The 276,067-nt window shown below is 54.4% G+C and overlaps 10 protein-coding genes, 4 long non-coding RNA genes and 1 other non-coding gene across 35 annotated transcripts in view; 6 read left to right on the top strand and 9 right to left on the bottom strand.

Annotated features, from left to right (window-relative positions):
* The first annotated feature begins 20,042 nt into the window (after positions 1-20,042).
* Positions 20,043-22,257, top strand: LOC147650639 (uncharacterized). The gene is made up of 2 exons (XR_015276029.1): positions 20,043-21,115; positions 21,223-22,257. It is a non-coding gene; the product is annotated as an uncharacterized LOC147650639 (long non-coding RNA).
* A 669-nt stretch (positions 22,258-22,926) lies between these two features.
* Positions 22,927-50,195, bottom strand: UACA (uveal autoantigen with coiled-coil domains and ankyrin repeats). Of its 6 annotated transcripts, none has more exons than XM_086849824.1 (19): positions 50,061-50,181; positions 38,165-38,298; positions 37,615-37,703; positions 36,755-36,819; positions 35,896-35,953; positions 35,305-35,375; positions 35,111-35,217; positions 34,106-34,287; positions 33,612-33,649; positions 33,388-33,471; positions 32,745-32,852; positions 31,835-31,867; positions 31,224-31,322; positions 30,985-31,021; positions 30,171-30,223; positions 26,397-29,066; positions 25,696-25,848; positions 24,717-24,782; positions 22,927-24,613 (listed from the first exon to the last, which is right to left on the bottom strand). In XM_086849824.1, the coding sequence occupies exons 1-19, from the start codon at positions 50,115-50,117 to the stop codon at positions 24,542-24,544; spliced, it is 4,176 nt and encodes a 1,391-aa protein (XP_086705950.1). In that variant the 5' UTR covers positions 50,118-50,181; the 3' UTR covers positions 22,927-24,541. The 6 variants fall into 6 exon arrangements, with proteins under 6 accessions (XP_086705950.1, XP_086705951.1, XP_086705952.1 ...); XM_086849825.1 differs by lacking the exon at positions 50,061-50,181 and adding an exon at positions 40,800-41,036; XM_086849826.1 differs by lacking the exon at positions 31,835-31,867 and having other exon boundaries at positions 50,061-50,195.
* A 6,113-nt stretch (positions 50,196-56,308) lies between these two features.
* On the top strand, positions 56,309-60,801 carry LOC111933952 (uncharacterized). The gene is made up of 2 exons (XR_002866922.2): positions 56,309-59,371; positions 60,436-60,801. It is a non-coding gene; the product is annotated as an uncharacterized LOC111933952 (long non-coding RNA).
* A 2,801-nt stretch (positions 60,802-63,602) lies between these two features.
* On the bottom strand, positions 63,603-76,941 carry MORF4L1 (mortality factor 4 like 1). Of its 3 annotated transcripts, XM_086849823.1 has the most exons (14): positions 76,803-76,941; positions 74,988-75,034; positions 72,838-72,905; positions 71,087-71,152; positions 70,600-70,686; positions 70,327-70,407; positions 68,679-68,741; positions 68,108-68,133; positions 67,454-67,542; positions 67,246-67,347; positions 66,919-67,007; positions 65,707-65,879; positions 65,338-65,422; positions 63,604-64,280 (listed from the first exon to the last, which is right to left on the bottom strand). In XM_086849823.1, exons 1-14 carry the CDS (start codon positions 76,840-76,842, stop codon positions 64,196-64,198), a joined length of 1,101 nt encoding a protein of 366 aa, XP_086705949.1. In that variant the 5' UTR covers positions 76,843-76,941; the 3' UTR covers positions 63,604-64,195. The 3 variants fall into 3 exon arrangements, with proteins under 3 accessions (XP_086705947.1, XP_086705948.1, XP_086705949.1); XM_086849821.1 differs by lacking the exon at positions 71,087-71,152 and having other exon boundaries at positions 63,603-64,280; XM_086849822.1 differs by lacking the exons at positions 72,838-72,905; positions 74,988-75,034; positions 76,803-76,941 and adding an exon at positions 71,196-71,605 and having other exon boundaries at positions 63,603-64,280; positions 71,087-71,113.
* A 153-nt stretch (positions 76,942-77,094) lies between these two features.
* TRNAK-CUU (transfer RNA lysine (anticodon CUU)) lies at positions 77,095-77,167 on the bottom strand. Its single transcript has one exon. It is a non-coding gene; the product is annotated as a tRNA-Lys (tRNA).
* Positions 77,168-78,526: 1,359 nt separating this feature from the next.
* Positions 78,527-113,183, top strand: ADAMTS7 (ADAM metallopeptidase with thrombospondin type 1 motif 7). Of its 2 annotated transcripts, none has more exons than XM_086848310.1 (24): positions 78,527-78,644; positions 79,682-80,034; positions 80,567-80,738; positions 82,525-82,721; positions 83,362-83,445; positions 83,968-84,092; positions 85,098-85,247; positions 85,872-86,015; positions 89,181-89,325; positions 89,549-89,641; positions 90,137-90,282; positions 91,473-91,642; positions 91,806-91,939; positions 92,479-92,599; positions 92,852-93,096; positions 94,842-94,983; positions 96,332-96,458; positions 96,826-97,039; positions 99,604-101,682; positions 102,126-102,278; positions 103,069-103,242; positions 103,644-103,790; positions 104,891-105,050; positions 111,713-113,183. In XM_086848310.1, the coding sequence occupies exons 1-24, from the start codon at positions 78,551-78,553 to the stop codon at positions 111,874-111,876; spliced, it is 5,733 nt and encodes a 1,910-aa protein (XP_086704436.1). In that variant the 5' UTR covers positions 78,527-78,550; the 3' UTR covers positions 111,877-113,183. The 2 variants fall into 2 exon arrangements, with proteins under 2 accessions (XP_086704436.1, XP_086704435.1); XM_086848309.1 differs by having other exon boundaries at positions 78,531-78,644; positions 91,806-92,131.
* Positions 113,184-118,471: 5,288 nt separating this feature from the next.
* On the bottom strand, positions 118,472-121,568 carry CIAO2A (cytosolic iron-sulfur assembly component 2A). Its single transcript, XM_023933749.2, has 5 exons — positions 120,997-121,568; positions 120,544-120,708; positions 119,996-120,045; positions 119,608-119,653; positions 118,472-118,911 (listed from the first exon to the last, which is right to left on the bottom strand). Exons 1-5 carry the CDS (start codon positions 121,406-121,408, stop codon positions 118,814-118,816), a joined length of 771 nt encoding a protein of 256 aa, XP_023789517.2. The 5' UTR covers positions 121,409-121,568; the 3' UTR covers positions 118,472-118,813.
* Positions 121,569-121,722: 154 nt separating this feature from the next.
* On the top strand, positions 121,723-148,197 carry SPG11 (SPG11 vesicle trafficking associated, spatacsin). Of its 2 annotated transcripts, none has more exons than XM_086848307.1 (41): positions 121,723-121,972; positions 122,804-122,988; positions 123,700-123,927; positions 124,459-124,645; positions 125,167-125,304; positions 125,842-126,320; positions 126,546-126,691; positions 127,343-127,475; positions 127,841-127,996; positions 128,444-128,622; positions 128,765-128,941; positions 129,288-129,359; positions 129,755-129,882; positions 130,441-130,610; positions 131,288-131,495; positions 131,958-132,161; positions 132,824-132,930; positions 133,682-133,827; positions 134,138-134,299; positions 134,650-134,716; positions 135,167-135,329; positions 136,290-136,492; positions 136,991-137,099; positions 137,311-137,470; positions 138,276-138,488; positions 138,620-138,820; positions 139,145-139,252; positions 139,577-139,736; positions 139,839-140,053; positions 140,471-140,893; positions 141,230-141,527; positions 142,277-142,419; positions 142,878-143,076; positions 143,633-143,770; positions 144,294-144,427; positions 144,713-144,820; positions 145,279-145,447; positions 145,951-146,039; positions 146,520-146,675; positions 147,145-147,296; positions 147,833-148,197. In XM_086848307.1, exons 1-41 carry the CDS (start codon positions 121,770-121,772, stop codon positions 148,011-148,013), a joined length of 7,197 nt encoding a protein of 2,398 aa, XP_086704433.1. In that variant the 5' UTR covers positions 121,723-121,769; the 3' UTR covers positions 148,014-148,197. The 2 variants fall into 2 exon arrangements, with proteins under 2 accessions (XP_086704433.1, XP_086704434.1); XM_086848308.1 differs by having other exon boundaries at positions 139,145-139,277; positions 139,584-139,736; positions 140,471-140,941; positions 141,275-141,527.
* On the bottom strand, positions 139,891-140,496 carry LOC147650637 (uncharacterized). Its single transcript, XR_015275584.1, has 3 exons — positions 140,378-140,496; positions 140,074-140,121; positions 139,891-139,969 (listed from the first exon to the last, which is right to left on the bottom strand). It is a non-coding gene; the product is annotated as an uncharacterized LOC147650637 (long non-coding RNA).
* Positions 148,198-148,627: 430 nt separating the features above from the next.
* Positions 148,628-156,517, bottom strand: EIF3J (eukaryotic translation initiation factor 3 subunit J). The gene is made up of 8 exons (XM_086848306.1): positions 156,431-156,517; positions 156,230-156,330; positions 152,660-152,717; positions 152,357-152,448; positions 151,842-151,956; positions 150,887-151,045; positions 149,883-149,956; positions 148,628-149,614 (listed from the first exon to the last, which is right to left on the bottom strand). The coding sequence occupies exons 1-8, from the start codon at positions 156,456-156,458 to the stop codon at positions 149,486-149,488; spliced, it is 756 nt and encodes a 251-aa protein (XP_086704432.1). The 5' UTR covers positions 156,459-156,517; the 3' UTR covers positions 148,628-149,485.
* A 4,370-nt stretch (positions 156,518-160,887) lies between these two features.
* Positions 160,888-187,553, bottom strand: CTDSPL2 (CTD small phosphatase like 2). Of its 3 annotated transcripts, XM_023933748.2 has the most exons (14): positions 172,737-172,817; positions 171,726-171,762; positions 170,589-170,797; positions 169,000-169,138; positions 167,924-168,073; positions 167,262-167,474; positions 166,081-166,159; positions 165,708-165,819; positions 164,801-164,887; positions 163,749-163,811; positions 163,578-163,657; positions 161,844-161,970; positions 161,480-161,575; positions 160,888-161,032 (listed from the first exon to the last, which is right to left on the bottom strand). In XM_023933748.2, exons 2-14 carry the CDS (start codon positions 171,742-171,744, stop codon positions 160,967-160,969), a joined length of 1,440 nt encoding a protein of 479 aa, XP_023789516.1. In that variant the 5' UTR covers positions 171,745-171,762; positions 172,737-172,817; the 3' UTR covers positions 160,888-160,966. The 3 variants fall into 3 exon arrangements, with proteins under 3 accessions (XP_023789516.1, XP_086705957.1, XP_023789515.1); XM_086849831.1 differs by lacking the exons at positions 171,726-171,762; positions 172,737-172,817 and adding an exon at positions 187,341-187,553; XM_023933747.2 differs by lacking the exon at positions 171,726-171,762 and having other exon boundaries at positions 172,737-172,822.
* Positions 176,911-185,715, top strand: LOC147650636 (uncharacterized). The gene is made up of 4 exons (XR_015276032.1): positions 176,911-176,995; positions 177,219-177,305; positions 181,672-182,600; positions 182,962-185,715. It is a non-coding gene; the product is annotated as an uncharacterized LOC147650636 (long non-coding RNA).
* A 4,893-nt stretch (positions 187,554-192,446) lies between the features above and the next one.
* On the bottom strand, positions 192,447-209,807 carry GOLM2 (golgi membrane protein 2). Of its 10 annotated transcripts, none has more exons than XR_015276030.1 (10): positions 209,113-209,783; positions 203,968-204,022; positions 202,906-203,008; positions 201,797-201,887; positions 200,810-200,957; positions 200,508-200,588; positions 200,074-200,172; positions 199,389-199,562; positions 195,332-196,713; positions 192,447-195,270 (listed from the first exon to the last, which is right to left on the bottom strand). XR_015276030.1 is itself a non-coding variant. In XM_086849832.1 (10 exons), exons 1-10 carry the CDS (start codon positions 209,437-209,439, stop codon positions 193,600-193,602), a joined length of 1,320 nt encoding a protein of 439 aa, XP_086705958.1. In that variant the 5' UTR covers positions 209,440-209,807; the 3' UTR covers positions 192,447-193,599. The 10 variants fall into 10 exon arrangements, 8 of the variants coding, with proteins under 8 accessions (XP_086705958.1, XP_086705960.1, XP_086705963.1 ...); XR_015276031.1 differs by having other exon boundaries at positions 200,810-200,954; positions 209,113-209,781; XM_086849832.1 differs by having other exon boundaries at positions 192,447-193,673; positions 196,546-196,713; positions 209,113-209,807.
* A 30,534-nt stretch (positions 209,808-240,341) lies between these two features.
* FRMD5 (FERM domain containing 5) overlaps positions 240,342-276,067 on the top strand; it is a 66,062-nt gene continuing 30,336 nt past the window's right edge. Inside the window, exon 1 of the mRNA XM_086849877.1 lies at positions 240,342-240,537. Coding sequence (XP_086706003.1) covers positions 240,436-240,537 — 102 coding nt within the window. The 5' untranslated portion in view covers positions 240,342-240,435. The remainder of the gene's footprint in view (positions 240,538-276,067) is intronic.
* Positions 244,654-267,465, bottom strand: LOC111933948 (uncharacterized). Its single transcript, XM_086848854.1, has 4 exons — positions 266,036-267,465; positions 265,769-265,897; positions 260,185-264,789; positions 244,654-244,905 (listed from the first exon to the last, which is right to left on the bottom strand). The coding sequence occupies exons 3-4, from the start codon at positions 261,475-261,477 to the stop codon at positions 244,654-244,656; spliced, it is 1,545 nt and encodes a 514-aa protein (XP_086704980.1). The 5' UTR covers positions 261,478-264,789; positions 265,769-265,897; positions 266,036-267,465.

Raw genomic sequence — 276,067 nt, 5'->3', positions numbered from 1 at the left:
GATGCCAAACCCTTGTAAAATGCCTGCTGAATTCTGGGGAATTAGGAAATTTCCATTTCAATTCAAATACAAATTAAACTCCAAGTTGTCATCAAAGAAAAGAAGAAGATGAGGATCAAAGTGATGCAACACTCTGGGAAAGGAAAAGATTAAAGAAAGTAAATTGAACAAGATTTTAAAGAGATATTAAAAGGTGTTAATGCAAGCTAATGCGGCTAATGAAGAGAAAGGGAGGCTATTCAATTAACATTTGCAGCAAGGAGAGGAGAGCTTTCTACACCTCCGCTACAACATCAAAGGCTGGATGCTACCTCTTATTAAAAGGGAACATAGAATATTTAAAAGGCAGAATAGATTAAAATAGATTTCAGATAATTACGTCTACCTCCATAATGGCAACAGTTTATCATTATATTCCAAAAACAAATCTAATAATATGTGCCACATACTGCGGTTAGAAACATTCTTTGAAGTGTTCCAGAAAAGCAGCAATTAGAGCCGAGCACAGACGGGTCTGAGGTTTCTCGGGAGCCCCGGGATGTCCAGCAGAAGATGGGAACGGTGCCGGGCAGGGAGCGGGGTTGGGGTTGGGAGCTGCCCCGCTCCCAGCCGCACATCCCGCTCCTGCAGCAGCTGGGAAGGGGGAAAAGCCTGGAGAGCACAGAGCCTGGTTAGCCACAGGCGAGCAGCCAAAACCTCTTCCCAGAGCAGCCAGAACCTCTTCCCAGAGCAGCCAAAGCCTCTTCCCAGAGCAGCCAAAGCCTCTTCCCAGAGCAGCCAAAGCCTCTTCCCAGAGCAGCCAAAGCCTCTTCCCACGGCCCCTGCGGCGCTCCGGGGCTGCCGGCAGCCGGAGCTCCCCTGGCTCCCGGGCCAGCCCGCGGGGCCAGCGCTGCTCAGCCCGGGCCAGGCTGCCTGGGAGGTTTTCTGCAGTAATTACAGATAATTGAGGAATGTGCAGACACCTCCCAACCGGACAGTGCGGCCCCAGCGCAGCCCCGCGGGCCTGGGTGCTCCGAGGGCTGGGATTCACCTGCAGGGATCTCCTGCAGAGCTCGGCATTCCCGCAGGGATCTCTGTCACACAGCACCACCGGCAAGAGAAATGACAGAGCTGAGTCCCGGGAAGAGCACAGAGCCACGATTCTGCTGCTCACAGGGAGCAACAAAGCCCCAAACCCAGCGTGGGGGCAGCCAGGGCAAGGCTGGGGAGCACGCGTGGGATGTGGGGGCTGTGCTGGAATCAGCTCCCCGCCAGAACCTCTCTGAGAGGCTGCAGGTGTGGGGTGTGCAGAGGACAGGCCCTGAAGCCATGTCTTGTCCCCTTGTCCCTGTGTCCCTCTGCTCCCCATGCCAGAAGGAAGGGAGATTCCAAGCTCCCATCCCATCCCATCCCATCCATCCCATCCCATCCCACTGATCCCATCCCATCCCATCCCATCCCATCCATCCCATCCCATCCCATCAATCCCATCCCATCCCATCCCATCCCATCCCATCCCATCCCATCCCATCCCATCCCATCCCATCAATCCCATCCCATCCCATCCCATCCCATCCCATCCCACTGATCCCATCCCATCCCATCCCATCCCATCCCATCCCATCCCATCAATCCCATCCCATCCCATCCCATCCCATCCCATCCCATCCCATCCCATCCCATCCCATCCCATCCCATCCCATCCCATCCCATCCCACAGAGGCACAGGCAGCTCCAGATCCCACAGCAGATCCCTTTCCCAAGAGCATTTCTGCCCTTGAACACTTCCAGCTCATCCATCAGCCCACGGGGAGGACTGACTTGTTCCGGATCCCCTCCAGCCTCCCCGGGTGACGCTGCTGCCCCTCAGTGCAGCTCGGAGCTGTCCCCATCCAGCAGGGAGAGGGATGGATCCCTCAGGATCCCTCAGGATCCCTCAGGCCGGGGGCACCAAGGAGCGGGCAGGGATCTCCGGGAGGCTCCGGCTCCGCTCTCCTGCTCAGGGCGGGGGTGGTGAAGGGTCGGAGCCTCCCCAGCGCCGGCTGCGGCTGGCGGGAGGTGTCAGTCCCCATCTCATCCCGCTCCCTCGCCCTTCCAGGACCTGCTCCCGCCCGTCACAGCCGCTCAGCCTCAGCCGTGCCCTGCAGCGGGAGCGCTCTGTGCCACCGGAGCGGGCGGCGGGGGCGAGAAACGCTCCCGGCCACCAGGGAGCTGCTGCTCCTCTGTGCCTGGAACCGCCCCGGAGCCCTGCAGCAGGGAGGGGGAGAGGGAGGGAGGGAGGGAGGGAGGGAGGGAGGGAGGGAGGGAGGGAGGGAGGGAGGGAGGGAGGGAGGGAGGGAGGGAGGGAGGGAGGGAGGGAGGGGGAAAGGGAGGGAGGGACATCCTGCACTGCTGCTGCATTGCTGCCCTGCACAGCTGCCCTGCACAGCTGCCCTGCACAGCTGCCCTGTCCTGCCCTGCACAGCTGCCCTGCCCTACACAGCTGTCCTGCACAGCTGCTCTGCCCTGCACATCTGTCCTGCCCTACACAGCTGTCCTGCACATCTGTCCTGCCCTGCACATCTGTCCTGCCCTGCACAGCTGTCCTGCACATCTGTCCTGCCCTGCCCTGCACATCTGCCCTGCCCTGCACAGCTGTCCCACACCAGAGCTCACCTGCGTGACCCGAGCGTTGCCCTGAGATGGAATCGGTGTTGCCCAGGCCCGGAGCGCTCGGCCCGGGGGAAAGGCAGCGCCTCTCCAGCCCAGCGAGGGCGTGTGAACCCAGGGCAATTAGCAGAGCTCATTACTGCACATGCCAGAGGGTTTGGAGTCACATCGCCCTGTGACCGGCTCAGCTCCGCCACAGCTGGAACAGCTGGAACAGCTGGAGCGGGTCTGGCCACCGAGACCCCCAAGGATCCCCCTCCAAACGCCACCATCACCTGCAGAGCCTGCCCAGACTCCACCCTGGGAACCCTGCTCACCCCTGCTTGGAGAAACCCCCCGGTCTGGGGAATCTTTCACAGGCAAATGTCAGCTCTGCTGAAACATTTAAATTTTCCCATGGGAGACGTCTAAACAAAACATTAACATTTTGACTTAAAATGTCATTTCATTCTGGTTCTTCAATTAAAAACAAAATGACATTTCAAGTCAAAACGTTGATTTGAAACGGATTTTTTTCTTGTTGTTTTACTTCAGAAACCAAAATTCTATTTCAAGTACGAGAGACAAGAGAGGCTCCTTCAGAGCTGGTTCCTCCCAGGTTTGCTGAACAAACGCCCCAGGAAACCCAAATTCTGGAAACAACCTGCTTGAGAGGGGTTTTTTTATTTAAAAAAGATCTGACAGGACGATGCTGGTCCCTGGGCGAATTCATCCCACGAAGCAAAGCTCAGCGAGGGGGGCTGGGATTGTCCCCATGTCCCCAGGGCTCTGCTGGGATTGAGGCATCACCTGAGCTCCAGGTGCCCTGCCCGGAGAGCCCCTCCCCTCCCGGTGCCACTTGTCACCCTTGTCACCCTGGGACCAGCCTTGGCTCATCTCCTTTTCATTCAGCATCCCCAGCACAGCATGATTTTCCCTCTGGTAAAATCTGAGTCCGGCAAAAACTCCCTGAGCAATTTTCTGGAGGAATTTAACATCCTTTCCCTGCCTCTTTTCTTCTCTCTGCACATGAAATATTCTTTTCTGCGCTACAAAAACACTTTGAAACCGCTTTATCCTTAAGTGCTACAAGGTCTTTTTCTTCCAGCTGCAAAACCAGCGTGGAGCAGCTTGGGCTGTCCCCGGGGGCCGTGGGGTCGCTCCCTGGCACCTCGGGGCACATTTGGGAAGCCCAGGGGAGGTTGTGGAGGCTCCCAGGGCGTATCCAGTGCTGCAGTTTAAACACGGAATGAGCAGCTCTGTGTTTGAAGCTGGTGAAATGCTCACAGTGAGCCTCAAACCCCCACCCAGAGCCCCTGGGTTGTGGCCTGGGTGCAGATCCCAGCCCAGGATGTGTCCAGGGCTGTGTGAGAGCCGGCTCAGCCGGGAGGAATGCCAGAGTTTTCCCCCGAAATCCAGGAGCAGCCAGCTGGGGTGGGGCTGCCCCAGGGCTGTGCTCCAGCTTGGGCTCCTCCAGCTCTCCTGGAAGCTGCTCCAGAGGCTGCTCCAGCCCCAGGATCAGGAGATGGCAGCTGAGGGACAGCCAGCACCTGCAGCCCATGTCCAGCTGCTGGACGTGGAGGGTGAGGTCCCGCCTGGATCAGGGCTTGCATTTCCCATCTGGATGCTCCCAGGAATAGCAGGGCCGGATTTAGATGCCCGAGTTGTTTTGGGATGGAGCCTCGGTGGCTCCCAGCAGGATCCAGGCCTGTTACGGATACACAGACGTGGTTTCGCTCCAAGGAGGTCACTTATAAGGCAAGGCTGGCAGAGGAGAGGAAAAGCAGCCCAGGGTTGAGGAGAAATTTGCTGGAGGCCACCCCAAAGCAGTGCCAGAGCAGGGAACAGCATCCAGGGCTCAGCTCCCAGCCCGACACACAAACCACATCCAAGGGCTTCCCGGAGAGGAGCCAACCCCAACCGCAGACCCGGGCAGCGCTCTCAGCTCCCTTTGTCTGAGGCAAACAAAGAGATGGGGAAAGTAAATCCGTCCTTTCCCTCTGATCCTTCCCAAACCTTTCTCCCGACAAGACACTCCCACAGAGCCAAGCCCAGAGGAAAGGGAGGATGAGGTTTTGTGGGCTCACCAGCCCTGACAGTATCCAAGGCCAGGTTGGAGGGGGTTTGGAGCAGCCTGGGACAGTGGGAGATGTCCCTGCCCGTGGCAGGGGCTGGCACTGGATGGGCTTTAAGGTCCCTTCCCACCTGAACCATTCCATGACTGCCGGGGCTCCAGCCCCAGCCCTGTGCCCTGCTCCAGGCGCTGCCTCCAGGAGCCTTTGGGGGATCTCCTGCTTCCCACGACACTTCCAGCACTGATCCAACACACGGAGTTCCCACATTCCCTGTGCTGCCAGCGCTGCCCTCCCGAGTCCCTGCAGACGGGGCTGAGGAAGGACAGAGCTGGGCCCTGTCCCCTCCATCACCCCCTGTCCCCTCTGTCACCCCCTGTCCCCCCTGTCCCCTCTGTCACCCCCTGTCCCCTCTATCCCCCTCTGTCACCCCCTGTCACCCCCTGTCCCCCCTGTCCCCCCTGTGCCCCCTGTCCCCCCTGTCCCCAGGCGCTGGCAGCCAGGAGCTCTGCAGGCACACCGAGCTCCTTCCCGAGCAGGGAACTGTCACTTGGCTCTAATTAGCCAAGGTCCCTAATTAGCTGATGTAATTACTCCGAAGAAGTGATTTCATTTAAGAAAAACTTTATTCGTGAGAGCAGACGGAGCCAGCCCAGCAGCAGCAGGAAGGGCCGGTGGTGGCTGTCACCAGGGTGGGGACAGGATGGTGTGGGGACAGGATGGGGATGGTGGTCAAGGGGACAGGACAGGGACAGTGGACAAGGGGACAGAGCAGGATGGGGACAGTGGACAATGGGACAGGACAGGATGGGGATGGTGGTCAAGGGGACAGGACAGGGACAGTGGACAATGGGACAGGACAGGGACAGTGGACAAGGGGACAGGACAGGGATAGTGGACAAGGGGACAGGACAGGATGGGGATAGTGGACAATGGGACAGGACAGGGACAGTGGACAATGGGACAGGACAGGATGGGGATGGAAGGTGGACATGGGGACAGGACAGGGATAGTGGACAAGGGGACAGGACAGTGTGGGGACAGTGGACAATGGGACAGGACAGGGACAGTGGACAATGGGACAGGACAGGATGGGGATGGTGGACAATGGGACAGGACAGGGACAGTGGACAATGGGACAGGACAGGACAGGGATAGTGGACAATGGGACAGGACAGGGACAGTGGACAATGGGACAGGACAGGACAGGGACAGTGGACAATGGGACAGGACAGGGATAGTGGACAAGGGGACAGGACAGGGATGGTGGTCAAGGGGACAGGACAGGGACAGTGGACAATGGGACAGGACAGGGATGGTGGTCAAGGGGACAGGACAGGGACAGTGGACAATGGGACAGGACAGGGATAGTGGACAAGGGGACAGGACAGGGATAGTGGACAAGGGGACAGGACAGGGACAGTGGACAATGGGACAGGACAGGGTGGCCAGGCAGCTGGGCTCATCCCCTCCGCCCCCAGCCCGAGCGGAGTCAGAACCCACAAAGCGCTTCCCACCAACAATTTGTTCTCTCACAAGAGATCAGATAAGCTAATCAGCGCGGCTCCATCTGTCGAAAGGATGGGGGGTGGGGGGAAATAATACTGCTTATTTACATTTTTTTTCCTTTTCTTGATGTAACTTCTAGATCTAATCAGCACCAAGCTGTGCTTTAATTGGAATTATGGAGCAGACGTGCATTTCTCTACAGCTCGTTTGTCTCCTCAGCACAAAATACCCTCGGTCGGTGCCCAGGGTGGCTCTCGGATCCTCCTGCCCGGCCTGGCCCGGGTGTGATGGGGCTGAGGGACCGCCCGGGCCCCGCCCGGCTCCTTCCCGCAGCCGGGGGAGGCGGGGGAGGCCGGGAGATGCTGCAGGGGACTCGGGCACTGACTCGGGGGAGGGTCGGGAGATGCTGCAGGGGACTCGGGCACTGGGGGGAGGCCGGGAGATGCTGCAGGGGACTCGGGCACTCACTCGGGGCAGGGCCGGGAGATGCTGCAGGGGGCTCGGGCACTGGGGGGAGGCCGGGAGATGCTGCAGGGGACTCGGGCACTCGGGGGAAGGCCGGGAGATGCTGCAGGGGACTCGGGCACTGGGGGGAGGGTCGGGAGATGCTGCAGGGGACTCGGGCACTCGGGGGAGGGTCGGGAGATGCTGCAGGGGACTCGGGCACTCGGGGTTAGGCCGGGAGATGCTGCAGGGGACTCGGGCACTGGGGGGAGGCCGGGAGATGCTGCAGGGGACTCGGGCACTCGGGGGAAGGCCGGGAGATGCTGCAGGGGACTCGGGCACTCGGGGTTAGGCCGGGAGATGCTGCAGGGGACTCGGGCACTGGGGGAAGGCCGGGAGATGCTGCAGGGGACTCGGGCACTGACTCGGGGGAGGGTCGGGAGATGCTGCAGGGGACTCGGGCACTCGGGGTTAGGCCGGGAGATGCTGCAGGGGACTCGGGCACTGGGGGGAGGCCGGGAGATGCTGCAGGGGACTCGGGCACTCGGGGGAAGGCCGGGAGATGCTGCAGGGGACTCGGGCACTCGGGGTTAGGCCGGGAGATGCTGCAGGGGACTCGGGCACTGGGGGAAGGCCGGGAGATGCTGCAGGGGACTCGGGCACTGACTCGGGGGAGGGTCGGGAGATGCTGCAGGGGACTCGGGCACTGACTCTGGGGAAGGCCGGGAGATGCGGCAGGGGACTCGGGCACTCGGGGAAGGCCGGGAGATGCTGCAGGGGACTCGGGCACTGGGGCAGGGCCGGGAGATGCTGCAGGGGACTCGGGCACTGGGGCAGGGTCGGGAGATGCTGCAGGGGACTCGGGCACTGGGGGAAGGCCGGGAGATGCTGCAGGGGACTCGGGCACTCGGACGAGCCCCCCCCGAACGGGAAGAGCTGTTTCTGTGTGACGCTGCCAACAGCTGGGCTCTGCTCTCCCGAACGAGAGCCGACAAGCAGGAGATCTCCCCCGGCCCTGCGGCGGCCCGAGCTGTAAGAGTCGCTGCAGATGCGGTGACCTTTGCAGCAGGCAGGGATCGGGAGCTCGGCGTTTCCAGGTCAGCAGAGATGGAGCAGCCCCAGCCCCGGCTCTCGGGCTCGGCCCCGGGCAGCCGCCCCCGGCCCGGCTCGGCCCTGGAGCACCGATTTGGCACCCAGGCTTTGGAGCTGCAGATGAGCAGTCGGAAAGCGTTAAGCGCTGCAATTGAAGCGGGTTAATGAGAAAGGGATGGGGACAGGGACGAGACGCCCCGTCTGCTCCCCAAAGCGCCCCATTAAGGCAGAATTAATGCGGGTCAGCAGAGGACAGCGATGTTTGCGCTCCTTTCCCACAGCCCGGCTGCTGCTAAGCCGGAAAAATCCCCGAGATGGGCAAATGCCAACACACTAAACTGCGGTTTATGTCACCTAGAGCATTCCGCAAAGTCTCAGCGATCTGCGGATAATTAAAGGAGAAGGCAATCAATCTTGTTGTTCCAAACAGCGATTAGGCCGGGAGAGCCCGGCGCTGTAATTCCAGCGGCAGCCCGGGGGGAAGATGCCGCTGCAGAATGAGAGCTGCGAGTCCTCACAAGCTGCAGGAGCAGGGGCTGCTCTGGGCTGCCGCTGGGAATTCCCTGTGTTTCACAAGCGCTCGGCCGGAGGAGCGGCCCCGGCTCTTCCCAGGATGGGATGCAGGAGCCCCGGCTGGGGACAGAGCTCTGGGGACACGCAGGGAGGCTTCGTCCGGACAGCCGTGCCCCTTTCTAGAATCATTTCGCTCGGAAACTCCTCTAAGATCAAATCCAAGCGTTCCCCCAGCACTGCCAAGGCCGCCACGAATCCACTTGTGTCCCCAAGCGTGGCATCCACAGGGCTGTTAAATCCCCCCAGGGATGGGGACACCAGCACTGCCCTGGAGCCCGTTCCAATGCTCCTTTCAGTGAGGGAATTGTATTATGTGCCAGGATAAATCCTGGCACAGCTGGCGGACCAGCCTTCCTCACGGAGCGGGGTTTAGGGCTCCCACCGTGTCCTGCCCTTGTCCCCACGTGTGACCAGAGCAGAGCTCTGCAGGGCAGGGCCAGGGCAGGGCCAGGGCAGGGCCAGGGCAGGACCAGGACAGGGCCAGGGCAGGACCAGGACAGGGCCAGGGCAGGACCAGGACAGGGCCAGGACAGGGCCAGGACAGGGCCAGGGCAGGGCCAGGACAGGGCCAGGGCAGGGCCAGGACAGGGCCAGGACAGGGCCAGGGCAGGGCCAGGACAGGGCCAGGGCAGGGCCAGGACAGGGCCAGGACAGGGCCAGGACCAGCACGGAGCCACCTTCGGGAGCCCAGAGCCCCAGCCCAGATCCCGGCAGGTCCTGCAGGAGCCCAGAGCCCCAGCCCAGAGCCCGGCAGGTCCTGCAGGAGCCCGGCTCTTCCCCGGGAGCAGCAGGGAGGGAAATGCGGCCCCGAGCAGCACAGACAGGGGCGCAGGGCCGTGCAGCACCCCCCACCCACCTTCCGTGCTGAGTTTGGGGTCAGACCCCGCGTGTGAGGCTCAGGCAGCCCTGGAGAGCCGGAGGCATCGCCCCGAGCTCTGCCGGCCCGGGGGGGCTGCCTGGAGTCGATCCGTGGTTTCACAGCTCCCATCCCGCCTCACCACAAGGCCAAGAGGAAATTGCAATCGTTTGCTGACGGTTTTTCGGAGCCCTCATCCAGGCCCGGTGCAGCTCCCCCAGAGCATCCCTCCCCAAGCGCTGCCACAGCAGCTCCCTGGCTGTGCTTCCCCACCGAGCTGCTCCCCAGCTGCCCTGCCAAGCCCCTTCCCAGGGCGGCCGTGGGGAGCCTTGGCTTGGAAAAAAATAATATTCCACAACCTAAAAGGGAGAATGGCAGAAAAGTTTCCCCTCAGCCCCCCCTGCTGCATTCCAGAGCTGCTGTGGCCATGAGGAGACCCCAGCCCGGAGCAGGGAGCCTTTCCCTGCAGGGATGAACATTTCTGTGAGCAGAGCCTTTCCCTGCAGGGATGAACATTTCTGTGAGCAGAGCCTTTCCCTGCAGGGATGAACATTTCTGTGAGCAGAGCCTTTCCCTGCAGGGATGAACATTTCTGTGAGCAGATCCGGGCTCCGTGGAATTCAGAAGGAATTTCCAGCGGCTTTTCCGTGCAGAGCCCCGAGTTTCTGCGTCCCCAGCAGCCCGGCGTGCCCAGGAGCAGGGCACAGGTACCCAGAACACCTGGGTAACTGCAGTGGATCCAGCTCTGCTCCTCCATGGCCCTGTGGGGACTTTCCTGACGGAACTGCAGCGTTTGCTGCTGCTGGCCTGTCCCTGCCAGGGCAGGAAATGGAGGCACAGAGTGGTCAGGCTTGGAAAAAACCACTGAGATCATCCAGCCCAGCCATAAACACAGAGCCAGCACAGGCAGGGCTGGCTCTGGCACGAGGGTCTCCCCACCAAGGGTTCCTTCCTTCTGCTGCACGAGGAACACAAAGCCATGAGAGATCCAGACCAGGTTTTATTTTTATGTTTTATTTTTACTTTTATTTTAATTTTTATTTTTATTTTTATTTAGATTCTGGATCTCATGAGAGATCCAGACCAGGTTTTATTTTTTATTTTTATTTTTATTTTTATTTTTATTTTTATTTTTATTTTTATTTTTTATTTTTTATTTTTATCTTTATTTAGATTCTGGATCTCATGAGAGATCCAGACCAGGTTTTATTTTTTATTTTTATTTTTATTTTGATTTTGATTCTGGATCTCATGAGAGATCCAGACCAGGTTTTATTTTTTTTATTATTTTTATTTTTATTTTTATTTTTATTTTTATTCAGATTCTGGATCTCATGAGAGATCCAGAACAGGTTTTACCTCCTGGACATCAAATCAAATAAAGGTTTTTTTGGACAGGCTGATGCTCAGCTCCACCTGGCCTCTGGAAGCACCTGCAGGTTGTTCCCAGCCAGCCCTGGAGGCGACACGAACAGGAGAGGGGAAAACTCTCCGTGTAACAAAGGCAGAGCACGAGTTTGGGCTGGAGCTCCGTGGCTGAAGGCCCTGGGCCCATCTCGTGCTCGGGGCTGTTCTCACAGAGCAGGACACGGCTCTGAGGCTGCAGAGCTCCTGCTCGGGGCAATCCGAGCCAGCTCCAGCCCCACCACGAGCTGGGAACCAACCTCAGAGCTGCTCAGCAACCTCAGAGCCCTCAGCACGGGCACCCCACAGCCCCTCTGCCGCAGGCTGGGCACCAGGAGCAATTCCCCATGGAACGGGGGCCTGGCCTTGGCAGAGGCTGCCCGGGGTGGGGGTTGGAGTGCCCATCCCTGGGGGTGCCCAAAGTATCCCTGGAGGTGCCCAAAGAATCCCTGGAGGTGCCCAAAGAATCCCTGGGGGTGCCCAAGGAATCCCTGGGGGTGCCCAAGGAATCCCTGGAGGTGCCCAAAGAATCCCTGGAGGTGCCCAAAGAATCCCTGGAGGTGCCCAAGGAATCCCTGGGGGTGCCCAAAGAATCCCTGGAGGTGCCCAAAGAATCCCTGGGGGTGCCCAAAGAATCCCTGGAGGTGCCCAAAGAATCCCTGGGGGTGCCCAAGGAATCCCTGGGGGTGCCCAAGGAATCCCTGGGGGTGGCACCCAGAGCTCCGGGCTGGGGACAAGGCGGGCACAGCTCGGACTGGATGGTCCAGGAGGGATTTTCCAGCCTGGATGTCCCTGGGATCCTGCTCCAGTCCCAAGGTCTGGCTGCGGAGGGCAGGCACTGGGGAGCATCCTCACCTGTCCCGGAGCCAGACCGCGCTCCCGGGCAGGGAGAACGGGAGAACGAGCGGGGATTTGCGGGGGAACGAGCGGGGATTTGCGGGGGAACGAGGAGAGATTTGCGGGGGAACGGGGAGGGATTTGCGGGGGAAGGAGCGGGGATTTTCAGGGGAACAAGGAGGGATTTGCATCTGCGGCTGAAAGCTGCGGGAGCGGCGCTGGAATTTCGCGGGAGGCGATGAGAGAGGCCGTCCCAGCGAGAGAGGCTCGGCTGCAATTAGGAAGGCAATTTGGGTAATGTTTTGATTGGGAGGGGTTTACATGCCGGTGGTCTCCGGAGGCAGAACTCCTGCCTGGGAGGGTTTTCCTCTCAGCCCATCCCTTTGTGCGATACTCAGCCTAAGCTGCATCTGAAAGAATCAGCCTCACTTATTATCAAAGCCACAAACCATCTGGTTCCACTTTGCTGGGGAAAGGCAATGAGTGGAAATCTGGTTTCACTTGGGTTTTCCTTCCCCGGGTTATGGTTTGCTCCGTGTTTAATGTTGTTACTGCAATTCGATAGTTGGGCAGTGGGTGGCCCGGTTCCCCCATTTGAAACTAATTTACAGCTTTGTCTGGCAAAATTGTTGCTTCCAATCAATTAGCGCTGACACCGAAATTAAACCGTCCTGGGGTCTCGGCACATAAGGAAGCAGGTCCTCGTTTTTTGGAAGGAATTAGCTCTTCGGAGGGGAATCTGGTGGCTCACCCTTCCCCCGTGCCAAGCTGGGGGTTTGTTTTTAAAGATCCAGCCTGTGTTTCTTTGCAGGAGGTTTAACAGGGAAGGCTGAGATCCCTCGTGGATGCTATTTTTGTTTTACAGCCGTGACCTTGTTAAAGAGATGGACAAACAAGCCAGAAATGGAACATTAATAAATAAAGCCTGAATCCATCAAAACATCCACAGGCACCTCCATCAGCCCTGCAGAAAGCCTGGGAGTGTTCCCAGCACCTTCCCCTGCCTCCCCCCCGTCCCAGCCCGCAGGGCCCTGCAGAGCTGCAGCTCCACGGGAGCACCCCCAGAACTCCCGGGTTTATTGTCCTGCCCCGGTTCTGGGAGCCCCCGAGGCTGGGGCCAGCCCAGGCCAGCCCTGCTGAGCCCCTGCCAAAGCTCGGCCTGAGCCCACCCAGGCAAGGCTTGACTCTGTGCACAGGCAGCAATCCCAGCTCGGGAGCTTTGGCTGCAAACCCCGGGATTTTGGAGTCCCTGGAGGATAAAGGATGCCCCGAGACAGGGAAAGCTCCACGGGGAGCTGCAGGATTTGGGCTGGGAGCTGGCAGGGAGCAGGACACGCTCCGTGTGGCGATGCCACCCTCCGCCTTCCCCCTCCTCAGCCAGAAATCCGCAGTTCCCTTTGCGTGGAGCGGGCAGGGACCCAGAGCAGGGCTCCAGCCTCCTCCCGGGGCTCGGGGCAGGCTCCAGGAGCCGAACGAGGGCTGGAAACTGCTCCTTGCTTTGCCCTGGGCTCCAGGCTCACTCGTGGCAGGGACAGGTGGCCCTGGGCAGAGTCCCTGTCCCCTCACTGCCGCAGGGGCTGTGACCTCCCAGGTCTGCTGCAGCCCTGTGGGGACACAGCTCAGCCTCAGGAGCTTCTCTGAGCCCTTGGCTCCCCGATCCCTCACCCTTCCCACGGCTCTGGGACATGGCACGGACCCCTCCTGCCAGAGCTCAGCCCAAACCTGCCCTTCCCAAAGCTTCCCCCAGCGCACGGACCCTCAGCAGAGCTGGGCTGTTTAGAACGAGCAAACACGACTGAAAAAACAACAAAAAAAAAAAATAAAAAAAAAATGGAACCTCTCTCCCAACAGGAAGAAAAATATTTTTTAAAGCCTTGAAGTTTTTACAGCTGGTGAGAGGCAGCACCGGGAAGGCTGGAGGGCAGCCCTGGCCAGCAAATTCCAGCCAAAGTAGGAGCATGGGAGAATAGCAAAGCAGACAGGAAAAAAGAGATGAAGAAGAAGAAAGGAGATGAAGCAGCTGAGATAAAAACGAGATCGCTGACAGGCTGGTGCCCACGGAGCAGGGCACCAGAGCCTCCTGTCTGAAGATGCACCAGCTAGAGCTGGGAAAATTCCCTGGCTTTGAAGACCAGGTCTTCCTGGAGACAAACAGCTCTAATCCACACTCCTGAGTAATTCTCTCTTTGGCAGCACATCATACCAGCATCGATTTAAACCTCAGGGCAGCTGCTCTGGCTTTAATCTGGGTTTTATTTTTGTAAACTCCAGTTTCAAGGAGCTGCTCACAGAGCAGAGCGGGGCTGGGTGGCAGGAGCAGAGCCAGAATCACTCAGGGCTGCAGTGGAAACACTTGAGCTTCTTCAAGAACAGCGACCAAATGTGAAAAGCTTTGATCCTAAAAAGGTAACAGCCCTGTCAGGGGGAAAAGGGGTCAACCTGCTCCGCTTGTGCTGGGGCAGCTCCCTCTGCTGCCTTGGCTCCCCGGCTGCTCCCAGGAGGAGCAGGGCAGGCCCGGATGGGCTCCCGGCAGAGCTCAGACACATGGGCTCATTCCTGTGCTCTGGAAAGTTCTCACTGCCAAGGAACAGCCACCAAACCCGAGCGGGCAAATGCCGTCCCCTGAGCTGCCCCACTGGGGACCTGGCTGGATCGGCCATGGGGATAAATGTTCATTCCTGGGGGAATAAATCCCTGTTCGGTCCTAGGGGATCAATCCCTGTTCATTCCTGGGGGAATAAATCCCTGTTTGGTCCTGGGGGATCAATCCCTGTTCATTCCTGGGGGAATAAATCCCTGTTTGGTCCTGGGGGATCAATCCCCGTTCATTCCTGGGGGAATAAATCCCTGTTCGGTCCTGGGGGATCAATCCCTGTTCATTCCTGGGGGATCAATCCCCGTTCATTCCAGGGGGGATCAATCCCTGTTCATTCCTGGGGGATCAATCCCTGTTCATTCCTGGGGGATCAATCCCTGTTCATTCCAGGGGGATCAATCCCTGTTCGGTCCTGGGGGATCAATCCCTGTTCATTCCTGGGGGATCAATCCCCGTTCATTCCAGGGGGGATCAATCCCTGTTCATTCCTGGGGGATCAATCCCTGTTCATTCCTGGGGGATCAATCCCTGTTCATTCCAGGGGGATCAATCCCTGTTCGGTCCTGGGGGATCAATCCCCGTTCATTCCAGGGGGATCAATCCCCGTTCATTCCAGGGGGATCAATCCCTGTTCATTCCTGGGGGATCAATCCCTGTTCATTCCATGGGGATCAATCCCCATTCATTCCAGGGGGATCAATCCCTGTTCATTCCTGGGGGATCAATCCATTCATTCCAGGGGGGATCAATCCCTGTTCATTCCAGGGGGATCAATCCCCATTCATTCCAGGGGGGATCAATCCCCGTTCATTCCTGGGGGATCAGTAACCCAGCGGGAGCAGCAGGAGGGGCCGGGGCTGCTGTCAGGAGCTGGAGCTGACCCCACTGCAGGTGCCCGGGCCAGGGGCAGGGTGGCACCGTGAGGGAGCCCTGGAAATGCAGAGATCAGCCCTGGATGGGTGTGAGCTGCGGCAGGGGCTCCCCACAGCCCGCCTGAGCCGGTGTGGAGCCCTGGGACATTCCTGGAAGTGTCTCCAAGGACATTCCGAAGGAATGACATCCCGGGGAGATGCTCGTGGAACAGCCAAACCACAATCGCTGGAAGGGGAGACCCGTGGGGTGCCCTGCTCCAGCCTACAGACACAGGATGGAAAAGGGATCCGGCGTGAACCCCCCGGAACGCTCTCGGGGCAGATTTCCTCCCCATCTCCCCTCGTTTCCCGGCTTTAGCCCCGGATTCCCCCCGAGCAGCAGCTCTGCTCAGCTTTGTCCCCGTCTCTGGCACCATCTGCAGGTGGCAGCGCAGTTCCCTCCCGAAGGATGGAATATCTGGAGATCTGCAGGATCCCCCAGCCGCCTGTTCCAGCCCAGAATCCCAGCTCGGCTGAGCCCTCCCAGCCCAGCCTTCCCTGGGAATGGTCCCTGCAAGCAAGAGCGAGCCCCCAGGGCTCCTCCAGCCAAGCCCCTGGGAAGGGCCGCGGGCACTCGGGGGTGTTGGCACCGAGCCTGCCCAAACCTCCACCCCGCGTTCCACAATTCCCCCCGTGTTCATCCTCCCGGAGATGCCCACCGTGCTTTCCTCGGGAGCTCACAGGGACACCTGGGGACCAGCCCAAAGCCTCCCTGCCCGGCCAGAAATCTCCCTGCGGCTTCCCAGCAGAGCCCCTCGGTGAGACCGAGCCAAGGGAGCCCCTGCAGCGCGGCCAGCAGGGAGTGCAGAAAGGTTTGGAAAGCTCCTGGGCTGAAGGGGAGGTGCAGGAGCCGCCCAGGACGGGGGGATCCGATCCCACCCTGCTCCCAGCCAGAATTCCCAGCAGGAATGGGCACAGGCCAAAGGCAGGGCTGGAAGATCTGCAAGGCTCAGTCAGGAGGGAAGGATGCACTGACAGAGCCTCAGTTCCCAAATGCTGCCCTGTGAGGTTCTCCCCCGCCCCAGCAGTGCCCTGTTCTCATGTCTGAGCTGCAGGTGAGCAGGCCAAGGAGAAGGAAGGAAGGAGGAAAGCGTTTCAGGGAGAACAGAGCCGCTCTGAGCCTCGCTGGGCTCCAGCTGCACATCCCGTGGCCATCCTGAGCCCAGCCCACGCTCCAGCCGTCCCCAGCCTGGCAGCCTCACCTGTTCCAGGGCAGGTGCAGGGCTCAGCCTCTCCCAGGAACAAGGGATGAGTTTCCAAGGCTGCCTGGAAGCAGGTGGGAAGCGCCTTCCCCCCAGTCCCCCCTCGCCCCTGCTGATGGCACTTCCAGCAGTGCCCAGGTCTTGGCCAGAGCTCAGGGAGTTTATTTCTCTTTCTTTGGAGGAGGAAACAGCTGGGAGAGCTCTGGGGAAGGATCTGTGGTGAAAAGGAGCTGCTGGCACGGGGCAGGAGGGTTCGGGAGTGCTGCAGAGCTGGGGTTTGGGAGGAGGGCGCTGGGGTGAGGAGGGCACGCGGCTCCTGGCCCACCTTGCACGAGCAGGGGGCAGCCCAAGGACTCCCAGCCCCAGGCAGCGATCCAGGCCCTCTGTGGAAGGCAGATTGTTCCCAGCCATGGAGCCGGGCCCAGCTGCCATTCCACGCTCTGGGTGGGAGCGGGGAATTCTTCCCTCGCTCCCTGGCACCGGAGCTGGCCGCTCTCCCAGCCCCGTGTCAGGCAGCCAACACCTCCCAGCGGGAAAAACAAACAAGCAGGGAGGCTGCTGAGGAGCTCTGGCTCTGGATTTATCGCGGAGAGTGCTGGGGATTGAACGTTCCTGCTGCTCCCCACAGCTGGAAGTGGTTCCTCAGGTGTCCATCCGCTGAGCAGAGCTCAGCTCTGAGGAAATCCCGTACTGAGGCTCACCTCGAGCCATCCCTCTCGTGCAGTCTCCAGCACACATCCGTGAGTGCAGTAATTCTCCTGAGCAGCGCTGGTGCTGGGCACCCCAGCCAGAACAGACGGAACCCAAGTGAGGAAATGGAAAAAGCCTTCATTCCACAGACTTGTATCAGCGAAGGGATTCCAAACACTGCATTCCCAGCACGATGAGAGATGCCGCAGGATTGGCATGTTTCCTTCCTGAAGAATTTGCAAAATATCCTTTTTCTTTTTCTTTTTTTTTTTTCCTGCAGCAAAATCAAAGCCAGACTCAGCCTCGAATGATTAAAGGTTAACGAAGACTTCAAACAATCTCACGCGATGGGTCGTTCTCCCAAGAATGATGGGACATAAACTGGGCTTGGGTTTAATATCTGCCTTTAATTAGGGCCGTGTCAGAGGGTGATGAGCAGGAAAAGAGGCTCTGGCACAGATGGGAGATGTGCTCTGGAAATTCTTTGGAAAGAAAAATATTGCTGCACCTGTTCGGGGCAAAATCCTGCCCCGGGGAAAGCGTCCCCAGCTTGGGGTGAAGTGGAATTGGAGCTGTTTTAAAACAAGATTCCACTGAAATGTGCTGCGGGTTTGTTCTCTGGAAAACAAGGTGAGCTGGCTCGGGATGTGAGGAGGCAAACACAGCCCAGGCTGGAGCCAGCTCCGGGAATTGGTCACGTTCCCAGCGCTGCCGGAGCTCCAGCACAGGCTCCAGCAGCAGGCACAGGGCGGGATTTTGGGGGGTCTGTGCAGGGCCAGGGGTTGGATTAATGATCCCTGTGGGTCCCTTCCAGCTCAGGGTATTCCGTGACTCCCTGGGGTTGGATTCTCCTCGAGGAATTGGCCTCTGGGAACCAGGAGCAGCGAACAGAGGAGCACAAACCCCGCAGCCAGAGCTGCTCCAGGCACCACCTCCTCGCCAGCCCTCGCTGCAGCCCAGTCCCAGCAGCATTTTAATTAAAAGAGGTGGCTCCGTGCACCTTTTTCCTATTGATCTGCAGTCAACAAGAGCCCATAAAGCAAGAAATTAAAGCCATAATTTACAGCCCTTGGCCGGGCTGCCTGCGAGCTCTGGTTGCCACATTGTACACGATGGTTTCCTGCCTCTGCCAGGACATAAACTCCACACAACAGCTCCAAAAAGAAAAAAACCCCAACCCTTAACCTCCCCCAGCCTTACGAGGCTTCCTCCAGGAGCCAGCTCCGAGGATGGTTTTCAGCTCCCCGTGTCTGATGTGGGGCCAAGCCGTGGTTCCAATCAGAGCAGAGATGAAAGGGCAGCCCTTGGTTCTCCGCAGCCCGGGCCAGGTGTGCAGCTGGCACCCGCAGCCTCCCGGGGCACTGCTCCAGTGCAGACATGTCAAAGTAATAAAAATAAAATGAGGAACATGTGGCTAAAAACAGCCACTCGTTTCACTCATTTCTATAAATGAGTTTTCCCAGGGCAAGGTTTGGGGTTTCTTTAAACAGGGATTCCAGCACTTCGATCCCTGGGAGAGGCTGGGAACGTGGTGGAGCAGCTCTCCTCCAAGCAGCCTCTTATTTACAGTTGTGCGGGCTCAAAGAGCTGACTTAAACCTTCAAATGACAACAATTCCTCCGAGGCGAGATGCCAGAGTTGAGCAAACAATTTGTAGGGAATGTTAAGTGGCGGGGGAAGCCGCGGAGCTTGTAATGAAGCCGTGGTGGTGTTTCCAATCAGGGCTGAACCCAGCACGGCAGAGCTGCCGAGGGATCCGACAAACCACAGGCCGGGCTGGGGGAAAATATCCTTTTCTGTGGCTTGTTGAACAACGTGACGTGGTTGGTGCCTGGTGCTGCTGGCACAGAGCACAGAACCAGCTGCTGCTGCTGCTGCTCCGAGCCTTCCAGGGCAGATCACAGAGCCCAGGTGCTTTGAGGACTGAGAAAAGGTTGTTAAATAAAATCACTTTCACGGCCTCGATGCCGTTTTGGGGCATTACACGTGCACAAGGTGCAGGACGAGGGGATGTCCTCAAGCTGGAGGAGAGGAGGTTCAGATCGGGCACCAGGAAGACACAGAGAGGTGAGGCTGCTCCAAGCGCCATCCAACCCAGCCTTGGACACTTCCAGGGAGGCAGGAGCAGCCACAGCTTCTCTGGGCTCCCAGGGAACAGTTTCTTCCCAACACCCCATCCATCCCTGCCCTCTGCCAGGGGGAGCATTCCCGTGTCCTGGCACTCACTGCTCCGCACTTTGCTCTCGGAGGCATCCAGCTGACACAGGTAATGTTACACCTTCTTACAGCCCCAGGAAAACCCCAGAGCAGCGTTTGCAGCCTCTCCCGGGCATCTCGATTTCACCAGGAACACGAGGCTCCTGCCTGAGCACGGCAGATAAGCACATTCCTGGGGAGTGCTCTGGGGGCAGAGCCCGGTGCTCCCTCCCGGCCCTGCTGCGGAGCTCCAGCACTGGGGGAAGGCAGCCAGGAGAGCTGGAGACACAGGACAGGGAGCTGGAGACACAAGACAGAGCTGGAGACACAGGACAGAGAGCTGGAGACACAGGACAGAGCTGGAGACACAGGACAGGGAGCTGGAGACACAGGACAGGGAGCTGGAGACACAGGACAGGGAGCTGGAGACACAGGACAGAGCTGGAGACACAGGACAGAGCTGGAGACACAGGACAGGGAGCTGGAGACACAGGACAGAGCTGGAGACACAGGACAGAGCTGGAGACACAGGACAGGGAGCTGGAGACACAGGACAGAGAGCTGGAGACACAGGACAGAGCTGGAGACACAGGACAGGGAGCTGGAGACACAGGACAGAGCTGGAGACACAGGACAGAGCTGGAGACACAGGACAGAGCTGGAGACACAGGACAGAGCTGGGGGTGCCTGGCAATTAAACACCTCTGGGAGCACCCAGGGAAGGTACAGCTTCCAGAGGAACAGCTGACAGGAACTGGGATGAGCCAGACCCTTCTCCCCCACAGCCCAGCAGGCTCTGCTAGGCCAGGTCTAACCCCCTCGAGTTTTCATCTTTCCTAGAACACCTCAGAGCCTTCCTGCCCCCTGGGCTCCCCCGGCCCCAAAAAGGATCTGGAGACAATGGACACCTGAACATCCCAAACCTGCACAGAAACGGCACCTCCAAGGGCTGAGAGCAGAAATCAAACCAGTTTGTGACACAACAGCCAGAGGGGGAAGAGACCCCTTTGGTGTTTTCATCACCGTGCAGCTCAGAGGCATCTGAGCCAGGGTGGAAATGCTGGAAGTGGAGCCCAGAAGTGTTGATCAGTCAAACGCCCTGAGCCAGTTCAAACACATTCCCGAGGGCTGGCACAGCAACTTTGCCCTGGCAGGCACCGTGCCAGGGCAGGGACCTCTGTCCTCACCTCTGTCCTCACCCTGCGGCAGCAGGGAGCTCTGCCCCCGCGGGCACTGCCCCTTCCAGCTGCTCCCACAAAGGCACCAGCAGGATTCCTCTGGAGCCAGAGGGATTTGAACCCAGGCGATCCCACAGCACAGGGGAATGTTGTCAGTGACCCCGAACCCAGAGCCAGAAATACCGGGAACAGGGCCTCAGATACACTGAGAACAGGGCCCCAAACACACCGGGAACAGAGCCCCAAACACACCGGGAACAGGGCCTCAGATACACCGGGAACAGGGCCCCAAACACACTGGGAACAGGGCCCCAAACACACTGGGAACAGGGCCTCAGATACATTGGGAACAGGGCCTCAGATACACCGGGAACAGGGCCTCAGATACACCGGGAACAGGGCCTCAGATACACTGAGAACAGAGCCCCAAACACACCGGGAACAGGGCCCCAAACACACCGGGAACAGGTCCTCAAACACACCGGGAACAGAGCCTCAAACACACCGGGAACAGGGCCCCAAACACACCGGGAACAGGGCCTCAAACACACCGGGAACAGGGCCTCAGATACACCGGGAACAGGGCCCCAAACACACCGGGAACAGGGCCTCAAACACACCGGGAACAGGGCCTCAGATACACCGGGAACAGGGCACCAAACACACCGGGAACAGAGCCCCAAACACACCGGGAACAGAGCCCCAAACACACTGGGTTTATTGTTCCATGTAATTTAGTTCCATATGCGTCCCTGGAGCCTCCTTCCATTGCACTGGGGATACTGCAAAGGTGATGTGGAGGGTTTTGTTCCTTCCCAATGTCCCATGTCACCTGCCCCCTGGCAGTGGGAGCCCCTGGTGTGTCCTTGCCCCCTCTGTGGATGTGGATTTCCCTGTGGATGCACCCCAGGAAATCTCCAGAGCCCCCTCCTGCATCCTCTTCCTCAGGTCTGTTTATGTCCTCACTCAGGAGAGGAAAAAGACAAAAAGCAGACTGCCGGAATTCTTCAAAGCTGCCCAAATGATTGCATTTTTGTACCCTTCCCTCTCTCCAGGTGAAGCTGAAGCCTCAGGGGAACCCTGCCAGCCTTTCCTCAGGTCCTGCTCTCCCTGCCCACACACTCCTGCAAGGCTCTGCTGCTTGCCAAGGAACTCCTTCTCATCCCAGCTTCGCTGCCCGCTGATTTCTCGCCTTTTTCACCTTTCAGCAGGAGTGGGATGTGGGAGACGTCACAGCCTGGGGCTGGAGGAGACGCAGGAGCAGGGCTCGGGAATCCTGAGGATTCCTCACCAGGAGCACACGGGGACAGCCGAGGTCCCAGTGCAGCCTCCCACTCCGTGTCAGCGTGCAGGATTCGGCACAGCACCTCCAAAACCTCCAACAGCTCGAGGCTGCCAGCCTGACGAGCTGAGATCCACACTGAGCTGCCTTCCATCCGGATTTTCGGGAATTTGACAGCTCCATGGAGCTGCAGCTCAGAGCAGCTGCTGACAGCTCAGGGGAGGAGATGGGGTCATTCCCTTCCCAGCAAGGAAATCATGGACAGCACCCCTGGGAATTCCACAGTCCATGCTGGAACTGCTGGCTCCTGTAAAATCAGCTGTTGAAGGATCTGCTGCACTGCCAGAGCCTGCAATGCCCCATTTCCCCCCAGCACCCCCAGGTGCTGCCTGGGCTGGAGCTCCTTCCAACACCAGCAGGAGAAATCATCCCCAAATGTCCAATTTCTGTCCCCTCTCTGAGCAGGATCTGAGATCCTGCAGCACTTCCCACTCGTATGTCCCCTGGGACAGAAGGCACAACCTTCCCAATCCCAAACTCCAGCAAGCTGTACTGCGAGACAAGGGCAGCCAGAAGTGTCTCTGAACTCACACTAACTCTTACCCCAGCCCTGATCCTCCTCAGACAGATCCCATCTCCCTCTGAAATTCCTCATTACATTATAAAACTGTAACTTGATGCCCTGCTGAGAATTTTTAAATCTTCTCCATTGTATTCTTAAAGTATATAAGCAAAACCCCCATCACTTAATGAAGTGTAAAACTAATTATTATGAAATAAAACTAGCTGTTCACCAAGTGGAAAACCAGCCCATTTTCATGTCCTATTTTCCTTTGCAATGTATTCCCTCCCCTGCTCCGCAAATGTAGAAATAAATATCCCTCCCAGCATCGTGCTGCCTGGAAGCTGCAGCCCACCAATGAAAACCTGCACAATTTAATGGCCCTTAAACGCTCAGCATCTTTTTCTCTTCCTGTAAAATCCATCTGACCTAATGGCCGTGACAATTACGTGTATGGCCTTCCTATTAAAAGGTAATTTTCTGAGTTGGCAGAGCAACACAGGCAGATGACAAAAGCAGTAAACTGCGAGCTGCCAGCACTCCCAGCCACTCCTGAGCCAGCTCCTCAAGACAAAAAGGCAGAATTCCCTTTCCAGGGAGCTGTTCCACAGCAGAGCCTCGTGCCAAGGCCGGCTCCAGGCTCCATTACCTCGGTAATGTGGCGCTGCTGCTCCGGGGGACACCGAGCCTCTCTGGTGGCATTTGACATTCTGGTGACCTCCCCTTTCCTCCTCTCACTCCTGCCCGTGGATGTGGAACCTTCCCCAGGGAGGGGACAGCTTTGACTTTTCATTCCAGGAGCCTGGAGACACCTCCCCCCCATTCTCCCAGGATTTACACAATCCACACCTATTAAAGCTCAAAACTCCACTGATATTTCTGTACCTTAAAAAGAACTGACCACCACAACACAAAAAAAAGAAGAAACCTTTTTATTGCTGTTGTAATACGGGAGAGATTTAGAAAAACATACCTAGAACTCCCTGGGTAAGGAAACACAATATCAAAATAGGCCAGTTAGTACAACAAAACAAATCCTCTCCAATAAGTTTCAAGTAATGCAATCAGAAAAGAATTTGGCTAAAAAGTAACTCTTTACTCTGAGATGTTTTCTGTAATAGTCCTCTAAGAAACTAAAGGGAAGCAGCAGCAGATCTGTTTTGCTACAGACACGTATTTAGTAAATATATTAAGGGTATTTCTATATAAAAACTGCCCTGCACATCCATCACTGTCTGGAGCTTCCACGTGGCCTCTTCAACCCTACAAGACTCTGCCCAAAAAGGGACAAAAAAAAAAAGAGATAAACACAACCCTGCTGTAAGAAAAGGAGCCCAGGGCCTGGAGGGGCAGCTGGGGGAGCCCAAACAACACAGAGCAGGGAACTCTGACTCCAGCCCTCATTTTTCAGGAGCACAGAGAGGAAGTTTGGCTTTTCTGCATCAGGATGCCACATTCCCCCTTGGTGGTTATCAGCAAAGGCTTTTAAAAAGTAGTGTGAGGTCAGCACTCCCTGGTGCTCAATTTAAACAGCCCCATTCGTTAACAGGCTCATTTCTCAAAGACTTCCCTTGAACAGTAACAAATTTCATGGTTTTTTTTTTATGAAACTTCCTTATGGAAACCATCCTTCAGTTAAAAATGAAGCCTTGCTTCATGGGGAGATTCCAGCAATTAAAAATTCTCCTTTCATTAATCCTCGCTACCGACATCTTCCCCCATAAGTAAGATTAAAGCACATCATTTACAGCTCAGAATTCCAGGAGCTGGTGTTTGAAAATGCAATACCTGAACTGCCTCAGTGAGTCCCACCCTGATGAGGAATGGAATTGTGCAGCAGCAGCACAGCACTGGGGTCCCAGTGCTGCTCCCCACTCCAGCCCCACTCCTCCAGCCTGCAGCAGTCAGGATTGAAGCACTCAGGAACAACCTGGGGGGAGGGACTGTTCGTTTTTGGATGGAAAACCTGATTTTTTTTTAAGTCTTGTAGAAGTAAAGGCACTAAATCTTAAGCTTATATATTAAATAAAGGCTGTAACTTGGCCAGCCAAGTTACAAGAGACACTGAAACACCTTCCTGTGTGTGTCACAGCACATCCTGCTCAGCCAGTGTGACAAATGAGCCACTTGCTCTTAATGATTAAGGGACATCCACAGCTACAACACTCAGCCACACTCCTCTGCACAGTTTATTTTTAACCATCCCATGAGAGTTCAAGTTCAAGGATCAACTGGAGCTTCTGGGTACAGGTCCTGCTGTAATAAGTGGTCAATCAGACATTAAATTAATTTAACCTCCATGTCATCATTTTGACAGTTTTACAAGATGTTCTCTACCTTTCATCCATCTCATGAAAACAGTGTCAGGCCTGAAACACCGTAGCCCTGGTTTAGTGTTTTATCAGAAGAAAATGCTTCAGCTTTGAGAGTTGTTTCGTACTGGGAGGCTGTAACTGCAGCTTTCTCAGCATCACTCATTTAATATCCACATAAAGCCCTGAAGGTTCTCATCCCACAGGCGCAGCAGCCCTCAGCAAACCAGGCCCTGCCTCATCCGGATGATCTGCAGCAGGGCAGCCTGGACATCTTCATCCATGTGACCCTGGAGGAGCAAACACTGGTCACAAACACTGAGCACCACCCTGAGCACCACCCTGAGCACCACCCCCAGCCCCAGCCCCAGCAGGTTCCTCACTCAGCATCACCTGGACAGCGCTGAGCAGGTGTGTCCTGTACACCGACACCACCTCCTGGTGCTGCCGCTTGGCGTCCTAGGAGAGACAACAGGGACACCAGGTGAGCTCCCCACCCTCCAGCCTCTGCCCCTGCCAGCCCTGGCCACCTGCTCTTGGGCACTGCCAGACCAGCCAAAGCTGAATTTCCAGGTGGAAGTTTTATCCCCTCTGCTAATCAAGGAAGAAAAGTCGCTGCTCTTTCGCTGGGAGGCTGCCAGAGCCAGCCAGGAGCTGAGATCACAGAACCACAGAATGCCCTGAGCTGGAAAGGACCATCAGAGCCCAGCTCCTGACCTTGCACACTTGTTTCATCAGCAGCAGCAGATACTTGGTTAAAACCACCCCAATTTTACAACACTTTGCCTTGTAAGAATCAACCCTGCAAATACTCTGACAGATGTATTTGTGAACCTGAGCAGGAGGAGAACTCACTTTGCTCAGCCACATTTAATAATGAGCTTTACACTGAGGCCAGGTCCCAGCACCCAGGACGTGTCCCCTGCTCTGTCACTGCCTCATGACAAACACCTCACACAGGGCTTGCAGGCAGAGGAACACAACTCAAAGCCATAAAGAAATTACCACCTCAGCCTTCTGAGGTGAGAAAGAACACATGGTCATAAGAAATGGCCAAAGCTGCATTCAGAAATGGTCTTGGCAGGATCATAGCACAGTATCCCACAAGCACAAATTCTCCTGCTTTGCTCACATCCTTTTCATCTGGAAAAGCTGCCAAGTGTTGCAACTCAAACTGAAGAGGAGAGCAGAAAAAAATTACAGAGAAGCAACAACTCAGGGGGAAAAAAACCCCAAGAAAATCATGGCTATTGCACCTGTGAAGTGTGAGGCTGCAGCCCCTGCTCCAGCGGGCACATCCAGATTTCCCTGTTTATACAGGGAATTAAGCAATGCTACTGCACGTCAGACAACACCTTGTGTGAGCACTTACAGCCAGCTGCTGCTGGAGTGTTTTCACTTGGCTCTGGAGCAGTTCCACCTGCTGGTTGTGCCTCTTGGAGGGGATCCCAGTGGTGTATGTCAGCTGGGACAAGCCGTTGAGAGCCTGCTTCAACCGCTCCACGTCGTTCAGCAGCTCTGTTATCTTTAAAAAAACCCCACAGAAAACACCATTTAAGGATGTCTCAGTGCAAAGTGTTCTTTAGCAATCCTTTGAGTCTGAGGGAGCCCAGAAAGCACTGAAGGGTCTCTGTCCCAGCTTGCTGAGGGAGGGCTTTGCTTTCCTGATGCGCTGGTTCCCCCTGTGCTCCCTGGGGTGTGCCAGGTACAGACCCTGCAGGTCAGCAGTGACAAAAGGCACTGGAAAAAAGGGGGATCTAAGGATATTCCAGGCCTAACTTCCAGAAGGAACAGTGAACCTTTAGGAGGCAAGTCAGAGACACCAAACACAGCTCCAGTGGGTGGAGGATGTGCCCAGAAGTCTGAAGCTTTAACAGAATTTAAACACCACACAATGTCCAGAACATGTAAGGGACAGGAAAAACTTTGCATAATGTAAAATCAGGACTTCAGCTGCGTTGGGGCAGCCCTGGGTACCTCGTGCTCAGCACAAAGTGCTGCTGGAACACATCAGGAGCTGCAGCCCAGTCCCCAAACACCGAGAGCATCAGGAGCCTGAGACCCAGATCTCACCTTGTTGTCCTTGGCTTCCACCTGCTTTGCAGACTCCTGGATCCTCTTCTGCAGGTCAATAATGGTTGTCAGCGATTTGTCACACCTTTCCTTCTGGTCCTTGATCTCCTGCTCGATGCTGCAGCTGCGCAGCTGGAGCAGCTCCTTCTCGTCCTTGAGGGACAGCTCGCTCCTCCTGGCCTGCAGAGCCTCCTCGCAGGCCTGCTCGTACTTGTGGCTCATGCTGGCCAGGTGGCCAGCCATGCTGCTGACCTGGGCCTCCAGGGTGCTCTTCATGGAGCTGTACTCTGCCACAGCCACCTCCTGCTGGCCCTGCAGCTCGGCCAAGGCCCGCTGGCTCAGCCGCAGCTCCTCCTGCAGCCCCAGCACCTCCTCGCTCTTGGCTTGGCTTTCCGCCTCCTTCTCCTTCAGGCTGGACTTGAGGGCCGCCATCTCCCCCTGCAGCCCTTCCTTCAGCTGGGTGTGTTCCCCCAGAGGCACCGAGCCCTCCTTCAGCTCGGCCAGCTCCCGCTGCAGCTCCCGCACCAGGAGCGTCTCCCGGCCGTATCGCTCCTCCTTCCTGCTCAGGGCCTCCTGCAGCTCCTGCACCGTGCGAGCCAGAGCCTCCCTCAGCGCCTCCACCTGCTGTGCCGGGGGCTGCTGCGCCAGGGCCCCGTCCTGCTGCCCCTCCTGGCCCTCCTGCCCCGAGTACTTGCCCAGCAGAGCCCTCAGCTGCAGGTTGAGCTCCTCCATGCCACGGGCACACAGCCGCTCCAGCTGGCGGGACCTCTCGGCCAGCACGTGGCTCTGCTGCAGGTCCCTCTGGATGGACACAACCCCGCTCTGCAGCTTCTCCTTCTCCTCCCTGCACCTCTGCGCCTCCTCCTCGCTCTCCCTGCGCCTCTGCTCCTGCTCCTGCAGCTCTGCCCTTAATTCCTTCACTGTGGCCTCCAAGCTCTGCTCCCTCTCCTCAAAGGAGGCCACCGGGGCATATTTTGACTTGATGCACTCTTGAATTGTGTCCAGTTCCTTCTTCTGGGCTTCGATTTCTGCGTGCAGCTGTGAGATTTCATCCTGCCCCCTCTCGTGCTCAGCCCTAACGGCAGCATTGTTCTCCTGCAGCTCTTGCACGCTTTTATTTAAAGTATTTACCGTGGTTTCGTGATCCTTTAAACTTATATACTCCGTCTTTAATTGCTTCTGTAAGAGTTTCACCTGATCTTTTAAAGCTCCATTTTCTTCATTTACCCTCAGGAACTCTTGCTTTATCTCTCCAATTTTGCCCTTCAGATCTGACAGCTCCCCGTTGGTCTTTTCCAGGGTGCTGTTCAGGGCAGTTTTGACCTCCTCGTGCGTGGTGGCCAGCACGTACTGATCCCTCAGGGTGTCCCTCAAGCCTGTGTTCTCACTCACCAGTCTGCCCACTTTCGCTTGCTCCTCCTCGTATTTCTCCTGGAGCTCAGCAAGCTGCTTTTCAAGGGCAATCCCATTCGATTTTAAAGCTTCCACCTCTTTCTTGTGCTGCTCTGGAGACAGGTAGGCAGCTTGCAAGTGGCTGATGTTCTCACTTAAGTCCTTCTTCTCTGCCAGCAGCTTTTCAGCTTCTGCTTTGCTTTCATTGTACTTCTTTGTTATTTCAAAAAGCTTTTTTGTCAGGTCACCCACAGCCAGATCGTTTGTTTTCTTCAACTCCTCATGAATTTTTAAAGGCACGTTCTGGCTTTTAATTTCAGTTTTTAGCATCTGGACTTGCTGCTTCAGCACCTTGTTATCAGCCTGCAATCTTTCAAGTTCCTTCTGCAGAGTCTCATTCTTCTGAGATAGCTCAGAAATTGCCTTCCCCAGCTCCTCTTTCCTCTGCTCAAACCCACTCCTCATCTGCTCGTGCTCCTCTGGCTTCACACGCTGTGCCAGCTGAGCTCTCTGGCTCTCAGACTCCCTCTGTAACAGCACAACCTCTGCCTGCAGCTTCTCCCGCTCCCCCTCCACCTCTGCTAATCTCCTCGCTTTCTCATTCACCTCGTTTGACAGCAAACTCTTCATGTTCTCAAACTTCTCTGCGCTCACAGACTGGGCCAGTTTGGCTGCTGTCTCTCTCAGCTGCCCTTCCAACTCCTCGACATTCCTGCCCCTTTTATCTCGCTCCGTCTCCAACCTGACAAGCTCCTTCTGCAACCTTTTGTTTTCCTCCACCAGCCTCCCCTCGTCCCTCTGGAACTCTGCCACCAGCAATTCATTCTGCTTGATCTGGTTCCTCAGTTTCCCCACCTCAGCAGAGGCTCCCTCGTACTTGGTTTTCATCTCCCGGAGCTGCTCCTTGAGCTCCTCGGTGGCCTTGGTGCTCCCCGAGGCCACCTCGTTGCTCAGGTGGTCCTTGAGAGCGAGGAAGTGGCTCTGCATCTGCTTCACTTTGCCCTCAGAGTCAAACATCCTCTTCTGCACGTCCTTCAGAGCATCCTCCAGCTGTCTGATCTGCCCGTCTGCCTCCGCCTTGCTCCTCTGGCACTCCGAGGCCAGGGCTTGGCACTCGGAGCCCTTCAGGGCCAGCTCCCTCTGCAGCCTGCTGATCTCCTCCTTGGCTGCACCAAAGCAGCTCCTCAGGCTCTCCAGTTCCTTCTTCAAAGTTTCCTTCTCTGAGCTGGGTGACTGGGTGGGCAGGGAGAGCTCCAGGGGCCTCAGCATAGACCTGGACTGAAGGGAAATTGGCACAAAAAACAAAAATTCACAACTCTGACAGGTCACATACACGTGTTTATTACTCATTATTTAATAAGGGAACTGCCATTATTTAATCTGGGACCTCTCTAAAATCCAGTTGATCTGAGAATAACTTGTACAAGAGATTTCTTTTTTTTTTTTACACTAAGTTATCCTTGCCCCTATTAGAGAACAGCTTCTAACAGCAAAAATACTGACTACAGCTCTACATTACTGCTTCCCAATCATGGGATGGTTTGGGTTGGAAGGGACCTTAAAGCCCACCCTGTGCCACCCCTTCCACTGTCCCAGGCTACCCCAAGCCCTGTCCAGCCTGGCCTTGGACATCCCAGGGATCCAGGGCAGCCCCAGCTGCTCTGGGAATTCCATCCCAGCCCCTCCCCACCCTCCCAGGGAACAATTCCTGCCCAAGATCACATCAAAACCTAGAGGGGCAGGTATAATGCATCAATTCCACTTCACCTGTTCTGCATTCATATTTAATCACTCATCTGCTAGAACAAATTTAATTTATTAAGGTATTTCCCCCATCCCTCAAGTGTGTGAAAATAATTTTATAAGGAATCAGAGCAGAGAATGCCATAACAGAGCCTTCCTGCTGAGAAGGACTGAGGAATGCAGTCATTTGGAATTCCAGAAGGGTTTGGGTTGAAAGGGACCTTAAAGACCACCTCATTCCACCCCCAAGGGTCTGCTGGACCTCGTTTATACCCAAATTGTTGCTTTAAAAGGTTGATAGCTATCAGAATTATTATATAGCAGGCAGGAAAATGAAATCATCTGTATATTAGCTGAATTTAAATTAGAAAAATATGATGGAGATGAATGCCCAGTTCACAGAGTGACTCTGTAAAACACGTTTAGGAGGGCTCTGACAGAGCCTGCAGTTCCCAGCATTCACAGCCCTGTCACAGACAGGACTCTAGAGGGCACCCACAGTTAAAAACAAACATGGAAAAGCCAGAATTCCTCAAAACTGTGCGTTCAGAAGCAATGCTAAACACACATTTACAAGCACGTTTAGCTCTCCCAGCACGACTGTCTCACAGTTCCTTCCAGTGGTAAAATATTTATTACCTGGGATTCCACTGCAAATGCTTGGCCTTGTTTAAGCAATAAATCTTCTTTCCCTGGATTTTCAAAGCAAACAGCATTTAGGCTCTGGTTAAAAACAGTAACACAATCACAAGAACACTGATTTTCCTGCCCAGCTTTACTCTGGTCACTGGGGTCACACTAGGCTGAAGGCTGGTGTGTAAGTACTTGTTATTAAAACAACTTCTACTCAATTAATCCCCACAGGGAGCCTGGCCAAAGTCCTCCTGAGGAGGAGAGAAGTGTTCTGCCAGGCTGGGTTCTGGTCCTGCAGGAGGGTCAGAGCTGGCAGCTTGCCCAGCTCGTGTCTGCACTAAGCACAGCAGGGAAAGCATCCCCAGCACTGCACATCCAGGACTCCTCCTGCCAGGCTCTCCAAATGTCATTGAAGCTGTCAAGAGCCCTTGTGTGGCACAGGGCAGGGCAGGTCTGCAGCTGGGCAGGGTGCAGGAGGCTCCAGCTCCTCACAGGGGTGGCAGCTCGGGTGCTGTGCTGGGAGTCAAAGCTCTGAGAGCTGCTGCCCCTCAGCCAGGAAGGATGGCAGGAGCAGGGATCCTGCTCAGCTCGCTCCTCAGCTCACCAGAGGACACAGCAGAGCCCCAGACACATTTCCCAAGGGCAGGCAGCCCTGGGAGATTGGTCAGTGGTGCCCTGCAGCCCCTACAAACACAGCTCTGCTCACACAGGGCCTGGCTGCATTTCAGAGCAGCAGAAGGAGGAGATGACCAAACCCCTTTATCCCTGTACTCTAACACTCCATCATGCACAGCAAGCTTCAACAATTAACTGTACTTACTGTTTCCAAAGTTACCTCCAGACCCTGCAGACTCACCCTAAAATCAAAGAGCAAGGAACAAAAGTAAAGAAAAACTGGAAACTTATCTCAGATTTCTGCTCTGTGTTAAACTAGGGGTGAAGGGGCAGGGCAAGCTTTTGCAATGAGAGCCATTCAACAGCTTCAGCAATTTAAAATGCTGAAGTATTTCCTACTGTAAATCTCAATTGCTAGACCCCATTTCAAACCACTCAACATACTTCATAATACTTGAGTTTAGCTTTGAGAGCTTCAATAGTCCTTAAACTTTCTTCCTGCTGCTTTTCCTTGGTAGTCAGGATTTTCTTCAACTCATCTTTCTGAAAGAGAAGGAGTGCCACATAGCCAAAGCCGCAAGAATGGATAGGTTTGTAAGAACTCAAGTAACTTCTTAAAGAGTTTAGACAGAACTTCAACCAAGATCAGCACCGAAAGAATCCCTAATTTTTTGTTTCTGGAATCATTCTTCAGGACTGCTCCTCTACAGGAGGAGTCCTGAAGAACCAGTGAAGAATATCCACCAGCATCACCTGCTATGTTTAATTAATGCAGATTTGTTAGTCTGGCATTACTGGAAGTCACTCGAGAGATGCCTAATGCTGTCAGTGTGCTGAATATCCTAAGTGTGCTCCAAAGGAGCCATGGGAATGATAATTATTTGTAGTACCAGAAGTGCTGTGGAGCTGCACAAACTGATCCAGAGCAGCAGATACCTCATTTGGCATTTTTAGGTAGCTTTTAAGTAACGTATTTAAAACTGCAGAGGAAATATAAGAGAGAGTTGCTTCCCCTGCTCCCCAGTCCTGTCACACCTGCAGGTGACACATCCTACCTCATTCTCAAGATCATCTGCAAACATTTGCTCCTGCAAAAAAATACACAAAAAAATCCCCCCCCCAAGTCATTTGTCAGTGATGTTCAAGGGGCTCACACACAGTTCATCAGCTGACACATCCACCCCACTTTCTACTGCTCCCTTCCAATTTCCAGCCAGCTTCATCGCTCTATTTTCCATTTCTCTTGCCAGGATGAAGGATGTCTGACAGGGTAATGTCTCTGGAAACTGCAATCTCTCCTGTTTTCTAGCTCAGACAGCACCCAGGCAGCAGAGCACAGCTCTTAGAAGTTTGCTGATTTTGGGAAGTGATTATTAAGAAGTTTGTTTTATAAAGGCAGTGCTTAAAACAGGAGTTCAGACAAGCCAGTGGCTGCACTAAGAAATATTATTTCTATCCATGGGCTACATTTAGGAGAAGCTGCATAAATGTACCTCTACAAAAATACAGCAAAGAAACAGCCTCCACAAAGCAAAAACCCAACAAAAAATCCTCTTTTGGCTTCCTTCTACTGGTCACACTTAGACCTCCAAAAAGAAGGATTATTTTTTTTTTATCAACGTTTCAAATTTGGGTGAGAAACTTCTGTTGAAAACCTTTGGCTTTGTTTCCTTGCCAATTGAAGATTTATTTTTTCCCCATGCTGCCACTTCCAGTAACAGCTGGAGAAGCAGCTGATGACAAAGCCATGCCACGCAGCACCTACATCCAGAGGAGAGATGAAGCTCAGCCTCCAAACTCCAGAGCTGCACTGGGAGGCAGAGCCACAGGTGCTGACGTGTCTGGGTGTCAGGGAAGGACACTGCATCAGCCTGGAGTGACACACGTGGCAGTAATTCCCAGGAAAGCAGTGATTCCATTCCCACCCTGCTTCCATGTGCTCCCAGCTGGGTGTCCCAGCTTTACCTCAGTCAGCTGCAGCTGCAGCCCACTGATCCTGTCCAGCAGCATCCTCTGCTCCTCCTGCACTTCTCTCATTCGATCTTTCAAATCTTGGTTTTCCAACTCCAGCTCCTTAAAAGTAAAATATGAAATTAAAAAAAACCCCAAACAAATAAAGACCTTCCCACACTACACACACATTGGGAAAGGTAAAGACTCTGAACCAGCAGATTTACTGAGGACTCCAAGCCCTGCCTAGCCTCTTGAAAGCTGCAGTGACATGGGAATGAGATGGGAAAATTAATGCTGGTTAGTAGAATAATTATGATTCAGATTATTTTTAGTAAGACACGAACATACATCTCTTGAGAATGTTAAAAAAAAATAAATCTTCCTCATTTGGACTGATTTTACTGCAGAGGCAGAAGGTTAAGGGCGAGGAAAGGTTAAGACAGGGACATTTCCAACTATTTATTACCCAGGAAAGTGCAGTTTTTTCCTGAAAAAGTTTACAGCTCATCTGCACAAGTGCCACACTCCACATCAGGCAATTAGGCTTGAAGCAAACAGCAATACAGGACCTTTTCTGATGGGATCACTGTGCTGACTCCAGCAGCCCAGCCTGTCCTCACCCCTGTGGGAATGCACAGGGCTCCTCCCCACCCACCTGAGCGCTGGGCTCCTTCTGGAACATTCTGAGCTCCTCCTGCGCTCCATAGCCCCGGCCCCACTTCTGGGATGCGCTGGTGACCTGTCAGTGCAGCAGGAGAACATTCCTTTACAGCCATGCCAGCCTCCCAAATTCCCAGTGGGACGGGGGAATTCACCCTGACTGCCCCCAGGGAGGATCCCCCTCTCAACACCCCGCTGACAAACGGCCTCAGCCAGTACCTTCTGCTCAGCCTGCCCTCTCTTCACGCTGTCTCTTCCTAAAAAGGCACCACAAAAATAGCAAGTTACATAAGGCATTTCATTCAGATTCGTGCAACAATGCCACACATTCAGCTAATTCTATCCCCTTCCCACCCTGGGAGGAGGGCATTGCAAAAAACAGCTCGCCACACCCCCCAATTAATCAAACGTGGAAACATCCACAGGGTTTTCTATAAAATAAAGGCTATTTCTTTCTATAAAATAAAGGCTGTTTCTATAAATTAGGGTAAATAACTCTCATGATCAATACTGTTAAGCCCTCGAGGCATCAGAGCCAGCAACCTCCTTAAAAGCTTTGCTAAAACCACACAACCCCAAAAACTGTCTTTCCCCTCCCAAACTGGCAGATTATGACCTTTGTGGTCAAAGGTCCGCCCTCCAAAACAACTCCTGGAGTCACAGGAGCAGGGACACAATCCCAGCCAAAGGAAAGTGCTGCAGGTTCCTCCTACCTCTGCTGGAGTCCTCAAGGGCAGCTTTTATTAAAGCCAAAATGTCGATATTGTCCCCAATCCTGGCATAGTAAGCGCAGTCGTGCCCGAGGCCGTCGGTCAAGCCAACGTCAGCACCGTTCCTGAGCAGCACCTCCACGGCATCCTTGCAGCCATACTCACAGCCCAGCATCAGGGCAGTCCTGGAATGGGACACAGATGGCACTGCCAGCTCCAGGGATCCCACAGAGCCCACTCACAGAGCCAGCCCCGCCACCTCCGTGTCTGATCACAGAAACCTCAGCCAAGGCACCTTCCCCTCTGTCCTCAGAGGAAACCGCCTCCAAAAGTCACTCAGGCAACGTTTAAATATTTGTGAAAAAGGAAACAAACCCACCAGAACAGCAGTATTCCCACAAAACCAGCACAGACCTGCTGCCTTTGGAAGTCACCCGGTGTTTGGGAACTGCCATGACTTTGGGCTCTTCCAGCACACACAAATCTCAGCAGACACAGCAGCACCAGGCGAGGAGTTTAGACTGGGTTTGGAGAGCCCTGGCAGTGCTTCCCCAAACGCTTCCAGGCTCTGTCCCACACCAGCCTCGTGCCATGGAGGAATTCTCCAAGAAATAACTGGCAAAAGCAGCAGCTGCAAGCAGAACCCCCCTGCACTGCCCCCAGGAATAAACAGCTCAAGGTCCCTTGGGGGCTCCAATGGACTCAGGACTCGCTGCCGGAGCACCACCTTTGCCCACTGTGCACAAAGGCTGCTCTGGACAGAAAATCCCTCTGAACAACCAAGTGTAGGTTCCCTGCTGGCAAGACCAAGCCTGGGAATATCCTGGATGGGAGCAGGAGCAAGGAAAAAAGGCCAGGTTTATCTGCGGTGTGGAATTGGCAGATCCACCTCTGAACAAAATCCCAGGCTCTCTTCCCCCAGACTCAGCACATTTCCCGTGCCAAGGGGCAGCTTTCCAGCAGGAATTCCAGCAATGAGGAATTCCAGCAATGCCCTGCAGGCCTCACCTGCTCTGCTTGTCCCTGGCGTTGACATCGGCCCCCCTGTCGATGAGCAGCTGGCAGACCGCGGGGCGACACATCTGGGTGGCCAGCACCAGCGGTGTCCTCCCGTCCTGGGGGACACAGGGGACAGGGTGAGGGCAGGGGACAGGGCAGGGGAGCCCAGCAGGTCTGTGCAGAGGAAGGGGAGGGCTCCTTACCCCGTCCTTGGAGTTGACGGCAGCGCCGTGGTCGCAGAGCAGCTGGATGCTGGCGGAGCAGTCGGACATGGCTGGGGACAGAGCAGGGAGCGGGGGACACAGGGCAGGGAGGGGAGGTCAAGCTGTGAGAGCAGCCCAGGGAGGCTCCAGGCACATCCCTGGGTGTATCTGCTTCACCAAAATCCCCAGAGCCGAGTTAAAGCCCGGCAAGGCTGAAAGGCTCAGCTCTCACCCCATCCAAAGCACCCGAAAGAAATCAAACACCCCCGTGAGATCAAACACCCCTGTGCCACATGCTCTGCAGCAGCAGGAGGATGCAGAAAACCCAGAGAAAAGGGTCCTAACCCACTCTCAGCACTACCCTAAAGCTCTGCTTGTGGTACTTGAAGATTTTACTCAATTTCATCTCAAACCTCCAAGCTCCGTAAGACTCTCATATTCACTATCAAGGACAAATGTCATGACAATATAAAACACTCTCTCCTCCTACAGTCACCAAAATTAAAAGAGAAGAATCCAGCCCATCTGGAAGTGAATCCATCAATTAAATCTTCATTTCCATACAGTTGCCAGCAAAGCAAAGCCCTTCACCTGCATCATGAAGAGCAGTTCTTCCCTGGAGATCCACATTCTCTGTTGGACAATTGTACTGTTAAAATAAATAACCCCAGTTATCAGTCAGAATCCAGACTGCATTTACAACATCAGCTGCTTTGAGGTGCAAATTAAAGCAATAAAATATTATTTCAGTAAAAAATAAGCAAGGTTGGAGTTACAAATATAGTGACAGACATGAAAGAAAGAGCTCTGGGTCTGTGCACTTTAGGGCTCTAAACATACACAGTGTAAAACAAATTTAAGGCTGTGCACAGGAATTGCACAATTCATTAGACTTTTCAGATTATGAGCCTTTAGCTCTGCATGGAGACAAGTAAAAGTTTAAAAGGACCCATTAAAAATAACAACAACAACAAAAAAATAAAATCAAATGAGCATGCACTGACCAGGAATAAATGAAGAAAAAATAAACATCACACAAACATAAGACAACCCCCCAACATTGTTTCATTAGTGACAGTTTGTGGCTATAAACACCCAGCTTTTGAAGCAGCCAGTGTTACTGTTTGTAAACTGCATTCAGACAGGGAACTGCAATCTTTACAAGACACTCAGCCCCATTTTCTTCAACAACCATAAACTACAACTTGATTTGATAATCTATGAAAAGATTTTTTTTAAAAAAAAGTTTATTTTCTTTATTTTAGCCCTCTTTCAGTCCCAACCTGGTATTTAACATGAGAAGGTCTTTTCCCCATGAATCTTATTTTTAAAATAAGAGTCTGATTGGTTAAGAAAGGAATCACATATCCCAATTTTGAATCAGTGTACTTAAAGCCACCCTTTCCCCCTCAATTCAAGAGCTGTAAGAGACAAGCTGTATTTTCAGTACCTGCAAGAGCTTCTGCAAGCACAAAGCGTGGCCATACTTTGCAGCCAAATGCAGGGCGTTTCTGCCTAAAAACAGAACAGCAGCTCAGGGTTAGGGATGAGTGAATTCCTGATTAATATTCCCAACATTTGAGATGCAACAGTTCCTGTGTGCTCTGACATCTCCTGTCCACACCTCACTCTGCTACAGCCTTTTCCTGTTCCAGTGAATCTCCAGTCAGGGATCAGAGCTCTTTTGGGAAATCCATCTCAAGATGCTGCATCTGACTCCACACAAGGATTTAATAAATCAACTCTTCCCATAAGAGGAAGAGGCCAAGTTATCTCTGTGAACTTTCTTGTTTTCAGCTTCATTTTAAACCTATTAAATTCTGGTCATTTCAGGTAAGAAGCTGGAAATTAGCACCTGTTTTTAACTGTCTCTTCCACATGGCCTCCCACAAGCTCTGCTATCACACAAGGAAATGTGGAAGGTACAGATGAACTCTGAGCTCCTGAGGCTCAGCTGGGCACACAAACACCTCCCACAACATTCCACTGGAATCCTCACCTCCACTTCATTTAAAACTGTTCTTATCCTGTTGTTCTCACCCAGAAACGCTGATCCCACCAGTGAGTCTGGAGCATGTTATAAACACAATTATAGCAGCACAAACCCACGTTCCTCAAGTTCTGCTGCATTCATGAATTCCCTGACAAGACACAGCCAGTCTCCTCAAGACCAGCAACAAGTCACACCAATAATTCCTTTTTTGCCAGCTACAGAAAGAAGGAAGAGCTGTCCTGTGGTTCAGCTTAACTTCACTGCAGAATGAAACCCAGCTGAGAGCATTTTCGGATTCCCCTGGTGAGGAAACCCACCTGCAGCATCCGTGGCTGTGATATCAACTCCGTGCACCAGGATGGTGTTCAGGCAATCCAGGTTTCCCTTCGATGCTACAACATGGAACCTACAACAAAAAAGGGGCAAGACCTTGCTTGGGCACAGCTGGTTTGTACACAGAAATGGCAATATTGACCAGGAAAGCCAGCAGATGTGCAAGGGAAGCGTTAGGGGGGCCAGCTCTGGACAGCATCCAAACTTCAGGGTTCTGCAAATATTACTTCAAGGAACAAAGCAACTTTCTTGAGAAACAACCATTATTTGCCTGGATCAGTGAACCAGGTGAAATACCAGTGTGGTTTCAGTTTCTCTTTAATATCCAAACCTGGCAAGAACAGGTCTTTAAACACTCATCTTCACTTGCAAGTGAAGATTGATTGAGACTTTCCTGTTCCAGCCAGCTGGATTCCAGCTCAGTGAAGCTAGATTTAGATGAGATTTCTGTACTCAAAAAGGCTTCTAGAGCAGCAGAAATACAACTTTCAGCAGCTTCCCACCACCATTCCCGGAGCTCTGGACGTCACTTACGCGGATCTCCCTTCCACATCCAGCTTGGTGGGACTGACCCCTTTCTTGGCCAGGATGGATGAAACCTTCTCCACATCGCCCCTCTCAGCTGCCTTCATTAACCTGTCATCGTACTTGCTCCAGTCGGGGTTCAGCTGCGAGACACAGTCACAGAGTGAGCTCAAGCTGAGCCACGAGGCAAACGGGACAGCACAAAAGCCACCTCGGTTTCCAGAGCGCTGTTCCCAGCAGGGTGTTTGGAGTTATCTGTGCTACATCCCCGTGACATTGCTCTGGTGTTCAATCTGCAGAGCTCTGGGACAGCCTGCTTAAGCCACTTTGGTTCTAAAGGAGACCTTTAGGATCAAGCTTTGGTTTTCCTCGTTCTGTTTCAGTTTGTCCCTGCTCAGTTTTCGTGTTCCCACAACAAATGGATGCACTAAAAATACGCTGCAGGACGTGGCTTTTCCTGGCTGTGCCAGGCTGTTCAGTGGGTCATAAATTAGCCAAGGGTGATATTCAAGCGAAGAACATCTACTGAGCTGCAGAGGAAAGAAACTCCAAGTTGATAGTTTTGAATTGCCTGCAATTCCCAAAGCACTGTGGAGGGCAGAGAAAGCCCCAGGCAGTTATGAACAGACCAGCAGCCATTCAGCCCCAGACAGTCCTCATCCCCCAGCCCTCTCTTGTTTAATTTAAACTTTGAATTTCAGGCCCCAGGCCAAGCCTCCCACCCCAAACACAGAGTTTGTTCTCTTCCCTGCCAAACCATCCCTTGAATGGATCAGGGCTTTTCAGGAGAGTGGTCTGTGACAGAAGCCTCACATCCAAGCTGGACACTGATGACCTGATATTCATCAAAGCAATATTATGCTGAAAATAGGAGGACAGCATTCAAATCTAACTCTGCACAGCAAGAGAATTTGCTGGTGGGACACAAGCAGCCTGAGGGTGCATGAAGTTACATTCCACTGTGGGTCAGAAATTCCTCAGAACAAAGAACATTAAAGCAGGTAACCCCAGCCCAGGGTTTGTTTAAGTAAAAGAGGGTACACAAAAAGAACAGCCCCAAAAATCCACTGCCACCACCTGCATCTGCAGTGGTTTGTAAAAGGGAGCTGCACTCATGGTCAGAGGAACCAGAGGGGGTCCCATCAATCCATACAAACATCTCCAAGGGGTGTCACAGGATGACTCCACACTGTTCAGTGGTACCTGGGACAAGAAGCAATGGCCAGAAACTAAAATACAAGAATTTCCACCTCAATGTGAGGAAGAACTTCTTTCCACGGAGGGGGCAGAGCCCTGAGCAGCCACCCAGGGAGGGCTGGAATCTCCATCTCTGGAGACATCCCAAGCCCACCTGGCCACGTTCCTGTGTCACCCGCTCCAGGTGACCCTGCCTGTGCAGGGGGCTGGCCTGGAGGATCTCCAGAGGGCCCTTGCAGCCCTAACAACTCCAGGTGATTATCTTTCCTCTGCTTTCCCACAATAAACAAGATTACAGTAATCATGAAGGCTTAGCAGCAGCTAACCCAGCCCAACCCTGCTAGAAGTGACAGGAGTATTAAAAATAGAGCACTAATGACATGAGCAGCAGTGCTGCCCGGCTGAGGTGCAGCACTGACTCATCAGTCAATTAACACATCCATTAGCCTGAGAGCCAAGGCAGCCTGGCCCCAGAGGTCACTGCACTGGTGACATGGCCTGTGCCATGTCCCTCCCCAGCTTGGACAGGCTGCCCTGCAAAGCCACCTCCTCATGCAAGGCTCAGCTTCCCATGTAAATACCCGAGAGACTGCACCTACACCAAGCTCTGCGCTCCCTAAATCCTCCTGGCACCTTCCCATCCCTACAGGACAGGGATTTCACCTTGGGTGATCACACTGGGGCAGGATTGCTGGGATGTACCTCTGCAGCCCATACCTGCCAGCACAACTCACCCAGATGTACAGAACTCACCCAAATGTACAGAACTCACCCAAATGTACAGAACTCACCCAAATGTACAGAAAATCCTCCCAATCCCCCCAGCCAGTCCTCACCCCCATTTCATAAGAGTTCTGATTAACATAAGCATTACTTCAAAAAAAACAATCAACCAAACCCAAACAAATCCATCACCTTCATATTTTTTCCCTTTGCTTATGACACTTCAGTAACTTGTATCCACAGCTCATGGTGTGCTAAGTTTAAAAGGGGATGGAGGGACAGGACACAGGGGATGGTTTCCCACTGCCAGAGGTTGGATGGGATATGGGTAAGGAATTCCTGGCTGGCAGGGTGGGCAGCCCTGGCACAGGTGCCCAGAGCAGCTGGGGCTGCCCCTGGATCCTTGGAGTGTCCCAAGCCAGGCTGGACATTGGGATTTGGACACCCTGGGACAGTGGGAGGTGGCCCTGCCATGGCAGGGGTGACACTGGGTGGGCTTTAAATCCCTTCCAACCCAAACCATTCCATGATTAAATAATTATACACTTAATAAATGCATTTCACACTTGAGGAAAACCCCTCGCAGGAGGAGCTGCTAAGGAGATACAACACTCATTAATTAAACAGAAGCACTACACCACATTTACACAAGCCAAGCGTTCACATTTTGCAGCTGTAAATTACTGCCAGGACACGAAAGCTCAGCCAGACCTGCGGTACCTACGGCGTTTTTGGCTGCACAAGAGAACCAACAAATCATGCTGAACTCGGGCTGCCAGGAGCCACCAGCCCCCGGCACATCAGCTCACAGCGAGGAACGGCTGCTCGGCTCCTCCTGCTCCATCCTTCACTTAGCTGGGCTCCCCGAGGGTGATTTCCCCATCTTCAGCATCATCTTCAGCCTTCATAACTCCGGGAAGCGTCGCTGGCCGGAGGAGCGGCGAGCGCGGCCGCGCTGCCCGGAGCCAGAGCGGTAATTCGGGAAACAGCCAAAGGCAGCCGAGCATCTTGTAAACAATACGTAGCCAGCGTCATCAGCCCCATCTATTTTCTGATAAGGCACTACTGGACAGGCAGGATAGAAAGCAATAGCTATTAATACATTCCCATGCCCTGAGTCAGGCTGGCGGTGTGTGAACTCAGGGGACAGGAACGCTCCGCAGACACCAAACCCTCCTTCAAAATAACCAACATGCTGCTCACATCCACGGGGCACCCACACCGAGCAAGGTCACGCTCGGCACTAATAAATAACACACCAGGACTGAAATACTCCCGGCAGGAATTTTTTCCCCGTTCCACCGCGCCACGGAGCCGTAACCAGACTCGGGCTCAGACGGTTACGACTGCGGAGCAGATGGAACGCGTGATCCTATTTTGACAGAAATGTAACCCATTTTAAATTAGAAAACACACATGCCTCTGCTTTAAAAAAATTCTCCTTTTACAGCGTTGAAACCCTTTCTGAATAAAACCTGGTTTCAGCTTACTGCTGCTGCCAGTCTGTCTCCCAACATGTGAAACGAGAGGAGTCACAGAGGCTGTGAAAACATGAAATAGACAGCACAATGATTAACAGGAGGGAGATGGAGAATCCCCTTTCACAAGTTTTAAATTTAAATGGAGATCTCCCAAGTGCCGTATTTAGAGGAGTAGGTCAACAAGACAAGCAATGCACTGTTTTGTCTGCAGGAGAGAAACCTGGTCCGGGGCCAGGAAAAGCACTTACACACACCCTGGAGGACACACACAGCAGAGGCTGTGAATAACCTAATAAATGGATCTCCTCAGCAGAGAACTTTCAAATCAATCACTCAGATTTGGGCAGATTCTCTCTTTCCCAGTAAGTTCTGAACTATCTCCCATCCCCTGTGAGAGCACCAGCCTTTGCCCCACAGCACAAACATGGCCCAAGGAATGTTCCAAGACCTCTCTGCAATTAGGATCCATGTGACAAAGCCACTCCAAAAAAGTGCAGTGACTGTGCTGTCTTCCGACCACAGCCGAGTCTGTCTCCTCAAGCTAAGAATGGCTGTTTTTGGAGGGGGTGGAACAAATACACCTCCCAAGAGGCAGCCACAGAAAAGCCCCACTTCACCAAAATCAGTTTGGTGAGAAACGTAGGTAAGGCTGTGGCTCCCAGGTGAACAGTCTGCTCCAGAGTATTCATCCCAAAGGTTTTCCTTGTCTCCACCTGCCTGCAAACATTGAGCTGCACTCACCCTGCAGCCCCTTTGTGCTGCACATCCTCCTGAGACAGCCCTGACCACAAGATTTAGGATGGCTGAAGCCTGGCACAGAGCAGCTTCCATGGCTCCATCAGCACCAAGCAGCCTCAGGAAACACAGCCCAGCTACAAACCCCAGGGATGAAACCTTCTCCAAGGCAGCTGAACCCAGAGAGCTCAAAGGCACCAGCTTAAAAATGCTCTTCAAAGTAAATGAAGTGTATAACTTAATTCAGATTTTTTTCCCAAAATTAAGACCAGAAACATCATCAGACCCCAGCAGCGCAGATCTCTGGAGCTGCTACATCACCCTCCACACCACAGGTGCCTGCCCAGGGCTGATCTTGCCCATTCTGTGTTAACACAGAGCACCTGTTCTCCTAAGCTCAGCCTGCCAGGAATCCTTCCATCCTGCAGCAGGATGCAGACACGTTCCCAGCAGCCTGATCAGGGACACAACACAAACCCACTGTGCCCTCCTGGCTCCCAGTGAGGGACAAACTTCCTGGCTGAAAGAATTCCTCTCCCCGCTTACTCAAGTCCAGGTAAGCTCTGAGCATCCTCCACACCCTCTGCTGAGAAACTACAGCTTGGGAGAATGGAGTGACAGGACAAGGGACAATGGCCTCCCACACAAAGAGAGGAGCTTTAGGTTGGTTTGGAGGGAATTCTTCCCTCTGAGGGTGGGCAGGCCTTGGCACAGGGTGCCCAGAGCAGCTGGAGCTGCCCCTGGATCCCAGGATCCAGGCTGGATGGGCTTGGAGCAGCCTGGGACAGTGGGAGGTGTCCCTGCCATGGCTTGGGGGGGACAGGATGAGCTCTAAGGTCACCTAACCCAGCTCAGAAAGACCAGCTGTAAATCAAAGCAGCTCCTAAGCCCTTGACAGAGCGCTGGGATAAAGCTGTGAAAGTGAGCCCAGCTCCTGTCACCACGAGGCCAGGCTGATCCCATCCCCAGCACGGCCCAGCAGGGACACAGCCCCTGTAATGCCATTAGCGGGTGACATAAGCACACAGGAGAGCAGAGAGCTGTGGTGACACTGCCAGCACCCACACAGCACAGCTCACACACTCCCAAGGGCCCTTCACACAGCCCCAGGAGAGGCTGGAAGGGATTTAAATCCCCCCCAGCCATGGCAGAGACACCTTTCCCTGTCCCAGGGTGTCCCAGCCCCAGTGTCCAGCCTGGCCTTGGGCACTGCCAGGGATCCAGGGGCAGCCCCAGCTGCTCTGGGCACTGTGCCAGGGCTGCCCACCCTGCCAGGGAGGAATTTCCTCCCAACATCCCATCCAAAACATCTCTTTCAGAGCCAGGGGCAGGCTCCCACATCCACCGGGCCCCACACTTGGAGTGCCTGCTCTTTCTCCACAGGTCAGAGTACATCTGTCATCAAAGCAACGTGAGGACAGACACACCCTGCACCTCCAATGGCACAAAGTGACAAATGCTTCTGAAGTACTTTGATTTATTTCAAAACAGCACAGACAGAATGGAAGAGTAATCTAGATTAGAAAACTGTTTTTTTAAAATGTTCCCCAAGCGCAGCTTCCTCTGCAGCGCAGGGGCACTTCACTAAACCCACCTCTCCTGAAGAATTTGGCTTACCTGCCCAAAAAAATACTGCACACACTGGGTTAAACCCCACTGGGGGGAGTGGAAATGGTGATTTATGTTTTACAAGTGTATCTCACTTCCCAGGACACGTCTGTCTCCACGTGTAAATGCTCTGCAGTGTCAGAAGCAGCAGTGAGATGTGGGGTTGAGTCTGTGCAAGGGAAAAGCAGACACAGCCTGAACACAGGGTTCCTTTTTCACCCAGCACCTTCCCACAGGCAGCACTCTGTGTTTCCACCTCATTCACCAAAAATCCTGCAGAATAAAAGAGCCATTGAATGCCGCAAAGTGGGCAAGGCTTAGTCCAAACTGGGATCAAAAGCAGCATTTCCCTTAGGCCTGGTTTGCCTGTCAAAGCCTCCCCTGAGCAGCTGTGCTGTGCCTGCTGTTTAAATCTAACTGCATTAACACAGGTAACACTGTCCTAACCAACAGCTTAAAGCAAGCCACCAAATCTCCTTAAACATTCCTGATTTTGCCCTATTCTGAAGGCTTCTTCCTCCCAAGTCAGCACATCCCATCAAGATCAATTTATTAAGAATCAAGAAACAATTCAAATCGACTTCTGGCTCTGTTACAGGTTTAAAAAATTCTCTCAAAAATCAACAGGTTCCTCACAGCAGTGCCAGTTTCTCTTTTCCAGGCTGTGCCAGAGGAAAATCCATCAGCACCAGCCACAAGAGCTCAGAGGCTGTACTGGAAGTGCCAAAGGATTCTGCCTACAACCCCTGCAGGAGGCAAAGCCTGCTCAAAGAATTAAAAACAGCCCCAGTTTTGTTTTGAAACAACCTTCTCATGTCTCCTGGCCAGCAGTTTTTGATACAGCAGCCCTGAGGCACAGGGACACCAGTCCCAGCCATCTGAGGGGCACAAACAGCATTTCCAACCCTGCTCAGGACATTTCACAGCGGCTGGGACCAGACTGGCTCACACAGAGAACTTCACACCCGGCTGAGAAACGGGAGCCCTGCGAGCCCAGCTCCTGCTGCAGCCTGCCTTCACCCCACAGCTGCCCTGGAGAAATGTTTCCCCTATAAACAGGAGCAGAGTCCAGCTCCCACCTTCCCGTGACTCCAGGCACAGCATTAGCTGCAATTTCTGAGCTCTCAGGCAAGGCCCCATTGATTTGTGCAGCTCCATTTATTAAAGCATCAGGAAATACCAGGGCTGATGAAAGCCGACGTGACCATTGCATCCAGCACACGGGGAAGGGAGCAACAAATCCCACCCTGGGCAGTCACCAGTGGCTGATGAAAACAGCATCAGCCTCAGATGTTCAACATGTGCTTGCTAATATTAATATTTAAATACTGACAAAGGACTCCATAAGTTGCTTCTACACAAAAGGTCATACAAACTCCAAATGCACCGAGCTTATCGGTGTAATTATGTCTGCAAATCAGCTCAGGATACTGAACTCCCAAACCTGTACTGGACCTCCACTCTTTTAAATATGTTTAATTGCTACATTCCCAAGTGATAAAGCATTAATACTCCTTTCTACGGAGCCTGAAAATTACAATGCACCTGTAAACAGGCTGCACCACAAATTGCCCGTGGTGTTTCTTCAGCTTCACCCCAAACATCACACAAACAAGCTCTAATTCCAGTTAACTAAATGCAAATGAATCACAAAGAGATTTTTCCAAGAACAAACACATTAGCACGAGCCTGAATAAAGCTTCCTGGAACCAAACATGCTCCAAGGAACAACCCCAGCCAGGCCAGGAATGGCATTGGAATATTACAGTGCTGTGAGTGCCTGGCTGCAGCGCCTGAGGATGCCACAGCAAAGTCACCTCAGGCTGCCCCAGGGAGGAGGGATGGGACAGAACTGCTCCAACAGCAGCAGCAGCACTGGAAAAACTCTGCTGATGGGTCAGGGCACTGGGATCAGCCTGGCTGCCAAACTGATCTGTGTCCTTGCACAGGGCAGAGTCAGGACACGATGCCACAAAAGCCTTGCTCGTGCACAAACTCTCGTGTGCCCCCAGCAGCACCAGCTTCTTCTTCTGTAGATGACCTTGAATCTTTAAAGGGTTAAAATTACCTTATCAAACACCTATTTTTCACTTCACCCCTTCAGTTACTAATGCACATTTGACAGCACACTGGGGCTACAGAGCACAGGTAACATTTATTATTATTTTAACCCCAACAGGAAGGTGCTGTGGATGAATTAGCAAAGCAAGCAGCACACTCCATTCCCCTAACACAGTGGCTCAGCCCAGGAGAGGAGGTGGTACCTGCTCTCTCTGCTGCTGACAGGGCAGAAGAAGATGTTTCATGGTGAACTGGGTCACCCCACCAAGCTCCACTCCTCTCCCAGAGGAAGACTCATCCATTTAACAGAGCTTTCCACAGGGAAAGAAGCGTTGACACAACCTTGAACAAACTCACCTGTCACTAACTCCAGAGCTTGTTCAGATATTCATTTAATAATCACAGCTCATCATACCAGGGCAAGTGCTCAGGTGTCCCTTTGTTCCTTACACAATGGTTTCTGCTAATTACACGGCAGGTTTGGTCTCTCTTAATTAAACAAATGCCAGCACCACTTTTCCCAGAGGAGAAAGGATTGGTAGGAGTTTTCACATGGTTTTGTATTTGTCCATTCCCACCAGGGCAGGTGAGCCCCAGGCAGTGCTGGTGGGATCCCACACCCCGGGGTGCAGCTCCAGCTCTGCTCAGAGCACCACCAGGAATTCCACATTTCCCAGTAACTCCAGGTGCCCCTTCCCTAAATTCCAGGGCTGATCACAAGGGACAGCAAGGCTAAAACCCCACCTGAGGGGATAACACACCTGAGACTGAGCAGAGCCCCTCCCCAGCAGCTTCCCCAGAGTTAGAACAAGAAGCAAGTGCCAGTCAGAGCTCACCACTGAAAGCCCATTTGCTAAGGTCTGACCCAGAGAGAACTTTGTAGAACAAACCAACCTTTCCCCAATCAGCTTCTCAAGAGAGAACAACCAGTATCTCACTGCTGCAGACACAATTCCTAACTCTGCTGGGAAAACACATTTCCTTATCACAACCCAGGTCCCAAACACACATTTATCGTGTCAGGCTGTATGCCGGAATCTCAGAAGCACGGCCAGTGGGAGCTGAGTGGGACTGAGTACATGAATTAAGATCTTTCTTGTAAATGCTGGCAAATGAGGCACTCCTGACCTTCGTGCCCCACATCCAACTTTCCAGCCTGTCCTCCTGCTAGGGACAGGCATTTGTCTCACCATGCAGAGCAGTGAACACCCTGCTCAGATGATTTTCCAAGCACCATCAGCCAGCTGGCGCTGGCAAAACCAGCTAATCCCACTTTCAGGCACAGCATTGTGGATAATCGTGGAATTGGTAATAACTAATGTAGTTTTTACTTTCTGCTGCTTCTCGTGGCTTCACTGATCAGAAATCAGTAATAAAGCTATTCCAAACAGATCCACTTCAGAGGGTACTTAACTGCTACCTTCACCTGGAGTAAAACTTCCAAAAGCAGGCTGGATTGGGTTTCTCTCCTCCCCCCAGGAAATAGCACTGGGTGGGGAGAGGAGAGAGGGATGAAGTTTCTCAAACAGGCAATTCTTGTACACTCCTTTCAAGCAGGATCTCTAAAGCTGCCGCTGGCAGGGTTCCCACCCACTTCCCCTCCTTCCCAGCAGGAGAACAGAGACCCAGCTTCATCCCACCAGCCAACACCCACCCACAGGGATGGATTTGTCCCCCCACAGAGGAGATTAAACTGTTTCTCTATTTGATGAGATGCTGGAGTGAGCACACAAGCAAACTATGTAATAAACAGGGGAAATAAGTTTACTATGGACAAAAAAAAATCCTGTTTTTACAGGATCTTGCTGAAAGCAATTTCCCTTCACATATTTTAGAGTAACTTCAGCTCTCAAAGGTATTAAAACTGCTCAGACCTCCTCTGAAGGGAAGGTTTATTGGAAGTGAAAAATCTCCATGTCTATTCAAAACCAGACACAGGTGCTGTCAGTCTTTGTTTAAATTTAATTATTGGGCTAATTAGAGAATAACAAACAGCTCTGAAGTCCAGGACAACTAATGAACACAGAGCAGTGCCAGCCCACAGATGACAAATCCTCATAGCAGCCTCATGAATCACTGCTGCTCTCCGTGGATCCTGGGCACGGGGATGGGAGCTGTCATCTGCCAGGGAGTTCCGTGTCCATTTGGAGCAGCTCCAGCTCCTCCTCACGAGCTGTTGTTGTCAGCTAAGAGCCTCGGAGCCAAGGCAAAGGCGCAGGAGGATTTCAGAGCCAGCCAGTATCCCAAAGGGTAACTGATAAAAGCCAGAGTCCCACATTCACCTCCCGCTATTCCATGGAGCCAGCAGCGAGCTCAGCAGAGGAACACAGGGATACGCTCAGGATGGATTCCTGGGGAAGCATTTACTGAACAGGCACAATTAAAGATGATTTACCATGATTTCCAAACACGGCTTTCTCCAGTTACAAAAACCTCCTCTCTCAACAAAAGCCATCCGCAGGGATGAATGAAGTAAAAAAAAAATAAAAATAAATAAAGACCAAGATAGCCAGTTAAAGCCAGCTAAAACCAGCCTCAATTTCGGACGCTGGACAAGAAGGCACAGACAACCCCACCATCACAAAGGTGCATTTGCAGAGGCTCTGCCTCCCCCAGCTCTGCATTCCAGCCTGGATGATCAGCAATCACAGCTGCACACTCCCCAGCCTCTGAGAGCTTTCTGTCCTCTCTCTACCCAAATCCTCCTTCCGTTAACTCCCAGCGCGGGCCCTGCTCCTGCCCGTGCCCTGCACACCGGGGACAAAATGCGCTCATTTGTGCCGGAGCCGGGCAGCGGCAGCCAGGCACAGGTAACTCCTGTACAGGTAACTGCAGTACGGGTAACTGCAGTACGGGTAACTGCAGTACGGGTAACTGCAGTACAGGTAACTCCTGTACAGGTAACTGCAGTACAGGTAACTGCAGTACAGGTAACTGCAGTACAGGTAACTCCAGCACGGGTAACCTGTGTACAGGTAACTCCTGTACAGGTAACCTGTGTACAGGTAGCTCCTGTACAGGTAACTCCAGCACGGGTAACCTGTGTACAGGTAACTCCTGTACAGGTAACTGCAGTACAGGTAACTGCAGTACAGGTAACTGCAGCATGGGTAACCTGTGTACAGGTAACTCCTGTACAGGTAACTCCAGTACAGCTAACCCGCGTACAGCGCACAGGTAACTCCAGTACAGGTAACCTCCGTATGGGTAACCCATGTACAGCGCACAGGCAACCCCTGTACAGGTAACCCGCACACAGGTAATCCCTTTACAGCTAACCCCTGTACAGGTAACCCACGTACAGGTAACTCCAGTACAGGTAACCCCTGTACAGGTAACCCCTGTACAGGTAACTCCAGTACAGGTAACCCGCACACAGGTAATCCCTTTACAACTAACCCCTGTACAGGTAACCCGCGTACAGATAACTCCAGTACAGGTAATCCCTGTACAGGTAACTCCAGTACAGCTAACCCATGTACAGGTAACTCCAGTACAGGTAATCCCTGTACAGGTAACTCCAGTACAGCTAACCCATGTACAGGTAACCCGCTGGGCCGGCTGCTCCGAGAGCACCCAGGGACCGCTCGGCCCCGCTCCCCCAGCCCGGTCCCGCTCCCCCAGCCCGGTCCCGCTCCTCCAGCCCGGCCCCGCTCCTCCAGCCCGGCCCCGCTCCCCCAGCCCGGTCCCGCTCCTCCAGCCCGGTCCCGCTCCTCCAGCCCGGTCCCGCTCCTCCAGCCCGGCCCCGCGCCCCGAACACCGAACACCGCTGCCGGATCCCGGGCTGTCTCCCGCCGCCCTACCGCGGCTCCCAGCGAAGTCCCCGTTCCCCGGAATCCTCCGTGCTGTCCCTCCCGGAGCTGGGACCCTCGAACTCTGCGCCCCCAAGAGCCGCGACCCTCCGTTCTCTGCCCCTCCAGGAGCCGGGACCCCCGTGCTCCGTCCCTGCCCCCTCAGACCCCCGTGCTCCGTCCCTGCCCCCTCAGACCCCCGTGCTCCGTCCCTCCCCCCTCAGACCCCCGTGCTCCGTCCCTCCCCCCTCAGACCCCCGTGCTCTGCCCCAGCCCAGGAACCCGCGGGGGTCCTGCCCCGGCACCCACCGCGCTGCCCCCGATCACCGCTTCGTGTTTTTTCAGCCGGGACTTGAGGCTCTTCATGGCGCGGCCGCGGGCGGGGGGCGCGCACCGGCCCCGTCCCGCTCCCGCCGCCGCCGCCACGGCCGGGACGCGCCGGCCCCGCCCGGCCCCGCCCTCCCGCGGCGCAGCCAATCACCGCCCACCCTCGCCGGAGCTGCGGCCAATCAGCGGGCGGGGTGGGGCGGATGGGAGGGACTTCCCCGTGCTGGAGGGGCGCTGCCCGGCGCGGAGCCGCCCGGCCGGCAGGGGGCGCTCTGCGGGCGGGGCAGGCGCGCGGCGGGAGCGGCGGCGCTCTGGCCCCGACCGAGCCCTCAGGGCACCACCGAGAGGGCGGGACTGTGGCTGCTGAGGTACCGCCATAACGACCGGGGAAAGCACCGGGAAAAACACCGGGACAGGTGTACCGGGTGCCACGGAGAGCCCGCCTCCGTCCCTCCAGGTACAGAGCTCCCGGTGGCTGGGAAGGAAGCTCAGAGCCCTCCCGCTCACCTGCAGCGGGCGATACGAGCCAATGGCCGCCGTGCAAACAGTCCCTGCAACAAACACATCTGTGCACAAAGGGATGAAGAGGTCACACAGCAGAGGCCCGAGCCGGCCATGGGCAGCACTTTAAACAACACAATTAACTCCAGCCTCGGCCTGAGCATGTCCAAGTTTGAGTTCAGTTCTGCTCATCCCAAGGCTTATTTACTGTCCCCTACTCAACCCATTTTCCTCACAGCCCCATCACACTGCACTGATGACAGAAGGTTTTAAAATTTATTTGAGATGTATTTAATTACAGCCCATGGGTTGGGTTTAAGACCTTGGTTATTAGAGCTGGAACGGGGCTGTTTGATCAATGGACCTCTAATACAAGCGAGGCTGGAGGTAAATGTCACTGCCCTTTAATCAATCTGAGCAAACGCTGTTCAAACACTTGGGTTACTCTATAGGTGGCCTGTTGAGAAGTGAAGAAAATGGTGCCATTAAATATAAACTCATTTTGTGCACAGCAGGGAGGCTGGGGAGTCCAGAGAGCGCCAAAATGGAAACCTGGGCACTGTGACCCCTCATCCAGCAGGAATTAATCCCAGATTTGGGCTCTCTGGAGACACACTGCTTATGTCTCAAACAACGATTAAAGGTTGTGGTGTTTTCTCCCTGAAGAGCCATGTTTTGGGCAGCACCTCTCCTTTCATTCCCCCATGGAAACCTCCACTCTGCCAGGCACCAACAGAACTCCAGCACCTCCTGGAGCAGAAGCCACAGCTCCAGACACCCCTCAGCAAATGTTTACCAAAAGTTTCAGCTTTACTTTACTTATTTACAAAATATCACATTTTCAGGACCAAGCTAACACCAGTAGCTTTCCCCTTTCCCACCAAATCTCTGCTGTCTAAAGGCAGCTCCTTCTGAGTCATTCCACTACGAGGGAAAGCACAAGCTTAAAAATAACTCCTTGCTCTGGAGTCAGTGCCGAGAAGCTGCACGGAGCAGTTCCAAGTGCTCGGCCAATTCCAGCGCTGTCCCCTGATAATCACACACATCCAGGAGTTTGTCCCAGCCAGCTCTGCTCTGTGAGGGCTCAGCTGGTGCTGCGCTGGGAGGATGGCATCCAGCCCTGTGATCCAGCTGGATTCCCGGGGGAAAGGCTCTTGCTGGCCAGCTCTGTGCTTCAGCCAGAGCAGCTGGAGCTGCCCATTTTCCCCTGCTGTCAAAGCAGGAAGTTCCCTATCTGAACACCATCTCCCAGGCCGATGTGTCAGCACCAGAACATGATGTTTCATGTTGAATTACTGGAGCCTGACTTGTCGGTGTGAGTGGCAGCCCCAGGAGCCCAGCTAACCAACCTCACCTCACAGTCCCCAGGCCAAGCCGGGCCGCTCCAGTGCAGTCCGGGCAGATTCCACGTCTGGTCCTCCCCTGACCACACTGCCAGGACTATTCCCTCATTCTGGACACTTCTACAGCATTTTTCTCCAGACTCCTCACTTTGCTCTTCAAATTAATTCAGGCTGCTGCTGTTAAGATTCTTGGCATGTAGTTCCCACTTCATCACCCCTCTGCATGTCCCATCCCCTCTAGATGATTAGCTAGGTGATGTATCATGGAGTCATAAAATTCTGGAGTGCTCTGGGCTGGAAGGGACCTTAAAGGGCATCCAGTTCCAGCCCCTGCCATGGGCAGGGGCAGCTTCCACAGACCAGGTTGCTCCAAGCCTCGTTTTTGTTTCTGGCCCCTGATTCTGTTTCACTCTTGCCATCACTCCATTCCTGGTTCTTGGCTCCTATCCCTCATTGTCTGGCCAGACATTCTCCCAGCTCTCTTGGAAGTGAGACGAGCCGGGACAAGCCAGCCTGCTGTGGTTTGTGTTCCCGGTGCGTGGGCACCAAGAGCAGAGCACAACCCGAGGCTGGTGAGATAAGGTCACTTCATGCTTTCCAAACAGAAATCTGGAGCTCCTGCTGGAGACTTGTTCCCCGCTCTCCCCAGCCCCGTGGTTTCTCTGCCTGTGATTTTACCCCCAAAGCGCAGGTTTCCTCGGAGCGGTGGCTGACACTGCACATCTCTGTGCCCTGACTCAGGGCTGGTGGATGCCGTGCCTCAGCAGTTCCGTGAGCAGGGAAGCCGTGTCCGCCGGGAGCTGCCTGCGCTGACACACACTCAGTGCCATCCCAGTGACCGGGGCTGGCGTCTGAGCTCAGCGAGCAGCTCATGCAGCTCCCAAACCATCGCCCTGTGTCTGCTCAAACGGCTCATTTTTGTGACAACCTTCGCTTACAGCAGCACAACAAAGGGGAGATTTAGCCCGACAATGTTTGCCTGATAAGTGCCGAGTTAATGGCACACGAAATGTGCTGGCTGGTCCGCTGCAAGCCTGGGATCTAATTAATCTCTGGCAAGTCCCCCTGAAATAGAAGCAGTGTTGGCCTGCACATGTAGCAGTCGAGACCAACTAATTGGAGCCAAACCGTAGAGCCAGGCAGGAGGAAGGAATTGCTGCAGCACGGTGGGATTTCCAGAGTTACGGTGCCAGAGCCTGGGTTTCTGCTCCAGTGAAAGAGCATTTGTGCCATTCTCTTACCCCAGCCAGAACTCAGAGAGCTTTTGGATCAGTCACAAAAGCACAGAGCTAGGTGGTCACACACTCCACAAAATGGGGTGGTAGCGACTCTCTGAGAGGGTGAGGCCCATATCCATAGGGATGTGACTCCAGGACCTCCACCTGTGCTCAGTGACACCTTCCTGCAGCCCCACAGGAGCTGGGGAGCCCCCTCTGCACAAGCCATGGCAACATCTGTCCCCAAAAAGAGGCTCAGCAAGCTCTGGTTCTCAGCAGTTTCATACGACAGAGAAGCAGATCACTGTGAATATATTCCACTTCTCCACGGGGTTCATTTATCAATCCATTTGTAACAGGACATAAAAATCAAACCCCAGCATGACTGAAAGGGAAACACGCTCTTGGCTTTCTATTTCCACCTGGGTCATTAAATTACCCAGCCACCTCCTGCATCACTTGCTGCCTTAATCATCTGGATAAATTAATCCCCATGCCAGACACACATGGAGGAGGATATAATTTTATCTCCCTCTGCTCCTGAGCCCAGGAAGAGTCCCAGTCTCCAGTGCAAGGATAGAGCAGGGCCATGCTGCCAGTGTCCCCAGCAGGAGCCAGGTGTCCCAGGGTGGCACCAGGAGCACACACACGGTCACTGCCGGGCCCAGCAGCCCCCACAGCCTGGCTGACCCCCACCTTCCCCAGGAGCTGCAGCCAGGTGTGCACAAACCTGCACTGCTGCATGGGGAGGGGACATGGCCCCAGGGACCTACAGACAAGCAGAGGGAAGGTTTAACAACCCATAGCCAAAGCAAAACAGTGTTCAAGCTCTGGAGAATCACGGAATTATGGAATTGTTAAGGCTGGAAAAGACCTCTAAGTTCATCAAGTCCAGATGTCAATCATGGAACACCAGCGTGCTCAGCACTAAACTTTGTCCTCGAATGTCATATCCATGTGGTTTTTTGAACACTTCCAGGGATGATGACTTCACCACTTCCCTGGGCAGCCTCTTCCAAAGCTTGATAACTCTTTCAGTGAAGAAATTTTTCAAAATATCCAACCTAAACCTCCACTGGCACAACCTGAGGCTGTTTACCCTTATCCTGTGGGTTGTTCCCCGGGAGAAGAGCTCGATGCCACATCACTACGACCTCCTTTCTTCTTGCTCCTTTCACCCCCATCTTGTCCTGGGTTCCCAGAAAGGGAGGAGGAAGGGAACGTGTTTAGACGGCAACCTGCGCTCGGCAGTGTTTGCACACTGAGCTCTGAGCCCGCCTGGCCCGAGGCCGAGCTCGGGAAAAACAAAGCGCGTGCCAACCTCTCGGGAGCCAAGCGCGACGAGCGCCCAGTGCCAACTTGGCTGCTCTCCCTCGCTCCTCGCGGCTACTCCAGAGCAGAGCCCGACAGGCACAGGGAACGCTCGCCCTGCGCACGGAGCCGTGCCCAGACCCAGCGCCAGACCGTGCCTGGCAGGAGCTCCTGGAGAAGCACGCTGTGCGGGCAGCGCTGGCAATGGGAACAGGTGGGAAACGGCTTCCCAAAGCTGTACGTCAGGTCAGAAGTGGGTGTAGAAACCAGGGTTGCTGCCTGCTGCCGGGAGAGCCAACAGAACAGATTGTCCTGTGGATTCATTACGGATTAAAACACATCCCAAAAGAGGAAAACGCCCCAAAGGAAGGGAATCTGTTTTGGCAGCAAAGGAGGGTAAAGTTCAGACTGTGGATGAAGACTGAAAACAACTCCTCAGCTTTTTCCCACTCACACGTGCTTTCAGGGGAGTGGTGAATTTAATTTTCTTGACTGAAGTAAACTCTTGTTCCAGATGCCAGCAGAAAGTTTTGGAATGTCACTGGGTAAGGTGTACAGTGAAGGCATCTTTTCTTGGAGCTCCAAGCCTTGCTGAGCACATCAGCTGCTGAGAGAAAGCAAATTCACTGTCAGAGAAGTGGAATTGTGCTGAGGCATGGAGAGACAGCCAGCAAAGCCCTGTTCACTGTGGTCACAGTATCTGTGTGATAAATGCTGTTAATTAAGCAGCACATTCCAGCAAGTTCGAGTTCCCAAGTGAGTGAAGTTCCGCACAGACTGAGCTGTGCCACATGTGCTCTGGTTGTAGAATCAGAAACAGAAGTGGGTGCAAGGGACATACCAAAAACTTCTCACATCCCCATCAGGACATCGTTGCCAACAGGTTCTGGTTCCCCTCACCACAGACAGAAGTGAGGTTTGCTTGGTGTATCAGCACGAGCAGGCAGGCTTTCAATGGGACTGTGGAACACGGGAGCAGAGGCAAAAGGGACCTCGGATCAGGGCTCCTGGGGCTGCACCAAGGGACAGAGCTATGAAACCCTGATCTCCCCTGGACTGGCTTGACCCCTGAGATAAAGCCTTACCCTGGACTATGGTAAATGGGAGGACAGACAAACAGCAGGCATAAGGAGAAGTGATAAGGAGCCAAAAGAATGTAAAGATCAAAAGGAACTTAAGCAGAGCTGAACGCCTTCCTGCACAGAGCAGTCTGGCCAGGGAGTGACCACGCTGCAGTTTAACTGTTTCATTTGCAGCAAAAGAGAGAGAAAAATGGGACTCTGTGGCAGCAGAGTGTGTGAATCCATCAGAGCACTGGCAGAGCTGCAGACAGTTCTTCAGGGAGACAATGCTCTAGCTGTGGGGAGCCAGCCCAGCTCAGGGAAAAGCATCTCAAATAGCTGCTGTCATCAGCACATCTTCCTCCATCCTCATGGATGGGCTGGCCGGCTGCACTGGAAACCAGAGCTCCCAGGCAACCACAGCGCACTTTCCAAAGCTTTAGAGTCAGTAGCAAAGGCAAAGCTCTTCCTAAGCTTCTTACTCTTGTGTGTGTGTGATGTCTGGGGTTGGACCATCATCAGCTCGGAGCCTTGTTTGAGCTCAAATGGATCAACAGTGAAACCGGAGCCTCGTGACCTTCAGTAGCTCCCTCACCCTCTGTTCCCTCCTTGGCAACTCCTGTCAGCACCGGAGAGATCCTGGATTCATTTTAGGGTGATGAGGAGCAAAGCAAGCAGGGTCCCAGGTTAGCAACCATCCAGGCATGCAGGATTTGCAGTGTAATAATAGCAACCCCAGCGTCTCCCACAGTAATCCCAACCAGCAGCGTCTCCTGAAGCCGCAGAAACCCCACACAGCTCCCCGAGCCTCACAAATTAGCTCCATTATCTTGGCCGTGCCTTCCCTGCTCCCCATCTGCTCTGAGCAGTGGGAAACCAGCAGGGTTTGAACTCCTGCCTGCTCAGAACCTGCAGCAGCCAAAGCAGCCTGGGCTCACAGAGCGGAGAGAGGCTGGGGCATGAACAGCCCCTGGCACAGGAGAACAGGGAGGCCTGAGGCTGGCCCATGACTGTCACTCGCACCAGGTACTGCACCCCCGGCTTCACGGTGCTCCTGCAAGGTAAATCCCATGGCTGCTGGTGCTGCTCGCTCTCGGATGCTGGCCGATGGCAAACGGGGGCTGAATTTTCTGTGAATGGGATTCGTTCTGGAAAGGAGCTTCGGCTCCCGCTAGGCAGCAATCTGCACACAAATCCGGGAGCTGGTCTCGCTGTGGAGCACAGGCCTCGGCCCTTGGAGCAGCCCTGGAAGAAGGGGCAGGCACACTGTGTCCTAATTCCACTGGCACCCCACAGCCCGCTGGACAAAGCCGCGAGGCTGCCCGAAATACCTGCTGGATGGGTTCGGCAGCTGGGAAACCTGAGCCGGCTCCCTGCCGATCTGTGCTGCCCGAGCTATTCAGGGATGGCTTTACTCAAAGTCTTGGCATTTCAAGAGAAGGGAAAAAATACCCGTGGGCAGAGCACCCAAACAGCCTGGGAACCTGTCCGGGAGTGCTGTGCCCTTTGTCCCGACATCAGCCCCTCCAGCACCCCGGGATGGTGTCTGCTGTGGGGCATCCCACCTGGGATCCACCTGGGAATGCTTCCCTGGCTGCACAGGCAGCTCCTGCTCCTCTCTTCAGGGTTTCTTTCAGCTGGTGAGAGTCCAGCCCTGCTAAAGAGTGTCAGTGCCCATCGCCCTTGGATTCCATTGTTTGAACACTCTGCTCTGTCTCTCAAGTGCCATGAGCAATCTGCAAACTCCATGGAGAAAATAACCTCTGACCTGCTACAGGGAAGCTTTCCCACTCAAATTCCACTTCACATCCAGCCTGGGATGCGTTCCAGAGTGGTCTCTACCGCAAGAGCCTCTCGAACAACCTGCTGTATGTAGAGATCACAGCGTGTGTGATTGCACAGCTTCGCTCCCTCTCCATCCCCTGCAGGGCCCGGCAGCCCTCCAAGAGTGTGCAAGTGGGGGAAGAGGCACAGCTAAATCCAAACCAGTTCCAGTTCTGCTGGACTGGGATGAACTCTGCCCTAGGGGTTTCCCCTGTGCCTCAGCTCCACATCCTCCTGCATTTCCAGCTCAGATGAGAACACAGGATCACAGAATCCCAGACTGGTTTGGGTTGGAAGGGATCTTAAAGCTGTGTGAAGTCATTCCCCCTTGTCCTGTACCTCCAGGCCCTTGTTCCAAGTCCCTCTCCAGGGACTTTCAGAGTCCCCTCATCTGCCCAGCCTGGGTGTGTCCCCTGCAGCCCCACTGGGTCACCGCCTGTTGTGCCCCCTGTCCCTGGCAGTGCAGTGCCAGGAGCAGCGTGGCTGGGATGTTTGTGCTCACACTAATGAGCTGCTGCTTTGCTGTGCCCTCAGCGCAGCGTTCCAGGCCGCTGCACACTCCATGTGCCGGTTCCAGCTGCTCTGCGCTTGGACATTCTGGTGTTTGCAGCGAGGAGGGAAAGAAAATGGCTTGTATTTTAAATAACAGCTTAAATCCTGGAGCTTGAGACCCAAACTTTGGGGAGGACAGCCTGTTGCCAAGCCACCCTAATCCCAGCCTTTTCCTTCTCTTTGTTTAGCATTCCTCTAATGGAATTTGGACTACAGCTAATGCTGATTAACATTTCCATGTTCGTTATTTCACATAATCTCTTCTCCAGCTGTGGCAGAGCCTGGAAACACACCATTTATCCTTGTTCAGTCTCTGCTTCCCAAGCTCATCCCAGCCAGACCCCTGGGACTGAAAGGCTACTCTGTTCAGCTGCCTCTAACATGGATTAATTCCCAAATGCAGGAATGCCATCCTTTCCCTCTAAACCTGCACCTGGATAACAAGACTGAGGTGGGAACAGGGCAGCTTGGGAGGCAGCAGCACAGACACCACAGAGCTGGACAGTTCCGTGATGGAGCACTGGTAACAGCCAGCCCAGAAATAATCCAGCTAATTTTACACCTGCACTCATTCTTCCCTGCGGGGATTCAGCGCCAGAGACCAGTGCCTAAAATTAGAGCAGGTTACAGACGCGATCCTTAGAGTGTTAAAAGTAGAAACATGCCGATGGATGCTCTCATCCCACCGCCCCAGCCGCTTTCCTCTCGGGCCGGGGACAAAGCAGACACTCCTGGGGCACCTCCTGGCTGTGCCTGCGGGGCTCGGCTCGGGGCAGCCACACACGAGAGCAGGAGGTGCCCGGGCTCTGCAGGTCAGCCACCCAAACTTCAGTCACCGCTGTCACCGCTGTCCCAGCCGGCCGTGCCGGGCAGACCCACCGTGCTCCCACCCCAGCTCCAGCTTCAGCTCCAGCCAGGGCCGCTCTCCTGCAGCCTCCAGAACTGCTCTGGGCTCGGGGGTGCAGGAGCTGAGCATGGAGCAGAGGTGACAGGGTCCCCAAACCAACCACTGACACCTCTCCTGCAGCCTCCAGAACTGCTGTGGGCTCGGGGGTGCAGGAGCTGAGCATGGAGCAGAGGTGACAGGGTCCCCAAACCAACCACTGACACCTCTCCATCCTACTGCACCTTCTCCTTCCAGCACCAGCCTGCTCCACCAGCCCTCACCTCCATCTGCCTCGGTTTTCCCTGCTCCTGGAGTACTGATCCCATCTCCTCACAGGGCTGGCTGAGGCACCAGTTTGGGATTATTCTGGCAGAACTGTGTTTTCCCCTCGTTAAAAAAAAAAATAAATAAAAACTCCCTTTTGGTGACACACCAGTTGTTAATAAAACTTATTTTTTCTCTATCATTAATTCTCCAAGGGTGAAGAAAAATATCATGGATACCGTGACTGCATCTGTTTGCACGATATAATCGACGCCCACTGTGATGTTGACTTTATGGAGGGACCAGCGTTTTCTTTGCCCAGACCTGCGGGCAGGTGAGGCAGCAGCTGCCGCACAGGTTCAGCTGGGGCAACGACACTTGGAGCAAATCACGGGGAACAGCTTTGCTGGGAAACTCCGAGAGACAAAGGATCACGAGGAGCTCCTCCCCGGCCGCTCCCAAGCGCTAATTGCTGAGCCGCTGGACCAAGAAGCACGCGAGGAAGGACAGTAATTATCCCTCCTCCTCCTCCTCGGAGCATCACCTCCACCTGCGGCCGGCTTCCAGCGCAGCCTTGGGGGTGTCGGGGCCAGGGCTCCCCGCACAGGTTTGGGTGTGGTGGCGATACCTGCCCTGGGCTGGGCTGGGCTGGCAGCGGCAGGAGGAGCTCGGCCAGCCCTGCATTCCTCGCTCCCGGCATCTCTCAAGTGCTGAGCAACCCAGGGAGGGAACAGGGAGAACCCGCACAGCCCGGTCCCTGCCGTGCAGCTCTCCTGCTCTGCCCCGCTGTCCCTCGGATGCCAGCGGGCACTGGAGCAGCACCGCTGCATCCTCTCAGTGCAGGGAGGGCACAGGGACCGGGACATGCTCTCAGTCCGGGCAGGGCACAGGGACCGGGACATGCTCTCAGTCCGGGGAGGGCACAGGGACCGGGACATGCTCTCAGTCCGGGCAGGGCACAGGGACCGGGACATGCTCTCAGTCCGGGGAGGGCACAGGGACCGGGACATGCTCTCAGTCCGGGGAGGGCACAGGGACCGGGACATCCTCTCAAGGCAGGGAGGACACAGGGACCAGGACATTCTCTCAATGCAGGGAGGGCACAGGGACCGGGACATGCTCTCAGTCCGGGGAGGGCACAGGGACCGGGACATGCTCTCAGTCCGGGCAGGGCACAGGGACCGGGACATGCTCTCAGTCCGGGGAGGGCACAGCTGTTTTGGTGACAGCTCGGAGCCCCAGCCCTGCTAATGCCAGCGTGCCTGTGGGACTCGCGGGGATGATGCTGATCCCGTTTCCATGGAGAGCGCGATAGAGATCGGAGGAGATGGAGAGGGGTGGGATCAGTGCGATTCCGAGCACTGGGGCCCTGCATAACCAACCCCTGCTGTTTTATAGGGGAAGGGACGCCGCTTTCCACTCCGCACCCAGTTCAGAAACAAAAGCAGCGATTGTCCGGCTGAGAGCGCCTCCGCCGCTCCGCAGGGACCGTGTCCCATCCCGGCCGCTGGAAAAGCGCTGTCCCCGTTCCTCGGGCTGTGCCCGGGGCTGTCGCAGCGCCGGGAGCCAGGGCAGGTGCTCGGTGTCCCGGGAAGGGCTCCCCGGTTCAGGTGTGCCCGCACCGGGGATTCGTGCTCAGGTTTGTGTTTCCCGGCTCCATTAGCTGGCCTAACGAGGTAATGACACCCCTGTCCGGCCCTGGCCTTTCCCAGGTCACCGAGCTGCTTTAAAGGCTGTTTTAGAGAATAAACTAATTAGCCAGCAGCGTTCACTGCTGCGTTTAACAACCCCTCAGTGCCTATTACAGGTGAGAGCAGCGGCTGAGCCACAGCTGCTCCTGCCAAGGACAGGGAGTGGATCCCATGGGACTCCCACCCTCTCACACTGCCAGTGGGTGCTGCCTGGCCAAGGCCTTCCAGACCCTGCAGCAGCTGGTGAAGCCACGGAAACACCATGGGAATTAAACCTAACTGTGCCACCCAGCAGCAGGGTCCTCAAGGGGACACACGGCTCCTGGCAGCCCCTGGCACCCCCTGCTCATGGCCCAGGGCAGCTGCAGAAAGCTGCTTTGCTCCAGGGAAGCCGATTACAGCTCCCTGACACCCAGGAGGGCCACACAGGCACCAGAACCCACGGTGGGGCTGGAGGCTTGGGTGCCACCTTTGCTCCGGGGGGCACCAGCAGGTCCTTGGGGTGAGGGGCCAGGGGATCATCAGGCAGTGCTCCCTGCATCTCTCCACCCTTCATCCCATCAATGCCAGTTAATAGTTAACAGGAGAGAGCAGGGCCAGGCCTTGGCACGATGCCGCTGTGGCATTAGAGCGTGTGGAAAGCCCGGTGAGCCTGTGCCTATTGCAGGTAACAGGAGCCCCACGGAGCCTTAATGGGCTTTGGGACCCGTTAGCTCCTTATCCCCAGCAATAAGCTCCTTATCTCTGCTCCAGAACCCCCCGCAGCTCCCACAGCCCCGGCTCCTTCACCTGGGCCGTGTCAGGGCTGAGCCCCTCACCCTGAGCCAGCCCCACGGTGCCACGTGTGCTCAGCCAGCATACACAGCACCCCGAGGCTCACGCAGGACACAGACAGGTGAGGGGACACTCACCTGTGAGGCTGCCATGGCTGAGCTGGGGCAGCGCTCCCTGCCCCGCTCTGTCCCGCGGAGCCCCGGCACAGCCCGGCACAGGGACCGGCCCTGGGATCGCATCTGGCACAGGCAGGCTGGAAAGGACAGCAGGAAAACAGGGCAAGGATGGGCCCGGCCCTCGGCACAGGAAACCACCCTCACGCTGGAGCAAAGGAAGGAAAAAGGCGAAGCAGAGTGTGGGGCAGGATGTACGGCTGGAACGCCGGGAATGGCACAGCTGGAACGCCGGGAATGGCACAGCTGGAACATCGGGAATGGCACAGCTGGAACATCGGGAATGACACAGCTGGAACATTGGGAATGGCATAGCTGGAACACTGAGGATGGCACAGCTGGAACATCAGGAATGGCACAGCTGGAACATCGGGAATGACACAGCTGGAACATTGGGAATGGCACAGCTGGAACACCGGGAATGGCACAGCTGGAACATTGGGAATGGCACAGCTGGAACACTGGGAATGGCACAGCTGGAACGCCGAGATTGGCACAGCTGGAACATTGGGAATGGCACAGCTGGAACACTGGGAATGGCACAGCTGGAACACTGAGGACAGCACGGTCCCACCCTCCCACCAAGGTCAGCTCAACAGGGACAGTTCATCACTGCTCCTCACGGTGATGATTCCTCACAATCATTTTCCATGTGAAAAGCACTTTTCCAGGAGGGATCTCGGCCAGCTGAGCTCCCCCAGGCTGTCACAGGGTGCTGTGCCAGCGACTCCACTTCCAAGAGCCTCTCTTCCTGGGCATGGGGCTTGGCCTCCAGCAGTCCATCCTGGCAAAGATTTCATTTCCTGCTCTACAAACCCCTCAGCTCCTCCAGGGGGTACAGCCCTGACTGAGGAACCACAATCCTGAGCACACCCAGCCTCCGTGGGGTACCAAGGAAGCCAAGGATTCCTGCCTCAGGCCAGCCTGCAAGAACTCACCCTTTCCTGGAAGAGCTGGAAAGAGCAGAGGCTCCCAGCTTGGAGGGGCAATAAAGCACCAGGTGTCCTCTCCCTGGGAACCTTGGTTTGGCAGTAGGAGCCCAGGGACCTTCCCACATAAAACAGAATCACCAGAAGCTCCCAACAGCCTTGGTACAAACCCTGTTCTGTGAGCACTGAGTGAACACAAGGCCGTTCTCACTCTTGGGGTAGTTGGCAAAGGATAAATCCATTGTTCAGACTGGAACATGATCCTGGCTCCGGGTAATGGCCAGGATAAATAATGAGAAGTGGCTAATTAACAATGCTGAGGCGGGCAGGCAGTGATTGGAACAGCACCAGGAGCCAGAGGAGCACCCACCTTCCCACACGGCTCCAGCCCAGAGCTGGGCAGGGAACCCACAGTGCCCCTTCCCTACTCCCTGCCTGCCCTGGACAGAATTCCGAGTGGGAACCCACCTTGGGAGTGCCTCAGTTTCCATGGCAACTTCCCCTCAGCCCATTGCTCAATGTTGTTCTTTTTCCATGTAACAGCACATCCTGCTGCTTTTTCAAACAGCTCCTTATCCAACCGGCCCATCCCAGCGCCAGCAGCTCTGCAGGCTGTGCTCAGCCCAGGAGGGCACAGGGCAGGGTGGGACACGACCCTGCTGGATTCCTGGCCAGGGAATGTGCAGCCTAGCCCGTGCTGGGGACAGTGTGGGACCCTCCTGGCCCCTCAGCCCCCGCAGGAAAGGCTCAGTCCCAGCCCAGCTGCACCTGGGCCAGGATGGCTCCCAGCTCCCTGGCCACTGTGGCTTCCTGCAGCGACATCTGTGATTAAAAGCTGGTATTTTGCCTGCAAACAGCAGCTACTCAGAGCCAAGTCACGCAATGCCTTTGAGAGATCCAAACCCCTCATTGCCTTGATCAGCCTGGCCAGGACACTCACACAGCAGTGCCTGATGCAAACACAAACATCAGAAACCACAAACATCAGAAACCACATCTGAAATTAAAAAAAGTTTATTTGCAGATCTGTAAAACAGCCCTGCGAAAGACCAACATTTCCAAACACTACGAGATGAGAATGCATTTTCCTATCATTAGAATATAAAAAAACAGTCACAGTCCTTCAACTACCCCATGAAAAGCAGACATTTATGAACCAAACATTGAACTTCCAACATCAAAAAGTCACTGGGGTGAGTGAGACAGTCAATAGCACCAGCACAGGTGACACAGGCCTCGTGGCTCTGTCATAACTATGGAATAAAGCAGGTTAGCGAGGCCAAGCCTCTGGGAAGAGCAGCCCTACGAGCACTGAGTTCAGACAATGACACACCAGAACACATTCCTTTACATCCCAGCGATGCAAACACCAAGCCAGAAACACCACAGAGCTCCAGGGAGCTCCGAGCTTCCACTTCAGGACAAGGAATTCCACAGGAGAAATCTTCTGGACTTATGTGGCAGTTCCATTTCACACACACAACTTTATTCACTTCATGTTTGCAGGAGCTGTGTGACGGGGAGGCGAAGGACAGGATGCAGAAGTGGACAGTGGTGCAGGATCCAAGCCTGGCTCCATGGAAAAGCGGGATTACACCGCTTTCCTGTGGTACTCCGGAGGGGCCACCTCATAGTCACTGGCACTGAACAGCGCAGAGGAATTCTTTGCTAAATATCTACAAAAACATAAAAACGTTAGATGGCCTCCTGCCCAAACCCTCTGCTGCTCAGTGAGTCTGTGGATCAGGGGGTGTTTGCCCAGACACACCGCAGGCTTTGAGAATCACTGGCCCCACACACAGCTGCTCACGTCAGCTCTGCCAAGCACTCCAGCCAAAAAATCCCTTCCCAACGAGCTGCCAGGCACCTCTGGCTGCAGGTGAGCTCTGGCAGCTCAGGATGAACAGGGGGAAGCCCTTGGTGCCTGAAATCTTGTACCAAGAGCGATACCAGGAAGCTCTGCACAAACAGGGACCATCAAGGGTGGCAAAACAAGGAATGGCCAGAGGTAAGGGTTGTGTGCCATTAATTCTCATGCAATGGGTTCAGGATTTCTGGTCACTGGGCTCACATTTCTGCATCACAGCCAGAGCTCTTCAGCACCTGCAGTGACCTCAGCCTGCCCCAAAAGAACAGGGCTATCCCAGGGCAGGATTTCCCCAGCTCCCAGGCTGATTCCTGTCAAGCCCTGCTGCAGAGCCGTCCTGGATTTACTGAGGGTTTGCTTTCAGCTCCCAATAGCTCCTAATCATGGAATGATTTGGGTTGGAAGGGACCCTAAAGCTCACCTCATTTCACATTGAAGTGTTTTATTATTATCAGGATGTTTTCCTCCTAACCATCCCACGGCTACAGGGCACACTAAAGCCCCAGTGACAAAGTCTGTCCCAGAAATAACATTCCTAAAGTTCATCAGTTTTTAAACATTTGCTCAGTTGTTGTTGACTAACTGTTGTGTAATTTAATAGCTTGCTGGAATTATCATCTGCTTTTTTTAGCAGCTATAAATAAAAGCTGAAGCACTTCTTTTGCACGGAGGAGCAGATGGGACAGGGTAGGAGTGCAGATTAATGCAGCCAGGGCTGTGGAGTCTGAGAGGCTTCAGTGCAGCTGTGGGCAGGATCCCACACACAGGCCCCAGTGAGACAACAATTCACTGAAAGGGGCAGCATCACAGCAGCCTGAGCTCCCTGACCTTCCTCTTTCTTGCTGGAAGACCTCACAAGTACTCACTTCAAGAAGTCATGCAAGTAGTTCAAGAGCAAAGCCAGGCTCTTCTCATCCAGGGGCGTGTAGGCCAGCATGGCCCCGATCCGCACTGCTCGAGGGAAGGACACTTGTCACAAGCACTGCTTCAAGCCCTTGTGTGAGTCCACTTCACAGAAAAGCAGCCCAGGAATCTATTCCAATATCCACAGTTTCACCCAAACCAACCAGAACTGAAATATTCCTTTCCAGCCCAAACCCCTCAACGGCTCTGAGCCTTTTGGATACACGGAGAGGGAACGGACCCACACTTTAGAGCTGCCTGTCACAGGCAGAGAGAGGGAAATTACCACTTGAACCCTTCCCAGAGCTCTTCACCCCCCAGCTGGCACTCACCAAAGAGCCTCAGGAGGTGTGGGGCCCCGTAGACCTGGGACATGGGAGCATCCGGGTGATCCGCCAGGATCTCGGCGTACTGGGGCCTCTCGAACTTGTACAGCAGCTGAGTGCCCAGCATGACATTGAAATACTCCTTGATCCCAGCCACCACCTCGTTGACAGCGTATTCCCTGGGGACAGAGAGCTCTGCAAGGCCTGCTCCAGGGCCAGGCTGGCCTTGGGGACACCACCAAAATCGGGAGGGCCTTTCACAGGCATTCACATCTCACATGGAAATTTGTCTGGAGACCTTAAACTCCACAGCCCCAGGGAGGGATGCAATTCCAGACCTCCCTGTTGTGAAGTGAGCCAGGATTTAGGCAAACCAAGAGCGGCAGTTCTCAGTCATCCTCTCCAAGAGACGGACCTGGAGCAGCCCTTCTGATGGCACAGGCAGCACTGGGGACATGCAGAGCTTCCTGCTGTCACCCAGAGCTCACCCCAGCTTCAAAGGACAGCACTGGGTTAACTGCACCCAACGGGGGGACAGCCCCTTGTATTCCAGGCACCTGCTCCCTTCCTCCCAGGCCTCTCCTGCCAGGTTCCTGCAGGCCTCCAACCTCACCCTGCCTGGTCAGGAGCTGGCAGTGACAGGAGCACAACCCTCACCACACCCTGCCAACAAATTTACAACAGGCATCAGGACAATTACATCAGAGGAGGTTAAAACACCCTGACAAGTCAATAATCTGCTTCCTCCTGAATGGAAGAAAATTACTTCCCCTTTCTGTTCTCCCTTTCAAACAGGAAAGTTCCCTGCAGAGTAAACACACCTTGTTTTGCTCAGGGCTGATTGCTGGGGTAATTACAAACAATAATTAGCTTTGCCCATCTGAGTATTTACAAGTCCTCTGCACCTCCCTGGCCCTGTGAGGGAGCCCAGGGGCACTGAGCACACCCCACACAGCTTTTCTGGGAAGTTTCTACCAGCTTCCTTCAGGAAAAGGCTTGGGGCAAGTGGGGAAGCAGAAATCCTATCCAGAAAAAGAGAAGTGCAGTTTGGAATTGCTCCCTCAGGATTTCTGAACACCTCCATCACCTTGGGCTTGGAACAGGGCACTGGACACGGGGCTGGGTCAGTTTTCACACCCTTATTCCCTTTTCCATGGAATCCCAGCCCAACAACAGCAGCCAAGGAGGGGTTTGAGGCTGGCAGTGAACACTACTCACTTGTTATCAGTATTTCCTCGGGATTTTTTGTAGTTTGCATAATCCTCTAAAATGGAGTCCACATTCTTCTTGGCAGGGAGGTAGAAGAGCTACAAATGCAAAATGAAACAAATACAAGTTTGTCTCATTCCAGCAGACATTTACACCTGGGAGCTGAACCTTTCTCACCAGGACATTTCTAGGATGAAATCAGCAGGATAAGGTGGTACAGGTTGGGAAAGAAACTCCTCCAGGAGTTTACCTGGGCATTAAAAAAACCCAACCATGCTGGACAAGCTGGGGCAGTGGAAGGTGTCCCCCAGAGCTGGGCAGGATTTCCACAGGTACCTGTTTCTGCCTGGTGATCAAATCCCAGTCATCCACCAGCCATGGCTTCAGCTCCTCGGGGATCTTCACCTTCACTTCAACTCTGTTCATAAACGTCTCCTCCTGAGAAAAGCCAAGCCAGGCTAATTACTCTCAGGTACTAATTGGGAGCACAACACTCTGTTTTCCACCCCAAAATCCCTGGGAGGGGGGAGTGGAAAATACTCACACTTTCAACTGTTGGATCCACCCGAGCCCTCTTCTTCCTGGGAGGCTGGGGAGTCTCGCTGGTGCTGCTGCCCTCCCCAATGCCTGGAGCTGTGCACAGCACACACAGCAGCAGGGAAAAACAGCAGGCAAGATTTAGGAGGAGGATTTCAAAGTAAGGCTCAGATTTTTCTCAGGTCACCTTTGCACCTGTTGGGGTTTGTTTGGTTTTTTTTTTTGTTTTAAATATTACTTGTGTTCTGGGAGTCCCCTGTTTGTGCCAGTTGGAACTGCTGCACTGGCACTCATCTGAGGGAGGTTTCTGCACTAGCACCACACCAGTCTGTCACATTTTTGGGGAGGATTTTTGGGACCCAGCAGCTCAGCTCTGCACCTGTGTCACATCTCCATCTCAGTAACAAAACCTAAGTTTGACTTTGGAAATTATTTCAGCAGATCAGCTTTGCTTTCCAAACGCAAGAGCTCAAAATCCTGACAGACTAAAACAAGTAGATTTTGTACCAACCAGGAAAGTGTGAACCTCCCTGAGCAGGGAGAGCCCCAGGAGGGACAGCACAAGCTGCCAGTGAATCACTGGGGTAGGCTGAAGGTTTTATTTCAGCTACAAATCCCTCACTAGAGAGACCCACTCAGATGCAAAATAAAACACACTTACTTTTCTGCTTGTTCTTTTTTGTTTTCCTGCAAGAAGAACACAAATTATTGCACATGTCAAGAGAGTGGTACTTAAGGAAGCCACAGCAGAAAGCCAGAAAATGTTTCAAGCCTTCAGGGAGCAGATCCTCAGGGCCTGGGCAGTGTTTGGCTGAGGACACAGAGGAAACACAAGCTGTAACTTGGCTCCAGAGCTATGGTACCATGAGATTCCTCATGGAATAAGAATGGTTAGAATTCACCATTTTTGGCAAGTTTTGTCCTTCCCAAGTGCTCTTGGAGAGCTACGTGAGGTTTGCAGCTGTTTTATTTCAGGCAGCATATGGCACAAGGAAACAGAAGTGCTGGGAATTCCCAGAAAAACCTCACTCATCTGAATTAACTTCCAGTAAAAGACTGGAAATGAACTTCCAGCTTTAGCACTGCAGCAGCAGAGGGAAGATTTGGGAGAACTTTATCTACTGCCGTTTTCAGGACAGCCAAGGGCTCACTCCCAGGGAGCAGGACAGGGAGCAGGGGGGACAGGGAGGTCCCAGGGGAGGGGGTCAGTCTGTGTGCCAGCCCTCACTCACCGTGTGGAGATGGCTGGGGTCTCCAGGCAGCAAACGGTGTGGGCTCCATCCCTCCGGAAAAACCTGTGGACAGGGCACACACAGGCTCAGGGCAGCCCTCCCACAGCCCCAGAGCTGCTCTCCTGGCAGCTGAGCACCCCTGGGGGACAAGCTGTGCTTGCATCAGTGCCACTCCTGCTTGGTCATCTGAAGAATAAACTGTAGAGTGTAATTTACCTCTCCCTCAGAGCCTGCAGGAGTGCTCAGAAGGTAAATGCTGAGGCCCACAGGGCCAGTGTTACCCTTTTGGAACAGCTGTGTGAACAGCTCCTGCTCACCAGCAGTGCTTTCTGTACCTGCAGTGAGCTCACACACACAAGGGCACAATCCAGAGGTTCTGTTTTGGAAGTGTATTTTGGGAAGCATCATTCTGTCCTGCAAACAACACACACTCACAGCTGAGTCAAACTCAGCCACAGTCAGCTCCCTCCCACCTGACACGGGAGACACTCAGGTCAAACAGCCCCTCAAGCAGCCAAATTAGTGCTGGTCATCATTTAGACCTGTTTTAATTAAGTTTTAATGACTTGTTATCAGCTGCCCACACAGGGCTGGGCTTTGTCTGACCTGCAGGAGGACAGGCAGTGCCAGCTCCTGGGGAGCTCGGTCCTGAGCTGGCACAGCTCACCTGGAGCACCTGAGCAGGGGATCCAGAACATTCCACTGGCTGCCCTTTCCCCAGCCCAGGAGCCAGCTCCAGCCCTGGCCAATCCCAAAGTGAAGCTCTCCAGGATCCAGAGCAAAGCTCCCTGTCCCCAGCTGTGCTGCACCTCAAAGCCATGGCTCACCCTACACACCAAACCTGCCCTGAATGAGACACAGCCTGAGGCTGCTGCCAACCCCACCTCTGAGGGCTGCTGGCACTTCAGCAGCTTCCTTAGGGAGGCCAGAATCACAAATGAAGTCAGGGATTCAAAACATCCCATTAGTTAAGGGCCACAAGTGAAACCCTGCCCAAAACCAGCAGATGACAAATGAGCAGAGCTGGACTGATTGTCTGAAAATCTACCATCAAGTCTGCCCTGAAACCCCTGAAGGATGGAGTGAAGGAAATCTGACAGTCACAGCTCAAATTAAGGTTTCCTAGTAGATGCCTGAGCTTGCTTCTGTTCTCTCAGGATGCAAACCCACTTTTAATTGTGTATTTATTGGTTTAGGTTTGTCAAAACCAGCCAAAGAAAAGCTCCTTTGACAACTGCACCATGGCAGAAGGTGAGACATTGTAAAGATTTTATTCCAAAGTGCTTGGAAGAGCTGGGGAATTCTTTAGAGAAACTGATTTTACTCAGCTGTACAAGACTCAGGAGGAATCACCACTTTCTGAGTGTCAGCTCACCAACAACAGAGTGCAAAAAATGCAGAATGTGTCTACTCAGCACCTCAGCTCAACATTACCTCTGCATCATCTGAAAGGCATTTTTAATGAAATGCTTTAACAAAGGCCTTTTTGGTACCATTAAGCTGCCTTTGCCCAGGCTGTGCCACAAGAAATGGAGCTGAGCCATTAAAAACAAAACTGAGGAGCCAAAAGCTGGGAGGTGTTTTGGGCAGGGTTTGGGGCTGGGTTGTCTTCTTTGGGTTTTTTATTTTTAAATAAAAAGAATCTTACACTTCAACGTTCTTCTGCTGCAGACCAGAAGTTTTCTTGCCTGGAGCAGCTCCTCTCATCTTCCCCTCTGCATATTGTTCCCTTTAAACGGAGCAGATTCAGAAATAAGGTTTTGGTGGTTTAGGTTTGAAAGTCAGTAACTTCCCCTGGTAACTTTGGATTGGAGCTCTGTTAATATTATTAATACATGATTATTAATAATAATAATTACATTAATTATTAATAAGAATATGTTAAATATTCCCTGACAAGCCCTTCTCCCCCACTACTCACTGGTTTGCCTTCTGGAGTTCTTTTTGTTTCTGCAGGTTGGTATCCACGTATTTGAGCACTCTGCTTTCTGGAACCCATTCATCCCAGCTGGAAAAACCAGAGATAAATAAATCATCACTCAAAACCATCCCCTGATTACCTTCTACCCACAACAGTCCATTAAAAGCTTCACAGAATTTGGGACTAAACTCTGCTCTGTGTCAGACTGGCACAACTCAGAGGTGCCAAGCCTTCCCCACTGACTGCAGCTGGAATGATTTCTCTAGGGAAGTGTAACCCTCTGTCATTTCCAGCTTCCAAAACTTGAAGGATTGACCATTTTATGAGAGAATTAAATTCAAAATTTCAAAACTCAAAAGAAAAATCACAGGAAAAAAAAAAAGCTTACAAAATCATGGGTTATCTGTAGCCATATATATTACTGAGAGAGTTTCCTTTATCTATTCCAACATTCTATAGGTTAACAAATTCAGCAATAGGATCTTACTGTAAGGAGAAGAGCTGTGATTTCTGTCTGTGGAGGAAACCAAGATGGCATGAATATTTGCAGAATCTGAACGATTTAAGAGAACAGGTGTTGGGGAAATTGCTGTTACCAGCAGGAATTCCACTCCAACACAGAGTGGCTCAGCTGAGCAATCTGACATCTCAAATAAAACACATTAAAAGTGGCCAGGCTATCCTAAAGTGCATCAGTTAAAGCTCCTTGTGAGGAGCTCTGTGCCATCTTTCAGCAGCTGCCAGTCTCAGAGCATCACTGTTGCTCCAGGAGCATCATCAGAGGCTGGAGAGAAGGCAAGGGCAGCATCTCCAAACTGCAGAGAAACATCTCCAGCTGTGCCCAAAGGCTGGGCTTTGGGCAGTGCTTCGCTCAGCTCTGTGAGCCACTTATCCCACTGCTGTCTGTCCAGCTCTGAGAGACCTTCCAGAAGTGCTGTGTGACAGAGGGACACCTCAGTGCCCCACAGTGACACCTCTGTGCCCCACAGTGACACCTCAGTGCCCCCACAGTGACACCTCAGTGCCCCCACAGTGACACCTCAGTGCCCCCACAGTGACAAAGCTTTCTGGCACCCTGACTGTTGGCACTGGTAAAACAATCCCTGCCATCTGCAGAGGGCCAGATGCAGGCTGTGCTGCCCTGGCTCCTGCAGCAACGCCACTTTTAATGTCCTTAACTGGAAGCTTGAAGGCAAAAATAAAAACTCAAGCAGCACAAGCAAGAAGAGCAGGATCAGGACACCACTTCTGGTCCCCTCCACGGCACAAACAAGGGAAGGAAGGGCCAAATTGATGCTGCCTCGTTAGGAGGAGCCGCCACACAAAGTGATTATGGCCCTGTAAGTGTTGTGTTTACACTGAGACATCCCCTGCCCCTCTGGCAGGAGGGGGAGCGGATGCAATTAAAAGTCACATCTGAAACACCAGGTTCAGCTTTTAGTCACATCAGAGATTGAGACTGATGTTGTGACTAAGAGTCCTCAGCATTGAAATGAAACCAAACCAAATAGGAAACTGCTCTCTGGGACTTCTGGGTCTGAAGAGCTGAGGTTTTTAATCACTTAGAAAAAAAATCTCCACTTTTCCTAAATTCAAACCGAGGAGTTGAAAACAACTCAAATAAAGGGAGAAAAATACATCAATGTAACAACCTCATGGAAGCTTTCACCTTTAATGGGCTCAGCATTTATTTCAGAGGTTCCTGTGTCACTCAGGAACCCTGCCAGTTTTACAGGAGGGAAAAGTATCTGTAAGTTTACTTTAACCTGAGAGGCTGGAACTGAAACACAGGCTACACCTGCTGCTCAGCCAGCCTGAAACCAGCCCCCAGCAAGCTGGGCTCCAAAATCCCCTGCCAAAGCTGGCCCAGGAGGCAAGGGCAGGGCATCTGAGAGGTTCTGCCCCACCTCAGCAGGAGCTGCCCTTCCTCCCAAGGCCTAGCAAGGAACTTTTCACAGCTGACTTTTCTGCCAGGGAGGAATTCCAGTGTTCCCCACCCTGAACAACCAGGATGTTCCAGAGCGTTCCCAGCAGGCTCCTGACAGCCCTGCAGGAAATGGCCAGGTTGGCAATGCTCTCTCTGTGTTCCATCAATCCCCAGCTCGGGTAGGAAACCACTGTGGTCAGTCCCTGAGGATCTGCCAGCAGCAGGGACACGGCAGTGCTGCTGCCCACACTCACACAAAGCATCTCCCTAGAAAGGAAAGAAATCCTGCTTTTATTCCATGCAGTACTTACTTTTTATTCCAACCACTGTAATGGATAAAGTATTTCACTTGCTTGTCCTTTATGGCAACCTTTACACACTGGAACAGAGAAGAAAGGTCAGTCAGTCCCAGGGAAAACAAGGAGATCTCAGGGAATTTTGCTGCTTTAGCTTGCAGAGTTTTCCCTGCCCCTGAACCTCTTGGCTGTACAAATCAAATCCACCAACTCAACACTTCCTCCAGGAAGTTCAAGTCCTGTTCTGGAGGTGCTGAGATGCTGCTGCCCCCTGAGCTGTGACAGAATGAGGCTGCTGTAAAACCTGCAGGGCTCCAGATCCGAGCCTCTCTAAAAGGGGTTTTTCACCCACTGAAGTATAAACTACTCACAGAAGTTATAATTGGTGTTTTCTTGGCACGCAGAGCCACCTCCAAGCATTGGAGAGGGCAGAACCTTTGGCTACACAGCATTTTCTCAAGAGCACGCTGGGCTGTACCCACCTCAACTACAAAATATTGCCAGAGAGGAACCTCCTGCTTCAGGAAACATCTGCAAAGTGCCACACATGGAACTTAAACCCAGGCTCACGTCAGCCTGCAGCCAGGACTAAGGTTCTGCTGGATCCTCTGCAGCAGCAGTGGCTTGTTTTGGGATCCTGGAGTTAAACCCAGACACACACAGCCTGGGCCTGTCCCTGCTTGTTTTGGGCAATAAAGGGGCTGAGCACCAAGCAAAGCATGACTCAAACACAGCTCTGTAGGAAGGTATTTTCCCTGCTGGAGGTTAGAAAGGCCTGAAGTGAATCTCCTTTAATTCTGCATGGCAGAGATGCAGGAACAGCTCCTGTTTGCCACAAGCTCACAATGCTCCCACACAAAGAGCTGCTCTGACCACCTTGCTGTGGGACACCAGGGATGTGGTCAGGAACAAAACAACTGCTGGACTGAGAACCACGGGAGAAAAACAGATCAAAGGAGCAGGAAGAAAGCCAAGGTTGTTATTCATTATTACTGACAAAGCAGCTTTTAAAATTAAACCCCTGAAAATAAACAAGTCAAACCTTTTTAAAATGAAACTGCCAGTTCTTCCTGCCAGTGCAGGAACTCAGAAGGATCCACTCAGTACAAGCAGCCAGGCAAAAGCCACTTGTGAGCTGGGAAATCCCTGGCAGCACCCAGCTGGCACAGCCTGACCCTGCAGCACTCGTTCCTCTCTGGAAAAAGGAGGGTTGTGGCACGGGCAGGCAGAGCTGCTGGCCAGCCTGGGCTCTCCAAGTGGCACAGGGTCATCTCCTCAAAAGCAGAAGCCTCAGGCTCCCTCCTCTGCAGGCACAACAACCCCCAGCACACATTCCCAACAAAAAGTGGGAATTGTCACACATTCCCAACAACCTTCCTGTTCCAGACAGGAAGGAGCAGAGTAGGAACCCTGAGGTGGGAATGGTCTGGAGCAGCCAAAGCCTCCCAGTGCTCTGGGTGTGATTTTAGCATCACAACAACTCCTTCTCCTGAAGAGAGGAGCTGAGTGTTTCTCCTGCCTCCCCGTGTTAACATTTACTGACAGCAGATCCTAAAGGATTTCAATCCCTCTCTGAGGTGCCCCAGGAATTTCTGCAGGCCCCCCAACCCAGACAGCTCCCAGTGCCCTCTGCTGCCCTTTCAGAGGGACTGGGAGCTGTGCCTGCAGTCACCCTGAGGCAGCAGGGGCACAGATCTGCACTGCAGGCTCCTGTGGTTAAACAGCAGGACTGGGACACAGAACTGGCACTGTCCCTTCCTCTGTCACTGCAGTGCAGCTCCCCCTGGGCACTGCTGCTGCTGCGGAGGACCACAGGCTGCACCCTGCCACCTCCCCCTGAGGAAGCTCCAGGGGCAGGTGACTGGAGCTCAGGCACCAAATCCTGCAGGCACAAAGTGTTCTGGGACATTTCCAGTGTTCTGGGACATTTCCAGTGTTCTGGGACATTCTAACAGCCTCTGGGAGCTTCCCAGAATAGCTGCACCGTGCCACTGGGCTTCCTGAAATTGTTCTGGAATAGAGCTCCAGGGTTTAAAATTGATTTCAGACAGGTTTTTGTCAATTCTAGTTCCAGTCCTTGGTCCCATCTAGAGGCACAGCAGACACAAACATTGCCTGGTTTTCCTGGGGAGCAGCAGGAGGCACCTGCAGCCTCACACACCTACCTTGGCTTCATAAAGGAGAGGTCCATGGAAGCAAAGCACTCGCTCACCTGCAAGGGAAGCAGAGAACAGCTCAGAGCTCCAGAGGGCCTTTTCCAGAACTTGTGTCATCAGGAACAGCACAGAGCCAGCCCAGGGCAGCCTGGGGAACAGCTCCAAGGTAGGAACTGACTGCAGCAGCAAATTCACTCTCCACCAAAGGGGATCAGGGCTGTGATTATTTGGATTATTTGGATGCCAGAGCAGAGCTCCCTGAGGAGTGCAGGAGCAGCTGCACACAAACAGCAGTGCCAGCGACCTGGGCAGCACCTGGCACCAAACCCCACATCCCTGCCCCTCCCTGAGCCACCAGCACTGCCAGACCTCCCCACAGCCCCAATCCAGGCCACAGCCCCACACCAGGCTGGGCCCAGGCACTCCCAGGAAAGGCTCTGAGGGTCACTGATGCAGGACACTCCCAGATAAAGCTCTGAGGATCAGTGATCCAGGACACTCCCAGGTAAAGCTCTGAGGGTCACTGATGCAGGACACTCCCCCAAGAGCCCACCCTGCAGCTGAAAGCCGCTGCCACCCCTGTCCTTCTCCTGCAGCAAGAGCAGCACCAGTGCTCCCAGTTCAGAGCCCCCAGGCTGCTTCCCCACCCAGCCTGTGGGACAGGGCAGCAGCAGAACCTCCTCACTCCGGGCTTTAAACAGGACGAGATTGTCCTGCTTTTATCTCCTCTCTGGCCAAGTCTGACAGTGTGGCTGCGCTGTGGGAATTGCAGGGTGCTTAACACGGCACATCTGAGGCCACACAGATATTCCTGGAAGCTGCAGTGCCTCACCTTTTTGGGGAGATGAGCTGTGAAACAGTGAAACAGTGAAACAGCCTCTGTGTATCAACAAAGAGGAAGGCTCAGAAGGGCTCTCCCGGAGCCCTGGTACATCACACAGTCGCTGCTTTTATTTCAAAATGTCCCTGCAGAGAGGTGACATTTCCACCCTCCCTGTCACTGGGCTGCTGGGAGACACCTCTGCCTCCAGTGTTTCCCAGGAGAGATGCCCACAGCTCCCGAGGAACACTCATTTTCCAAAACCACGCGGATGATCTGCAGAAAGGGCTCTTTGTCTCTGTGACAGCCCGGCAGCTCCTGCTCCCTCACACCAGGGCTGTCCCCTGCATCCAACGCTGTTCCTCAAAGCAAAATCATCCCTGCCGTGGGCAAGGACAGCTTCAGTGCCCCAGGCTGCTCCCAGCCCTGCCCAACCTGCCCTTGGACACTCCAGCCAGGGGACACCCACCTTAAACTACATTGCTAATTTTATTTATCTCACTTACATTACTCTCAACCGCGACCATTACCTAAAAATCAAAATACAGGCAGGAAAATCCTCCTAAAAAGCCCAATTCATCTTCCTTCACCTAAACCCTGTGCTCTGCTGCAGATGTGCATTGCAGCTGTGCCTCCATGGATCCTGCTGCTCCCTTCCAGGGCACGATAAATAACAACCACCTTTCAAACGCATTAAAATAAATCCCCCCGACAATCCTGAGGGGATTGCAGCACTTCCAATGTCCGCGCAGGAAAACGCAGGATATTTGGAACAGCGGGGTGGGAAGGGCCCGCGTGTTATTGCGGGGGAAGAGGAGGGTCAGGAGGAGACAAAGGCTGCGGGAATTCCTCTTCCCCACCTACTGGAACCTCCGGGGCCGGGCAGGGAGCGGGGAGAGCCCAGCCCGAGCCCAGCCCGCGCCCGGGCCCGTGAGGCGAGGCCCCCGCGCCGGCCGCAGCCCCGGGCCCGGCCCGCCCGCAGCCCCGAGCCCTGCCGCACTCACCCTCCTGGAACTTGGGCTTGGGGTCCTGCTTGGGCGCCATTTATAAGGGCCGGTCCCTCCTCCGGCCGCTCCCCGCGGGGCCCCGGCGCTGCCCGGCCCGGCCCCGGCGCTGCCCGGCCCGGCCCCGCCGCGCAGCCGCGCCTCGGGCATGCCGGGACATGCAGTCCGCGGGGCTGCGGGGGCGGCTCGGCTGCCGAGCCTGGGCTGCCCGCGCCGGGAGGAGCCGGCCCGCGGGGTGGGGAGAGTGAAAAAATTAATAAAAAACGAGAAAGAAAAGAGGAAAAAAGTAATGCGCCCAACGTGGGGCTCGAACCCACGACCCTGGGATTAAGAGTCCCATGCTCTACCGACTGAGCTAGCCGGGCGCCACGCGCACCTAGCGGCCGCCGCGGGTGTCGGCAGCGGCCCCCCCGCCGGCCCCGGGCGCTCCCCGCGCCGGCCGCCAGAGGGCGCGTGCCACGGCTCATTTGCATAATTAACATTCTCGCCTAATTAAACGTTATCCCAAAGCCGGCGGTGTGGAGAGCCGGGACGTGCGGCCCGCCCGGGTGAGCTGTGGGATGCCGGGGTCGCGAGCAGCCCCCGAGGGTTTCATTAATAGCGCCGGCTAATTCCGGTTGTCTGGTCCCGAGGCGCTTTAGCCTGAGAGAAACTAAAAAGAGGCAGCTACGAGCAGCCCCGACTGAGGACAGGGGGGACATGGCGGCACCGGCCAAACACCTTTTTTCATTTTTGACCGAAAATTCGCTGAATTTTTGTGATTTTTTTAATCGCAATGCTCACGGTGGGGCAGCCGAAGCAACGCGGCAAAGGAGCGCCAGGGGGCGCCATGGGCCACGGCGGCAACGCGGAGCATCAGCCCCGCCCCTGCTGTGCATAACCCCGCCCACTCATCTGCATATCCACGCCCACCTGATGGGCATTACCGCCGCCCACCTCATCTGCATAGCCCCGCCCACCTGATGTGTATTGAGGCCGTCAGAGGCTGGGCAGAGCTAAAGGAATAAATCGGGGATTTATTGAAAACGCCTTCCAAGGATGCGCCTTGGGCAGCCCAAGAGCCCGGCCGAGGCTCCACCCAACATGGATTGCAGGTCACGAGTTTTCACTCTTTGATCAGTTTTGTTCCATTTCCATAGTGGGGTTAATTGTGCAATTCCAGTTCCAGGTGAGGCAGTCACATCCTCCCAGACTGCTCTCCTCAGTTCATTGCTGGTCACACTTTCTGGGCCCGGAGCTGGAACGGTGCCCTTGGTTCTGGGGCTGGAAAAGGATTGGTGTGTGTGCTTGAGCTGTACACAGCCAGAGACCCTGCTGACATTTTGTGTGGAGCTCAGAGTTGTGAATGCAGAACCTGGAAAATGTGAGAGCTGAAACTTGAGGCATCAGTGTAAACCCGCCCATCTGTTGTGCATAGCCCCGCCCATCTGCTGTGCATAGCCCCGCCCATCTGTTGTGTATAGCCCCGCCCATCTGCTGTGCATAGCCCCGCCCATCTGTTGTGTATAGCCCCGCCCATCTGCTGTGCATAGCCCCGCCTACTGTTGTGCATAGCCCCCGCCCATCTGCTGTGCATAGCCCCGCCCATCTGCTGTGCATAGCCCCGCCCATCTGTTGTGCATAGCCCCGCCCATGTGCTGTGCATAGCCCCGCCCATTGTTGTGCATAACCCCGCCCATCTGTTGTGCATAGCTCCGCCCCCCGTTGTGCAGGGCCCCGCCCGGCGCGGACCCCAGCCCGCCGCAGCCATGGCGGCCCCGGCCGCGCTGCGCCCGCTCCTGCCCCTCGTCCCCGTGGCCGCCGCGCTGGCGCTGGCTGCGGGCGGGGGCACCGCGGGGACAGGTCCGCGGGGACAGCACGGCGGGGACCGCGGGAGGGGCGCGGGGTCCCGCGGGGAGGAGCGCCGGGTGTCGGCGGCGAGGCGGGCGGGATGTCCTGGAGAGCCCGGTGTCGGCGGGGCTGAGCGGGATGAGCTCCCGGTGTCGGCGGGGCTGAGCGGGATGAGCTCCCGGTGTCCCCGGGGATGAGCGGGATGAGCGCTCGGTGTCGGCGAGGATGAACGGGATGAGATCCCGGTGTCGGCGGGGATGAGCGGGATGAGCTCCCGGTGTCGGCGGGGATGAGCTCCCGGTGTCGGCTTGGATGAGCGCCCGGTGTCGGCGGGGATGAGCTCCCGGTGTCGGCTTGGATGAGCGCTCGGTGTCGGCGGGGATGCGGGCGGGATGAGCTCCCGGTGTCGGCGGGGATGAGTTCCCGGTGTCGGCGGGGATGAGCTCCCGGTGTCGGCGGGGATGCGGGCGGGATGCCCGTGGAAATGAGTGGCGGGTGCCGCGGGGATGCTCGCGGGGCGCTCGGCGGGTCGCACAGCCCGGTGGCCCCGCCGCTGCCCGCTCGCCCCCCGGGCTGGGCACGGTGGAGCCCCGGTGCCGGTCCCGGCTCCCCGCGGCCGCAGCGCTGAGCCCCGGCTGGGCAGGCTCCGGGGCGCTCCCTACCCGGGGGTGCCTTGCCCTTAGAGACGGCGTCCCCAGCGTCGTCTCAAAGTGGGGATTTGATTTTTGCGGAGTTTGTTTCGTTGTTTGTTCGGTGATTTTTTACCGGCAGCCGGAGTTTAACAGCGGGAGCGTGTGAGTGGTGACCGGGGCCAGCCGGGGCAGAGCCGAGCTCCGGAGCTGCCTGACTCCCCTCGCCCCCCCGGCCCCTTCACGCTGCCCCCCGGCAAGCCCCAGCCCTGCCCCGGGCTCGCTGCTGTCCCTGCCCCGGGCCGGGCCGGTGGGCTCCGGTGACCAGACCCAGCTGCGGTCCCTGTCCCCACGGGAGGAGGGAGTGTGGGGGGAAAGGTGAAGACCCCCGCAGGTAACCACTGCACCCCCTCTCCCCAGAGCCGCCCCCGCCGCGCTCCGCCAGCGACATCGTCCATCCCATCAAGGTCGACGAGAGCGGATCCTTCCTGTCCTACGACTTGTCCCACCGGGCTCTTCACCGGAGGTCTCCGGCCTCCAGGAGCAAGCTTCCCGCCTTCTATGAGCTGCAGTACCGAGGGCAACCCCTGAAATTCAACCTGAGCCTCAACAGGCACCTCCTGGCTCCGGGGTTTGTCAGCGAGAGGCGCTTCGGGGGCATCGCCGGTGCCAAGATCCAGCCTCGCTCCTACAACTCCTGCCACATGATCGGGGAGGTGCGGGGCCGGGCGCTGCAGCGGGGGCTGGCTGCCCTCAGCACCTGCGATGGGCTGGTGAGTACAGCCCCGGGCCACCCGCAGCCCCAGACCATGGGCAATAGCAGGAGCGGGGTGGAACCCTTTGTTCTGCCAAAAGTGGCACCAAAATTCTGAGCAGCATCTCATCACAGAGGTGTGGTGCAGCCATGGATGAGCTGACTGAATTTCCCATGGGCTGCAGTGGTTTGGGAGCTCTCTGGGAATGGATTTACCTGTTTGGGATGTTGGGAAGTTCTTCCCTGGCAGGGTGGAGAGAGGCTGGGCTGGGATCCCCAGAGCAGCTGGGGCTGCCCCTGGATCCCTGGCAGTGCCCAAGGCCAGGCTGGATGGGCTTGGAGCAGCCTGGGACAGTGGGAGGTGTCCCTGCCATGCAGGGGTGGCACTGGGGGGGGATTTAAGGTCCCTCCCCACCCGAGGCATCCCCTGGTGCTGGCATCCCCTGGTGCTGGCATCCCCTGGTGCTGGCATCCCCTGGTCACTCGCAGTGCCAGGCTGCTCAGGGTGAGCTGGGGTGGCCTCACGGTGCCACTTTGTGTCTCCCTGGCAGAAAGGCGTGTTCCAGCTGATGAACGAGGACTATTTCATCGAGCCCGTGTCCAGCAGCCCTCGGGAGGAGGGGGCAGCACAGCCCCACAGGATCTACAAGCGCCAGGTGCCCAAGGACAGGCCGGAGCAGGGCAGGAGAGCCCCGGCCCCGCGGGAATCCTGCGGCGTGCGAGGTACTGGCCCTTCCTCTGGGCAGGGTCTGTGACACCAGGGACCTGCTGGGTCCTGCTGGAGCTCAGGCCTCTCGCCCTCATCTGCTCCCAGCCCTGCTGCAGGCAGGGGGATGATGTGCACACAGAGAATTTGCTTGCATTTCCATGAAAACTTTGCTCTGTGACCTGCCAGGGCATTGGACTTTGGGAGTGGAACTCGGTCGCTGCCCCGGGAGTTCCCACTGTGGGCAGAGTGCACGTGGGTCCTTCCCTGTGCACAGCAGATGGGCTGGATAAACTCCTAAATCCAGGATTTCAAGTGCTGGGGAATTCAGTGCATTCCCAGAAGCTCACGGGCACTTTACTCCCTGATGGAGCTGCAGTGCATTACGTGCTGCACATTTCCTGGAGCTCTCTGCTTTCACAAACTCGGGGTTGCTTCTGTAATAGGGTTATCTTCAGGCATTCTTCTGATCATCTAAATTAATTATTTAATCTGTGGCAATAATCTTAATGGCTGCTTCTAGGCTTTGAAGTCTGCTCTTGACTCAAGTCCATTCTGCACTTTGAAGTCTGTTCTTGCAAATTAATTTCTCTGGGTATAGCATGGCCTGTGTGCAGCTCGTGTGGATCTCCTCTGTGATCAGGGCTAGCGGGGTGGGTGTGCTGGGCATGCCCTGGAGAGCAATCCCAAAGGAATCCCAAAGTCTGTAGGATTTTGGTGGCTGCCGTCCTCTCCCTGAGCTCTGCTGGTGCTTCTTTGCTTTGCCCAGCACAGGCAGATGCTGCTGCTGCTGTTCAGCTCCTGTTCAGCCCAGGGCTGCTTGGCTGGGGGCTGTTTGACAGGGATCATCCCCGGGGAAATGCCCCAGGAGCCCCCTGGGAGCCCAGGGACACGATGGGAAGGAGCTCTGAGGAAGCTGATGGGATCAGACTGTCACAGTGGTATCAGCAGGTCCGGAGAGCTGGGATTTTTCAGGCTGGGGGATAAAACGCCCTTTCACAGCACACGTTCAGTGCAGCCCAGGAAATGTGGGAGACCATTGTTAGGGAAGTGAGGCTGAGCCCTCTGAAACTGTCCATGAAAGCGATTCCCACTGTGTGGGATGAGATTTGTAAAGCCTTCACCCAGCTTGGGGCTGACCCTGACCTCGCTCTTGGAGCCGCGTCACAGGAAAAGTCCCCTCTGGAGAATTCCCAGTGGCTGGTGTGCGTGAGGAGCTCTCCTCCTCCTCCTCCTCCTCAGCCCCAGCAGCATTCCCGGCTTTCCCCAGGGGAAGGAGCAGAGTCTGGGTCTCTGAGGGGATCTCTGTGCTGGCCTGCAGTGTCCCTGCCTGCCCAGCACGCTGGGCTTTGGGGGCACAGAGTTTATCCTGATGGGAACTGTCCCTTCCTGAAAAATTCACATTGACCCAAAACATTGAGCCACCGGGGTTTTTTTCCTCAGCTTGTTTCTCAAGCACCTCTGCAGGGCTGTCTGTAAACTCCTGTGCCCACACAAACGCTAAGGCTCTGCTTTGGGAGGCTCCCTGTTCCTTGTGGAATATTGCAAACCCTCTTCTGGTCAAAGAAATTCCTTCAAACGCTTTGTTTATTTTTTTTGTGTCCTGCTCACACGCAGCAGGCTGAGCTCAGAGTCCTTTGGAACAGAGCACAGCAAAACACACGTGAGTTATTGAGTTAGGGGTCTAAGCGTGGAGCCTTCCCCACATCAAAGGTGATTCCTGTGAATTAAAAAAGAAGATATTAAAGTTGCAGGCATTTTCTCAAGGAAAAAAGTCCTTTTTTTTCCCCTTGGATGGCTCAGAGTCCCGGGAAGGCCTGGAGCGGTCTGAGCGGCGCAGGGAGAGGTGGGAGCAGAGGCAGCAGAGGAGGAGAAGGATCGAGCGGCGCTCCATCAGCAGGGAGAAGTGGGTGGAGACGCTGGTGGTGGCAGACACCAAGATGGTGGAGTTCCACGGCAGTGCCAACATCGAGAAGTACGTGCTGACCGTCATGAACATGGTGAGTGCACGGGGAGCCGCGGAAAGGCCTGGAACAGGCGGGTGGGGAGGCACTCAGAGCTCAGCCAGGCTCCCCCTGGCACGGGCAGGGCCACCTTGCCTGGGGCTGGTGGCTCCTTCCCCCGTGGAGGTGCCAGAGCACAGCTGAGGCAGGAGAGCCGGGTCCTGGTGGTCTCTGCTGGGAAGCTGGGGGGCTCTGCTGGTGCCAAGCAGGAGAGGGGGTGGCTCAGTCTGGCCCTCTGCTCTGCACTGCAGAGAAAAGCTTTGGTTGATGCCAGGAGAGGGTGGGATTGGGCAGAGGACCTCAGGTAACATCCCCGGGTTTCCTGGGGGTGCTGAAGGCACCCAAAGATGTTAAGGCATCCTTTGAGATGTTAAACACTCCCAATAGGAGTGAGAGCAGAGGGGTTCCCCGGGCGTTCCTGGCTGAGTTCCAGTGTCTGCACTGATCCTATCAAGTGTAAATGGATTTCATGGCCCGTGCCTGTTCTTGCCTCCCATGTGGGGAATTCCTGAGATGCTGTCGGCAGCCTGCAGCAGCTTCCCCTGCAGGAGCTGCTGGTGCTGCGGCTGGAGGTGGCAGCAGCGGTGTCCTGGCTGCTCTGTCACCCAGCTCTGTCCCCGTGGCTGTCCCACTGCAGGTGGCCGGGCTGTTCCACCACGCCAGCATCGGGAACCCCATCAACATCGCCATAGTGCGGCTCATCCTGCTGGAGCACGAGGAGGTGAGGGCCAGACTGCGTCAGCCTGGGCTGGGCTGGAAGAGCAGGCTCCCTCCTGGGCTGTCCTCGTGGCCTGGCTGAGTGTGTGGGGGAGAAACCCACGTTGGCCTCCTTGTCCTGGCTGTAGAGCCAGGGATGGCGTGGGCAGAGGAGCTGCAGAGCCCAGGTTCTGGGGCGGTTTGTGGTGGCAGAGGGCTCTGGGTCACTGGGTGGTTGTGTCCAAGCTGTCCTGGGGGGGCCTGAGGCCGCTCAGGGTCTCCACAGCCACGTCCTTCACTCTCAGCCAGCACAGGGGGTTTTCAGCAGTGGTTCTTAACCCCTGTTACTGGGTGATTTAATGTTTTGGTTGAACCACAGATGAAAAGACAGCAGGAAAAGGGCTGTCTTCCCACCCAGCCTACAAGCCATAAACATGGAGCAATTCCATCTGGATGGCAGTCACTCCCACCCTGACGTGTCTGGGGTCAGACCCCTCCCCATCCCCAGATCCAAACAGCTCCAGCACATCTCCCTTTGTGTTGGCAGGAGGACCTGAAGATCTCCCACCACGCAGACAACACCTTGAAAAGCTTCTGCAAGTGGCAGAAGAGCATCAACGTGAAGGGAGACTCGCACCCCCTGCACCACGACGTCGCCGTCCTGCTCACCAGGTGTGCAGCCCACGCACAGGTTTGGGGCCGTGGCAGCCAAAAGCTCACCTGGCTGCAGCTGGGGGCAGGCAGGGAAACACCTCCGTGGGAGCTGCTGGAGTCTCACTCTCCCTGCCTGGACACGGCGTGCCAGGTCTGTAATGTGGAACTGGGGATGGTTCTGCTGGAGCTGCTGCAGAAGGTGGCCCTGCCCATGGCAGGGGGTTGGAATTAGATGATCTTTAGGATCCCCTCCAACCCAAACCTTTCCATGAGTCTGTGATTCTCTGGGCTGGCCTCAGATCTCGGGTTTAAACCCGGGCACAGCTCCCAGTTGGGCTTTCCAAGCCAGGCTTTCACCGTGGCCCTGTTGCCAAGCCCCAGAAGGGCTGGATCCTCCCAGCAGTTGTACACTGGATTATCTCTCCTTTTTTGCCCTCCCAGGCTGGGCTTGGCAGAGGAGCCTCTGGGAAGCCCCTGGCCTCCCATGGAGCTGGCAGGAATTCCTGCCTCTGGCCAAGTTTGTGTACCTTGCAGTCAGAGCCTGCTCTGAGGCTTTCAGGCTGCCGTGGGCTGCCTGTCCTGGTGGTTTGGTGGTGATTCACAACCCACGGCTGCTTTATCTTCTCTGGGAGGTTTCTTTGTAGCAGAAATGAGGCACTTGAGGCCTTGGAGCTGTTCTTCCTGGGTGGCTGGAGCTGCTCTGGAAACCCACAGCACCTCTGGGATGTGCTTCCCCAAAGCCTTGCTTCATCATCCCCAGCATCAGCTTTATTTATACAAGGGGATAAACGTAGCCAGGCTGGCCAGCAGCTCCCATTAATCAGCCTCAGGCATGGGCTGGGGATCCTGGGAGAGGAGAGGGGAAAGGAAAGGTCAGAAATGTTTCCCCTGTGGAAGGATGTTGGATGTCTCCATTCCCGCTCCTGTTTGGCCGCTGTCCGCGTGCCGGGCCCTGCCGCCTTCCAACGCCCTCTCTGCTCTGTGTCTGTCTGTCTGTCCGTGTGTCCCGGTCCCCCTGCCCAGGAAGGACATCTGTGCAGCCATGAACAGGCCCTGTGAGACCTTGGGGCTGTCCCACGTGGCCGGGATGTGCCAACCCCACCGGAGCTGCAACATCAACGAGGACACGGGGCTGCCCCTCGCCTTCACCGTGGCCCACGAGCTCGGACACAGGTACCTCCCTCCTCCTCCTCCTCCTCCTCCTCCTCCTCCTCCTCCTCCTCCTCCTCCTCCTCCTCCTCCTCCTCCCCGTTCCTCTGCGTGCGCCCCGGGGCTGGAGAAGGCACAGGGGGGAAGTTGGGAGGTGGTTCCCAAGAGGTTCCTCAGGGCTGCAAACATTCCCTTGCTCCCTGAGGGTTTCATCCCACAGTTGAATTTTGGGATGTCCCAGGTTTGGTGAGAAACACCTAAACCAAGGCAAGCTGGAGAAGTTGCACTTGTGTATGGTCCTGGGGTGGGAAGGTTTTGGTGCAGGGGTTGCCCACTGAGAAGTTTTAAAGCAGGATCTGTCTGTAACATCAGCGACAGAATTTTGCTTGCCCCAGTCTCAGTCAGATTTCCACAAGGTCACTGGAACGTTGCAGTTCCCAGCAGACATCTGTGTGTGGGAAAACACCCACCAGCATGACCTTGCTGAGTACTCCTGCGTTTCCAGTGGGAAAGCTGAAGTGAGAGCACGGGACAAGGCTCAGGGCTGTCACCCCAGGGCAGGTCCCCTCTCCGGGGCCGGGAGCGGTGGCTGTGCTGGCTGCGCTGCTCGTGCCTCACCTCCCCTCCGTGGGCTGTGCTCTTACACAGTTTTGGCATTCAGCATGATGGAAGCAGCAATGACTGTGAGCCAGTTGGGAAAAGACCTTTCATCATGTCTCCACAGCTCCTGTATGACACGTCCCCTCTCACCTGGTCCCGCTGCAGCCGCGAGTACATCACACGCTTCCTCGAGTGAGTGCTTCCTCCTCTTCTTCCTCACTGCTGGCAGCTGGGGGTGGGGCCCAGGCAGGGGGGCTGCTCTTATCTCTGAGATCATCTCTCTGAGAGTGTTGGGGGTCTTTGCCCAGAGCAGCCGTGGCTGCCCCATCCCTGGGGGTGTCCTTGGAGCAGCCTGGGCTGCTGGGAGGGGTCCCTGCCCATGGCAGGGTTGGGATGAGATGAGCTTTAAGATTCCTTCCCACCAAACCATTCCATGATTCCGTGGATCCTGCCTGGGTTGCTCCCTGTGTGCTGTGAAGAGGGGTCAGGAGCTGTGGTGGGGGGCACAGGGGCTGTGATTGCACAGATAAAACCGGGGTGTTTTCCCTCTGCAGGTTCTGCAGAATCTCTTCCATTCTGTCCGCCTGACATGGGCAAACCAGGCCCAGCCAAATTCTTCCCTGCCTTTGTTTATTTTTAGCACCCGTGGCTGATTTTTCAGCCCGTTGTTAGGAAGTTCCAAGGAGCAGAGCCCGGAGTTTGGTTTGTCAGCTTGCACTGGAGGAACATTTTCCTCCCTTGCTGGGGGAGGTTTGAAAACAGCGAGGAGCAGCGAGGGGAGAGCCAGGCCAGGGCCAGGCCCTCGCTCCCAAATCCCAGCCTGGGACCTGTGGGCTTGGCCCCGGGCAGGAGGAATTCCTGCTGATTTATGGCTTTAAAGGAACGGAGCTTTCCCGCATCCGCAGCGCTCTTGGCCCGCTGCTTTTAACCTTCACTTGGGGATGAAGAATTTCCTGCTTGTGATGAGCCTGGGCTGCTGTGAGCTGTGATGGGGGAGACAGAGCAGCTGGAAGGTGCTGTGCTGGGGTTTGGGTGTCTGCTGCCCCAGAGGTGGCAGCTCTGCCAGCGCTGTGACACCCCTGGGGACAGCAGGGACAGGAGCTGCTCTAACGGGATGCTGGCAGGAGAGCGGGAGGGAGGGAGCCAGGAAAGGGACCCTGCTGACCTGGCTGAGCCTGGAACAGACCCCACCTTTGGAAGAACCACGCTCTCCAATGGTGATTATTATTATTTTACACAAGATAATTCTTATTTCACAAGCACAGCCCAGTGTTGGAGCATCTGAAAGCGATTCCCCGGCACTGCGGTCAGCACTGGCTGCAGCTGGGGCTTCAGTCAGGGTCTGCCTGGACATGAGGGGACACTGGGACAGGTCCTGTCCCTGCTGTGGCAGCGGTGGCCCCAGGGAAGCTGTCCCCTCGCTCAGGCCAGCGTGGGATGCTGGCACAGCGTGGCTGGTGATGCTCTGGTGCTGGAGGGACCCTTCAGTCTTTGCTCTACATCAGACAAGCAGATTTTCAGCCTCTTCCCACAGTGCTGGAGCTCTTCTTCCATCATCTTCCTCCTGCCAGGGCCTGGGGCCTGCTGGCCTTGCCCTGCCCGTGCCACCCCCTGCCAGCCCCACCAGCTCCGTGGCTGTGCAGCTCACTCCTCCCAAGCTCTGCCTTTGTTTTTGTTGAATTCTGTCCTGGCTTCTTTGGACCCTTCCTCCAGTTCTCTGGGAGCTTTTGGAATTTTAATCCTGCTCTCAAATGTATCTGCAGATCCTCTCAGGCTGCTCACAGATGGGGATTTAATCATTGTTCCATCCACCCCGTCCCCCAGCTTGTTAAGGAACGGGCTGGAACAGGCAGAGCAGTGCAGGCCCCTGCATCTTTCCCTGTGGACTGGGATTTACTGCAGATCCCTGGAAGCCAGAGGGAAACTCAGGCCAATTGTTCCCTGCTTGGAGATGTGTTTCGGCCGATTGAACAGACCAGGAGAATGATTGTGAAGTATTTAACAAAGAAATAAATTCTGGAAAAGCTGGGAAGTTGAGGCAGATCCCAATCAGCCCCAGACTGGACAGAGAGCCCTCTGTGAGCTGGGGCAGGACAGGGAGTGTCCCCAGCAGGTCAGAGGAGCTGGGGACAGTGTAGGGGGGACCTGTGGAGCCCCGGTGCTGGGACACAAACAGGCAGAGGGTGAAGAGCCCAGGGCAGCACCAGTGTCACACTGGGGCTCATCCAGGGTGAGCTGCTTGAGCCAGGGCTTTTTCCAGCAGGGATACCAGTCCTGTTTCTAGAGAAAACACTGTGAGTGTCAGGAATGGGATGAGCTTTAAGCCAAACCATTGCAGGGGTGTGTGTTTCTGTGGAAATCCGTGTGGAGGTGCCGTGCAGTGTGTGCCTGACACAGGACCCTGTGTCCAGCTGCCCAGTCCCTGCTCCATCCAGCCCAGCTCAGCCCCACATCACCCTCACCCTGCCCTTCCCACCCAGCTCCTGCTGTTGGCAGCTGGGAAACCGAGACTCCCGAGCCCCTGGGCTGCTGACAGCAACCCATTTCCTGGTTTTTCCCTTAGGAAAATGTATTTCAGTGAGGATATACACGGGAGTTTGAGGGGCTGACTCCAGCCAAGGCAGCTGTCTGCAGTGTCCGGTGTGGAGCTCGGTGGGTGGGATGGGTGCTGGTTCTGCTGGGCATCACCCCCTGGCACTGCCAGCACCCCAAAGCAGCAGCTCTCCTGCTTCCAGCCCTTGTCTCCCTGCTGCTGGGTGGGGTTAAAAAGGAATCTTCATTTCCAGTTAATTCAGAGCCGTTCCCAATCACAACAAACCCAAGTAATCTGATCCACCACCACAGCCTTGCCAGAGGCTCGGAACCAAGCTGGAAACGAGTTTGTTTAAATCAACACCACGGGCTGCACTGGTGCCAATTCCCTGTGTGTTTGGGAAGTGTGGGAGCAGCTGGAGCAGAGGGAGGCAGCGCCTGCCTTGGCCACTCCAGTGCCACCTCTGCTCCAGAGAAATCCTGTCCAGCCTGCTTTGAGCCCTCTGTGGCAGCAGCATGGGGGTGATGAGCACGTTTGGTTCCTTCATCCCTGTTAGCAGGGCCTGCAGGGACCTTTGTGGTTATTGCCCCTCCTGTCTTTGTCCCTTCACCCGTGTCCTGCCAGCCGGGGGGACCTGGGGATCGCTCTGGGGGGCTCCCAGCCCAGGGAGGTCCCAGAGGAGCCCGTGCACAGCGGAGCAGCTCCAGGGTTGCAGGGCCAGGGTGGTGTGGGTGGGAAATGCTGGTTGCTCCCTGTCCTGGGTTCCCCGGCTCCGGCCGGAGGGTGGGACAGCTGCGGTGACCCTGCCCTGCTCTCTCTTGCAGCCGGGGCTGGGGGCTGTGCCTGGATGACCCCCCGGCCCGGGAGGTGCTGGACTTTCCCCTGGTGCCCCCGGGTGTCCTGTACGACGTGGGCCACCAGTGCCGGCTGCAGTACGGCCCCTACTCCACCTTCTGCCACGACATGGACGTAAGGGGGTCCCCTGGGGGCTTGGGGGCTCTACTGGGGCTGATCTGGGATGGATCTGTGCCTGAGGGATGGGTTTGTGCCTGAGGGATGGATCTGAGGGATCTGATCTGTGCCTGAGGGATGGATCTGTGCCTGAGGGATGGATCTGTGCCAGAGGGATGGATCTGTGCCTGAGGGATCTGATCTGTGCTGGGCAGGAACCGTGTCCCTCTGCTCTCCACAGAGTGTCTGCCACACGCTGTGGTGCTCGGTGGGGAACACGTGTCACTCCAAGCTGGACGCGGCTGTGGACGGCACGGCGTGCGGGGAGAGCAAGGTAACGGGGGGGACACCCTGCCCTGGCCTCGGGGACCCCTGCTCCTGCACACACAGGGGCTCTGCAGGGTCCAGTCCAGGCATGGGCTCATCCCTCTGCCCTGGCTCTGCCCGAACACCCTCCGGCCCCAGCAGGGATGCCCTCAGGGAAGGTGACTCGCTTGGGATCACCCGAGTCCCCTGGGAAGGTGAAACCCACAGTTAATGACCATGGCAGGAGAGCACCAGACTCTTCCTGGGATCTTCCCTGCTGCTGGGGAGGCACCTCTGAGCCCCTCTGGGCTGTGAATCCCCTTGCTGAGGGGTCTCCGTGGAGCTTTGGGTGCGTTGCCTCCCTCAAATCCTCAGACAGCCCAGCACCTCTGAGATTCCCATGGCTTGAGGAGCTCCAGGCCGTGGCAGAGCCCAGCTGACCCCAGGCACCTCCCTGCAGGCAGAGCAGGGATTCCAGGGCTCAGTGCTCCCCATCCTCAGGCTGGTGTTCTCCCCTTCCCAGTGGTGCTTCAACGGCGAGTGCGTTCCCGTGGGATTCCGGCCCGAGCCCATCGACGGCGGCTGGAGCTCCTGGAGCTCCTGGGCCTCGTGCTCCCGCAGCTGCGGTGCAGGAGTGCAGAGCGCTGAGAGGCACTGCAGCCACCCCACGTAAGCCAGCCCTGAGCCCCGGGACAGCCCCGGAACCCTGGGCTGGGTTGGGACCTGCTTCCATCCCCTGCCCCGGGAGTGTTGCAGCGTGACTCAAACAAAGGGCAGAGAGTCCACTCGGGGATGTGAAACACATCCAGTGCCCTTCAGTGACACAGCAGCAAACCAGGCATTCCTGGAGCCTGATTCAGTTGTTTTGAAAAATCCTGCTGCAGTTTATCACCCTGCTGCATTCCAGGAGCCAGCGCTGGCTCCTGCCTGGAAGTGTCCGGGTGCTGCTGGAGGAGCTGCCATCTCCACCCTGGGGTTTCTGGGCTGACCCATCTGCTCCCCACGTGTCCCCTTGGTCACCAAATCGCCTGGATTCAGCCAGAGCACCCTGGGGTGGGGGGAAAAGGGCTTTGTAGAGATGTTCCAGGGGATGGCATGGGAGCTCTGGCAGCCCCAGGAGTGGGCTCCTGACGCTTCCAGACGTGTTCTGCCCATCCTCTTCCTCGGGTGAGTTTGGCAGGTGCTGCTGGGCTCCTGAGGGAAGTGCTCTGTCATCTCGGTCCTGGATCAGGACCTGGACTGGGGTTTGACATGAACTGTGGCATTGGTGCTGTGCTGGTTTATGGAGTGCTCCAGACACAGCAGTGGACAGGCAGGAGAGCAAACACTGGGAACTTCCCGTGTTTGCTTTGGCCCCTGGAGGCAAATCTTCAGCTTTGCCCTTGGGATGAAGTGAGGAAATGTGTGCTGGGCATCCCACAGCCATTCCCTCAGGGCAGAGCATGTAAACACAGCCCTGAAATAATCCTGAGCTTCATTCTCTTCAGCAAAGTGTGCCCAGGAGAAGGAATTTTCATGAGGTCACGGGGACATGAGCCATGGACAGCGGTGTGATGGAAGGGAAGGGGAGGCGGGAGATGATGGCTGTGATGTGAGGGTCTGCTGGCATCTGAGAAAAACATTGCTAATGCTTCTCAAGTCTCTCTTGCTTTAGAAAGTCCAGTGTCAGCTTTGCCATTCCCTGGGCAGTAGAGGAGCAGAGCCAGGAGCTCTGGGTGGGGAGCAGGCTGGACAGCCCGGTCTGTGGGAGCTGGAACAGGACTTTAAGGTCCCTCCCAACCCAAACCGCTGCACAGCTCTGTGATCCCGAGGGCTGTGCCCCTCTCAGCCCCCTGTGCCTCCTGTTTTCCCTGCCACAGGCCCAAGTACGGGGGCCGGTACTGCCTGGGGGAGCGGAAGCGGTTCCGGATCTGCAACGTGCGGCGCTGTCCCCCGGACAAGCCCTCCTTCCGCCAGCTCCAGTGCAGCCAGTTCAACCCCATGCTCTACAAAGGGAAGCTCTACAAGTGGACACCGGTGCCCAACAGCAGTGAGTGGAGGGCAGAGAGCTCGCAGCTGGGGCTGGCTGGTGCTGTCCGGTGTTGCCCTGCTGCTGTGTTCTGTGTTTGACACCGTGGCTGGGCTCGCAGGGCTGGTTTGTGCTGTCAGAGCCGGCCCAGGGCGCTGGGGCTGAGCCTGTGCCTGTTCCCCAGTGAACCCCTGCGAGCTGCACTGCCGGCCCGAGCACGAGTACTTCGCGGAGAAGCTGCGGGACGCGGTGGTGGACGGGACACCCTGCTACGACAGCGATGCCAGCCGCGACGTCTGCATCAACGGCATCTGCAAGGTACAGGGAACACAAAACACGGCCAGGAGCCACCCTTGGGCTCTGCATCAACAGCATCTGCAAGGTACAGGGGACACAAAACACAGCCGGGAGCCACCCTTGGGCTCTGCATCAACGGCATCTGCAAGGTACAGGGGACACAAAACACGGCCGGGAGCCACCCTTGGGCTCTGCATCAACGGCATCTGCAAGGTACAGGGGACACAAAACACGGCCGGGAGCCACCCTTGGGTGCTCAGCATCCCCTGCCTCTCATGCTGAGCTGGCTCCTTTTGCCGTTCCCCCCTGGAGAGCGTTGGTGGGGTGAGCTGTACAGTGTCAGCCTGTTTGTCTTTGACATCCCTTCCAAGCCAGGCCGTGCCAGGATTGCGTGAATGGCTCGGGGACGGTGCCTGGGGGTGCTGTGAGTGAGTGCTGGGGGTGCTGTGAGTGAGTGCTGGGGGTGCTGTGAGTGCTGTGAGTGCTGTGAGTCTGTGCCTGGGGATGCTGTGAGTGAGTGCTGGGGGTGCTGCTGTGGGGCTGACGGGGCTCCCTTGCAGAACGTGGGCTGTGACTACGAGATCGACTCGCACGCGGTGGAGGATCGCTGCGGGGTCTGCCATGGGGACGGCTCCACCTGCCACACCGTGCACAAGACCTTCGAGGACAGCGAGGGGCTGGGTAAGGGCACCTCCTGCTGCCCCCAGAGCACTGAGGGCCCAGCACAGCTGCTGCTGCTGCTCCTTTAGCTCTGACTTGTCCGTTTTCTGGGGATAAGACAGCAGGGAACTCAGGTGGGCTCAGAGCAAGGCAGGGTTTGGTGCCTCACACAGGTGTAAGGGTTGGCACGGGGGACACTGCACCCACCCAAGGACAAAAATCGTCTCAGACACCTCTGACTCCACCCAGACCAACGCTCAGTTCCTCTCCCAGGTTATGTTGACATTGGGATTATCCCCGTGGGAGCGCGGGAGATCCGGATTGAAGAGGTGGCAGAAGCCGGGAATTTCCTGGCGCTGCGGAGCGAGGACCCGGAGAGATATTTCCTGAATGGTGGCTGGACCATCCAGTGGAACGGGGACTACAGGGTGGCAGGGACCACCTTCACCTACAAGAGGACAGGGAACTGGGAGAACCTCACCTCTCCAGGGCCGACCGTGGAGCCCGTGTGGATCCAGGTAGGATGGATCCTGCCTTCCCTGTGGGGCTGAGCTGCGGTGGTCCCTCACAGCCCCTCCCCACATCCCGGGATGGGCTCTGCCCTCCTCGGGGTGTGTTCAGCCAGCGCTGGAAGCCCAGGAGGTGTTTCCAGCCCACAGCACTTCCAGCTGAGCCTCATCCCCTTTGCGACATTCTGTAAAATATTTACACAGGAGAGGGAGAGTGAGGAGAAGGAGCCATTCCCTGAGGCCTTTCCCATCTCTCATCAGGAGCAGGGAAAGAGCCCCCAGTGCTTCTGGCTGGGCTGGACACTGGGGAGTGGGGCAGCTGCCAGTTCATGCGAAGCTGTTGGGAGTCAATGTCCTCATGAGCGGGAGGTCGAGCCTGGCTCTGCTGACACCAGTGGCAATCATCCCACCGACGATGGCACAGCTGGCACCAGGCTGGAGTCCCTCGTGGTGCCATGGTGCAGAGGTGGTGATGGCCCTGCACCCCAGGGACCCCCAGGATCCCCCAGCCCTGGCAGCCGGGGCTCAGCCCAGCGTGGTCCCTGGAGCATCCCCGCCTTTGCAGGGGCTCGCCCAGAGCTCGGCCCCCCGAGCAGCCAAAATCTGCTCCTGCCCTTCCTTCAGCAGCAGCTCGGGGTGGGATGTGAGGGCCAAGGGCTGCTGTTAATGGGAATGCTGGCGTGCTCAGCACCCACAGATCGCTCTCTGGGATTCATGGACTAATTAAAACCTTCGGGGGAGAACGTTTCGATATTCATGGAGAGGTTTTGGAAAGACGCCCTGGCTCCCGCCAAAGCTCCAAGAACAACAAAGCTTTTGGCAATAATGGGAGTGCTTAGGCTAAGAAAAACAGGGATGAACTCCCAGCCCTGGCGAGCGCGGGTGCGGGAGGTGCTGTGAGCAGGGCTTGTGTCAACCACAGGAGCAGCAGGAGCCCGTGGTGTGCAGGGGGAGGCACTTGAGGAAATTCCACCCATGGGCACCTTCCACAAACTGTGTTACTCCAGTTTCCACCAGCTCTGTTGTGGAGCTGGGCACAGGCTCAGTCCTTCTGCCCCTGCTGGGCAGTTCCTTCTCTCCTGAGAAGCCCCCGGGGCAATGCCACCCTGCACTGCCCTGTCTGGCCACCTCCTGCCTGTCCCCTGTGTCCCCAGCTGCCATTCACCCCTGCTGTCCCCTGTGTCCTCTACCTCCTGTTCACCCCTGCTGTCCCCTGTGTCCCCAGTTCCTGTTCACCCCTGCCTGTCCCCTGTGTCCCCAGCTCCTGTTCATCCCTGCTGTCCCCTGTGTCCCCCAGCTGCCATTCACCCCTGCTGTCCCCTGTGTCCCCAGCTGCCATTCACCCCTGCTGTCCCCTGTGTCCCCAGTTCCTGTTCACCCCTGCTGTCCCCTGTGTCCCCAGTTCCTGTTCACCCCTGCTGTCCCCTGTGTCCCCAGCTCCTGTTCATCCCTGCTGTCCCCTGTGTCCCCCAGCTGCCATTCACCCCTGCTGTCCCCTGTGTCCCCAGCTGCCATTCACCCCTGCTGTCCCCTGTGTCCCCAGTTCCTGTTCACCCCTGCTGTCCCCTGTGTCCCCAGTTCCTGTTCACCCCTGCTGTCCCCTGTGTCCCCAGCTGCCATTCACCCCTGCTGTCCCCTGTGTCCCCCAGCTCCTGTTCACCCCTGCTGTCCCCTGTGTCCCCAGCTGCCATTCACCCCTGCTGTCCCCTGTGTCCCCAGCTCCTGTTCACCCCTGCTGTCCCCTGTGTCCCCAGCTGCTGTTCCAGGAGACCAACCCCGGGGTGAGGTACCAGTACACGATCCAGCGCCCGGCTGACAGCGAGAACGAGATCGAGCAGCCCGAGTTCCTCTGGCGCTTTGGCTCCTGGAGCAGCTGCACGGCCACCTGCGGGACAGGTGAGCGCAGCCCCTCGGGACCCCCGCTCCGGGCACTGCAGCATCCCTGGGGAGCCCTGGGGACTCCTGGCTCTGGGGTTTGGCGAGGTGTTGGGGAGGAAGACAGGGCCATCTGCTGAGGTCACGGCTCGCTGCTCCCCGGGAGCCCCGGGCCTTTGTCAGCGCTCGCTCCTGGCTCAGTGTCCTGTTACCCAGCAGGGGATGGACACAGAAGAGCTTCAGAGAAATCAGGGGGTGTGGAAGGGGCTCTCCAGGGGGGGATATCCAGGGTTTTCCGGAGAGCGCTGGGGTCCCGCAGTGTCCGGGTGGGGACATTTGCTTGTCCCCATCCTGCCCCCCTGGCTGGGCATCCCGGGGTCCCCAGGGCAGCTCTTGGGGCAGCTGATGCAGAGGGAAACTTCTGGAACATTGCCAGGGGAGGCTGCGAGCAGCGAGCCCTTCCTGGAGAGCAGCTGGCACTGGGAAAAAAGGCAATTCAAGGACACTCGTGCTTTCTAGGTAGCACAGAGCGCCAGGACACGGGCTGTGCTTAAAACCAGCTCTCCTTTGTATGATTTGAGTGCTTGGCTCGCAGAAGAGAAGGGAAATAGAGGAGTGAATCGGGCAGGAGTCAGGGGAGGGTGAGCAGTGGAGGAGGGCTGAGCCCCGATTCCTGCCCTGAGTGATGATGTGAGAGGAGATGTGGGTTTGGGAGAGCTCACACTGAGTCTCTGGTGAGTCCCAGGGCCCTGAGCCAGAGCTCAGCAGCTTCAGCAGGGCTCTGTCAGTCTCAGCTGGGCCTGTGGTGACAGCTCTCCGTGTCACAGGTCAAGTACGTGCTGCAGAAACGGGGACAGAGGCCGGAGCGTGGTGAGGTCACGCTCAGAACCCCCTGCGAGCAGGCTGGGACAGGGGGCTTTGGGCAGTGCCTTGTCCCTGGCTGGGCTGGGGCTGCCAGAGGGGCTCCCCACAGCCCTGGCACACGGCTGGGCTGGCTGGCTGTAGCAGCTCCGTGCCTGCAGCGCCTGAGCTGCCGTGGGGCAGCCTCAGCAGCCCTGGGCTTGCAGCTTCAGGCGCTGGCTTCATTTTCTTTCTGCTGTCCTGGTGGCTCAGGCTCACCGAGGGCCTCCTGTCAGCTGCTGCCTGCTTGGGTTGGGTTTGTGAAGCTGCACCAGTGCCCGTGTGGTGCTGGTGCCAGTGTGGTGCCCAGCAGTGACCTGGGGTGCCTGGCAGTGCCCAGGGTACCCAGCAGTGCCCCAGGGTGCCCAGCAGTGCCCCAGGGTGCCCAGCAGTGCCCATCAGTGCCCCAGGGTACCCAGCAGTGCCCCAGGGTGCCCCAGGGTGCTCTCAGTGTCGGTCCCACCCGCAGGGGTGCAGCGGCAGGCCGTGCACTGCGTGGAGAGGCTGGCAGGCCTGGTGGAGGAGCGGTTCTGCGATGCCCTCACCCGCCCTGACGACCAGCAGCGCACCTGCAGCGAGGAGCCCTGCCCGGCCAGGTGAGAGCCCCTGCTCCCCTCCCCTGTCCCCAGCCTGGGGATGGCTCCCCAGCCCTGTGCTGCTCCAGGCCAGCATCCCTGGGGACCACAGGGCATTGCCTGTCCACAGGCTGAGCTCCCATCCTGGCAGGATCTCCTCTCTGCCTCTGTGCACGCAGCCTGGCACAGCTCGGGCACCATCCCATCCCTGACCCCCTGATGGAGCCCCCAGACCTTGGGCTGACACATTTGGGATCCTCCTTTCCCCATGGCCCCCGTGACGGGCAGTGGGATGGATCCTGGGGCACAGCTCCTTGCTCTGGCTGAGATCTTTCCCTTTCCCCTTCCTCCCTTCCCCTGTCCCTCCCTGTCCCTGCCGTCCCCGCAGGTGGTGGGTGGGAGAGTGGCAGTCGTGCTCGGCCACGTGTGGCCGCCCGGGGCTGATGAAGAGGACGGTGCTGTGCATCCAGAGCGTGGGGCTGGACGAGCAGAGGGCCCTGCAGCCAGAGCACTGCCAGCACCTGGCCAGGCCGGACGCCACCGCGCCCTGTCACCCACAGCTGCCCTGTCCCTCCCCGTGGGCTGTGGGCAACTGGTCTGAGGTGAGAGGGGAGCGCCGGGGGTGTCCCAGTGTCCTGCAGAGGGGTGGGAGCTGGGCACAGGTGTCCCCAGACACCCCAGCCTGGCTGGGAGCGATGGGTGTGCTGACAGAAAACCTGGGGCCGTGTCTCTGTGCGCTCTGCAGCTCCCAGGGATGGGAATTCCATTGTTGGAGAGGTCTCAGGGTGAGGAAGGAGCACTGGGCAGTTGAACTCTGCCCCACCTCTGAGGTCACACACAGGGTGCCCAGGAGGGCAGGGATGAGGTTTCTGGACTCAGAACAGCCTGGTGTGGTGGAAGGTGTCCCTGTGTCCCTGCCCACGACAGGGGGTGGAACTGGGTCATCCTCAAGGTCCCTTCCAACCCAGATGATTCCATGGGCTGATTAATGGTGACACTCTGTGTAGCCTTGGTTTATTTTTGTGTTTATGGGAATCAGCTTAACCACAGGCTGAGGGTTTCGACCAGCAAATGATAACTCCTGGTTTAAGCAGCCGTTCCAAAAGTGCTCAGAGTGAAGACAAATATCAGGAGGGAAAGGAGAGAGCCTGGGAACAGAGCTTGTTGCTAAGGAACAAATGGAATCAAATGGGAGCAGAGAATTTGAAGGCTAGATGAGAACGAGTTGGGAATATTTTTCTAGGGGCCCACAGAAGCCACAATTAAGGGCTGAGAAAGATGGATGCAATGGTTTAACAGGAAAATTACAGTTTGTTGGTGGGTCAGTGCTGGGCAGGGCCAGCCCCAGCCCTCACAGCTGTCCTCTGCGCTGGTGGCACCAATGGATTTGTGAGCCCAGGAGAAATGTGTTTGGGATTTTGAGGTTCTGTCATTTTTCTGTCCTTTAATTTAAAGGGAGAGCCCTCTTTCTTTTCCATTTCCACCACCACCACAATTAGGGGAGTTGGAGGGGTTTGGAAGCCCCCCAGGACTGTGGTCCTTCTGTCAGCAGCAGCAGCAGGCTGGGGCAGGAGCACGTGTGCCCGTCTGGCACTGGAGCCCCTGGCACACAGAGTTTGGGGTTTGGGTGGCCCCAGCTGCTTCAGCACTGGGACTTGGTACCCCAGAAGGACCCTGAAGCACCGCACATCCAGCCTGATGGACTTTCCAAAGAGGCTGATGCTGTCAGAAGGCTGGTTTGTCGTTCTCCAGCTCCCCCACGGGATGGCTGTGCCCTGGCAGGAGCACGTCCCGCCGTGCCAGCCTGCCCCGATGCCTCCTGCTCAAGGCTGAACCCTCCATCGAGCTCGGTGTGCTCCCACACGGGGCTCCTGGCAGCCCTCACTCCTTATCTGTGTCCCAGGGGCTCTCCTGATAACCCAGCCCTGGTAAATAACCTCCCTCCATCCCCCTGCCTGGAGTTATCTCCTGGATGGAGCTGGAGGCCTTGGCTGGGCACTTCCAGCTCGCTGGGAGCTGAGCTGTTTTCCCTGGCTGCTGTGCTGTCCCAGGGGAGGAGCAGCTCCCTGCAGCCTCTCTCAGGGCTTGGTGTGTGGCTGTTTGATTCCAGCTCCTGGAAATGCCTGCTGCTGTTACCAGAGAGCCCTGGAATGTGCTGGGGTGGAAGGGACCTTAAAGCTCATCCAGTTCCACCCCCTGCCATGGGCAGGGACACCTTTCACTAGTCTGGGTTGCTCCAAGCCCCAAATGCAGCAGAAAATTCTGCTCTTCTCCTTCCCAGCTTCTCTTGCACGGAGCCCTCTCAAAGAGCCCATTATGGGGGTGTGCTGTGTCCCCAACAACGCTCCTTCCTGACCTCTGCCCTTTCCCTACTGGGACAACACCCGTGTTGTTGTTCCCTGCTTCAAAGAGTGCTCTTGTAGAAGAAGAGATGCAATTCATGGCAATAGGTCACAGGAAAGACCTCTTAGATCATCCCAGCCCTGCCCTGCGCGGCGTCCATCTCCTGGGAAAGCTGTTTGTGCCTGGAGTGCAGGTCAGGGATCACCCTGAGCAAAGTGTCCCCAGTGCCAGCCCTGCTCGGGGCTGCTCTGCCGCGGGGACAGCCACAGAGGGAGGTTTGGGCAGAAATGCTGATTTCCAGGGTGGGCAGAACCTGCAGGCTGGCCCAGGGGCAGGGTGACACGGAGGGGACACCAGGAGCTGCCCAGGGTGACACGGGGGGGACACCAGGAGCTGCCCAGGGTGACACAGAGGGGACACCAGGAGCTGCCCAGGGTGACACGGGGGGGACACCAGGAGCTGCCCAGGGTGACACGGGGGGGACACCAGGAGCTGCCCCAAGGCAGGGTGACACAGGGGGGACAGCAGGAGCTGCCCAGGGTGACACAGAGGGGACACCAGGAGCTGCCCAGGGTGACACAGAGGGGACACCAGGAGCTGCCCAGGGTGACACAGAGGGGACACCAGGAGCTGCCCAGGGTGACACAGAGGGGACACCAGGAGCTGCCCCAAGGCAGGGTGACACGGAGGGGACACCAGGAGCTGCCCAGGGTGACACGGAGGGGACACCAGGAGCTGCCCAGGGTGACACGGAGGGGAGGGAGCAGCACTGGCACCACTCCCGGGCTGCCCCACAGACCTGTCCCTCTCTGTCCCTTGCCAGTGCTCGGTGACCTGCGGGAACGGGACCCAGAGCCGCCCTGTCCACTGCAGCAGCAGCACGGGGACCGCCTGTGACCCTGCCCAGCGACCCAGCCCGCACAGGGGCTGCTCCCTGCCGCAGTGCCACAGGACATGGGACAGTGCCAACGCAGACTGGTCTGGCAGCGGCTCCTCCAGCAGGGAGGTATTTAACGAAATCCATTACGTCCCCAGCAGCCGCATTCCTCAATTTAACCCCTTAATCCCGAGCATCCCCGGGTCCAGCGATGCCAATGTGATCACCGAGGAGGACTTCTCAGCCAGGAAAGGAAATGTCTTTGTTGACGATTTTTACTACGATTACAACTTTATCAACTTCCATGAGGATCTGTCTTACTATCCCTTCACGGAGAAGGAGAGCAAAGGCGAGGAGCCAAAGCCGGAGCAGGGCACGGAGGGGCCCTGGGAGCTGCCCACCGAGGGGCTGCTGACCCCCGAGCTGGGAGGAGAGAGCCGGGAGCCCCCCGGCACCGAGGAGAACGCTCCTGTGCATGAGCGAGAGCCACAGCCCGGCCACTCAGCCCCCAGGGACAGCCTGAGCGTGCTCCCCGAGGATGTGGGACCAGCCACCCCCAGATACAGCACCCCCGGCTTTCTGGGCGAGGAGGAGGAGGAGGAGGAGGAGGATGCGGTGCTCGTGCCCCGCTCTGAGCACCACCCGCCCACCCAGAGCTCTGCAAACCACGGCCGCCCACCCTGGGCTGAGCCCAGCTGGAGCAGCCTGCGGCGGGATGGTCCCCAGGGTCCGGAGGTGTCCCCTGGGCCAGGAGCTCCGGGCAGCACAGAGGGACATGGCCCAGCCGGGGCTGCGGGGAGCGGCCACCGGGACCCCGGGGAAGGGGCTGTGGCCACCAGCAGCGACAGCAGCGGTGCAGCCCCGCAGCCCACGGAGCGGCACGGCTGGGCAGGAGTGCCAGGGGGGACGCTGGACACGCAGTCCCGTGGGATGCAGGGGGCAGATCCTGCCTCGCCCACAGCGCTGGGCTGGGGGCTGGCAGGGAGTGCTGGCAGCCCCCACCCTGCCCTGAGTCCCCCTCCTGCTGCGGCTCCCGTGGGACACCAGCCGGGGCTACACGCCCCCGCAGCCCCCACCTCAGTGCCCTCGGTGGCCACAACAGCCCCTCCGGTGTCCTTGTCCCCTGCCACAGCCGAGCCACCCACCCAGCTCAGCTCCAGCGGCCTCACCCAGCAGGATGCTCTGGTGCCGGCCCTGCCCGCAGCCCCAGCTCATGGCCCGCCTGCCCACGCAGCAGGGTCACCCCTGGAATGGGGGACACAGGGGGTGTCCCAGCACCTGGAGCCGCCCCACACCGAGCTGACCTCCCGTGGGACCCTGCTCAGCGTCACTGCTGGGGCACCCTCACCATGGACACCCCCAGGGGACCCCTCACCATGGACACCCCCAGGGACATCACCAGGGGTCCCCTCACCATGGACACCTCCAGGGACACCCCCAGGGGACCCCTCACCATGGATACCCCCAGGGACATCACCGAGTGACCCCTCACCATGGACACCCCCAGGGACATCACTGAGGGACCCCTCACCATGGACACCCCCAGGGACATCACTGAGTGACTCCTCACCATGGACACCCCCAGGGACATCACTGAGTGACTCCTCACCATGGACACCCCCAGGGACATCACCGAGTGACCCCTCACCATGGACACCCCCAGGGACATCACTGAGTGACTCCTCACCATGGACACCCCCAGGGACATCACCAGGGGACCCCTCACCATGGACACCCCCAGGGACATCACCAGGGGACCCCTCACCATGGACACCCCCAGGGACATCACCGAGTGACCCCTCACCATGGACACCCCCAGGGACATCACCAGGGGACCCCTCACCATGGACACCCCCAGAGACATCTGCCTCTGGTGATGGGGGACACGAATTGTCCCAGGCCACCCCTTGGCCCCCCGCGCTGTGGGAGAAGGGGCTGGAGGAGGAGGAGGAGGCTCTGCTTCCACCATCGGCCACCGCAGCAGCCACTGCCAAGCCCAGCTGGGAGGTCGGGAACTGGAGTGAGGTACGTGTGGGTGCCATGAAAGGTGACACGGCCATGCGGATGTGAGACCTGTGCTGGCTGGCTCTGGGCTCCTGGCAGCAGTCAGTGACTGCGGTCATTAGTGCTAATTAAGAAACAAAAGCTAAAGGCAGCCCTAGGGTGCTGCCCCTTTTCCCCCTATGCTGTGGGCAGCCCTGGCCCTGAGAATCCTCCTGGGAGCCAACAGAGCAGGGAGAGGAAGGCTCAGTCCCACCCAGAGCAGAAACACTGGAATGGGCTATGGAGGAGCGCGTTCCTCCTCCTCCTCCTCCTCCTCCTCCCCTGGGCTGGGCGCTGCTCAGGGGGGAAGCTCCTCTCCCCACATCACCCCACAGCCCTGGTGCTGCAGGCAGGGGCTGTGTCCCCGGGGCTCCCTCGGTGGCCAGCCGCAGGTGGGGTGGCCGCAGCAGGTCCCTGTGTTGCAGTGCTCGGCCACATGCGGCGTGGGCGCGGTGTGGAGGCCGGTGCGCTGCAGCAGCGGTGCCGAGAGCGGCTGTGCCCCGGCCGACAGACCCGTTCCTGCCCGGAGGTGCTCCCTGAGACCCTGCTCGGCCTGGCGGGTGGGCAGCTGGAGCAAGGTAAGGGGTCCTGCGGGGAGGGAAGGTCCCCAAACCCGCGGGGAGGGAAAGGTCCCCAAACCCACGGGATGGAAAGGTCCCCAAACCCGCGGGGAGGGAAGGTCCCCAAACCCGCGGGGAGGGAAGGTCCCCAAAACCCGCGGGGATGGGAAGGTCCCCAAAACCCGCGGGACAAGGCGGCTGTGAGCTCACGCCTGCTCCTTGCCCCATGGCTCATGTAGGTAAAGGTTTGCACTTGCCACAGGGTTTAAATTACTCATCCCACAGTAATTTCATTTTTCCTGCTCTTGGGCTGTAAAACAGTCGGGAATTTGCAAAAGCTGAGCGAAGTGGTTTGATGCAGGGCCAGGTTGGCTGGGGCTGGACAGCCTGTTCTGGCGGGTGTCATCATCCCATGGCAGGGGCCTGGAGCAAGGTGCTTGCTCCTTGAGGTCCATCCCAAACCAGTCTGTGGCTTGTCAGTCTCTGGACAGTGTTGTGGCCCCTCTGCACTGCAGTGCCAGGGGATGTTGGGTGAATTCGGTGGGTTTGGTGGTGGGGAACAGCCCTCCCTGCTCTGGGTGGTCGCTGTTCCTTGGGATCATCACTTCTTTAAGGCATAAAGCCTGTTGTTGTTGCCGCTGGGAGCCCGCTGGTTCCAGGGGGGTGCTGGTGACAGACCAGCTGCACACACCGTGCTCTGGCTTGGCCTTCAGCAAGAGGGGAAGGGACGTGGTGTCAACCCAAAGTGGTCCCTGGGGCCGCTCGGGCCGTGCTGCCCTTCCCAGCGCGGTGCCGTGTCCATCCGCAGTGCTCCAGGAGCTGCGGCGGGGGCACCAAGGTGCGGGATGTTCACTGCATCGACACCCGGGACCGGCGGCTGCTGCGGCCCTTCCACTGCCGGGCTGCGCTGCCGCAGCCGCCGGCGCTGCTGCCGTGCCGGAGCGAGCCGTGCCTGGCCTGGTACACATCCTCCTGGAGAGAGGTACGGGCTGCCCGGGACAGCTCATCCCTGCCCTGCCACGGCAGGGACACCTCGCCCTGCCCCTGAGTGCTCCAAGCCCTGTCCAGCCTGGCCTGGGACGTTCCGGGGATCCAGGGACAGCCACTGGATGTCTGGAATTCCATCCCAGCTCCTCACCACCCTCCCAGGGAACAATTCCTGCCCAAGATCCCATCCAACCTCTGGAGCCATCCCCTGTGTCCTGTCCCTCCATCCCTTATCCCAAATCCCTCTCCAGCTCTCCTGGAGCCCCTCCAGGCCCTGCAAGGGGCTCTGAGCTCTCCCTGGAGCTTCTCCTGTCCAGGTGAGCCCCCCCAGCTGTGTCCGTGGCGGAGGGGCCGCAGCCCCCAGCCCCTGACGCCGCTCCCCGCTCTGTCCCGCAGTGCTCGGAGCCCTGCGGTGGCGGGGAGCAGGCACGCCTGGTGACATGCCCGGAGCCAGGGCGCTGCGAGGAGACATCGAGACCCAACAGCACCCGGCCCTGCAACAGCCAGCCCTGCACCACCTGGCTGGTGGGCTCCTGGGGACAGGTCAGGGGTCCTGAGGGGAGCGGGGGTCCCAGCCCTGCACAGGGTGGGAATGGGGATCCCAGCCCTGCACAGGATGGGAGTGGGGATCCCAGCCCTGCACAGGATGGGAATGGGGATCCCAGCCCTGCACAGGATGGGAATGGGGATCCCAGCCCTGCACAGGGTGGGAATGGGGATCCCAGCCCTGTCCCAGGATGGGAATGGGGATCCCAGCCCTGCACAGGATGGGAATGGGGGATCCCAGCCCTGCACAGGATGGGAATGGGGATCCCAGCCCTGTCCCAGGATGGGAATGGGGATCCCAGCCCTGTCCCAGGGTGGGAATGGGGATCCCAGCCCTGTCCCAGGGTGGGAATGGGGATCCCAGCCCTGTCCCAGGATGGGAATGGGGATCCCAGCCCTGTCCCAGGATGGGAATGGGGATCCCAGCCCTGCACAGGATGGGAATGGGGATCCCAGCCCTGCAGTGGGATGGGAATGGGGGATCCCAGCCCTGTCACAGGGTGGGAATGGGGATCCCAGCCCTGTCCCAGGATGGGAATGGGGATCCCAGCCCTGCATAGGGTGGGAATGGGGATCCCAGCCCTGTCCCAGGATGGGAATGGGGATCCCAACCCTGCACAGGATGGGAATGGGGATCCCAGCCCTGCACAGGATGGGAATGGGGATCCCAGCCCTGTCCCAGGATGGGAATGGGGGATCCCAGCCCTGTCCCAGGGTGGGAATGGGGATCCCAGCCCTGTCCCAGGATGGGAATGGGGATCCCAGCCCTGCACAGGATGGGAATGGGGATCCCAGCCCTGTCCCAGGGTGGGAATGGGGATCCCAGCCCTGTCCCAGGATGGGAATGGGGATCCCAGCCCTGCACAGGATGGGAATGGGGGATCCCAGCCCTGCACAGGATGGGAATGGGGATCCCAGCCCTGTCCCAGGATGGGAATGGGGGTCCCAGCCCTGCACAGGATGGGAATGGGGATCCCAGCCCTGCACAGGATGGGAATGGGGATCCCAGCCCTGCACAGGATGGGAATGGGGATCCCAGCCCTGCACAGGGTGGCACTGGGGGCTCTCCCCAGCCTGACCCCGCTCCCGCTGCGCAGTGCTCGGCTCCGTGCGGAGGGGGCATCCAGCGGCGGCAGGTGAAGTGCATCGACACCAGGACGGGGGTGGCCGAGGAGGACAGCAGCCTGTGTGACCACGAGCCCTGGCCAGACAGCACCCAGAAGTGCAACCCCCAGGACTGCGACAGCTCCGAGCCGGGTGAGCCAAGGCAAAGCCAGGCTGGGAAATGGGAAGGGTGCGGGGAGATGGAGCGGGCGTTTCATTCATGGGTTGTGTAAGGCCGACTCAACCTTACAATTAATTATCAATTGATAATTAAGTGGGAATGTCATAACTGTCTAGAAACGTCCAGAGCAGCCGTCCCTGAAGGGGCCAAGCAGGGTTTTGCTGGCACAGATGTGGGCTGAGATGTGCTTGGAGTGTCAGTGTCAGCACAGGGACACCCGAGGGACCCTGTGGGGTGAGGGGACCCCATCCAGGGGCAATGGGGAACTCAGGAAAAGGAAGGCAGAGGGCGATACCCAGTGCTGGAGCTCTCAGGAGGATGTTTAGTGGTTTAGTCCCAGAACACACAAGACTTGTGAGACAAGCTGGGCCCAGCACAAGGAAATAAAATAAAGGAGCAGTTCTCCAGCATCTTCAGCTGTGTCTGAGCAGGGAACCAGGGAGACAGCCCCATTTTAACCTGTTTGTCATTTACCTGCCCCAGCTGCAGCCACAGTGCTCAGCCACACCACGGGCACTCACTTGGCTTCTCCCTCCTCCACTCACAGAGACACATCCCCAGCACCAGGCAGTTCCCTGGCAGACAGAAATCTGGGGATGCAGAAATCACAGAGATCCATCCCCAGCACCAGGCAGTTCCCTGGCAGACAGAACTCTGGGGATGCAGAAATCACAGAGATCCATCCCCAGCACCAGGCAGTTCCCTGGCAGACAGAAATCTGGGGATGCAAGGGTTAACAGCACTTACAGAAAGGCAACATAATGAGGGATTAGATGTCACTGATATCAGCCTGTCAGTCACTTACCAGCTTTATCTTTTTTAATGTGTCTGTGCAAAAGCAAAGCTCTTTGGCTGCCCAGAAAGTGTTGCTGGACTTCCAGGAGGTTTGCTGGACAAAGGGAGGGCTGACAGGTGGGGCAGGGGGCAGCAGTAGCTGGTGCCTGGGGTGGGGGAGCCGGATCCATGGCTGCTCCACACATCCCTGAGCCCATTCCAGCCTTCCAGCTCCTTCTGTTTATCCCATGCCCAGTGTGTTCCTCCTGACACCTATTCCAGAGCAGGCAGGAGCACTGGCCTTGCCTGGCTGGGATTTGGGAACTGTTGGCCATCAGGATGTTTTTAGCCATGAATCTGCTCCTTTCTGGAGCATTTTCAGGGCCGTGGGGCACTCCAGCATTTAGGAAATGATGAGTCAGCCCTGCTCAAGACACGATGTGTGGTTTTGGTCAGGGGAAAATTTCCGTGCCAGGCTCGGTGATGAGAGCTATGGAGCCAAGGCTGGACCAGAATAACCACTGAGATGAGTAGGAAGCACACAAATAAATGGTAAAATCCTGGATCAAAAATGACATAAATGCTCTGGCTGCAGCCCAGGGCAGGAAACGCCTCTTGGAAATACAAATGTTTCCAGCCAAAGCATGAAGGGGAACAAAACTTTCACATGGCAGGAAATCCCAGATGTGTAAATGCGCAGTCAAAGGCTCCCAGAAAGACATAAATGTAACTCCAGCCCTTTCCTGTGCTTTAGGGGATCTTCAGTGCACAGGATGAGTTCAGGCTGGAGCAATCCATGTTTTTGTGGAGAGCCTCTCCCTCCTCTGGTGCGAGGTTCCCCAGTGCCAGCAGAACCGGGGCTGGGTCTGTCAGTGGTCATGTCCTCACTGGACACAAAAGTGCCAATAACCCCAGCAGGGTTTAAATGTTTCCAGCATTATCAGATGGAACAGATGAAGCACAAACATCTCACAGCAATCGGCTCCTCAATTAAAGGAGGTCGGGATTAATTAGAAGCAGAGTCCTGGTCTGTTGCCAGGTTATAAATTAATTGAAGATTCCACCAAGGTTATTTCTGAATGTTGTCCTACAGCTGCAGCCAGCTGTGAGTCCTCAGATGGCTCCTGGGAGCTGCAGAGCCGTGGGCATCTCCATGTGATGCTCCAGAGGCTGGGAACATTTCTCTGGGCATTGCTGAGGGTGTCTTGGAAAGGAGCTGAGCCCCAGGTCGGGATGAGGGCCTGGAGAAACCTGCAGCAGTTTATCCAGCAGATCAAACAGATTTAAAACAGAAAGGTGGGAGCTGCTGTGTGACTGGAGGAGGGAGCAGGGGTGGATGGAGCTGCTCACTCAGCTGGTCACTGCAGGCTGTGCTGGGCATGGCACGTCCTGCTGGCACTGACACCTCCCTGCCCAGGACAGAGCAGGGCTCTGCGTGCTCATCCTGGCCGTGCCATGGAATGAATCACTTCCCTCGTGCCCATTTCTCCAGATCTGATACCTGGGAGGTCTCTGAGCTCCCCAAATCTGCCCCAGGCAGGTGCCAGCCAGGTGAAGGGGCCAGTTCTGGGCTCCAACAGCAAACACAGCTGTTCCACAGGTGTCTCAGCTTGGAATTCCAAAGGGATGAGGTAAAGACTTCACTGGCTCAAGGACAAGTGTGTATGAAGTGGTGCAGCTCCTCTGGGAACGGGACAGAGCCCAGCTCTGTGTCCCAGGAGCAGCCAGCACAGGGGATGGTGCTGGGGGCTGTGGGGCCCCAGGAGTGAAGGCTCTGCTCACACTGGGTCAGTCCCAGACACCCCTGGCTCTCCCACTGCTCCCATTTCCCGGCTCGTTACCCGGGGCTGGCTGCATTTGGAGTCGCCACAAGATTAATTGGCAATTAAATGTGGTGCTCCTGCTTGCTCTGAGCGAGGAAATGAAATTGTTTGTGGTTCTGCAAGTCACAGAGTTCGTCCACAAGGGATCCATGTGGGAAATAATTGCAGCAAATGCCAATTTTCTCTGTCATTTGAGCGTGTCCCTATCCAAGTGGTGAGGTCAGGAGGTGCTGCTGAGTGAGGCATAGAGAGCAATTAATTAACTGCTAATTGACAACAGGAGTCAGTGGGAAAGGGATGCTCCGGAAAGGACGCCCTGTTTTGATAAAATGTGAGAGAAAGATGTTGCTTGCAGCAGGGCTGACCCCTGAAAACTCTGGGGTTTGTGGGTTTCTCCCAGTTTTCCCAGCTGTGGCTGTGTCAGGGCCAGCCTGTGCAGGCCAGGCTGGCAGCTGGGGATGCATCCCATCCCATCCCATCCCATCCCATCCCATCCCATCCCATCCCATCCCATCCCATCCCATCCCATCCCACTGATCCCATCCCATCCCATCCCACTGATCCCATCCCATCCCACTGATCACATCAATCCCATCCCATCCCATCCCATCCCATCCCATCCCATCCCATCCCATCCCATCCCATCCCATCCATCCCATCCCATCCCATGGATCCCATCCCATCCCATCCCATCCCATCCCACTGATCCCATCCCATCCCATCCCATCCCATCCCATCCCATCCCATGGATCCCATCCATCCCATCCCATCCCACTGATCCCATCCCATCCCATCCCATCCCATCCCATCCCATCCCATCCCATCCCATCCCATGGATCCCATCCCATCCCATCCCATCCCATCCCACTGATCCCATCCCATCCCATCCCATCCCATCCCATCCCATCCCATCCCATGGATCCCATCCCATCAATCCCACCCCACTGATCCCATCCCATCCCATCCCATCCCATCCCATCCCATCCCATCCCATCCCATCCCATCCCATCCCATCCCATCCATCCCATCCCATCCCATCCCATCCCATCCCATCCCATCCCATCCCATCCCATCCCATCCCATCCCATCCCATCCCATCCCATGGATCCCATCCCATGGATCCCATCCCATGGATCCCATCCCATCCCATCCCATCCCACTGATCCCATCCCATCCCATCCTGCTGACCAGAGGTCACAGGGAGGCACCTCAGCCCCAGAGCAGGACCCTGGGATAATTTTCTTGTTAAATTCAGCCCTGGCTCCGAGAGCATCCCGAGGGCCAGGGGTCAGCAGCCTAATTCCCTGGATTTGCTAGCTCAGCTCCGAGCTCAACCTTTCCTTGTTGTTACAAAACATGTTCCAGGAAGTTTATTTTTCCCAGGAATAAAAGTAAAAGCTTAGGTCTGGCTGGCAGAAGCTTAAATGAAATTTAAAGCGACTTCCACACCGACCTAAAAAAACAGCCCCAAAAAGTGGGGGTTTTCAGTCTCTGATGTGCTGGCTTAGCCTGGATTTTTAAAGCCCTGCTTTAAGCTATTTCTTCAGCCTGAGGTTTGGCATGGACTTACAGAACGTGGGTCCAAATGAAGTGCGAGGACTATATAAAAAATTGTTAATAGAAAGAAATAGCAGTAGAAGGATTAAATGAGAATTGGGTGGGTTCTGTAGGTCCCTCTCTGAAGAGCTGACAAATTAAGTGCTTATTACGGCTTCCCTTGCCCAAGACCGAATTCCAGGGAGGAATCCCAAGCCCAGCCAAGCTTTTCAGAGCTGAGCCTGACCCCACAGACATGCACCCTGAGACTGCAGCAGGATCTGGGAAAGGGATGGGAACTCAACCCCTCAGCAGCTCCCATTGGCTTCAGCGGGGAGCGTTGGGAAAGCGCTCTCAGGCGTGGGGTGGGACTGTGGGGGTGTCCTGTGCGGGGCCAGGGCTTGGGCTGGATGATCCCTGTGGGTCCCTTCCCATGGATATTCTGTGATCCATGAGGTCATTTGGCTTTGGAGCCCTGGGGTCTCCAAAGGTCAGCAGAGCCTCCAGCCAAGGGTGGTGTCTCTTCTCCCCCCTGCCTGATCCCATCCCTGCTGTGTTCCCCAGGATCCCATCCTCTGTGGGTGAGGAGGGGTTCAGGAGCCCCAGGCAGGGTGTGCTCACTGCTGCCTGGGCTTGGGGCAGGGACAGGAATTTCCTGACGGGCCCAGGGCGCTGACCCGCTGGAAAGGGATCAGGAAAGAGCTGAACCATCGCTCCAAGCCTGGAAAGCGGCCTCCCAGTGTGAGCTTCACAGCTCTTTCCAAGCAAGGCAGGAGGCAGCTTGGTTGTGATCCACAAATAACTTTCTAGGAAGCTGAGAGAGCTAAAAATACTGAGGGGCTGTGCAGGGTCTGCCCAGGAGAGCATTCCCCAGCAGTGCCCAGGACATTCCCATGGGCATCCAGGCTGAGTCCTGCTCTCATGGGACACCCCAGAGGTGTTTCAGGGCCCTGCTGAGCCATCCCTGTCCTGCAGCACATGGGAATACCAGGCTGGGCAGAGATTTCTCACCTGCTCTGCTCCCCCAGCAGGGAAAAGGCACTGCTGCTGTCCCAGGGGGCTGGAGCGAGCCCCCCGCCTGCAGGAGTGATGTGAAGCTGGGATCCCCTCCACCCCTCTCTGAATTTATCTCCCACTGATAAATTGCTTTTCTGGGGGCACAGGGACACTCTGGCCAGGCACAAGGAGCTGCAGCTCGGGAGGCAGGGAGGGAACTCCTCAACAGAAACAGAAAATGAAGTTTAGAGCAGTGTAGTGACCTCCTCACCGCTGGGCTTGGGGCTGGGGCTGAGACTGAAATCCCAACCGGGGGAAAAGTCTCTGCTCTGCATCTGCAGCGGGTCGGAATTCCCATGGGAATGGGGGCAGCAGCTGTTCCCTGGGCACAGCCTGTGCTCCCAGAGGGGATAGGCCGAGGGGCAGTGGTCAGTGAGAGCTCCCTGGGGACCCTTCCCCTGCACAGGAGTGTCCTGAGAAAGACAAAAGCCCCTTCGCCTGCCCCTTTCTGTCTCTGCACGGCCCTGGTGGAGGGTGCCCGGGACAAGCAACGGGGGATTGGCCCCAGAGTGCATCAGCTCTGCCCTTTTCCAGAGAAAAGCTGTCATGTATTTTAATTCCTTGTACAGGAGGTAAAACTGGAATCTCAGAACCACAGACTTTAAGCTTAGGCTCGTTTTGGAGTTGATGCAGTTTAAGTGAGGCTTACAGCGCTGGGTGAGGAGCTGCAGGGCTCAGGGGGTCGTGCCTTGCTCTGAGATAAGGTAGAGAAGGAGGAAACCAAAAATTCAAAGAAACCAGCTGGGTGTCCATATGAAGCAGGTGTGTTTGGTGGTGGCTCTGTGCTGCTGGGCCCAGCTGGGGCCTGGGAGAGCCTGGGCTGCCACGGGAGCAGCCTTCCCAAACAAAGCCCATCCTCAGAGCAGCACCAGAGTTGTTTTGAGGGCTGCAGGACACCTGCAGGAAGTGAACCAGATGATGCAGGTTCTCAAAATAACCAGAACAATTCAAAGAAAAAGGAATTCTGGCCTTTCCGCCGCTCTGCTGGCACCGGGGGGGCTGGGGACTGGCAGGATGGGAGCAGGCTGTGCCCTGCACCTCGGCTCTGTTCCTGGAGCCCTGGGGAGACGTTCTGGAGCTGCTGGCAGCAGCTCAGGTGTTAATGGAGCCCTGGGGAGACGTTCTGGAGCTGCTGGCAGCAGCTCAGGTGTTAATGGAGCCCTGGGGAGACGTTCTGGAGCTGCTGGCAGCAGCTCAGGTGTTAATGGAGCCCTGGGGAGACGTTCTGGAGCTGCTGGCAGCAGCACAGGTGCAGTTTCTGCCAGGATGGGAAGCACGGTGGGTGCCTCTGTCCGTGCCCCTCCAGGCGGTGCCAGCTCCCACAGAGTCCTGGGATGGTTTGGGATGGAAGGGCCCCGAAGGATCCTCTCCTCCCACGTTGTCACATCAGACACCCGACGGCCCTGGTGGCACTGACGGCCTCCTGTGCTCTGCCTCCCCTCCAGGTGCGCCCTGCGAGCGCGACCGCCTGAGCTTCGCCTTCTGCCGGAGCCTGCGGCTGCTGGGCCGGTGCCAGCTGCCCACCGTGCGCGCCCAGTGCTGCCACAGCTGCCACCAGCACGGGCTGCTGCCACCCGCCCGCGGTCACCAGCGGCTCTCCCGGAGGTGACAGCGCTGGCCCAGCCCGGGGCTCCTCCGGGCTCCCAGGCCCTGCTGCTCTCTCACGGTGCTCAACCACCAGCGGGGCTGGGCTGCGGCTCCCCCTGCTCCCCACGCACTGCTGGGGTCACACAGGGGAAAGGGGAGCTGGAAGCAGCAAGAATTCGGGGGAGAGCTCCCAGAAACGCTTATGGTGCTATCATTCGACATGTGCAGCCTCTCGGAGGTGTTGGCTGGCCAGCACAAACCTTGATTTTATTATTGTTTTTGTATTTCTGAGGTGAGCATCCAGCATTCCACCGGCTCTGCTGACCCTTTGGGGTAGGGATTTTTGGGGTGGTTTTTTTTATCCTTGAAGGGACTTGAAGCTGGCAACCCATTCCTGCCATTTTCATTAAAATGTTTACGCACTGAAGCTGAATAGATTTAATTGAAGAAGTGGAGACAGGGCAGAGGAATAAAGTTTCAGCTTCAGCTGGGGGCGTGCAGGGCTCCTACCCTTTCTCCCCACTGCTGTGTCCCCCTGGAGCAGAGGGCACCACAGGGATGCCGAGGTTTGGAGGCCAGCAGCTGATTCCCTTGGGTGTATTTGGGCAGGAGAGGGAAGCTGTGGCACATCCCCTCCCTGCTGGGCAGCCAAGCGCTCAGCCCCTGCATTTCTGGATGTGTAGCACTGTAATGCTTGGTTAAGGTGTTTTTCTGTGCCCCTAAAGGCTGAACCCTTTTTTTTTTTTTCCCCTGATATCTAGATTCTCCTCTGTTAAGGTTAGCTGATTTTTAACTAGAATATCCAATTTACTCGGAGGCACAGCCCCTGCTGCCGGCTCCCGGGGCGGTGTGGGAATGAATCCCTGCCCGTCTCAGGGCGGGTTTGCTGGCAGGTTGCTCTCTGGAGGAGGGCAGGAGTGTTTAGGTAGGAATTCCTCTCCCTATTCAGGCTGTGGAGGATGCCCCAAACCTGGGGGACCTTGAAGGGCAATGCTGCCTGTGCTGGGCAGTCAGGCTGGAGCCCATCCCGGGCTGCAGAGCTCCAGGTGCATCCAGGGCTGTCAGGAGCAGCTCTCAGTCCAAGGGGGAAATTCCTGTGTGTGATTTGTATGGAAAACACAAGCCATGACTTCACCATTTGTGCTTTATTCCGTTCCAAGCTGGTGTCGAGTTTTTATGGTCCAAGAAGCCGTGTCCAGTCCTGGTTTCCTTGTCCCCAGCACCATCTGTCCCCCAGCCTGTCTCCCTCCCAGGGCTGCAAAGGGCCAGCCCTGGTGCTGGGCTCTCCCGGCTCACGAGTGTGTTAAATTAAACAGTTACTGAAGGAAACAGGTGGCTTTCACATTTTCTCTTCCCCGTGGGGAATGCTGAAGGTTTTCAGTTAATTGGAGATGGTTCAGGCGCTGGCAGCAGGAAGGAGCGATCAGTTTGCACACGAAAATCATTCACAGCTGCCGTTTGCAACTGGGATTTGTTGATTAAAACATGAGCCGGGTTGATGGGGTAAATCAGTTCTGCAAATCAATTTATTTGTGGCACAGGATCCGGTGAGCCTCTCCTGCAGGGCCTTTCCATGTGCAGGGAAAGCACGGCTGAGGGCACGGGATAATCCCTCCTGTGGGACACCAGGCTGTCCCTGGCCACATAACAAGCCAGGCCTCCCACCAGCACAGAAACTGCTTCATCAGGGACAGTAAAACACATCTGGCTTAAATATCTGCAGTGTTTTCTTGCAGTGAGACACCTCCAGTCAGTGTCTCTGCAGAGAGGCTCTTCACAAGGGCCTGGCGTGACAGCAGAAGGGGGAATGGCTTCCCACTGACGGGGCAGGGCTGGATGGGACACAGAAATGGCTTTTTTCTTCTTCTAAAGATGCTGTTATTGTCCCAGCACAAGCAGGATGTTATTCAGACAGAGCTGCTGCAGCGGGGCGAAAGGAGGAAAGGGCTCAGGGATCAAAAGATGCTTGAAATAGGATCATGGAATGGTTTGGGTGGGAAGGGACCTTGAAGGGACCTTAAAGCCCATCCAGTGGCAGGGGGTGGGACTGGATGGGCCTTAAGGTCCCTTCCCACCCAAACCATTCCATGATCTCCTGGAGGACTCTCTGAGAGGGCCTTTTGGCTTCAGATCAGCAGTCAGAGCTCTGTGCCTGCCTCGGTCACTGCCAGAGATTTCCATGCTGGAGACAGGAAGGAAGAGGAGCTCCTTGGGAAGCAGCAGCTGCTGCTGGAGGAGTTTGTTTGTGTCTGGGATCCTCCTGGCAGAGCACCTGTGGTGTTCCAGCTCCCAGCCCTCAGCAGGGGCCTCTGTCCAGCCCAGGTGGCCTCAGCTGGGGGGTTTTAATTCCCAGGGAGCCAAAGGTCATGGCTCCTTCATCAGCTGCACGGGGAGGGGCACGGATCCAACCTGGGCAGGCAGCGGCACCAGGAACAGCTCAGCTCCCACCTGTCCCTAACAACAGGAAAGGGATTTACTTCTTCTTGTTCTTAAAAGCTCCTGGTGCTGCTCAGAAAGGGCTCACGGGGTCCCCACAGCACAGAGGGGCAGGACAGCAAGGGAAGGATTTGAGAAATGTCACTGCTTTATCTTTCTGTTTGGATTTTAATTGGCAGCTGATCCCTGCCAGCTGCTCCGGTGGGGAACGGCCTTCACCCACCCCCTGCAGCCGGCCACTGCCCCGGCAGCGCATCCCGGGATGGTCCCGGGAACATTCCCGGTGAAAAGGGATGGGAAGGGAAGGGAAGGGAAGGGAAGGGAAGGGAAGGGAAGGGAAGGGAAGGGAAGGGAAGGGAAGGGAAGGGAAGGGAAGGGAAGGGAAGGGAAGGGAAGGGAAGGGAAGGGAAGGGAAGGGAAGGGAAGGGAAGGGAAGGGAAGGGAAGGGAAGGGAAGGGAAGGGAAGGGAAGGGAAGGGAAGGGAAGGGAAGGGAAGGGAAGGTTTGGGAAGGTTTGGGAAGGGAAGGTTTGGGAAGGGAAGGTTTGGGAAGGGAAGGTTTGGGAAGGGAAGGTTTGGGAAGGGAAGGGAAGGGAAGGGAAGGGAAGGGAAGGGAAGGGAAGGGAAGGGAAGGGAAGGGAAGGGAAGGGAAGGGAAGGGAAGGGAAGGGAAGGGAAGGGAAGGGAAGGGAAGGGAAGGGAAGGTTTGGGAAGGGAAGGTTTGGGAAGGTTTGGGAAGGTTTGGGAAGGTTTGGGAAGGGAAGGGAAGGGAAGGGAAGGGAAGGGAAGGGAAGGGAAGGGAAGGGAAGGGAAGGGAAGGGAAGGGAGCTCATCCCGAGACTGCGGGGGGATGTTCCCGGTGGGAAGTAAAGCTCAGAAACGGGAGGGAGGGAGGGAAAGGAGCTGCCGCAGCCGCTAGCAAGGGGCGGTGTGTTTGCTCACCCGGAGCAACCATTCGCTTGGGAAATTCAACAAAGCTGCTCCACATGTGCTGTAGGAGGGCAGAGCTGCCCCCAGCCACAGCCCCTGCCCTGAGCTCAGCCGGGTGTAAACATTCAGAAACATCTACCTGCTAGAAACAGCTCTGTATTGAGTGCTCCGCTGCCAGCTGCCGTGAGTAACAGTGGATAAAACCCCGAGTAAAGTGTGAGTAAACACGGGCCCGGCGGGGCAGGGGAGCAGCCCCGTCCCGCTTCCTCTGCGTTCCTCCAGCCTGGAGATCTGGGATGGAAACGTGATTTCCGAGCTGGGAACGGCTGCAGGAGATGCAGGGGCTGCAGGAGATGCAGGGGCCGCAGGAGATGCAGGGGCCGCAGGAGATGCAGGGCCTGCAGGAGATCCAGGGGCCGCTGGAGATGCAGGGGCCGCAGGAGATGCAGGGGCCGCAGGAGATGCAGGGGCTGCAGGAGATGCAGGGGCCGCAGGAGATGCAGGGCCTGCAGGAGATCCAGGGGCCGCTGGAGATGCAGGGGCTGCAGGGGCTGCAGGAGATGCAGGGGCTGCAGGAGATGCAGGGGCCGCAGGAGATGCAGGGCCTGCAGGAGATGAGATCCCTTGGCTGCAGGAGATGCAGGGGCCGCAGGAGATGCAGGGGCTGCAGGAGATCCCTTGGCTTGTTGGGGCTCGGGCAGAGGGGCAGGGGACGGTGCTGGCTCTGCCTGGGGGGAGCAGAGCGGGGAATGGTCTGGGGTGAGGCAGGAGCTAAAGCTGGGCTCGGGATACTCCCGGGATACTCTCAGGATGCTCTCAGGATGCTCCCGGGATGCTCTCAGGATGTTCTCAGGATGCTCCCGGGATACTCTCGGGATGCTCTCAGGATGTTCTCAGGATGCTCCCGGGATACTCTCGGGATGCTCTCAGGATGCTCCCGGGATACTCTCGGGATGCTCTCAGGATGCTCCCGGGATGCTCTCAGGATGCTCCCGGGATGCTCTCAGGATGCTCCCGGGATGTCCCGGGATGTTCTCGGGTTGCTCCCGGGATACTCTCGGGATGCTCCCGGGATACTCTCAGGATGCTCCCGGGATGCTCCCGGGATACTCTCAGGATGCTCCCAGGATGCTCTCGGGATGCTCTCGGGATGCTCCCGGGATGCTCTCGGGATGCTCTCGGGATGCTCTCGGGATGCTCTCGGGATGCTCCCAGGATGCTCTCAGGATGCTCCCGGGATGCTCTCAGGATGCTCCCGGGATGCTCCCGGGATGCTCCCGGGATGCTCCCGGGATGCTCCCGGGATGCTCCCGGGATGCTCCCGGAGCCCGGCCGAGGAGGCTCCTCTCGGCACGGCAGTGCTGTGGGTTGCTGGTGCCCTCTGCAGTTGTCCCTCCCAGCTGTAAACGCAAAGGATTCATAATCCGAAGGAACAATTTTAGGAGTTTTTGGTCCAGGCGAGGGCGGTGGCCCGCGGGTGTCTTCCCGGGTTTGGAGGAGCACCCCGTGCACCCCCAGCAGCTCAAGTGCTGCCCGTGGCACCCCTGGTCCCTGTCCCTGTCCCTGTCCCTGTCCCTGCTGCTCCCCAGCTGCTCCTCTGTCACCCCCAGTGTCCCCACAGGCCGATAGCACCAAAGCCTCTGCCCAGCCCGGGCTGTGGATGGACACAGAGCCCAGGGCCAGTTAAAATGGGAATATTGGGAAGTGCAGCAGATCCTGGGGAGTCACCTCCCAGTGCCCCAGCCCACGAGCCACTGCCCGAGGAAATGGGAATATTCCTGGTTTCAGAGGCCTGGTTTTGGGACCTGGCCCATTTTCCCAAATTGTTGCTCCAGAGAAGAACTTTCAACCTCTGTGCCCCAGCACAAAGCCCTCAGGGCGGTGCAGGAGCAAGGAGAGGACTCTGCTGTCACCAGAGCATCCCGTTCCCTGTGCTGCCAGCTTTGCTCAGAGCTGGGGATGCAGCTGTGGTGGTGCCACCGAGCTGAGCAGGGGCAGTGGGCACAGAGAGCCCTCGGGTTAGCCCTTCACGCTATCTCGTGGCCCCAGGATGCACAGAACCTCCTTGCTGGCACAGATAGCTGCGTTCTGAAAACAAAACATCAACCCTGCTGCTGAAGGGAAAAAAAACCCCAAATTCCAGGAAAGAAGCCAACAGATAACAACAGCTCAGGCTTCCTGGAGCATTTGGCTCATCCCTGCAGGAGTTCCCTGCCTGGACCCCTTCCCACACTGGGGTGGGACACAGGACGTGTCCCCTGGGCTGGCACATTTGTCCATGGGGGTACAAAGGAGCTGGAAATTTAACTGAAATTTATTTGAAGCTGAGTAACTGAAGTTGGAAAGTGTTTTTTTCACACCTGTAGAAAAAGGAGGATTGTTCTCCTCCTTCTTCCCCCTCTCTAATTAATTTTTTTCAGCTAATTTGGCGCTTGAGGGGAGGGGCCTTGCTGTGCCATGGAGCAGTTCAGTGGTTTACCAAGGGGAATATTCGTTCCCCTGTTTGTAATGCTGAGTCCATTCCATCCTTCCATGCCCTCAGGGAACCTTTATGGGGATTATTAAAATAGCCACAAATCCCTGAAATCCCAGCAGATGTTTGCACTGCCCTGCAAGGATCCCTCACCATGGAAGCAGCCCTGCAGGGAGGAGCAGCTCCCTACACCCCTGAGGAGCCACTGCAGCAGATGCTGAACGCCTGCCCTGGGAGGAGCAGCTGGGAGGGCACTGCCTGCTCCCAGGGAAAGGTAAATCCAGGCTCAGAGCCAGAGCTGCACTGGAAACCTGGGAGTGTCTCCAGGGAGAAAGGCAGGGCAGCTGGAGGTGTGAGGGATGCTCCAGGTAGGATCAGGGAGGGAGCAGTGACAGGAACAGGACAGAGGGAGCCAGCAGGAGCAGGAGCTGTGGGATGCTCTCACCTCCCACCCTGCAGAAAAGTCAGAAGGAAAAGCAGGATCGAGTTCTCTTCCATAGGGAAACTTCACCTTCAGGGTGGTTATAAAGCAAAGCTTCCAGAATCAGAAATGTGTAACATTAACAGGGAAAAGAGCACAAGGATTTAGCAGGAATTGTGTCTCAGAAGAAATTTCCTTGTTCTAGTCCACTCCCTCAGCTCCAAATTATTTTTCTGAATTAATTTCAGCTTTAATGTTTTTTGACACTGAAGAAGCTGAATGAAATTAATTTCTCTGACAGAAATCTAAACTTAATCCATCAGAAATAAACAAAACAAATTCAGGACCCAGAAAGCAGCATTTCAGTACAAGAATCTGTTTTATTTTTACAGTGCAGTGATGGAAACAATGTAGAAATTTAACTTGCAAAACTGAATTTATATCACAACGTCTCTCAGAAGGCAATGTGGATGTGTTGCTTTGAATCACAAAATATTCCTCTGGACACCAAAAATTACAAACTTCCAGCACTATACACTGGCCTTTCTTTAGAGACCGATTCCTCATAATTTAAATCTATCTTATAAACGATTTCTCTTTAAAAAAACACATAGAAGATAAAAACTCAAGTATTAAGCTCAAGGCCTTGATTATTATTATTTTCCTCAGCTTGCAGCAGGGCTGTCCCCAGGGACAGGCTCCCTAGTCGGGCTCAGTCACGCACTGCTCCACGATCTCCCGCAGGTTCGGGTTCTCCATCGCCGCCGCCACCCTCTCCTTGTCATTGATCTGTTTATTGACTGCAAAACAGCCAGCACGGGGGGTCAGGAGCTCCAGGGACACCCGAGGGTGCCCAGGAGAAAAGGACAGGACGAGGAGGGTCACTGGGAAACGGGGAACGAGGCAAACACAAGCTCAGACACAACACAGCCATGGGAAATGGTCATTTCTGTCACTGCTGTAGGTCAGGGGAAGGATGTAAGGTGTTCCTGTGGTGTGTCCCAAAATCAAGACTGAAACTGAGGAGCAATTAGCAGCCCAGGTTCTCCAGGTTCAGTTTGCAGCTCTTTAACCAAAATATCCCATTTTTGGCAGAGGCTGGAGGCTCAAGCCCAGGGCACTGCTGGGACTGCAGGGCTGCTGGGGGCAGTGCCTGGCTCAGAACATCCACGTCCTGCGAGCCTCACTGCAGAAACTGCCTGAGAAACATCAGCTTTTGGTGTCAGGCTTTCAGGACAGTGAGATGAACTGGTGAGGCAGCTCCTCATGTCAATGATCCTTTTGTTACAAACACACCACCTGCCAGAACTGAGGGGCTTTTGTTCTACAACCAAACCTGCAACAAGCAGCTGGTCACAGAGCCACCACAGCCTGGGGGACACCTTGATGCCACCTGGTTCTCAAGCTTTCACAGGGGATTAATTTCTGGGAAGGCAGGGGAGGAGAGGACAGAGCACAAAGAGGCTGAAGCAGCAGCATGCACAGGCTCTACTCACTGTCCTCCTCCGTGGAATGTGTGCCCTCAGAAATGTAGATTTCCAGCTAGGGGAGAGATCAGCAGCGTTAGGAGCAGCAAGCAGTGGAAAACATTCCTTCCTGGGAGGGAACCACAGCCCCCTGCACACCCAGGGCCTGTCACCCCTGCTGCCACGCCAGGGGACTGCTGGCCACAGCTCCCCTTAGAGCTCAGCTGGGAGCGTGGAGCCAGCAGCTGTGAACACAAAACAACCACCCAAAACTCAACTGCAGAAACACTCAGGTAATGAAGGTATTCTTTAAATTATCTTGGTCAAGTCTCTAAAGGTCTGTGGATCACTGTGCTTAATTTAGGGAGGTTGCCATTCATTCATGGAATTTAAAATAGGCTTCAAACAGGAACTTTACCTTGTGTCTAAAAGGCAAACATCTCTGAAGTTTTATTCTTAAACAGAGGCCTGTTAAAACAGAACACAAAAGAGATTTTCCTGTAAAATTCAAGGTCTGGGGTGCATTTCCATGTCTAACAACCAGTGTAACTAACAATGTCCTTTTGTATTCTGAGCAGCACGAGCCACGGAGGGAAAGGGAACAAGCAGAAAGTTGTCATTCTGTGGTTGTTTTAAATTTAAGAGCTGTTAAATTGTCATTTAATAAAATTAATGAAGTAACTTGGAGAATACAAAGAAGGAATTCTGTACCACTTCCCAGCAGAGTTTTGAGAGGTTCTCTTTGAAGGGATTCCCTAACACGACACAAACAGATGGGTGTCCCCATTTCTCTGGATTTGGGGTTTTTTTCTCTTGGTTTGGTTTGGGTTTTGGTTTGGTTGCACTGGTGGCTGGGTTCTCAAGATGCAATTCCTGGTCCAGCCAGCACAGCCAGGCAAGACTGACTGAGACAAGCTGGAGTTAGCCGTGTGCTCCTGGTTTCTGGATTATCTAAAGGACCCTCACCGATGAGAGTGGCCAGGGAGCAGTGAGGTACTGTCGGTGTAAACCTGATGATGACCAGATACTCATCCTCCCCTATCTCCTGCACTTCCACGCAGCTTTCCGTCACCACTTCCAGTTCTTCCAAAGTGTTGGGCTTCTCCGGGTCCCGGATAGTCCGGATTATATCTGAGGCACGAGACAAGCCAGCAGCAATAAGGAATCTCCCCGCATTCCATAAAAAGGCATTTTCGTGAGCAGCCCCCTCCCAGCACTGCTGGCGTTCCACTCTGGAAGCCACAACAAAGGAGCCCAATGAGCCAAACGCGGCCCTTTCCCCCTGCCCGGCCCCTCGGGGCCCCCTCACGGCTCCGAGCCCCTCAGGACCCGCCGCGCTTCCTCCCCTCAGGCCCCCAAGGGCAAACCGGGACCATCCCCGGGGCTCCCCCCGCGGCCCTCGCGCCCCCCGGCAGTCACCGTAGACCTCCATGGCCCTGTCGTGCTCCATGGCGCGGCTCGGGGGCGCATGGCGGGCGCTACTGCCGGAGCTCCGCCACACCCGGCCCAGAGCCTGCGACAGCAGCGCCAGCACCAGCGCCATGGCCGCGCTCCGCCATCGGCCCGCGGGCCGCGGCACTTCCGCGTGGGGCGGGGCAGCGCGCTGGCCAATGGCCGCGAGAGGCGCGGCCAAGGAGAACCAATGGGCGGGGAGGTGTGGGGAGACCACGCCCATGTTCGGGGCGTGGCCTCGCTGTCCGCGCTGGGAGCCGCGTGCGGGGTGGGGACACGGAGAGGGACCCGGGACAGGCGGAGAGACCCTCGAGACAGGGACAGGGACCCCGGGATAGGCAGAGAGATCCCTGGCAGAGGGAGGAACCCCCTGGGACATGGAGAGACCCCTCGAGGCACGGAGAGACACGAAGAGCGATCCCGGGACACAGGATGGGAACACACAGCGACCCCAGGACACAGAGTGGGGACACAGAGCGATCCCGGGACACAGGATGGGAACACAGAGGGATTCCCCGGGACAGCCCCGGCCCCAGAGTGGGGACACAGAAATGACAGAGATAATTCTACTTAAAGAGAATTCTGCTTAAAGACTGGTGCGGCGGGGACTACGGCTCCCAGCGTGCATTGCGGCGCCGCGGTGCGTGCCGGGGGCTGTAGTCGCGGCTCGGCTCCGTCCAGCTGACCGGAACGAGGGGCGGCCGTGCCGGGCGGCTCTGAGAGCGGGGAGGAGGAGGAGGATGGCGGCGGGGGCCGGGGCGGAGCTGCGTGTGCTCCTGGTGCCCCGCTCGGAGGAGCCGCGGGGATGGGCGCGGGTGCGGCTGAGCAGAGCCCGGGACGCCCTGGGCACCCTCCTGCTCCCCGGCGGGATCTGCCTGGAGTCGCTGTGGCCCGGCGGGCCCGGGCGGGCCGGGGGCAGCGCCCTGCCGGGAGCCTGGGCTGAGTAAGTGCGGCTCGGGCAGGGCCGGGGGAGCCGGGGCTGCGGCCTCGGAACGGGGAGCGCTCCCGGGGGCTGCGGCCGTGCTGGGTGTGCCCACAGCGCGGATCCCAGGGCGGCACGGAGGGTTGCTGTGGCGGGCTGCTGTGGCTCCGCAGCCCTGCGTGCCCCGGGCCGGCCCGCTGCCGCTCGGCGCTCACACGGTGCTCCCAGATCTGCTCCGGCAGCCGAAAGCCTTGCGGTGCCCGCAGCACCGGCGCCCCTCGGACACGCAGCCCCAGCCCGGTTCGGCTCGGGGGGACCCTGAGGCCCAGCCCGTGGCACGGACACCTGCGGCTGGGCCGGGCTGCTCCGAGCCCCCCTGGGCTGGGACACGGCTCTGCTCTTCCCTGTGCTCTGCCCCAGGCCGAGCTGCTCCCTCTGCCCCCTCCCCATCACCGCGGAGCAGCAGCGACACACCTGGAAACTTCCTCGGCCCAAAAACCAGGGAGAAATCTGGGGATGGACAATTCTCCCTTGCCGGCAGAGCTGGGGTTTTCCCTCCTGGAAATCCTGAAACAAAACTTCCCTCGTGTCCTGGGTGACTAAAGTGCAAAACACACCACGATGGAGAGCCCTTTATCCTAGAGAGGAGGAGGAGGAGGAGTTGGGATTGCTCAGGCTCTGTCCTGGCAGGGATGAAGCAGTTCCAGCGCTGGGAGGGATGGGGTGGCAGCAGTGAAGTTTCCCTGCTGAAGTGAAGGTGTTCCCCATCACCAGTGCACATCCAGAACTGTTCAGCTGGGAGATGGGGAGAGGGAATAAAGGCAATAACCTTCCTGAATGTTTTATCTTCAGCTTCGTGTGGGACAGCACAGATGATGATGGTTCACACTCAAACAAGACAAAACTCCTGGCTCTTGGTCAAAACCATGACCTGTTTGTCTATGAATTCAGTGTAGAAGATGGAAAACACAACCCGAATTCCCTGCACAGTTGTAAGGAAGAGACACTTAAAAAGCTCCTTGAAGCTAAAAACATCAGTGAGTAAATTTCAGTGTGTTGCACGTGTGGAATATTGCAGGGCTGGTTCTGCTGCTCCTGCTGGGATGGATCAGGGAATGGGATTGAGCACTGGGGAATTTCGGGTACCTCCACACTGATCCAATGTGATCAGCAGGATTCGTGGAATTGAAAAATAATGGGGACATTTCGTAATTAAACTCTTGCAGGGTCATGTTTGAGTGATACAAAGTTTCAAAAATAAATTTTAATAAAATATATGCAACCCTGCTCTCTTAAATTTTAACTTTAATATTGGGACTGATGGGAAGAAAAGAGAGCCAGGGCTCATCAATAACCCTGCAAAGACTAATTAAACATTTAACCTTGTATTTTATGATTAGCAAACATAGTGTGCAGTTAGAATGAGCCTTTGCTGTTCCTAAACAGTCTCCCTTCCTAAAACATTTTATTTCCAAAGTTTGTAGCTCTTCTTCTCAGTGCTTACTGAAATCCTATATTTTATGTTCTTCATAGTATTGTCCACTGAAAAAGCCACATAAAGAGTTTTGGGAAATGGCTCTAGGATTAATGTCTCTGTCACAGAAAGTGAGGTTTAAAACCAACCACCCCAATCTGTTAGGATGGTAACTGGGACAATGAATTTGAGCTGTCATTTTCTTGGGATTCCTTTACAAATCAAAAGCCCCACCTGGCTGTAATACAAAATTTAAATATATTTAAATTTACAGGTCTGCCTTCCATTTTCTCTATGAAGATTCTGTCCTTTGGAAGTAACAAGTGCAAACTTCTGCTCAACCAGTTTATCCTTGTGCACCTGACCTTTCCTGGGGAGGACTCACCCCCTGAGACCTGTGACTGCTTCCCCCTGGCTCTGCCTCCAGAAGCTGTGGCGAGAGTCACAGACTCCCAGTTCTGCAGGGGGATCCTGTTCCTGTTGGACAGTGCTGGCTGGATTTGTATCCTTTGCAGGAGAGATCAGGGAGAATCATCTGGAAGAACAAAGTTGCTTTTCTTTGCTCTCAGGGCTGAGCAGAATTTTTTTAAAGATGTTTAAGTGATGCCTGTGAGGAAGGTTGTGTGGCCACGTCCTGGTTGTTGTAGTGAGGTGCCACAGTTGTGTTGGGTTTCCCAGCACCCCACTGGAGATCTGCTTCCCTCTGGAGTCATGGCTTTCATTCAGGTTTGATTTGTGGCTATGGGTATAACAGCCTGACTTCTACTGCCACCTGATTGCTTAATTCAGGTTAATGAATGTGATTGCAGGGATCAGAGCCTGGGAGGCAGGTCTGTGTGTTGGGAAGAGCAGGGGCCCAGACCTGGCACTTCCACCTGGATTGAGCCTGTTCCTGGGCATCTTCTCTGGCACATCCAAGTGCAGTAAAATCAGGTTGTGTGTCCCTCCTCTTGGAGCCACAATTCAGCACCTTCCCCTGCTGTGTAACTCCTCTGCTGGGCACTCCAGGGCTTTTCCTTGATGCTATTTGCAGATATATTTGGCTGCTCTGATGGTGCCACCTTAGGGAAGGTCAGTGTGGCCCTGGCAGCTGGGCAAGGGCAGGGCCCAGCCCCTGGGGCTCCCCTGGCTGGCCTGGCAGTGTCCCCTGACCTCAGCACGGCCGTGGTGACCAGCACCTGCCACCGTGCCCTGGCTCTGCAGCTCAACTCCTACTTCAGGTCAGCTCCCAGGGCAGGGCTTTGGGCTGAACTGACCCTCACAGGCCTGGACTCATCGGGGTGCTGGCAGCTTTTCATCCTCTGCTAGAGCAGAAACTTCCTCTTTGTTTGAAAATTGCTCTTTTGCTCTGATTTATTCTCTGTCACTTTCACAAAGGAAACTGTACCACATCTCTTTATTTTAATCTAGCTGTTAACAACTAGATAAACTTTATCTTGCCCTTTGTGTTTTTTTCCAGGAAGATGAGGTGCTCTCAGTGCCAGGGGTGGGTGGTAGCACCTTTTAAAAATACTGTGGGCTACAGAATTATCAAACTCTACTGTACTGATTTAGCTTGATAAATTAGGGCCAGGTGGTAATTAAGAGGTGGTGTCAGCCTCAGAGGAAGGAGCAGCAGGTTTTGATGGCCCACCTGTTATCCCGAGAAAAAACTGCACCCAGAGCTCCTGGAGGACTTAAACATGAAAAAACACCTTAAATCATCTGAGCAAGGTGAAATTTTGTACTTATTTCTTTACAGACAGTTCCCTGAACATTTGCTCTGTAAGAGAGATCCAGAAAATCTTCCAGTGCAGCCTCCAGAGGGGCTGGATGAGGATGAGCTGGCCAGTTCTGAGCACAGCATGGAGCTCCTGTCGCAGCCGTTCCGCACGGACAGGTACGGAGGGGAAGAACCTCCTGACACAGCCTGGGTCACTGATAATAAACTGCTGATTTGTTCTTTCAGCTGTACTTGTGACAGGTGAAATCAGCCCATTCTGCTGTGAATCTTTGGAATTTAGGGTGGACCAAGACAGCTTTACGTACGGCATTGAGCAGCTTCAGGAATTGCTGCTTTGGGGTTACCTTTGAGTCTTACTGATACTAATGAAGCATGTCAGTTACAACTTGATCTGTGGATAAGAAAGATTCAGTTCTGGAATTAATTCTGTTTTTTGATTGATGGGGCATTTTTTGTGTGGAAAAGAGAACTTTTTCCTAGAACTGCTAAACATGGATGTTGTCAGCTGATGCATCTGTGATCATTTGGCTGCAGGGAGTATTTAAGTGCAGATAAAGAGGCTATGGTAAGGTTAAAATGCAGGATGCTGGATGGATTTTATAAGCTCAAAGTGCATTTTATTTAACTGAGAAAGCTTTGCCTGCCTTGTTCTTGGAGTTCTTGGTGTTACAGGCGACTTTGTGCCCTTGGCAGGTCCTGGAAGGCACAGTTGTCCTCACTGTGGGACAGAGTAAGGAGAAGAAGAACACCAGCTTCTCCAGATTTTCACTCCAGTCAAGTGAACAACTTGAATTTGCCTTGGTATCAGTTTTTTACCCATCTTGAAGATCACGATCCTGCAATCTGTGATGATCCAGAGAGGATGGTGGCCTTTGTTCCCCGGGCTGTTACGTGGGCGGCTTCCCGGGCGCTCCAGAGCCAGGGCACGGCCCGTGGGGATGCAGGACAGCAGTGGGCACAGATCCCCGTGGCAGCACCCCAGGAAATGGTCAAACTGGAGTGTAAACTGGTGACTGCAGCTAAAGCTGTGTTTGTGGTGCTGGCACAGGACACGGGGCTGTCTCTGGCGCTCTGGGATTTTGAGTCCCGGGACGTGACGTGTTCCCACTTCGGCAGGAGCAGTGTCTACGTGGAGTGCAGTGCAGAGCTGCCACTGTGCCTGCTGCTGACAGGTGAGGGGCCACAAACTGTCCTGACACAGCTGCTTCAGGCTTTCAGTGTTTTACCTGCTTGCCTGCCTGCTGTTGGGTAACTTCCATTGCATTCCTGCTCGGGTGGGATCCAAACACAGCCGCTGCAGCTTTGCCTCGCTCTTTTGGAAGCAGCAGTGGGTAGAAATGCTGCTGCCCACGGAGTGGCTGCTCTGTCCTTAGCTGTGGCTTGGTTCTGTCGTTCAGAGCGTGGTCTGTGCCTGGTCCTGTTTGGTTTGACTCGGGAGGAGTTCCTGAGCAGGCTGATGATGTTCGGCAGCGCCGCAGTCGTGGATGCCGTGTGTCACCTCAATGGCTGGGAGAGGTGCTCCATTCCCATCCACGCCCTCCAGGTAAGGAAAGCTGCCAAAGAATAAACTCTGCATTTCAAGCAGGGTGGGTTTAGACACAGTTAAAATCATGCCTCAAACACAGGGGCAAAAGGAAGTGGTTTAGTTGTTAAATAAGCAGTAAAACAGTTAATTTAACAGTTGTTAAATAAGCAGATGAGTAACCCAAAGGAAGAAACAGAGCAGCAAAGTGAATGCACGTCAATAAAATAAAAGAAAATGCAGCAGTGTTCACAATTCCCTCTTAGTTGGACCCAAAAGCAATTTTGCCAATTTCTGCAGCAGTTTTTGTCCTCTTGCAAAGTGTTAAATATGAAAAGAAATCCTTGGAACTGGATTTCTGGCTTTACTCTACTGTTCATATAAAATTGCTGTGAGCTTATTCAGAGTCCTGATTCTCATAGTATTTACTGTATATTGCTGCAATAACATTTTGTGTGTGAAGATACAGGGCAGGGGTCAAAGGAGCCTGCCAGGTACTGTACAGGTCACCTTGTTATTTCAGGCTGCAGGTGCTGCACACAGAGTTTAAATCCCTTCTGCTTTTCTGTGTTTGTAGTTTGTCACTGAGGATGGAGTAAGAATTCCAGCAGGAAGTGCTCAGTGTATGGGTTTAGGATCCCTTCTTGATTGTTCTGTTTCGTGTTTGTCTAGGCAGGTTTGGAAAATCGCCAGCTGGACACAGTGGACTTGTTTTTAAAAAGCAAAGAAAGTGTTTTCAGTCTGTCTGCACCCTGCCCTGGGCCTGAGCACCCTGGGGATGGCACCTCCCAGTCCTACCTGAGAAGTAAGTGAAGAAGCTGCAGCTGCACAGAGGTGCATTTCCTTCTGAGAAATACACCGAGGTGCATTTCATTGTGAGAAATACACCAAGGTGCATTTCCTTCTGACAAATACACCGAGGTGCATTTCCTTCTGAGAAATACACCGAGGTGCATTTCATTGTGAGAAATACACCGAGGTGCATTTCCTTCTGAGAAATACACTGAGGTGCATTTCATTGTGAGAAATACACCGAGGTGCATTTCATTGTGAGAAATACACCGAGGTGCATTTCCTTCTGACAAATACACCGAGGTGCATTTCATTCCCTCTCTCCCTGTGTCTGGGTGTGGGCTGCAGATGTGTGAACTGTTTGTGGAACCATTGCAGATCTGGAGGAGCTCAGGCCAGCTTTAAACTTGCTCTGCTCAGCAATCCAGGACAGTGACATGGAGCCTCACAGCAAGCAGTTCTCTGAGCAGCTCCTGAGCCTCACCCTGACCTTCCTTACCAAGCAGCTGGAGGAAATCTTTGTGCACACACAGGGTAAGATCCCTCCTGCTGGGTCATGTCTAGTAGTATGTCATCATTTAAGTAAGTAAGAACAGCTAATTCTTTTAATTAAAAGCTTAAATTTGCCTAGAATTAACATAAAAATACTAGAATTAAGTGAGTGAAAGATGCTCATCCCTGTGTTTTAGATTTGACTTACCTGACTAATATCTGGTTGGATTAATACAAAATTTCAGTTCTCCTTTACTGGTCCCTGGGCAGGAAAACCCCTGAGTGAGGGCAGGGAGCTCTGTGGAGTTGTGGCTGTGTCCTGAGTGCTGGGAGTGCTGGGCTGTCACTGCCTGCACAGGGGACAGAGCTGATGTGCTCTTCCCTCCGAGGGGTTTCTGTTTATTAATCAGCACATTCATTAATTCAGCATTGTTAGACATTAAAATCTGTCCATTCCCATTTTATTGATGTCTTGGGTGCTTTTGGCAGAACCTGATGAATTCCTGCAGAAGGCTGCAGATATTTTAACTGACTACATCATTAAGCTGAGAAAATTCCTGAGGAAATATCCTCGAGCACCGATGACTCCAGGGCACACAGCAGCTGATCTGGATGAAGACCTGCCTGAGATAGAAGAGAGCCAAGAATGGGAAAAACTGACACCAGAGGTGAAACTGAGTCACCCAGATTTTAGTGCTGTGATGGAGTTTATATAAGGAGATGATTTATGTGGAAATACCTTAAAGGACAGGGGAAGAAGATCAGCACAGGGCTGGTATAGATCCGTCTGTTCCTTGTTTTTCCCTTTAGGAGGTCATTGCCGAGGCCATCCTGAGCAACAAAGTGCCAGAGGCCCAGATCTTCTTCCGAAGGCAGCAGCATCCTGCTGAGAGCCTGCAGGAGTTTATCCAGATGGGTTTGAGCCTGGCCTACGACTGTCTGCTGAAGGGCAGCACCAGGGAGGCCTCGCAGCTGCTGAGGAACCTGGTGAGAGCTGCTGGGGTGGGGCTGGCGAGGAGCACGGGGAGCTTCTGGGGCTGCTCTGGCTCCACCAGAACCAGGGGGGATTGCAGTGAAAATGGGATTCTTTGAGGCCGTGGGGGTGTGTTGGCTGAGCTGCTGAGCAGCAGGGGCAGGGTGGCTCTGCCTGGGGAGGTGTCCCAGGCTTTGGGGACGTCGGGGACATCCCTGTGGGAGCTGCTGCAGGGCCTGGCACAAGCCTGTTTGTCAGGGCTGTGTGCTTTGGAAGGAAAGCAGCTGTGTGTATTCTGTCTTTGATCTTTCCAGTGTATTCTGTTGGCACATTTTACAGTGGGTGTCTTCTCTGTGCCAGGGCTTGGACGTGAAGCAGGAGCTGCACAAGATCTGCCTCCACACAGAGGACAAACACGTACGGGAGCTCCTGGTGAGTGCAGCAAAGGCTCCTCCAGTCCAGGTCTGAGCCCTGGAGCCTGGGGTGTGTTTGTGCTGGGACTGAGCTGACCTTCAGAGCAGAGACAGCCAGGGCTTGTGCCTTTCTCCTCCTGGAGCATCCCTGTCCCTTTGCATTTGCAGTTAAAGTACAGAACTGTTAAAATATCATTTATTTGTCCTGGCTCTGATCAGGTTCTCTCACACAGTCTGGAGTCCTCTTGCCATTTAAGTATTGCTCTCTGCTTCCAGCATTTCTTTCCTACAGTTGGTTGTTGTTTGCACTTGCAGGATCATTTACAACTGGAATGTATTAAAGACAGATTAAACTGGGGGCAATTGGAGGTAATACTTTAACAGTTGGAGGTAATGCTTTAATTTGAATTAAAGGTGAAAGTCTTACAAGAAGAAAACTATTTTTCTGAAAAAGAGAAGAAAATGATAGACTTTGTGCATCAGGTTGAAAGCTTCTACTCAGAATCCTTCCAGGAAAATAAAGAGACTCAGTCTCTTTCCAGGTAATGTGGGTTATTAATTTTAATAATTAATTAATAGCATTAATAGGGTTTAAAATGTGCTGGATTCTACATTCTGTTAGATTTACTGCACTAACAGATACAGTCTTCAGCTTCATTAATTTCACACTGCACATTTGCAGAAATCAGAGTCAGTGTGGGGACTGAGTCATTTTCTCATTAATGTAGCAGTTTGTGTTCTCTCATGACAAACTCCTGTGTGAGTCATGACAAACTATTGTGAGGGTGACAGAGCTCTGCTGCTTCAAATGAAGAGTTTTTAATAATAATATTAGAATTACTACTCAGTTATTCATGTTCAGATGTTTGCTCTGTTTTTGATCTATGATGTCTGTAGCACAGCAAACGAAATAAGCTACAGAAATCATTTTCCAGTTAAATAATGGTGAAACCGTTATGATACTGACAATTTGTTATGTCAGCTTTGGGAAAACGAGGCAGCTCTTCAGCTGTCAGAGCTGGAGCTGGAGTCAGTCCCTCTGGCAGTCCAGCTGTGCTGAGCTGGGGGGCTGAGGCCAGGCTGACCCCAGCCCGTTGCAGTTTCAGCTGCAGGAGGCAGCAGCAGGAGCTGTGCAGGCACCAGGCAGTGCTGGGCTCGCAGCTGTGCCGGGCCAGCAGCAGCAGCAGGATCAGGGTGCTGCTGAGCTGGGCTCTCTGGTGGGATGAGCTGCTGCAGGAGATGATTCTGCTCCCCTGGAAACCTCGCCAAGGCAAGTACTGTGGCACTGAGGGCTGAAACTGGGCATGAGGATCTCTTTGGGACAGCACAGCCGCTGTGTGGGGCTGGCAGGGGCACAGAGGTCACTTACTTGTGTTACCAGTGGAAGTGGGTAACGATGGCTTCCAGCCTATTCCATCCTGGATCCGGGCTCTTCCTGGAGAGAAGGGTTTGGAAGTGGCTGGAAGGGCCTTGGCTGAGGCATGGCCACGTGTGAGTGCCACCCTCTGCCACGTCCTGCCCTGCTCCCTGTGCTGGGGAGCCGCTCCCAGCTCTGCCAGCACGAGGTTCCAAAAGCTGGAGCAGTAGCCTTGATCTCAGCACCATGTTTACAACTGTTCACTAAAAATTGGTACCTGGAGGGACAGGACACAGGGCATGGCTCCCACTGCCAGGGGACAGGGCTGGATGGGATTTGGGGCAGGAATTGTTCCCTGGGAGGGTGGGCAGCCCTGGCACAGGTGCCCAGAGCAGCTGGGGCTGCCCCTGGATCCCCAGCAGTGCCCCAGGCCAGGCTGGGATGGTGAAAGATGTCCCTGCCCAAGGAACTTGATGCACTTTAAGGTCCCAGCCCAAACCATTCCACAATTCAGTGTAAGAAAATCCCAGTATTTCCCTCAGAAGTGTTTGTGTGTGCTGATTTCATGCATTCACCTTTTTGAAACGCAGACCTCAAGACCTGCAGTCCTGAGGCCCTCTGGATGCACCTGACAGCCCAGCATGACTGGGTCAGCATTTGCTCCTGGATTGAGGAGTCAGAGCCCAGCCAGGCTCCGTGTGGCCGCTCTGCCTGGCCCCCCCTGAGCCCCGACATCGTTGACAGGAGCACTCTGTGCAGCACCTACATGAGACAGGACATCCTGAACAAGCTGGCCAGGTAGGGCCCCCAGGGCTTCACACTCTCTCTCCTTCCTGTGTGAAGCCAAAATCAGAAATGAAATCCTTGACACATAGTAATTTTTATACTGCTCTTTTTGGAAACAGCACGAATCCATGGGTAAGTGTGATTTTAGTCTTCTACTTTGGGTTGTCTGAAACACTAAGAGCACTCCTCCTTCAGCCCCTGGATGCTTCCCAATGGATATATTCCTGATTCCAGCTTTAATGCAAGGGGGGAATTCTGAGCATTTCACAGCTGGTTCTGTGCAGTGATCACAGTGTTGCTGGGGCACAAGCAGATGGATTTTGGCACATTGTGTTTGTCTCAGTGGGGAATTAATGCCTGAGAGGGAAAGGTCTGCTCTAATTCTGAGCTGAAAACACCCATCAGAACTTGTCAAAGAGAACTGAACTTGTCAAAGAGAGCTGTGTGATCAGTGTCTGTGCTTTCTTCTGACAGAAAGGGAATCTTTGTCCGTTCTGAGCTGGAAGATTTTGAGCTCTTGCTCCAGAGGCTGTCGTGCCTGGGGGGAGTCTTGCAGAATCCTCACCCTGTTCCAAAATACAGCACTGCCAGTGGCCTGGACTTCCATGGCCAGTTTGTCCTGCACTGCCTGGAGCACAGCCTGCAGTACCTGCTCTACACTTACCTGGACTATTACAGGTAGCAACCCTTCCCATCCCTCAAATCCCATGAGGGATCCCAGATTTGAAGGAGGAAACACAACTTGAAGAGTGGGTAGGGAGAGTTTTCCTCAGCCCTGGCAGTGTCATTTAACAGAAACTCTGGGGCAGTGTGTGAGATTTTAAGCCATATTTTGCAGCTTTGTTCAGATTGTCTTAATATTAATTTGTGTGTCAGTCACAAAAGGAAACAGTTACAGCTGTAATTAGTGTGATGCTGTAAGCAGTACAATCCTAAATGAGCCAAGTTGCTCTTCAGAAGCTCAGAATATACAGAATTCAGAAACTTTCTTAAGCACAAGTGTGAATTTACTCCTGCTATGTTCAAATAAGGAAATTGCTGGTTTCCACCTAAACCAGGGTTAGCTGGGATTTGAAGGTGTAACCAGTCTTAGGTATTGGATGAATACTTCCCACTTAATGGATACTTGGCAATTAAAATTTCTGAGCTCTAACTCCAGCCTAACACTGGAATTATCAGGAATGTAGAAGTGGACAGAAAAAAAGCCACTACCTCATTTTCTGGTTTGTCTAAGACTTGTATTTGGCATAACACCTATGGGATGCTGCAGATCTTTAATGCTGTGTTACATCAGAGGTTACAAGTCCTGTGTTTTCACTCTGCTGCTCATTCATTTCCAGTTTAACCCCTTCAAGCTGCCCTATCCTGGATAACAAGGAGCTGCACGAAGCCCATCCCTGGTTTGAGTTCCTCGTGCAGTGTCGAGGGGTTGCCAGCAGTCCCCGAGGTAGGGATCTCGCTGCAGAGCGGGGCTGATGCTTCTGCCCAGCACAGCTGGGTTAAACCTCTGCCCTGCTGCAAACCCTCTGGCCATGGCCAGTCACCTCCCTGCCCATCACCTGCTCATCTCTGAAATCTGGGTCGTGATTCCTGCTTGAACTGCCCTTGAAGATCTGGAGGCTGCACAGAAGTGAGAATCATTCTGTGTAGGATCATCGTTACCTCCAGCTCAGTCACGTTCCCAACAGGTTGAACAGAAGGGAGAATTCATGAGAAAACACACATCCCATGGGAATGAAACCTTCCTCTAGTCCCTGTGGGATATTTTGATTTCTCTGCCCTTGGATTATGTGTTGGCTTTACTGAAAGCCAGTAGAATTTGTGCCCCTAACTCATCGTGCTTTTTAAACATTTCATCTTCTTCAGAGTCACATTTACAAAAGACAAAAACAATCCCAAGTGAAGCTTTTTTTTAGGAAGTGTGATCAGTGTAGGATAAAGAATTGAACCACTCCAGTGCTAAACTGTGGGGCTCAACCCCTGGGGAGGCAAAGCTGTGGTTTGAGCAGGGAAAGCTTGGTAAACCTTAGCTCATCTTACCTGTTCTTACTGGCAAAGAGAGGAAAACCATTATGGACAACAGAAAGTAGAAAATTCAGCATTTTTCACAGTCAGAGAACAGCTGTAACATGTTTTGATGATTTAACACTGGTTTTGCATGGAATTAAGTGTCACTTTTTTTTTTTTTTCCTTTGAAGATCCCAAGATGATTTTCCAGGCCAGTCTGGCCAACGCTCAGATGCTGATTCCCAGCAGCCAGGGGGGTGTGAGCAGCATCCTGCTGGAGGGCAGGACCCTGCTGGCCCTGGCCACCACCGTGTACGGGCCTGGGGGCATCGACCAGGTACTGCCTGGGGCACCTGGGCCCTGATCCCTGTCCTGCTGCTGCCCTGCCCTCGTGGCTTTGATGGAAAATGTCCCCTGAGCCACGTGCTGGAATGGCCAGAGTGTAACAGCACAGGCACCTGCAGCATCAGCTGCTGGGGAAGATGGGGCTGATACAACTTGAGAACATTTTACAGGAAAAAAGATGATGCTTTCTGTGTTGTCACAGCATGTTAAATTCCCCTGAGGGAGATTGGCACACCCCAAAGTTGTTTTGTTGTCATTTAGTGCAGTTTCCTCCTAATTAATTTTGCTTGCTTGCAATGTAGGTCCTTCAGAACGAAGATACAGAAAAACCTCTGAAGAAAGTTGATCCCCAGCTCTTAAAAATGGCCTTGACCCCTTACCCCAAGCTGAAGGCTGCTCTCTTTCCCTCCTGCACTGCTCATGGAATTTTGCCTCCTGACATCTCTCTCTACCACCTTCTGCAGGTACACAAAGTGCTTTTGGCAGGACATAAGCAAAGAGAAGTTTGGTGTCAGCAGAAGGGGGTGGGAGCCAGGGCTTGCTTTGGGATGCTTAATGTGGAGCTGAAGTTCCCAGCTTCATCCTGAACTGCTTTTTCAAGTGGTCTCTGCACCCTGTGACTCTGCACTGCTGGAATGGCAGAGAGGGATATTCTTGCAGTGTTCAGTGGGCAAGGTGTTTAATATTGCAGAAATTACAATATTTAAATTTTAAGATGTTTGTAACAGTGAGAGGATCAGAAATTGAGAATTAGATAGGACAGTGATGTGAAATTCTTAAGCTGCCTCAATATATTTTGTTTCTGATCTTTCAGTCATTAATGCCCTTTGATCCCAGAAAATTATTTGGCTGGCAATCAACAAACACTCTTGCTGTGTCAGGTATGTTTCCTGCCAAGGTTTACATGCTTTCCTAGCCTAAGCACCCAAAACAAATTACGTTCCAGGGGAATTATTTGGCAGATAAATTTATTCAAAAGGCCATTTCTTTCACGAGAAAAATAGTGTAATTTACTAAAACAGGGTTTTGAACTAGAATTCTATTTTTTTGCATTAAGCTCTTCACAGGCAGATCTTTCTCTAAATACCAGAAAGAAAACCACTGTTTGATTTTAAAAGCAAGCTGAGGTGATGCAGAGCTCTGATTTTCCAGCGAGGAGCGGGGTTTTGGTGTGGATTTGGATCTGCCAAGGTCTGGATGAGAGCTGGGGAGCCGTGTTTGATCCTGCCCCAGGTTCTGCAGCCGCAGGAGCTGCTGCTGTTGGGTTCAGCTCTTGTCACTGAACACTGTTGTTCATTGTTGTCACTGCTGGTGCTGCTGTGTCATTCCAGATGCCTGGAGCGAGCTGCCCCACTTCTCCTGGCCCGAGCTGGTGAGCAGGCACGCCGTGGTGGAGAGGCTGGGCTTCCTCTTCTACCTGCGCCACGGCCGCCCTGCCTTCGCCTTCGGCACCTTCCTGCAGCAGCTGGCCAGGAGCAAAGCCCCCAGGCAGCTGTGAGTGTCCTCAGCAGGCACAGACCTGAGCACGGGGGGATTCACCCTCCCCAGCAGCCCCTGGGAGCATCCTAAAAGTCAGAAATCAGATGGCACCTGAAAGGAGGAGAGCTGAGTTCGGAGTTACCGCAGTGGAATCCGCACAAGGGGAGCCAGGAAAACGTTCCAGTCAGATCAAACGTGGGTGGGCTCTTCTTTTAGGAACCTGAGCCCCTAGATGACTTCATAGGAGAGTGATGCTCCTTTTCTTTGACATTTCCTAATGTCCTTTGAAATTTCCTAATTCTTTAGTTTATCAGTAAGGCAAGAAAAGGGAAAAAGTGCTCTGGAGGCTGATGGATTTAAGTGTTCTGGCTGAAGCTTCAAAATCAGGTGTTCAGAAGGGTTACAGTCAAATGGCACATCTTGCTTGAATACCTGGAATCTGCTGTTTAGTGTGGGAATTAGAAGAAATCACTTTGTTTCTGGGATGTCTGGTTTGTGCATTAGTCACTGTTTCTCTCCATGGGTTTCTCTTGTGTAAAACTGGAGCAAAAAGGGAAGCAGACATTAATGCAGAGTGAAGCCATGGTTCAGCAGACAGTCAGGGACACAGGATTGTTTCAGTGGCTGCTGTGGGAAAACCCTTTGGGTACATTTTTCTCTTAGCACCATCTGCAGGTCAGACTCGGCTTCCTGGTGCTGCAGTGGATTGGAAATCTGCAAATGTGCAGATCTCTTTGTGCCCTCAGCTGCTGAGGGGGTGTTCAGTGAATTTTAACACCAATTCCACTGCCTTTAGCTTCTGATAAATGTACTAAATTGCAAACTCTGCTTGTCACGTGTGAGCCTTCCCTCCCACCCCCCCATTTTCTATAAACATGGGATTGTGGCTGAGGGTTCTGTTTGTGGCTGCTGGCTGTGGGTTCAGAGGAGCACACGGCTGCAGCTCCCCGTGTGTGTGTGTGCTGCTCCTTGCAGGGTCCAGCAGGCAGCACGGGAGGCCCGGCTGGTGGCCCTGTCCTCCTTGGGTGTCCCCTCGGTGGCAGCAGCCTGCGTGTGCTTCCTGGAGCTGCTGGGGCTGGACAGCCTGGGGCTGCGCGTGGATCTCCGAGCTGCCAGCAGCATCGGCACCCCCAGGAGCAGGAGCGAGGGCTCTCACCACAGCCACAGGGACAGCCTGGGTAAGGAGCCTTTGGCTGCTCTGCAGTGGGGAGGCTGCAGAGGTGCTGCCTGCTGGCTCAGCAGTCAGCATCTGAGAACTTTTGCTGTTCTTTTGTTCCTGGTTTTGTACTAATTTTGAAGGTGCACGTTGATCCTGTGGTGTGGGGTAAGGCAGGAAGAGTGATACAGCTCTATCAGGAGCTAACACACACTGCCCAGCAGCTGCTAAAGCTGATATTAGTGAGGTTCAGCCTTGTAATGATGTTCCACAGAGTTAAACAAATGCCAAATCTCCTTTCTCCCTCCTGTTTGAAAGCTGTCTTACACCTGCAGGGAGATCAGGTGTTCAAAGCTGTAGGGAAATTAAATTTATCCTAGAAACAACTTCAGAAAGTTGAATTTCTAACTCTAGGGCCACAGGTGGCTGCTTTCCCAACCAGGAATCTCCTGGTACTCTTGGAAACACTGCCCTGGCTCTGAGCCCAAACAGCACCTCAGGAATGTCTTCTCCTCAACAGCTGAGAAGTTTACAAAGTTGGCTGATGGTGAAAAAGCAGCAGCAGCAGCAGTTCTGAGCTCCCTGGAGGAGGCCTTCTGGGATGGCATTGAGCAGCAAGGAGTGAAGAGGTGAGAGCAGCCTGGTTTGAGGGGTTATCTTGGGAAGGGGGCTGAGCACTGGCTGCTCACTGGTGTTTGTGTGTCAGGGCACAGCAAAGAGGCCAGGACCTCGGTGGCAGCTCCCAGGGCTGTGTGCAGGGTCACAGGGTCACTTCACACCTCAACATCTGCTGCAGATTCTGCAGCTCATGGCAGCTGAAGCTCTCTGAACTCCCTGCAGGACATCCAGTGACTCCAGAAGGCAGTGGTCCTTGGTCATGCAGTTCTGCAGGGTCCATAACCTGGAGCTGAGCACGTCCTTCCTGAGGGAATGTGCCAAATCCAACGAGTGGCTGCAGTTCCTCGTGCAGACCCAGCTCCACGGCCACCAGCCAGCCCAGGTGAGCTGGGGGTGCATTAAACTGGGTCTTGTAGCAAGAGGATATCCCAGTGTGGAGACAACAGGGGTCCCAGCAGTTCCTGGGCTTTGGTTCTCTTGGGATATTGAAGCCCTTGGCCTGTGCTAGCCCCTCCCTTGCAGCTACACTTGCCAATGGAATTTAAACTCAAGCAGTTACTGCTTTTTTTAATTGAAGAGCTGCCAGATGTTCAGTGTAAGTTATAATAAAGCCACTCATCTTTCCTTTCAAAACTCAAATTGATTTCTTGGTAAAGAAACTTTTGAGAATCCAATTTTTCCACCTTCGGTTTTGAACGTGATTTAAAAATGAATAAAATACTCCCATAAAAGCAATTGGGAAAAGCCATGTGAGGAAGCTAACTGGGTAATTCCAGGTAAGATGATGCTCAGCAGGCCTAGGATTTTAACTTGGATCTGCTTGTTGTTTTGAGGAATCTGTAATTACTAAAGCAGACCCTTTTCATGCTCTGTTGCTGCCCTACAAGAGAGAACAGAGCTGAGGCTCTCTAGGAGACATTTGAGCTTTGTGGAAAAGGATGAGCTTCAATCTTTCATTAGAATAATTATTTCATTAATAATAATAATTTCTTTAGAATAAGTATTCATTAGAATAAATAATTAGAATAATTTATTATTAATAATAATTCACACCTACAGAATCCGTTTTCCTCTCTAGGTCTCCAAAGCTGTTCTAAGAACCAAATTTTGTCTTTGTGTATTCAGTGCTTCCACCCTCCTTCCCTCTCCTCTGAGCCTGACGAGGTTTTGGTGCTTTTCCCCAACAGGTCGTTCCCCTCCTGCAGGATTTCCCTCCCGTGGTACGAGACCACCTGCTGCTGGCCCTGGGCAAGCTGCTGTGTGCTGAGGCTGCCCGTGCAGGGAGCGTGTTCCAGATGCTGCTGCAGTGCCAGGAGGAGCCCAGCCCCTGCTGGCACCTGCTGGCCGAGGGGCTGCGGGCACACGCGCCCATCCTCAGCGTGCTGGCCGCCTGCTGCCCCGTGAGTTCCCTGCTGAGGAGACTGCAGGAGCTGGGCCTGCTTCCTGCACCTGCCCCAAACCTGCTGCTGCTCCTGTGGGACCCCTGCCAGCGGCCAGCTGGGCTACAAACCCATCCTTCTGGCACCTGCAGGATGCAAACCTCATCTCCTGCCTCTGTGTGTGGATCATCACTTCTGTGGATGGTGCCACCAGGGCTGAGGCCACCGCCCACACCCAGAGCCGGGCAGGGAGTCCCCAGTGGGACCTGCAGGACCTCGCTGCCATCTGGAAAGTCCTCCTGAGGAAGCAAAAGAGCAAAACACTTCTCAATGGCTTCCAGCTCTTCTTGAAGGTGAGGGGATGTGGTTTCAGGGTATATTTGATGTGTCTCACACCTCCTGGGCCTGTAAATCCCCTTCTATCTTGCTTTGTGCCAAGGATAACCTGGCTGTCCACTGAAATTCCCAGCCAAATTAGAAATTCTTCCAGTTGTCACAGATTTGTAGATCCTACATCAACCTTGCATGCACTTTTAATAAATTAAAACTTCATTGTTCTGCTGCTGAGGAAACAAATTCTACATTTATTAAATGAAATAATAGATGATTTTTTAAAAGTATGATTTATTTATTGAGGTACTTTTGGGAATTTATCATCTTTTTTTTTTGTCCTAAAGGATTCTCCTTTGCTGCACATCCTGGAGATGTATGAACTGTGCATGAACTGTAAAAAGTACAACGAAGCTAAAACCAAACTGGAGAAATTTCAGGAAAGCCTCACAGAAGTAAGGACATGGATTTTCTCTAAATGTCATTGCTGGGATTCTTTGAACAATCCTTTCCATCCCACTTTTCTGGTTCCCTGAGTATGCTGCTAACTAACATTCCCTGTCACCAGTGGATTTCCTCCCTGCACCTCAGCAGCTCAGTTCCCTTTCCCTTCAGGAGCAGATGTGCTTGGACAGCGGCAGGGACTGTTTGTCCAGCAGTTCATTAATTCTGCCTGGCACTGCTGGTCCTGCTGCCACCTCTGATGTCCCTGGGAGGGAGCAGCAGGGCCGTGTTCCCAGGGAAAGGGACCCCTGAGCCTTGTCCCTTGTTTCCCGCAGCTGGGAGCCGCGGCAGGGGCGGCCCCCGAGGTGCCGGGGCCGTGGCTGCGGTCGCAGGCGCTGTTCCTGCTGGAGCTGATGCTGCAGCAGAGCCGCACCGACTACGAGCTGGGCAAGCTCCTGCAGCTGCTGGCTGCCACAGAGAACCTCCTGCTGGATGGTGAGGACACCGTGGAGCCCAGCCCCTCTGGCAGGGCTGAATCCTGAGGGAAGCTCAGCCTTCCCTGGGCTCGGCTCTCCTGAGCTGTTCTCTTTAACACAGGTCCCCACGTGAAGAGGCTCTGTGCCCTCAGCGAGGCTCTGAGGGGCTCCTCCATCTCCATCAGCCGCTCCATCCTGACCTCCTGCAGCCTGCAGGCCTTCCAGGAGGAGTGCAGCTCCATTCTGGAGCAGCTGCAGGAGAAAGGAATGTTCAGCCTGGCTCGGGAGGTGGCAGCCCTGGCTGAGCTGCCCGTGGACAGCGTTGTCACACACGAGGTACAGTTAGTGACAGTCACCTCTTCTTCCTGCTGCTGCAGCATCGGGCATGCAGCTTCTCAGCCTTCCTGAAATGTTAATTCTTTGTTAAATAATTTTTTATTTTAAATGCAAGTGCACCAAACACTCTGGCTGCACATGCTGAGCTGCAGGGCTCAGGACAACTCTCCTTAGATTCTCTTACTGTTTTTATTCGTATGCAATCAGTTTTATTTGGGGAGAAGAACAGACGGGTTTGTCTGTCAGGGGGTGGAACTAGATGATCTTTAAGCTCCCTTCCAACCCAAACCAATTCTGTGCCTTGTTGCATATTGGGACACTTACCTAATCCAGTGTTTCAGTGCTGGCCATCCTGTGTCACTTGGGAGTTTTCTTGCTTGGAAAGATAATCGTGATAAACCTCTGTGGGTTTTACAGGTTCTGAGAGATCTACATCATTTAAGGGACACTGGACAGTGGCATCACACCCAGACGAGAGCTGACTTCTGGAAAAAGTGCAACGACACCTTCAGCAAACATTCCGTCTGCAGCCGAGCCGCAGCGGCCTTCTTCCTCGAGCAGGCCAGCAGCGTGTGGGAATGCCCGGGGCAGGACACAGCCGGCCTGGGGGAGAGGCAGCTGCTGCTGACGCTGGCCGGGCACTGGCTGGCGCTGGGGGAGCCCGAGGTGGCGGTGCCGGAGCTGCAGGAGCTGGAGAAGAGGATCTGGCAGTGCCGGGTGGCCGAGCGAGCGCTGGCGGCCGAGGGCTCGGGGCAGGGTCCCTGCGGGCCGGGCCGGGAGCTGCCCTTCGCCAGCCTGGCCCGGCGCTTCTCCTTCGCACAGCTGCCGGCGCTGAGGGCGGCCGGGCCCCGCGGCCTGCAGGCCCTGGGGCCCGGGGAGCCCGGGCAGGCTCCGGAGCCCCGGCAGGCCCTGGGGCCCGCGGAGCCCCGGCAGGCTCTGGAGCCCGGGCAGGCCCTGGGGCCCGAGGAGCCCCGGCAGGCTCCGGAGCCCCGGCAGGCCCTGGGGCCCGCGGAGCCCCGGCAGGCTCCGGAGCCCCGGCAGGCCCTGGGGCCCGCGGAGCCCCGGCAGGCTCCGGAGCCCCGGCAGGCCCTGGGGCCCGGGGAGCCCGGGCAGGCTCCGGAGCCCCGGCAGGCCCTGGGGCCCGGGGAGCCCGGGCAGGCTCCGGGACCCGGGGAGCCCCGGCAGGCTCCGGAGCCCGGGCAGGCCCTGGGGCCCGGGCAGGCCCTGGGGCCCGCGGAGCGAGCGGCGCTGGCCGCGCTGCTGGGAGCCCTGCTGGACGAGGGCAGCGTGCCCGAGGCCGCCCGAGTGTGCCAGTACTTCCAGCTGTGGCCCCGGGACGTGTCGCTGGCGCTGCACTGCCGGGCGCTGGCCTCGGGGGAGGCCGGGCTGGAGCAGCTGCAGCCCGAGGTGCGGGCCCTGCTGGCGGCCGGGGCCGGGACAGGCGAGGGCGGCGCGGCGAGCGGAGCCCCCAGCAGTGAGTGACTCCCTGCCCTGCCTCCCCTCTCTTTGCATCTCCCCGAAACTGCTGCAGAAATCTGGCTCTCCCTGCTTGCTCTCCCTGGTTCCTGAATGCTGTCGTGACAGCAGCTGGAGGCACGGTGTGCTCCAGGCAGGCTGTTCTGTGAACAGCTGCCACAGATCCCAAACCTCCCCTTTGTTACCTTTGCTCTCAGTTCTGGCCCAGTAAAGCAGCACTGGGCCTCAGCCCTGCTCCTGCCTTTAGAAAACACACTCTGCTAACTTTGTTTTTCTGTAGCTGAAGCAGGGAGATGCTTTAATTAATATCCTTTCCTGACTCTTTTGCATTCTGAGGGGTTTAGTGTTTCTTGTTTAATAGCAAGGCTAAGGCTGAGAATGTCTGTCTGTAAAGTTCTCTGCATGTTTGTGAAGTCTGAGTGAGTTTCAGCTGGAACATCTCTTTCTCATGCTGATGTGTAAAGCTGAATAGACAGAAGAGCATAAATGAATCCTGACCCATCGGGAAGGCTGCAGAACCCTCATTCAATCTAATGCTTAGAAATTTTATATCTGAGATATTACTGGGGATGTTTGTGTTCTGTTACATTGAAACAAATGTTAAATTTAAAAATCAAGGTGTCAAGAGCTCGGTTTTCAAAGACTGAGCAAGTATCACGTGGTTGCTGCAGATTTGGGGAGCTTTGCCCAGGTCTAAGGGAGCTGTGTGCCTTCATGAGATAGGAGTTGATGTTTTTTTGTTTCCAGCACCCAGCCTGGAGGAGTGGACCCCTCTGGGGGCCCCGAGTGGGGACGATGCCGTGGTGGCAGCGCTGAAGGCTCTGGCAGAGGAGTGTGTCCATGGCAGGGGCTACTGCCGGCAGGTGCTGTGCCTCTACGAGCTCTCCAAGGTAAGGCTGGGCATGGGGAAGGTCCTCAGCAGGGGCCTGGAGGAGCTGCAGAGGGTGAAAATCCAGCCCTTTGTGTGGAAAAAGGCCAGAGGGGCCTGGGCATGGTGTGGGTGAGCTGGGCTGTCAGCCTGGCCAGTCCCTGCTCAGAGCCCAGCCCAGCTCAGAGCCTGGCTCTGTCTGGTGGCCTTTCCACAGCCTCCCCAGCAGGTCTGTTCACCCTGCCTCTTCCTTTCCGGGTGTTCCTGCAGGAGCTGAGCTGTTCCTTCGGGGAGGTGTTGGTGGGGGATGCTCTCACTGGGATTTTGGGTGTTCCTGCAGGAGCTGAGCTGTTCCTTCGGGGAGGTGTTGGTGGGGGATGCTCTGAGTGGGATTTTGGGTGTTCCTGCAGGAGCTGAGCTGTTCCTTTGGGGAGGTGTTGGTGGGGGATGCTCTGAGTGGGATTTTGGGTGTTCCTGCAGGAGCTGAGCTGTTCCTTCGGGGAGGTGTCGGCGCGGGAGCCGCGGGAGGTGCTGGGGGCCATCCTGGCCCGGCGGGGGCCGGAGCGCAGCCGCAGAGCCCAGGCCTTCATCACCTGCCAGGGGCTGTCCCCTGCCACTGTGGCACCACTGCTGGCACAGCAGATCACCCAGGAGCTGCTGGCCTCGGCACAGGGAAAAGGTGGGGACACACCTGGGCTTTGGTCCCTGAGAGCTCAGCACAGCCAGGGGTGTCTGAGCAGCTCTGCCCTGTGAGCAACGCCTGCCTGATGTAAAGTTCTGTACAAACGTTCATTTGTAGTTACTCCTGTGTCCAGAGTGGTGTTGCAGTAGTTAAGGTTGTATTTTTATGGACATAAATTTAGGTTTTTTTTTAAAAAAAGGATTTTTAACAGTGGTCTTTGCTGCCCCACATGATCTGACTTGGGAATATCATGTGCATTTCCCTGTGTAAAGCAGAAGGTTTTCCCTTTCCTTTTTTCCTTTGGGAAATGAGGGACAGCTGTGTGGCTGTCCAGTAGGATTTTATTGATTTGAACTGGCAAAAAAGTATTTTCTGATTGTTAAATTTAAGCAGTAACACCCAAAGTGTCTTTAGGATTGTAGTCCCAAGACCTCAGTCAGTCTGGATGATGTCAGATTGGTTTGTTTGGGGGTTGTTAATTAATGATAAACAATAATAGGAGTTCTCTCCTGCATAATTAGCAGTGGTGACAGATTTCTCTCTCTGGCCACAGGGCAGAAGCAGGTTTGGAACCCTGCAGTGGAGGGCCAGGCACTCCTGCAGCTTGCCAAGCTGTGCCAGGATCACACCTTGGTTGGGATGAAGTTACTGGATAAAATCTCCTCTGTCCCCAGTGGGGAGCTGTCCTGCAGTGAGTACATGGGAAATCCTACCTGGTGTAACCTGTGTGTAACTACCGTGGCATTGTTGGCTTAAACTCACAGCTCAAAGGGAGCTCTGCTGCTGATCTCAAGTTTGATATTCTGTTTGTAGGGCTGAGCATATGCACAGTAGATAAGGGCATTGTGTAGGGGGTTGTTATCTGAACAAAATTCAGATTTCTGTGCTGAGCAGGAGGTGGGAAATGCAGTCAGGGAGTGACCTGAGCTGTCGTGGTGGTTTGTTTGAGAAGGGGCACTGTGACTTTGTTCATATTCATCACAGTTAGAAAAGGGATTTTTCAAACCTAGATGCAAAACTCGTGTCCTTCCTTTTGCAAGCACAGAGCTGACAGGCAGTGCAGTGATGATGTGTTACACATTTGTCAGCTTCTCCTGGAGGAGGCTGCAAGTTCTGTGCTTTGTGTGCATTTTGTGTTTTTTCTTCTGGAGAGAGGCAGTAATTCACTTCCTCAGCCCTTTCAACTGAAATAGCAGAATTCTTCTGCTCCTCAGTCACAGAGCTGCTGATCCTGGCCCACAGCTGCTTCAGCCTGACGTGCCACATGGAGGGGATCACACGCGTGCTGCAGGCGGCTCGGCTGCTCACCGAGGAGCACCTGGCTCCCAGGGAGGAGTATGGGCTGGTGGTGAGTGCCTGTGGGGCTGGGCTGTGGGGCTGTACCTGTACCCAGGTGATCCAGCTGCTGGGGAAATGCTGCTCTGTGGGGCAGGGGCTCTTTGGCATCCTGAAGGAACTCCTGGAGCCTGGGACGTGCCCAGTGGCGCGGGGTCAGCGCTGAAAGCCTCCCTGCCCGTTTTTCTGTGCTGAAGCGATGCAGTTTGGGCTGGTTTGGGAGTCCCCCCGTGGCTCCACGGCAGTGCCTGCAGCTGCCGTGCCTGGGGAGCTCCTGACGCGCCCTGGCTGCCCCCAGGTGCGGCTGCTGACCGGCATCGGCAGGTACAATGAGATGACCTACATCTTCGAGCTGCTGCACCACAAACACTACTTCGAGGTGCTCATGAGGAAGAAACTGGACCCGGTACGTGAGGGACAAAGGTGCAGGGAATTGTGTGGCTGCATCAGAAGCACAGGATGAAATTGTCTGGGCATTTGACTTCCTGAGTGCAGGAATCGAGAGTCAGCTTTCACAGAAGTAAAATAATGCTGGGGTTTATTCTCATTTTAGTTGAACCGTTTTTCCCTAATTAGTTCAGGGCTATGAGTGCAGCATTGAAACTTAAACTTGGCATTGTCAGTGTTTTCACATCCTGCTTTATTTGCAGTTAAAGTTTCACGGGGGCTTTAAGAAATCATAAATCCTCATAGCTTTGTTTGAGTCACAGAGAAAGGTCAGGTTTTGACATTTGTGTCGGTGCTGGGTTTTGGTGCCCGGCTGAGCGGGTGTGAGGGTGCTGTTGGGTTTTGGGGTGCACTGTGGGAGATGGTGGGTGCAGGAGGAGGCTGGAGCCGTGCTCAGTGTGTGCCCTGTGTGCCCAGAGCGGGACGCTGAAGGCGGCGCTGCTGGACTACACCAAGCGCTGCCGGCCCGGAGACAGCGAGAAGCACAACATGATCGCGCTGTGCTTCAGCATGTGCAGGGAGATCGGCCAGAACCACGAGGCTGCTGCCTGCACCCAGCTCAAACTCATCGAGTGCCGGCCCTGGGGTGAGCGGGGAGGCAGCGAGGGGAGGTCCCCTGTGTTTGCAGAGGGTGGGATTTAGGGCTCGCTCCTGGTGTGACATTGCCCCGGTGGCTCCCCTGGGGCAGGGACAGACCCAGCTGGGTTGGCAGGGCTCCTGTGAATGCTGGGCTCTGTGTGTGGCACCCATGGGCTGAGCTCTGCGGCCTGGGCAGCCCCTGCTGCAGCAGCAGCGACAGCGGGAGCTGTGCCAGGGGCTTTCTGAATGGATCTGCCCGTGGTCAGTGCTGGGATCTGCCACAAACGTGTGCTTGGGGTTTCTTTCCAGTCTCCAGTCACTCGACCAGGCTGTAGCAAAGCTTTGATCCATCAGCTGAACAGGCAGTGTGTTCCTTCCTACTGTTTTAATTCATCAGTTTTGGTTCAGTTTGGTGGTGCTTTCTGAGACAACACCAGGGACAGACTTGGCACTGGGAGGGAGTTTTGTAACTTTATGAATAAATGGTTATTCCTCCTTTTTCTGTTTCAGAGGAGTCTCTTCAGGATGTTGCAAATTTAAAGAAGCTGCTGCTGAAAGCTCTGAGTCTCTTCATTGATGCAGCAGAAAGTTACTCCAAGGTAAAGTGAGATGGAACAGAAGGACTTGTGGGCAGTGCTGGGAGCTCGTGGGGAGTGGGCTGGGCTGGGAGAACACAGAGCTGCCCCAGGGAGGGCGTGCAGGCTCCTGGCTGTGTGTCTCTGCAGCACGGCTGTAGCTGAGCGTGCCATGCTGGCCCTGCTCAGCCTTTAACCCCTGGGGCTACAGGTGGGTTCCCCACTGTCAGAGCAGGGACCGTGAGCTTAATTAGCAAGGATAGAACAAATCAAGTATTTAAAGCCAAGTGCAATAATGATGGAAGCATTTGTGGGAGTGAAGCTTTGTTTAAGGCTCATGGGATACGATGAACAGGAGGCTGCAGTGCTCTCAGTCACTGCAGAGCCCAAGCTGCTCTCAGGGCTGTGTCCAGGCTGCCCTGCAGCTCTCACTGCTGTGTTGCAGGACTCCTGCTCTCAGGGCTGTGTCCAGGCTGCCCTGCAGCTCTCACTGCTGTGTTGCAGGACTCGTGTGTGCGGCAGGCGCTGCGCTGCCGCCGCCTGACGCGGCTCATCACGCTGCAGCTGCACTTCCTGGCCTTGGGCCAGAGCACCAGGATCATCAACCTGGGCAGGCAGGACCTGCCTGGAGCCATCCTGGCCCTGCCCAGGTTCTACCAGGTGAGCTGTGGTCCTTCTGGGGGGAGTGACTGTGTCACTGCAGTGCCCCAGCTCCTCCTGGCCTCTGTGTCCTGTGGCTGTTACCCCAACCTTGTATCCTGTGGGATATATGGGATGGAGGGACAGGACACAGGGAATGGCTCCCAGTGCCAGGGGGCAGGGATGGATGGGATCTTGGGCAGGAATTGTTCCCTGGGAGGGTGGGCAGCCCTGGCACAGGTGCCCAGAGCAGCTGGGGCCGCCCCTGGATCCCTGGAATGTCCCAGGCCAGGCTGGACAGGGCTGGGAGCAGCCTGGGAAAGGGGGAGGTGTCCCTGCTTAGGGGCTGAGGAAGGTTGTTCACAGTGCTTTGTTACCCTGTATTTCACAGCTGCTCTCAACAGCAGCAGGGCTGGCTCAAACTGAAGATCCCAGTAGTGAGGTGTGTGTGGAATGTTCTGTGCAATCCCTGTTCCTGCTCTCCCTGCAGGCAGCCATCGTGGCCGAGGCCTACGAGTTCCTGCCGGACTGGGCTGAGGTTCTGTTCCAGCAGGTGATCACCAGGGGTGACTTTGTGTACCTGGAGGAGTTCAAGCAGCAGCGGCCACTGCGGCCCAGCCTGTTCGAGGAGGTGGCCAAGAGGTGAGTGAGGGTCAGGGGGAAAACTGCAGGCCCTGAGAGGGGCAGGAGGAAAGGGTTATTAAACTGATAAACCTGTTACAGGGGAAGGTTTCATACAGGGGACTTGAGATAGAATTCCAGAATGGTTTGGGTGGGAAGGGACCTTAAAGCCCAGCCAGTGTCACTCCTGCCATGGCAGGGACACCTCCCACTGTCCAGCCTGTCCTGGGACACTGCCAGGGATCCAGGGGCAGCTCCAGCTGCTCTGGGCACTGTGCCAGGGCCTGCCCACCCTGCCAGGGGAGGATTTGTTGGTTTGGTTCCTGAGCATAGCATGGAATCACTCTGATCCAGCCTTGTCCTTGAGCTGGACAAGGAGGGAGCTCAGGGCTGGCCAGACCAATCTTTGAAATGAATCAGATCAAATAAACAACCAGGAGGTTCAAATGTAGGTGTTGAGTACAACCTCCTGTTGAAAATGTCATTCTTGCAGGCCCAGAGCAAGTCTCAGGGGCTGGGAAGCTTCTGTGTCTCAGTTCCATGTGCTGTTGCTCCAGGGTCCAGCAGCACCCCCCTGCTGACGCTGCCCTGAGGAACCTGAAGCGGTTCCTCACCCACTGTGAGGACATCTACACCTACTACAGGCTGGCCTATGACCACAAGTTCTATGATGTGGTGAACTCCCTGCTGAAGGACCCTCAGACTGGCTGCTGCCTCAACGACCTCTTATCCAACTGAATTCCAGCCAAATTCCAGCCCAGGGTCAGTGCTGATTGACACAGATTTTATCAGTGACCTGCACCCAGGGCACTGCTGCTCTGCAAAAGTTACTCCAGAAAAATGGACAGGGTTGTAAATATTTAAAATGCTGAAACTGTTAACCTGAAATTGTGTTTTGTATAATAAATCTGTTTATAAATTACTTGAGTCACCAGCAAACAGTGTCTGGCCCAGGTGGGGGGTGAAGCAGAGATCCAGCAGCTCTTTAAATCAGGGGAAGGGAGCACCCCAGGAACTGTGCCCAAGGGGGCTGAAACATGTGCAGAATGTCCAGGCAAAGGGGTGGAATAAGCAGAAGCAGTGAAGGTTTCAGGTACCCAGTAGAATAATGTGTTCTGTGAGTCAAATCTGATCTCTAAAGTTTTGTACAGCTTTAAACAGCACATTCCTAATTCTGCTGTCTTGGAGTAAAAGAAATAATCAAGTGCAAATGTATTTTTAGTTATTAAATAGAAATTCCTTTCCATGCCCAAGCTGTGGGCACACTCCCAGCGCAGCTCAGCTCTGCAACTCTCCCTCTTCAGGTATTTTTCCTGTCAGGCCCCAAAAGAACTGCTCCAAGGCCAGCCTGGTGAAGTCCTCAATAGTGATTTTTATTAAATTAGTTGCTTTATAAAACATTGCAGATGTTGTAATTGTTAACATAACAATTTGCCCAACTGTAGGAACTGCTGCAGTTTGCTAAGCAAGTTTGGTTTTTAATGAAAGAAAACGGCCGAGTCGTGAGAGACCCACCACAACCCAGGAGAGCCCCAAGGATGTTGTGTGGTTTGGTTTTTTCTTTTACACTTAACCCCTTAATTAACTGTTAAAGAACACCCAACCCAGACAGCTGCATTAGTAGAAATTTAAATGAATGGAACTAAACTTCATCCTGGAGACACAAGTGGGTTTTGCCTTGCTCTGCCCCACCAGGTGCTGTTCAGGTGTCAGGCTCTGGAGTAGTGGCTGTCCCAGGGGCCACACTCCCAGGTGCAGTATTCCACACTGAAGTTAGCAGTTCCCTTCCCAAAATACTGAAATCCTCAAGCTCTAACTCAAGACAAAGCGACTGGAACTCTACGTGCACACCCTGCCCTTGCTGCAAACTGCTCGTGCTCAGCCCTGGCCCTGGAGCAGGGACAGTTAAGGCCATGTCATGGAGCTGTGCTGGTTATAATCCTTCACCTTGTTCCAATTCCTTCCCAATTTAGTGGCTGTTGCTATAAATAGCAGCAGTGCCCATTATCAGAATTTTGGGTTTTTAACTGCAATTTACAGACCTTTTCCATTCCACCCCGGCCCGGAGCTTCCTCCCGGCACCTCCAGCCCCCAGCACACAGATACTGCAATTCTGATTGTAGCATTTGGCAGAATTTAGAGGAAGAAAGGTTGTGCTACATGTTTAAGGGATTATGGGCAACAGAAAGACAACAGAAGGGAGATAAATGTCACATGAAGTCTTCAAAGTCTTGTACGTACTCGCCGTCGTAGCCGCCGTAGTCGGCCAGGTCGTCTTTCATCGTCGCCTTCAGCCCCCCGCCAGGCACAACACCTTTTTTCTTCTTTTTGGCTTTATTCTGTGCCAAGAGGGTGAGGATGGTTATTTGGACAGGCCCAGAGCTCTGCACTGCCCCAGCCAGGGTCAGCCCCGTGGCACTGAGCGGTTTCCACCCCACACATTTCTCTTCCTAGGAAAGCTGTGACTGTTGCAGGTGTCCCCAGCTCCCTGCGCCACAGCCCTGCCCGCCTTTGGCCTTCATCCTGTTTCCCCTGGACTCTCAACAAGTAACTAATAAATGCAGGGGAGCCCCAAGCAAGGGCTGGGAGGAACAGCCCCACTCTTACCTTCTCTTGTTTTTGTTTTTCACTGCATAATACTGTCAGGGTGTTTGTGATCTTTTTCAAATCATCCACCTCCACTGCATCAGGGGGAAAAAAAAGGGGAAAAAAAGATTCCTTATCAATGTTGTTCTTATAAGGCAGTTAAATACCATCCACAGACTCTAAAACTTGAAATAAGCATTAGTGTAGCTATGGGCAATTACTTGATTGAAATCAGCAGAACACAGAGTGGGTGGTTCTGGTCCTTACAATCCCAACAAGGATTCCAGCTGGTTCCTTGGAAGCCTGAGCATTGTAGAGGGTAAAACTTGCAAATAAAGTTACTGAGCACAAGAGTCTTACTGAGACATCTGAACAGGAAAATGTGGAGACAGCAAAATACAGTAAAATGTATCAAAAGGAGCACTGGATTAACAAGGAATTATGATGTTTATCAATAAATGGTGGAAGAGACTGGAGAGCCTCCTGTCTGGAGCTCTGGAATCCCTCTGAGATGGAAGCTGCCAGCTGGGAGCATGGATGTGCCCAGCTCTGCTGGGATCGAGTTACCCCCACTGAAGGACAGCACAGGACAGGGAACCTTCCCAGCCACTGCTCCAGCCACCAGGACACTGGGAAAAGGAGCTTCAATTACTTCATCTCTGTATAGTTACACGCTGAATTCCAGAACAGTTAATCTGCAGATCCAGAATTACATGAACTCGATTTTGCAATGGTTTCCCTCCAAATGAGGTACTCAAATTATCTGCCTCAGAGAATTTACTCTAATTATTTTAGAAATGGTTTCAATAAATACACTCATGGTTTAGATCAGCATAAAAATTTACACTTTTTAGATGATGTGCAGCAAGAGCAGCTCCTGCATGAGGAGAAGACCCTGGCTGGAGTTTGTGGGAATGGAAGCAGGTCAGTGCTTCATTTAGCACAGACTAGCAGAGCCATCCCCTCTGAGCACTGACCAGCTCCAGCACAGCTCTGGCAGCAGAGCTGGGGCTGTCTGGACTTACAGGAAATACAGATGTCCCGAAGCAACGCTTCCAAAAACCCGGCGTAATGTAACGACTTCTCGTACTGTGTGATTTTCTCCTTGAGGAGCTTCCCAAATTCCGTGAAGTCATCTTTTGAAGAGGGATTCATGGCATCTATTCCACAAGTGCTATTTACACCTGCAGGGACAGGCAGAGAACGTGAAAGGGGAGCTGGCTCCCACCTCCCTGAGCTCCCCCTGCAGCCAGGGCCCATCCCTGGCCTTACAGGAAGGAAGGAAGGAAGTTTGCTGCAAAACTCAGTCATTTCATAGAATCCCTGAATGGGTTGGATTGGAAGGGACATTAAAGCCCCTCCAGTGCCACTGTCAGGGCAGGGACACCTTCCACAATCCCAGGTTGCTCCAAGACCATCCAACATGGTCTTGGGCACTTCCAGGGATTTAGGGGCGGCCACAGCTTCTCTGGGCACCCTGTGCCAGGGCCTCATCCCCTCACAAGGAACAATTCCTTCCCAATATCCCATCTAACAGTGCCCTTTGTCAGTGGAAAGCTGTTCTCCCTTCTTCTGTCGCTCCACACCCTTGTCCAAAGTCTTTGTCCAGCAAAGCTGAGTCAAACTCAGTAATTTGACCCAGCTATTCCTGTTCTCTGGACAACCTGCACCAGGAAGCCCCTTCTTCCCTCGAATAAACCAGAACCCAGCTAGTTCTCTGCAGCTGCACCCAGTGCACACCCCCCAAGCACTGTGCTCTGTGACAACTCACTGAGCACAGCCTCTCCTGAGCAATGAGCTGAATCATTCACCATCATCAAGGAAACGCTTCCATGTTTGAGGAATGCTGCTGTGCATCAGCATCTCTGCCACTTCTTTGTTCTCAGAGCCACGAGCTCTGTGTGCTGGGAGCCAAACCCTGCTGGTGCTCTGCAGGGTCCCACAGGTGCCAGGGGTTGATTTCCTGCTGCTTTAACTCACCAAAGGTTTCCTTTGCCAGCTCCAGGTCTGACTCCTCCTGTAACTTCTTTAGCCGTAGTTTGTCTGCCAACTGTTCTTCTGGTGTGAGCTCCTTCTGTTCCTCGGGTGCCTCTAACTGCAGGGACAGCACAGAGGGGAGGGTGGCACGCTGCAGACACGGTGCCTTCTCCAGAGCCACTCAATCACCCACTGCTGCCTCGACTCAGGGCACATGGAAAACATGGAAGCCATTCCCTGAGCCTCAACAAATTGTGCATTTCACAAGGAATGGGAAGAACCACCGAACTCCCACTGCTGCCTGTTCCATCACACAAAGGAGCTGGGTAACACTGATCCAATCACTGGTTAAATTATATGGGAATTAAAGCTCCCAGCCCCAGATGGGATCACGTACACGACCTAAGTTGGGTTTATCAGATGAATCCAGACCTTTTCAGATCTTGCTCAGCCTCCAAAAAACCAAATCAAACCCACCCTCTGAATTTTCTGTGACCCAGAAAGAAACCAGGAGTTACCCTTTTTTTAAGCTCCTCTTGCTTTTTCTTCTGTAGCTTTTCTTTTTCTTTGATTTTTTCTGCTATTTTCTTTTTTTCCGAGACTTTCGGTTCTGTAAAAAGTGGAACAACAAACGCAGCTCTCACAAGTCTGGTGATTTTTTTCTCCCCCCCACAGCCACAGCCACCCTGGAAGGCACCGAGCTCAGCTCCTGGGACTGAGCACAGAGCTGAAGCCATTTCTGTTAAACCCAGCCCTGCTCAGGTTTGATCCTCACACACACCCAGAGGCTGTTCCCATGCTGACAGAGCCTTAAATCTCACCTTGTTTTACCTCTGTCTCCTTCACCTCCTCCTCTTCCTCCTCATCATCCCAGTTATCCTGCAAAACAGTTATGATTCTTTTACAGATACCTGTGACCTCTTCCAGTGCCCAGAGTCCCACTGGCCTGCTGCCAGAGTGAGGGAGCCATGGCAGCTGTACCTCAGGGGTTTTTGGAGCTGTCAGCGCTGCCTGGGGCCAGTTCTTACCATGAAAAAGGCAGGTTTTGGACAAACAGCCAGCTTGTGTCAATAATTACAACAGCCAGGTCACAAGCAGTCAAACAGCACCCCCATGCCCAGGACTTTATTCTCATTTCTGCTGTTATGAGACACTGAACTTGAGCTAGACCAGCACAGGCTGCTCTCTCCCACAGCACCCAGGGACCCTCTCCTGTGCTGGGAAAAGCATTCCCAAGGTTGCAGGGTTTTCTGGGAGGCTGCAGCAGAGGCAGGGGTGCAGAGCCCCATGTCCCACGGGCTGTGCTGACCCAAGCAAGGAGACACCCGAGTCCCTGCGCCAGCTCACCCCGGATAATTGGCACCTGCAGGGGACTCGGCTTCCCTTCCACATTCCACGGAGCTGACTCGAATTTGGAGCAGCATTATTTTAGCTCACATCTAATTAAGTTTGTTACACCCACTGCTTAAATAGCTCCACTCAGCACTGAGGAGCTGCCTCAGCCCCGGCCTGGCCAGGCTGGCAGTCAGATGCAAACTGCAGAGGAAGGGCAGCCTGGCCATGAGGGATTCATCCGTGGCACTGGGACACCTGGAGACTTCACAGAGGGCACGTGGGCAAGGACTGCATGCCATGAGATGTGCCCTGACCCCATCCTGCCAGCCAGGCCTGCTTTATAAACCCAGGGAGCTCCCCTGGAGGAAGAGGCGGCTGCCTCAGCGCTGTGTCCTTGCAGTGATACAGTAATTCCCAGAGAACACCTTTACTCCACAGCATTTCAACACTATTCCCACGTCCTGGACTACCCCAGGGCTCCAGAACATCCTCCCCACAGAGGCTGGGAGGTGGCAGGGGCTGGGACTGCCCCGCTCTGGCTGTGCCAGCCCTGAGTCAATAGATGAAAATTCCTTGGCAGGAGGCCTGGCTTCTGGGAAACATGTGCTGGGGAACACTGAGAGGAGTTCTGTTACCAAAGGTGCTAATTTTAAACCCGGGAAGTTGACGTTTCCCAAATTAACAGGTACTGCAAGTTCATTACTAAAAAACCTTCCAAAACACAGATCTGCAGACACAAAGCACCTTCCAAAATGCGAGATGCCCTAAGAAAGCCATGGCCAGAAAACAGTTCATGCTGCTACTCTAGCCCACGTCACTTCCCTCACGTGGGGATCTCGCCACTGTGGGCCCTCGCACTGAGGCATCCAGAGGGATTTGGAAATCTGGCAGGAAGAGCAAACCAAAGGAAAATAAACCAAAATAAAACACCTTTCTCTGCTGGATCCTCTCTAGATGCAGCTCTGGCACTAAATCCATAATCCCTTGGAAACAGTTAAGCAGCTAGATCCTTACTGTAAGATGTAAAATGTGTTCCCAGTGCCAGGGGGCAGGGATGGATGGGATATTGGGCAGGAATTGTTCCCTGGGAGAGTGGTGAGGAGCTGGGATGGAATTCCCAGAGAAGCTGTAGCTGCCCCTGGATCCCTGGGAGTGACCAAGGCCAGGCTGGACAGGGCTTGGAGCAGTGGGAGGTGTTCCTGCCCACGGCAGGGGTGGCACTGGATGGGCTTTAAGGTCCCCTAAACCCAAACCATCCCGGGATTCCATGTGGGAAATATTTGCTCCTTTATTAAACAGGCAGAGAGCCCTCAGCTTTCTGAGAACCACTCTGGTCCAGCTCTCCTGGACACTTTTCTATCCAGCAGGAAAGCCTCTCACTTCCTAAGGAAGGAGGAAAAGCAAATGTCACAGACAGTCTGAGCTACAGGTGTCTGCACACACCTGTGTCAGTCACACACACACCTGTGTCAGTCACACACACACACACCTGTGTCAGTCACACACACACACACAAACCCCCCTGTGTCAGTCACACACACACCCCTGTCAGTCACACACACACCCCTGTGTCAGTCACACACACACACCCCTGTGTCAGTCACACACACACACCCCTGTGTGTCACACACACCCCTGTGTCAGTCACACACACCCCTGTGTCAGTCACACACACACCCCTGTCAGTCACACACACCCCTGTGTCAGTCACACACATACACCCCTGTGTCAGTCACACACACACCCCTGTGTCAGTCACACACACACACACCCCTGTGTCAGTCACACACACCTGTGTCAGTCACACACCCCTGTGTCAGTCACACACACCCACCCCTGTGTCAGTCACACACACCTGTGTCACTTCCATGCTGTCCACACTCATTCCCAGTGCCTGGAGCTGCTGTTCCCACACCTGTCCTTGTCCTGCTGCTCTAATGTGACACTTGGGACACTGGGCTGTGTCAACTAATTAGTTTAAGAAGGAAAATTACACACAGAATCACAGGAATTTGGTAACTTTAGGGTTTTTAAGAGCACATGAACTACTTTTTCTGTACTGCTCATGGGAAGAACTCCACCTGAGCCCAAATAAAAACTCCTGGTGCTTTTCAGAGATTCTGGCAACAGTGTCCTCAAAACCAACCCTGAGTCCTCACCCAGTGTTACAATGTCCCAGGGCTGGAGGAAACAAAAAGGTCTTTTTCAGTTGCCTTATTCTACTTAGAGAATCCCGGGATGGTTTGGCTGGGAAGGGACCTCAGAGACCACCCAATTGCACCCTGTGCCGTGGGCAGGGACACCTTCCACTAGAGCAGGCTGCCCCAAGCCCTGTCCAGCCTGGCGCTGACCCCATCCGCCGTGTTCCTTATGCACTCCCTGGCATCCCTTTGCATTATCCACATGAGCAAACGGCCTTTGAGGGAGCTCTGCCTTCAGCAGCACCAGGAATGCTGATCCACGCTTTATTCCCACTCCGGTGCAGACAGCACGCTGAAACGCGGCACGTCCCGCCCGGCCGTGTGCGGGGAAGCGGCAAGACCAGGTGGGAAAGCCGCGCTGGCAGAGCACAGAAGCTTCTGGTCAGCAGCAGAAGCGCTAACACAGCCCTGCCTTCATGAAACCGGTCCTGACGCCTCACCCGGCGCGCCCCACTCACAGCTCGGGGCCCGAAGGGCTGCAGGGAGCGAGGGGAAAGCGTTCGGAAGGCTGGGAAGCAGCAGGTGGATGTCCCAGTCTGGCTGACCCTTCCTGCCCTGCAGGTCCCACGGCAGCGACACCGGCTCCGCGCAGGGACAGCTCAGGCTCTCCTGGCGTTTGGACTTGCCACCGTCACCGACCCCGGAGCCGCCGCCGCGCCCGGAGCCCGCGGAGCCCCCGGGGTGTCCGGCCCGGCCCCACCGAGCCCGGCCCGGCCCCGCGGAACCCGCCCGGGCCCCTCGCCCCCGGCCCGGCCCTCGGGCGCCATATGGCAGCGGCCCGCCCGCCCCCGGCTCCCCACACCGGGCCCCGGAGCCGCCGCAGCGCGGGACCCGGCGGGGCCCGCCCGGCCGCACCTTCACGTCGTCCTCCTCATCCTCGCCGGCCCAGCGGTCCCCGGCCACCCCCGGCACCAGCCGCTTCGCCACCGGCTCCACCACCTCGAAGCTGTCGGCGTCTGTGGGGAGAGGAGCGCGGGTGAGGGGCGGGGAGCGGCGCGGGGAGCGGCGCGGGGGAGCCCCCGCTCGCCCCGGGCCCCGCGGCCCCGCCGCACCCACCCCACGAGTCCGCCGCCTCCGCCGCCATCTTGCCCCGACCGCGGCCGCCGGCAGCGCCGCGCGGGGCACGCCGGGACAGAGCGGAGTGACCCCGCCCCGCCCCCGGACACGCCCCGAGGGGCGGGGCCTGAGCAGCGCGGGAACGGGAACGGGAACGGGGCGGGAACGGGATCGGAACCGGGATCGGAACCGGGAACGGGATCAGAACCGGGATCGGGAACGGGATCGGAACCGGGATCGGGAACGGGATCGGAACCGGGATTGGAACTGGGAACGGGATCGGAACCGGGATCGGGAACGGGGCGGGAACGGGATCGGAACCGGGAACTGGAACGGGATCGGAACCGGGAACGGGATCGGAACCGTGAACGGGATCAGAACCGGGATCGGAACCGGGGGCAGGAACGGGATAGGGATCAGCACTGGGATCCCGTCCCGCTGCCCCGCCCGCCCGGCGCTATCGCGGGGCCGCAGCCACGGGCGCCGCCCCGGCCCCGCCGAAACAGCCCGGGAGCGGAGCCGAGGCACCGGGCCCGGTTCGGCACTCGCGGGCTCAGCCGGACCGGAGGCACCGGGCCCGGTTCGGCACTCGCGGGCTCAGCCGGACCGGAGGCACCGGGCCCGGTTCGGCACTCGCGGGCTCAGCCGGACCGGAGGCACCGGGCCCGGCTCGGGAGCGGCTGAGCTCCGGCAGGGTCCGGCACGCCGGGGTCTCGTTCCCCCTCTGTCCCGTACCGGGGAACCGGGAACAGCTGGAATCGGTCACTTCTTCACTGGCAGCTCCCCGTTCCTGGGAGAATCCCGGTCCGTGGAAAAGGAGGAGAGATTTTGCATGAAGATAATCAATTCAGAACGTGTCTTTCATATAACAAATGAACGATCTCGGTAAATGCCTGTATAAATCACTGTGTCTAGGAAAAACACAAAGGAAAAACAGAGACTTCCAAATTTATCCTCCTTTTCCTTTCTTCTCCATTTACCAGACAATATAAATGATAACAGAGCTATACCTGTGGATCAAACAATGTCACAAACTACATCCTCACCAAGTTTACAGTTTACGGGCTCAGGGTGCTGTGGGGATAATCAAAAAACTGCCAGGAACCGTGCAGTAATTTGGAATATGTTAATACTGGAATATGTAATTTGGAATTCTAAGGATTTACACAGAACATTTAAATTTTTCCTTGACAGTAAAACACAGACACGATTTCTTCCTCTTCAAGGCTGAAAGCTGACAGGAGCAATGTCTTGACTTACAGAAAACCCAGGCTCAGTGAAGGATGATATCAGCTAAAAATCATAAAAACAGAATCCAGAGCTTAAGTATTTAATTAAACCTTTGTGCTTCTGTAGACTAGAAATGATTGCAGAAGAAGCAGAAATCCATAGCTCAGGACTTCTCCTCCCATCCCATTTTACAAGATTTGGCCCCATCAGAACAATGACATTTTTGCAAGTACCAAGAACAAGAATTCCTCTCCGGCCGGTCGGTGCTGCCCTGGGGCTCGGTGCTCCCCAGCAGCCCCGCTCCAGCCCTGCAGCTGGGGTGTTGGGGAAGGGGACGATGCTGTGCAGAGCTCCTGGCACCCCGGTGGGGTTGGGCTCCACATTCCAGGGCTCTTCCCAATCCAGGCTGGGGATGTTCGGGCTGGACGCTTTTCATTCAGCGGAGAGCAAGGTCAGGTGGAGCGACTCCGAGGCGAGGGCCATTCCAGGGAAAGCAGGAGCGAACAGGAGCTGCCACAAAGGTCTGGGAGGGCTGAGTGTGCTGCCAGAAGCAGGGTGCTCCAACACGGAACAGAATCCACGGGGACCTGGGAAACAGGTCACCACAACCCTGCAGAGACCATCAAGGAAATCATTCAGGACTCTGGGAACAGGAGGTGGTGCTCTCCATAAGGACACGGAACGGGAAGCAGTGATCCAGCTGCAGGATGCTCGGGGGGCACAGGCCACGCTCACACCTGGCTGAGCCTCTCCCGGGCACGGGGGCGGTTCTGGGGACACAGCCTGGCCCAGACCTCGGCACAGAACAGGGAACTCCCCCTCGAGATGAGCAGGACAGAAATAAAACCTGTGGATGAGAACTCTGCTTCACACCAGCAAGGTTTGCAGGAGGCAGAACCACTCTGGTGCTTCAGTGACAAACACCAGTGATTGCAGCAGAGGAAAATATGAATATTTAATATGTTTACTGAGCAATCTCTGTCAGTCCCGTTGTGCATCCATGCAGAACTACATCCCCTCATTTACATTCGGGATTCCCTCGCGGATCTGATGGGCACAGCACAGACACAGCTGGAAAGTGCAACATTGCCTTTGGCTTCCTCAGCTCCGGCAGCGCTTTTGGAAGGGCTGGAGCCACACAGGACCTGGGGATAAGGATTTTATCGGAACAGGTGAACATCCCATTACATACACATTACTTTTCCATGGCTGGAAAAGGCCAGGAGCTAAAGCTGGGCTCGTTGTGGCAGCTGGGTGAATTTTACAGCGGCTGTGTGAGGAATCCCCCGTTAGCAAAGCTTCACCACAAAAGCCAAAGCCCCGGGCTCAGAGCTGGGCAAGGAACGAGCGAGGAACGGCTGCAGAGCAAGGGCAGCTCCACACGCTGCCCCTTCCAGCGTCCATCCGTCCATCAGCTGCCCAGGGGACACGGCTGCACCAAGCAGATGGAAAGGTAATGTTCTGTACATTTTATTTCAATAAAGACATAAGACAAACAGCGTAAAGATGCCCGGATGCCCTAAAGATAAATACATTTAAAAGATTCTCATTAAAATGAATCTGTAGTATTTCTTTCCTGCAAGCAAAATACCTTTCTTTAAATACAAAAAAAATCAGTATTCTGAATTGCAAATGTTTTCACTTTTTTTGCAGAAAATCTGCCATGATGATTTTGTTTTTAATGAATAAGGATTTTCCACAAAACAGGCTTGCTCTACATGCTAAGTTTTAACAGTTCAGTGACACCATGTGCTAGCTACATACACAACAGATAATATAGTAAGAAAACACTCAACCTGATGAAAAGTTAAAATCTTCATTAATACACTGGAAAAAGTTGACATAACTCATGCCTTTTAAAATCAAAAATACAAAAATTAAATGTTTTGCTAAAAAGATTTTCCTTATTTTAAGGACTCATTTGAAAATGAAGCTGCATGTAATTTGTACAATAAAATTGTACAAGTAAACAGGTAATATACATAAAAAATTAATTGACATACTTCTCAATTATCAGCTGTCCACCTTTAATTTCCAATACTGTACTTTCTTATCAAGCATACAAAATAGCAAACTTCTCTTTAGAAAAAGTGCCGTTCTGTGACATCTTTTACACAAAACCAGTCCGAGCCTGTGGCGTGGTAATGCAGTCGAGAGGCAAAGCTTCCTAACTCGTACGAATTCTGCCTTCCACAAGAAGCCTGCGGGAGCCCGGGGCCGGGAGAGCATCAGCTGCGGGCTCTGCCCGGGGGTGGCCAGAGGGAAGCCCGGCCTGGAGAGGCTGTCACAAGCAGGAGTGTCACAGGAGCCCCGTGGCCAGGAGCACGCTCGTCCTGCCCCAGGCACAGCAGAGGCTGAGGTATTCCTTGTCCGTGTGGTGCCACTGCCAGCCGTGCTGTGTCCAGAGGACGTGCCATCGCAAGGGCTTGGGATATTCCCAATATTAGTAATTCTTATCTTCGTCTTATCTAGCCAGTCTCTTGATTTTTTTTTTTTGAAAAGGTTTCGACTACAGTAGAATATTACAGAAAAAAAAAATATATATATATAAATGCGGGGGGGGTTTTTGTTGGGTTGGTTTTTTTTTTTTTTTCTTTTTCTTTTTTCTTTCTAAATGAAACTTACGTGGGCTAAAACTAGAGAATATTTTTAAACAAATATACAGGATGCAGGCAGACAAAGCAGGGAAACGGCCAGCCAACTGTTTAATAAAAAACTAATAAAATTTGGCTATTTCCAGAAAAACTATGAAGCGCCTCAACTAAAAGGAATGCATAATGAAATTCTAATCTAATACAGGTCAAAAATGTAAAAAGGTTATAAACCTTAACAGGAAAAATAAAACAACTTTTACTGGCCATTCCTGTTGAAATGAGAATCTTAAAAGTAACAGAAAAGTGGCTACAAACCCACTTAGAGCACCGAACAGAGAGAAAATCCGAGTCCGTTTTCAATCTCTGTTGTATCATAAAATCCTGTGTTTCTACAGGTCAGACTGCTGGTGGCAGAAACAGAATTTTCTTTATAAACTGCAGATGTCCTGTACATAAAAAATTTCCTTGGAGTTGCACTAGTTCTAAAGACTTTTCTGTTCTAGCCTCCCTACTGCGGGTACTGGATTGTACTGATGGCGGCAACCTCAGGTGTAGAAAGTCTCTTTCTGTAACCCTTGATCACTGTTGGGCACCAAAGATAAGAAAAGCAAGACGGGGTACAAAAATGCAAAATTTCAACAGTAATGGCAATGTTTTGTATTAGTCCAACAGGGTCCTGCATTTCCTCCCCTCGGCAGTGAGAGCAAAGGCTTTAATCGGGGGGTAGCAAATCATGCAAGCGAAATCTGTCTCTGATGTGAGGCCGGACGTCTTCGTTCTGTGGGGGAAAGGGCAGGTTTAGGAGAATTACCACAGCCAGAAGCCCACTGCAGCAGGGCTCCTCCAGCACCACCCCTCTTTCAACAGAACAAACACAAGCCACGAGTTCTGCCATTCCAGACTCAGAGAAACAACTCCATAGCATCCACAGCAGTTCAGGAGTGATTTATTGGCCTTTTAGGGACAAAGACACACAGCACAGCCAGCAAGCGGCACTGGGGCACCTGAAAAACGCTCAGAGATTCCCCATTTCCTCAGGACTGATGCCACAACCCCACAGCCCTGCCTGTACAGCACAGCCAGCAGTGACAAGTGCCCTTTTGCTGTGTGAACACATCCCTGGATCTTCACCAGCCTCAGTGACTCAGAAACCCTTAACAATAGGTGAAAATATTAAAGGAACTCGCTGACAGTTTCGGGAAAAGCCAAGAAAGCAAACACTTACCAGCTCTACGAGTTTCTCCAGAAATGGAATCAACTTTAGGAGCTCATTATCATTTTTATCCATGAACCAGCTTTCTATAGGAATTCCATTGGAAAGCTGAAGTTAAAATATGAAAAAAAAAAAAATTAAAAAATTATCAACACACACTTTATATGTAATTTATCTACAAATATGACTTGTAAAATAGCATTTGGGGGAAAAATGTTTCCAAGTTACAGATCCCTGAGTATTTTTCCCACAGTGCTGTTTGCAAACTTCAGTACAGAGCCCCAAACTTCCGTGAGAAGTGAAATCCAAGTGTGGGGTTCCCTGTCCCCCTCGGGAAGTTTTGCCCCCCTGAGGTGGCTCCTGGCCAGCCCCTCACCTGGTAAGCAAAGGCTTGCGGTGAATTGTCGATGATGATGGTTTTGGAGAGGTCTCTGCCCAGGATGTTTAAATCCTTGATGTAGTTCCCTTGTACACACACACAGTGCTCACGGAAGAGTCGATGCCTGGCATTAAAGGAAAGCACTCATCAGTGAGACCAGGGGCACAGAGCTTTGCCAAGCATTATCCAGTTTGTTCTCTTCTGATCTCCTGTTAGAGAACTGCACCCTTTCTCTGTTCTCTTTAAAGCTTTTTACTGGTAAAATGCCCCATTCAGGTGATTTTGCAGCTCTGGGGTGGGTGCTTGTATTTGTTCAGGCTCTTCTTCCTGACCCCTTTCACCGACAGGCTGACAAAGGGACCCAGAACACCCCAAGGATCTGCCAAGCCCCAGGTGCTGCACAGGGCTGGTTTTTATTGGGATTTTTTATCCCTTTATTCCATCCCAGCCCTGACAGAACAGGGCCTCCCTGTGCCACCTCGTGCCAGGACACCAAGTGTCACGAGAAATGTTTCCTCTCCTGTTACACCTCTGCTGCCAATTAACCTGTTTCCCTTATTACATCTCAAAAAAAAGCCTCGGGGCCAAAACATCCCATCAACTCCTTCCCTTCCCATTAGCCTGCTCCCGTGTAATTTATGACAGAAGAAATGGATGGATCGACTAAAATGCCTCTGACTGAGAAAGCAGCAGCAATAAAACTCCCATTTCACGGTGTATCCACAGAATTACGGAGCTGGCAGATTTGGGGCTGCCCAGCCCCACTGCAGGCTGCCTGGATGTTTAAATGGAGTGCTCAGAAGCTGTACACAGTGTGCCTAATTCCATGCAGGAGCTGAGCTCCCAACGTTGCCATGGAGGGAAATGAGCTGCTGCATTTATATTTAGAGCGTGAGTCACACGTGTGGGGCCTGACAGGCACCTGGGGCTGGTGGCAGAGCTGGGCCCACGGCAGCCCCAGGCAGCACAGGGACAGCTCTGCAGCTTCCAGAGCCTGCCTGGCTGCTTGTGCCACCGCCTCTGCCTGTCCCAACACACAGCAGCCAGTCCTGAGCGCTGGCACACGTGTCTGGAGGAGGCTTTGACACCAGAGCCCCCCACTCTGTCCCCCTGGGCACCATCCTCGGGGTGTCACCTGCTCTGCCACCACCGGGGACGGCTTCCCTGGCCTGGGACACCCCGCACAGCAGGGATCACTCTGGGTCAGCACTGACAGGTACAGTCCCCCTGCCAGGTGACAGGGACAGGATCTCAGCCCTAGAATTTCCTTCTGCCTTAAGGAACTGGGAGAGCCAAGCATTTCCCAGCAAAGCTCAGCACTGAGAAATGAAAATCCAAACCAGCTCTAATACAAAACCAACAGACAAATGACTTTGAGATTGAATGAAAATCAAAAGCATGCTGATTGTAAAAGCTACACAAATCAGAATTTATAATAAATAACTCAAGTTTGAACAGTTTAAAAGTAATCAGGTACTCATTTCATTTCCTTTATTTGCAGTGTGTATTCCAAAGCCCATTTTTGATGCCCAAGAGTCGCTTCCCATGAGCCAGAGACTGAACAGGGACAGCTTTTGGCCTGGGGTTATTTTATCACAAGGCACCAACTCCATCACTTCAGTCCATTGTTGTCCCTCTCTTGGCCCAGGCAAAGCCCCAGGGATGAGCCAGGGAGGCTCTGCAGGGAGGAGCACATCCCACCCCACTGCTCACCACACTGCTCTGCTTTACCTGACCAGCTGCTTCTTGGGGTCCAGGATGTTCAACAACTTGTCTGCATACACCTTCTTAGAAGCAGTGAACAGAATGATCTGGGGATTGGAGGGGAAAAAGTCACCACTGGAGGTACAAGCAGGCAGAATTTCCAACAGGGAATTTGAAGGTGGTGTCTGACAGTTTTACCTCATAAATCTGAGACATCCGCTCCAGGAACTCTCGGAAGAACGGCCTTAGCCGCACGTACACCTGCAGCAGAGAGGGGCTTCAGCAACACTCCCAGCCCTCCAGCCACCCCACCACGGCCCTCACGGTGCACAGCAGCTCAAAATGAGCACCAGAAACCCCAGACACACCAGAATTCCAGCACAGCAGCTCAAAGTGAGCACCAGAAACCCCAGACACACCAGAATTCCAGCACAGCAGGTAAAATGAGCACCAGAAACCCCAGAGACACCAGAATTCCAGCACAGCAGGTAAAATGAGCACCAGAAACCCCAGAGACACCAGAATTCCAGCACAGCAGGTAAAATGAGCACCAGAAACCCCAGACACACCAGAATTCCAGCACAGCAGGTAAAATGAGCACCAGAAACCCCAGAGACACCAGAATTCCAGCACAGCAGCTCAAAATGAGCACCAGAAACCCCAGAGACACCAGAATTCCAGCAGCTCAGAGGGGAGCAGGTGCACAGCAGCATCAGCCTTAACACATTTACTGGCAAACAGGATGGAATTAGAAAACAATTTAGTAAAACACAGAAGTTGGGCAATCTCTAAATGGAAAATGGAACTGGATGCTTGGCCTGAACACCCTGACTCGGCTCTCACAGCTCCAGCCCCAGACACAAGAACTAAATCCTCTTCTCAAAAACCACCACCAAGTGCCTGAGCCTGGGGGTGTCAGAAGTGATTCAGGAAAAGGCTTCAGCTGTTTCTCTATTTCCATAAGAGAAAGCATTCCCTGTGAGAAGCTGTGGAGCCCCAGGAGGCCCCAGCCAGGAGGGCTCTGCCTCTCTGACTCCAGTAAAGGATTTGGGCCTGCAGGGAGGAGATGCAAAGTGGAACATTTTAAGTGAACACAAAATTTCCTGCCAGATCTGACACCTGCAGTTTACCACCAGACAGGTGTAAAATGCCAGGCTGCTGCTCCTCTCTCTTCAAACGAGCTGGGAACAACCACACACAGCAAGGATTCCCACAAAGCAGAAGAAAAAGGTTTCTGTTTTTCTATTTACCTGGTAAATGACATCTTGAAAAAGAACTGGAAAAGTGAGTGCAGCATCTTCTAATTCATTTAGACTACAGTGCACTAATGTTTCATCCTAGAGAAAAAGTTACATAAAGAGTGTGAAAAAACAATGTGGAAAATAGAAGTAGTTTCTGCATTTTATGTTTATTTTAAAGCAGGTTTATTTAGAATGGAAGATGTACTTTTGTGCAAGTGCTGTCAAGATTGAAGAAAATTCTTAGGATGAATTAAACATTTCATTATTCTTGTAATTTTTTTTTTTTTTAAATTGTCACTAAAACTGTGTGCTGGGGGTGTAGTCATAAGGAGATATTTTATTTTGTAGGCTCTTGTCTCATTCAGTTCCAGCCTCTATCTTTCAGTGTGAATAATGAACCCATTCCTACGATCACAGGCCCAACTGATGCTGCTCAAAAAATCACACCACCATTAACAGGGCCTGAAACAACTTTCAAAACAATCACCACCAAGACAAATACATTTCATAGGATTATTTTCAAAAATTAGATTTGTGCCCTTTAAGAATGTTCTAAAAAAAGTCAAAGTTTAATTTTTCATCCATCTTGCTGAAAGACATTCATAACTGAATTCTCCTCTTTATTCCACCTCATTTTTCCCACTCTGGATTTAGGGAAACTTTATGGGGACAGATCACTGTTTGAGATGTTAAAACTGAAATGCTTTTTCTTTTTTTAAGCAGGATGCAAGTATTTAACAAATGCAGCTCACATTCTATTCCTACCACAGTTAATTCTTTTTCAACTATTTTTAACTAAAATTATGCAACATTCAACAGTCTTTGTTTAAAGCAAGCACAACTGATTTCCACAACGAAGAAAATAAGGGAAATGCTCCATCCCCCTGCTTTGGTTTGTGTTTACAAAGATATTTACCAAGTCTAGAACTAATGAGAACTCTGGTGTGCTTCTGGTTTTCAGTGGGAGAGCTGGCTTCCTGTTCAGCTGCTCTTCTGTTAGTGGGGGGACATGTTTGATGAAATAGTATCTGAAAAGAACACAGATTGTGCTGTAAAAATGTACATTATTGAACTGCACTGTTCAATGTGCAATGTTGCAACTCAATATTTGAAATATTTAAGGCACAAGAAGTGTTTTAAATTGAAATAAACCTCACATGAGCAGACACATAATTTTTTTGTAAGAGCTTTTATCGTAACATGAAAATGATCTAATTTAAATAGAAGTATCTTAATTCAATACCCCAAACAGTTAATTTACTATTTCCAGTAGAAACACTGGCACTTACGGATCAAAGACTTCCCAGTCCTCTTCATAGGTGGCTTCTGCATGAGCTGATGAGTAGCCACTGTCTGGAGATACTGGTGCTGAAATTCAACCAAAATGACCAAAACAAAAAATAAAACAAAAAACCACGAGAGCTGGTCTTATTAGTGCAGTTCTTTAAAGTGACAATTTGCACTTGAGACACGAGGGAGGAGAACAAAGTGTCCCTCCAGCCCCACCTGCCCTGCCAGGGGCTCCTGCAGCCAGAGCAGCCCCTCTGCTCAGGGGTCACATTCACCCCCTCCTGAAAAGCTGCTCACCTCCAGAGCAGGGTCTGGGGAGGGCTTAGCCAAGGATTTGATGCTGCCCATGCACACAGAAAGCTGAATTTTATGGCTACAGTTTTTGTCAAAAAAATAAAGATGCTGTCTTCTGAAGAAATGATGGAAAATTAATGTAGGACCTGTGTGAGTCTCACATTCTCAGTTACCATGTGGTTCTAATGCAAGACATCAAAATGCAGCCAATTCCTCACTGGAGATCAGCAAGTCCAGAGTGTGCAAGTTCAGTGTTAATAATAATTCCTTTCCTCTGGAATCTCTGCTTCCATGGGAAGAAGTGTCAAGAGGCCAGCTGAGTTACACCAAGAATAGACAAACCCTGCCAAAACTGTCTTTGGTGCATAAACCAGATGTGTCCGTAAAAATCAGAATTAATACTGTTTGCACACCCCAAGGGGAGGTGGCACAGGAGTCCCTGCCGAGGTGCTGGACCCTCTGGGAGCATTGTCCCTGTCCCTTAGCCAAGGGGAGGGGGCACAGGAGTGCCCCATGGCACTGTCCCTGCCCCATGGCACTGTCCCTCAGCCAAGGGGAGGTGGCACAGGAGTGCCCAGAGCCCCATCCCTGCCCCGTGGCACACCCCTGGCCCTGTCCCTTAGCCAAGGGGAGGTGGCACAGGAGTGCCCAGAGCCCCGTCCCTGCCCCGTGGCACACCCCTGGCCCTGTCCCTTAGCCAAGGGGAGGTGGCACAGGAGTGCCCCATGGCACTGTCCCTGCCCCATGGCACTGTCCCTCAGCCAAGGGGAGGGGGCACAGGAGTGCCCCATGGCACTGTCCCTGTCCCTCAGCCAAGGGGAGGTGGCACAGGAGTGCCCAGAGCCCCATCCCTGCCCCGTGGCACACCCCTGGCCCTGTCCCTTACCCGTGAGCGGGGGCAGGTCGCGGTCCCCCGGCTCCTCGCTGTCGCCCAGGCCGTTGTTGACAGCCCGGAGCTGCAGGGCCTGCCCGGGGAAGGCGGCGCCGTTGGTGGAGGTGGCCGTGCTCGTGGTGATCTCGTCCACCTGCTCCATGTCCAGCTGCTTCACGATCTCCTCAGCTTCCACAGCCTGGCCCGGAGAGTCGGAGCCCGATGTTCCTGGGGGACATTTGCAAACACTCCTTACCCCTGGGCCGAGCTCCCTGCTGTCAGGCTCACTCACACACAAAGCATCACAGAATTCAAGAGATCTGCACTGATTCGTGCCACAAAAACAAGAACCAAACCAAAGACCATGACAATGACTTTAAAACATGCTTGGGACAAGGAATGCAACCCCTTGGGATTTCTTCCTTCTCCTTATTTTGTTTACTGAAAGGTGCACCACTAAACACACCCTGTGAAAGAAATGTTTGAATGCTTTTAAATTTCTTTCATTATCCATCAAGCCACCCAAGAATTGAGGAGCTTTTTTGCCTGGCAGCAGTAACTCGGTTTGTAAACCAGAATAAAAAGTGTACTGTCACTCAAAGCAGCTATTTCATACAAAAATCTATCACCTTCACTATCTATCACTTAAGACTATTGGCTTTTTGAATAATACTCACCATTTTTATTTGCTGGTGAAAAAAAATTGAAAACAGGAGAAAATATGGTTCCCAGTAACGTTGTTCGTGGGGGGCTGCCTGTGGTAGGGTTATCTTCCAACTTCCCATTTTGCTTTACGTGTTGGTTCGTCATCTCATAACTTCCAGCTTCTGGAAAAGGAAAAATACAAGTTTGAACACCAGCCAGCTGGGCTTCAGTTGCCTCTGTTCCTTTATGGTCAGCATTTGCACTCTAGGGGTGCACTCTTGTTCGTGGCTCAGCTGGGGCCACGAGAACCAGCAACTTTCTACCAGCAAAAGCCCAAAATGTGCATTCTCAGCACCCGCAGGAGGCAGCAGCCCCTGCTCTCACAAAGAGCAGAGGTGTGAATCCTGGCAGGGATTTGGTGGGAGGCAGCCCCGGAGCTGCCAGTGCCAGGACTCCACTAGAGGGAGGCAGGAGAAAGGGTCAGAACTGCCTGGCTGAGCCTCCAGCTGCTGCAGAGCGCAGCGTGTGCTCCTCTTCACACACACAGGCACAAACAGCTCGGAAGGGAAAGAACTGACAGCTCTTATCACTGGTAATAATTAATAATATCATGCAGAATTACATGAATATCCAGGTTACACACCTGACACGTAACAAGGGTGATCTCTGAATGTTAGGACAGGTATGTACATCCCACAACCCAAATCCCCGCCTCACAACTCTGACAGAATGTGTTTGACAAGTGCTTTCAGCATCTAAGGACACCTGCTTACTTCCACAAACCTCAAGAGTTGGGAGGTCTAAAAGGTTTCCCTTTTATTTGTGAGAAAATGGGAGAAGAGGTGAATCAAATTATTATGGGACTTTTAGAATAATAATTAAAATTTAAAAAAAAAAAGTTAAATTAGTTCCAAAGCAGCTGCTGCTGGTCCCAACCGTGGATGTGTCTGGGGGTGATGGAAGTGTTGCTCCCACCCCTGGAAATCCTGTTTTTCCCTGCCAGAAGCCCAGGAAGCTCCCCCAGTGCAGATGAGCCTGGATGAGGGCAGAGCTGGGAGATCAGGGAACTCTCCCTGCCCTGCTGGGCACAGTGTGAGCATTTGCCAACCTCCATTCATCTGACTTTTCCGCCGCACTCGCGACAGCTGTTTGTTGGGCTTCTCTCCCGTCTGGGGCGTGGAGGTGATCAAGTTGTTATCGATATCCCGCTCAATCCGACTCCTCTTGGTGGGATTTTCTCTTTCTTCCTTAAAAGAGAAAAGAGGGAAAAAAGGAACGTACTGAGCAGTGCCTCTTTCTCCATGGAACAGACCAGAGAATGTTATCTCCAGGAGCAAGTTCACCAAAGGTCCCTTTACTGCTCCACTTCAGATGCAGAATGTGCAACAAGTGTCTGGCCAGCTGGGATTTCACATGAGTTTAACCTAAGGTATGGGGAATGAAAACTGCACACAGAGCTGCTGGAGTAGAAAACTTGTCTTTTTAGCCAATCTATAAATATTCCAGTGCTGCAGAGGCTGGGAAATGCAGAGACAAAGCTACTAAAATTACCTTGATTTCTCTGCCTGTTAAATGCACAGGAGGTGAACTGCCCAACAATATCCAATGTGACAATCCAAAACAGCACAGGGCAAAACTCAGCAGTGAAAAATCCAAGGATTCTCCTTACCTGGAAATAAGTGACTGCAGCACTCATGAGAATGAGACAGAGCCAAACAGTTTTGCACATCTTCTGTGCATGGCTCACATTTATGACAGGTTTCTTACCCTCTTCCCCCAAAACACCTATGACAAGTCGGTAAAGTGTTGAAATTTTATCAGATTTTTATGTAGCTGATCTGGAATACATTGTAAATTAGTTATGACTTCTTGGATACTCTTCTTTCCAATCTGCAGTTACATAATGGCAGTGTCTGAGGGCTGGGATGGATGATGTGGGGTTTTTAACTGGCCTCCATCTAGAGAAAAAAAGCCAGTTTTTGAAATAATTGCAAGGTTACATTCAGCCTACCAAAGTTTACATATATGTATGTATATATATATACACACACATATATATGTATGTATGTATATATATATATTTATACATATATTTATATATATGTATGTGAATATATATATACACATATATATGTATATATATTTATATATATTTATGCATATTTATATATATATATATATAATATATATATATATATATATATATGTGTGTGTGTGTGTGTGTATTTTTCAGCCACAGGAATCCCTGAGCAGCTGCATCAATTCCATGGCACTTGGATTTGTGAGGTTTGACCTTCATTGATTAAATGACTCCTAAACAATTTTGAATAAAATTGCCAGAAATAGTCAAGAAATTAATGCTTACAGACTGGCTTTTCTAAGTTGTTAGCACTGGTAATTCCTTGAGTCTGGATTCAAGGAATCCTTAAAATAGAAATGAAGAATGCGCTGAATTTATTTGGCATTTTCACAAAGAAACACCAGGTAATAAAGCCTGTGATTTGTCAGCCTGTTAATTGACTCCTGAAGGTTTCAGAGTCTGCTTTACCTGACACAGCTCACAGGCTCTCGTTGCCTTCCACCTCTTTACGTTTTGCTCCCACCACACAATTAATTCTCAACAGAACTGCTTTTCAATCAAACTGGAAGCGATCATGACCCACTTGAAAGCAAAGTAGGGGCCTGCAGCCGGCGTACCTTGGGCGTGCTTCCTTTAATGAACTTTTTGATGGAGGACAAGAGGCCTGTCTCATTTTTGGGTGGTTTTCCCCCGCCGCCAGGTAAGGGCTCCTCCACCTCCGAGTGTTTCCGCTTGGCCCGCAGCGCCCGCTGCGTGTGGAGCTGGTTGGACTGCTGGGAAGCTTTCCGTGTCCTCAGCCTCATCTTCATGGGTACCACATGGAAAGCTGTAAGGGACAAACCAGGAATCCTCCATTGAGGAAACATGTTCAGCTCCTGAGTCTGAAGAATTACACAAGGCTGGTGGTGCTGCCGACACACGGAGCAGCTTCCTCAGGCAGAGCAGCCCGCTGCCAGAGGCACAGACACAGGGACTCTGGCCATGGATCCATGGATCCACATCCCTGAGCCTGGCACAACCCTCCACTCGGGACACAACCAACCTGCTCAGGTCATGGAGTCCAGGGTGTGAACAATCACACCTTGTCAGCCAGGAGGCTGTCAACAGCCTCGATAAAGGATTGATTGTGGGGTGCCTGCTGTCTGCACCCCCAAATCACTGGACTCTGTGACCCAGGAAGTTCTTTCCTCTCTCTGCTCCTCAAAATACTTCATTGCAAGTCTCCACATTACACTTGAGATGAGGAATAAATCTAAATTCCTGCCAAGTGCTTGCAGCAGGAACCGTGAGCTTGTGCACTCAGAGAGGGTGAGCACAGAGCAGCTCTGCAAAGGAACCCAACCTGAGCTTCAGTTCAGCGGGCTTTGGGAACCACACCAGACCTTGGCACACTCAAGGGCAGTGTTTATTAAAGCAGAGTGAGAGGCCATTCCAGGGAATGCATCCCATTTATCTCCAGCCTCCAAGTGGGCTGCTGGTACTGTCACACCCCAGCCTCAGTGTCACTGCTCTCTGGGCTGGGGACGTGCCCTCTGCAGCTGCCTGGAGCTGGGCTGCTTTGAAGGGGACTCCTCATGCTTAAAATCATTCTTATGATGGATCAGGAGCAGAAAAATGAAGTAGCAAGAAGTCCACCTGAGGTGTAACGCACAGAAATACTGGAAAGAAAGTAATTTTCCTTTCCTAGCTGGAATTATGACAAAAAACAGGTTTTAAAAGAAAAATCGTATGGTTATCACTACAGGAATCAGTACCTGCCTTTCTGGAGTCCATTTAGTGTGGATCCCATTGCTGCAGAGACAGAATAAACAATCTGCAACATTCACCATGTAAGTAATGTCACAACAGGTATGTTGTTTAGGAGAAGGCAAAGGTGGCACTGGGATGAGTCACAGACAGGGAAATACTGATAATATTTTTGAAAGCCAGTCCAAAACCCGTTCCACAGCCGTGTTTGTTCCCAGGTAAATCTCAGTCTCACACAAAGGTGCTGCAGCTAACGAGGAATGACCCGAGCACTGACACTGCTGCTGTCAGGCTCAGCAGGGAAAGTTCTCCCTGGCTATTGCCAAGGGTGAAACATGATGTTACACAGAATTACTACATGGGATATTCATTTTCCACAGGTCCGTGCTCAGCATTTCCCCCAGTGGTCAATGCAGCAACAGGAGGCAGTTCAGTTCAGCTGCCCCAGCACTGCAAGGCACCCACATCCCCAGGAGCCACATCCCCAGGGCTGTTATTGCTCCCCAGCGCTGCCCTGGGCAGCTGGGCCACAGCTGGACAGCCCTTTCCATGATGAAATATTCCCAATATCCACCCTGAGCCTCCCCTGGCCCAGCCTGAGGCCGTTCCCTCTGCTCCTGTCCCTGTCCCTGGCAGCAGATCCCAGACCCCCCCGGCTGTCCCCTCCTGGCAGGGATTGTGCAGAGCCAGAAATTCCCCCTGAGCCTCCTTTGCTCCAGGCTGAGCCCCTTCCCAGCTCCCTCAGGGATTCTCCAGCCCCTTCCCAGCTCCCTCAGGGATTCTCCAGCCCCTTCCCAGCTCCCTCAGCAATTCTGTCAGGGTGACAGGATGGCAGCAGGGGTGACAGGACACAGTGTGAGGGTGACAGGACACTGTCAGGGTGACAGGATGGCAGCAGGGGTGACAGGACACAGTGTGAGGGTGACAGGACACAGTGTGAGGGTGACAGGACACAGTGTGAGGGTGACAGGACACTGTCAGGGTGACAGGATGGCAGCAGGGAGTCCCGGGGCACTCACACTGGTGGAGCTCAGGGCTCTGGCAGGCAGCGAGGTGACAGCGTGTGTGGGGGGCCAGGCTGAGGATGTGGCACACGGAACAGGCTGGCCCAGCCGTGCTCTGTGACCTCCAGGAGCCACCAGTGATGTCATGGAGCAGCTCAGCTCGGAGGAGACCACGGGCAGCACCGAGACCAGCCCTCCCCAGCACTGCCAGGCCACACTGACCACGTCCCCAAGTGCCACATCCTCCAGGGATGGGGACCCCACCACCAGCTGGAGAACTCCCAGTAAAGAAATTTTCCTTAATATCCATCCTGAGCCTCCCCTGGCCCAGCCTGAGGCTGTTCCCTCTCCTCCTGTCCCTGTTCCCTGGGAGCACAGCCCGACCCCTGACACAAGTGAAATTCCAGTGGGGGAATGAAAATATTACTTCAAATTTGCTATAGTGTAAGTTGCCTGATTTTTCCAGAACTGAAACAAATATCAGTCAGACCAAAGATAAACCAATTTAACATTTGTCAATGGTGAGCACATATTTACCCAGCAGGGAAACGCTCAGCTCCTCTGTTCAGCACTGCCAGGGGCTCCTTTGGCTCACTGCACACCCTGGGTATCAAGCCTGGGGTTATAAATACCTTTAATGGACTTAGCAACAGGTACCTACAATCCTCTCAGAGACAGGAGTTTGCTTTCCTAGCACTGGATCCAGTTGGCAGGGGAGTTTTTATCGAATTGTAGTTGTGATTCTTTCCTGAATCAGGCTACAAAACTTGACACAGTGAAAATAATCAAGTCTAAACACGTTGGAGCATTTCCTTGCTCAGAGCTGCAGGATTTGATTTCCCCAGCACGTGCCATCCCTGACAGCACATCCAGGTCACCAGGGACTGAGCCCAGGCTGCCACTGCCACCTCCAGTGCCAGAGAGTTTTGCTCTGAGAAATCAACTCCCAAAACCCTTCTCTCTTCAATTACTTCTACACTTACAATAAACCCAGAAAGAGTGGGGGGGAAGAAGGAAAAACCTTGTTCCTCAAGAGAGAATTACATGGCAAAGAAGGACTAAAAGGAATACCCAATCAATAATTTGTGGGACAGGAAAATAAAATGCAAGAGCTGTTAAAAAGCAGCAGCTGAAGGAGCTATGGCTGCAATAAATTCCATTTTCCTGAGTTCACACACACCAAGTGTCAGGCTCCCTAGCATGACAATACTGTTGTTATTCCATGGCACAGGTACACTGTAGTTACAGGAAAGAAATTCCTGTGAATGACTCATATTTCAAAGTGAGAGCACACCTCCATGGAATCTGCACTTAGGAATGGTTTATTTCCCACCACATATGACACTGCTGTTTTCTCTACTTGCCCCCAAAGTATTAAAAAGAAAATTAGGTGAGGCACATCTAATTACAGCTTTAGGGCTTTCTGATACAGGAAAAGGTTGAAGATGGTTAAAAGAACAATGGTGAAGAACAATAGGAAGAGGTAAGTGACAAAAAGGTTCAAAACTATAGTGTTGAACAGTTTCTCCATTCAGTTTGGCACTCAGGAATAGCACAGAACTGCCAGCACAGAAATCAATCTATCCCAAAGCTCCACACCACAGGAGCTCCAGAGGATTCACACTGCTGGAACATGTCCAGACTGTGACTTTGGTGACAGCAACACAGGAGGTGGAAACCTTCTTGTACTGAGCTGGGGCTTTTCTTGAAACATTTTTTACACAAAGCCAAGAGAGTAAATTATTGTTTAACATTTCTTCAATTTGGAGCGAGAGCATCAAGGCACGGTGTGATCAGAGGTGGGGAGTGCCCAGAGCCGAGAGCTGTCCCCAGGTGTAGCAGAGGTGACACCGGAGGGGTTTGGAATGGAGGGGCAGGGTCACTGTCCCCAGTGGCACAACGTCCCTGCAGAGAGGATGAGTGTGGTTCCTTCAGCCCCTGCTGCACCAGGGGACAGAGCCACAGCACAGGAACCAGGAGCAGATATTCTGTTCAGTTTCACACCCAGCCACAGCACAGGGGACAGCAGTGTCACAGCTGGCATGGGACCCAGAGCTCAGGCTGGGGAAACATCCCCAGGACGAGATGTGTTCCCAGAGCCGGCTGGAAGCCACTCACACCGTGCTCGGGATGTTCTCAGGGGACACTGAACCCGGGCTGGTGTCACACAGAGCCCGGGCTGGTGTCACACAGAGCCCGGGCTGGTGTCACACTGAACCCGGGCTGGTGTCACACTGAACCCGGGCTGGTGTCACACAGAACCCGGGCTGGTGTCACACTGAACCCGGGCTGGTGTCACACTGAACCCGGGCTGGTGTCACACAGAGCCCGGGCTGGTGTCACACAGAGCCCGGGCTGGTGTCACACAGAGCCCGGGCTGGTGTCACACAGAGCCCGGGCTGGTGTCACACTGAACCCGGGCTGGTGTCACACAGCCTGGGCTGGTGTCACACTGAACCCGGGCTGGTGTCACACTGAACCCGGGCTGGTGTCACACAGAGCCCGGGCTGGTGTCACACAGAGCCCGGGCTGGTGTCACACAGAGCCCGGGCTGGTGTCACACACCCTGTGCTGGTGTCACACACCCTGTGCTGGTGTCACACACACCCCATGCTGGTGTCACACACCCTGTGCTGGTGTCACACACCCTGTGCTGGTGTCACACACACCCCGTGCTGGTGTCACACACCCTGTGCTGGTGTCACACACACCCCGTGCTGCTGTCACACACCCTGTGCTGGTGTCACACACCCTGTGCTGGTGTCACACAGACATGTGCTGGTGTCACAATGAACTTGTGATTGGTGTCACACACCCTGTGCTGGTGTCACACACCCCGTACTGGTGTCACACACCCCATGCTGGTGTCACACAGCCTGTGCTGGTGTCACACAGCCCGTGCTGGTGTCACACACCCCGTGCTGGTGTCACACAGCCTGTGCTGGTGTCACACACCCCGTGCTGGTGTCACACACCCCGTGCTGGTGTCACACACCCCGTGCTGGTGTCACACACCCCGTGCTGGTGTCACAATGAACTTGTGATTGGTGTCACACACCCTGTGCTGGTGTCACACACCCCGTACTGGTGTCACACACCCCATGCTGGTGTCACACAGCCTGTGCTGGTGTCACACAGCCCGTGCTGGTGTCACACACCCCGTGCTGGTGTCACACAGCCTGTGCTGGTGTCACACACCCCGTGCTGGTGTCACACACCCCGTGCTGGTGTCACACACCCCGTGCTGGTGTCACACAGACATGTGCTGGTGTCACAATGAACTTGTGATTGGTGTCACACACCCTGTGCTGGTGTCACACACCCCGTGCTGGTGTCACACACCCCATGCTGGTGTCACACAGCCTGTGCTGGTGTCACACAGCCCGTGCTGGTGTCACACAGCCCGTGCTGGTGTCACACAGCCCGTGCTGGTGTCACACAGCCTGTGCTGGTGTCACACACCCCGTGCTGGTGTCACACAGCCTGTGCTGGTGTCACACAGCCTGTGCTGGTGTCACACAGCCTGTGCTGGTGTCACACACCCTGTGCTGGTGTCACACAGCCTGTGCTGGTGTCACACACCCTGTGCTGGTGTCACACAGCCCGTGCTGGTGTCACACAGCCTGTGCTGGTGTCACACACCCCGTGCTAATGTCACACACCCCGTGCTGGTGTCACACAGCCTGTGCTGGTGTCACACAGCCTGTGCTGGTGTCACACACCCCGTGCTGGTGTCACACACACCCCGTGCTGGTGTCACACAGCCCGTGCTGGTGTCACACACCCCGTGCTAATGTCACACACCCCGTGCTGGTGTCACACAGCCTGTGCTGGTGTCACACAGCCTGTGCTGGTGTCACACAGCCTGTGCTGGTGTCACACACCCTGTGCTGGTGTCACACAGCCCGTGCTGGTGTCACACACAGCCTGTGCTGGTGTCACACAGCCTGTGCTGGTGTCACACAGCCTGTGCTGGTGTCACACACCCTGTGCTGGTGTCACACAGACTGTGCTGGTGTCACACAGCCTGTGCTGGTGTCACACACCCTGTGCTGGTGTCACACAGACTGTGCTAGTGTCACACACCCTGTGCTGGTGTCACACACCCCGTGCTGGTGTCACACAGCCTGTGCTGGTGTCACACAGCCTGTGCTGGTGTCACACAGCCTGTGCTGGTGTCACACAGCCTGTGCTGGTGTCACACAGCCCCAGCCACACGGGAGGGACTCGCAGGCAGGACACAGCCCCGTGGGTCCCCCCCAACACAGGGTGAGGTAAAGCCTTCACCCAGCCCAGCCCCAAAGCACTGCTCACACCCCAAGGAAACACTCTTTGCCAGCTCAGGATGTTGAGACTCTTCCCCTTCAACGACTCTTGGCCTTTTTTAACTAACTTACTCTCCTTCTGCAGAAAATTACAGCCATTTCATGTCACTCCAGCAGATGTATTTCATTTTCTAAGGTACTGCACTACTTGTCACTCTTCTCCAGTCTTTAGGTGTGTTTTTCTGCCACTGCAGAACTGAGACAGCAATAAACCAGGAGACCCTGACTCAAAGCAGTCTGGAAGTGAAGCCAGTCTGGGGTAGGTGAAAGCAGAATAAAAAGGCACTTATTTATTGAAATAGCAAATCACCAACATGTACTATTCAGATGTTGGTCCTGGGTTATGAAATCTGGATAAATGTATAAAGCAACCACAAGTTCCACCAAAACAACAGTAAAGAATTACAACTGTCAAAGGCACCTCTAAATTCCCCCTGTTTCACTGAAAGCCAGTTTTCTGCTCCTCCCCACCTTCCAGGGCACTAAATCATTTCCATCTGAGATAAAATCCTGCTTGAAATCCTGGCTCTTCAGTCGCCCTGTTCAAACCCTGATCCCTCAGGACATCTACCCTGTGCTCACTTCTGCTCTCCCCAGGTTTCAGTATCTCCCCTAAAGCAAACACATCCTTAGAAGGATTTTCCCAAAGAAGAACGGCAGCTTTTCACAAGATCTTTTTACAAAACAGATCTTTTGTTCCTTTATTTTTCTGCTCCAGCCATCATATTTCTGTTTTGCCGTTGCTTTGCTAGTGAGGCTTTGTTTTGATTACACCAAATGCATTTGGAACTGAAAGTTTATTCCCTCCCAGCCAAGATATTTTTCTCTTTGCACTGAGGGTACACACTGGTAATTAATTCAGGCTTTCCAGTTTGTGTCACACTAAGCAAGGGGGAAGCTTGGGGAGCTGGGGCAGCCACGGGACAGCAAAGCTGAGAGCAGGAGCCCAAACCTGCTGCAGAAATCAGAACCTGTTCACAGCCTGGGGACTGCCAAGGTGACAACTTCACACCAGCCACCTTCAGATCCCGTGGGGCTCCTGAGAGCCTGGGAAAGGAAAGTCTGCAGAGCTGGAGTTTGGGAGGAGCAGGAACAGATTCCACAGAAGCAGCACTGCTCCTGTTGGGATTCTGGGAGGGAGCAGCTGTCCTCAGGCTCTCTGGACATTTAATCCATTCAGCCTATTTATGGAAGCCAAGTCCCTCTGTCCCAGCCCGTGGCACAGCCAGGTTGCAAACACTGCCTGAGCAGATCTTGTGGGATGTTGTCTGACTAGAAAACAATCCTGAGGAGTTACCTGTTCTTCAGCTCACCCATATTAGTTACCTTTCCAATCAAAAACCAACAATCCAGAAACAAGAGGATTAATAAACCCAAGTAAGTCTGTGTTGGAGTGTGGAAGCCATGGAGTAACTCCTGTGTTTGTGAGGAGAATCCAGGAATTTCTGCAAGGTCTGCACAGCAACAGAGCTGCCTTTTGCTTAACTTCAGCAGAAACCCTAATCCTGCTGCTCTTCACCCGAATCCTCCCGGGGGATCACTGGCACAGTTGTGCATCCCACAGGACCTTGTCTATCTTTTAAAGGGATAGATAAGGCTTCTGGCTGCTCCTTTGGCCTTAAAAATAGCAGACTATTTTTATTGCAGGATAAAGACTCTTTCAGTGATAATATGATTCTCATTGTGAACACTTTCCTGGTGCACTGTATCCCTTCAGAACCCTCCCCAAGAGGAGAAGCTCCGCTCTCCCCTCTGCACGGGGCTGCCTTCACGCTCTCCTCACACCTGGCTTCCCTGATTCAAAATAAAAAATCATTTGCTAAAAATGGGGAAAAGTCCAGCACAGTTAGGATTTGTATTACTCAGTGTCCAGAAAAAGTTTAAATGAATCATTTTCCCTTATGAATACATGCTGAATTAATCCTGACTCTTTCACAGCCCATCCTGTTAATTCTTACAAAATTGCAAATCTCAGATTAATTTGTGCATGTACCGGAGTTAAAACATGAAAATAAGTTCTAAAGGTTTAACATCTTTACTCATTTGTGAGTGATATTAAGTTTTTACCCTTAAAACATAATATTGAGACATGATGGACTTGAAACTTATCCAGTCTCAAAAACTTGCCTGAAGTGAATTTCAGAGACCCATCTGATTCCATCACAAGGCTGTTTTACACATTTTATTTTCATTCTCTTTTTTCCCCCGTTTTATTTTGGGTGAAAAATCCACAAGAAAAAAAACCAAAACCAACAAGCCTTGTTGCCTACTCAATGGAAAGTTATAGGCAGTTTCTGCTCAATATTCCAATAATACAAAGTATTAATAAGCACAAGCTACCAATAGAAATAGAAATAGAATAGACAATAGAAATTTTGTAGGGTTAAACTGCCCTGCACTCACACTGCAGTGTGACAATTCATTTCACCCTGAATTTCTCTTATTTCTTTCACAAGATCATCACCTGCAGGTTGGTCTAATGCATCTCTGTCACTTTGAAATGTGCAGCATGTGCTGAAATAACTTTGTGGTGGATGTGGCTCTGCCAACAGCCGGGGATCGCTCTGCTGGGCCAGGAGATGCTGCTTGGCTCGTGCCTTGCTCTGGGACGTTTCTGTCCGAGGCACTCTGAGCTGGGGAGAGGGGGCTGCAGCAGGAACTCTGCCTGGGGAGCCCCCTGACCTCCACACAGCCTCAAAACCTGGGTTGAGGGCTCCTCAAGCAGAGGAATCAGCGAGAGCAAGAAGTGCTGGGATCGCCTGGGAGCTTCCTGGGCTGCTGGATTTGTTTCCCCAGAGCGAGGAGTGAGCCTGGCCTCTCCACCAGGAGCTCCTGTGATGAGGAAAGCACCGAGCCACCCTCCAAAACAACACAACTCTTGACAGTGGTTACTTCATCACATTACAAAGCAGCTACATTAGAATTTGGGGAATTTTTCCAGCTACTGAGGAGATCTGAGTTAAATAACAAATTGAAGTCCTTACCCCTTATCCAGGCACATTCCACCTCGCTTCCTCACCTAGCCCACCTCTGGAATATTTAAAAACTGGCACATTAAAGTAGGGAGAAATTCCTTGCTTCATCCTTTTGGTATCACGTGTGTTATAAAACAGAAATTAGTGGTTTTTTAATTCTCTTGGAACACAGAGGATGAGCAAAGCCCAGCCACCTGAGCTTGAGCAAGCATCTATTGCAGAGCTCAGTGCAGGAGCAGGGGTTTGTCTGTGCAGCCACAGGGAAGGAGCAGAGCTGAGCAGCACATGGAAAAGCCTCATTCTGACCCATAGAAAATGCAGATTTTTATATTATATATTTCAGTGCTATCCTGTGGATGCCAACTGGGGGCTTTGAACCCTCTTTTACAGCCTTTTCACCCCGGTTTGTCCCTGCCTGCTCTCCCAAGGGATTTACCAGCACGGTGGGCAGCGGGGATTTATCAGCACAGAGCACTTGAGTGCACAACCAAAAACAAACCAGCACAGGAACAAACAAGCCTTTACCCCTGTGGTCCTGAGCAGCACGAGCCATCTGTGGGCAGTGAGCCTCTGGAACTGCCAGAACAGCACAGGAGCAGCTCCACAGTCCCAGTCACAGCCCCAGGCAGCAGGGAACACAAATCCAGCCAGCTCAGACACAGCACACAAACACTCTCCAAACGACTTGCTCATCTGGAAAGCACATACCACCAATGACAAATGTTTACTTTCTAATCTTCAACTATTTCATGGTTGGGAACCCTATTATGTTAATTGACTTAGGACATTTCTACATTAACTATTAATCTTTGAGATGGAACATTATCAAACCTTTTCAGGTATATAACAAACCAATCTACTATCAAAGGAGAATTATCTTTAAATAAGTCCAACAGAGTAATTACACCTAAAAACCAAGCCTGACACCTCTTCACCTGAACCTGAAACTCTGCAACTCATGTTTCCAACTGAGCTCCCAAAGACCTTTCTCTTAAAAGTACCAATGAGCTTCCCAGTCCTTGAGCAGCACAAAAGTGAAGGACTCCAAACCCAGTAATTACAGTTGTTTAGGAATATTATTTTAGCTATAATGAAGTCCTCCAAAGTTTCTTCCAAATCCTTATTTTTAAGAACATAAAAACATCAAAATCACACTAACTTTATTTTCTCCTGTAATCTTTATAATTTCTGGCCTGATAAGCAAAATAAACAAGCTTTGCCAATTGTATTTAAACTGATTTAACTACAGCTGCTTGGTCTTGACACCAGCTCAAGGTGTCAGACAAACTGAAGTAGGTAATTCAATCAAATACACTGATTTTAAATCCCACCTTCACAATGCCTGCAAGTACCTTGAACATTCTTGTAAATATTCCTGCTATTTATTAAACACTTCCTTTACTTTTTGTATAGAGTTTCCCCGCTCTGAAAGCAAACCCTAAACCTTCAGTTCACACTTGCTTTGGCAAGCCCCAACACAGAATGTTGTCCATAGAGTGAATAAGGAGCTGTCCCTTATTCTCTTTTCCTTTCTGAACTCCTGACCACTGTCCATCATTTCCCAGCTGCTCCCAGAGCCTGGGGCACGTCCAGCCCACAGTGGCAGGAGCAGGAGCTCAGGCCTCAGCTGCAGATTTCCCTCTCTCCCAGGTGATGGACTGGAATTGGGTACCAGGCATCCCCAGCCCGGAGCATTGCTCCAGATGACAAGAATCCTCCTGCACCCAAACGAGCTCCCCGGGGAGGGGAAAACGAGAGAAGCTCCCAGGATGGGGAGCACAGAGAAGGTCTCAGGTGGGTTACATCCTCTGGAAGGGGCACTGGAGGATGAAGCAAGGACAAAGGACAGCCCCCAGCTGTCACCTGGAGCCAGGTGAGCTCTCCTTCCTGGAGCAGGGCAGTCTCCCAGCACAGCAGTGACTGGATGGAAAGCAGAGAAGGGCAAGCCTGGAGGGAACTACAGCAGGTGAAGCCAAATCCCAGCCCAGGGAAAGCAGCTCAGAGCTGTGTCAGACCTGGCTCCAGCACTGCTCCCCTCTGTGCTGAGCAGAGCAGCCCTGGCCTCTGCCTAGACTAAGGAGACCTGTGCTAGGCTGGGTCTAACCCACAGCTCTCCCAGGCCTGCAGCAGTGTTGGAAAAGGGAAGGGGGGATGCTGCTGCTCCCCAGGAGGGCAGGGGCAGGCACAGCACCCTGCATGGGGCTCGCCACTCAGAGGTGCTGCTGTACCCCTGGGGTACAGCCTCAGCCTTACACTGAGCTCCCTCCCTTCCTCTAATTAGCACCTCCTCAAGTACAGCCTAAACCAAAGCAATCACGGGTTAGAATGGCCTAGGGTAAACTGTGTTATGATTTAGACTGAATTGGTGCAGCACAGGCCAAACTGCTCAGAACAACTGCTACGATTTGATCAGAGTTCCTGTTACTTTATTAACTTAAATTGGCTATTCTCAAACACAGCCTAAATAAGGACAGGATCCCTCCCGTCCCCATGAGGCTTTGAGGATGTTAATGTGCCCTGCAACATCACCTCCCTGGCCCTATTCTGCTGCTAACAACACTCTTGTTTATACATATAAGGTAATTAATTTACAGGTAAGTTCTAATCCAAATGCTTTAGACTCCTAGATTCTTTTCTCCCACTTACACTTGGAATATTGGCAATGACTAGTAGGATGTATTTTTTGTAATTGTGCTCCTTAAAGTAAGTATCCACAGCTTATTTTCCAGATGCTGTGGAGTTAACAGCTCCTGTTAGTTAAACTTATTTTCATGACAGCACTATACTTAAAATTATACTGCTACACTAAATACTATGAGCACAGAACTAGAGGTGTTTCATGCATCCTAACTAGCCTCCCCAGGCACCAAAAGGGAATTCTGAATTCAGACAGGTTAGGACTGTCAGGGATAACTTCTATTTCCATCATCTCTTTTCTAGGTAACTCCAGCAGAAGCATCACTTGATGGGCAATGAATCCTTGTTGGATCTAACGCAGCACAGGCACTTCCTAAATGTTTGCTTTAGGGTTATTTTCAGCAGGATGCACAGAAATCTGGCTGATGGGGCTGGACTCTGAAAACTTCCCCCATGGGGAGCTGTGTTTTGACTGTCCCGATAGGACAGAGATCAATGCTCTGCTGAGTTAATCCCATCCAGCAGCAGCTGCACTCCTCCTTCCCCTGGCACTACCACAAACACTGACCCATCAGATAGGGAAACTGAGGCAGCAGAGGCTGGATCTCCTCAGATGCCACATGGAGCAGTGCTGGCAGAGGTGGAAGTGCACTGCAGGCTGATGCTCCACTCCCTGTTTTCTTACAGCAGATTGTCCTGATAAGGGTTTTCCTTGGATCACAGGACATGATGAGAGAACTTATCATTTAAGAAGTTAAGAGTACCTTAATCAAAGTAATTACTGAAACTGATCTGATTGGGAAGTAATCTATTTAGAAAAAGTTAGGACTGCCAACTGGGAAGCTCCAACCCAACCCCTGAGTTGATTGCTTTAGATGTGGATGATTTCCCACTTAATTTTTCAAGTGCTATTGAAAATGTCTTCATCTGTGAATGTCAAATATTTATTTTTCTAAAACACTAAATAATGGCCATCTAGGCATCTCAACATGTAAACAACATGTTAGATAGGCTTTCAAGCACCTGGGTGAACGTGAGTTTCTCTGAAGCAATCGGAAGAGCTGCACCTCACTGCAGCTCCGGTGGCACTCCAGGGAAACTCCCCCGGGACAGAGCTCTCGGGAGGGCTGGCACTGCCACATCCTGCTCCTCTTAAACCAGCTGCTGAGAGCCTGTTCTTCCCTCCCAGGATCCCAGCAATGATTCCATTTGAACGCTCTGCCCCCAGAAAATCACAACCCATCAGTATTTGATTAATCAGCTCTGCAGTTGTGGTGCAAATTTGCATTTTCTGAAGATTGGGATGTACAAACATCAAACCACAGAACTGTAGAATGGTTTGGGTTGGGAGGGACCTTAAAGCTGATCCTGTTCCAGCCCCTGCCAGGGCAGGGACACCTCCCACTATGCCAGATTGTTCCAAGCCCCAGTGTCCAGCCTGGCCTTCGACACTTCATGGATCCAGGGGCAGCCCCAGCTGCTCTGGGCACCTGTGCCAGGGCTGCCCACCCTCCCAGCCAGGAATTCCTTCCCAATGTCCCACCTATCCCTGCCCTCTGCTGGGAAGCCATTCCCTGTCTCCTGTCCCTCCACACCCTTGATAAAGGGTCTCTCTCCATCTTTCCCGTTGGCTCCTTCAGGTCCTGGAAGGCCACAATGAGATCACCTTGATGCTTCTCTTCTCCGGGCTGAACAACCCCAGCTCTGCCAGGCTTCCCCCACAGCAGAGCTGCTCCATCCCCCTTGGTGCTCCCCTCTGGACTCAGCCCAACAGGTCCATCCTGGGCTGGGAACCCCAGAGCTGGAAGCAGCACCCCAGGAACTTCTCCTACACAACAGACAAAAACCAACCTCCTATTTAAAACGTACAAGAGATGGTGACGGTGATTCAGGGGCCAGCAAACAAAGGGATTTCATTCAGAGTTGGTCCTTTACTTTCTGGGCTCAGAGGAATAAGAATCATCACATCCCATCTACTCTCAGTGATGAATGAGAAAGGCACTTGTGGAGAGGAATACTCCCGAGGAATTACGGAACAAGGATGCAGTCACAGAGGGAGTGTGTGCCAGGGGGCAGCTGTTAAATCTGGGATAATCTTAGTGGTCCTGCACTGCCATTACCAAAGTCTAAAACCCATCAGACATCAGAACTGCTTCCCTAGGGAGAGCAGGCTGAACTTGTACAGGGTTTGGACAGGGCACAGCTGCACACACATAACCAGGAAAAGGCAGTTTTGGGGTTATGTGGTTCCATATTCAGCTGAGATCCTGAAATGATCACGATGATGCTCTGGAACCCCAAGGTACTGTCCCAAAAGGGCAAGAAGTCTCAAGCTCCTCTCAGAGCACACCTATATCTAGGAATACACAGGAATGTTAAATTTCTGTCAAATTCCAGTCCTACTTCATGCATCCTGCTTTTACTGACTCCCAGAATGGCTGAGGTGGGAAGGGAACTCTGGAGTTTCTCTTGTGCCATCCCCCTGCTCGAACTTTTCTCTAAAGCTCTTGCCAGAACAGCTCAGCCTGACTTTCAGAATGGCTTTTACAAAGATGTGCAAGTGCTCCAAGTTATTCTTCCACTTACAGCTGCAGAAAAGTTTCTTGCACAGGAATGAAACATGTGCTCAGAAATCTGTCAAAAGAGCATATGTGATTCCTAAAGTCTCCTGAAGACATGATTTCTGTTGGTGTCAACCTCATGGCATTACAAGAGATCACAGAAAAGCCACTGCAGTGTGGAAAAACTTGGGAAGGCGAAGACTCAGCTTCCTTTTGAATTCAGACAACTTTTTCTGGTTTTTAAACTGCTTTTTGCTACTGAGCCTCTGCCAGTGTCGCATCCTTGTGCTGGGGAACCACCACCCTGGAAGGGAGTGACCAGCACTCGTCGTGCAAGGCTGGGGATGGAAAATCACCTTTCAATTATGAAACGCACGTACGGCCCCAGCAGACGTGGAATGTTTACATCCTTAGAAAAACGATCCAACTGTCCCATCCAATCTCCAGGGCAGACTGACAGGGGAATTCTTCTCTAATAAAGAACTTTGATGAAACAGGAATGTCAGCTTTAGTGCACACTGCACTGACTGGAACAGGATCAAAACTAAGTTCCACACGATGTTTTCAGGGGAAAAGACGAGAATGTTTCATGGAATTTAAGTCGGGATTTGGCTTGCATCCTAGAACATATATCTCGTTATGAAAACTGCTGAAACACTTTCAAGTGGGCAAGCCATAAGTGTCCTTAGAGCTATCCAGTCAACTGGAAGTCACACGGGCAGAACCTCCTAAAGGGGAAAAGCCTGAAATTGGTGAGGGAGGGGCAAGTAATCTTGGAATCTTATCTGTTATCCAGAACGGCTCCCTTGTGCCTACAGCATGAAGTAGTTACAACTTGTTTTCTGCTATTGTCACAGATCCAGGACGTTACTCTGGCTAAATCACAATCTCTTCCTGCCTCAGTTCATCCATGTGCAAACCTGGCTCGCTAACTCTTACCTTAATGTGTCATGGGGCTTAATTAATAACACTTAGGTCTTTTAAGTCCTCTACAAACATTAACTACTTCTTGTAACAACTCTCCAAGGTATTATTATCCCCATTTTACTCATGGAGAAACGGCAAAAGAGGTTGTCACTTGCCCAAGGCAACAGAGTAATAGTTATACTTAGAGATCCTCTTCACGGACTCCTCTAACAGTGGAAGCGTATCAAGAAAGGCAAAGACAATAACGACCAACTCGAAATTACTTTTGAAAGTGCACCGTAAGCACCTGGAATGCGATGGAAAATCCCTCCCAGAGACAACAGGCTTGGGAGCAGAGAAAGCATCACAACTGTCGCCACAAAGAACGAGGTACCCCGGACAGACCTAGGCTTGAGCTCACCCAAACAGCCACACAGACACAGCCAGACCTGTCCTCTCGAGCGCTCTTAAGTACCATAAAATTGAGCAACAGGCTTGTACAGTGCTCTCCAGTAACACCGAGCGAGCAGATAATCAATGTGGTATGCAGCACGCTAATTCCTTCCGCCGCGTTCCCAGCAGGGACCGGGAATGCCAATAGCGGCCCTGGCCGGCGGGGTCCCGCACGGTGCCGCCGCCCCCACCGCTGACAGCGGCGAACTCGGGGTCCCCGCCGCGCTGACATCCCCGGAGCCCGCGCCGGGAGCCGTGGCCGGGCAGCGCGGAGCCCGGCAGCCGCCCCGGCCGTGCCCGTCCCGCTGCCCCGGGGCCGGTGACAGGCGCGTCCGGCGCTGCCGCCCCGGCGGCGACAACAGCGGCAGCAACAGGCGCGTCCTGCGCGGGACCCGCTCGGGCACGGCCCGCGATGCGCCCGCAGCGCTGCGGCCCCGGCCCGGCCCCGGGGCGCGGGACGGGCCGGCCGGGCGGACCCGCCGCAGGCCTCGGCCTGGAGGGGCGGGCGGGGGGTGTCAGGCGGGGTGACACCGCTCCGCCGCTCCCCGCGGCAGGGCCGGCCCGCCAGGGCTGCGGCCGGGGCTCGCCCGGGGCTCCGCGGCGGCCGCGGGGCCCGAGCGGGGCGGACGCGGTGTGTCCGCGGGCGGCGGGCCCGCGGCGGGCAGGCCCCGAGGGGACATCCCGCCGGTCACTCGGAGCGGCCACCCCGCGCCCCCACCTGATCCCGGGCTGGGACCCGCGCGGCTCCGCCGCGTCACTCACCTGAGGGAGCGGGGGCCGGGGAGCGGCGCCGCGGGGCCGCGCTGCGGGCGGCCGGGCGGGCGGAGGGTGCTGGCGGCGGCGGCGGCTCCGCGCTCCGGGCGCTCGGCGCTCAGCGCTCAGTCGCCATTTCCCGCCTACCGACCCGCTGCACCGCACCGAGGGACCCGGATGGCAGCGGGGCCGCCGCGCAGGCGCGCCCGGCCGGGGGAGGGGGCCGGGCCGGGCCGGGGCAGGCCGGGAAGGAGGGAACGGGGCCTGGCGCGGCGGCGGCGCCCGGGCCGGCGGGAGCGGCGGCGGAGCCCGAAGCGCCTCGGCCGAGCAGGCGCGGCCGCCCCGCGGTCCTGGCGCCGGGCCGGGAGGTGAGGGGAGAGGGCGAGCGCTGAGGGGCCCGCGGGGGCGCGAGCGGCAGGGGACGAGCGGGCAGCGGGGGCGGGCCCGGAGCAGCGGCAGCGCCGGGCGGCACTCGCCGCGGACGGACGGACGGACGGAGGGATGGAGGGACGGACGGACGGAGGGAGAGAGGGACGGACGGAGGGATGGACGGGCAGAGGGACAGACGGACGGAGGGATGGACGGACGGAGAGAGGGACGGACGGACGGACGGACGGACGGACGGACGGACGGACGGAGAGAGGGACGGAGGGAGAGAGGGAGGGACGGGCGGATGGACGGGCGGAGGGATGGACGGACGGACGGAGGGAGAGAGGGAGGGACGGACGGACGGACGGAGGGATGGACGGGCAGAGGGACAGACGGACGGAGGGATGGACGGAGGGATGGACGGGCAGAGGGACAGACGGACGGAGCGAGGGATGGACGGACGGAGAGAGGGACGGACGGAGGGATGGACGGACGGACGGACGGAGGGATGGACGGAGGGATGGATGGGCAGAGGGACGGACGGACGGAGGGATGGAGGGATGGACGGACGGACGGACGGACGGACGGGCCGCGCTGCCCGGCCCCGCCGGCCGCTCCCCCCGGCCCTGGCCGCTCGCCCTCCGTCCCGGTCCCGAGCGCAGGACGGTGCTGCCGTGTGCTTTCGGTTGCTGTTTTAAGTCGCCTGTGGAGTCTGGTGTGAAGTTTTATTTCCGCTTTCTCTTTTTTTTCTAGGCAGCCTCTTTGTGTGTGAAATGCTGAGGATGCCGCATGCTTTGCTTTAAGGAAGCAGCTTGGCTATCTCTTGCGGTATAGGAGTATAGTGACGTTACATTTCTCATTTCAATGCTACTGAACTTGCATATCTTAATTTTTCTCTTGAGGATCACTTTTACTTTCCAGACTTTGTAGCAGAAATCGGTTCTCAGGTTCGCCTGTGTTATGACATGATAATGTCTCAAGGTACTGCCCAGAACAGAAGGTTTTTACAGGAGTATGTGGCATTCTCTAATTTAGCAGTAAAGAAACCTACATGGGTGTTGTGTTTCCTGGTACCTGTTCACTCCCTGCTTAGCTTCTGAATGTGGATCAGATTATAGAAGTCCCAGCTCTCTAGTCACCTAAAATATTTATTGGCTTGTTAAAGAGAAGCAGATCTGCTGCTGTGAAGGCCAGATTTGTTTTAGAACTCTGTCACAGGACTCTGCTAGTCTGTCTTTAACAGAAGACACTATAAAGCTAATTTTACCATAGAAAAGAGGTCATAGGAAGGCGGTGGAAACTCATTCAGAACAGGGAACCATATTCCTTTGGAGCATTCAGGTATTTATTGTGAGTATTTTGTAAATGATCAGCTGTGAGAAAGGTTCGTTTGGGCATGTTAGAGCCTCAGTAGGATGGTTTGGCAGTCCCTTAGGAGGAACTCGTATGGCAGGATAACTGTGTGATGTCTCACACTGTTACCCCAAAAGGACATTCACAGATACTTAGAAAGTGGGAGTTTTGGGAAATGCTGGGTGGGAATACTCTCTCAAGCCGTGTAATTAAAAAGAAAGGAGCTGCCAGAGGAGATGATCCAGCAAGGTTGAAAGCAGGCAGGTATTTGTGTGAGCACCAGCACGGCCAGAAGCACTCTGAGATTAATCGTGTGACTCAGGGTTCAAACCGATCCTTATGGCAATGAGAACTGGCCTTTTCTGTGTAACAGGATATCGAAATTTGCTTTTCACAGTGCCTCGCGCTCTCCTCGAGCTCCCTGGTGCTGAATTAGGGAGAAGGGGCTGCACTGGCAGGAAAGGGAATGTGGCAAATCATCTTGCTGATGGTGTTGCTGTGCAGGGGGAAGTTCAGAAGTCCCCACGGAGCAGGGCCCTGTTCCTGAGCACTGCTTCAGCTCTGTGTGGGACGTGTACAAACCCTGTGCAGGCACACGGAGCCTTTGGAGCTCAGAATGTGTGTTTGGGCCAAAGAAAAGGCTGAGCTGGCAGCAGTGGGCTGCCCCTTGCCAGAGGATCTGGGCTCCTGAGATTCGAGGAGCATGTTTGCTTCACTTCACAGAGAAACTGAAGGGGAAATGTGCAGTTGTCAGGCCACTGCCCATTCCTGCAGTGAGATCCTGACTGCTCCTTGACCATTCCTCATGGTTTAGGATTTCCTCTCTCTTTCCCCTGAGCCTTGCAGAGCCCTTAGCTCTGTGTTCATCCATCATATAAACCTCCAGAGTGAGCTCCCCGATCGTGCAGAGCTGATTTGGGCAGGTTCAGTGTCTTGGGCAGCTGTTTGCAGCATCTGCAGCTCACTGGGGTGGGGTTTATTCCAGTTCCAGCTTAACTTCAGTGTCTGGCACTTCTCAGAGAATTCGGTTTTCTTTGGGTTTGTATCTTACTATTGCCCATTTCCCGTGTTTGCTGTTTCTTTTGCCTTTCTGAAGGGAATCAGTTCCATTGGATAGTGACCAGAGTTAAGAGAAGCAGCTCCCAGGCTGTGCTGCCCCTCCATCCCCAGTGTTTGGGAGCCAATCTGGCAGGAGCAGCTGCAGACACTCCAGCTGACAGCAGCAGGGATTCATCTGCTCCACATCCCCCCAGAAACACACGGGAATGAACCTTGTGTTTGGTGTGGCACGGTGCAGCGCTGGAGAGTGGCATGGGACATTCCTCCAGCCATGGAAATGCACAGCCACCAGTAGTCAAACCCTGCTTTGGGAAGTTGAACTATAGATTACCCATCCCAGTAATCCCAGGGTGGCTACACGGGGTTCCACATAGGTTGAGGAATTGGAGTATTATGGTTTCTATATTGGCATAAAGAAGTTCAGGCATAAATATCATTACTCTGTTTCTGGCTGGCTTGAAAATTCCACTGCACTCTCATAAATAGGGAGAGATGGCCCTGGTTGGTTTTGTGGGTTTGTTTTCCTGTTTTATTTAAACTACAGGAATCTGGTCTCCTCAGTCCTGGAGCCAGCTGGAACAGCAGGACACTGCTCCTCCTTATAAAGTGCCTGATCTCACATTTTCTAGTTCATCACAGCAAGACTTCTGATCCTATCAAGTATTTTGGAGTCTCCTCAAGGAAGGTCCCAGGTTACTTCAGCTGGAAGTTCTCTGCTTGGGTGCCAGGTTACTGAAAGCTCTGTGTATCTCCTGGGATTGCAGCTGACAGATGGAATTCCACATGGCATGTGAAAATTCTCCTTAATAGGGATAAAGGAGAAAGGTTTCAGATAGAGAATTTTTTCAGAGGTGTGTGTGTACAGGGAAATGGGTCCTGCTGAGAGCTCAGGACCTCCAAAACCACCACATGAACCAGCACAGTTCAATTCAGAGTGCAAACTGTAAACAGGGGCAGGAAACAGATTTATAGAGAAGAAAACCTTTTGTACTTTCTCTATGTACTAGTGCAGAACACTCACAAGCTCTTCTGTCCTGCAGGCTTCAGATTTCCCACTGTTGCTGGGTTTGCATATATAAAAATGTAAAATTATAACATTTAATAAAATCTACAAACTATTATCTTGTGTCTGTTTCTTGTCACTTCAAAGTATTTTTAGCTCTTCATGGCTATTAAAATGCTGGAAAATGTGGGGGTTTGTTTCATCTAGAACTGGGTTTGACCTTTTGGCAACATCCTGCCCATCAGTTTGGTTTTCCTCATTTGGAAATTGAAATGGGTTCATCAGCGAGTCTTTGTTTTTGTGGCATCTGTGTGACTTTGGGAAGGCTTTGGCAGAGTCTGCTGCAAACCTCCAAAACTGGGCAGCTAGGACAGGCTGGAGTAACTGGAGCTGTTTCTCTGGCTGTTGGGTGGAGATGCCTGCATTTCTGACACTGCCTCAACTCGTCCCTCAGCCTTGGCAGTGGATTCTCAGCTCCCTTCTCCTTGTTTGAAATGCATTGCCACGTGGATCCAAGGGATTTATAGCGAGCCTCAGACGCTGGGCGTGGGTTAAGATGTGGCTGTGTTGGGTTTCTCCTGGGGACCCCGGAAGGTGAGAGCCCGTTGGATTCCCGTTGGATTCCCGTTGGATTCCCAGTCTCGCTGGGTGCTGAGGGAAGCAGCTGCTCGAGATCTGTCAGCGTTGTCTGTGCTCACATTGCCATGGCAACAGGAACTGGCTCCACACAAACGGCACAGGCTGTTGGAAGAGCTTTTTCAAAACAAACCCGAGCTGGTTTGTCACTCTCGGTGCTCGGAGCCCCAATGGAGCTGCACAGCCCAGCTGCAGGGGCAGCTGCGAGCCCACAAATCCTCATCTCCTGCCTGGGGAGATGCTCCAGACCCCTCATCATCTCTGGGGCCTCCTGGACCCTCAGCAGTAGCCCCTTGTCTCTCCTGAGCTGTGGAGCCCAGAATTGAGCACAATACTCCAGATGTGGCCACACAAGGGCGAGGCAGAGTAATCACTCTGATGGAAAGAGGAAAGAAAGAGAAATCATGGAATGCAAAGAAAAAGAAAGGCAGAAGAGGAACATGGAGCAACCCACCTTTGGCACAGGAGCACAAGAGGGAAGGTCCTGTTGATGGGCAGGGAAGGGAAAAGCAGCTGAAGCTGTGAGTACAGAGTGGTTTCATCTCAAAATTTCATGAGTAGCTCTTTATTTAGGGGTCTCTCCAAGCTGTGTCATGTGATGCTGCAATTCCACTTTCTAAATGCAGAAACTGAGAGGAATTTTTTTTGCCATTGACACTTGAAGTAGTAATAAACTGTCTTAAAAACCCATAACATAATTGTATGAGCAATGAACTTTTATTTAAGAGGTTCACTGAGCTGGCAAGGAGCAATCCTGACCCATTACTCCAGCCCAGCACCAGAGCACAGGGGTGATTTCAATCACCCTCTTCAGGGCCTACAACCTGTGTCCACAGGAGCCCTTGGGGGAGCAGGGGGGACAATTCCCTTCATTCCCACCACTGCAGAGCAATGGAATCATCTCCATCAATTCTGGAAGTGCTGGAACACAGAATACAGAAAAGGGTCTTTCTTACAGGTCTGATGGAGAAAACCAAACCGTGGGATGTGGTGGGTGTTGAGGATCAAGGGATTATTGAACTGGGAATGAACAGGAGTGGCTGGAGCTGGGATGGACACTGGGACAGCACACCAGCACCCACAGTGTGTTTGCCTGTGTGAGGGCTGCTCCTTCCCTCGAGGGGCTGACACAGCTGCTGCAGATGTGTCTCTCACTGACACACCCTCTGTAACACAAAGATTTCCTACAAGCTGCAAATTATTTATATCACCTTTTAAATCCAGCTATTAGTTGCACAACTTTTTTGGGATGTATCAAATTATTCAAGTCCTTCTACAGATTTCCAGCTCTGTCTACGAGATGTGGTCACTGTGCAGGAGTTCAGTGGGGTGTGGTGCTGGGTTGCAGTGAGGAAGGAGCAGTTACTGAACCGTGCAGTTCCCAGTCCCTCTGAGGTTCCATTCTCACTGCTGTACAAACCCCAGCTCCCAGGAGCAGCAGTTCTGCCCCACGGCTGGGACTGTAGAAAAGGAGTTCTTGGCTGTACATGGCTTCCACAGCGGCTTTGTTACATCAGGTACAAACTGTACAAGTTCTCCAGGTTCCAAGTGTTGTAAGTGGCAGAAACAGTTCAGCCTGTGTTTATAGACTGGGTTTAAGTGTAGAGATTATTACAGGTAAGGACCAGGCAGAGTACCCAGCTCCATGGAACAGCAAAGATGTGGGTTTAATACAACCTGCAACAGTACAGATATGTACATATGTACAAAGTGGATCCTCTTCTGCTGCTGCTGAGCACACTCGGCACTTGATCCTCAGCTTCCTTGGAAGTAGGAAACACTGGTGCAAAACAGGTCCAGTTCTGCAGCACCTCAACTTCTGGGTTGAGCTCTCTGTGACCAGGGCCCCTACAGGACCCCCTCGTTGAGGCGGGACTTGCTGTAGTCCCCCAGATCGTTCTGCAGGTCTCGCTCCTCATCATCTGCAATTACAGATTGTAATTAGACTACAGTTAAAATGCTCAGATCAGATCTGATGTGGTATCACTGAAAAAATACCCGAGTACCGTTCCCAGGACATGCTGCTAAAGGGCACAGCCCCGAGCTGGCCAGGGCTGGTGACAGGATGGAGTCAGCAGGGACAGGATGTGTCCAGCCTGGCTGGCAGCACTCCAGGGGGATCTCTGGCTGCAGGGCAGCCCCAGCTCACAGTCTGCCTGACTTCAGACACTGCAGCACTGTCACACCAGCTGCTGGCCTTTGACACTGCCTACCAAGCTTTCAAACTCCCCCTCTGAAACCCCGCTCCTGCTCAAAGCCCCGTGCCCAGAGCTGACACCATAAGGCTTCACAGAGGGTGGGAACTTGAGGGACTAGCACAGGGAAGTCACTGGGACCCCTCCCATAACAAAGGCCTCCTTCCCTCAAAAAGTGAAAAACCCTAAAACTTCCATTTGTTCCAACTAATAAGCTTTTCCTGCACCTCAGAGCTATTCCTTTCTATCAGGAAAGGCTCTTGTTCACAGCAAAGGAAATCCAAGTTGAGCTCCCCCATCTTCCTGGAGCTCTCCACACCTTCACACCCGGCACCCCGGGAGCCAGGCAGGGGCCTGAGGGGTTGCCCCAGCAGCAAAAGGCTGGATTTCACCTGCAGGACACAGGTTTGTTCTGTGACAAAGTACCACCACAGCACCTGGACATCCTGGAATTACTCCCCCTCCACCATCCAGCCACCACTAACACATTTTAGAAGCTGCCACCTTCAAACATCCCCTTGTCCTCCAGCAGGTGCCTGAGGGAAGGAACCAGGCTGGGTGCTGCCCTGCCCCAAGGAACATCCCCCAAACTGGGTATTTTCCCTGGACAATTCAATCCAAGCCTGCACATTCCTAGAGACAAGAGAAATCATGTGGAATCCAGTGGCTTTGTAGCACATGCCACAGGCTTTTGTTCAGCCCGATGCAGACTCGGGTGATGTTTTCCTGATGGTTTTTAGACAGAAATTCTCATTCCTTTTTTCCCCTCCCTAAACAATTACAACCACCCTCCCTTCAACCCCTCCCTGTTCTGCCCTCTCCTGCCCTGCAGACAAATCAGCCTGAAGCAGCCACTTTTTCTGGAATACTGTCCCTGGAAGCTCCACTGGTCACACTCAAATCACAGCTCAAGCCAACACAAGAAGTTATTAAGGAACAACAGAACAAAGCCTGGGAAATGTGGTTTGAGGTAGTAACACACTGTTCAGATCATTCCTCAGGAAGAACCTTCCAGAAGTCACCCTTTAACCTAACTACCAGTTCTTAATCCAGTCTGTCTATACAGAGACAAAGAGGGGTTCCTCAGGAAAAGGATTTTCCCCAAGTTCAAATTCCAAGCCACCAGAGCAGGGACCTTGCAGGGACCCCACCTGGAAGGGAAATGGTTTTACAGGGTCACTGTCAGTCAGAGCTCTGTGTTTTCAAACACCACTCACATTGCAGGTTACACAAGCCCAGTGCCTGGGGTTTAACATTTTCCCACCACTTAGAGCTGGATCACACCACCCTTTCCCAAGTGGCACAGGGCACCATCAGGGACATGCTCCCATGGCCCCAGCACCATCAGGGACATGCTCCCATGGCCCCAGCACCATCAGGGACACGCTCCCATGGCCCCAGCACCATCAGGGACATGCTCCCATGGCCCCAGCAGGGACAGAAAAGTGCCATGGGAAGGGACACTTGCTATGGGACCAGGCTGCTCTGATCCCCCCGTGCCCTTGTGCAGCTGCCAGCCCAGGGACCACCCTGCAGAGGGGCAGGCAGGACACACAAACCCCCTGCGAATTCTGAGCACAGGGGGTACAGAACAGGCTGCAGCTGGAGCAGCAGGCACTGCAGCTCATTAGTAAGTTAATTAATCACCACAGGTTCTGGTCCATCCTATTCTTCCACTTGTGCACGAGTTTCAGAGTGCCAGCCCAGTCCAGCCTGCTGACACTGCACTTAGCTGCATGCTCACACAGTCAGCTGCTTTTTACTGGCTTTGCCCATTCATTTTGCTTAGATGCCAATTAAATACAGTGCCTGAAAAACCTCCAGCTAAAAACTTACTAACTTATATAACTTGTATTATGAGGGTCAAAATCAGGGGGGCTGTAGGATTTTTGTCCCATTTCCTGGGTTTTTTTCCCCCCTCTTTATTTTACACTTCCATTTAATGGGAAATACTCTCTCTATGTTTACCCAACATTCTCGCCCTAGAGACATGCAGGCCTGTCCCAGATATCCCCAAACAGCTGGATGGAGGAGGCAGACAAGGCAGGCAGAGGCAAGCGAGGGAGGCAATGCAGGAGCTGCATGCAGGACAGGGAATGGCCATGCACACACGGTGTTAGGCAGCACTGGATCAGGAGCTCCGAGGTGGGTTAGCAGGACACCACAAGCCTGTTGAATCTGTGTATAATGCACAAGTGACACCTGGAATCACCACCTGAGGCCTCACTGCACACCAGCTCCAGGCAGGTGTGACAAGAGCAGGAGTAGAACCACTTCATTCCTCTGTTTGACAATTCAGGAACATCAAGGCCCAAAGCCCTCCCAGGCAGGGGCCAGAGCTGGGGGTTTGGGTAAATCATTGTCTGGAATTTAGGGTCTCACTCTTCCTAGCAGGGACTATTGCAGCAAGGTGCCAAAGCCCCCTCACTCAGGTCTGGTGCATCATTGCTGTCCCACAGAGAGTGAGACCAAATTTCACGCTTGTTTGTTCTGTCTGAGCAATTTGTGATCAGCTAAAGCAGAGAGGCTTTACACAAATTCAACAAGTAACTCAGCACGGATTTATCACAATGGGATGGAGGTAAAGGCCCAAGCTCACCTTGGACGTCTTCTTCTCCACCATCACCATCCTCTTCCTCATTGTAAGCCAGCTCGGCCTGTTTGTCTGCCTCATACTCACCCACGTTCCCATCATCCCCATTATAATCTGCCAGTTTAGAACCCTGCTGCGGGTCCACAGGGGATTCATTCTCATCAAAGAACCGGCCTGTGGGGTAGGAAAGGAGTGAGTCAGCAGCAGAGAGGAAAGAAACAGGGAGATCCTACATGAGAGCAGAGAGGTGGAGGCAGTCGGGGTCTGTGGTAGATCCAGCTGGAGAGAAAGGGGGAGAAGGGAGAGGGGTAGGGGTCGGACAAGGCTCATGGAGCACCTGTGAGCAGGTGATACCTCCTTGTCACCCTTGTGACCTGGCTGTCCCACACTCCTCCCTCCACGGGCAAGGGCTGGAGTGAGTGCCCCAACAGCTCCTTGGATTGTCCATGGGCAACAACACAAGATTTCCCAAAAAGCACAAGAGCACTCGTGGAAGGGTCAATATCCACTTCTCCTGAGGCATTTTGCACAGCCTGGAGAGATCCAAGGTGCCTGCAGGGGTGTCCTGCTGGCACAGACCTGCCCTCACCGCCCAGCTGGGAAACTCAGCCACCTGGCTTTACACTCTGCTTTCCTAGTAAGCTCCAACAGTTTTCAAAATGCCCCAAACCCAGTATTTTCACCTCCTCACAAAAAATTAAGAATGGTTTCAGATCCTGAAACAATGCACAAGAAAATGGGAATGAGCTGGAAACAAGGACTGAGCAGATAATCACTGAGGCACAAAGTGAGAGATTGCTGGTGTGATGTCAGCTCAGAGCTGGTGTTTAATGGAGTACAGGGAGATCTCTGCCAGCCCAGTGCTGGGGGGAAGCAGCTCTGAGTCTGCAGAGGCCACTGGCCTGGAAGATTGTGTATAAATGGAAAAAAAGGGAATCAAGTGTGATACAATTCTCACACACTGGGCACCAAGGCTGCCAGGGCAGGTGGTGATTCCCAGTGCAACTGATGGGTAAGTAAAACTGGAGAATGATTTCAACATCAGGATTAAAAATGGGCAGATGTAAAAGTGAAATTATTCCCTAAAACAATGTGTATATAAAAACAAGGACAGAAGCAGTACCATCCTGCTTCTCTGCATGGGGGAAAAGCAGCAGAATCACACCTAGGATGTACAGGAACACCTGTATTTTACATAAATACACAGGTGTTCTCATAAAACAAGCAAAAAAACAACTCATGATCTGTTTAGAAATCCAAAGTTCCATACATTATTCATTGCCTGCTCATGTCTGAGTGATCCTGTTGGTATTTTTGACACTGCATTACATCCAAAACCTGCATAGGACAGTGGGATTTGCACATGTTGAACCCAAACTGAGCCATGGAAGACAAGGGCATGTAGCCAACTTCCAGCAAAACCAGCCCATGGACAGCCAGAGATATTGTGACAAACAAACACTGAATGAATTGAAGCTGACAGAATGAAAGGTTAAAGTGGATGAAGAGATCCCAGGAAATGCAGCAGGTCCACAGAGGCTACAGACTGAGCTCAGGGAGCACAGTCAGTCTGGTGAGCCCATCCTGTCCCCCCCTGCCATGGCAGGGACACCTCCCACAGTCCCAGGCTGCTCCCAGCCCTGTCCAGCCTGGCCTGGGACATCCCAGGGATCCAGGGGCAGCCCCAGCTGCTCTGGGCAGCTGTGCCAGGGCTGCCCACCCTCCCAGGGAACAATTCCTGCCCAAGATCCCATCCAGCCCTGCCCTCTGGCACTGGGAGCCATTCCGTGTCCTGTCCCTCCATTCCTTGTCCCAGCCCCTCTCCAGCTCTCCTGGAGCCCTCTAAAGTCCCTCCAGACTCCTCCTCCAGGCTGAACAGTGCTACTCTACACCCTCTGCTTCAAAGCTCTGTCACCAACACCCAGCCAGGCAATGGCCACGGTGGGGGCTGCAGAGCTGGGCCAGAGCTGGGCTCCTCCATGCCAGGGGTGGGTTTGTCACCAATGGACCTTTCAGAACAGCCCCTGACCATCAGGACAGACCTTGTCACAAACCTGGATTAGCTATTTCCTTCCGTGATAAAGCGTCTCCCTCACGGCACCATGAAACCCACAATTGGAGCCATGGCAAATGTGGAGCGAAGAGAAGAGATTAACTGGGGACAATTCCTGGCTCTCAGGTACCCCCTCACAGCCTACAGCCAGACATCTCCCTGCCAGCTCCTGCCTACACAACCACCCCCACCATTCCATCCGTCACCAGGGAAGACAGACAGCCCATTAACAAACCAAACTACTGGAATGAGAAGTTTTCTCACTCCACAAGTTTCTTCCAGAAACCACTTTGATAAAATAAGGAGCCTTGCACACCTCAGGATACACAGAGTGGAAGCCAGGCCTGCCCAGGCTCTGTGACAATTTGTAATTGTAACACACTTGTCCCTGCCCCATCACAAAGTTCCACAAGTGATATTAAAACAACCAAAGTTTTCTCAGTTTTGGCTGAATTCTTACAGAACTGTCCAAAAAGTGTATTGAAGTAATTAAGTGAGTAACCTAGCATCCCTCATGTATCAAATCTGTGACTTAACCAATCTAACTCTGCAGTAATTCCCAAAAGCATCTTAAATTCCAATAAGGAAATAATTTTTTAAAATAACTAAATGCACATGTGAAAAATAACACATTAAAGCCTACCTTTTACCCAGGTACACAATATATTCCTTCTCAGGCTCCCTCCCCAAAGCCACCCTCTGCAATGGTCCCTGTTTTCCAGATAGGCACTTACACAGGTGAAAAAAGGAAAGGATTTTTTTAATATATTGAAGTGTGTGATAATGGCCAACTTACTTTGCTTATTCTTCTGCAAGTCACTAACTCGGCTCTTTGGGATTTTTATCTGGTCTGGCTCAATTTTGTGGTCTTTCTGGGCTTCCACATTTTCTTCAAAATTCAAGTGCTGGAGAGAATTTGGAGGGATCTGCTTGGCAATGTTGGCGTTTCCATCACTGTCACTGGGCAAGCCTACAACATTAAAATGGGAAGTTACACTCAGAATTTTAGCAGGACAAGAAGACACCTGCAGTGCAGGCATAACCTAAGGTGACTAGATCTGCAAGCACAGAGTTTATTTTCTTTGGGTTTGCCTCTCTTTTAACTGCAATTCCTCCAAACCCTTTCACTGCAGGGCTTTCAGTTCCCACATCCCAAACCTTGCCCGTGTCACCCTCAAGTGAGCTGCTCCCAGGGACAGGAATCTTGGTTTATCTGCTTGTGGTGCAGCCCTAATTAGTACCCTGAGGAGGAACAAACATTTCCATTACTCTGCCCACTGGAGGCACTTTGAAACTTCTAACTCAAATTTAGCTGTGATTGGTCAAAAGGCTCAGAAATTATTTGGTGTGGAGAGTACAAGAAGAGATCATACAACAACAGCCCAAGTGCCTCAGCCAGGTAAGAACACAACTTTGGATCCTGCAGAAATTTATCCTTGGTTTTCTTCTTGTAACCAAAACACTGCTAACAGGACTTTTACCTGGTGCCAGGTTTGGAGCATGGGGCTGTTCAGTTGGAAGATTGATAATGGACTGATGACCTTCACTTTCAGGAGCTGAAATAAGTGGCTTCTTTAAAGCTGAAACAGAACACAGGGACAAAAGCATTAACATGAAACAAACACACTACTTACCTGGTCTTGCTCTAACAATCCTGTAAAATTCTATTTTTTTATCATTTCCTTAATGAAAATATAAAAAATAAGATTTCAGGAGGGGCATCATCCAAAACACTCCATTTTGAGAATTCAAATCTCCAGGGCACAGTAGAAACGATCTGATTTTACACCCCACTTGAATTTTATTACCACAGAGAGATTTGAAAAGTCTGCACTCACTGTGAACCACGTGGTGTTCACACACATCTACATCACCAAGACCCAAATGTGAAAGAATGAAGAGTATTGCTCCTAACCAGTGGGAGTATCTTCAGCTTTAGTAGGGCCATTATCTTCTATTTCAGGCATGCCTGCATCTCCTACTGGTTTGATTTTCTCTGCAAGACAAGAAAAGGATATTCTGCCTTACTAACCCTCCAGTCTGAATTGTGAATTTCCCTCTTGTGGAAGGCTCTAACTTAGACAATCACTGCAGCTAATCAATGTAGCTGGGCCAAACAATTCCTTCTGCTTCAGAGAAATGCACTCTCTGGAGGCTGACAAAGGATGCAACACAACTGGCCCATTCTCTATCACAAATGCCCAGAAAAGGAAATACCTTTGCCATTTGCAACATGTTCTGAACGCTCCTCATTCTTCACTACGACTTTATCTTCCACCTCTGCAACAGTCTCAGGTATTGCCTGGTCACCATTGCTGGGGCTGACTGCAGTGTCTTTACTAGACTGAATTTTCTGTGTGGCCTGCTAGAACAAATAAGGAGACAATATTGCACACTTCCCTGGAAATTACAAAATAAACATCCTCAAAATCAAGGTTACTTTGGGTAAGCAAAACTGCATTTATGAATTCAAGGATCACCAAAGCAAAGCGCAGAGCACTCTATGCACAAAGCTGGGATCTGGAAACACAACTGGACAGAAAATGTTCAACACAGCACAGCTGCAGGACATTTTTACTGCCATACACAGGTGTTAAGCACAACAAAACCAGGTTAAGGTAACATCAGCCTTAAGCCTCTGGTCAGAGCCTTGAAACAACTCTAGACTGTAAGAGAAGATGACAAACTTGCTCTCATTCTGCCCTACTATTTGAGATATTTATAGATGAAGTAAGGAAAGAAAATTTTAAGCACCTGTTTGCAGAAAAGAGGCCCAAATTCTACTGGCAGTCTGTCTGATGTAATCACACCCTTGATACCATTCCAGTACCATCACAATTTGCATCACATTAGCACCTCAAGGCCTCGGCAGAGCTCAGGCTCCCTCTGCAATAACCTGGGTAAGGCTGTGAGAACACAGATCCCACCCTGGAGAGCTGAACAGGGATATCCATGTTACAGGAAACAACTGAAATCCTCAGCAGTGACATCATGGAGGAGGGCTGGAGCAAAGAATTTGGCCTCAACTTCCAGCTCAGTCCACTGGGTAAGACAATAGGCAGATTTCTTACACTAACACCCACTTAGGGCTGCTCAGGGGGATACTGAACACAAAGTCAGGGAAGAAATGTCCCAGGCCTCCACATCCCTGAGGCAAACTGCAGGCTTGGGCTCTTCTCATTCAACAAACTTTCTTCACACTACCTTTTGCTCCCGTGCAATTTGGTCCATTAATTTCTTGATGTTCTCTTCATGCTGCAGTCTCATTTCCTTGATCTGCTGCCCACACTGCAGGCTTGAGGAGAAACACACCATTAGTTACACTTAACTTGTTGGATCTGCTCTCCTACAAATAAAATAAGGGAAAAAATATGGCACAAAAAGCCAAACCTGAGCTATAACTAGAATAGTCTGTCCAAGAAGCCTGGTGCATGTGTATGCAGTGGGAATGGACTGAATACAGTAAGAAAGCAGAGCTGGAAAAAAATAGGCACAGAGCCGAGAAAACGGTAAAATAAAGAGAATGGCCTTGAATATACTTCCTCCAGAAGCTGGAATGCAACCAAAAGGTCAAGCTCCACAGTTAATCTGTCCGCAAATATTAATTCCACTGGGAAAGCAACGTGTCTCTCCTGGCTGTCAACAGAGAAGGTGCACGAGTGCTACTATCAGTTACTGCTCCCAACTCAAATAACACCATCTGAATACACAGCCAGGTGCCCCAACTTCCCCAGCAAGCCACGGCACCAGCCCAATCACCAAAACTCCCATGTCCTACAGACGCACAGCACAGAAACTCCTCATGTGTAAAAGTGTCGAACACTTTCTCCAGAGTTAAGTCTTCCTCCCTTCTCAAAGCTGCAGGAGTATTTGTTCTCCCTGTATCTCTATCATCAACTTAAAAGGCTGAAGTCAACTTAAAATTTCAATCTACACATGGTGCTTTCAGCGTCAGCTGGAACAAATGAAACCACACTGCTAGAAAGGCAGCAATTAACAACGCTGGTGACACAGGACTGTGTCCTTCAGACTCCTTCATGTGTTAGTGAACTGAATCTCCATGTTATAAAAAATACATTGACTTAAAAATGCAGAACAATTCCACTAAGCCAAGATTTTCCTATCTCATGTTGGGGGAAGGACTACAACACCACAAAGAACTTGAAAGTCAAACAGCCAGCTCAGGTGCATCACCAAGTGAGCACACTCGCGTTTGAGAATTAGCAGACACAAGATTAATTAGCACTTTTTAGTTAAATACAGGTCCCCTCACACACACCAACCTGCAGCTACCAACACTCCTGAGGACATACCTGTCATATTCCAGCCTCCTTGTCAGGTATGTGTTGTTCTTCTTGTACTCGTGCAGCTGATCTTCCTGGCGGATGAATTCCTGCCGTAACTCTGCCAGTTGTTCTAGGCCAAAAAGCAAAACCAACATGAATACAGAAAGATAAGGAAAAATGCCCCAAGGCAGATACACTTCTAATACTGCTAAGTAAGTAAGAAATTGCCCAAGTTTCATGTCTAGACATACTTTAAAGATTCTTAAACCAATTTGAAGAAGATGCCACTTTACTCATGCATGCTAGATGGCAGCATGAATTACAGACCAATTCTTCTGATACCATGCCCATCTCCCTAAATATTTCTGCACCTTTGCATTTAGAGACCTTGCACAACGTTACTTCACTTATCTGTTGGAAATCTCCCTAATTTCCTGAACGGTTCTGTCGCTCTGAGTAACACAGAAGTGCAGCCAGGTTACTCCAGGCAGGATGCTCAAACACTGCAGTGAGTGTACAAAAGGAGGCACCTTCCACAAAGCCAACACGGACTTCCTGTCTTCACAACTGCTCTAGAAGTCCTCCCTGCTCCTCAGGCTACGAATAATGAAGCTCCCTGCTATTTTAAGCTGCAGCTACACGGATACAGGCAGAACCCATGTATGCTGCGTGTGGGGATGTTCACATCTGATCACGTTCTGGCTCACTCTGAAGTACTCTGAATACAGCAGCACCAGAGGCATTATAATCATGTCTGTACAGAACTTCAGAGATGTGCCCTGGACCTTTTCTAACCTAGCATAACCATCACAGTGTTTCTGATCAAACACTACTAAACTGCATATTTGGCCATGAAAATGATTGTACTGTCTTGTAACTCAGCAGTGCCAGAACACACATCCCTTCTGCAGCAAAGTGAGAGCCAACTCTGCACTTACCCACACCAGGTAACAAACACAATGAAAGGTTTCACATTATGAGATGTTCCAGCACCACCAGCTCCTTCATTTAAACTGCATTCTGCAGCACCTGGGCAGTTAAAATGCACAACTTCAGCCTGCCAAATGAGTTTGGCCATGAATCCCTCACCCTTTAGCCGATGTATGTCTGCCATCTGATATGAGATGTTGTTCTGCAGCTTCACCTGGAAGGAAGAAAAGTTTGGATAAATACAGGGGACCAGCAGGATGGGGAGGGTTTGGGCTGTGAAGGTTCAGGTGTGTCTGTTTGCTCGGTAAAGCCAACGCACTGACAGGATTATCGGAGTGACGTGCACAGAGTTCCCATAAATCTAAGAAATGTGTGTTCAGCAACTGTAAGTGACATCACCAAACTAAACACTGTGCTCAGGCTTTGCTAACAAAGGCTTAAATTTTAATTCCAGAATGTATTTATATCAAAAAAAGTAGACTGTCTGGACTAAAATAAACATGCTGCATCCTGATACTGCAAGAGGGACAGTAAACAGCCAATGTCAAAGCACAGGTGGATAAAAATAAACACAGCATCAACAGCAAAACCAATTGTTACCTAATGTATATGATACAATAGAATTGTTATACTTAAATCATCTTTTATGTGTTTCTATCTAACATCCTAACATACATTTTATTTTGAGAGGGAATCCCAATACAACTACAACAGCTTTTAATTTGGCATTTTTAGTACGGAAAAAAATAGTTACAATAAGTAAGAAATGCACATACACAAAGTCCTGAAGTAAAGATGCTTTGCTTTGTCATTACATAAAGATAAAAACCAGCAGGAACAAAGAGAGATTCATGTGTGGAATATTGTGAGAAAGGGGGTAGGAATCCCTGCCTGCCCTCAGGCACCTCGGGCGCTGTGGTTGTTTTTCTTGCAGTTTCACAGTGACACAAAGGGTAACTGCGGGAAGGTGCTGAGCAGGGCTGTCACGCGTGGGTGACAAGGTCAGCATCACCTCTGGGAGCAGCACTCTGCAGAGCCAGCACAGCCACTCGGCCAGGACATGCTGGGACACACACGGGGACACGCTTTCACACAGGGGCTGTTTCAGTTCCCCCCCGCAGTCCCTGAAGTGTCTGTGCCAGCCCCCTCCATTTCCTGCCAAAAAACCCAAAACACACCTGTCCTGCCTTTAGGACTTCCTCCCCGCACCTGCGCCTTCCCTTGTATCAAATGATGCATTCTTTAAATGTATTTCCCACTGTGGTTTTGTTGTTACAAGAGGCACTCTGAGCAGGCTGATCCATTTGGCCTGTGTGGGTATGATTCCTGCTTTGGGATGCAGCCACACAGGAACTGCAGAGATCGTTTACATCCTTACAGGATGCACAAAGCAACACCCCCTCTGTGCTGGCCTGGGTAGGACTTGCAGAGCTTCACTTTAAAAGCGCAGCCAGCCCTGCAGTGGGGACACCCAGGGAAGGGGACACCCAGGGAAGCAGAAGACACAAGCCACCACCAAGCCTCTCCATCCACTGGACACCCAGCGTGCCAGCTCCCCCTCCAGTGACTCAGGACAGGGGAGCAGGTACACCCAGTGATTTGTTGTATTAATGAACAAATAGCTCCCCCTCTTTTGCAAAACTACAGGCAATAATCTCATTTTCCTGTCTTCCACTCTAATGCAGTTGTTTCCCAGAACTCAATCAATCTGTGAACAAAGGAGATCCTGGGAAGTAGCAGGGTCTGTTTTCAGAATTGCTCACACACACACCCTTCCCTGTGGCTCCTGCTTATCCCATAACCATGTGCCTGGCTGGGGGAGGGTGCTGTCTGTGAGACCGAGCTGCATGGCAACGTGCAGCACTTTTATCACACAATCTTTCCTTTTGGTGATTCTGAGTTTCAGAGAGAAGTGACAGAATTTATATCCAAACCAGCTCAGCTGACAGCAAATGTCCCTGATCTGAAGGATAGAAAAGGAGGAAGCTTTTTTATGATTCATGAGATCTGTTCCACCTACACACGCAAAACCCACAATCCATGAGCCGTGGCGCAGGTCCAGTTCTTCCTGGGCACCATTCTCCTTTGGTCTAGACCTGTTTGTATTGCTGAGCTCCCAAGGGCTCCTCAGGGCCTTTCCAAGCACTTGGGATGGAGAAAATAAACCCTCTGTAGCCCAATGAGCCCTGCACAGGAAAAAAACCCCAGAAATCCTATGCATGGTCATGTGGCAACCCTCCAGCGCTGTCTGAGTTGTGAATCTTGCCATGTAACAACTCCACATTGCTGCTGTCAAGCTACAGCTTTGCAAACTGGGGAGTTACCAAGTTTTGGCAACAAAGAACAGACCCAGCAGCTGTTGGGGATGTGTGACTAAACAGCTTCATCCCTGAATCCACATTTCTGGGCAGCAGTAAGGGCAGGCCCGTGCTCCACACTGGCATGGCCAGCAGCAGGTATGGGATGAGAGGTGCTCCCTGCACGCCTGCCACCTGGAACCTCTCCACCAGGGATTCCTGCCAGTCCCACTGCACTCATTGCAAACAGACACACAGAGCTATGGAAAAACCCCAAAACCTAACGGCATGCTGCAAAAACCCCACAGAATGCTCAGGAGGCTGATGCTACCTGTGCATCAGCACCTGCCCAAATCCCAGGGTAGGCATTACCCCTGCTTGCCTCTCACGGGGCACTTCAAAAGGGAACTCCTTGTTTGTTCCAAGGGCCAAGAGACCCTCAGGAGCTCACCACAGGAAAGGAGAATTCCCAGGAATTCCTGCTTTTTCTCTTTCTTTATAAACACGAGACACTGGGTCACGCCCCCATATTTGCTCCCAAGAGCAAACACCATCCTGGTGCAGTGTGATGGGCTCGTTCCACGAGCAGGGGACACAGGGGAGAGCCAAGAGTTTGGCCCTGACTCCAGAAATCCCCGAGCCAAGAGGAAGCTGCTGCAGAAACTGGAGTTGCCTCACCACTGGGAAAGGCACTTGATTTATGTGACCACAAGGCAAAGAACCTCAGCTGAGGACAAAGGAGCACAAAGCAGAACTGACACTGAGAATCTTCTAATGAGTTTTTCTTGTGATCACTTGTACCAATGTTGGGATTTTATTTCAGCTCCTGCATTTCACAAATGAAGTAAGATCACAGGTAATGAGCAGTTTGGTCAGACAGACTCGACAAATTCTGTTTTGGGAGGAAAGAAATTATCACTCAAGCCTTTTTCGGTCAGACACTTTGTATCTACTACTGTTTCCTTGTGACAGACTTTCATTCTCTAAAACAAAGCTTTATTCTCTACTCTCCCAGAAGTAATAGTCCTTAAATACAGTCACTTAAAGGGTTTTAGAAAAAAATAAACACTGTTGCCAATGAGAAAAGACAGTGGCTTACTTGGGAGGAAAAAAAGGCCAGCCACGGTTTTTTGATAAAATCCTGCTCTTCTGGCCTCTTAGGGCACTCTGAACATTTTGAACACAAGAGAGAGGATGTTCAAAAGCTATGAGGTCACACAGCCTTAAGTGGCAGCTTCTGGAACAAAGCAGGAAGACCCAGGGCACACACTGCAGTCAATTAACACTAAATGTAACCTGGGAGGTTTACCAGGCAGGTTTCTCTCGCTGCCCTCCGGCTGTGCCCTGTGCAGTGTCACACTCAGAGTGTCCAAAGCCCAGGCAGATCTCAGGGAACACAGCGCTGGGCAGGCAGGGGCAGCCAGCAGCAGCTCTTTGTGTCCCGTGGCTCCAGTAACCAGCGCTGCACCGCCCAGCTCACACCTCCATCTCCTCCCCCAGTGCCCTACAGGAACACGTCACAGATTTCCGAAAAAAATATACATTCCTTGCATTAAAAGCACCCCTTGTCATGCAGCCCAGTAACTGCTCCCAGAATTCCTGAGGCTGGAAAAGCCCTCCCAGCCCACGGAGCCCAACTTGTGCCCCATCCCCACCTTCTCACCCAGAGCACCGAGTGCCACATCCACGCCTTCCCTGCACACCTCCAGCCACGGGAACTCCACCACCTCCCTGGACAGTTCCAGTGCCTGACCACCCCTTCCAGGAAGAAATCCTTCCTGCACTGTGCCTCACAGCTTACCTGAATCCTGCCAAGTGAGTTTTACACCCGCAGTCAGTGACACTAACACACCAAACAAGCTGACTGCCCTTTTGCAGACGGAAGGGAAAGTATTTTGGCTAAACCCCAACTGCTTTAGAATCACTGAATCACTAAGGCTGGAAAACACCTTTAAGATCATGGAGTCTGTTTCATATCTAATTGGATTTTTTACTGCAATCTAAGGAGAGATAAAAATTAAAAATATGTTTGCTGAACACACAAAGGGCTTAATTTTAATGGTTCAGTAGGAAACATTAACACACACTTAATCAGTTTGAGGGAGTCTAACTCTGGAATGTGACATGTACATATTTGGCTTTTTCTGTGACAACTCAATGCATTTTCTGAGGCTGCTCACCCAATGTGTGATAAGAAAGGGCCAGAAAAACAAAGCTAGCCAGCAATAACGCCGGAGAGTGTGACATTTACATAAATCCCACTGTGAGAACAGTGTTCAATGAGCAGAGTGGTGACCTGCATGCAAATCCACCACACACCCCCTGAACAGGATTTGCGTGCTGAGCCCGTGAACTTCCTAGTTCAGGACGGTTATGAAAGCAGAACAGTGAAAGTTGAGGCATTCACTCATCTTCCACAACAAAAGAAATCCCCAGGCCACCCCCACCGAAAGGGCCAGCTGAATTTTCAATGAGCTTGGCTTCTCCAAGACAAGGAAAATGACACGTTAGTCAGCAGCAGGGTTGTTTGCTGGGTTTTTTTTTTTCCCTCAAGTACACGCTGGCAGCATAAAAATCAGAGTCTGCTGTAGCAGGCAATCCAAAAGGGAAGCTCAGGGTGCTACTGAACACCATACTGGTTTAATTTCCCTTGAAACTGTAGTTTTACTGCTGAGGCTGGCTTCTCGAATGATCACAAAAGATCAAATATTCTCAGCAGAGACAGAAAGCTAAAAAACAGTAAGCAAATTTGAAACAGCCGTTCGGAAACGAGCGATCTCTCGGGATTTTCATTGTGTACACACACACTGGACCTCTTCAGTTCTTTTTGGGGACGTTTTCAGAAGACAGAGAGCGCTGCAGTTGTCCCAGCAGCAGCAAACCTGAGCCTCGGGGCCCTGATTGACTCTCGGCTGTAGAGGCTGCGGGGACACCTCGGGCAGGCGAGGGCTGACAGTGCCCCGGGCCGAGCCGAGCGCCGGGACCCCCCGCCGCCCCCTGCCCTTACCTTGCCGTCCTCGCACCTCTTCACCTGGCCGTCCCTGGCCTGCAGCTGGCTGCTCAGGTGGCTGTAGTCCGCCTCCTTCTGCTCCAGCTGCTTCCTGTGCGAGTCCACCTTGCCCAGGAGGTCCGAGTTCCGCCGCTCCAGGCGGCCCCGCGCCACCTCGGTGCGCTGGGCCTGGCTCTGCAGCTCGGCCAGCTCCTCCCGCAGCAGGGCCTGCCGGGACGCCGCGTTCCAGCAGTGGAAGGCGAGCACGGCGATCACCGCCAGCAGCGCCACGAGCACCAGCGAGGGCAGGCGGCCGCCCCGGCGGTTCGCCCCGAACCCCACCATGGGGGAGGCCGAGGGCGGCAGCTTCAGGCGCAGCGGGGAAGGCGCTCAGGGGGGCCCTGAGGGGAAGGGGGTATCCCGAGGGGGGGAAGAGGGAATGACCGGGGGGGAACTGGGGGGTCCGTGGTAGAGGGGGAGGGGGGGGGCGGTGAGGTGGAGGGCCGAGGGAAGGGAAGAGGCGCTGCGGGCAGCGGGCTAGGGGAGCTGGGGAGAACGGCGGGAGGGAAGAGCCCGAGGGGAGCGGGCGGTGGCCGGCAGGGCTGTGCCGGTGCCGCCGGGCCGTGCGGGACCGACCGGCCGAGCCGCCACCGCGGCGCCCCGCCCGCTGCCCGCCCCTTGCGGCTCTCGCGAGAGGAGCCCGCGGAGCTCTCGCGAGAGCCGGGGCCCGCCCGCCGGGGGCGGCGCGGCCGGGCTGGCAGTGTCAGGCGTTGCGCTGAAGGACATTAAAAACCGCTAAAAGCTCCCCGCGTTGCACCGTGCTGTGCGCGGGGAAGCTCTTCACAATCACAGCCCCGTCCAGCCTGGCCTTGGACGCTCCCAGGGATCCAGGGGCAGCCACAGCTTCTCTGGACACCCTGTGCTTGGGTCTCCCCACTCTGAAGGGAATAATTCCTTCCCAATGTCCCATCCATCCCTGCCTTTTGGCAGTGGGGAGCAATTCCCTGTGTCCTTTCCCTCCGGCCCTTGTCCCAAGTCCCATTCCAGCTCTCTTGGAGCCTCTTCTGGCGCTGGAAGGGGCTCTGAGGAGCCTTCTCCAGCCTGACTCCAGGGCAGAGCACAGTGGGGCAGGAACACCATGGGCTAACCAGCCCCACACCTGAGAGGTGTTTCCTGAGGGGACGAAATGTGTCCTCGCAGTGAAGTGAGCGGATGAATCATTCTTTTTATAAGAAATACTCAGATAACACATTTATTCCTGAGCACATTCCCTCACAGCCCGTTTATGTCACTCTGGTTCTCACAGGGGAAAATGGGATACACAGCTGGGCTGAACACAACCAGCTCTGGGCATGGCTGCAGCCACTCCCTCGGTGTGAGGGGAGAGATCCGGACAAAGTCAGGGTTTGGTGTGAGGGGAGAGAGATCCGGACAAAGTCAGGGTTTGGTGTGAGGGGAGAGAGATCCGGACAAAGTCAGGGCTTGGTGTGAGGAGAGAGAGCAAAGTCGGGGTTTGGTGTGAGGGGAGAGACCCAGACAAAGTCAGGGTTTGGTGTGAGGGGAGAGAGCAAAGTCAGGGTTTGGTGTGAGGAGAGAGATCCGGACAAAGTCAGGGTTTGGTGTGAGGGGAGAGAGCAAAGTCAGGGCTTGGTGTGAGGGGAGAGATCCGGACAAAGTCAGGGTTTGGTGTCAGGGGAGAGAGATCCGGACAAAGTCAGGGTTTGGTGTGAGGAGAGAGATCCGGACAAAGTCAGGGTTTGGTGTGAGGAGAGAGAAAAGTCAGGGTTTGGTGTCAGGGGAGAGAGATCCGGACAAAGTCAGGGTTTGGTGTGAGGAGAGAGATCCGGACAAAGTCAGGGTTTGGTGTGAGGAGAGAGAAAAGTCAGGGTTTGGTGTGAGGAGAGAGAAAAGTCAGGGTTTGGTGTGAAGGGAGAGAGCAAAGTCAGAGTTTGGTGTGAGGGGAGAGATCCCAGCAAACTCTGGTTTGCTGGTGTGCAGGTGTTCACCCACACATGGACTTTGGGCTTGGCTTTGCTCCCTGTGCTGGGATTTAGGAACAGTTCTGTGCGCTGCTGTGACCAAGCACCTCGGGCAGCAGAGGGTCACAGAGAGCCTCTGGGCACAATCCCGGTGCCTCCAGCTGCAAATGGTTTGGGGAGGATGTCCGAGAAACAGAAGGGGATCCATTTTCCTCCTACAAGGAGCAAAAAGAACAGTATTTAAGAAATAAAGTATAAAATGCCTTCCTGAGACACAACACACATTGTGCACAATTGTCAGCTGTGACGATGGTGTCACGGCTTTCTCCTTCCCACCTGATTCCATACTTTACATACCAATATTTGCACTTTGGCAATTTAATTGCTGCTACACTGATGGCCCATTAATTTGCCAGCCTGCTCTCTGCAGATGGCAGTGCAGATTCACATTCCAAATCCAGTGTTGCAAATTTGCAGTTCCAGGGTTTAAGTCTGCTCTGTTCAGCTTGTTCCTTCTGGCTGCACTTACTCTGTGTCAGCCTGTCCACTGCGAGCCAGGAAACGTTTGACTAAATAATGGAAATACAGTAAAATAAAATAAATAAAAATGTGACAGTTTTGAGCTCAGAACTTGCCTGGGTTTACTTTTATTTAATCTATACCTATAAATCTATTCACACACTTTGGTTTTGTACTAACCTGTAAGAGTCAGCTCAAAAATCTCTCCATGTAGTGCTCAGTGGTGCTTGTTCCTCTCTTGTTTCAGCTGTTCCTGTTGGAATTTGTTTGATTTCCCAGTTCCTCAGAGTTCAGGGTCAGAACTGGCCCCTGTAGGTTTTTTTTGTGGTTTCCTTTGCATGTCTGGGAACTGAGGCAACACCAGGGAGTTTTCTTTTTCCAATTAATTTGCCATTTAATTCCATCTGTGTTCCATGCCCTGTGATCCTGTTCTTTTCCTGGTTGGAAAGGTGTTCCCACTGCCTCTCCCTGGCTGTAATCTTACACTGTGCTGGAAGAATGTATCCCACGGCACGTTCAGCTCAGCCTCTGACAAGATCTTGGCTGATCCTTGTCTTCTCTGCCCACGATGATCTGGTGTGGATGGGGAGCACTCGAATTGTTTCATCCTGAAACAGGGCAAGCACAGGAACTAAGCCTCAATCCCTGTACTTAGAGAGAAAGTGGAGGATCCAAGGAAGAAAATTTATTTGGTGTTGTATCAAAACCTTCCAGATCTTTCCATGTGCCTTTTCCATTTGTCTGCCACTAACCAGATCAATATACACAAAGGTTATTTAACAAAATAGTAATAAAACAGAAAACTCTTACATCCACTAATATATTCAAGAAGTAACACAGCCAGTATTTATGGACTTTTTCCTACATAACAGAGAATAAAAACTGATATAATTGAGTGACTTTTCTGTTAGCATTACCAGGATGTCATAAAAATGTGCAGAAGTTTGATAATATAAAAATGCAGTGGTTCTGGAAGGTGTTAACATTTTCCAACAAAGAATGCCCAGGACTGGTGGTGCTGCAGAGGTGTGTGAGCAGCAGCATGAGAGCCCTTATCAGCAGAGAAAACACGCAAAGGAACCTCAAAAACTGCTGCTTCAACCCTTGCACTCTCACAGCCTAGGACAGGGCATCCTCCTGCCTTGGTTTTGCAGATGAAATCCATCATATACATTGATTGTCTTCTTCCCTTCAGACATTTGACTTTGAAAAGGAATTGCTGATTATTTGCTTCCTTTTTTTTTTTTTTTCTTATTTTCCTGCTGTGAGGTTGGAAAGTTTAGAAACTCCACATGTGATATTTTTAGAACCAGTGTTGTATTGTTACTGCCATGGCACTTTTATCAGTTAAAGAAATAAAATATATGAGGTGTTGCTCCAGCCAAGTATTTTGATCCCTTCAAAACCCAAAGCAGGCTTTTAAATGAAAGATAAATTTAGCCATATTTATTTTTTGTGCATAATTTAACTCAAAGATAAGAAGACAGTCTGATTTAATAATCTATTCAGCATTACAGAAAATGGGTGATTTTAAAAGCCTCTGATTAAAGATTCTAGGATCCTGCTTCCTTCCACTGTAGCAGAATAAACCTTTTTTTAAATCTATTACAAGTTTGTGTTTTTTTACAAACATTCTGAAGACAGAACTCAAATTATCCCAGACTTTTAGCATATCCTTAAAAGCTGATTAACATACTCCATCTGTTGGTATGCCAAGCAACTGTCCAAATGAGCAGCATTTCCATGGAGATTTGTAAAACTCCGGCTAAAGTAGGAAAACAGCTCTAGCAGGGGGATGGCATTGGAGGGGTGTTTTGTTGGAATGTGGTTGTTGCACTGGTGAGTGAGGTTGATGCTTAAAGTGCTGTTGTCCTGCAAAGTGTCCAGGGCCCCCTTACCCCAGAGCTGTGCCTGTGAACACTTTGGGTGCTCACTTGCAGGAAGAATGGTAAAAATAATTCATTTCCATTTCAGCACATTCAGTGAGTACCCACGAGTGGCCCTCAGTGGCATCTCTTCCCCACCTCTAATAAAGTGTAATTTGGGCTGCAGAAGTCAGGGAGGGCCCGCTGGCTTCTAAGGAAAATGTTTGCTGTATCCCTGAAGGGTGAAGATGGCACTTGAGCAGCTGGAGAAGGACTCGAATGGAATCAGAACTGGGGTTTAGAGCTGAAATGGGGTTGTGTTTATTTACGGGCACCTGAGGTTTGGAAATCTTGGTGAGAATAAGTGTTTTGGAGTGAGGTATCAGAATCAATCTCCTCGAACATGTTGCTTTATGAAAACAAAGCCAGGAACATCTGGGATTGGCTCAGCAAATGGCAGCCCAAAGAGCAGACCTGTAGCCAGGGAATTGTGATTGGCTTGAAGCTGCATCCCAGGCTGGGAGCAGGGAGCACATCTGCTCCTGGGAAGCAGCTGGGGAGGCTCAGTGCAGTCTGGCATTTAGGAAAAAGGTGCTTTCTCTCAATAGTATTCTGCAGAAGAAGGTTTGTTTTCATTTTCAGTAACAGCTCCGAGGGGCTGGTGGAATTCCTGTAACAGCAAATGACATTTCCAGCAAGGATAAAGCTACAGCTGCTGGCAGGAGCTCCCATAGGTTATTGTGGATCATCACTGAAAAGACACAGCGTTGATTTTGGAGTGATTCTTGCAGGGAAGTGTCTGTGAGGGAATGAAGAGTGAATGGTGCACTGGGAATGTTTTTGTCTGAGACTCAGAAAGGAGCTGAGGGGTCAGGGCTCACTGAGCTCCTGGAGATGCAAACCAGGCAGGGAATGCCCAGAGTGGGTGTGGGGGGATCAAAATTCCCCTTTTCCCTCGAGCAGGAGTGGCTGCAGGAACGGGAAGGCATTGCTGTGGATTTCCCTGGGAAGGGATGAGCTGCAGAGGAGCAGAGCTGCAGCCAGGTCCTCGGAGCAGCTGCTGAGGAAGGTGGCCTGGGGAACAAGAAGTGGGGCAAAAAGAAATCATCCCTGGAGATGAGACAGCTGTGGCCCCAGAGTGAGTGCAGGAGGCTCGTGGTGATCCCCTGCTCCTAGAAGGAAAGGTTGTGTGTGCTGGGAAGGAGCTCAGCCAGAGTGCAGTCAAGTATTTTAACACAGGGAGTTGAGGTTCTGTTGTCTCATGTTGTGGTTTCACAAAACATCCACCTCATTTACTGTTTCTTTGTTGCTGGGGAGCACAAGCAGAGGAGGAAAATAATAATTTAAATTTAACTCTGCTAAATATACATGAGATTTCCTGGGACAAAGAAAAGACTTCTGTAGCTTGAGGGGGTGTTGCTGTGCCAGATTTCAGAGGCTCTACTACAGCCAATAACATTCTTGGAACAGCTTAGTTGGAAGCATTTTTATAACATTTTTTTAGGCAACACAAATACAGCCATTGCCTCCAGGAGTGTATGGGATTGCTCTGGAAGTCACACCAAATATATCTGTGTGGTGCTGATTGTGACTGGGTTTATTTTGGGGAATTAGAGAGTCCAGGATGATACCATTTTCAGATCATGCCCTTGAAATTTAAAGAAAATGTTTAAAAATCTATGTCTGGCCTCACTTTCCTTGGATGATTATGGTCACAGTATACACATTTAGATATTCCAAAGGCAGGGGCTCTGTGTTTTCACTCTCCCCAGGACAATGAAGCCCCTCCTCAACTCTTTTTGCTGAAACTGCCTTGTAATAAAGACTCCAGCTGCCACATGATGCCAGCTACATGTGCAGTAGATCTAAGTTAACTACATTTCATGGGTCAAACAGGTAGTAGACAATTCTCAAAAAAACATGCCTTATTGAAAAAATCTGTCTGCTGCATGGTATTACTCTGAGGCAATTTCTGATAAATGGGAATTGGTTGTACAAAATATCTTTTTTAAAACCTTAATTAGGTAATGTGAGTGCTGCTAAAATAATTGATTTCTGAACTGGTAGGGATGGTGGCAGTTTTATGTTCCTACCTATTCTAAATTTGATAACAGCTTGAGGCCAAGATTTTAAGGCATTTAATCATCCCCAGCTCCATCAGGGAATTTTCTGCTCCGTCCACCAAAATCTCCAACAGTTCTGCCATAACGTATAAGGATTCATGTGCAGTGTCACAGGACAAAATCTCACCTTGTCCTGGTTGTGCTCTGCATTCAGCTGGGAACTGATGTTTTTGTTTTAATAATTAAATATCCCCAGACTCACATTAAAGTAACAAGTCAGAGCTCATCATGCTGAGGGACTCTGCTCCTCAGGGGTGAAATGTTTTCATGAGGAGGAGGTGGATATTTTGGGGGTCAGAGCTCAGGGGAATGCACTTTACCCAGTCAGCCCTTCCTCTTGGGAACAGTGTTCCATTGCTCAGGAAGGCTGCAGGAGACAAGAATATTCTGAGTTTTGCAGCCTAAAGCTCCAGCCAAGCTGGAGTGAGGTTTTCCTGCCCCTCCCCACATTCCTGTCTCCCAGCACTGTGCGCTGTCCTGCGCTCCCACCGTGCTGTACCCAGGGCAGTTTGGGCTGGGAGAGCACTTGGCACTGCTTGCTGAGCGCTGCTCTGACCCACACCAGCTGCTTCCTGCAGAGACGATTTAGGAGTTGGATTCCATGATCCTTGGGGTCCCTTCCACGCCGGGATATCCTGTGATTCCATCATCCCGCGGCCCAGCCAGGCATCCCAGCTCTAGGTGGTGCCATGGTGAGGAATGGCAGATCCAATTGCACAGGCACTGGAGCGAGGCAGAGCCGTAAAACTCCGCTGCAAACAATGTTCATCAATTATGCCATAAGTACTGGGCTACGATAAAAATCAGCAATTAAGGCCAAATGCTTATTAAGGATTGAAGGATTCAGTGAGAGCTCACTGGGCCGTGAGGAGCAGTGCTGGAGCCCAGCTGATTCTTCTGCTTTTCCCAGCTTACACACAAATGGCTGCTGCTGTTAACCACTTGCTCCAGGAAACAATTGGGAATGGCAATTCTGTGGGAAGAGCTCTGAAAGGCCAAATAATTTGTTTCAAGCAGGTGATGATGGTTTCTGTATGTGAGCTGAGGAATCCACTGTCTCAATAGCACAATTCCTTGTGCTGTTTGTGCCTGCTGCTTAGGTCACAGTTTTGGTTCCTGGCCTAGGTGGTTTCTGGGTTTTGTTCTTGTAGACTAAGAAAGCCACAAATTGAGCATCAGAGATAGCTGGTGTGTGTGTCAAACCCTGACATGAGCTTGGAGCATGCTTTTGTATTCCCAAGTATAGTTTAAGAGCTCCTTCCTTTGTTCTGAAGAAAGAAAGAAAACAAATTATTGTTCCAACACCTGGATTGGAAAGCACTTTTTATCATACTTGGAAATCTGTTGGTTTTTCTGCCTTCTGAATAGACCCCCAGGATTTGATTGGTAAACTGTTGGCCACAGTTTGGGCAGATTTCCTTTATTGCTCTAGAGGAATTGTCATTTTAGTGTAGGAAATGCAGCAGATTGAGCTGAAGACTAAGAGAGCTCTCTGTGTGCATTGTGCATTAGCATAGTTTCAATTATATATAAAGTGTGCATTTCTAATTCAATTTAGGTGTCAGTGAAACAGCAGTCATTGAGCAGTGGATATTTACAGGCTCTCCAGCACGGAGCTGAACCCAACCCCCCTCCCATTATGCTCATCACATCAACAGGAATCATCTTCCCTGGGATTGTCTGGGAGCCTTCCAGAGGATGCTGAGAGCTCAGGCAGCCTGTGCAGGAGGGACAGAAGGAGACACCCTGGGCAGTGTCCCAGTGCAGGGCTGGCTGTGGATCAGGGACTCAGGTCACAGAAGCCAGAACACCTGGCTGTGCTGGTCCTTCCTCAGCAGCACAGTGTAGCAGCTGTGGGCTTTAGTGTGGACTGGGTGAATTCCTGAGTCCATTCCAGGTCTGCTGGCCATGAATCACTGCACTGAAATCCCAGGCTCCAACCTTAGAGGAAATGGAAGCAGATGTTGTGTAGATGCTCCCGCAAAGGCAAAAGGAATATTGAGCCGGGTTAAGGAAAAGCTGACACAGGGCAGAAATGGGATATGTTTTCAAGAGAGAATGGTTCCATTTAGTCCAGGGAAGTGCTTGTGTCCTTGGAAGTCAGAGCTGGCCTGAAGTACACTGTCCATCCAGGGAACTCAAAAACTGAACAGGCCTTGATGTGTTAAATTAGGTTACAAATCATTTAAACAATGTTTCCAGAGAAAATTTGTATTTCCTTGTCCCTCTGACTGTTTCTTCCCTTTCTTGCCTTTGCTCCTCGTCCTCTGCCACACACCCGCTACAGAATTTTTGTCATTCTCTAAGTGCCAAATTACTTCACTCCTGCCACTCGGTTTTTTTAATGTTCAGTCTAATCAAGGCCTCGGAGCCAAGACGTGCAGAACAAGGGGGTCAATTGTGCTCCCACTTCCATGGTGCGAGCCTGGAGCGACCCTGCGGAATGCTGCAGTAAATTTCCATCAGCCTTGGCGGAGCTGCTCCGCCGGGCAGCTCAGGGGGAGCTGACTCAAACCTCCCAGAGCGTCAGGAGGGCACCAAAGACAATCCATTACCACGGGGAGCTGCTCCACTGCATGGGAATGAGAAAGGAAATAGCTGGGAGGCAGCCAGGCTGCCTCATCCCGGGCTGTCCTTGGGAGCGCTGCTGTCGTGCGGGGCTCTGGGAGAGGGAGAGCAGGGTGGGTGGCCATAGGGAGCATCCTCAGTGGCCATAGCTGCCTTCCCTCTCGGGAGAGCCCAGTGTCACACAATCCCAGGATCACTGAGGTTGGAAAAGACCTCCAAGAACCCTGAGTCCACCCTGTGACCAATCCCAACCTTGTCAACCAGACCACAACCAACCAGTGACGGGGCTTTTCACAGCAGCTGGTTTCTTTTTCTGCCTTCTAGATGCTTCTTCCACAGGATAGCGGCTGGCATGGAGCACTCCTGTGGGAACAGAGAGATCAGGAAGGGGAGTGATTGTCAGGGCTGCTCAGTGATGGGCCTGATTTAACGGGATGGCTGCGACCCAGGCTGGAGGTTGAGTAGGGAAGTGATGCAAGTCGGAGAAGAGAGGTCACGTAAATAACATCATCCAGCGTGTTTGCTGTGAGCCAGCAGAAAGTGAGTCGGGCAGAAATCTGTCTCTGTCAGGGACTCCTGCCGATCCATTTCTCCATGGATCAGCTGCACGTAAAGTTAATCTGCTTATGCAGCAGCTGAGAGGCTGAGATGCCCTCAATGCCCTCATCTCATCCCTGCATCCAGACAGAGCCTCCACATCCCAGGGGAGCCAAAATTCCATCTGCATTTGGCGTGACCACCCCTCATGCCTCTCGTTTCCTCTCCCCCTCTGCAAGGCATTGGCTGGGACAGGATTGAGAGGGAGTGAAGTCACCTCTGAGGACACATCTCATCGAAGGTGTCCCTGTTCATGGCAGGGGGTGGAATGAGATGAGCTTTAAGGTCCCTCTCCCACCCTAACCATTCCATGATTCCAGGATTCTGTGGGCTGGAGTAGGAGCTTGTGGGCTTAGAGCCTCAGTGCCACTTCAGATTGTCTGTATCTCTGTCATGGGTGTTCAAGGGAATCACACGTGTGTGTGACCTCCAAAACCTCGGGCTGGCCTCCATCAGTGGCTCCTTGTCCTCACCAGCAGCATCAGCCAGGCTGCCCCAGGCAATCTGCTCGGACCAGTGTCATTGTGCAGCCACTGGAGCTCAAATGCCACCAGAAGGAAAAGAAGAAAACCTTTATTTTGTCCTAGTTTAAAATCAGCCAAGGTGTGTAGGTTGGAAGATTCAGTTCACGTTTGTAAACATTAGTGGCAAATGTGTAACTTAATCTGCATCTTATTTTATTTATTTCATTTAGAGTATCGTTCATAATACCTCATCCTGTATTTTATAATAACATTTCTATCACATCGCAAGGGCCAACCAGAATTAATCCACAATGCTTCCCTCTAGCTCATTTCTAGATAGAAACCCTGGAAGATAATTTCTGTTCAGTACCAGTGTCCCTTAGCACCTAGACCCCTGTTCCTTGTCACCTGGCCTGGTGGGTCAGCACAATCCCTTCCCTTCTGCATGTGGTGCTGCCTCCAGGCCCAGCTGCTCCTCCATCCAGGTGCTGCTGGCTTCCAGGGAGCTCATCCATGTCTGCACTCCTGGAATTTCCTGTAAGGAGCAGTGCAAGGCCCTTGCTGTGGGGATGCTTCTCTCCTGGGGACGCTGCTCCCTGCTCCTGCAGAGCTCTGCAGCATGGAGCTGCACGTCGGGCACGTTCCAGTTCCAGTTTGGAACACCTGTGTGGGCAGCACAGCTCAGGACACTCCCTTTGTGCTGCATCACTCTCTGCAAAGCGGGGAAACCGCTGGGGGAACGCTGTATGGGGAGCAGCTTGGGATGGGGAACAGTCTGGGATGGGGAAGGGCTGGGTCTGCTGAACACATGAATGTGCATCCTTGGCTTCCCTGCTTTAGCTGGGTTTCTGAGGGCCCAGTCACATGCACCCCTTTATTCAGCTTTATTTAGCTTTGCTCTCTGGAGGAGACCACAGGCAGCGCACTCTGAAAGTCCTGATTGCTTTCCTTTTCCAGCTGCATTTTAGCAGGACAGCAGGTCAGCCAGCAGGACCTCCTGCACTTTGAACTGTGTCCTAAGAGCATCGTTTTTCCAATCCCCCTCATCCTCCCTGAGATTTCTCTCCCTGCTTAGCACAGCAACAATCCCATTCTCATCACCTGAGCGCCTTCAACAGATTCTCAGTCTCAACAAGTTAATTAGATTAAAGTGTTTAAAAAAAATCACTTTCACAGCGAGACATGAGCAGAAGGCAAGATGCTTCTCCTCATCTAAGAGAGCAAGAGCCGTGTATTATATCAGTTAATTGGTTCAGCTAAAACTGGGATAATTCAGTTACTGCAGAGTGAGTGATTTAATAACGAACCCTTCGGTTCACAGCAGCCCAGTGCTTGGGGTGTGTGAAGATGTGCAGCAGGGCTGTGTGCAGGCAGGGCTGTGCAGGGTCCTGGCAGGAGCTCCAGGTGTCTTCAGCCAGTGCAGCCACCAAGGGCATGAACCTGCCTGGATAAAGGGAGGAGCAAGCAGCAGGCACCCAGAGAGGAGTAATTATTCCTGGGGACCTCTTCACAAAGGTCATCCTCAGATGGTTTTAGTGCAGCCTCTTAAGCCTGCACCTCAAGACTGTCTCTGTTACAGTGATCTACATTTTTAGCCCAGTTTTCCCCAGGATGAAGCATTGCAGTCACACCATCTGGCTGCCTGCACGGTTCCCTCCCAGAGCCTTTGTCGTGTGCTTTGACATGTACTGTTAGGTAGGCTTTACCAAACTGCTTTTGCTATACTTTAGTATTTTTCAAAAGTTAACACCACTAAAGTTTTCTTTCAAAAATAATTACCCCAGAGACAGTGGGGGAAAAGGCTCCCAAGTGATATTGAACATAAGAGTTTATGTAGGAAAGTAATGGGGAATTTTACATCCACTTAGTTGCAGTCACAATACAGTTGTGTTCATCTCACAAGTGAATCTTTATCTTGAGTACCTACCCACGGGACAGCTAAAGCTTAAATAATAGCTGCAAACATTAGTGAGGATTGAAATTAATGGTCTTTAAGGTCCCTTCTGACCCATACCATTCCAGGTTCATTCACACCTGACCATGACCCACAGGGATCAGTGGAATTGGGTTTTTTCCACTTCTTGGCTGTTTTGTTGTGGTTCAGAGGAAGGTGAGGGGGCCTTTGGGAAGGGCTCTGTGCATGGGTCAGTGTGCAGAGAAGCTGAACATGTCCCTTGGCTGGGGCTGTGCCTGCAGTGCTGGGCAAACATCAGCTCTGTCTGAGCCGTGGCTCCGAGCCACAGCCCTGCTTCCTTCCAGCACTATTCAAGTGCTTCCCTCTGTCCAGACTATTTCTTGTCCTTCTCAGTGCCTTTTTTATGCCCAGAGTTTTATGGCAGCAGCCTGGGAGCATAATTCCCTTGCCCAGGAGAAGCAGCCATCAAGACAAGAGAAGTGTTGGGGTTGTTTGTGCTCTCGTGCAGCTTTGTGCCCGCACAGACACCTCCTGCCTTTCTCATGGCATCTGCTCTCAGGCACAGTTGGTGTAAATCTCCTCAAAGCCCTTTTATATCCAGCTGATAGCGAATCTACTGGAAGTACATTCACACATTCTCCTCCTGCAGCTCATGGAACATGGAGTCACAAGTGTTAAGTTCTTTGTTTGGTAGAGGACATGCTAGGAACTGCTGGTTCAAAAAGATTAGGCACGGTAATTAAAGCATAATTGCTATTAATAGTTGTCTTCCTAATCAGACTTATCTCTCTGTTGCTCCTTACCTCAGAGGATTTTTTCCTTCTTTGTGTTTTTTGAGAATGTGTTTGTTATGGAGGAAACAAAGCAAACCACAGGCCATAAACCTGGGGTAAAGTGTGTAATTCAGTGAGCCCAGCACACACTGCTGGGTCCATGGTGGGGTGGATCTGTTTTCCTCCCCGTGCAGCAGGGCAGCAGCTCCTGGCACTGTTTCATTCCCCCCAGCCCTGTTCTGAGCAGTGCAGTGGGTGGGTGCCCCAGCTGGGGCTGGCAGGAGGGAGCGCTCAGAGCAGAGCCAGGGCACGGGCTGCTCCTGCCCCGTGGCTCCACAAGCAGGCTCCTGGGCAGGACAGCTGGGGATCTGCTCATTCCAGCCCTCAGCACGGCCTTTCAGGGGACTTCAGAGCCCAGCCCAGCCCTGTCTGGTGCCAGCTGTGCTCCTCTGAAGGTCTGTGTTGGCACAGGGGCAGGGCAGGGGGTGCTCCATCAGTCCTTTCTCTGCTTTGCTTTGTGCAAAAACAACGCATTTTCCTCCTGTCCTGGTTTTATCTTTCCTGCACTCCTCTGTGCCTCCTTGCTTTCTACCATTCCCTTTTCTCCTTGCTTCTTCCTTTCCCTTTTTTCTTTCCCAGTATTCATATTGCCCCCGAGTGCAGTCGTGCAGCTACAGGAGAAATCCCCAAACAATCTGCCAGCCCTTTGAAGAAGGGTTGTGTTCTTCTGTGTCAGCTTAATTACCGTGTCCCGCTGAGGATGCCAGGGCCTTCTGGGAGGGGAGAGCAGAGGCAGCTCTGAGCTCTGGATTCAGGCTGGGGCTGTGCCCGGGGCACTGCAGGGCTCCCCTGGGACACTGCCTGTCACCTGCCCTCTTGTCACCCTGTCTGTGCCTCCAGCATCTTACTGTGTTGTATTTATTACGGGTTGGTTCTTCCAGACCTGTCCCTCAGGTGCTGAGCTCCTCACCTGTGATCTGGAGAAGTGCTGAGCAGAGTGCCCAGGAATAAGCACTTTATTTAGTCCCTGAGCTGGGTCAGAGCTGGCTGTGCCTGGTGGGAACAGGCCTGCACTGCACCACACAGAGGGAAAATCAAATTACACAGTCCCTGGGGACAATCCCTGCTGACAGCCGTCCCTGCTGGCTTTCTCCCTGAACCTGTAGATTCTGCTTTTCCCACACCCCAGGTCCTGCTTCTGCCTCTCTTACCTGGTCACTGCCAATGTTGACAAACTGAGCTGCCCAGAGCATCAGCTTTGCAAGAAATTCCGTATTTTTCACGGCTGAACACCTTTCCTCTCTAAACACTGTGATTTCCTGGAAACAGCATAAAGCTCTTGTCAATGGGCCTGATCCCGTGAGCTCACTTCATTCCCACTGACTTCCTTGGCAAGTGAATAAATTCATTTATATTCATATAAAATACCATAAATATAAAATACCATACAAAATTTATTATACAAAACGAATATATCCATTTGTATGAATTATTATAGAAATATTCATGTATTCATCTGACTTTCACAGTCTGCCAGCGCATGTCTGCCCTTCTTACGAGGACTTGCTTTAGCAGTGGAGAGAGGCAATGGAAGGGATGTACAGGACTTGGGCCAGGTTTAACTTATCCCCCGCCCCAATCAGGCTAAGCCAGAGCATCAGCTCTGGAACCAGAGCCCTCCTGGAGCCTCAGGAGCCTGCAGCTCTGGTGGCACCGAGCTGGAACCTCAGTTGTTTTTATGGACTGTGTTTTGGGCTGGCCTGTGGGTGCTGTGTGCACCAGCCCAGCGTGTTTCTGGGCCAGACAGGGTCACATCAGCGCCGTGCTTTTTACAGAAATAGCTCCCAGATGTAACCATTGTGTCACAGCACATTTATGAAATTCGGCAGAATTGCAGGATGTGTGGGGTTTGTGTGCGTGAGGGTGACTCTGTGCTCCTCTCTGACCTGCAAACAAGGCTTGTCCCAGCCTCTTGGGCTCCGTGTCCTTGCCCAGTTTGGGACCACAATAAACCAGCCCTGGATGGTGATAAGATAACACCAGGGCTTGAACTGCAGGCTGGAGTTTTCTTCTGCTGGCTGAGCTGGACATGAAAGCAGAGTCAAGGCATTTCCAATCTCCAGTGAAAAATGAGAACAGAATTATTTCCCTTCCTGCATCTATTTGACATTTTTTCATGGCTCTTTCATGCTCTTAAATGGTGTCAGAAAAATCCAAGCACGAGTGAAAGCAAGACTGGTAAATGCTTTCATTCCTTCAGCTGGTGGGCACCAAACATCTCCCATTGCCTTTCTGTTACACTGTAATTAATGGCTTGATTGATCTGTGAAAGTGGGGAAAAATAATCCTAACTCTGTGCAAAGAGCTTTATTTGCAAAACAAAAGGCCACACGAGGAAGAGGGCATCTCGGGTTTGCTGCTGGTCATGCGCATTTCCAGCCATTGAATCGTGTGGTGAGTGATGAGCAGTGACACTTGGGAGTTCAGTTCCTTCCCGTGTCACAGGAGGCAGCCTTTCAGGGGGGTTTAGTCACAGAACTGGGGTAAGAAAGGCTTTTCTCCTTGTGGGAGTGAACAAACCCTCTCGCAGAGTCTCGGGAAGCGGGTTCAGGGGGGTCCCTGGACCTCTCACGGGGCTCCCACCTCACCAGTTCCTGCCCCATGTGCAGGGGACAGGCGGAGGCCAGAGCTGCTGGGGACAGTGTGGCACAGCCAGGGTCACCTGGCAGGTCACGCTGGACAGCAGAGGCTGTGCCACTCCAAAGCCTGGAGATGCTGGTGCCCATGGCTCGCCTTGCTTTGGGAGGAACAGATGGAACCCGCTCGTTGGATGTCCGAAGGGCATTAGGAAAAGGTCAGTGGTTAGAATATGGATGACGTGCTTCAAAAGTGCATTAAAATAGCACAGTTCATTAAACTCTGAGGAGCAGAGTGTTCACAGTTAAGGGGGGAATTGCCTTTATAATCCCCTTTGTGGCCGGTTTTGTGGGGAGGAATTTAAAATAGTTTGATATAGTTTTGCATAGGGATTTTTGGCCTTGCTATGAAATATTCATACTGCAGTTAAAAGCACTGAATCAGGATCTGCTCCCGTGACTGCCATGTATCCCCATGCCCTGCCTGTATTCCTGGTTTTTCCAGCACACACACAATGGTGGAGCAAACACGAGCGTGTTCTCTGCCATTGGGAAGCCATCCTTGCTAAGAACAGATTGCCTTCAACAATTTGTCTTCAACAGATTGTCCTCAGCCTCCTGAAGGAGGAGTGGATTTGCTTCTCCAACTCCAGATTGGAAACTCTGCCCCTGAGCCATGAAAGCAGTGGCAGAAAACAGCTCCCTGTGTTCTTCTGAAATAGAAGTGGTTATAGACGAAGCCAATCAAAGAAACGAGGCAGTGCTTTAATGAGAGTGGCCCAGGGAAGCAGGCAGGGGACTGTGCCTCAGGAATGTGTCTGCTGCACCCATCCCCTGCTGCCAGAGCGGGCAGGAGCCCTCTCAGAGGCTGTGGGCACCCAAAGGATGAGGACAAAAGAGCTGATCCAGTCTCCTCCAGCACCATCAACATGGCCAGCAGGTCCATGGCAAGGCATTTCCTCTGGCCACGCTGGAGCTCTGGTGCTGCAGGAGCCCAGCTGGCCCAAAGGGAGCCCTGAGCAGCCCCATGGCAGGCACTGCAGGAGCTTTCATCCTCCTGTCCCTGGAACACACAGGGCTGGGGTGGAAACTCCCTCGCCAGCAGCGCCAGGACTGTCCCTGATTCCAGGGGTCACCGGGAGAGTCGAGGGGGCTGCTCGGTGCCTCTGCTGTACCAGCAGGTGGTTCAGGGAATGTCACCCCAAAACAGACATCGGGGTGGACAGTGGGCAGCCCTGGAGCTCGCTGAGCTCCACCAGAGTGCCACCAGCAGTGGGCTGGAAGCGGGCACGAAGGGCTCCGCGCTCACTCCGAGCTGCTGAGCGCTCTGAAATGCTGGGAGAGCAGGATTCCTGCTCCGTTCAGAGGCTTCCCGAGGGAGAGGCAGGTGAGCTCTGGGGCCCGTGCTGCTGCGGGATGAGGCAGGGCTGGCAGGGAGGGAGCTGCTCCTCATTCCCCGCACTCCGCATCCCCCGCGGGGCCGGCGGGACCCGCTCAGCCCCCGGGCACCCCGGGCAGGGCTCAGCCCCCGGGCACCCCGGGCACCCCGGGCCGGGCTCAGCCCCCGGGCACCCCGGGCAGGGCTCAGCCCCCGGGCACCCCGGGCAGGGCTCAGTCCCCGGGCAGGGCTCAGTCCCCGGGCAGGGCTCAGTCCCCGGGCCGGGCTCAGTCCCCGGGCAGGGCTCAGTCCCCGGGCTGGGCTCAGCCCCCGGGCCGGGCTCAGCCCCCGGGCAGGGCTCAGCCCCCGGGCAGGGCTCAGTCCCCGGGCAGGGCTCAGTCCCCGGGCAGGGCTCAGCCCCCGGGCACCCCGGGCAGGGCTCAGTCCCCGGGCAGGGCTCAGTCCCCGGGCTGGGCTCAGCCCCCGGGCAGGGCTCAGTCCCCGGGCAGGGCTCAGCCCCCGGGCACCCCGGGCAGGGCTCAGCCCCCGGGCAGGGCTCAGTCCCCGGGCAGGGCTCAGCCCCCGGGCAGGGCTCAGCCCCCGGGCCGGGCTGTGCCCGCTGCCTGCGCCGGCAGGACCCGCTCCAGCCCTGCTCCCGTGCTGTGTTCAGGCCTTGCAGGGCACGGCTGAACCCGCGGCTGTGCTGGCAGCGGCTGTAGCGAGCAGCAAACAGGAGCCCACACAGCCCTGCCCTGAGCACAGGCTCACCTGCGGGACCGCAGCAGTCTCAGGTGCCAGCCACGGGCTGCTGAGCCTCTCCCATCCCCGGCCGATGAGGAATTCACCCCTCCGAGCATTCCCCGGCAGCTGGAGCAGCCCAGGCTGTGCCCAGAGCCTCGCCACGAGCAGGATGAGCAGCGGGGCCCTGCCCTCACCTGGATGCTGTTCCTTGGGAAACCGCTCCCTCCTCTCCTGCTGCCTCCGACAGGGGTTCTGCCCTCCCGAAGGCAATGTCGCGATAGAGCAGCCCCTGAGACAGCACAGGTACGAGACACAGCGCAGGGAAGGCGTGGAAATATTCCCGAATGTCTTGTGAGAACAAGTAACCAGAAATATTTGTGTTTTCACGTGCAAGACGCAGGGAAACAGACTTGTGGTGGCGTGGGGGTGTGCTCCAGGCCAGAGGCTGCTCCAGGCCAGAGGCTGCTCCAGGCCAGAGGCTGCTCCAGGCCAGAGGCTGCTCCAGGCCAGAGGCTGCTCCAGGCCAGAGGCTGCTGGGCTCTGAAGATGAAATTCTGAGCCTGCAGCTCTCAGGGTCTGAGCTTTAACTGTGCTGTGAGTCCTCAAGGGAAAAATTGGGCATTTCAGTCGAGTTTTCTTTGCCTGTTCCTGGGAGATCCCCCTCTGGTCACCGAGACATTAGGTGTGGTTTTTTCCAGGGTTCAGATGTTCAGATGGGGTGAGTGCTGGTTCATCGTGGGAGCCTTTGGGTGCTGCAGGTCACCCTCCCAGCTGGCAGCACAACCTTCCCTTTGAAATTGCTCCCTGATCTCGAGAAGTGGCACTTTTTGATATTCCTAAATGATGACACTAATCATTTGCTATTTTTGTTCCCTCTGTCAGAAACATTTGGTAAAGCCTTTTTGTTTCCCTTCCCTTCCCCAGGCGCTGACAGCCCCCTGCCCTGGGCTGGGAGCCTCCTCTCTGCCCTCCCAGGCTCCGTGCTGGGGGATGGAGTGGAGGCAGCGGAGAGAACAAGCAGCATCTCCACAAGCTGCTCTTCTTCATTCTGCAAAAAGCAGGTTTTGAATGGCAAGGCTGTGTCCCAGCGAGGAGCCGGGATGGCAGCGCCTCTGCCAGGCTGTGCAGCCGGGGCACAGCTGGGGAATGGTGCCCAACGCCAGCGTCCCCATCCACGGCTCACGTCACTTCCATCTGACACAGACACAAACATCTCTCTCAGCTGAAGATCTCCCCACCCCAGTCTCCAGGACACTTAATTACCATGCAGCCAGTACATTTCATGGTGCCATTACAAATAATTTAGCTACAACGATATGGCAGTTTAATTTGCCTTATTTATCTCAATCATTTTGCATGAGGGAGATGAATGCCTCAGCAGGATTTCACGTGGACGCTCCGTCTCCTTCACTGTGGTTTCAGGTAAAGGCTGCACGATACATCCCTGCACAAGAATTAATCTTGCAGGCAATTGGCCTGAACTGAAGCAGCCAGAGCAGGTGACAGAGCTTTGCCTGGTGGCTGTGAGCCGAGGCAGGGCTGTGCCGTGAGCTGCTTTAGGAGTGCCTTACCTTGGAGCCCAGGAGAGGGGAAAGGCGACACAGATCCCCCCTCAGCCATGTCCACGGCGTCCTGCTGAGCACGTACTTTGCTGCTCCTTTCTTTTTTTAGTTTGGAAATGTCAGCACTTTCGGTTCCCATGGGAACCCTGTCTTTTCCCTTGGCACAGCGCGGAGCTGGCGCTGGCGGGGCTGTGCTGGCTCTGGAGGTGTGTGCCAGCCATCCCTGGCCCCTGGCCAGCACTCAGGGGTGGTCCCCAGCCCTTCCCCGGGGGTCCTGCCCCTCCACACCCCCGAGCGGGGCTGAACCCAGCAGCTCTGGGCTTCCAGGGACAGCCTCAGCCATGGCATCACTGCAACGAGGGGTCGGCAGCTGGTGGTGAAAACTCTCATGGGCCTGACTGGAATCCTTTATTGCAATTGTTGTAATTATTCTAATTCTCTCTAGCCGTGTGGGGTCAGGCTCTGCTCCCAGAGAACGAGGGACGAGAGGAAACAGCCTCAGGCTGTGCCAGGGGAGGATTAGGCTGGACATCAGGAGGAATTTCTTCACAGGAAGGGTGGTCAGGCATTGGCAGGGGCTGCCCACGGAGATTTGGGATCCCTGGAGGTGCCCAAGGAAGGGCTGGACGTGGCACTCAGGGCTCTGGGCTGGGGACAAGGTGGGCATCGGGCACAGCTGGCACTCCATGGGCTGGGAGGGCTTTTCCAGCCTCAGTGAATCTGGGATTCTGCGGTTTTACAAAGCACCCAGTGACCTCACGGGAGAGTAGGGATGTCCCCAGTGCAGGGAGCCTGGCAGAGACACAAGCACTGGGGTGATGGTGAAACTCACAGGCTTGGAGTAAAAACCTCATTTTGCCACTGTTACAAATCCCCAAGTTAGAGGGGACCCCTTTGCTCCTGGAATCCTCTGTGATGTGCTAAAGCAGCAGCAGCAGCAGGTGTGGTTCAGCTGTCAGCACTCCTGCGGGACACTCTGGGCTTTATTGGGTTAATGCAGTTCCCAAACACGCAGAGTTCACTGGGTTTAGGGGTGCCACCACCGTCATCTTCATTGCTCAGTTTTCAAACGCTGCTGCTTAAAAAAGCTGCTTTCAGAGCAGTGGGACGTGTGAAACAATGCGGAGCTGCTGACAGGTACCATGGCAATGCTGTGCCAGGAGCTGCTCTGCTATCGCCTCAGCTAATTCCCACTCCATATTTATGAGTATTCCCACTCCTGAAGGATGCTGACAGCTCTTCCCTGGATTGCTGATGTCCCGGGCCGGGGGCTGTGCCCTGTTTGTGCTGGGCAGGGGGAATGTGGCCACGGCTCTGTCCGGCTCTGTCCGTGCCTGGCGGGCGGGTCAGGGCTGCTGGGGGCTGGGAAGCGACCCTGAGATCAGGATCCTCCCCCGGGACGTTCTGAGGCTGCACTCCCACCCTGGCAGCCCCAAGCCCTGTTCCCCATCCCCATCCCAGCAGGGCTGGGCCATCCCTGGTGCCCCCATCCCCATCCCAGCAGGGCTGGGCTATCCCTGGAGCCATCCCTGGTGCCCTCAGCCCCATCCCAGCAGGGCTGGGCCATCCCTGGTGCCATCCCTGGTGCCACCCCTGGTGCCCCCATCCCCATCCCAGCAGGGCTGTGCCATCCCTGGTGCCACCCCTGGTGCCCCCAGCCCCATCCCAGCAGGGCTGTGCCATCCCTGGTGCCATCCCTGGTGCCCTCAGCCCCATCCCAGCAGGGCTGGGCCATCCCTGGTGCCATCCCTGGTGCCACCCCTTGTGCCCCCATCCCCATCCCAGCAGGGCTGGGCTATCCCTGGAGCCATCCCTGGTGCCCTCAGCCCCATCCCAGCAGGGCTGTGCCATCCCTGGTGCCACCCCTGGTGCCCTCAGCCCCATCCCAGCAGGGCTGTGCCATCCCTGGCGCCATCCCTGGTGCCCCCAGCCCCATCCCAGCAGGGCTGGGCCATCCCTGGTGCCATCCCTGGTGCCACCCCTGGTGCCCCCAGCCCCATCCCAGCAGGGCTGGGCCATCCCTGGTGCCATCCCTGGTGCCACCCCTGGTGCCCCCAGCCCCATCCCAGCAGGGCTGTGCCATCCCTGGTGCCTTCCCTGGTGCCACCCCTGGTGCCCCCAGCCCCATCCCAGCAGGGCTGTGCCGCAGCAGGGGCTGCTCCCCTCCCAGTGCAATGTTCCAAGCTCTGGGAAGGCAGGATTTCAGAGCAGGAAGGTTAATTGCTATTTGCTTTCCAAGCCTTTATCTCGTTTTTAACTCCTCTCCCTTTCATCTTCCCTCTCTGCTTTTTGAAGAACCACTTTTAGAGATCAGTTTGCAGGCTCCAAAGCAGCTGCAGGTTTGGGGCCTGGGAGAATCAGCAGAGGAGGCTCATCTGCAGGCTGTGGTGGTCCCTGGGCAGGATCCTGTGCTCCTGAGAGACACATTCTGTGGGAGCAGGGCTTAGGGGTGTGAGGAGTCACCAATCCCAGCTCCCAAGGGTGGCCTGGCCCTGTGAGCCCCGAGTGCTTCCTCTCTCAGCGTGTTGGCACCATCTCTGCCTTTCTGTGTGGAAGAAAGGTTCACCTTTAACCATCAGGTGCTTTCCTTACCATAAAGATATTTACACACTTCAATAAAGGCAGCTCTCAGCATTCCATGGAAGTTAAGCAGATGGAGCTCGTGGGGTGTTTTTGCAGCCTCTCAGGGATTTTACTCATTCTCTCTGCACTTGCTGCACATCTCTGTTAAGCACTCAAACACCAAACCTGAATGCAGATCTCCAGGGTAAGACTAAACACTGGGTAATTGAATTTTCCATGGCCAAATTCACTGCCCTGCTCTTCTGGCTGGTGGCTTTGTTTGCCTGGAGCACCCTGGATGCTCCTGGTGCGTTGTTTCTCCTCCCCTGCTCTCCCAGGGCCTCCTAGGAGCAATCTCCAGCATCCCCATCACAGCCCAGTGCCCGGGCATGGCCAGGGTCTCGCACTCACATCTCCAGTTTTATTCCCACATTCATTAAAGCCTCTCTGTTTGGATGAGTGGAGTGTTTGGTGGCACAGTGTGCCTCAGCTGCTCTTCCTCGTTAGTGACTCTCCTGCCAGGCTCTTAATCACCCATATGTTTTATCAGCAGTGATCTTGCATTTGCTAACAATCTGCAGATTAGAAAGGAACGATCCCCGGTCCCTGGCGAGGCGCTGCACAGGCCGGGTGCTGTGTTGGTGGTGTTGTGCTGATGGTGTTGTGCTGATGGTGTTGTGCTGATGGTGTTGTGCTGGTTGTGCTGATGGTGTTGTGCTGGTGGTGCAGTGTTGGTGATGCAGTGCTGGTGATGCAGTGTTGGTGATGCAGTGTTGGTGATGCAGTGCTGGTGATGCAGTGCTGGTGGTGCAGTGTTGGTGATGCAGTGTTGGTGATGCAGTGCTGGTTATGCTGATGGTGCAGTGCTGGTTGTGCTGGTGGTGCAGTGTTGGTGATGCAGTGTTGGTGATGCAGTGCTGGTGGTACAGTGCTGGTGGTGCAGTGTTGGTGGTGTTGTGCTGATGGTGTTGTGCTGGTGGTGCAGTGTTGGTGATGCAGTGCTGGTGGTGCAGTGTTGGTGATGCAGTGCTGGTGGTGCTGATGGTGCAGTGCTGGTGATGCTGTGTTGATGGTGCAGTGTAGGTGGTGTTGTGCTGGTTGTGCAGTTCTGATGGTGCACTGTTGGTGATGCAGTGCTGGTGGTGCAGTGCTGGCGATGGCACAGCACAGCCCTGCCAGCTGCCAGTGCCAGCCCAGCCTGGGGCTGATCTCGTCCTGCCAGCCCAGCCTGGGGCTGATCTCGTCCTGCCAGCCCAGCCTGGGGCTGATCTCATCCTGCCAGCCCCAGCCTGGGGCTGATCTCGTCCTGCCAGCCCAGCCTGGGGCTGATCTCATCCTGCCACCCCAGCCTGGGGCTGATCTCGTCCTGCCAGCCCCAGCCTGGGGCACAGCTGCAGCACAAGCTGCCAGAGGGCAGGTTCAGATGTTGGGATGGGATTCCTCCCTGGCAGGGTGGGCAGCTCCTGGCACAGTGCCCAGAGCAGCTGGGGCTGTCCCTGGGTCCCTGGAATGTCCCAGGCCAGGCTGGACACTGGGGCTGGGACAGTGGGGCTGTCCCTGCCATGGCTGGGGTGGCACTGGGGGGGCTTTAAGGTCCCTTCCAGTCCAAACTATTCTGGGTTTCCATGATTCTGTGAATTCCACTGACCTGTGATCTTATCAAGGAGTGGAAGCACATTTATTTGACAGAATGTACTGTCTATAAAACTGTATTAGCCACAACTGTATTTTTGTCCCTTAACTCTGTCTCAGTTTTTCCATTACTTTTCCTGTCTGGAAATCTGCCGGTCTGCTTGATTTTCACCACAGCATCAGCACTTTCTTTCTGATTTCCCCCTGCATTCAAAGGTGTATTCAAAACCAACAGCACTGGGTCAACTCCTTATTTTTAGATTCTGGTGTTCCTGACTGTGGCTATTTCACATCAATGGCTTTTTTCATCAGTTTTCTTCTCCCTCTATTTTCTCCCCAATCTCTTTGCTCCTAATTCACCTGATTAGAAACAAGAATTGTATAAATATCTGACCTCTGTTAACAAACCTGCCCATTTAATATCTGTGTTTGGTGGTGGATTTAAAGAACTTGCTTTATTTCCAGTTAATACAGATGCCAATTGCTTTCCTAAATGTGCTTCCACCAGGGTGTTTTAGTTACAGGAGCTCTCGCAGTTCTTATGCTCATCCCTACTTTTTAATTTCTTGTCTGCAGCTCAGCAGAGGCTCCAGCTCCCAGACAGCTCTCAGGAATCCACAGGGATGAGAGGATTTCATATTGACTCTAAATAAAGGGTAGTGTTGCACAGAGGAAAAAAACCATATCCAAACAAAGCAGAAGCCAAATTCCCAAGGCTTCCTACGAGGAAGGGAAGGTTTAATTTGTTACCCCGTGCCTGAGGTCAGCCCTGCTGCAGCACCACAGCTCTCATTCCTCCTCCACACCCACGAGGAGAACCCTTTGGAGTGCACCTTTTTCTTTATAATTCTTTTTCTGATGAAAAAGCATCTGTTTGGCATTTCCTGGGTGACAAGGGGACATCCCCTCTGTGCTGGGTGTTGTGCACAGAAGCAGTGAGGTGGCTGGGGCAGGCTGGGGTCTGGATGGCTCAGAGGAAGGTGGCCCCACGGTCCCTGTGTCCCCAAAGGGCAGAGGGGCTTTGGGTGACATCCAGGGTGAGTGTCCCTGTGCCAGGGGTCCCTCACACATCCCTTCCAGCCAAAATGTGCAGCGAATGCTCGTCCCTCTGCAATGCCAGGGATTATCCCCTCCCTGCTGGCAGCCTCCTGACGTGTCTGCCCAAATTATTGCCTTTGCTCTTCTCTCCTGGCTACCATTGCCCAAAAGTCTGGGTACACAATGAAGATAATAGAGCAGTAAATATCCAACCCAGGCACTGGAAGTTGTAGCTGTAGCAGCATCCCAGGAGTCCACTTGCCTCAGACAACAGGGTTCTATGAGAAATACTTCGAAGAAAGTAATTTTAAACATATTTAAGAGAAAAATCAAAGCAAGTTAAGGAAAGCAATGCCCATTGCCTGGAACACTTCCCAGGCAAATGCATTTTCTGTGGTGCCCAAGCACAGGGTTTAGGGTGTCTGGGGGTGATGGAACTCCCCCATCAAACTCTGTTTTGTCATCCTTTGGGTCTGAACAGCGAGGCTTTCCTGTCCCTGTCCCTGTCCCTGTGTCCCTGTCCCTGTCCCTGTCCCTGCCCCTGTCCCTGTCCCTGTCCCTGTCCCTGTCCCTGCCCCTGTGTCCCTGTCCCTGTCCCTGTCCCTGTCCCTGTCCCTGTCCCTGTTCCTGTCCCTGTCCCTGTCCCTGTCCCTGTCCCTGTCCCTGTCCTGTCCCTGTCCCTGTCCCTGTCCCTGCCTGCTGGGGCACTCTGTGTGCCAGGGAGGTGCGAGATGCCAGGAGCAGTTCAGATGAAATCCCAGTGAAACCCAAATGAAACCCAAATGGAACCCAAGGCCTGCCAAACCTCCTGCTGTTCTGGGGAGCAGCGCTGGGCTGTGCCCAGGGTCAGGAGCCTCAAGACCTGCCTGCCTGCCCTCCTCAAGGGCAGAGCTGTTCCAGGAGGGCTCCCCAGGCCTCGCTGTCTGCTGGAGATATCCCCGGGGGATGAGCCGAGGGAAGCCTGCCGTGTGCCCACCCTGCTGCCACTCGTGGCCACCTTCCCCTGCAGTGAAACCTGGGCTCCTGCCCTGCCTCCCACTGCCTGCCACTCCTTGTGGCCTCTCTGGCAGAGGTTTTCTGCTGCCCTCCGTGTCCCCTGAGGCCCAGGGAGCCGGGCCTGGGGGTGGCAGGACGGGAGCCCCGCACGCACGAGGGGTCCCAGGGGCATTTAAAGGACGGAGCTTCAGCAGAGCTGAAAGGACCTGGGGGCCCAGATCTTGTAGGATGATGTGCCCAAGCCCTTGAAGCATCCTTCAAGCATCAATGTACATCTCGCCTTTACTTACAGCTAGACTCTTGCACACACATCAGGGACAGCATTAGCAAATCCAAGCCCTCACGCTTGAAAATCAGGAGCCAGGGATGCAAAGCCTGGGATGGAGAGTGAAAAGCCCAGGGCTGCTTCTCCTGCTGTGTTATCTGTGACCCCTGCTGAGCACCCTCTGGGCCATCTGCCTCACATTTTCCAGCCCTCTTTGACAATCAGCGGAAAGATTTTTCTTTTTTTGATTTTTTTTTTTTTTTACAGAGTCTGCTATTACTTTTCATGAAGAGCAGGAAGTGGGACTTTGAGGAAAATACCACTAAATACCATGAGAATCACGAAGGCAACGAGTGCTGGCGGCGGTGGCCAGCTGTGGGTGGTGGCAGAGCTTCCCTGGCCGTGCTGGGGGACACACGGCCCCAGTAATGTGCTTTTGTGACCCCCCGCTCACAGCAGAGTCCCCAGGGGCAGAGATACACACAGATACCCTCCTCTCTGCCTGTTACAACATTTACAGAAACAGTCTGTAAATAGAATTATGGGAGTGTTTTAAATGGATTTCTGAGCTGGATTCAGAGCTATTCCCTCGTTGCATTCCCTAAATATAAACCAGAGCTTATCTTGCTGGCACAAAACTGCCAGGAGCGTCTTTCAGCCTTACCTCTGCGAGCAGCCCAGGAGGCTGCAGGCGGGATTTGCGCTTTTTAGGGACTGCTGAGGTCCAGCTGCAGCCCAGGGGGGGAGCCAGGAGAGGCTGTGCCCCATGCAGGAGCTGCAGAGGGGACACTGCTGGGAGCACACGGAGCGAGGCTTGTCCTGCACACCTGCTCAGCTCTGGCAGCAGGAACGGGGCTGGGGCGAGGGTTTGCTGGCAATTCCTGACCTGCACAGTCACACAGCCAGGCCCAAGTGTCTCTGCTGTACTGCAGAGTGAAAACAGACAATTGTGAGTCTTGGTCTGGAGCTGTGTGGTGCAATAATGGAATCACAGAATCCTGGAATGGTTTGGGTTGGAAGGACCTTAAGGCTCATCCAGAGTCACCCCAGCCATGGCAGGGACACCTTTCCCTGTCCCAGGGTGTCCCAGCCCCAGTGTCCAGCCTGGCCTTGGGCACTGCCAGGGATCCAGGGGCAGCCCCAGCTGCTCTGGGCACTGTGCCAGGGCTGCCCACCCTGCCAGGGAGGAATTCCTGCCCAACATTCTCCTATCCCTGCCCTCTGGCACCGGGAGCCATTCCCTGTGTCCTGTCCCTCCAGACCCTGAGCTTTGCCCCTGCTCCTTCCCCATCTCCAGAGCCTCTCTGACCCCTGCAGCTCCAGGGGGAGTGCAGAGGTGGCTGTGGTCAGCTCCTCTGACCTGCCCAGCAGCACAGGCTCTATAATTACTCCCTGGAATATCTGCCTCAAGCCAGAAGTTGTGTGCTGGAACTGAAGGAGGCTCTGTCTAATGAGCCTGTCCCTGGATGTCAGCAGTAATTAATGTGCATCACCCTGCAGGTTCCCACCTCCTCTTAATAGGCTGAAATTCTATCCTCTGGTTATAATTGCAAATTATGGTTAAAATTTTACATGCCTGGGAGTGGGGAAGCTGGATGCTCCAGCTTATTCCCCTGTGGGTACACGTGGGGATGTTGCTGAGATGGTTCCAGCCCCTCCTTTCACTCCTGGCCCTCTTACATTTGACTTCCACCCTCATCACCCTCTTCTCCTCCCTTGTCCCCTTCTCTTTCTCACTTTGTCTCCTCCTTTCCTCACCTTTCTTTGCCTCCTTTTCTGTGTCTGAGGGGCAGCATCTGAGCCTAAATAACTGCAACTCTTTGACCTCATTTGGCTGGAGGAGACAGCTCAGCTGCTGCTCCCGAGGTTCCCCGTGGCCATCAGTGCCCAGCTGAGGGTGAAGGATGCACAAACTCTCTCTGAAGGGCTCCCCAAACACGAGCTGATGGCAGAACGCTCCTGCTGCTGCACCCGCTGCAAAACCTCCTGCCTGGAAGCAGGCTGCAGTGCTGGAACTGGCCTGGGGCCAGTGCTGAGTCCCTCGACCGTTGCCATAGTGTTAGGACTATTCATTCTTGTAGGAAAATATTGCACAAAGAGGTGGCAGACATTTATTCCAGATCCAGGGCAGGCTGATGGGGAGCAGCCCGGTGGCTGGCTGCCATCGCCAGGTGAGCCTCTCTCGAGAAGAGGTTCAGGCTTCTTTCCCAAACCTTTTCATCAAAACACGGTAATTAAGGAATAAGAGAGAATCTGGGCTTTGTTCCTGCCGATGCTCCGTGCACGGGAAGCGGGAGCAAACGTGAGGTGGTGAATGATGGCTCAGGAGAGCTGCCAGGGACGGTTCCAGCTGCCCTGCAAGGCTGATGGCAATGCTGACACACCATTGACCACTCGAATTACGGGCAAGCCCTGGGAGCTGCGCCCCACTCTGACATCTCTGCCGGCCAGCGCTGGCTGGTGTCAGAGCTCAGAGCTGAGAACAGTGGGTTTATATAATTTCAGATGCAGATACCTGCTGAAAGGCAAAGCAGAGCTGACAGCCCCACTCCCGGCTCTGGGAAATGCCAAATGTGTCCAAACACAGCAGGCTGCACTCAGACAGGGAGTGCCCCCGAGAGCAGAGGGCTGTGCTTTGGTCATTTCAGCACAAGAAGTAGTTACTAATTAAAACATTTGCAAAATTGAGAGATGAAGAGCCCTCCTTTACCCCTGTGGCTGCTGCCCGGGGTCTCCAGCCAGGCCCCCGAGCCTGGGCCCTGCTCCAGCCTGTCCTGGACAAAACCCTCGTGTTGTTCCCCTCACCTGCACCTGCACCTGCTTGGCTCTGAACGCTCCAGCTGCCCGTGGGTGACGTGTTGTAAGGGATGGCAAACACATGGATTATGTACAGAATAGATAATCAATAGTATTTTCTACTGAAAGCACAGAACCACGGAATCATGGAAGGGTTTGGGTCGGTGGGGACCTTAAATCTCATCTTGTGCCACCCCCTGCCATGGGCAGGGACACCTTCCATGATCCCAGGCTGCTCCCAGCCCTGGCCAGGACGGGGAACATTTGAAGGGATCCGGCAGCCACAACTTCTGTGGGCAGCCCCTGCAACTCTCTGAGTGAAATTCAACCTGCTGGAAAACAAACACAGCTAGGAATTCACTTTACATTTGGAAAGCTGCATTTTGAATTTTTTTAGCTCAAAACTGCAAGCGACAGAGAATCCAAATCGGGAGAATTTGTAGGATTTACAGTATAAATTATTAAAAGGGAAAGAAAAAGACGTTACTCATGAAAAGTGCATTCTTGTCGATCAAAGCTGCAAACAGAGAGTACTTTCATAAAGGCATCTGCCAGCCTTTGATACGCTCTGTGGAAACCTTGTCAGGTATTTTGAGAGTGGAACGTGGAGCTGTCGGGCTCCAGTGCTGTTCCCTGTCTCGAGGACAAGGCAGAGGCAGCACAGGGGGGTGAGCTCAGCCCAGGGGCTCCTGTGCTGCCTCAGCCAGCGGCTCTAGGAAAAAAAACATGCAGAAAGCTGGAACCTGAACAAAACCGTTCCCTGGGTGGAGGAACAAAGTGGCAGCGGCGCCGTGGCCCAGGCAGAGGCTCGGCACAGCCGGGCTGCCGTGAATGTGCTGCTCATTAAAGTGCTCGGCTGCTGAAAGCAGCACCTGCCAGCGCCCAGGATCCCATTCTCCAGCAGCAGCTCAGCTGGTTCAGAAGGGGAGCTCGGAGGCAGATGAACAATTTATGCAGAGTGGGATCCATGACAAAGTAGCAGCTACTTTGGTGAATACAAGCATCTTTGTACAAGTGCCCAGATGGTTGAGGAGCGGGGCCGTGGCTGTGAAAAGCGCCCTTGTTGTTGCGGGCTCGGCAGCACGCCCCTGACAACGTGCCGTGGTCTGGGAGCTGCAGGATCCCACACAGGACACGGCCCCGGCTCTGCTGGCACTTTTTCTGCAGGATGATGTCCTTCCCAGGGCATTCCCACTGCTGCAGCCCCACCGTGCAGCGCCGTGTTCCCGCTCTGTGCTCTGCAGCGCCTTGGCCCGCTGGACACTCAGAGAGCCAAGCCTTGTCCTCAGGCACCAGGGGCACCCAGGGGTGTCCAGCCCCACAGGCTGCCCTCAGCCAGCCTGGCTGGGGATGGGGTGACAGCCTGGGAGAGACCCATCTCTCATCACCCACCATGAGATAACCTCGAAGCGGAGGATCCTGATGGATCCTGATGGATCCTGATGGATCCCAACCCCACCCACCAGGAGAGCCCCTGGCCTGAGAGCAGCTGTCCTTCCCGTGGGGGCCAGGGAGAGCCCCTGCCCTGCAGCCAGGAGTGATCTGGAGGGGCTGGTGGGAACAGCTGGGGAAGGTGAGGAACGTGGCTCTGTAAATCACCTTTCTGGTTGGGAAATTCAGAGCAGAGACTTTGGGGAGAGGCTGGTGCTCCTGGGGGGAGGATGGAGCCGCACTGCAGCCTGGCAATGCAGCCGAGGGGACAGAGGTGAGGCTCCAGGAGAAGAGGAGCAGAGGCAGGAAGGTGCAGTGGGAACAGGGCCTGTGGTGCTGTGAGACAGACTGGGGACAGCTTAACACAGGTCCTCAGTGTGGTTTGGGGATTTGTCGGTGTGTGTGGAGCCAGGGGAGCGTGGGGAGCACTGCTGAACCTCTCGGTGGGGCCTTCGGTGGGGGATGGCTGTGGGGAGTGGGACACCCGGGCAGGGGAAGGGCTGGGGCTGGAGACAGAAGCCTGCAGGGTGCTGGCTGGATTCCCATCCTCTCTGGGCACTGCTGATGCTGCCACCAGGTATTTCAGTGCCCCAGAGCAGCACCAGCCGCATCCCAGCAGCACTGATGGCTCTTAGAGTCCATTTGCTCCAAAAGCCGGAGATTTAAAGGTTCCCCTCCATGACAAATGAGCACTAAGGGACAAGCTCACATCCTGGGGGCCACGCTGGCACTTTGGCTGGCTCTGCTGGAAGGGCCGCGGCGGCTGCCAGCCCTCCATGAGCATCCCAGCCTGGTCAGGGAATTGGGCTCTGACAAGGGAGCTGCCACGGGCCGGTGCTTTGGCAGGGACCGTGGGCCGGCTGGGTCACGCCCAGTCACCTGCCGACCTTGGGGACACGGAGTCCCCGGGGCAGCCCCCGCCCCTCTGATCGGGGGGTCTGGCTTGCGGGCCCCCCCTGCCTCGGGTCCGACCCTGCTCGGCATCGGCGGCGGTGCCCGGAGCCCCGCGGTGCCCAAAGCGGGGCGGCCCCTGTGCCCCGAGCCGCTGCCCCCGCTGCGGGGGAGCCCCGGCCGGGCTCGGGGAGCGGCCGGAGGATCGGACCCGGTGTCCGCGGAGCCTCCCCCCGCTCCCCTCCCGCGCGGGGCTCCCGGCGGAGGCGGCGGGGCCGTGCCGCCCGTGCCGCATTGGTTTGCGGCGGAGCCCGTCACCGCCGCCGCGCCGAGATTGGCCCCCGCAGCGACCCCCGGGCCCGGCCTCCTCCCCGCCCGCCGAGCGCCGCGGCCCGGCCAGGGCACGGGCACGGGCACCGCGCTCCGCTCCGCTCCGCTCCGCTCCGAGCCGGCCGCAGCGGGGGCAGCACCGGGCCGAGCCGGGCGGGGGGCGCGCCCAGAGCCCCTCCCCGCACCGCCCCGCACCGCCCCGCACCGCCCCGCACCGCCCCGCAGCGGGATGTGAGGCACGGCTCCGCCGGCAGCGCCCGCCGCCCCGCGCCCCGGGAAGATGCTGAGCAGGTGGATGAGTGGCAGCAGCAGGAACCTGGACCGCGAGTACAACTGCACCGTGCGGCTGCTGGACGACAGCGAGTACACCTGCACCATCCAGGTCAGCCCCCGCGGCACCGGCACCGCGGCCGCGCTGCCCCCGCAGCCGCCCGGCCCCGGCAGACAAAAGGACGGAGCGGCGGGGGCGGCCCCGCTGCTGCCCCGCGCCGCCAACAAAGGCGGCCCCCCCCTCCCGCCGCCCGCCTCCCCACGGCGCTCGGGCGGGGACCGGAGCCGCGGCTGCCGGCGGCTGGAGAGCCCCGGGGCTGAGCCCCGCAGGCGCGGAGGGGTGCGGGGATGGCGCCGAGAGCCGCCCGCCTGCCCCCGGCTCCGCGATGCCCGCAGCACCCGGAGCGCCGCCGGAGCCGGAGCGGGGCACGGGCTGCCCGGCACGGCCGCCTCGGGGCCGGGGGAGCCGCGGCCGTGCCCCGCGGAGCCGCTCGGTGCGCGGGGGCCGCGAGCGGCGCGGGGAGGACGTGGGTGCCAAGTGGAGTACGGGGGATGCGGCGGGCGGGGATGCGCGGGGAGCCGCGGGGCAGGGATGCTGCGGGGCAGGGATGCTGCGGGGCAGGGATGCTGCGGGGCAGGGATGCTGCGGGGCAGGGATGCGCGGGGCAGGGATGCGCGGGGCAGGGATGCTGCGGGGCAGGGATGCTGCGGGGCAGGGATGCGCGGGGGTGCTGCTGGCAGGGACCGACCCTCCCGGCCCCGCCGCAGCCCCGTGCCCGCTCTGCCTCCCCCGTTAGCGCCCGGCTCCCGTGATGAGCGCTCGGGTTTTGTAATCGTCCGGAGCGGCGGGGCCGGGCGCGCATCCGCCGCCCCCGTGCCGGGAGGGACCGGGACCGGGAGCCGGAGCCGTGCCGGGAGGGACCGGGACCGGGAGCCGGAGCCGTGCCGGGGCCGTCGCCCCTCGGCCGGTGTCCCCGCGCCGCCAGGGCTGCCCGGGGCATCGCTCAGCGCGCAGATGTCGTGGGATGCGTCGTATTGCCGAAAACTAGGGAAACGCACTCCCGGGCTCCGCTGGAGCGAGTCCGGTACCGGGACCGTGTGACCGCGGGCCGAGAGAAGCATCCCCGGCTCCGGCTGCTCCTGCGCTTCATCCCTGCCATCGGCATCCTCCTGGCGAGGGAGCTCACCGAGAGCCGCACGCGCGGGGATTGCTGCTGGAGGCGGCTGGCCCCAGCCCAGCCCGTGGGCGATGGAAAATTCGGGGCAGAGTTTTGAGTAAAGGTGACTCAACACGTCAATAGCAACATCTCCCGGCGCGGGGCCCGCAGCTCCCCGTGCCCTGCCATGCCGAGGAGGGGTGCACATCCCTTCATTCACAGGCACAAAGCTGCTCCTGCCGACAGTGCCAAGGACGGTTACCAAGGGTGCTGCGGGCTATGGGAGGCACCGTCATTTTGGCTTAAACAGTGTAAAATTGATAAATGGGGTGATTTGTGCAAATACCGCCGAAGAATGGTGGTAACGCCGCCGCTCCCCGCTCACCTCCCCCGCCGGGGTTGTAAAGTGTGACCCAGTAAACAGCTCCAACAGCAGCCCGGTTTATTTTGCATAAGCCAAACTAATTCGTCTCTCAGAGGTTGTTTTTAATACTAATTAAATGGGAAACTGTAGTTTGGGAGAGAAAGTGTGGGCAGAGCGGTTCAGAAAAATCTGGATTTTCTGCCCTTAAGACAATTTGACAAGGTGTCGTCATTTTGCATGTCAGTTTTTTTAAAGAGGAAATACTACTTGGTCCCATATTCCGGTTGGTATTTTATGTGTAGCATAGTAAACAGGGATTCCTGGTATTTAGCATGCACGACCTGAGGGATGAAGAATTTGCTCCTGCTACCCTGACAAGGAAGGTTACCCCACTTAAATGTTTGCTCTCGCTCGCTTTCGTGCTGCCTTATAAGCCAAGTATTTATAGTCCATGCGAAATTAGGGAGAACATAGCAGGAATGTGTAATGTCTCGCAAGTGAGGAAGCCGTCACCGCGCAGGCTGCGAGCGCTGAATGAGTTTTGAAGGTCATTCCCTCACGAGCGCAGAGATTTCACATCTTGCCGAGATCCACGGTGTCTCCTCAGCCAGGCTGGTTCTGCGCCTGTTGGATGTGATTTATGCCTTTCTATTTTTGCTGGAACCCAGAGGAGCCGGCCGGAGCTCGCCGTGCCGGGGATGCGGAGCCGCGCCTGCAACTTTGTGCCCCAGGTTCTGCTGCTGTGGCCGTGTGTCCTCCCTGGCAGCAGGGCTGAGGATGGGCTCGCTGCCCTCCCTGGAGCCCGGCCTGTCTGCCGGCTCAGCTGCCTTCACCGCCGGCGAGGAGGAAGCAGCACTGGAGGCAGAGCTGGTTTTTAAGAAGGTTTATTTACATTTCAGATGATGGCATCGGTTAAATCTGTCAGAAAATTCACCTCTGCCTGCGCTCGATGAAGGTGTGTGAGTAGGGGTTTGGTGCTGCCAAATCATACCTGAGCATTCTGCTTCTAAATAAAGCCTTTTTTATTTGATTTTCCAAGGTTTGCTTTGTTCATATTCCCCTATGAACGAGCAGTTCATTGTCTGAGCTGGGATCCATCCTTCCTCCTTTTCCCCCGGATCAGGGAGTGGGGTGCAGGGGGTCGGGGCAGGGGTTGGCCCCTCTGTGAACCTTCCATTGTGAGGTGTTTCTGTGACTTCCAGTGCTTGCTGCTTTGGGGAGATCCTGTCCCAGCACCTGCCTGGGTCAGTCTGTGTGTGCCAGGGAGCAGGGCTGGGCCCTCAGCCCTGCCAGGACCCGGGGCTCTCAGCCCTGCCAGGACCCGGGGCTCTCAGCCCTGCCAGGACCCGGGGCTCTCAGCCCTGCCAGGACCCGGGGCTCTCAGCCCTGCCAGGACCCGGGGCTCTCAGCCCTGCCAGGACCCAGAGCCCTCAGCCCTGCCAGGACCCGGGGCTCTCAGCCCTGCCAGGACCCGGGGCTCTCAGCCCTGCCAGGACCCAGAGCCCTCAGCCCTGCCAGGACCCGGGGCTCTCAGCCCTGTGTGAACAGGAAGATGTTGGGTTTTTCCTGGGAAAAGCTGATGTTTAAGGGTCCCCCAGGCCACGGAGGCAGCTCTTAAGGCAGTAAATGTTTGTGTGTGGGGTCCCTCAGGTGTGAGCAGTGACATCCCTGCCCCCCGTGCTGGCTGTCACCTGCGGCCGGGGGACACTGCTCAGGGTTGGCACTGTCCCCAGCATGTCCCCAGGGATCGGGGGCTCCCAGAGAGGGGCAGCTGTTCCTGAAGGCGTTTGCTCAACTCCGTGCTGAGGGGCTGCTCCAGCTGTTTCATTTTAATGTTTGAAGTGTGTTAAATGTGTTAAATTTCGTTTGACGTGTGTTTAATTTGAGCGTCACCCCCGTGTCTCCAGGAGGGACCGGCGCAGGCTCCTGGCGGTGCTGAGAGCTCCCAAACACCAGCAGTGCTGTGGTTTGCTGTGAGCCAGTTCCCTGTCTGAGGAAATGGTTTAAATTCTTCACTGCGGTGTCAGTGGTGGCATAAAAGGCTCGAAATAATTAATGATTTGTCGTTGCTGGATGCATCAAGCATTTTCCTGGAAAGACAGTGGAGTTTTGTTTCAAACCCCAATAGAACGACGGGAACGTGGAGATGTGAGAAAATAAATATATGGTTTCTTAGATGCCGAATGTAAGAACTTCCTTGCCTAAGATTGGGAAGAAATGAAAGCGAGCTCCTGGCTGCACTCTGGGACAAAGCCCCTGCTTCCCTCTTGGAGCAGCAAGTTCTTTCGGATCCCTGACAGGATCATTAATATCAGGCAGCAGCACAAAGGGGAGCTGGGGGTTTGTGGCAGTGAAGGTTATTTGTTCATTATCTTTTTATCTTCGGAGAGTTTCCAATTGCTTTTCCCGGGAAGTAGGTTAGGAGAGCGCGGTTCCGCTCTTCCCGAGCACGGGTAACGCTCTGGGGGGCCGGGGCACAGGGCAGGGGCTCTGTGCCGAGCTGGTGCTGTCTGTCTGTCTGTCTGTCTGTCTGTCTGTCCCACAGCCCTCCCTTCCCTCCACAGCTGGAGCCAGAGTGCGGGGATGGGGACCGGGGCCAAAACATTGTCAGAAATTGGGGGATTCGGGGGAAATCCCAGAATTGGGGGGATGCGGGTCCAGGCTGAGGGTCCCACTGAGGGTCCCACTGAGGGTCTCACTGAGGGTCTCACTGAGGGTCCCACTGAGGGTCACACTGAGGGTCACACTCAGGGTCACACTCAGGGTCCCACTCAGGGTCACACTCAGGGTCACACTCAGGGTCCCCACTCAGGGTCACACTGAGGGTCACACTCAGGGTCACACTCAGGGTCCCACTGAGGGACCCACTGAGGGTCCCACTCAGGGTCCCACTCAGGGTCCCATTGAAGGTCTCACTCAGGGTCCCACTCAGGGTCCCACTCAGGGTCACACTCAGGATCTCACTCAGGGTCCCCACTCAGGGTCTCACTCAGGGTCACACTGAGGGTCCCCACTCAGGGTCACACTCAGGGTCACACTCAGGGTCCCACTCAGGGTCACACTCAGGGTCACACTCAGGGTCTCACTCAGGGTCCCCACTCAGGGTCACACTCAGGGTCAGCAGCGCAGTTCAAGCCCCCCGAGCACTCCCCCCCCCCTCTCTCGTGGTCCCCCCGGGCCGGGGCAGCGGCTCCCAGGGAGGCTGAAAGCGTCACCTCAGCTTTGCTGCTGGCTGTTGGAAGTGATGTTTTTATTCATAGCCTGGGAAATGTGTTTGCAGCAGAAAGGCGTCGTTGTGGCTCAGCTGTGGCTCTGTGAGCTGCCGGGACAGCTCCTTCGCCCCTGGCTCCAGCATTTGCATCCACTCGGCTTCGTGGGCTCGGGAGGAAACTGCCTGAAATGCACAATGAGTTTGAAGGGAAAACAGCAGTCAAAGCTGAGCACTTCATCTCCTTTCTTCTTAAATTTATCTCCAAAAGACACAGAAGGCAGCTGAGGAAAGCATCCACTAAATGCCCGCTGAAAATGGGGGACAAAATTCACATTTCAGTGGGAGCAGAACCCCGAGTTGTTTTGCAAACCCATGGAAAATATTTCCATTTCTGTTCTTTCTCCGCCAGCCGAAATGTCTGTTTTCTGTTCACTTCTCATACCTGTTTTACAACGTTACCTGCTGTGAACCCGCCGGCTATTCCCCCCTCAGGAGCCAATTTCCTGACAGAACTACTTTGCTTATCACCTTCCTGTGGAAGATGCTGAAGGCAAACACAGAGCCGGAGTCAGATAGAGATGTAGATGTCCTCACGCTCGTGCCCACACACAGAGATGCCGTTGGAGAGAGATGTGCACCACGGCACAGGAAAAAGGAATTTGCTCCTTTTGTCGTGTCAGAATTAGGTAACGTGCAGCAGGAGGCTTTTTTTGAGGCATCTGGGGAATTCTGAAAGTGCCGTGAGCAGCCCACTTATTTTTAATTTGTGAGTCAGTCTCCGGGAGCCCAGAGGGATCGTGGACACGGGGGTGACGTCGATGGGCACGTGCTGGCAGCCCAGGAGCACACGAGGCCTTGGGGTGCCCCGTGCAGGAGCAGAGGCACTGAAAGCTCCTGAGATCCTCTCTGACCTGGCACATCTGTTTGGGCACCTCACAGCTGGCTCCTCCTGGAGGCTGTGTGGGCAGCGAGACCCTGACTGAGATGCCACCAGTGATGGAGATGCTCTCAGTCTGTGGAAACTCCTCCCAGCTCGTGCCAGGGTGGGGTTTGCTCCGGGGTGTGGGGCAGAATCCTGGAGTGCTCTGGGTTGGGAGGGACCTCAAAGCCCCTGCAGTGCCCCCCAGCCATGGCAGGGACACCTTTCCCTGTCCCAGGGTGTCCCAGCCCCAGTGTCCAGCCTGGCCTTGGGCAGTGCCAGGGATCCAGGGGCAGCCCCAGCTGCTCTGGGCACTGTGCCAGGGTTTTGCCACTTGGCTCGGGGGGTGGCTCCTTGATGAACCCTTTGTGTTCCAGAGTGGCTTGTGCTTATTTTTGTCTGGTGTCACATGCCACTGAGAAGGCTGGGAATGAGCCAAACAAGGGGCTGCTGTGAGGGAAGTGCTGGGGTTTATTTGCCATCAGTTTTGGGGTCAGGCTGGGGGCTGTGGCAGAGCCCTGGATGCTGCCAGTGCCATCAGCCACCTGTTTGTGGGCAGAAAACCCAATTATTGTTTGGTTACAGCAAGATCTGGAGTTGCATCTGCAAATAAGGAGGTTTCAGGTCAAATTCTTTTCTTTGCAATGTTTCCAGGGTAAATGATTCCAGCAGTAGGGGAGTGATTTCCCATTGATGATCCGGGATTGTGAGGCTGATGTGTCCACAGTGAGTGTGCAGGGACTGTGGCTCTTGCAGAGCACAGGAGAGGGCAGCAGGCTCTGATGGACACTGTGGTTACCTTGGGCTGGGGTCTGTCATGCCAGGGCTGGGGGGTGACTGGGAGGGATCACTGAATCACAGAATCATGAAATCATTAAAAGGTTGGAAGGGACCTGAACGTTCATCTTGTTCCAAACCCTTGCCATGGACTGGGACACCTCCCACCAGCCCAGGTTAAATGCCCTCCTCTGACAGGATCAGTAGTTACTCACTTTTGGTTGTTCCTATCAGCTTACAGGAAGCTTCAGAACTCAGGAAAATGTATTCCACCCTGATTTGTGGGTTCTGCCCTTGTATTCCCATCAGTGTTACACCCACTGTGGTGCTTGGTTACTCTCTAAAATCCAATTTCTTTGTGACCCCAAGAGACATTTTCCTTGTGCTCCAGCCCCTGCCAGCAGAGCTCTGCCAGCTGCTGCCCGGGCCCAGGAGAAAGGGAAACCCATCGTCCTTGGTCACCACAGGCAGGAATCCACGCTCGGAGCACTTTTGGAGCTGGCACTGCAGCACAACAACACCCGAACAACACCCGAACAACACCCGAACAACACCCGAACAGCACCCGAACAACGCCTGAACAACATCTGAACAACGCCTGAACAATGCCTGAACAACGCCTGAACAACACCCGAACAACGCCCGAACAACGCCTGAACAACACCCGAACAACGCCTGAACAACACCCGAACAACGCCTGAACAACACCCGAACAACGCCTGAACAACACCTGAACAACACTTGAACAACACTTGAACGACACCTGAACGACACCTGAACAATGCCTGAACAACACCTGAACAACGCCTGAACAACACCCAAACAACACCCGAACAACACCCGAACAATGCCTGAACAACACCTGAACAATGCCTGAACAACACCTGAACAATGCCTGAACAATGCCTGAACAATGCCTGAACAACACCTGAACAACGCCTGAACAATGCCTGAACAATGCCTGAACAATGCCTGAACAATGCCTGAACAATGCCTGAACAACACCTGAACAACGCCTGAACAACACCTTAACCAGGGCAGCACAACACCTGAACAACACCTGAAGCAGGGCAGCACAACAGCCGAACAACAGCCGAACAGCACCCGGAGCAGGTCGGGTTCGTGGCCAGGGCAGGAACAGCCGCTGGCAGGACGGAGCAGCGCGGCCCTGCAGGAGCCCTGGGGCTGCCAGAGCTTTCCTGCTCGGTGAGGAAGAGGAGTGTGAAGGGCAGCGGCTGTGAGCTCCGGGTGGGAACAGCCTGCCGGGGACTCAGCTCCGTGCCGGGCTGACGGAACGTCCCCGCGCGTCACCGTGCTCCGGCAGCGTGAGGAACACCGGCACTCCTGGAAAATAAAAGCAGAAGATTGAAAATGAAGTGAAAGCCCATTAGCTGTGCCAGGCTGCGGCACGTGTGCCCGCGTGCTTCGAGTCTGGAGGGTGCTGGAGCCAGGGGAGCAGCGCTGGCAGGAGATGTGCCAGCTCTTCTGCCCAGATCCTGGACATCAGCTCCTTCCTCTTCAGAAATCATTTGGAAGTGAGTTTCCTTCCAGAGGGCAGGGCTGGATGGGATGTTGGGCAGGAATTGTTCCCTGGGAGGGGGTCAGGCCCTGGCACAGGTGCCCAGAGCAGCTGGGGCTGCCCCTGGAATGCCCAAGGCCAGGCTGGGAGCAGCCTGGGACAGTGGGAGGTGTCCCTGCCATGGCAGGGGTGGCCCTGGATGGCCATTCAGGATCCCTTCCAACACAAACCATTCTGGGATTTGCAAACAATGCCTGGTCCCGAGGGTCTGATGTTTTTCCCCGGGAAGGGCCAGGGCGGGTGTGGCAATGGGCATCAGGTGATGGTGGAGAAAAGCTCTTTTTTTCCCCCTAAGCAAAACCAGGATTTCTGTAACTGTGCAGGAATGATCCGATGGGATCCTGGGGACTCTCCTGCATTGGCCTTTTAAAGCTGCAGGTCCTGCTCTGCCCTTAATTACACTTGGGTATTAATTACCCTCCAAGCACATCACCTTTACTGCTGCCGTTGTCTTTGCCCGCTGAAGTGACTTGGCAGCTGAAATTTCATGAGGAACTTGGTTAATTGTGCACACACAGGACACAAGATGCCATTGTGCTTCCTCCAGCTTGTTATCTGGGAGGGGCTCGGGGCTAAAATCCAGGAAAATGTGATTTTCCTTGGAAAGCCAGCGGCTGTCGTGGCTGATCCGGGGTGGGTTCTGTGTGAGGCCTGGCTGGGGCAGGGCTGTGCTTCAAAGCACGGCTCCAGCTCCGTGTGTCGCTCCTGCAGGAGCCTCCTCATGGAAACCAGGGAGGGTTTGTTTTCCCGAGCTGTCGCTCCTTGGTCCTGGCCAGGAAAGTTGATGTAAACGGAAGCAGCTCCTCTCAGACGGGCTGAAACCCCTCCTGGTTCCTCATGGAGCACTTTGCCTTGGGGAAACAGAAGGGTTGGGAGGTTCCCCCTGGAGAGGGATGGGTCCTGCAAGGCTCAGAGCCATCACTGGCTCTACCCTGAGGATTTGATCAGAATCATTTTGCCATCCTTTCTTTGGCTGTTTGAGCCGGGAGCCTCCCCCCGCTCCCCCTGGAGCCACACAGAGCCCAGGTCCCATTTTCCTGCCCTGGCAGTGCCAGCTCTCTGCACTGGCACTGGAAATTCAGGGCTCACACGGATTTCAGTCTTTCCTATCTGGCAGTGGCGAACACGAGCCCCGGCTCCTGAGCAGGGACAAAACCCTGGGCTCAGGAGGAGGGCCCAGGTGAGCCGGGCCCTGCCAGCTTCTGGTCTCACCAGACACTCAGGCTGCTTTTTCTCTGTGATTATTAACAGCAGCTTCCACAGCCAGCCAGGCCTCAGCTCGTTAATGTGGGATGTCAGGATCTGATCAATGCTGCAGCCCAAAATAGAATATTTTGGCTGCATGTCTGTTGCCAAAGACTTTAATTACAGTGGCATATCTGTCACATCGATGAGGGGCTTGTGTTTTTCAGAGGGTTTACAGTGGCTGCTTCGTGTTGGCTCTTACCCTGGAACACAGGCTGGGATCCCAAAGGAAATATCCATCCAGCTGCCTATAGGGGATTTTTATTTAATAAAAAAATGACAAAAATTGAGCCAGCCCTTGCAGAGATGGAAAGAGGCTTTAAGAATGTATAGATCAGGTAGCAATTGCAGCTATCCCTTATACACTTAACTCATGGAATGGGCAGTATATTGGGACTGGGGGAAAAAAGCCGGAATCCAATAGACTTAGGTTCGAAAAATAATAAATTTGCTGAGCAGGTTCTTTTCATGAATCGATCTAGTTCTCATTAGCCTTGCACTGTATAGTTTGCTGACTAATATTTCTGGCTTGCAAGTAAAAATGTCTTTCCAAAGGAAATACGGAATGAGAACAGAGTGTTTTTGGGACCTGAAAACCTGGAGTCCCTGGGGCCATTGGAAAAGAAGAGATGTGAGGGCAGCAGGAACACAGGAGCAGAGCTGGGGTTGGAGTGGCAGTGGAACAGGAGCAGGGCAGAGGGGGTGGGATGGGATCATCCCTGCTGTGCCAGCCTGTCCCCCTCCATCTGTGCAGGGACACTCGTGGCCCCCACGGGACTGAGCCTTGGCTCAAGCCCTTGCCTGCTTCTGTCAGCCCTCCAGCCCCAGGGGCTCTCTTGGACCAAGTCCCTGCAGAAACCTCAGTGATCCTGAGCTCTTCCTCAATATTTAGGTTCTTCTCCTAAACCCAAAGAGACTTTTCTCCCTCTGGCCCGTGTCACTGCTGTCCCTCCTTTCTCCAGCATTATTCCCTGTGCGCTCGCAGCCTGGCTCTGTTCCCATGTGCAGGTTGATGTAAATTGTGTGATGTAAACCAGGGAATGGTCCCCCAGCCTGTCAGCACTCCTTGGGAGCGCTTCCTTGAGCACATGACGGGGCTTCTTTCTGCCCGTGGCTTCTGCTTTGGTGACAGATTTCTTCATGTGGGGCTTGGATGGAGCCGAGGGTGCTCAGCAGGGCTGTGGCCTGTCCCACCCCCAGCAGGAGCACATTCCCTCCTGGAACCCCAGCTCCACAGCTGCCCTTTCTTCTGGGTGGGAGATGAATCCAGCAGAGCAGGTGACAGAGGCAGGGGCTCCTGCCCGGCTCCGGGGGTGCTGTCTGCAGCCAGCAGTGCCACCCGGCCCTGGCAATGTCCCCTGGAACTGAACAAACCCACAGCCACCAGGCTGAGGCTTTTCTCAGAGCCACGGAGAGGAGAGCGCTCCTATTTCCATAGGGCTTTGTAATTAAGCCAGGGCATTTTGTTCCGGGATGTCAGCGAGTGTAATGTGGCTCAGGCGGCTTGGGCTGATCCCGTGTGGAGCTCCTGTGGGCGGTGTGTAATTCCCTGCTCCGCTGGGCTCTTCCCAAGACGTGTTTTTGGGACACAGTTAATCTGTGCAGGAGCTGATGGGTCCTGCTCGTGCCCTGGGGGAGAGCAGGGAGCGCTGAGGGAGCTTCCCTCACTTGTAGCTGCTGCTCACACAGAGACTGTCCATTCCTGCCCCTGTGTGCTGCTGCTCCTCGTCCTGAGAGTCCCCACGGCCTGGGGTGGCTGGCAGTGTCACCTGCAGCAGGGACAGCCCATGGTGGCAGTGTCACCTGCAGCAGGGACAGCCCGTGGTGGCAGTGTCACCTGCAGCAGGGACAGCCCGTGGTGGCAGTGGCTGGCAGTGTCACCTGCAGCAGGGACAGCCTGTGGTGGCAGTGGCTGGGAGTGTCACCTGCAGCAGGGACAGCCCGTGGTGGCAGTGTCACCTGCAGCAGGGACAGCCCGTGGTGGCAGTGGCTGGGAGTGTCACTGCAGCAGGGACAGCCCGTGGTGGCAGTGGCTGGGAGTGTCACCTGCAGCAGGGACAGCCCGTGGTGGCAGTGTCACCTGCAGCAGGGACAGCCCGTGGTGGCAGTGGCTGGGAGTGTCACCTGCAGCAGGGACAGCCCGTGGTGGCAGTGTCACCTGCAGCAGGGACAGCCCGTGGTGGCAGTGGCTGGGAGTGTCACCTGCAGCACGGACAGCCCGTGGTGGCAGTGGCTGGGAGTGTCACTGCAGCAGGGACAGCCCGTGGTGGCAGTGGCTGGGAGTGTCACCTGCAGCAGGGACAGCCCGTGGTGGCAGTGTCACCTGCAGCAGGGACAGCCCGTGGTGGCAGTGTCACCTGCAGCACGGACAGCCCGTGGTGGCAGTGTCACCTGCAGCAGGGACAGCCCGTGGTGGCAGTGGCTCGGTGGTGGCCGTGGGACACAGGGGAGGGTGGGGAGGGGGCTCAGCCGGGCTGGGCTCTGGCACCCTGTGCGTTCCCTGTGGGATGTGATTAAAAGCCACATGAGGGGCTCCAGCCGTGGCTGCTGTGCGGGCCGGGGGCTCCATGCAGCAGCCCGGAGCAGGGCTGACCCCACACCCCCCCTGACCCGCTCCTGTCGCTCTGTCCCCAGCATTTCCAGGGACAGAGCGGAGGAGCCCCCGGCGAGCGCGGCTGGAGGGGAACCGAGGCACGGCATTGCCATGGAACAGAGCAGCGGGGCTGTGACAGGCAGGGGACACTGCCACCGCCTGCCAGCTGCTCTCGTCCCCTCTGCCCCGTCACCTGTGGCAGCTCCTGGCTGCCGAGGGTCCGTGTGCCAGGACAGGAACAATTCCCATTGCCGCTGTTTGCCCAGGCTAAGGAATTAGGGCGCTCTTCCAGGTGAGCAGCCTGGCATGAAGGGAGCCCTGCACTGAGTGCTTATGGCTTCTTTCAGGTGTGATTGGGAAAAAAATCCTCTGATAAACGCCAGAGCCAGCAGAGATGGTTCTGTAAGTGCTGCAATTATCCTGCAATTCACCGGGACAGCCAGCGAGCCACGGGGATCGGCATCCTGGCCAAGGGAGCGGCTGAGGGGCACTGGAGCTTGTACAGAACACACTCAGCCTCTTCAAATATTTATGGCCTTGCAATCCATACACATTTGGAGAGTATTTGACATCCTCCTGCTCTGCTCCTGCTTGTGGAGAGGCTCTGGAGAGCACCTGCCCGGCCCTGGGGGCGGCTGCACTGACCGGGGGTTGTGGGGGGCACCTTTGTGCCTGGGACTTGGGCAGGCTCCGTGGAGTCCCTCATCCCGTCCCTCATCCCATCCCTCATCCCAACCTCATCCCGTCCCTCATCCCATCCCTCATCCCAACCTCATCCCGTCCCTCATCCCATCCCTCATCCCATCCCTCATCCCGTCCCTCATCCCATCCCTCATCCCATCCCTCATCCCATCCCTCATCCCGTCCCTCATCCCGTCCCTCATCCCGTCCCTCATCCCGTCCCTCATCCCATCCCTCATCCCATCCCTCATCCCATCCCTCATCCCATCCCTCATCCCATCCCTCATCCCGTCCCTCATCCCGTCCCTCATCCCGTCCCTCATCCCATCCCTCATCCCATCCCATCCCTCATCCCAATCCTCATCCCATCCCTCATCCCGTCCCTCATCCCAGCGTCATCCCAGCCTGCATCCCAGCCTCATCCCAGCCTCATCCCAATCCTCATCCCGTCCCTCATCCCATCCCTCATCCCATCCCATCCCTCATCCCACCCCTCATCCCAGTCCTCATCCCAGCCTCATCCCAGCCTCATCCCAATCCTCATCCTGTCCCTCATCCCGTCCCTCATCCCATCCCTCATCCCAGCCTCATCCCATCCCTCATCCCATCCCCATGGGATGAGGCTGGGATGAGGCTGGGATGAGGCTGGGATGAGGCTGGGATGAGGCTGGGATGAGGACTGGGATGAGGACTGGGATGCAGGCTGGGATGAGGCTGGGATGAGGCTGGGATGAGGACTGGGATGAGGGGTGGGATGAGGGATGGGATGGGATGAGGGATGGGATGAGGGACGGGATGAGGATTGGGATGAGGCTGGGATGAGGCTGGGATGCAGGCTGGGATGAGGCTGGGATGAAGACTGGGATGAGGCTGGGATGAGGCTGGGATGCAGGCTGGGATGAGGCTGGGATGAAGACTGGGATGAGGCTGGGATGAGGCTGGGATGAGGCTGGGATGAGGGATGGGATGAGGCTGGGATGAGGGATGGGATGAGGACTGGGATGAGGTTGGGATGAGGATTAGGATGAGGCTGGGATGAGGGATGGGATGAGGCTGGGATGAGAACTGGGATGCAGGCTGGAATGAGGCTGGGATGACGCTGGGATGAGGCTGGGATGAGGCTGGGATGAGGGTGGGATGAGGGTGGGATGAGGCTGGAATGAGGCTGGGATGACGCTGGGATGAGGCTGGGATGACGCTGGGATGAGGCTGGGATGAGGCTGGAATGAGGCTGGGATGAGGCTGGGATGAGGGTGGGATGAGGCTGGGATGAGGACTGGGATGAGGCTGGGATGAGGACTGGGATGAGGCTGGGATGAGGGTGGGATGAGGCTGGAATGAGGCTGGGATGAGGGTGGGATGAGGCTGGGATGACGCTGGGATGAGGCTGGGATGAGGCTGGAATGAGGCTGGGATGAGGCTGGGATGAGGACTGGGATGAGGCTGGGATGAGGCTGGGATGAGGATTGGGATGACACTGGGATCGGGATTCCTGCGGGTGCTGGCTGCAGGAGGAGGGCTCCCACCTGTCCTTGCTCACGCCGCTGGAATTGTGGCAGGATGCACCCGAGGTGGGGCTGGACCTGGGGCCAGGGGGGCAGGGCTGTCCCCCCTGCTCGGAAGGGACAGGAACGGGTTTTTAGCAAAAAGAAAGTCAGCTGTAACAGGCCAGTTGCCTTCCTGCCGGAGGGACAATCCTTGTCGGTCTGGCACCTTTTACTCCAGCGGCATAAAAATAGAGCAGGATTTCCAGGCAGCAGCCGCACATCCTGCGGTCCTAATGAGCTCTTAAGGTAATTAGCTGTGGTGGGAGAGAGCTGGAGAGGCCGTGCTCGCATGACAAAGGGAGCACTTGCAAGAAATGGCTCGGAGAAAGGGCAGCCGGGGCTGAGGGAGGCTCGGGAGAGCTGGAGACGGGTTTGGGATAAGGGCTGGAGGGACAGGACCCAGGGAAGGGCTCCCAGTGCCAGAGGGCAGGGATGGATGGGATACTGGGCAGGAATTGCTCCCTGGCAGGGTGGGCAGGCCCTTTGCCCTGCCAGGGCCTTGCTCTGCTCACAGGGAAGAGTTTGTTGTAAAAGAATATTTGAATCTATTTCATTTCTTCAAGGCCTCATTTTAAAGTGCTGTTCCATAGCTGGGGGTTCTCCCAACTGGGATTTTGGTCTCGGCTGAGGCAGTGCCCCGTGCCACCCTCTGCCAAGCCCTGCCCTACCAGATGCCCTGGGCATCCTCACCCTGGCCAGCCCTTGCTGCTGGGCAGGCTGGACCCACCTTTTCCCACCGAGGCTTTGCCCTCTCTGGGTCAATAAATAATCCCTCGGAGCACTGTGTCTCCTCCCAGCTCTGTAAATCAATTTTCCCTCTTGCAGAATATCCAGTGCTTGCATGAAACAGGTAAATTACATCTCCCGCTGCTCCTCTTCGTAACGAATTCGATACCATCTTAAGAACATAAACCACGAGAGCGCTTTTGTCTGCCTCAATTTGCCTTTGTGCAGCAGAGGGGCCGATCTCGGGAGCCTTTCCCGTGTAATCCCGAGTTTCCTCCCGGCAGCCTGCGGAGCGTTTCCATTTACAATTAGGGATTTGTGTAGCTGCAGCTCCCAGCCCTGAGCTGGAACCCCCGTGTTCCCTCACCCTGCCAGGGCTGCCCTCATCTGAGAGCTCCTCCAGAGGCACCCAAAGCCACCCTGTGCCACTGCTGTGCCGCAGCTTCCAGCCAGACTGCAGGGAATGGCAGGGAAATCCTGCCAGGACTGCAGGGGATCGGCACCGGGGGCAGTGTCACCTGTCCTGGGTGGTGCTGCACAGATCTGGGACCAGAGGAGGAGATGTCACCTGTCCTGGGTGGCACCAAACAGATCTGGGACCAGAGCAGGAAATGTCACCTGTCCTGGGTGGCACCACACAGATCTGGGACCAGAGGAGGAGATGTCACCTGTCCTGGGTGGCACCAAACAGATCTGGGACCAGAGGAGGAGATGTCACCTGTCCTGGGTAGTGCTGCACAGATCTGGGACCAGAGGAGGAGATGTCACCTGTCCTGGGTGGCACCAAACAGATCTGGGACCAGAGGATTTTATCTTTTAATTGGTTAACACCATGTTCCATCACCCTGGCTGGTGTGGGATTTTCACTGTAATTAATACTAATGAGCATGTCTCCTGGAGAGGGCTCTGGCAAGCTTTTCATGCAGTGCTGTTTTTTCCCTGAGTTACCATTTTGGGTTACACCAGACCCCAAAACCAGGGCCTGCCCACACTGTGGTGTGCAGAGGCACCGGGCCTCGGGTGCTGGTGGCACCCAGAGCTCGGTGTCCCTGCGTGGGGCTGGGTTTGGGGCAGCTGTGGGGAAAGGTCTCCCTGAGGAACATCTCTCATGGGCAGAGCTGAGCACCCAGCGATGCCAGGGAAGATCCCAACTCCAGCTGCCAGGCAGAGCTGCTCTCCCTCTCCATCCCCTCTGCACATTCCAGACACGGGATCTGCACTGACCTGCAGCCACCTGAGCTCCTCAGTGCCTCAGAGTGACAAACCCTGGGGGTTTCTAAAGCTCAGGGCTGTGTGATACAGGGGGTGGCTCAGTCTCTGCTCTGCCTGACAGCTGGGAATGGATCTGTCCTCAGGCTGTGGCTGCAGGGCAGTAGTGCTGGGATGGGGGATGCAGGGAAGGGAAGCAGCCGTGCCTCCCAGCCCTGCCTGGTGCAGCAGCCCCGTGAGGGATCCTCACTGCAGGGCTGGGAACTGCCCTCAGCTCCGGCAGCAGCCCCTGGAGCTGCTGGAGCGAGTCTGGAGCCAATGTTTTCCTGAGCCCCTGTGAGGCTGGGCTGGGAGAGCTGGGGGTGCTCACCTGGAGCAGAGACAGCTCCAGGGAGAGCTCAGAGCCCCTGCCAGGGCCAAAGGGAAACTCTGGGCTACTTATCCTAATCCTGTGGAGCTGCAGTGGGTAGGAAGAGCATCCATGCTGCAGTGCATCTCCTTCAGAGGCTCACAGCAGCAGCCTGGGGTTGCAGCTTTTTCCTGCTTCGTCAGCAGTGGTGTCTCCTTGGGCAGAGCTGCAGCTCCCAGCAGTTTTCTGGGGGGATCAAAGGCCCTTTTCCAAGCACTGCCACAGGACTGAGATGGGCCATGGTGTGTGAGCAGGTGGATCACCCCTCTCTGACCTCCTTACCCTTATTTCCCTGTCCCATCCGTGTGTGCATGTAAATCAAACTTCATGGTTCTGGTGGGACAAATAACACACCAGAGAGAGATAAAGTGTAATCAGAGTGTTTATTTTGGGTTAAAATAATCAGAGAATCAGAATGGTTTGAGTTGGGAAGGTCCTTGAAGGTCACCCCACTGCACCCCTGCCATGGCAGGGACACCTTCCTCTCTCCCAGCCTGGTCTGGACATTGCCAGGGATGGAAGTGGGCAGCCACGAGCTGGTGCAACAAATCCGTGTGCACACAAATCACTGCAACTCACACACTTCCCCTAAGCCCACAAGCGTCCCACAGGTTTAATTCCATTTGTCTTCCCCCCGAAGCATCCCTTTCCTTTAGCAGGGATGTGCTAATCCCATGTGAAGCCCGCTGTGCCGTGAGTGAGCGGAACAGACAGGCAGAACCTTTCTGCATTCCACTGGAGCCTTGTGCACACGCCGAGTGTGATCTCAGACACGATCTGGGGCTGCTGCCAGCCACGGGGGGCACGGGGAGAGCCTCCCTCCCTCGGGGAGAAAGCACAGCCCAGTCCAGTTTGGGGTGTGCTCTGCTCTGAGGGCTCTGCTGTCATGCAGCTCGTCCAGGTGGAGTGTTTGAGGTGGGATTTTTAACAGCTCCTGGAGCCCGGGAGCTGGCCTGTGGCAGTGCTGGGACATCTGGGGAGGGGCTGGGGCTGGGGTCACCCTGCTCTGCTGGAAGGGGACCCATGGTGGGGGTGTGTGTGTGTGTGTGTGTGTGTGTGTGTGTGTGTGTGTGTGTTCAGGACCCCTGAGCAGAGTCCCCAGCACTGCTGAGCCCCAGGGACAGCACCCAGGACACGGCAGCAGCGATGCCCGGATGGGTGCCCACAACAGCAGCAAACTCAGCTGAACCCTCTCAGCTCCGGAGTTTTCTGAGCCCCAGCTGGGCTGGGCTGGGCTGGGCTGGGCTGGGCTGGCTGCAGGTCCCAGCAATGCCAGACCCTGCAGGCTTGGTGGAACAGTCAAGGTTTAGGAACTCTGGGCAAAGCATTCTCAGGAGCTCCTGGAGGGTAAAGGGCTGTCAGCCCAGATAAATATTAGAGCAGCAAAGAGAGGAAGGAGAAAGCAGAGTGAGCAGGAGGAGAAGAGAGATGAGGAGATTGCTGCAATTTGTGGGCCCTTGGGACAGCGCCTGAGAGCCGTGATCACATCCCAGGGAGCTCACAAACACTCCTGCCATCTCTGGCAGCCCAGCACGGTGAAATGTTGCTGTGGTGCACGGTCAGGCTGGCTGGGGCAGTTCTGCCTCACACTGTCCCCAGCCCCGGGGCCTCTGGCACCACTGCTGGCCCTGGGGAGGTGCTGGGCTGCCCTGGGAGGCTCCAGCAGAGTTTTCCAGAGCTTTTCCTGGGGTGCTCCCCGCAGCTGAGCGGGGCAGGGTTACAGCAGTGACCTGTTGGCAGGCTGGCCATGGTCCTGTGCTCCTGGCAGGGACACCAGGGCTCTCTGGCACGGGGGCTCACTGCCCCAGCTGTGTTTGGAGCCCTCCCCTGGGTGCAGCAGCCCTGCTGGAGCAGGGAACGCTCCCTCTCTGCCTTCCTGCAGAGGGACAGCGTGAAATGAGGAGTTAACAAGCTTCTCCATCACCAGCAACAGCTTGAATCATTAAGCCTGAAATAATTTTAATTGGATCCGGGACTCACAAGAGATTTTTTTGTGGCGTGGAGCAGTTTCTCATCTACCACCAGCCATCAGAGCAGGGGAGAGAGCAGAGACCCTGCTTGGCTTCAGGTGCCTCTGGATCCTGAGGTGTTGAGTCTATCTCAGCACCAAACTGGGTTTAAAGACAGAGAGATAAATATTTTCTTTGCCTTGGAGTGGATTAACCTCCCTTGGAAAGCTCTAAGTTGTTGCTTTAAGTGCTTGACAGGAACTCTCCAGTTTATTGCAGTGACAAGCTCCTGTCACCTGCTCCCATGGCCCAAAGGTGGGAATCTGGGGAGGAGAAACCCCCAGCTCTTGGGGGTGGTTTGGGGGCAATAATTCTGTTTCTCATTCGGTGTGTCCCATTAAAAATGAGGCATTTGTCTGTGCAAATGGATGGTGGATCTGTGGCCCTCGCCCACACAGGCTTTCCAGGGAATGTGTCTTACAGCGCATGGACTCTCTCAAACGAGCCAGGAATGAATCAAACCGAGGTGTTTCAGTGCAGCCACTGCACAGAGAGGTGAGCTAAAACATAAACATTACAAATTCAATTTAAATAGAGCGCCCTGGTGGCATTTGCAGCGGGTGCGTGGCAGCCCCCGATCCCACAACCCCTGGCTAAGGAGAGCCAGGGGTGCTGCAGAATTAGTGGGGTTACAACAGGACAGGGAATTCCTCTGGCCACAGCCTGACAGGGCTGGGGATGGTTTGCTTCCAGCACAGGAGTAACCAGGGGGTGCTTTAAAATGTAGACAGAAAAGTCCCAGAGGGCATCAGAGATTTAACTGTGTTTGAGGAGGATTCAGGTGCACAAACAGCACTTGGTATTTGCTCCATGGTCTTACTTCTTGTTGAGATTGGATGGTGGTTATAGAATCCTGGAATTGCAGGATCCTCGAACGGTTTGGGTTGGGAGGGACCTTAAATCCCCCCCAGCCCCACCCCAGCCATGGCAGGGACACCTTTCCCTGTCCCAGGGTGTCCCAGCCCCAGTGTCCAGCCTGGCCTTGGGCACTACCAGGGATCCAGGGGCAGCCCCAGCTGCTCCGGGCACTGTGCCAGGGCTGCCCACCCTGCCAGGGCAGGATTCATGTCCTGGCATAGGGAGAGGAACGGGCAGTGTCCTGGAAGGTTAAAACCCAAGGTGCTGTGGACCATGAGAGGTTTTGGAGCCGTGCAGGGTGGGAGCAAGGAGTGATTCCAGGAGTGGGACAGGGCAGGGGGGCTGTGGGGAGCAGGGGCAGGGCAGGAAGACTGGGCTGGCAGGGAGAACAGGCTGGAGCTGCTGCCAGAGGAGCAGGGAACGCAGTCCCAGGCTGAGCGAGGTGCCTGCCCTGCCCTGCCCTGCCCTGCCCTGCCCTGCCCTGCCAGCCCTGCCCTGCCCTGCCCTGCCCTGCCCTGCCAGCCCTGCCCTGCCCTGCCCTGCCCTGCCCTGCCCAGCCCTGCCCTGCCCAGCCCTGCCAGCCCTGCCAGCCCTGCCCTGCCCTGCCTGCCCTGCCAGCCCTGCCCTGCCCAGCCCTGCCAGCCCTGCCCTGCCCAGCCCTGCCCTGCCCTGCCCTGCCCTGCCCTTGTGCCCGGGCTCTCTCCACAGGCCTGTGGCGAGCGGCTTTCGAGGAATCGCTGCCACACCTGTGGTGCCACCTGCCCGTCCTGCCCACACAGCAGAAAGGGCAGCAAGGGACAAACACAGGGTTGGAAACCGCTGCAGTTTGTCCCCAGAGCCCCGGTGTCCCCAGCCAGCCCTGGACAGGACAGGCACGGCCGGGCTGGGCTGGGCTGCCCCGGCCTCGGGGGGCTCTGGCTGCCCCGCTGTGCCTGCCTGGGCACCCGGGGAGGCCCTGGAGAGCCGTGCCGGGGTGTCTAACACAGGAGAGCACACAGGAGAGCACACAGGACAGGAGAGCACACAGGAGAGGAGAGCACACTGCTGCTGCCGGCCGCTCTCCGGGCCCGCTCCGCCCAGCCCGGCCCGGGCCCCTCGGCGCCTTCAGGCCTGAGGCCTTTGGGGCCGGGCTTTGCTGTGGGAGCTGCTGCCGCAGCTGGGCTGGCAGCTGATCCCGAAAACAGGACAAAAACAGCCCCTGCAGTGCAGAAAGTTGCAGCTGGCCTGGAGCAGGGGTGCTGGAGCTGCTCCCTGCCCCGTCCAGCTGCACAGGGCTCGCCTTGGCCCGGCTCCGGGCCCGCACGGCCCCGGCACGGGAGGGGACACCCGGGCACAGCGGGGCTGGCAGCCCGCAGAACACCGGGGAGAGAAGCCAAAGGGGCTTCGAGAACCGGGGCAGCAGAGGGAAAGAATATGGGGAAGGGAACTTGGGGTCTGGGTTTGCCTCTGGAACGGGGAGGGGAGAAAGAAAGGGCTGGGAGTGCAGGCTCCCATTGCTGGGGGTGAAGGTTGTGAGTGTGTGCAGAAGAAGGAGGAGGAGGACACGTTCCCTGGGTTTGCATCCTGGATCCCTTCCCAGTGCCCCGGGATGCTGGATGTGAGCGGGCTCCAGCTCAGCCTGCCAAGCAGCAGCGCCAGCCTCGAACCCAGGCAGACTAGGAAGCCTCTTCAGCTGCTTTATTTTTCTAGGATTAGTAATCACAATCTTTATTATGAAATACTTACACAAAATATTCCCAAGGCTGGGCTCCTCCATTGCCAATTCCATCAGTGCCAGTGCTCCCGGCTGGCAGCTCCTGCAGGGCCGTTATCTCCAGGAGGATCGTTACACAATCCTCATTCTCATGCTGCAAACTGCTTCCTTATGGAATCCGGACTTCAAAGCAGACCCAGAAACAACCAAGTTTCTGTCCAGAATCCAAGATGTTCGGGGAAGATCAGGATTTAGGCTTTGCAAACTGTTCCAGAGAGCAGGTTGGGCTCGATCCTGAGGATGCGAAGTGGCTCCTGTGTTTGTGAGGAGAGAGAAATGTGAAAATCCTTTCCTGACCCAGTAGGTGCAGGGGATTAACTGGGAGCGATGCGAATCGCGTGGAGCAAGTGAAGAAACCATCTCCGTTCTGCTGCCTGGACAGTGGGCAGGAACTGGTGTGGCAGAGTGGGATGCTGGAGTGGGAAGAGTTGCATGCTCCCTGCATGTCTGTGCTGCCTGCATCCCGTCCTGCAGCTGGGCACAGGCTTCTCCCGGGGACAGAGACTTCTCCCAGGGACAGAGACTTCTCCCAGGGACAGAGACTTCTCCCAGGGACAGAGACTTCTCTCAGGGACAGAGACTTCTCCCAGGGACAGAGACTTCCACGGTTCTGATCTGTGGGAGGCTGTGGGGTGTGGCTGGTGCCGGTGCCAGTTCTGGTGCTGTGCTGGTGCTGGTGCTGGTTCTGGTGCTGGTTTTGGTTCTGGTTCTGGTGCTGGTGCTGGTGCTGTGCTGGTGCTGGTGCTGGTTTTGGTTCTGGTTCTGGTTCTGGTTCTGGTGCTGGTTTTGGTTCTGGTTCTGGTTCTGGTGCTGGTGCTGGTTCTGGTTCTGGTTCTGGTGCTGGTGCTGTGCTGGTGCTGGTTCTGGTTCTGGTTCTGGTGCTCGTGCTGGCGCTGGTGCTGGTTCTGGTGCTGGTGCTGGTTCTGGTTCTGGTTCTGGTTCTGGTGCTGGTGCTGGTGCTGGTTCTGCTGCTGGTGCTGGTGCTGGTTCTGGTTCTGGTTCTGGTGCTGGTGCTGGTTCTGCTGCTGGTGCTGGTGCTGGTTCTGCTGCTGGTTCTGGTGCTGGTTCTGCTGCTGGTTCTGGTGCTGGTGCCGGTGCTGGGGGAGGCTTTGCCAGGCTGCCCCAGAGCTGCCCCACTGTGGCTCAGGAGGTGTCTCTGTGCTCCGGGGTGCTGGGGACAGAGCAGATGCCCAGTGCTCATCCTGCATCATCATCCTGCTTTAACAAACTGCTTCCCCAGCCCATGGACTCATCCTGCATCATCATCCTGCTTTAACAAACTGCTTCCCCAGCCCATGGACTCATCCTGCATCATCATCCTGCTTTAACAAACTGCTTCCCCAGCCCATGGACTCATCCTGCATCATCATCCTGCTTTAACGAACTGCTTCCCCAGCCCATGGACTCATCCTGCTTTAACAAACTGCTTCCCCAGCCCATGGACAGACTAATTTGGCTCCTGTCTCCCGGGGAATGAAGCCGTGGCTCGTGACCCCGCTGGCTCTTGAGCTGCTGGGAAGTGGCTGTGGCTCGGCCGAGGTAACCGCGTTATCCCTGCGGAGCCCATTAGCCCTGATGGGGAGGAATGGCTCTGTAGCTTCCCATTAGAGCTAATGGGCATCAGCAGAGCCGCCTGCCCGGCGCAGGGGAGCTGTGACAAGCACAGGGGAGCTGTGCCATGCCCTGCCGTGCCGTGCCGTGCCGTGCCGTGCCGTGCCGTGCCGTGCCAGCGGCGTGGGGAGCAGCAGCAGCAGCAGGAGCAGGAGCAGGGACAGCACTGCAGGGACCTGCTGCAGGCAGGCAGGGATTGATCCCCACCGAGGAGGGATGAAGGAGGACACAGCTTCCCTGAGATGCAGGTCCCAAAGCTCCTGGAGAGTGGGGCTGCAGCAGATGCTGCAGAAATGCGTCAGAGCCGTCAGATCCCCACAGTGAGATCCAGGGCTAAGGCACAGCAACTCTGGAATTTTCAAAGCAGCTTTTAATTTTGGGGGATCTGTGAAAGAAGAGCCCACAGACCCTGCCAGGCCTGTAATCTTCACAACAGCATCCACCTCAGCTGCTGGATTAGCCTTTGTTTCCTGGTTTTCCCTGAGCAGCCAGTTCGCTTCCCGGCAGCTGGCAGAGATGCAGCACAAGCACAAAATACAACTACCTGCTCTCTTTTCCTCCAAAGTTCAGCATTTTTGATGAAGCAGGAGCCCAATCAAGGTCAGCCTTGACTGGTCTTAACAAAACCATTTCCTGCAGATTGGGATGAGGCTGACACTTTTGGAATTACACAGTGGATCCAACATAAGTATTAACGATTTGCTGTGTGTTCCCTGGCAGAGGGTGGGCTTCAATGGGTTATTGGGAAGGAATTGCTCCCTGGAAGGGTGGTGAGGCCTTGGCACAGGATTCCCAGAGCAGCTGGGGCTGCCCCTGGATCTCTGGAAGTGTCCCAGGCCAGGCTGGATGGGGCTTGGAGCAGCCTGGGATGGTGGAAGGTGTCCTTGCCATGGCAGGGGTGGATTGAGAGGAGCTTTGAGGCCCCTTCCAACCCAAACCATCCCAGGATTCTGTGATTACTGTCTCCATCGTGCCTTCTGTTCCTCGCTGGAGCTGGTGAAGAGGGCAGAGGCTGAGGGAGGGAGCTGAGCCTGACTGGGAATGTTGGCAGGAGAAGCCGATGCCCAAGCGGGGGCAGCTCCCGACGCTGACCCACGAGCAGACAATGCCCATGGTGTGCACACCACAAAGGGGCTCTTCTTCCTCCAAAACACGCCTGGCCACTTGTTCCAGCTCCTCCTTCCCTCGGGCAATGGCAGGAAAACCTTCCTTTGCACTGGAATTCCCCTCAGCTGTCTCTGGCAGGGCTGCTCTGTCTCGGCTGAGCTCAGACCTGGGCGCTTCAAAGCCTTTAAAATCCCCACCGGGTGCTGGAGCCTTCCACTCATCTCTGGGGTCGTGCCACTGCACATGGAATGATAATAATTGACAAAAGCACCTTTTCATCGTTAAGCCCATCACTGTTATCCTGCTGAGCCCCTCACTGGATCACACTGCCCCCAGCACAGGGAGCTGGGCTCCTGTCCCACAGCTGCTCCTCCTGCTTGGTCATTCCACTCAGGAGCTCGGCTACCGCAGCCTTTGACAGTCTCCATCTTTAGAGCTTATTTCATGTTTTGAAAGATTTATTTGAATAAATTGCCAGATGAAATACTGCTTTCAACTGGCTGACCTGCTGGGCTGTTGTAGCCTTCCAGCAGTGCCATCAGGGAAAATTCCAGCCTCAGAAGTTCTCCTGGTATAAATGAATTGCCTCCGAGGTGTTTTGATGCAGAGCTGCATTAAGCAGAAAGAGGGTTTAGTGACAGTGGTTGTTGGTTAAAGAAGAAAAGGAAACTTGTGTGTGTGTTTGCAGGGCTGGCTTGTTTGCCACGGCTGGCGTGGGCCGCTCAGGGAGTGGGAAGCTGGGAATGCTGGGGAGGGATTACACTGATGGCAAAAGCTGAATGGAAACCAGGGCTGCTGCTTGGTTCCTGTGCCTGGGAGAGTCACACTGGAATGTGGTGATCGCTGAGACTGGGAGCTGCTCAGAACACGATGAAATTTGACAGGACAAGAGGACACAGCCTGAAGCTGTGCCAGGGGAAGATTCAGGTTTGGCACAGGAGGAATTTCTTCCTGGCCAGGGCAGCTCTGCCCTGGCAGAGGTGGTAAATCCCAGGATTTGGGAGCAGCTGCGTTGCACAGAGGGAGAGGAGCTGCAGAGCTGGGCTTGGCAGCCCCTGCTTGCTGCAGGTTTGGTTTGCTGATCCCTCATCCTCAGGGCTGCAGCAGCCACTGGGGTTCAAAGTGACAGCACAGAGTGACCAGAGCTCCAGCTCAGCCAGGACCGGGTGGGAGGGAGTGAAACGGGGTGAAAGCATCCCCAGCTCACAGCAGCTCCGTCCTGAGCTGAGCTGGGTGTGCCTTCACCCCATTTCCCTCTCCTCCCACACTGGGAAGGAGCCGTGGGCAGCAGATCCACAGGGAAAACTGACAGCCCCAACCAGGAGCAGCTTCCCTGCTCTGAGCAGGGGTGGGCACCTTCAGTGCTGCAGGGTGACATCCGTGCTCCTGCCCAGACACTAAAGAGAGGGTGGCCTGGTCATGCTCATCCGACAGAATCAGTCCTGGAAGGGCACAGGACTGCAGTAAACACCAAGCAAGGGCAGCGTGGGTGCTGCTCCTGTGCTCCTGTGCTCAGAGCTCCCAAAGCAATGCTGAATCCCTGCCTCTGCCTGCCTGGGGCTGCTCTGGGCTCCCAGGACGTGCTCACCTTGGAGGTCCCTGGTTTCATGGCACATTTCAGCAGCTGTAGTGGCACTGGGATGCCGAAGGATGCCGAAGGACAGGGGTTGGATTTGCTGGAGCCAGACCTTACTGGGGCCAGCCAAGGCTTCCTGCTCTGCAGGAAATAATTGAACAGCACAGTAATAATATCAATGTATTTAACACAATCATGGAATCATTTTTGTGGGAAAAGACCTCCAAGATCATTGGAGAGACGTGTGTAAGTAGGAAAGTAATCCCAGGCTTCACTCACGTGGATGTGGCGTTATCCTTGAGGGGCACTGGGAGCATTTGTGTGCACACACAGCCGTGCCCTGTCATTCATCATCATCATCATCATCATCATCATCCCCCTCAGCTGATCACCCAAAGCACCGGGATGTGCAGCTCTGAGGCATCAGGCAGTGCCAGGACAGGGCACAAGGGTGCCCATGGTGTGTCCCAGCCAGGGCAGGGTGAGGAGCGTCCCCGCAGCCACGGCTCTGGAGAGAGCTCTGGAACAAGTGGCACAAAGTGGGGCAGGATGTGTGGTTTGTCAGTGCCCTGTTATTAATAGTTAATCAGCCTGCTCTGGATTTCAAAGCGTGTGGGCATGGGAGGGAATTGCCAGCGAAGCAAACCACTTAACTCGGAGTTGCGTTTCTGGCGTGGAGCCTCCGAGGAAACGCTCTCCAGGTTTTCCTGGAGAGTTCATTACGGAGACAATAAAGGCCCAGGATAAATAGGATGCAACTGTCATTAACACGCCGTCCCTAGGAACAGAGCTAAAAAATCCCCGGCGCTCGGACAATGAAATCGTGTCCTTGATCCGTGTGGTTCGTCCCGTTGCCATGGCGATGGCATCCTCCAGCGATGCTCCCAGCTGCTCCTCACATTAACGCTCCCTCAGACCCTGGGCCCGGGGCATTTGCATGTGAAACCATCAGCGGTGCCTTCCCCAGCTGCCTGCTCCGTCCTTTTCACAAAGTGTCCCCATTTATTCCTGCCTCCTTTCCCACACATCCACCCTTCCCCAAGGCAAGCTGGCACTGCCTGGGCACGGAGAGCTGGCTCCAGAGGGAAAATTTACTGCAAATTGGATCGTCTGGCTTTGTTTAAAAATCTGTGTCTGTGGAAATCAGTGGTGGAGAGGGCTGGGTACCACAGGCTGCCTCCCCACCTCTCCCTCGCTTCAGCTCTTTGCACGGAAGCCGCGTGTGCCAGCACCTGTGCCAGGGGTGGCCGTGGAATCCTGGAATGGTTTGGGTAGGAAGGGACCCTACAGCTCATCCAGTTCCATGAGGGAACCTCACAGGAGCAGGGACAGCTCCACTACCCCAGGGTGTTCCAAGTGCCATCCAGCCTGGCCGTGGCCACTCCCAGGGATGGGGCCGTGGGTCACAATAGAGGCTCCTGCAGAACTGTGGTGCAGAACAGGACACTGAACCCAGGGCTGAGCTGCAGGAGCTGTCCTGGGACCTGTGCTGTGCCAGGGACCATCCTGGGACCTGTGCTGTGCCAGGGACCATCCTGGGACCTGTGCTGTGCCAGGGACAGTCCTGGGACCTGTGCTGTGCCAGGGACAGTCCTGGGACCTGTGCTGTGCCAGGGACAGTCCTGGGACCTGTGCTGTGCCAGGGACAGTCCTGGGACCTGTGCTGTGCCAGGGACAGTCCTGGTGAGCTGCAGGAGCTGTCCTGGGACCTGTGCTGTGCCAGGGACAGTCCTGGGACCTGTGCTGTGCCAGGGACAGTCCTGGGACCTGTGCTGTGCCAGGGACAGTCCTGGTGAGCTGCAGGAGCTGTCCTGGGACCTGTGCTGTGCCAGGGACAGTCCTGGGACCTGTGCTGTGCCAGGGACCATCCTGGGACCTGTGCTGTGCCAGGGACAGTCCTGGGGGTGTCTGGGCTCCAGGACCCCACGCTGCTGCTGGGGCTGTGGGAGCTGTGGGAGCTGGCAGCAGTGTGGGATCCAGGGCTGTGGCTGGAGCCCGTGTTGGAGCAGAGCTCCTCTCCACGGCACCGTGAGCTGGGGGATTCACCACCCCCAGGGCAGTTTATTCCGCTACTTAATTGCTCTTATTGTTAAAAACTGCATCTTGTTCCTAATCCGAGAGCGTCTGCTCCTGCCCCTGGGGGCTGGGTCTGTGCTGCCTCTCTTCCCGTGATTGAAGAGCCCTTTAGTAGCTGATATTCTCTCCCTGTGAAGGCATTTAGGGATGCTGGCCGTGTCACCTCTCACACGATGAGAGGCTGGGCTCCCTGCACTCCCTGCCAGGCAGCTGCTTCCAGAGCATTCCCACCTCTTTGTGCCCTGTCCCCGGGATCCTCTCCTCCCTCGGCCAGCCCGAGCCTTCCAGCCCCGTCCAGCCCCGTCTCCTGTGCCCAGAGCCAGCCCTGTGTCCTGGGCTGAGCCCCCAGCCAGGGCAGCAGGGAGGGACGGAGGGAGGGGGGATCCTGCCCCTCTCAGGTGAGACCTCACCTGCAGGGCTGGCCCAGCCCCAGGAGCCTCAGCAGGACGTGGAGCTGTGCAGAGGAGGCCACGGAGCTGCCCTGAGGGCTGGATGTCTCTGCACATCCCACAGGCAGGGCTTACACCGGGGCTTCCTTCTGGGGGCTGTTCTTCCAGTCAGCAGTTCTGACAACATCTGTCTGTGACTCTGCTGCCACTTGCCATTAGTGCCCATCTGCAGGAGCTCCTGTCCGAGTCCTCTGGTGCCTGAGGGAGCTGCCCCAGAGCCTGCCTTGAGCCTGGGATCAGTCCATCTTATTACCTGAGTGACAGAGCTCCGTGAAAAGCAAAATCTCCTGCTGGTGTTCTTTCTGTGTTGGAGAACAGAGAGGAGCTCACAGAAGCAGCTCCTTCAGCCCAGCAAAGATTTACTTTCAAACCACGAAGGAAAACTCATAGATGGGATAAAGTGAATAAATGAGAGGTGAAAAAGGGCGGAGAACATGATTGCTGTGGGTGCTTCCACCGCAGAAGAGACCTTGAAGCCCATCTTATTCCACCCCTGCCGTGGGCAGGGACACCTTGTGCCAGTCCTGGCGGCTCCAGGACCTGTCCAGCCTGGCCTGGGACATTCCCTGGTGCAGGGATGGAGATGCCCTGGGTGCTGGCATGCTCCTGTGCTCAGGAAGCTGATTTCAGAGCTGGAGCAGCACTGCCAGGCTCTGCTGGACCCAGCTGTGCCACAGCCCCGTGTGCCTGTGCAGGATTCCTCGGCTCCTGCCTCATCCAATGGGTTTTTTTTGCTTGGGAAATCAGTGGAGGTGAAAATTTAAATGCAAACACAAAGAGAGGCTTTGGAATGAACAAATTGGAAACCCAAGTCAGTGGAAGAAGGAGAAGAGGCCATGACATGAAAGAGGTTTTGTGGTCAGAAACAGCTCAGCCAAAAATGAGCTCATTGTGGGTTTTTTTTTGCCCCAGGACAATTAGTGGATGGTTAGTTCCTGTTAAAAATTCCTGTCCAAAACCTCTGATTTTGAGGGATTTCTGGGTTACTCTGCCCATGCTGCTCTGAGTCTGGTTTTGAGGTTTTGAGGGAAGGGGCTGCCATGGCAGGTCTGGGCTGGAGGAGGCTGGAGGGAGCAGAGGTGCAGAGCCTCTGCAAGCCACGCACACCTCAGGCACCCACCAGGAAGGAGGGACGGAGATTTTTGGACAAACTCTGCCTCTCACACCCCCTGGCCCTGTGTGGGGCCCTGTGGTCCCCCAGGGAGGAGCAGATGTTCCCTTGGAGCGGCTGGGACCTGCCAGGCCCTGCTGTGACACACGGCAGTGTGACACTGGTGGTGTCACCTGGTGCAGGTCACTCCTGGCTGTGCACCCTGGGCTCGGTGCAGCCGCTCTGGGGTGGCATTTCCAGCCTGCCCCGTGCCCTTGGTGGCTTTGCCCAGCCCTGTGCTCATCCCTGTGCCCTGCCCTGTGCCCTTGGTGGCTTTGCCCAGCCCTGTGCCCTGCCCTGTGCCCTGCAGGGAGCAGCTGCAGCAGCCCTGGGGCTGCAGGGAGCGGCAGGACTGAGCCCGAGTGCCTTTGCACAAGGGATGGAGTGACAGGACCAGGGGCAGCAGCTTCAAACTGAGCAAGGGCAGGGTTAGGTGGGATGTTCTGGAGAAATTCCTCCCTGGCAGGGTGGGCAAAGCTGCCCAGAGCAGCTGGGGCTGCCCCTGGATCCCTGGCAGTGCCCGAGGGCAGGGATCCCAAGGGATCCCCAGGGCTGTGTGGAAGGAGGAGGACAGAGATAGTGCTGAGGGCAATGTAGCCCCTGGTAATTGCAGCTGTGTTCATTACCACAGAGAGGGAGCAGCCTGTCCCTCACAGAAAGGTGGCCAGGAAGGATGGGAGTTACAAAAGTGGCTCAGCTGCTGCAGTTGGGCTTTGCTGGCTGTGCTGTGAGGAGGATGGAGTGTGCTGTGGCAGGGCTGAGTGCTGGCCTGCCCCCCCAGTACTGCTTTAGGATTTACCTGGATCGTGGATTTTGGGGTGCTGTCTCAGAACAATGCTTCCACCGGTGGAATTAAAAGGTGCTGCTGATGGACAATAAGGTGAAGTGTGCTGTGGAGTCAGGAGAGTGTAAAGACACCTGGTGTGGGTGCAATGAAAACACTGGGATGAAGTTTCATAAGGATCTGCTTTCCATCGTGTCTGCTCTGACAAGGACAAGGTTGGACATTGGAGCAGCCTGGGACAGTGGGAGGTGTCCCTTCCATGGCACTGGGTGGGCTTTGATGTCCCTTCCCACCCAACCCAAACCATCCTGTGGCTCTGTGGTTCGAATGCAGAACCCCTGGGAGCCCTGCTCCCCAAGCCTCTGCTGCAGCCCGAGCTGCCTTCCACCCCATTTCCCTGCATCTGGAGCATCTGGGGATGGGTGCAGTAAATACTGTCCTCAGTAGGTGCTGCCAGGGTTGAGTTAATCCTTGCAGGCACCACTGGAGTCTGAAGGGGCACCATTTCCTCTCAGATGCGTCTCTGTTTCACTCTTGCAGAAGCTGAATAATTCCCCCTGACAGCTTTTTGCTTTTTATAGCAGTAATTAGTCAAAAAGCATCGGCGTGACGAGCGCTGCCCTGGCACTCCTGGTCGGTGCTCCCGGCACACGGCTCGGGGACAGCACTGCTGCACATTTGGGGGTGGTGACAGGGCCAGGGGTGAGCAGGGTGTTGGGCTCTGATGCTAAAATGGGCAAAACCTTGGCCTTTTTTCCTACCTAAATTTGCACTTGTGTTTTAAGGCACCTGGAGGGATCTGGGACGGCTGCTGGAGCCAGGCTGTTCATCCAGCCCCAGTGACTACTGCACTAAACAACAAAAAGCAAAAACAGGAGACTAGAAATGGTGATTTTACAAGTTCACTTGAGGTGGAAGGAGGTAGAGGGATCTGGGGGAGAAACCAGGCGTTAAATGTGGTTTTAATCCTGGTTAGTCCCCAAAATACCACCAGATCTGGTCACGGGGGTGACGTTGGTGTAACGTTGGCAGGACTGAGTGTTACTTCAGCAGAAAGTGTTAAAGCTGTGGGAAGAATTTACTAAGGGAAAAGATGGAGGTTTTGTCTCTCTTTGTCTAATTCAAGTTCCCCAAAAGCCACGGGCCTGGTTTATCACACGCTCTTGGTAATGCACGCCTGTCATCTTGTGGGGCTTTTTGGCTTATTTCATTCAAAAGATAAAATTAGAAGTCAGAGTTATCTGGTGACTTCAAAATAGCTGAGTCTGGGTGGAACTGGAGCTGTCTGTGGCTCTTTGCAGAAAGGCAGGATGGAATTAATCATCTCACTGCAGTCAGTTGAGCGCTGCTCGTGCAGCGTGGAGCTCTGGAAGGGCAGCAGGACGATATTCCCATGCAATATTCCCAGGGAAGGGAGGGGAGGAGCAGCTCGGGCCCGTGGCAGCAGCTGTGACACGGGGGGCACTGGGGACAGGGCTGGTGGTGGCCTTGGCAGCGCTGGGGAGCTCCTGATCCAGGCAGGATTTTTAACCTGGGGAACAGTGGCTGTATCTGGGGAAGCGAGAGGATTCTTCCCATTCCCAGGTGGGAGAACTTTGCTTGGCAGAGAGAAAATCACAGAACCCAGAATGGTTTGGGTTGGAAGGGACCTGAAAGCTCACCTGGGGCAGGGACACCTTCCACTATCCCAGGCTGCTCCAAGCCCCATCCAAGCCAGCCTGGAACATTCCAGGGACTGGGCAGCCACAGCTTGGATGCTGATTTTTAACTTGCATTTAATTCACAGTTCCAGCTGCTCTGTCCCAGTGACCTGGCACCTTCTTGCTCCCCGCTCCCTGTTCTCTGCCAACCGCACAGCGCCGCTTTGGCTTCTCGTGGCTTTTTTGCTTCAAATCTTGGGAACTGGACCCGTTTTCCCAAGGATCCCTGTTAAACCACCCAGCAGTTGCAGGATTCTAATTGCATTGCAGCCAGCTTTTAATCCTGTTAGTGCGTGTCATGTTGCTCTTGTATCATTCTAATTTTTAATCAAAATGTCATGCGATACCAGGTTAAGTGTCTGCCAGAATCTAAATCTATTAAATTGGCACTCTTGCCTTTATTAACCAATTTTCAAACTCATCAAAAGCTCAAACAGATTTGACAGGGTTCATTTTTCACCAATTTTGGTGCCTGTTCTCTGCTGTCAGAGGAGCCTTCATTGGATCAGGGTCAGAGGATGGGGTTTGCCCATGAGGACATTCATCCTTATTTATTGCCAGAGCCTGTTTTCCATCAGGCTGCGCCTGTAGAGGTGTAAGAGGAGTTTCTGCAGAACCCTGAAGTGCCCAAAGTCCCTGTCCCAAAGAAATTCCAATTTAAATGCTTAAACCTGGACTTTGCCAAGAGTTTTGTCTTCCTGAATGCAAATACTTGAATTCTGCCTTTGGATGCTGACTGGGAGCTGGGTCCTTTCTCCACAGGGTAGGGGAAAACTAATTAGGAGCTAACTAATTATTTCAGGTTTGGCCACCTTGAAATCCAGAGCTGAGAGCGGGAATGGGAGGCAGAGAAGTGTTTATTGTTATTTATTGTGCTGGGAGGCAGTGCCAGTGTTGGGCTCTCCTGTCAGATGGAGCAGATACGAGGCAGGCACGTGGCTTTCCCTCAAAAACCTGTGGGAAGGAGCTTCCCCCCCTCCACCTGGGGCTTCCAGCCTGCCCGAGCCTAATTCATGATAATTATTTTTAATATTGCTTTTATGTGGCGATATATTGTTTGAATTCCATAACAATGCAGCCACAGATATGAAGAATTTCCAGGCTGGCTCTGGGCTCCCTGAGGCAGCATTTATTAAAATCTCCTTTTGTCCATATTTCATGTTTATTGCTGCCATCTTTAATTAAGGGAGGTAAATATTGCCGAGGGGGGCTGCGGCGCCCTTTGAACGTGAATAATCGGAAATGCCCTCGGTGCCACAAGATGTGTGGGAGGGGGAAGGAGCCCCAGGGTGCTCCTGCTGCCTCTTGCTGCTCTGGAGTGGGGCAGCTGGGCAGGGAAAGGGGCTCTGCACCCAGGGACTGCTGATTGCTGACAATTAACGATGAGGGGGGAGCTGAGCTTAGCTGGAATTGGATTTGTTACAGATTTCCTGTGGACTGGTTTGGGTGGGCAGGGACAGCTCCCACTGTCCCAGGCTGCTCCAAGCCCCAGTGTCCAGCCTGGCCTGGGACATTCCAGGGATCCAGGGACAGCCCCAACTGTGCCAGGGCTGCTCACCCTCCCAGCCAGGAATTCCCAATTCCCAATATCCCATCCAACCTCTGGCACTGGGAGCCATTCCCTGTGTCCTGTCCCTCCATCCCTTGTCCCCAGTCCCTCTCCAGCTTTAAGGTCTCCCCAGAGCCTTCTCCAGGCTGAATTCAGGTGTTCTCCCCCTGCTCTGGCTGCCCCAGTGGGTGAAAATCCACAATCAGCTGCTGGCCCAGCTGCTGCTCTGAGCTGTGCAGAGCCCAGCCAGGAGAGGCTTTAATTCAGGAAAACATCCTCTGGGGAGTGCCCAGATGTCTCAGTTCTGAGGACATCCAGGATGGAGCCATGCTGGGAAGCTTCTGAGATGCTCCTGCTTGCCTGTGCCTAAAGGAGAGGGTTTTCTCTGGTGTTTCCTCTTGTTGGGGCTCCAGTTTCCCTCTGGTCCCTCCGGCCGTGGATGTGGAGCTGCTGGCTCAGAGCTGAGTCACGGCTCAGCCATTCCTCCCCGCTCAGCCCGGAGCTCTCCCGGGAGCCCTGGTGGTGCCCAGGGCCTGGGACAGGAGGATTTCTCCTCTCTGCCAGCTCAGCCATGCCCGAGGTGCTGTCTCATTTTCCTTGTCCCTGGCAGAGCAGGTGCAGGGGGAGCACACCTGGTTTGGGACAGAGGAGCTGGGCTGATGCTGGCACAGCAAAGCCGGGGCTGCAGAGTCCCCTGCAGCCACCACGGTGCCCTTTGGAGAGAGGCCAGAGGCTCTTTGGACGTGGTGACAGCTGGGACAGAGGAGCAGCTGGCAGCAGGGAGGCTGGAAAAGGAACATTTCTGCAGCAGGAGCCCCGTGCTGGGGAAAGGTGGCGGCTCCTCAGGGAGGAAAGGAATGTTTCTGATGGAGCTCCCGTGGTGGCAGCGAGCTCAGCAGCACCTGGGATGTCCTGGCAGCACTCCTGACTCACCGAGTAAAGGGACACTTCTCCTCGGGGTCTCATCTTCTGTCAGGCCTGAGATAATCCATCGTGATAGTGCAGGCGCAATGGCTTCATTACTGTGATTATTGCCTCTGCAGGCCTCTGTTTTTAAATAAGCTCAGGGGCCAGAGTGTTCAATTCTATCCCAGGACTGGGGGAAGGGTTGGACTCGATGCTCCTGAAGGGCTTTCCCAACATAAAGGTTTGCAAGACTCTACAGCCCTCATCTCCTTTATTTCATTGTACTCAAAGGCCTGAACGCTCAGTTTGCCCGGTGCCAGACTCGCCCAGCTCGCTCTTTCCCCTCTCTGAGTTCTGGGCTGAGCCCAGGTGTTGCCACACAGGTGACACCAGGGGTTTTAAACCTGGGCTTTAGGGATGGGAGCTGTTCCCTCAGGGCCTGAGCCTGTTGTGCCACTGGCAGAACGGGCAGTGCTGGCAGATGGGTCCCTGCAGGAGGGCAGGGCAGGAGGAGCTCTGTGCTCCCCGAGGCGCTGCTGAGTGCTCAGAGTTCCCTTTGGGGTGCTCAGTGTTCCTTTTGGGATACTCAGTGTTCCCTTTGGGGTGCTCAGAGTTCCCTTTGGGGTGCTCAGTGTTCCCTTTGGATGCTCAGAGTTCCCTTTGGGATACTCAGTGTTCCCTTTGAGGAGCTCAGTGATCCCTCTGGGGTGCTCAGAGTTCCCTCTGGGGTGCTCAGTGTTCTCTTTGGGGTGCTCAGTGTTCTCTTTGGGGTGCTCAGTGTTCCCTTTGGATGCTCAGTGTTCCCTTTGGGGTGCTCAGTGTTCCCTTTGGATGCTCAGTGTTCCCTTTGGGGTGCTCAGAGTTCCCTTTGGGATGCTCAGTGTTCCCTTTGGGGTGCTCAGTGATCCCTCTGGGGTGCTCAGTGTTCCTTTTGGGATACTTAGTGTTCCCTTTGGGGTGCTCAGAGTTCCCTTTGGGGTGCTCAGTGTTCCTTTTGGGATACTCAGTGTTCCCTTTGGGGTGCTCAGAGTTCCCTTTGGAGTGCTCAGAGTTCCCTTTGGGGTGCTCAGTGTTCCCTCTGGGGTGCTCAGTGTTCCCTCTGGGGTGCTCAGAGTTCCCTTTGGGGTGCTCAGAGTTCCCTTTGGGATACTCAGTGTTCCCTCTGGGGTGCTCAGAGTTCCCTTTGGGGTGCTCAGAGTTCCCTTTGGGGTGCTCAGTGTTCCCTCTGGGGTGCTCAGTGTTCCCTTTGGGGTGCTCAGTGTTCCCTCTGGGGTGCTCAGTGTTCCCTTTGGGGTGCTCAGTGTTCCCTCTGGGGTGCTCAGTGTTCCCTCTGGGGTGCTCAGTGTTCCCTTTGGATGCTCAGTGTTCCCTCTGGGGTGCTCAGTGTTCCCTTTGGATGCTCAGTGTTCCCTCTGGGGTGCTCAGTGTTCCCTCTGGGGTGCCCAGCCCCAGCTCCAGCCACGTGTCCCAGCACAGCTTCCTCCCCTAAGCCCTGGCAGCGGCTGATCCGGGCTCTGGGGCAGCTTACGAGGCCATCTGGGCTGGAACAAAGGCAACACGAGTAATCCGTGCCGGGCTGCGGCTGGGAAGGGCCAGTCCGTGCAGCAGGGGCAGGGAGGGTCGGTGCTCCGAGCCCTGGCCCTGCCCTGGGGTCACAGGGGATGTCCTGGGGTCCCCATGGGATGGGGGCTCGGGTG

This window comes from Cyanistes caeruleus, chromosome 13 (genome assembly GCF_971803275.1).
Source record: "Cyanistes caeruleus chromosome 13, bCyaCae1.hap1.1, whole genome shotgun sequence".
Taxonomy (NCBI): domain Eukaryota; kingdom Metazoa; phylum Chordata; class Aves; order Passeriformes; family Paridae; genus Cyanistes; species Cyanistes caeruleus.
Note: the sequence above shows the minus strand (reverse complement) of the source record. Positions and strands in the feature narration are given on the sequence as shown.

Coding starts and splice junctions, on each gene's coding strand:
- UACA (XM_086849824.1), bottom strand. CDS start 50,117: ATGAAGAGCCTCAAGTCCCGGCTGAAAAAACACGAAGCGGTGATCGGG. Junction 32,853..33,387: donor AGAAGGAGCCCAGCGCTCAG/GTGGGTGGGGAG, acceptor TTTACTTTTAAG/GAGCTGGAGTTGGAAAACCA. Junction 29,067..30,170: donor CATTTGCAGTGGAATCCCAG/GTAATAAATATT, acceptor ATTTCCCTTCAG/TCCAGGTCTATGCTGAGGCC.
- MORF4L1 (XM_086849823.1), bottom strand. CDS start 76,842: ATGGCGCCCAAGCAGGACCCCAAGCCCAAGTTCCAGGAGG. Junction 68,742..70,326: donor CAGCAGAAGAACGTTGAAGT/GTAAGATTCTTT, acceptor CCCTGTCCACAG/GTTTTTCCGGAGGGATGGAG. Junction 65,880..66,918: donor CGAGGAAATACTGATAACAA/GTGAGTAGTGTT, acceptor CTCTGTCCCCAG/GGAATACGCTGTCAACGAGG.
- ADAMTS7 (XM_086848309.1), top strand. CDS start 78,551: ATGGCGGCCCCGGCCGCGCTGCGCCCGCTCCTGCCCCTCGTCCCCGTG. Junction 86,016..89,180: donor TACATCACACGCTTCCTCGA/GTGAGTGCTTCC, acceptor TCTCTCTTGCAG/CCGGGGCTGGGGGCTGTGCC. Junction 91,643..91,805: donor GACACCGGTGCCCAACAGCA/GTGAGTGGAGGG, acceptor CCTGTTCCCCAG/TGAACCCCTGCGAGCTGCAC.
- CIAO2A (XM_023933749.2), bottom strand. CDS start 121,408: ATGTCCCAGGGGGTTCCTCCCTCTGCCAGGGATCTCTCTGCCTATCCC. Junction 119,654..119,995: donor GTTTGCCTTTTAGACACAAG/GTAAAGTTCCTG, acceptor TCTCTCCCCTAG/CTGGAAATCTACATTTCTGA. Junction 118,912..119,607: donor ACATTCCACGGAGGAGGACA/GTGAGTAGAGCC, acceptor GCTGTTTTGCAG/TCAATAAACAGATCAATGAC.
- SPG11 (XM_086848308.1), top strand. CDS start 121,770: ATGGCGGCGGGGGCCGGGGCGGAGCTGCGTGTGCTCCTGGTGCCCCGC. Junction 129,360..129,754: donor AACACGTACGGGAGCTCCTG/GTGAGTGCAGCA, acceptor TTTGAATTAAAG/GTGAAAGTCTTACAAGAAGA. Junction 143,077..143,632: donor GGCCTCGGCACAGGGAAAAG/GTGGGGACACAC, acceptor CTCTGGCCACAG/GGCAGAAGCAGGTTTGGAAC.
- EIF3J (XM_086848306.1), bottom strand. CDS start 156,458: ATGGCGGCGGAGGCGGCGGACTCGTGGG. Junction 149,957..150,886: donor TCGGGACATCTGTATTTCCT/GTAAGTCCAGAC, acceptor CCCCTGATGCAG/TGGAGGTGGATGATTTGAAA. Junction 149,615..149,882: donor AAAAACAAAAACAAGAGAAG/GTAAGAGTGGGG, acceptor CTCTTGGCACAG/AATAAAGCCAAAAAGAAGAA.
- CTDSPL2 (XM_023933748.2), bottom strand. Junction 163,812..164,800: donor TTCAAGATGTCATTTACCAG/GTAAATAGAAAA, acceptor TCTCTGCTGCAG/GTGTACGTGCGGCTAAGGCC. Junction 163,658..163,748: donor GGATGTCTCAGATTTATGAG/GTAAAACTGTCA, acceptor TCCAATCCCCAG/ATCATTCTGTTCACTGCTTC.
- GOLM2 (XM_086849832.1), bottom strand. CDS start 209,439: ATGGTGGGGTTCGGGGCGAACCGCCGGGGCGGCCGCCTGCCCTCGCTG. Junction 204,023..209,112: donor AGAGGTGCGAGGACGGCAAG/GTAAGGGCAGGG, acceptor TCTTCCTTCCAG/GTGAAGCTGCAGAACAACAT. Junction 200,958..201,796: donor AAATTGCACGGGAGCAAAAG/GTAGTGTGAAGA, acceptor TATTTGTTCTAG/CAGGCCACACAGAAAATTCA.
- LOC111933948 (XM_086848854.1), bottom strand. CDS start 261,477: ATGGAATTGGCAATGGAGGAGCCCAGCCTTGGGAATATTTTGTGTAAG. Junction 244,906..260,184: donor GGCAGGGCTGGCAGGGCAGG/GCAGGGCAGGGC, acceptor ACCCTGAGTGAG/ATCCTGAGTGTGACCCTGAG.